This window comes from Pan troglodytes, chromosome 1 (assembly GCF_028858775.2).
Source record: "Pan troglodytes isolate AG18354 chromosome 1, NHGRI_mPanTro3-v2.0_pri, whole genome shotgun sequence".
Classification (NCBI taxonomy): Eukaryota; Metazoa; Chordata; class Mammalia; order Primates; family Hominidae; genus Pan; species Pan troglodytes.
In genome coordinates, this window is record NC_072398.2 from 112,052,812 (window position 1) to 112,328,652 (window position 275,841).

Genomic DNA, 275,841 nt, shown 5'->3' on the forward strand with positions numbered 1-275,841 from the left:
AGTCACCTCTTTGCTCACTGATATAAATGCATATCTTATTGGCTCATTTGGAGAGGCTAATAAGAAACTCGAAAGACTGCAACCATTTGTCTCTTACCTATCTATGACCGGGAAGCCCCCTCCCCACTTCAAGTTGTCTCACCTTTGCTTTGAATTGCCCCACTTTTTCCGGACCAAACCAATGTTCATCTTACATATGTTTGTTGTGGGAAGTCAGGGACCCCGAATGGAGGGATTGGCTGAAGTCATGGCAGAAGAACATAAATTGTGAAGATTTCATGGACATTTATTAGTTCCCCAAATTAATACTTTTATAATTTCTTACACCTGTCTTTACTGCAATCTCTGAATATAAATTGTGAAGATTTCATGGACACTTATCACTTCCCCAGTCAATACGCTTGTGATTTCCTATGCCTGTCTTTACTTTAATCTCTTAATCCCGTCATCTTCGTAAGCTGAGGAGGATGTATGTTGCCTCAGGACCCTGTGATGATTGCGTTAACTGCACAAATTGTTTGTGGAGCATGTGTGTTTGAACAATATGAAATCTGGGCACCTTGAAAAAAGAACAGGATAACAGCAATGTTCAGGGAACAAGAGAGATAACCTTAAACTCTGACTGCCGGTGAGCCAGGTGGAACAGAGCCATATTTCTCTTCTTTCAAAAGCAAATGGGAGAAATATCACTGAATTCTTTTTCTCAGCAAGGAACATCCCTGAGAAAGAGAATGCATCCCTGAGGGTAGGCCTCTGAAATGGCCACTTCAGGGGTGGCCATCTTTTATGGTCACAGCTGTAGGGATGAAATAAGCCCCAGTCTCCTGTAGCGCTCCCAGGTTTATTAGGACGAGGAAATTCCTGCCTAATAAATTTTGGTCAGACTGGTTGTCTGCTCTCAAACCCTGTCTCCTGATAAGATGTTACCAATGACAATGTGTGCCCGAAACTTCACTAGCAATTTTAATTTCGCCCCAGTCCTGTGGTCCTGTGATCTCGCCCTGCCTCCATTTACCTTGTGATATCTTATTACCTTGTGAAGCATGTGATCTCTGTGACCCACTCCCTATTCGTACACTCCCTCCCCCTTTGAAAATCGCTAATAAAAACTTGCTGGTTTTGCGGCTTGTGGGGCATTACGGAACCTACCGACATGTGATGTCTGCTCCGGACACCCAGCTTTAAAATTTTTCTCTTTTGTACTCTTTCCCTTTATTTCTCAGACCAGCCAACACTTAGGGAGAATAGAAAAGAAACTACATGAAATATCGGGGGTGAATTTTGCTTGATATCTGGCTGAATTTCCCCCGATATATGTTGATTGATGTCTCGTGTCTCCCTAAAATGTACAAAACTAAACTGTGTGCTGACTACTTTGGGCACATGTCATCGGGACCTCCTGAGGCTGTGTCATGGGTGCATGTCCTCAGCCTTGGCAAAATAAACTTTCTAAATTAACTGAGACCTGTCTCAGGAATTTGGGGTTCACAGATTTAATACAATTCCTATAAAAACCCCAGTGAATTTTTTTAGCAATAGACAAGCTTATATTGAAAGTTACATGGAAAAAGCACAAGTCCTAGAAAAATTAAAATAATCATGACAAAGAAGAATAAAATGGGAGAAATCCCTCTTCTTAATACTATGGCTTACTGTATAGCTATAGTAATCAAAACAGCAAAACTGTATAGTGCTGGTGGACAGACAGACACATAGAACAATGGAAGAGAATAGAGAATCCAAAAATTGGCCCACACGAATATTCCCAACTGAATTTTGACAAGGGTGCAAAAGCAATTCAATTGAGGAAGGATCACCTTTTTGAACAATGATGCTGGAGCAATTGGTTGGATACCAATAGGTGAAAAAAAAATAAGAAAAGAAAAAGAACCTTAAGACTCACTCTCACTCTTTATAAAAATATTAACTAAAAATGAATCATAGACTTTAATGTAAAATTTAATATATAAAGCTTTTAGAAAAAAAATCAGAGAAAATCTTCAGGATTTGGACTAGGGAAAGAGTTCTCAAATTAAACATCAAAAGTAGAATCCATAAAAGAATAAATTGATACATTAGACTGCATAAAAATGAAAAACTTTCACTTTGCAAAAGACCTTCTGAAGAAGATGGATAAGCTACAGACTGGGAAAAATATTTGCAAATCATATATGCAACAAAAGACTAGGAACTAGAATATATAAAAAGGCAACGGTAAAAAGATAACCAATTAGAAAATGAGAAGAAGACATGAATAGACATTTCCCCACAGAGGATATATAAATGGCAAATAAACACATTAAAAATGTTTAGCATTATTAGCCATGAGAAAAATGCAAATTAAAACCACAACCTATCAGAATGGCTGAAATAAAAAATAGTGATAATACTGAGTTCTGGTAAAGATGCAAAGAAACTGGATCACTCATACATTGTTGGTAGAAAGGTAAAATGGCACAGCTATTCAGGAAAAGTTTAGAAGCTTTTTATAAAATAAAATTTCCAACTACCAATAAAACCTAGCAATTGCACTCTTGGACATTCATTCTAGAGAAATGAAAACATGTATTAACACAAAAACCTGTACATGAATGTTCATAGCAACTTTATTTGCAATAGCCAGAAACTAGAATGAAATAACAAGTCCTTCAATGGGTGAATGTTTAAACAAACTGTGGCAAACCCATACAATGGAATATTAATCAGTAATGAAAAGGAGTGAGCTCTTGATATATACAACTTGGATGACTCTCCAGGGAATTATGCCGAGTTAAAAAACCCAATCCTATTTGCACTGAAAGGGCTCCTAGTTAAAAAGAAAAAAGCCATTCATAAAAGATTATGTAATGTACTAACCTGGAAATAACAACATTTTAGAATTGGAGGACTGTTAGTGGTTTCCAGAGGCTGGAAATGGGAAGATGGTGGAGGAAGAAAGGTGTGGTTTAAAATGGTACAACATGAGGGATCCTTGTGGTGTTGCAACTGTTCAGTACCTGAACTGTGGCGATGGACACATAAACTTGCAAGTGACAAAAATCTTATAGAACTTACACACGTACATAACTGCAAGTAAAACTGGGGAAATCTGAATAAGATAGGTGGTTTGTATTAATGTCAATGTCTTGCTTGTGGTATTGTACTATAGTTTTGGAAAATATTACCATTGAAGGAAACTGGATAAAGTGTAAGAAAGATCTCTCTGTATTACTTCTTATAACTGCAGGTGAATCTACAATGATCTCGATGAAAATTTCAATTAAACAAAACAACAAGAGAAAACAAAACAAAAAATACGCTTCAGACTGTGTGCCTTCTTTACTTAAAACCCTTCAATGATTTTCTATTACATTCAGAATAAAATTCAGACTCCTCTATAAGGCCCTATACAGTCTGGTTCCTATTTTCTCTCCAGTCTCATTTTGTTCTAATCCTGTCTTTTCTCATTATTCACCACACTGGACTTCTTTTGGTGTTCGCACAGGCCAAACTCTTTCCATACTTACAAACTTTGTATGTGTTGTTCCCACTAAAACACTCATCCCTCAGTTTTTATTGTGGCTGTTTTTTCTCATCTTTTAGATCTTGGCTTGGATGTTACCTCCTCAAAGTCCCTTCCCTAATGACAATCAGTCAGTCAAGAAAAAATAATAAATATTAAACATAAATAAATAAAACAAGTGGATTAGATCTGTAACTCTTTATGTCATTACTGATAAGGCAATAATGTTAATATTTTTAATATTTTAAATGGCATATATCTATCTATGTAGGCTACCTGTGTATTGAGTGACATTATAAAAATGATAAACTGTAAGAGATTTCCCCATTCATGCTTGTTAAGGAACGCCAGTGAAATGTGTGATTATAAATAAAATGCTCAGGTGATAGTAGCCTGTGCAAAACTTAAAAATATGTTCTATTGGCCAGACGCGGTGGCTCATCCCTGTAATTCTAGCACTTTGGGAAGCCAAGGCAGGTGGATCACAAGGTCAAGAGATGGAGACCATCCTGGCCAACATAGTGAAACCCCATCTCTACTAAAAATACAAAAATTAGCCGGGCATGGTGTCACATGCCTGCAATCTCAGCCACTCGGAAGGCTGAGGCAGGAGAATCGCTTGAAGCTGGGAGGCAGAGGTTGCAGTGAGCTGTGATTGTGCCACAGCATTCCAGCCTGGCGACAGAGCGAGACTCTGTCTCAAAAAAACAAAACAAAACAAAACAAAACAAAACAAAACAAAACGTGGTGAGGCTCCATCTCTGCAAAAACTAAACAATACAAAATATTTTTTAAAAAAAGAAACAAAAAATTTTTTTAAAAAGAAACAAATGTTTCTGATAAGTACTTTAGAAATTAAGCATTGCTTTAAAAAAATCAAGTATTTTGATTAAAAATATCAATAGCAGAAGAATGAATTCTTTTGCTATTCTTCAATGTGAGGTTGCCAGTAGAGTGTCGCTTCTTTTAAGGCATAATTAGGAGCCTATTTTTGGAACATTTTTTAATCAACACAAAGGAATTTTAATGATATGATTATTATTTTTTGGCTCACTGACTAAAATTCACAGGCACAGGCCCTATTATTTTAAAAAGTAAACAAAACTCCATGTAACATGACTTACAGGTTTTATTATAATCTACCCTGCGTAGATGAGGACCCTTGAAAAATTCAACATGAATATAGTTGTTGGGAAGCCAGAAACAGGATGAGGGCTAAGATCATATGCCAGGGAAAGTCGAGGCGTATACTGAAGCAGTGTGTTGTTCCTATGAATGTGGAATTGGGCAGGACTGAGACCAAACCCTTGAGTCAGATAAAAAAGGTGAGTCGGCCGGGCATGGTGGCTCATGCCTGTAATCCCAGCACTTCGGGAGGCTGAGGCGGGTGGATCACGAGGTCAGGAGTTAGAGACCAGTCTCAAAAAAAAACAAATGGTGAGTCATCAGATCAGAGGAGATGTAACCAGGAGAGTCAGAGTTTACTGGCTGAACCTGTTTGAAACTTTGCTTCTTAAAGGGATGAGACTATGAGCTTAGTATCTAACACACTTTGTTATTATAAGTGATATTAAAAAGAAATCATGATCAAGTTATTTATATATTCTGTATAACTGCTTGGATTTTCATTGATTCTCATTTCTGCTACCAATTAGCTATGAGAACTTGAACAAGTACTAACATCTATTTGTGTTGCAATTTTTCTTAGCCAAAAAAAGAGCAAGTTGGATTAGAATGTACGTATCTAACATTGTATCAATCTATGGATTATTCATATTTCTTTTTTTCTTCTGCATCTTCTTTTTTTAAATTTTTTTGAGACAGGGTCTCACTGTGTTGCCCAGGCTGGAGCACAGTGGCCCAGTGGTGGCTGACTGCAGCCTTGACCTCCTAGGCTCAAGCGATCCTCCTCCCAGCTCAGTCTCCTGAGTAGCTGTGACCAGGCACATGCCACCATGCCAGACTAATTGTTTTTTTATTTTTTGTAGAGACAGGGTCTTGCCATATTGTCCAGGCTGGTCTCAACCTCCTGGGCTCAAGCAATCCTCCCACCTTGGCCTCCCAAAGTGCTAGGATTACAGCCATGGCGCTAGCTAAGAGATTAATTTTTTTTTTTTTTAAGACAGGGTCTTTTCTATCACCCAGGCTGGAGTGCAGTGGTGCGATCTTACCTCACTTCAACTGCCGGTTCCTAGGTTCAAGCGATCCTCCCACTTCAGCTCCATGAATAGCTGGGATTACAGGCCTTACCACCACAGCTGCGCTAATTTTTGTGCTTTTTTTTTTTTTTTTGTAGAGATGGCGTTTCGCCATGTTGGCTAGGCTGGTCTCGAATTACTGGGCTCAAGTTCCACCAGTCTCAGTCTCACAAAGTGCTGGGATTACAGGTGTGCACCACATATTTCTAATTGGTTGAAAACTTTATTTGTAGGTAATGCAAAGATAAACATCAAGATGAATCATTTTAGCATCTGTACTAATGAAGTTTGAATTAATCAGGGTTTGTTTCCTCTTCCTTTGTATTTTACTCATTAGTTTGTAGAGATCTAATGTTTTGTAACCAAAGTGGAAGAACGTCAAATTCAATAAAGAAAACAAAATATTTATTAAGTAAACAACAAGGAACTGTGGGAGAGTGTAACTTGGAGATTCCAAAGGGCTCTATCCCTGATGATCTGGTTATCTGATTTATGTCAGCTTGTAATTGTCCTTGTTTTGACCCAAGAGATGATTGTGTGGGAAGTTTGTCTCTGAGAGCTAATGCATGGCTCTGCAGTGTGTCTGGAGTGTATGAAGAGTGCCACCTCTCCACCCCTTCTAAAGAGAGAAGGACTTATCTTCTCTAGCTGGAAAGTGACATTCTTTGCTGACCACCGGTCAGGAACCCTGTGCAGGGACAAGGGTATGAGACCACTCTCCCCACTGAGCTTTTATTGACTATGCAAGTTGAGCTTGACTCTTTAAAGGGAAGAATACTCTTCCAGTCAAAGCCTTGATAGAACAACCAGTTTCTCTAATTGGGTTTTGTTGCAAAAGAAAAATAGATTCTTACTGCACTGATGCAAACAACTATATTGCCACAAGTTAAGAACACTCACAGATAGTTTCTGAATTCTAGAGGAAACAGGCAGAGAGAAACAAACATGCTCCACATTTTGTTCACAGAAGTATACCTTACTCAATTATTAAAGGCTGTAAATAGTTCAAAATAAGTTTCCTTGACTCTGAAAAAAACACGGATCAGCAATATTCCAAGCAAAAGTAAAAAAGATTTGCTTCAGTTTCTGAGTTCAGTCCATTTAGTTAACTCTTGTTTTGCTTGATATTTGTGAACATTTTAGCTCTTCATGAGTCTTGTACATTTCCCTTTATTCCAATGTTACAATCTCCAAAAATTATCAAAAACCAAACCTGTATTTGAGAGCATCTGTTACAGTTCTACAGCCTATTATAAACCACCTTTGGAAAAGGATTACAACAAGACAACAATTGTCTGTGAATTACAAAATGTCCAGGGTAGTTACAGTTAGAAACCCAATTGACAAAGAAGTTTGGTTATCTCTGTGGTTTACAATAACTTAACATAACAACCTTAATTATGATTGATAGCATATACTTAGACATTAAAATTTTAGAAATCCCATACAATTTTGGAACATATATTAGTATTATTCACCAAAATATGACCTAAATAAAATTGAACATCATTTTGGCAATCTCACGTAACTAAATATGTCAAAAAATCCTGTTTACTTCTTTTCTGGATGTTTCAGGGGCCCTCTAATCCACCCAAAAAGCCAGACAATCAGGAAAGACAATTTTGAAACTGAAGTTTCATTTTGGGAAGGCTGTTAAAGATGTTTGATTTTTAAAATACTTAATGTTATGAAATAGAATTTAGATTATAATTTTATTTATTTTGCCAAAATGATGACTCAGAAATTGTAAAGAGACAAAAACCTTTTACAACCCTTTACAAATTTTGCTAAAGAGCAGGTTCATGCCTAAAGAGTATCTTTTTGAGCTTTTATTTTAATGCTTAATTTACGGAAAAACCATATAATACCTTTTTTGAATTTACTCAATATGTTCACACAGAGGACCACTTCTGCAAGATTAATTTCCACAATCCTTACACTACTTTTGTTTGAACCTTCAGCTTTATCATATCTAATGTAAAACAATCTTTTAACCCTAGGCAAGAATTTATATTTCCATGCCTTCTTATAACCTTTTATAGAAAAACACATTTTACTGTTCTTAAACATCTCACATGTAAATCTGTTTTCAGTAGTTTCAATTACATGTTATAATGGTAATTCCTGGCAATTTTTAACCTTAATGTAAAACCTGGTAACTTGTTTAATTGTGTGCTATGTGCAGCCAAGGTTTGACTCCTTCCAGCATAATTAAGGGCGTGTTTAGTTCTACATGTCCCCAGGCCTCACCAGTTATGAAGCCAGCAAGTCATATAGTTCTTAAAACCCAGAAAGTAGTTTATAACACTTAGCAAACCTTGCATATGACCTGCATAATTTAGTCCACCTATTTACATTTTGATGACATCTGCTTTTTACCAATAATCTTAAAGGCTGCTTTTATTTCTCAAAGATTAAAGTCATGTGAACTGAAGGGTACAACAGCTTTTATATTCCCTTTAAAACCTACATGATCCAATTGCTTGTCTTCTTTTAGGCCGATGAATTAGAGCTTTTTACAGACATCACACACAGCACACATATTGCTACACAAACAGGCAGAAGAAAACCCAGTCCCCAGGTGGAGCCCTTTAAGAGACAGGGCTAGGAAAATATGCAGATATCAAACCAGAAAGGAATTATTTCCTAAAGCAGGATTGCTAAAGAAAGCCTTGCCACGGGTTACAGGCCACGACGGCAGGATGTAAAACAAGATGAAGGCCTGCAGCGAAGTTTGCTATGACCCACACAGACATGCAAAGCACACCAGATTGTCTACAGCTTAAGACCAGCCTCACAAAGCCTTTTTCACAATTAAAACTTTGCAGAGAATATAAACAGTGATCCTCATTCCAGCTGAGTAAAACACCTTCTAAAAGGAAAAAAACTTTTAACTGCTGATGGCGTAGGGAAAAGGATGCCTGGGGGGAACAACCTCTTATTCTTATGCAAGTGGTTCCTCCACTGGGGAGAGAAGCTTAATTACTGTCCAATGGAGTTGAACCCCTTGGCCAAGGAAGGGGAAAGTCTCTAGCAGTGAGTGGCAGGGAATGCCAGCTAGCTGGTCGTTCAGGGCCCTTGGGCCATGCGTTTCAGCCCTGGCAGGGAGGGGAAGGTGAGGGGAGGAGAAAGCAGCTGCTGGCCTGTCCATCCCAAAAGAGGAAGGAAAAGACCATGGAGACCGAAGCTGACCTTCTCAACCCCCAGAAGTGATGGGGGTGGGGTCACAGTTTCCCCTACCCTCAGAAGTCCGAGGATGAAAAGGCTTAGAAACAAGAGGGAAAAAGTCTTTTTTTTGGTTTGCATCTGCTTCACCACTTCTCAAGCCCCATGTTGGGTGCCAAAGATGTTGTAGGACTCTCTCCTTAGTTCAGCTAAGAGCTGGGTCCTTGTCACACGGCCATGAAAAATTAGGCTTGCAGACAATTTGAAGGTTGAGACTAATGGAGTTTTTTGGACAAAAAAGAAAAAGGGGAAACAGGGACTCTCCGCAAAGCCAGAGTCCCTGCTAGTGTGCTTCCCACCTCACAGACTGAACCCTGGGTTTCACCCAGGTAGAGGTGGGGCCAGGCTCCTCCCCACTGCAAATGGTGTGAAATTCTGTGGCTCCACCCCAGTGCGCACTCCTCCCAGTGCACAGGCCAGTTGGAATTCCGGAGACCCCCTTAAACTTGGCTGTTTCAGTAAGTCATAAGGAGCTGTCAGAGCAGGGGTTCCAATTACTGTATGTCCCAGCAATGTTGCTAGCAGACAGGGGAAGGTTTGGAGGTCATGCAAGCTAGTAGGGTAAAAACAAGTATAAATCTCAGGGGATATCTATAAGGGAGCCTGCGTCTTTGCTGCCACATAAACACAGTAAGAGCTGCGGAACACAAATAACAGGGAGTGTGTGTTTAAGAAGCCATGTGGCATGCAAAGTGAAAGCAAAAGAGGCAAACTTGCCCCTGTGGTGGATGGTCTGGTGGGTGTGTAAGGTCATTTCTGAAAACACACAGAGAAAATAGGAGAATAGGCAGTATGGGTTCTTGGAAAGAGCTGACTTTAGTTGAAAAGGCAGAAGAAACCCCAGACATTGCCCGGTTTTAGGCTTTAGCCCTCTCATTCTTGAGAGTTTCCTGTCCAGAAGGGCCATTAGTGCCTCAGTTCTACTTGGCGTGGACCCCAAGTTCCTTCCCACCCCTATAAGCCAGGGTGAACTGAGAGATCAGCACGGGGAGCAGACCACTGTGGCTGAGAGGTACAATTCTGGGTGTTAATTTGTAAGCAGGAGAGGGAAAGGGGAGAAGAAAACAGTGTATGGGGGTTAAATGCCCCCAGATGAAGAAGGCAAGGCATAGAGGTGTCTTACCACTGGGGAATGTATCCAAGTCACGTGGCACCAAATGTGTCAGCAACAGATCATATCCGAGTCACACAGCACCAAAGTATACCAGTGGCGGTGAATTTGCATGGGTCTGCAGCAACCTCGGTTCTTGCCTCCTCAGAAGAAGGAATTCAGCTGAAGGACATAGGGTGGAGGAGAGTCTGAGGCAAGTTTTAGAGCAGGAGTGAAAGTTCATTAAAAATCTTTAGAGCAGGAATGAAAAGAAGTAAAGTACACTTAGAAGAGGGCCAAGCAGGCAACTTGAGAGATGCTGTTTGACCTTTGACATGGGGTCTTATACATTGGCATCCTTCTGGGTTCTTGTATCCCTTCTCCCCTGATTGATCCCTTGGGGTGGGCTGTTTGCATGTGTAGTGGCCTGCTAGCAGTTGGGAGGGGAGCACATGCAGTGTGTTTACTACAGTTGTATGAATGCTCACTTGAGGTGTTCTTTCCTTACCAGTTGAATGTCCCTAGAAGGTCATATACCAGTTAAACTCTGCGATTTTGCCTCTTAATTGCGCATGCTTGAACCCACTCACCTAACTCCTGAGATCTTATTGGAAAGCTGCTGATCAATAGCTTCTCCTGCCCTGCTCATACCGCCTGACTATCTACTGTAACTGAATTAAATAAATTGGTGTTTAGAGATGAAAAAATCAACATTTTCCCAATTAAAGTGTAAATATGAATGTCTTGTATAAATTCTGCTAAATCCTTAGTTTAAAAAATAGCATTGTACTTTCATCAAACCATACTGATCTGATAACCACACTTTCAAATAGTCTCCAGAAATTTTGTTTCCTTCATGTTTTACTCTGAAAAGCCCAGCATTGACTGAAAGGAATGAAGCAGTGAGAACTGGACCAGAGAATGGCAAATACTTATGTCACTGCATGTGATAGGTATTGTCTTGCTGAACCAGTCAGTGCATTGCTATGATATGTGACAAAAAACTACAGTAAAAAATTGTTAATAAGACTTTTTTTGTGAGAATTATGGTTAATTACAGAGATTTAAAAAATAAATTAACAAATGAACAAAAGACTGTAAATTATTCTCTATGAAAGAAAATAATTAGCTTCAAAAATCAATAATACTAAAACATTGTAAGCCAGAATGAAAGGTAAGGAAGGAAAAGCACAATAGTCTAAAACTGTGTTCAGTTTTAAAAAAGAGAATTAACATGCAAATTTGAAGTTATTTTTATGGGTTGGCTCAAACTGGTTTTCATGCAATTTAGTAAATGCAGTTCGCAATAGCTTTTCACATGCTTGACATTTTAATCTTAACATAAGATTCTTATAAAAGGTAAAGAGAAAGAAAACAGAATGCAAGAGAAACAGGAATTTTTTTGCAAAAAGACTAAGATTATAATATAAATTTAATCTTAAATGCAGCTTTCTTTTATAGTTTGAACTCTGATTTCCATGCCAACAGAACATCAGCCAGTTTTCTACTGTAGTGAAAAAAAGACAGTCTTTTTTCACAGTCATCCAAGAAAGGTCCTCTTCTTCTTCTTCTTTTTTTTTTTTTAAAGAAAGCTACATTGGGCCGGGCGCGGTGGCTCACGCCTGTAATCCCAGCACTTTGGGAGGCCGAGGCGGGCGGATCACGAGGTCAGGAGATCGAGACCATCCTGGCTAACACGGTGAAACCCCGTCTCTACTAAAAATACAAAAAATTAGCCGGGCGTGGTAGCGGGCGCCTGTAGTCCCAGCTACTCGGGAGGCTGAGGCAGGAGAATGGCGTGAACCCGGGAGGCGGAGCTTGCAGTGAGCCGAGATCGCGCCACTGCACTCCAGCCTGGGCGACAGAGCGAGACTCCGTCTCAAAAAAAAAAAAAAAAAAAAAAAGAAAGCTACATTGTTTTACTGTTAACCTTTTTTCTTATATAAGGCTGTCATTTGGTATTCATTCAACATTTAGCATTGCTTTGGATACTGTAAGATTGTAAATGATTTATGTAAATTAATTAAAATTATGATGTTTACCAATCTTGGTGGCAGAATTTTGAGGATAAGAATAAGTCTAATCATCTAATGATTCAGCACCAGGGGAAGCACACATATTAAAGACATTGAACAATTAAGTATTCCTGGATCCTTCTACAGCCAATTTTGAAATTTTAAATTTAGTAATTCTCCTGAAAGCAGGAAGTAAGTTGGTGTTTGGGAGCTTCTGATAATAATGATATACATTATGTATCATTTTATAGTATATACATGCTTTTAATTACGTATAGTCATGTGTCACTTAATAACAGGTGCTGCTTACATACGTTCTGAGAAATGCATTGTTAGGCAATTTCATCATTGTGTGAATATCATGGAATGTACTTACACAAACCTAGAGAGTATAGCTTACTACATACCTGGGCTCTATGGCCTAACCTGTTGCTCCTGGGCTAAAACCTGTATAGTATATTACTGTACTTAATACTGTAGGCAATTGTAACACAATGGTAAGTATTTGGTAGATTATTCTAAACATAGAAAAGGTTCAGTAAAAATACGGTACAAAGGATAACAAATGATACACTTGTATAGGGTACTTATGAATAGAGCTTGCAGGACTGGAAGTTGTTCTGAGTGAATCAGTGAATGAATGGTGAGTGAATGTGAAGGCCTAGGACATCACTGTACATTACTGTAGAACTTATAAATACTGTATACTTAGGCTACCCTAAAGTTATAAAAAATTATTTTCCTTCTTCAATAATAAACTAATTCTAGCTTACTGTAACTTTTTTACTTTATTAACTTAATTTTTTTAGCTTTTTGACTCTTTGGCAATAATACTTTTCTTAAAACACCAACACATTGTACAGCTGTATGAAAATATTTTCCTTATATCCTTTTCCTATTCTTAACTTTTTTCTATTAAAATTTTTTAAAACCTTTAAAACTTTTTTATTAAGGACAAGACACAAACACATGCATTAACCTAGATTTACACTGGGTCAGAATCATCAGTCATCTTCCATCTCCGTATCGTTGTCCCTCTGGCAGGTCTTCAAGGGCAATAATACACATGGAGCTCTCATCTCCTATGATAACAATGCCTTCCCTGGAATACCTCTTGAAGGACCTGCCTGAGGTTGTTTTACAGTTAACCTTTTTTTTTTTTTTTTTTTTTTTTTAATAAATAGGAGCACACACTAAAATAATGATAAAAACTATAGGATAGTAAATACATAAACCAGTAACATGGTTGTTTATTATCATTATCAGGTATTATGTACTGTACATAATCGTATCTGCTATACTTTTACATGACTGGCAGCACAGTAGGTTTGTTTACACCAGCAGCACCACAAACATGTGAGGATGGTTATGACATCACTAGGTGACAGGAATTTTTCAGCCCCTTTATAATGTTATTGGACCACTGTTGTATGTGTGGTCCATTATTTACCCAAATGTCTTTATGCAGTGCATGACTATATTTCATTTCATTCTTACAGTGACCCTGTGAATTAGGTAAATTTACTCAGATAAACAACAAAATTAAAAAGAAACTAGTAATTTAAATCTGGCTACAAATGGCAATGAAGGGCATTGAGATATAGCAAATGAAGAGTTCAGACAAAATTTTTCTTTTGTTTGAAATAAGCAGATAACTGGTAAAAGTGTATTTTAGTTTGATTTTTTTTGCGAGGTAGTGAAATAATTAATTCATATTGTTCTTGACCAGAATACACTGAAACTAATTGTATCCACAAGGGAAATGCAGAAGGTGGGGAAAACCTTCTTCTGTTCCAAACTCTAGGACATATTATTTTTCACTTGAGGGAGAATGGATTGGTATGTAAGCTATGAGCAATGATTACCCTTTCTTATAGCTCCTGAGCAACCTCTGCATACCTCTGGGATTGTAGCATTTATCATGTATCAGTTGATTACTGTCTGTCCAACATGCTGGACAGAAAGCTTCTGGGATGTAGTGGATATGTTGAACTAACTTTGCTTGTTGAGATTAAACACTTTGAAATTTGAAAACAATTAGGAAATTTTGACTTTTTACCATTTGTTCTTTTTCATGTTTTAGAAACTAGATATTTTACCAGAACAAATTAGTTATCAGCTGCATGACACTCATTTTAAAAAATCACCTTATTGCCAGTATTCTATTGCTCAGTTTCCTCCAGCTTTACAGTCTGAATCTTTATAAAGTCATTTCAACACTTATAGATTGGATCCACAGGACAGTGATGGTGGACAGTGTGGATTTAGTTCTCGTGAATTAAATAAACCCACTTATGTGGTTGCTCATGATGCTGAAGATGGATACCCTGGAATAAAAAGGTCCAGACCAACCTATTCTTCCTCGAGAAATAAGGGACAGGAAGAATTCTGTGTAGTTTGTGGTGATAAAGCATCACCATCACCGTATCATTATAATGCACTTACCTGTGAAGGTTGCAAAGGTAAGGATAAGATTAAAATAAAATTGAAATCTTAGTACAAAATTTTAGGCATGTGAGAATACTCTTACTTTTTAAAGTATGAGAGTTAAAACCAGGGAAAGCCATGCTGTGATTAAATGGATCAGTCTGTGGGATCAAAGACATGAAAATGGAATGAATGTAAAATTTATATGTAGTGTTTTTTTCATTTTTCATGAGGACTCTTACATTTAATTGTATAATTTGATATTTATAGAGTAGAAGGTTTCCATATTCCTAGATCAGTCTCCTGTTGGAAGAGAAAATGATGTTTTAAAAGATCTGAATGTTTACTATCACATCTTTTTATGTGGTTGCTATAATTCATGCATTTGGAGGAAATTTGAATTGAATGACTTATAAGATTCTATATTTTTTAACGCTTTGCAAAAACAAATTAAAGGTCTGAAAGTGAAGACCATTGCATTTTCCAAGAGTGAAACAGTCCTTGATAAAATTTGAGGTTTTGAAATACCGCTGCATGGCTTTTATTAAAAAATGCAGTTTGGGGACAGAACTTGTGAATGATTAGGTCAATATAGTGGGAAAACATGTCTTGTAGAGGTTCAGAGTGAAGTTTCACTGTTAGAATCTTACAATTCACCCCTTACAAAGAATAGCTAAATGAAGACTATGGGAAATGAAGTAACAGCTTTGTGAATAGAATAGCTGGGCACATGTTTACTTACTCTTGAAATGCAGGGCCTTGCTATTAAAACTAGATTGACAAATGAGACATAGTTCTGGAAACCAAAGCTGAACTTTTTACTCTTTTTGTTGAATCTAAATCATGAAACTCCCACTCTCAAGTGTCTATGGAAAAAGACGAAATGGCTGGACTTTAAGAGGGATATTGACTAAGTTTATTGACTTCACTGCTTGGAATGGAAGAAAAAGATAGCAGGGATTTTTGCATAAGAACAGGAATTGAAGGAGGAAATATGAAGAGGAACTACTATGCATGGATTTAGAAAGTGAAAGAGAGAATGTAGACCTCCCCCTCCCCCTGCCAAACATGGCCCCCTCAATATCTCAGTCCAAATAAACTAGCAACACTTTCTCATCTGGGAAAGTGCTAAAAAAGAGACATACGTAGGGAAGTAAGTTTGGAAGAATACTTCTTCCTTTGTGGGTTGAGTGGAAATGTGAGAGAAGAAAAAAGATTTTCTTTATAGTTTTATTTTACATGACCACCTATTCTTTAAAGGAAGTCTTGAGAGATGCTTCTTTAAATCTTGATATTCTGTAAAACATAGTTTTAAAAATGCTTTTAGCTGATATAACCACAGTAAAATAGAGAGTTGACTTAATGTAATAGAGCTATTGAGTTTAATTTCCAGATGTGATTACTGAAAGGAATAACCTTGGAATAGAATACATGAATCAGGAGAGGATTAAGACAACTATCCAGATAAATGTATCTCAAACGATCTTATTGAGAGAAAAAACATTTTATTGAAATAATTTAGTTAACGTGATTAATATGAAGGCATATATTAATAAAAATAATTAACTAGAAATACCTATGGTAAAAAATTTTAAAACTTTTTTATTGGGTTCTTTTCAATGTAGCATCAACAAAATGCGGTATATAGTTGCAGGAATGGTAGTCACTGTGAAATGGACATGTACATGCGTAGAAAATGTCAAGAGTGCAGACTGAAAAAGTGTAAGGCAGTAGGAATGTTGGCAGAATGTAAGTGCCATGTGTTTTGCTTTTTTCTGAGGCGGATTTTGATTTTTTTTTACCTTACTGAGAACTTAATTTTGAATGTCTACTTATTTGTTTGGATTTAAGCTATTTCTCTAGCAAACTACTCAATTTGGATGGCCAGTTACGAATGTAAGTAATTATTTCCATAGACCCTGCTCCATACTATCTTGCTCTAATTTTGGAAATAATCACATTTTCTTCTTAATTGAAAATCCTTGTATTTTCATGTTACTTAACCTAAAGTCATGTATTGCATCTAGAAAGAGGACAATTTTAAGTCAGTAGTTTCCAAAAGCTTACAAGATACCTAGTTATGTAGCATCTGCTGGTAATTAACACACAAGTGTTAAAACTCAACTCTATAGGCAGAAGAGTATGTAATCTTTTTGAATCCCTTCTATGTTCACTGTGTTTTTTGCTTAGATTATATGATGTTATTTAATCCTTACAGTAGTACTACAATTTTGACATAATTTCCTCAATTTCTCCTATTCCTTGTGGCTTAATTTTTTAATTAATTTTTTTCTTCTTTCCCTCCCTCCCTCTTTTTTTTTTTTTTTTTTTTTTTTTTTTTTTTTTTTTTAGACAGGGCTTGCTCTGTTACCCAGGCTGTGAGTGCAATGGTGCAATCACAGCTCACTGCAGCTTCCACCTCCGGCCTTAGCTTCTCGAGTAGCTGGGACCACAGGCACATGCCACCATATATGGCTAATTAAAATAAAATTCTTGTGTAGAGATGAGATCTTGCTTTATTGCCCAAACTGGTTTCAAACTCCTGGGCTCAGTGATCTTCCCACCTCAGCCTTCCAAAGTGCTGGGATTACAGGCATCCCATCATGCCCAGCTAATTTTTCTTTAAAGAGTACTATTAATGTTTTCTTTTCATGTCTAATCTAGCCTTGTTCAAACTCTTATTATTTTGCATTTATGCTATTATATTAGTTTCCTGGCCATTTCTTCCTTCTCTCTTTTTGGTCAATCTATCTTTAGCTGTCATAATAATCTTCATTTTTTTATTAAGCTGTACTCTTGTTCAATAAATGCCCATGCAATATTCCTTTTATTTCATACTGATTATTATAAAACCCAATCTCTCTTGTCAAAGTTCTTCATCAAAAGGATTCATATTACTTAAAATTTCAGATATGTTATAGATCTTAAGGTTATCCTGTCCAACTAGCCTGAATCCTTTACTTTAGCCCTGTTTTAGTTAGCTTGAGTTGCCATAAGAAATACCATAAACTGGGTGGTTTAAAAAGAAATTTATTGTCTTACAATTCTGGAGGCAGAAGTCTGAGATCAGGGTGCCAGCACAGTTTGGTTCCGATGAGGGCTCCCTTCCTAGCTTGCCGATGTCTGCCGTCTCTGTGTGTCCTTACACAGTGGAGAAAAGAAAGAGCAAGCTCACCAGTGTCTTTTCTTAGAAGGGCACAAATCCCATCACCAGAGCTCCACCCCTCATGACCTTATCTAAACATAATTACTTCCCAAAGGCTCCATCTCCAAATTCCATCACATTGGGGATTAGGGCTTCAATATATGAATTTTGAAGGATACAATTCAGTTCCTAGCGATCCCTGGTAAGTTGTCTTTTAACCTATACATGAAAACCTATGTGAAAGGGAACTTATTTTCTCCCAGGACAATCCATAAATGAAATCAGTCCTCCTTTCCTCTAAACTTGAAGGAATTATTCCAAAATTGAAAAAAGAGAACCTATATGAGTGTTGCTGTCATGGAATATGAATATAAACATTATTCAAATGTTATTTATATGCTTTCCAGTCTCCCACTGCATCTTTCTATGCCTCTCTCTCTCTCTCGTTTATCCTTCTACATTTGAATTCCTGGCTGTCCGACCCCATATTCTAGGTAAAAGGAGTTTTCATCAGGAAAGCCCTGGATTTTTATGTGGCTTGGTTTCATTCCATAAGCATACAACTGAAATGATGGAACTGGAAAAAGATGAACCAAAAGTATTAAATACACAGTACATTCCTATCTTCATAGAATACAGAAGTCCCAGTAAAGTAATCGGCATATCATTAAAACTTTGTGATTCCTATGGAGTACACCAAGCTAGTACACTTGCTTCTCAAGCATTTGGTGCCTATTTATCTGAGAGGTGTGTTCACAGAACAATGTGCATATCTCTCTAGACTTAGGTCTGCTTAAATCTATACGTGTCAAATAAAACACAGAACAATGGAGATATTTTATTTGAAAGGCGCACTGCAAGTGGGGAAGGGACTTTTGCAATAGGGCAACGGGGACTACTGCAATAGGAAGAATGCTGTAGTTAAAAAACACAAGCAATTCAAGAGTTAGGCAAAAAAGAGTTTTATAGAAAGGAATAAATAAAGCTAGAAAGAACTGATTACAGAGTAGGATAAAAAGGTGATACGATCAGATAATGTATCAGAGAATGTTTTACTCTGAGTCTAGCCTAGTCTCAGAAAGCTATGTTTGCTGGCTCAGGCTTAGGGTGGATCAAAGTTTCAGGGCCTGGAGCAAGAAATGAAGGTTAGCCGAAGTTTTATTGATACGTATTTTGTTTTGATTGATCAGTGAGGATAAAACAGTTAAGATAATCATTCAGGAAGCAGAGAATGTGAATTTGCATGGTCTGTGTCTGGCTTTGTCATAGGTAAACAAAGGGGCATCCATGAGTCTTACCTAAGTCAGATTGGGAAAGTTAGTTCTTTGCAGGAAGCCATTTTCCAGAACATAGAAGGATGGGAAGCTTCCTTTAGCTTTCGCTATTTTATATGAGCATGGGACTCAGGTAAAATTTGAAATTGTCAAGACCTAGTGATTTGAGGGTTGCCCCAAGTTTGCCCTAAAGTAATGCATGACTTTGTTTTTATGATCCTGCCACCATTACCATAGATATTCATACTACACTCACCATTAAATTGAACTAATATACTTTTTTTTTTCACTTTCGTAAGTAATTATAGAAGCCTGTGCAAACAGAGCCTGTACGACATTACTTTCTTTCCTTTGGAGTCCTAATTCCCTTGCCATATGATGATACTTTAAGTATCTGAATATAGCTATCTTGTTCCTCATGAATTCCTTTCTCTCATTTTAAAGTATCATGTCCCCTACCAAACATGGTAATCAAACATGTGCAAAGCAGAGTGGAATTCAGTCTTTCTAGGTACTATGGGTTAGGTATATTAATATAGTTTAAGAACACATTGGCTTTTAAAGGTGGCTGCACTGTAGATCCCTTTTTCTCTGTTTTAATCTCAGCTCAATCTTATTGGCTGCTAGTAAGGCTGGACCCTGAAATTATTATCTCATATTGAGCTAAGTAAGAGTTGACAGACTATCTCCTTTTGCTTGTACATGTACTGCTATTAATTTACTGTTATTACCCAGTTCAGTCTACAAAGTTCAAAAGTTGTATGCCAAGGACAAATTTGATTTATTAGCAAGAGTGTGCCCTAACCACACTCTGAGGTACGATTACCGTAGGATATCCCAGGTAGTAGAAGTTATTTGAAGTCAGATGAGTTGTAATGTCATGGTTCCAGATTATTGGTGAATTAAGATCCTAGCCAAAGGTTGCAGACATAGGAGACCAAGTCTTCTACTTTCAGGGGAGCTGGTGAGATCTAAGAATGTTTATAGGCCACTAGAAAAATAGGTTAGGGCTCAAGAGAAGGTTTCACTCTCACTGGGGAGCTGAACAGAAAGCTAATAAAAACAAAAAATAGAACCGACCATTTTCCACATGTCTTACTTAATTCTCACTATAACCACAATGAAATACGCATTTTATCATTCCATTTTATGGATGAGGAAAGCAAGTCATAGAGTCACATAGCTAACTAGGTGGTAGAGCCAACATTCAAATCCAGGCATGCTGACCAACTCCAGTATTGGTTATGTTAAACATTATGTGGTGCTACAGTCAGAAATACAATGTGTGTGACTGTGTCCCCCTTCATGTTATTCAAGATTGGTTCAAAAACATTGCAAAGCCGACCCTGCAAGTTAAAGATACTAGCACTTCCTGCTAAAGAGCATTGGAAAAGTCAGGGACTGACATCATGTGCAGGTCTTAATATCTATCCTCAGTAAACTTTTCCTTTGTTACATTTCAGCATAATATTCAGTCTGAAGAGCTTTAAAAATTTTTTTTGTCATATAATGTTTGGGTTATTTCTTTAAGATAACATTGACAATTTGATCTATAATGTGGTTTAAAATATTGTCTAGAACTAGATGAAATATGAAACCTTATGACTTACCATTAAAGATATTCTTATAGACTGGCATTCATCTATTTATCAACTTTCTTTGAATATGGTTCCTCAAGTAGTTATTACTTTACACCAACAATCTTGAATCCAACCTACATCTCCATCCTGGCTCTAAGCATATATTAAGAGGACTTGTGAAATGACATGTTAAATTCCATATATACTTTGTCTAAAGTATTTCCTTGATCTTCCATTCTAAGAATCCTGTCCAAGACAGAATTGAAATTAAGCTGACATGATTAGTTGTTCTGTTAATTTATACTGGGTTTCACTGATTATTGCTTTTCCTTTCGAGTTTCCATAAACAAATTGTTCAGATGTAGTTTGTATGAAATTTATCTTTCTGCCTCTTTTTGAAAATCATCATGAAGCCTTCTGACTTCTAATGACATTTCCCTTATTATCTGCTATTCCTTCAATATCAGACTATAGTTCAATTCTATAGAAACTAATGTTTTTCAGTTGAAGAGATATAAATGCATTAAGAACACTTGCCTTTAAAGAATTTTTTCACCCATTTAGATGACGATTTTATTTTGTGCTGTCCAAAAAGGTTGACTTCTTTCCTTTAAGTTGTCGTCAATATTACATACAGGCACCAAGCTGTGAGTCTCATTTCTTGCTTTGGATGTAACTAAAAACATGCCCTTTTCCCATATATCATGGACTCCATTTTGACATGGCTCCTTATTTTTTTTCTTTTTCTTTTTCCTTTTTTTTGAAAGGACTCTTTTTCCTTTTTTTTTGAAACAGACTCTGTTGCTCAGTCTGTGGAGTGCAGTGGTGTGATTACAGCTCACTGAAGACCCGACCTCCTGGGTTCGGGTGATCCTCCCACCTCAGCCTCCCGAGTAGCTGGGACTACAGACACATACACCACGTCTGGCTAATTTTTATATTTTTTGCAGAGATGGGGTTTCGCCATGTTGCCCCGGCTGTTCTCAAACTCCTGCATGGCTCCTTTCTTTAAAGGAGTCTATAATTTCTCTTTCCAAACAGTTAATTCTTGTTAATTTGAAATCTTTCCGGAGTTGAAATTCTTTACCACCATTTCCTCTTGTGCCTGTGTAAGACTTTATGAATTTATTTTTCACCCTTTCATGACTTATCTTCACTTCTCTGCCATTCCCTTTTCCTTTAGGGTACTCTTCTTTCTCATAACTAAAACCTCTTTCGAATATACCTCTTTAGTAAGCCTCCCCACAATTAATTCCCTCTGATTCTAATGACTCCTTTTCTTTATATAATTTTTGCATTTGTGTATTCAGTTCTAATTATTTTAATATTTGATATTCCTTAAATGGCTTCATATTTTGATATATTCTTGTTTCCCAACAAAATAATGAAATAATTTAGAAAAAGGCTAAGGCTTTTGTTTTTTTTCTACCTCAGCTCCTGATATACTTTTTATGTGATTGGTATGTTTTAAACACTTATGAAAAAATGACCAACATAATAAATGATAAAGATTAGTATTTGGTTAGTTTTAGTAGTTGTTTACAACAACTGTTGCTCTTCAGGTAGAAGTTCTAGTTGAAGATTCAAAGATGTGTAAAGGTGGCAAGTCAAAAATAAAAATTGTTCACTTTATAAAGAGTGTCCACTGCCTTGTCTTGATTATAAGAAAAAAATTGACTGAGCTGATTTTGAACATCACAAGATACTCTCTTGACCGTATGATGTAAAAATCAAAGGTAAAAGCCTGTAGCTAAGGTAGTTCAACTGCTTTATGAGTTGATATTTTATGTTGTTTCCAAAATATAATTCATGTGAAAATTGTTCTAATATTAAACAGTCTAAATTTATAATTTGGAGATGCAAAATTAATGTATAATTTATGTCTAGGATCACTGTGTACTTTTAAGTAGGCAAGATAGTTGTGGAATGAAAAGGAGAAAGTAATGTAGTAAATGTAATTGCTATGTACATACTTGCCCAAAAGAAGGATTCTTTGTAAAAAGACAAGTCTATGATGATATATGTATATATACATGTACAATATAAGAGAATTTTAATCCTATCATGTTATCTGTCATACCAGAAACATTTTATATGAATTTTGTAATAACACAGGTTTGCTCACAGAAATCCAATGTAAATTAAAGAGACTTCAAAAGAACTTTAAGGAGAAGAATCATTTTTACTCTAACATCAAAGTGGAAGAGGAAGGAGTAGACAACAGTTTTCTATCATCCACCACTAGACCTGGAAAAATGGCAAGGCTTTTCTTATAAAATTTGTTTCTTTAATTATGGTGTTTTGTTTAATAATTATGAATTCTATATTTATAATTTTCCTCCTATATTTTCTTATAGATTCAGGAAAGCATGGAACTAACTGAAGAGGAACATCAGCTCATTAATAACATTGTGGCTGCTCATCAAAAATATACCATTCCTTTAGAAGAAACAAATTTGTATGTGTTCATTACTGAAAGAAATAATGTATAATCATGTTAGGAAACAAAGGCACAAGCATAACAGTTTAAAATTTCAAAAGATACTTGAAAAAATAAAATTCATTAATCTTATTGCTTTTTTATGGGTTAGCTGCAGGAACATGCAAATCCTGAACTGAGCTTTTTGCAACTCTCAGAGACAGCAGTCCTACACATACGTGGGCTAATGAATTTTACCAAGGGGCTCCCAGGTAATTACCTTTGGGAAAAATTAATTTAATACTTAAGTTAATTTTATAAAAAGTTTCCTGTTTTAAGGGAAGTGGATATTTTAGGAAAAGGAAAAAAACCCTCTATTTTTTCACCAACGTTTTGTTTCTTTTTTCTTTTTCTTTTTTTTTTTTTTTTGAGACGGGGTCTTACTCTGTTACCCAGGCTGGAGTGCAGTGGCATGACCACGGCTCACTGCAGCCTTAACTTCTCGGGCTCACGTGATCCTCCCACCTCAGCCTGCTGAGTAGCTGGGACTATAGGCATGCACACCATGCTCGGCTAATTTTTGTATTTTTTGTAGACAGACGGTTTCACCATTTTGCCCAAGCTGATCTTAAACTCCTGGGCTCACAAAGCTGCCTCTCAATGCAAAAACGTGTTTATTTTGTCTGCTTTAATCAGATGGGTGAAAATCTAAATATTAAAAAATACTGCTCAGAGAGTAGAATTCAGATAAAAGAGGCTAGGAAGAGTAGTGTGGTGAGAGGAGTAAGGATGGTTAATGGGTACAAAAATATAGTTAGAATTAATAAGATCTAGTATTTGATATCACAACATGTTGATTACAGTCAACAATAATTTATTGTACATTTAAAAGTAACTAAAAGAGGCTAGTGCAGTGGCTCACACCTGTAATTCCAGCATTTTGGGAGGGCCCAGGCAGGAGAATTACTTGAGCCCAGGAGTTTGAGACAAGTCTGGTCAACACAGCAAGACCCTATTTCATCAAAAAATTAAAAAAATCTCAGGACTGGTGGTATGTGCCTGTGGTCCCAGCTACTCAGAAGGCTGAGGCTAGAGGATTGCTTGAGCCCAGGAGTTCCAGGTTGCAGTGAGCTGTGATCACACCACTGCACTCTAGGGCGACAGAGTGAGAACTTTGTCTCTAAACAACAACAGCAAAAACCCCCACAAAACTATAACTGGAATATTTGTAACACAAAGAAATGATAAATGCTTGAGGTGATGGATACCCATTTTCCCTGATGTGATTATTAAACGTTGTATACCTGTATCGAAATATCTTATGTACCCCATAAATATATATACCTACAATATACCCATAAGAATTAAAAATAAAAAAGTGAAATTATTCAAATGACTTCAAAGACTTGAGAGTTAAGACAATCAAAAAGTTAATTGCTTATTTTTGGAAAATGACTTTTTTTTTCTATAATGCATGTAACAAAGAAAATTCCCTGTACAATACTGAAAAATCAAACCGCTGTTGGCCAAAACTTAGCTATCTATTTACATGTACAGATATCTCATCGTAAACATAAATTCTTCAAGGCTAAATCAACTATGTTTAATTTGCTCTTGCCATAGGAAAAATATTATTCAGTTCTGATAAAAGTGCCCCAAAATATTACCATGTGGAATCAAGAATTTATTTCAAATTTGAAATAACATATTATGATTATTCTAAGGGAGCATTTAGGATTCATACTATTATATGAATAATTTAAAATGTTAAAATACTACATCTGAAAATTATCTTTTGATTATCGATTTCAAACAATTATGTGATCTTCTCTTTAAAGGATTTGAAAATTTGGCCAATGAGGATCAAACTGCACTACAGAAGGGATCAAAAACTGAAGTGATATTTCTCCATGGGGCCCAACTTTACAGTCAGAAACAATCAGCCTCTGAAAGTAAAAATGGATTTTTTTCTAACTTTAATGTTAATAGTTACTGTTAAATTTAGCAACAAATTGTATAACATTGAGCTATTTTATTTTAATTTTGCCAGTTACTATAGGCAAAATTACTTAATAATAGCTCTTCATAAAAAGCAATAGTTTTATAAAAAGCTATTTTTTATTATATAGCATCATGGAAAACACATTTTTGGAGGGTCTCCTATACAATCTTTCTATAAACTAAAAACTATTAATTTAACTTCTTGTTTCAGTAATAAAAATTATAAATCTATCATTTGCTGGGAGTATTTCTGATCTAACAACTATGCTGGATTCTGAAAGATTGAGTTTACAGATTAGAAAAAAAATCAGGCTTTATATTTTTCCTTTTTACTAGGTTCTGTGAGAATATTAAATCATTCAGATTATACACCAAATTGTCACAATAGGAGTGGTGATAGAAGTCTTATTTGTTCTATGGAAAAATTTTGCAATGAAGAATGTCCTTCTACTACTCTAATTGGTAATATGACTCAATATGAAATATTATATTGGATGCAAAAATTTGTATATAATGTTTAACTTTCTTATACTGCTTTGAGATACAATGATAATTTCCATATGTTTGATTCTACCCTATGTTTGGATGAAAATACATTTTCGTATCAGTTTTTTGGGTGTTACTGAAGAATTTATTACACACTGTTTTACTTCTACAAAAGAATGAGCAAACTTGATGTAACTAATACTGAATATGCTCTGCTTGCAGCAACAATTGTTTTTTCAGGTAAAAACTTTTTTTCAGGTAAAAACCATTCAGTGGTAAAAATCTGTATTACATTTGGCAATGAAATGATGAGGTTTGTGGTTACTAAATTATTAATTACAGCCAAATGTACCAATTTTGTTTTATCACAATTTCCTTCTCTACAGGAGCATTCCTTTAAGCTTATATACATGCTATAATTTTTTGCAACTTAAAAAAATGCTTTCTTGACCTCATATCCACTTTCACCTACTCTTATTTCTCTGTTCCACTTTACAGAAAAAAATTTCTTTACAGGGTTGTGTATACTCCCTTCTCCATTCCTTTTGTTGACTCCTAAACCCTCTACAGTAAGATTATGTCCTCTCCTCTCCACATCACCATAACTAGTCAATATCTTTGGGATCTTGGCATTGCTGATTCCGGTGGTCAATTCCTAGTCTTCAGCTTACTTGACCCATGAGCTACATTTGACAGATCATGTCCCCTCTCTTAGAACACTTTCATCACTTGGCTTCAGTTGATCACTTCTTCCTTCTTGACATGCATGTTTTTTTCTTGATTTCCAAGACCCCACACACTCTTGATTTTTCTCCTTAGTGGTTGCACTTTCAGTTTATTTTGTTAATTCCTCTTCATCTCCCACAGAGACAAATGACAAGAATATTCCAGGGCTCAGTTCTCTTTTTTCTGTACTCACTTTCTTTGCAATTTCATCCTATCTCATGGCTTTAAAGGCCATGTATATGCTGACCACTCCTAAATTTATTATATATACCAACCTGGAGTGCTCTCCCAAACCCCATTAAATAGCCTATTCAAGATTTTAACTTGGATATCTAGTAGGCATATCAAATTTAACACGCTTGAAAGTGAATTCCTAGTTGCCTCTCCCTCCATCCTTCTATATTTGTTCTCCATCTCTGCTAAATGGTATTTTCCATCCTTGAAGTTGTATAAGCTACAATTTTTTGTCATCCTTAACTTCTTTCTTTCTCTTATACCCATATCAAATATACAACAAATCCCACTGGCTCTGCTCTCAAAATATATCCGGAACTTAACCAGAACTTACTATTTCTATCCTTACCATCCTAATTTAAACTACTCTCCTAACTGGCTTTTTCTGTTTCTGCCCTTGCCTCTCTACAGTCTATTCTCTATACAGGAGCCAGAGTAATTCTTTGAAAATGTAAGTCAGATCATGCGATACCCCTCAGCTCATAACCCTTAAATGGCTTCCTATTTTACACAGATTAAAGCCAAAGTTCTTTTCATCATTGCCTATTACTATTCCTTTTGCTTATTCCATTCCAGCCATGCTGCTTTTGACTCAGATATTCCTAGAAAATTTCAAGCAGGCTCCTGGTACAGGTTCTAGTGTACTTGATAAGTCTTCTGCCTGGAAACCTCTTTCCCCAGATAGTCACATGACTCCCTTATTCACCATCTTAGATTTCCGCTAAATGCCATTTTATCTCTGATTTGCCTTTGAAAAATTAGTTACCACCCCTTACCCTAAATTCTTATCCTCCTCCCTGTTTTTTTTCCTCTATAACAGACCACTCTGCTATATTACGTTATTACTTTAAAAAATGTGTATATGTCTCTTTCCTCCCCAACTCCTCTCAGACCCAGAATATAAACTCAGTGAGGGGAGAAAATTTTGTCTGTTATGTTCACCGCTGTATCGCTAGCACAGTGACTGGATGGATGAATGAATGCTGCCTAAACATTAATAAATTATTGATTGGCTCTTATATTTTACAGCTGGATGCTTGAACAACTTTGCCTTTTATTTACTGTTGATCTTGGGAAAATTACTGAATTTTTTTAAGTTTCAAGTATGCCCTTGGCTGCTTTTATATTCTTTTTTTTTTTTTTTTTTGAGTCGGAGTTTCGATCTTGTTACCCAGGCTGGAGTGCAGTGGCGCAATCTTGGCTCACTGCAACCTCTGCCTCCTGTGTTCAAGTGATTCTCCTGCCTCAGGCTCCTGAGTAGCTGGGATTACAGGCGTCCACCACCACACGTGGCTAATTTTTCATATTTTTAGTAGAGATGGGGTTTTACCATGTTGGGCAGGCTGGTCTCAAACTCCTGACCTCAGGTGATCCACCAGCCTCGGCCTCCCAAAGTGCTAGGATTACAGGTGTGAGCTACTGCTCCTGGCCCGGCTGCTTTTATATTCTTATAACTACTTACTGACCCTTCCTTCCTATGTAACTTAGTGGAAATTACTTAATTTTCTAGGTTTCAAGAAGCTCATCTGGAAAATGGTGATAATAATAGAACTCACCTCATACAGTATTGTGACTACTACATAAAATAATACATAGAGGCAAGTCACTTAGCATAATATTTAGCATATATTAAGGGCTCAGTAAATATTTGTTTTTTGTTATTTAAAAGCTGCATTGTTTTAAAAGATTATTTATCTTTTGCTACTTTCCAATATACATTAAGATAAATATGATGATATTTTTCAGATCGTCCATGCCTTAAAAATAAGCAATAAATGGAAAATTTACAAGAACCAGTTTTACAAATATTGTATAAGTATTCAAAAATGTATCATCCAGAAGACCCACAGCATTTTGCTCATCTCATATGGAAGCATACTGAACTGAGAACTCTGAACTATAACCATTCAGAAATACTTAGCACTTGGAAAACCAAGGACCCCAAATTGGCTACTTTACTCTCTGAGAAGTGAAATTTGTATTCTTGCTGAAATTTTAGAATGTTGTAGTTTGTTTTAAACTTCCTAAATCTGAATTGTTTACCATATAGAATGACTTTATCATATAGGATGACTTTATCATATAGGATGACTGATTTGGACAACATGAACGGTATTGCTGTGTTACCAATATATGACCGTAAAATGGACATCATCAATGCTCATCAAAATTTTATGAAAATTTTGTGGAATATAGAACTATCACTGAGGGATATCTAGGATTCTTTTTATGATTGGACTCAAAAGAAGCAAAAGTTGTTTCCTCATGTTTCCTTCAAAAGGAGCCACAGAGTTATTACCTGAAGAAGCTTCACTTTTTTCATTCAGTAAAACATTGAATGAAAATATATAAATTTATGGATATAAGAAAGGCTAGCTAGTGCAAACAGTTGTAATTGAAATAAAGAGAGTTTGGCCGGGCGTGGTGGCTCACACCTGTAATCCAAACACTTTGGGAGGCTGAGGCAAGTGGATCACCTGAGGTCAGGAGTTCAAGACCAGCTTGACCAACATGGCGAAACCCCGTCGCTACTAAAAATACAAAACAAAATACAAAAATTAGCCAGGCATGGTGATGCGCGCCTGTAATCCCAGCTACTCCAGGGGCTGAGGCAAGAGAATAGCTTGAATCCGGGAGGTGGAGATTGCAATGAGCCAAGATCACGCCATTGCTCTCCAGCCTGGGCGACAAGAGCGAAACTCCATCTCAACAACAACAGCGACAACAACAACAACAGAATAAAGAGAGTTTGTGACCTTCATTAACTAAAGCCAGACTGATGGAATAAGGAGGTAACATTTAAAACCTATTCCAGTTACAGCATTTTGTGAATTATTAAAGACGAGCAAAACCATTCAAATCTTATCATTTCTTAATGCCTTAAAAAAAGAGATGCTTTATAAAAACAAAGTAGGAATTTTGTGATGGCAAGAATAATGAAAAATTAAAATACAGATTATTAAAATATTTTAACATATATTAGGAAATTAAACATAATTTACTTCTCATTCTGGCACAGAATATTTTAACATTTTTGCCAACATCTTTTGTGGAAAAAAATGAAGTTCTTAAAACCAGAAATCTTTCTACAAATTTTTAAGTCCTTATATGGACAGGATGTTAATATGTTAAATTAAATTTCGTGTGAAATACATGGAAGTGAGAAATTCTATGGTGGCACTATTGCTTTGGAAGACTGATTTTAAGTAAATAAAATATGGTAAATTTAATATAACACTAGGAGTAGCATTTTGGTTTTCAATAAAGAAAAAAGTGACCGTAGTTGAAATTTTCACTGTTGTAAAACTTTTAAAAATATTGGGATATTAGATTTATAGCCTCAATTGAATGAAAATTTTTAATTAGATCAATTATTGCCTCTGGTGGTACTTTGTGTATATTCTTAGTATCATCTCTCTGAGGGAGTATGTTATCTTTTTCAGAGTATCTAGACTCAGTTTCCCTAAATAGTAAAATGAAGGAGTTAAACTGGATCATCCTTTACTGCTCAAAAATTTTATTTTATCGGGAATGATTGTTTCTGATTATACAAAATGAGCTATTAAAAATATTGCTAAAGTCCTTAGAAAAAGCATCAATTATATTATGATGCACAGAGAAAGTTGGAAAACAAAGTCAATGGTATATTCAAAATGGAGCTCATTATTTTATTGCTCAAAATTAAGTAACTTAGCACTAGGATGATGATAATAGCTAGTTACTCAAGCCTGAAACCAGGTAGTCATCTTAGACTGCTCCCTTTCTTTCACTTCTTACTACTAAAAAGTTATAAAATTCTACTAATTTTACTTCTTAAATATCTTTTACATTTGACACCTCCTCTTCACTCCACTGTCCGTGTCATAACTCAAGTCCTCATGTCTCACCCAGGCTATTAAAACTGTCTCGCTACTCTGGTCTCTTAAGCCTAAACCATTCTTCATACTACAAGTTTTCTTCTGAACTCGATCGTGTAATCCTTTCTGCTCAAAATTCTTCAGGATCTCCGTCCACAAAGTCAAAAATCCAGACACTTTTCCAAGGCCTTTCTATAATACTTGCTTTCTCTTTCTCTTTTTTTTTTTTTTTTCTTTGAGACGGAGTCTCACTCTGTGGCCCAGGCTGGAATGCAATGGGGCAATCTCGGCTCACTGCGACGTCTGCCTCCCCGGGGGTTCAGGCGATTCTCCTGCCTCAGCCTCCCGAGTCACAGGGACTACAGGCGTGTGCCACGTGCCTGGCTAATTTTGTGTTTACTGGAGACAGGGTTTCGTCATGTTGGCCAGGCTAGTCTCAAACTCTTGACCTCAAGTGATCCGCCCTTCTTGGCCTCCCAAAGTGCTGGGATTACAGGAGTGAGCCACCGCGCTCGGCTAATACTTGCTCTTGAAATCTCTAGTGTCATCTCTTGCCATTTTCCCCACTTAATCCTCACACAGAACGCTTCTTGGACTTAGTTGTAATAATCTCTCTCACAACTCCAATGCCTTTGCTCGCCTTCCGTCAACCAGCAATACTGTTTCCCCATTCCCTCTCCCTCTCCCTCTCCCCCTTCCCCCACTCTCCCCTCTCTCCCCTCTCTCCCCTCTCTCCCCTTTCCCTACTCTCCTCCGTTTCCTCCCTCTGCCTCCTTTCTCTCCTCTGTCTCCTCTCTCTCTCTCTTTGAGACAGAATCTGGCTCTGTTGCCCAGGCTGGAGCCAGTGGCAGGATTATTAGCTCACTGCAGCCTCTGTCTCCAAGACTCAAGTGATCTTCCCGCCTCAGCCTTTTAAGTAGCTGAGGACACAGGTGCGCACCACCACACCCGGCTATTTTAGGAGAGGCAGGGTCTCACTACGTTGCCCAGACTGGTCTTGAACTCCTTCCTGGGCTCAAGCAGTCCTCTCGCCTTGGCCTCCCAAAGTGTTGGGATTACAGGCGTGAGCCACCGGCCCGCCTAGCCAACTCTCCATTCACTCATTCTTATGTGAAACAGTAACAGAACCATACCACATCTGTGGGGCTTCTCCTGACTCCCCAAGCCACCCAAGAGCCACTTTGCCTACGTCCTTATCATAGGAATTACCCTAAATGATTATAGGACATTGTAATTGTTTGCCCCACTGTTTCCTTCCTAAGATTGTGACCTCTTGGAGGGCAGAAATGGATTTTTCACTCTCAGCTTCAGTCTGTCACAGAGCCTGACAGTTTCCTTAGCATTCTTTGACAATAGCAGAAGCCTAAAGAACTTCCAAGGAAATACAGAATCCGGGAAAGAATTGTTCCTAGCGATTAGGGAAATCTCGCGAGATTCAGGTCCTGGGAGCCTGGCAAGCCCACACAGCGACGGTTATTTAGCCGTTGAACTGCCAGCCGCCCGGGGCCCACGCGCTCCGGGCCGCTCAGGCTGAGCGATTTCCCGCCTTTTCTGATGTTCTGAGGCGGGAGCTATTGGTTCTTTCTGTTGCCCTCATAGACCGTATGTAGCAGTTCGCGTGGGCACAGAACCCACGGTTTCCCGCTAGTTCTTCAAAGGTGAGGGCAGGTGCCCCGAGTTCTTTTCCTGGGGACTGAGCCCAGAGCGGGGCGATGTTGTGCTACTGCACCTCCCCGCCGCAGCCCTCCGCTGTTTTCTTTTGGGTAGTGGTCCAGGAACTTAAGACAGTTCCTCCTGGCGATGTGATGGAATTTAATGGGACAGGAGAAGGGAATGGGCTTTCTTTTCAGGCCAGCGTGGCAGCGGGCGGTGGGGCGAAAGGGAGAAGGAAACGAGGGTTTATTCCGTTGCCCACTCCGCGGTAAGCGACGTTGTAGGGCTCCACTGTAGCGAGAGCCCCGTGGATTCCTTTTTTTTAGCCATTTAGTTTTGTAAACATCACTTTAAAGAATACATAGTGTATTCATGACACTCGGTGAAAAAAAACTTTCCTTCCCCTCCCGCCCCCCGGGGCAGTAGATATTTACAACCGTAACAGAGAAAATGGAAAAGCAAAAGCCCTTTGCATTGTTCGTACCACCGAGATTAAGCAGCAGTCAGGTGTCTGCGGTGAAACCTCAGACCCTGGGAGGCGATTCCACTTTCTTCAAGGTAAATTTCCATGTGACTCTTAATTGGACTCTTCTTAACTTTAGGGAAATGAAGAAAAGTGTACTTTCTTCCTGGTGGTGTTTTATAATTATTTCTTCTCAATAAATGGTCTCATTTACCCAAGAATTTTGAATCCCATTGCTTTAAATGAACAGTGAGCATTATTGTGTAGGCATCATTCATTTAAATAATGACTGCTGCCGTAGAACTCTGCATACATAGTGGAACCTGCTTATTTTAATTCTCCTTCTTTTAGTATTTGATTCGTGGCAACTTATAGGACAGATACTACGAGATAGTAGAATATGTTAGGAGAAAATTAGGAAAATTATCAAGAAAAATGAGGACTATTTGGACAAATGCCTATATATGAATAATAATTCGTGTTGTGACTGAGCTTCAGATTTGGCTCTGAGCTTCCTAGTGGATAGGGCAAAGAGGGAAATTCATTTATGTAATGGTGTTATCATTGGATAGGAGGAATTATACCAAGTTTCTCAGGTGAAACAGAGCTTTAAAAATTATTTAAAAAAATTTATCATGTGGATCCTTATATTGGAGATGCGATGACCCAATGAATATTTTACTTGTATATGCTGTAAAACACTTCTTGTGGCTGCTATAGGCAATAATATATTATTAAATGCTATTCAATAAAGACAATCTTTAATTCTATCAAGGGAAATCATAAACTGAAGAAAGCTACTAATATTGTTCTATACTGCTAGTTAGATTTACTATTATTCTTGAATACCTACAAAGCCATATATTGAGTAATTTATAGTTTAGCTTCATCTTACAAGTGGAAATATCTAATTAGAATTTTTTCTTAGTTTATATAGAAAAGGCATTTGATATTTTAAACACTGTATGTACATTAAAGGATTTGCAATTATAGTAACCTTTTTAAGCAGATGTATATTACATATGTATATATTACACTATTAGTATATCAGAGTGGTATGAAACAGAATATTTAAGAACTTCTTTGTGTCTCTAGAGTTTCAACAAATGTACTGAAGATGATTTTGAGTTTCCATTTGCAAAGACTAATCTCTCCAAAAATGGGGAAAACATTGATTCAGGTAGGAGCATGGAAAAGCAGTGTATCAGCTTATATAGAAACATTGTGTTACATACATCGATAGTTATTGAAAATGTAACATAAGTATTATATAAGTATAATTGACACAAAAGCTAGATATAATACTTAATATAAAAAATAAGGCTGGACACGGTGGCTAACACCTGTAATTCCAGCACTTTGGGAGGGAGGCTGATGGAGGGGGATCACTTGAGGCCAGGTGTTTGAGACCAGCCTGGGCAACATAAGGAGACCCTGTCTGTACAAAAAAAAAAAAAAAACCAACAAACAAACCCCACCACCCCCAAAACTAGCTGGACATGGTGGCATGCGCCTGCAGTCCCAGCTACTTGGGAGGCTAAGGTGGGAGGATCATTTGAGCCCTAGAGATGGAGGCTTTGAGGCTGCAGTGAGCCATGATGGGCCACTGCCCTCTAGTCTAGGCAACAGTGCCAGATGCCCTCTCTCAAAAAAAAAAGAAAAAAAAAAAGAAAGAGAAAAAGATGTTGGCATATTTAATACCTGTTGTCTTTTATCTTGCAGATCCTGCTTTACAAAAAGTTAATTTCTTGCCCATGCTTGAGCAGGTCAGTTAAGCATAGTACATGTAGATATAATCTGTTTAGGTAATGAACTGCTTATTTGAAGACGAAAAAAGTCTTTAGTTATTGCATTACTAGTCTTCTGTATTTAATTATTATTATTTAGAAGCTCTTATCAGAAGTATTTTCTTATAGAAACATCTATCTTTTTAGGTTGGTAGTTCTGACTGTCACTATCAGGAAGGACTAAAAGACTCTGATTTGGAGGTCAGAAGATTTCCCATTCATATTAAATTTCTTGTAATTGGAATATAACTTATTACCTATATGTATATTTCTTTTGAAGCTTCAAAAGGACTATTATTTGACTAACGTTTTAAGATATATCCTTTAAAACCTTTTTTTCTGCTTCTGTATTTTTTGGGTTATGAAAGTTCCATTTATGTAGAGGCAATTTAATTTTAAACCATAAAATCAAGAAGAGGGGAAACGAGTACTATACCTGAAAATATAGTATCAAGAGAGTATTTTACAAAATCAGCCTTTAATTAATAGACGAAATTGACTGGTTGACTGGTTTATTGTATAAGGAATTTGTAGGACATGCTACATACTTTTGATTTTAGTTATAAAAATATTTCTTATTTATGGCATATAGTGTCTTTAAAATGAAGAGAAATTCCATAGCCTGGTAAGGTACTGTATGTTTGTTGCTGTGATTATGGTATCACAGAATTTAAAATATATAGAACTTATTTATATATTTTTATAAGAAAAAGTTGTCAACCAGCAAAAATTGATGTGACTAAAAATCTCTGGTATTTACAATATAATGTGGATTTTAAAAAGGCAGGAAATCTATATAAAAATCAGACTTGATGAAAATTATATCTTGTCTTCACTTTTATTTTTCTTTTCATTATATTTTAAACTTCATGTCCTTTAGTGAATCTTCAAACTGTTTGTATAATCAAAGTGTTTCAAGACCATTGTTAAGATTTATAGATTTCTTATAGGGTGATTTATTTTAGCTTTTAACCAGCCAGATTCTGTCACTAACTAAAATATTTTTATGGAGCCATTTCATTTTATTCAGCAAGGTATAATTTAGTCAAGTGACCAATAACTTTAATGAAGTAGTTAATATTGCCTTAGTAGTTTAAAAGAGTTAATGTGGCTTTCAGTATGCTATTAGTGCTTAAATTGAGGAGACATTTGGTCTCAACTATTAGTATATGGATATTTTCAGTAGGCAGCTGTAGTTTGGTTATATTAGAATTTTGAACAATTAATTTTTGAAAACATATTTTAATAGAATTCAGAGAGATTGAGCAGAGTGTATTCAAAACTGTATAAGGAGGCTGAAAAGATAAAAAAATGGAAAGTAAGTACAGAAGCTGAACTGAGACAGAAAGAAAGTAAGTTGCAAGAAAACAGAAAGATAATTGAAGCACAGCGAAAAGCCATTCAGGAACTGCAAGTATGACACAATTTTGCATTGTAAACATAGTATAGTAAATCTAATCATAATACTGTTGAAAGTAGAGTATTAGTTGGGATAAATTGGATTGATCTTGTTTTTGTGATGAATATTTTAAGGATAATGCTTTTTAAAAGTTACATCAATACTGGATACATTTTAACTTTAAGAATGAGCATAGAGGACAAGTTGTATAATGCTTAATGCAAATGATTAGGGAAATAATAAATCACTTTATATAAAAATTGATTTAATGATTCTAATTTATTATAAAGAGTTTCAATTTTTATTCCTATTGATGTTTTATGTAAATATATTCTCTTAGATTACAATAGTTGTAGGTAACACTTTAAATTTGAAACTGTGTAACTTTATTTTTTTTATTTATTTTTGTGAGACATAGTCTTGCTCTGTCACCCAGGCTGGAGTGCAGTGGCACCATCTCAGCTCACTGCAACCTTCGCCTCCCTGGTTCAAGTGATTCTTCTGCCTCAGCCTGCCAAGTAGCTGGGACTGCAGGCTCGAGCCACCACGCCCAGCTAATTTTTATATTTTTAGTAGAGATGGGATGCCACCATATTTACCAGGCTGGTCTTGAACTCCTAGACCTCGTGACCCACCTGCCTCGGCCTCCCAAAGTGCTGGGATTACAGGCGTGAGCCACTGCTCTCGGCCGAAACTGTGTAACTTTATCTGTAGCATAAAGTGAAAAAAATGTTGAGAAAATGTGACATTGTATTAGGACAAAGAAAAAAACATTACTTCAAAAATATTTAGAGAAGATAATATTGCATTAAAATATTGTTGAATGTTTTTTGGAGATGATTTAGCCATCTTTATTTTAGATTGATGAAGGCCATATTCTTAAGGGAAATCATAAGCTATTACAAAAATGTTTCCTTTTTATGTGGAAAGAAAATAATTCTTTTAGACCATTGTGCATTAGTAAAGAAATACTGCTTAATGATTATATTCATGTTTATTTTTGCTAATAAGCAAAATGTGATGAACTGTTCTGTTTTATAAATTAGTTTGGTAATGAAAAAGTAAGTTTGAAATTAGAAGAAGGAATTCAAGAAAATAAAGATTTAATAAAAGAGTAAGTAGTAATTTAATGAATTTGTTCTTTTCACATTTTTTATTCCAAATTTACTACTAAAATAATTCTCAAAAACATATTGAGCACTTTCTATATGTTATATCATATGAATTTATAAGTAGAATTATATCTGAGTGCTCTGGAAAAAGGAAGATGTACATTCTTGTGTTTGGCAAACTGTGGTCACTGACTAATAACTTCACTTTTTAAAATGTCAGGCATCAGGAATAAACATTCCTTGGTGTCAAAAAAGATGCCTGATAATTCTGTATCTACAACTACCTATGTATGTTGTCTGTTTCACTGCTGTCTTGAGTACAGTACTTATAAAACAGGACTTAACTTAGTTCCAAGTTAATTCTTACTCAAATTCCTGTTTTTGAAAATCTAACAGTTTATTTCTACAGAAAAATGATAAGTTAGAAAATTAAGTCTAACTGCCATATGTGTTAGTAACTTCAAGATAGCCACAGGTCTCATCATTCACATAATGAATGCCTAATCAGAAAGTTACCTTATTTTGTGTTTTGAAGGTTAGACATATATTAATTTGTTAATGAATGGCCCAACCTATTCTCATTATTTTTCCTTAGGCAAATCTAGACCTGTTTACTGAAAGTTTATTGATAGCAACTTGGGTAGAAACTTGTTAAGGAGCTGTCACTTTTATTTGTTTATTTATTTTAGTGGCCAGTTACTAGAACTTTTACTTTTAAAGGGAAGCAATTACTAAATCATCTTTGCTAGTAGTACAGTCAACCCACTGTTTCTTCATATAGTCATTTATGAATAATGTGATATATGCCAAAGATTATAATATTTTAAAAATTTCTTAAAAATTGTAACAATATATTTCATAACTTATATATTGTGATTTTGCTTTGAGATCAGATTACACACAGGCAAACTCTTTCCTTTTTTTCAGGAATAATGCCACAAGGCATTTATGTAATCTACTCAAAGAAACCTGTGCTAGATCTGCAGAAAAGACAAAGAAATGTAAATATCTTTCTTGTTTTATGTGATTTTATCAATTTATTTTACTGGTAGAGGTGGAGAGGGAAAGAAATTGTCCTTTTAATTTTTGGAACCAATTTGATTTGAACAAATTGTATGTGCCTCAGACTATTTTTATATAAGTAATAAGGAGAATCACAGTTCTTTGACTTTTGAAAGCTCAAAATTTTTTGAAAGGTAATATATGTCAAAAGGTATATTCTTGATATTTATAGTTAATCCTGGTTTCAAGTAAGGTATGATTTTGAGACTAACCTCTGTCTGGAACAACTAGGAAATTCAATCGAGAATAAGATACATAGCCATGCTCGTAGTAGAAAATACCAGTAGAGGCTTTGCTAAAGCCATTGTATTTATGAATAGTGGTGCAATGTTCATTTTCAATCTAAATAGAATTCTCACATTTTTCCTAAAGAAAAATTCTTTTAAAATATTCTAATATGGTTGTGTTGTGTATGTGAAAGAACAGTTTAAAAATTTTAAAGCATGTTTTCATTTTTTTAAATTATAAAGTAGGATTTTTTTCCCATTTTGATGAAAAATAAAAGTGTGTGATTATAAAATATAATTCTTTATTTTTGCCATAATTTGACACTGGCTTTACTTTGTTTCTGCCAAGAATCCATTGGGAAATACTGTCTACCTGCTTTTTCAGGATATTCTCTATTTTTCTTAGCTAAAAATTTTAATTCGTATCATGCAGCTTACTACTTAACAGCTTGGGCTTAAGGATTAGATAGCCTGTGCTCAAATTTAGACTTTCAGTTTCTGTCCACCTAGGGAGCTTGAATAATTTGAGTAAATTATGTAGTCTCTCTGTCACTCTGTTTATTAATTAAATGCCTCTTAGTATTGTCCTGAGAATTAAATGTTAATAAATATGCTTAGAACAATGCAAAGTGCTCAATAAATGTTGGGTATTTTATTATTATTATTGTCGTTATTTCTAACATTGACTGTTAGGTTTTTTTATTCTTTTTTTTTTTTTTTTTTTTTTGAGATGTGGTTTCACTCTTGTTGCCCAACCTGGAGTGTAATGGTGTGATCTCGGCTCTCTGCAACCGCCGCCTCCTGGGTTCAGGCTATTCTCCTTCCTCAGCCTCGCGAGTAGCTGGGATTACAGGCATGTGCCACCACACCCAACTAATTTTTTGTATTTTTAGTAGAAAGGGGGTTTCACCATGTTAGCCAGGCTGGTCTCGACCTCCTGACCTCAGGTGATCCTCCCACCTCAGCCTCTCAAAATGCTGGGATTACAGGCGTGAGCCACTGCACCCGGCCAGGTTTTTTATTCTTAGTCCCTGCCTGTATTACCTTGCTTTTCAAAACTCTATGTATCTTCCAGAACGTACCATACCACTACCAGCTCCTCTACTATATCCTGTGTACTCAACATTCAAGATTAATTTTTCTGCCTAGATATAAAAAGTGGTGAAAAGTACAGTGATAGGGTAGAAGGATGGTACATTGGCTGTCTTGCAGAAAATAACTTGGGTTAGAGAGACAAGTCTGATAGTTCTTTTTTGTTCTTTTTTTTTTTTTTTTTTAGACGAAGTCTCACTCTGTGGCCAGGCTGGAGTGCAGTGGCACAATCTCGGCTCACTGCAACCTCCCGCCCCTAGGGTTCAAGTGATTCTCCTGCCTCAGCCTCCTGAGTAGCTGTGACTACAGGTGCCCGCCACCACGCCGGCTAATTTTTTGTATTTTTAGTAGAGATGGGATTTTACCATGTTGGCCAGGATGGTCTCGATCTCTTGACCACCTGCCTCGGCCTCCCAAAGTGCTGGGATTACAGGCGTGAGCCACTGCGCTGGGCGATAGTTCTTTCTTACATTTAGTTTTCAGCTAAGTTAGAAATCAGATGGTGAGGAAGGTTTAGAGAACCCAACATTTTTCAAGGTGGTCTCTTTAATAAACTAAAGTTGAGGTATGTCTTGATGTGACATGTAGAAAGTTTTTTCTTTAAAGTCTTGACACTTGCCTTATTGTTAGTGTAAACTCTATGCAGATTCTTGCCTTAAGTTGTTGACCAGTCTTTTTGTTATTGTGCTTTTTTCTTTCTTTTATTCATTCATTCAATATTTTTTTAGTGCCTGCTATGTCATGAAATCTTCTAGATGCTGATGAAAAACAGCAGTGAACAAAGTCTCTACTCTTACAAGAGTGTATATTCCATGGTGTATATGTGCCACATTTTCTTTATCCAGTCTGTCATTGATGGGCATTTGGGTTGGTTCCAAGTCTTTGCTGTTGTAAATAGTGCTGCAATAAACATACGTGTGCATGTGTCTTTATAGTAGAATGATTTATAATCCTTTGGGTATACACCAAGTAATGGGATTGCTGGGTCAAATGGTATTTCTGGTTCTATTTCCTTGAGAAATCACCACACTGTCTTCCACAATGGTTGAACTAATTTACACTCCCACCAACAGTGTAAAAGTGTTCCTAGGCCAGGCACAGGGGCTCACGCCCGTAGTCCCAGCACTTTGGGAGGCCGAAGCAGGCAGATCACGAGGTCAAGAGATCAAGACCAGCCTGGCCAACATGGTGAAACCCCATCTCTACTAAAATACAAAAAAATTAGCTGGGCGTGGTGGCACGCGCCTGTAGTCCCAGCTACTCAGGAGGTTGAGGCAGGGGAATCGCTTGAACCCGGGAGGCGGAGGTTGCAGTGAGCTGAGATCATGCCACTGCACTCCAGCCTGGCAACAGAGCAAGAGCCCGTCTCAAAAAAAAAAGTTCCTATTTCTCCACAGCCTCGCCAGCATCTGTTGTTTCCTGGCATTTTAATAATTGCCATTCTAACTGGCGTGAGATGATATCTCATTGTGGTCTGGATTTGCATTTCTCTAATGACCAGTGATGATGAGCTTTTTTTCACATGTTTGTTGGTGGCATAAATGTCTTCTTTTGAGAAGTGTCTGTTTATAGCCTTTGCCCACTTTTTGAATGGGTTTCTTTTTTTTTCTGTAAAAGAATGAGTTCATGTCCCTTGCAGGGACATGGATGAAGCTGGAAACCATCATTCTCAGCAAACTAATACAGGAACAGAAAACCAAACACCAAATGTTCTCACTCATAAGTGGGAGTTGAACAATGCGAACACATGGACACAGGGAGGGGAACATCACACACCGGGGCCTGTTGTGGGGTGGAGGGCAAGGGGAGGGAGAGCATTAGGACAAATACTTAATGCATGTGGGGCTTAAAACCTAGATGATGGGTTGATAGGTGCAGCAAACCACCATGGCACATGTATAGCTATGTAACAAAGCTACACATTCTGCACATGTATCCCAGAACTTAAAAAAAAAAAGAGTATACAGTCTAGTGAGGGGAGAGGATACAGATCATTAATGAATAAATAAAATATATGTTAGGTGATAACTGCTTAAGGAGAGAATATTTTGGGACAGGGTGATTGGGAAGTTTTTTCTGGTTAAGTGACATTGGGTAGAGACCTGAATAAGGGAGTGGGCCATCTATTTTAGGAAAGAATATTTCAGGCAGAGGAAGCAGTTAAGTGCAAAGTCCCTGAGATGAGAGCCTGTTCAATCTTTTCAGGTCACAATAATGAGGCCACTGTTCTGTATTTCTGACTCTGTATTTTTCATCTTTTTTCTCACTGTACTCCACTCAGGATACTTTTTTCTTTCTTTCTTTTCTTTTTTTGGTGGGGGTGGGGTGGTCTCACACTGTTGCCCAGGCTGGAGTGCAGTGGTTCCATCTTGGCTCACCATAACCCCCGCATCCCAAGCTCAAGCAATCTTCCTACCTCAGCTTCCCAAGTAGCTGGGACTACAGCTGCACACCACCAGGCCTGTCTAATTTTTGTATTTTTTTAGAGACAGGGTTTCGCCATGTTGCCCAGGATAGTCTCAAACTCCTGGGCTCAAGTGATCTTCCCACGTTGACCTCCCAAAATGTTGGGATTATAGGTGTCAGCCACTGCCCTGGCCCACATAATTTCTTCTAACCTCTCTTCCAGTTTACTGATTTTCTATTTAGTTAATTCTTGTCTGTTTTATTTTATTTTTATTTTATTATTATTATACTTTAAGTTTTAGGGTACATGTGCACAATGTGCAGGTTAGTTACATATGTATACATGTGCCATATTGGTGTGCTGCAGCCATTAACTCGTCATTTAGCATTAGGTATATCTCCTAATGCTATCTTGTCTGTTTTAAAATTTATCAGTTGGTGTCTTAATTTGTTATTGTATTTACTGGTTGAGTATTAGCTGGTTCTTTAAAAATTTGTAGTGTCACTTTCCAGAATTTTAAGTTCTTTGCTGACTTTTAAAAGCTCTACTTTTTATCTGTATGAACATAATAAGCATAGTTGTATCCAATAATGCCAATGTCTGCAATACCCTGGGGTCCATTTCTGTGATTTTTTTTGCCATAGATCCTAGTTTTATTGGTTATCTCATCAGCTATCTTAGATAATAATTAATAATTTGAGACTTAGAATGGTTAAATTTTCCTAGTTCATTGAATGTTCGGCAATTCTGGATTATATCCTGGATTATGTTGTGAGAATCTGAGTCCTCTTCAGATTTCCTAGAGAATGTTTATTTGTTTATTTTCTAACAGGCAGTCAGCTCACTTAGGTTTAGAATAGGTTCTGTCTTGCCTTTTCATTGTGGGTGTTCCAATATCAGTTCAATTTTCAATGCCTTTGCTGTGCTGCCCTGGGTCTATTTCATGTATGCTGTACTCAAGGATAGTTCTGGGACTTGGGTAGTGTTTTGTGCAGAGTCCAGTTTGCAAAGCTTTTGCCCCATGCATGTATAGCCTCTCCGATTATCAACATAACTCACCAGAGTGGCACGTTTGTTACAATTGATGAACCTACATAGGCACATCATAATTGTCCAAAGTTCATAGTTTACATTAGTGTTCACTCTTGGTGTTGTACACTCTATGGATTTGGACAAATATGTCTGCCATTATAGATAGTATAATACAGAATAGTTTCATTGCCCTAAAATTCTGTGTTCTGCCTGTTGATTCTCTACACCCTACCCCGGTAACCACTGATCTTTTAACTGTCTCCATAATTATGCCTTTTCCAGAATGTTATGTAGTTCGAATCCTACAGTACGTAGGCTTTTCAGATTGGCTTCTTTCACTTAGTAATATGCATTCAAGTTTCCTCCATGTCTTTTCATCACTTGATAGCTCATTTTTTAAGCACTGAATAATATTCCATTCATTGTTTGCACATACCACAGCTTATTTATCCATTCACCTACTAAAGGACATCTTGGTTGCTTCCAAGTTTTGGCAGTTATGAATAAAGCTGCTATAAATATCCATGTGCAGGCTTTTGTGTGGACATTTTAAACTCCTTTGAGTAAATACCAAGGAGCACAATTCCTGGATCACATGGTAAAAGTATGTTTAGTTTTGTAAGAAATTGCCAAACTGTCTTCCAAAGTGGGTGTACAATTTTTTATTTCCACCAGCAGTGAATGAGAGTTTCTGTTGTTCTATACTCTCACCAACATTTGGTGTTGTCAAAGTTCTGGATTTTGGCCATTCGAATAGGGGTATGTATTGATATCTCTTTGTTGTTCTAAATTGCATTTCTCTGATGACATATGATGGGAATCTTTTCATGTGATTATTTGCCATCTGTATGTCTCCTTTGGTAAGGTGTCTGTTAAGGTCTTTGTCCCATTTTTTAATCAGGTTGCATGTTTTCTTATTGTTGAGTTTTAATCAACAATAAGAAAAAAGACTTAACAATTTTGAGTCTTTGTATATTATAGAAAACAGTCCTTTATCAGATGTTTCTTTTGCAGACATTTTCTCCCAGTCTGCGGCTTGTATTCTCATTCTCTTGACATTATCTTTTGGAGAGCAGAAGTTTTTAATTTTAATGAAGTCCAGCTCATTAATTATTTCTTTCATGGATTGTATCTAAAAAAAAAAGTCATCGTGATACCCAAGATCATCCAGGTTTTCTCCTATTTATCTTGGAGTTTTATGGTTTGTATTTTACATTTAGGTCTATGATACATTTTGAGTTAATTTTTGTTAAGGGTGTAAGATCTGTGTCCAGATTCTTTTTTTTTTTTTTGCATGTAGATGTCCACTTGTTTCAGCATCATTTGTTGAAAAGACCATCTTTTCTCTATTTTATAGCTGTTACTCCTTTGTCAAATATCAGTTGACTATATTTGTTTGGGTCTATTTGTTACTCCTTTGACAAAGATCAGTTGACTATATATATTGGGTCTATTTCTGGACTCTCTATTTTGTTCCCTTGATTTCTTTGTCCTTTTCCCCCACAAATCCCTCACTATGTTGATTCCTGTAGCTTTATAGTAAGTCTTGAATTTGAATAGTATCAGTTCTCCAACTTTGTTCTTCTCCTTTAATATCGTGTTTGCTCTTCTGAGTCTTTTGCCTCACCATATAAACTTTAGAATCAGTTTGTAGATATCCACAATATAACTTGCTGAGATTTTTATTGGGATTGCATTGAATCTGTAGATCAAGTTGGGAAGGATTGACATCTTGACAATATTGAATCTTCCTATCCATGATCATGGAATCTTTCTCTATTGATTTAATTATTATTTGATTGTTTTCATCAAAATTATATAGTTTTCCTCATATAGATCTTGCACGTTTTGTTAGATTTGTACCTAAGTATTTCATTTTTTTTGTATACTAATGTAAATGGTATTGTGTTTTCAATTTCAAATTCCACTTATTCATTGCTGGTGTATAGGAAAATGATTGACGTTTGTATAGTATATTAATCTTGTATCATGCAACCTTGCTGTAATTGCTTATTAGTTCCAGGATTTTTTTTGTTAATTCTTTCAAATTCTCTGTATAGACAGTTATGTTATCTGTGAATAAAGTAGTTTTTATTTCTTTTTTCTCAATCTGATTCCATTTGTTTCCTTTTTTTGTTTTATTGTATTAATTAAAACTTTAAGTACAATGTTGAAAAAGAATGGTGAGAGGGGACATCCTTGCCTTGTTCCTGATCTTAGTGGGAAAGCTTCTAGTTTCTCACCATTAAGTATGATATTAGCTATAGGTTTCTGTAGATATTCTTTACTAGGTTGAGCAAGTTCCCTTCTATTCCTAGTTTACTAAGAGTTTTTATCATGAATGGGTGTTGGATTTTGTCAAATAATTTTTCGATATCTATTGATACGATCTTGTAATTTTTTAGCCTGTTATGTGATGGATTACAATAATTGATTTAAAATGCTGAGCCAGCCTTGCACACCTTGACTGCATCCCATTTGGTTGTGTTGTATAATTCTTTTTATACTTTTTTTTTTTTTTTTGAGACAGGATCTTGCTCTGTCACCCAGGCTGGAGTGCAGTGGCTATTCACAGGCATGATCATAACTCACTATAGCCTTGAACTCCTGGGCTCAAGTGATCCTCCTGCCTCAGCCTCCTCGGTGGCTGAGACTATAGGTGTGTGCCACTGCACCCAGATAATTTTTAAAATTTCTTTTTAGAGATGGGATCTTGCTATGTTGCCCAGGCTAGTCTCAAACTTTTGGCCTCAAGCAATCCTTTCACTTCAGTCTCCTGAGTAGCTGGAATTGGGATTATAGGTGTGGGCCACTGTGTCAGGCTCCTTTTATATATTGTTGGATTTGATTTGCTAATGTTTTGTTGAGTATTTTTGCATCTATGTTCATGAGAGATATTTGTCTGTAATTTTCTTATAATGTCTTTGTCTGGTTTTGGTATTAGGGTACTGCTGGCATCATAGAATGAGTTAGAAAATATTCCCTCTGCTTCTATCTTCTGAAAGAGATAGTAGAGAATTGGTATAGTTTCTTCCTTAAATGTTTGTAGAATTCACCAGTGAAGCTGGCAGGCCTGGTGCTTTCTGTTCTGGAGGGTTATTAATTATTGACTTAATTTCTTTAATAGATATAGGCTTATTCAGATTGCCTGCTTTTAATTCTGTGAGTTTTGGCAGTTGTGTCTTTTGACAGTTGGTCCATTCCATTTAGGTTAGCAAATCTGTGGGCATAGAATTGTTCGTAATATTTCTTCATTTTAACATCCATGAGGTTTGTAGTGATGTCTCCTTTTTCATTTATGGATTAGTAATTTGAATCCTCTCTCTCTTTTTCTTAGCCTGGCTAAAATTTATTGATTTTATTGATCTTTTCAAATAACCAGCTTTTGGTTTCATTGATTTTTTAAAATATTGATTTTCTGTTTCCACTTTCATGGTTTTTACTCTAATTTTTATTACTTCTTTTCTCCTTCTTACTTTGGATTTAATTTGCTCTTCTCTTTCTAGTTGCCTACAGTGGAAACTTAGATGATTGATTTCAGATTGTCGTTTCCAATTTGTGCATTCAATGCTATAAATTTCCCTCTCAGTTTTTCCTGTATCGCACAGATTTTGATAATATGTGTTTTAATTTTCATTTAGTTCAAAATATTTTTGAATTTCTCTTGAGATTTCTTCTTTGACTCAGGTGGTATTTAGAAGTGTCTTGGTTAATCTCCAGGCATTTTGTGATTTTCCAGCTATCTTTCTATTATTTATTTCTGGTTTAATTCCATTGTGATCTGAGAGCAGATACTGTACAATTTATAATCTTTTAAATTTGTTAAGGTGTGTCTTATGGCCCAGAATATGGTCTATCTTGATGAATATTCCATGTGAGCTTCAGAAGACTATGCATTCTGTTATTGTTGGATTAAGCAGTCTGTAAATGTCAAGGTGATTGATGGTTTTATTGAATCCAACTACAGGTTAAGCAGCCCTAATCCAAAAATCCCAAATCTAAAATACTCCAAAATCCAATTGAGTGCCAAAATGATGCTCAAAGGAAATGTTCATTGGAGCATTTCAGATTTTGGATTTTCAGATTGGGGATGCTCAACTGGTAAACACAATGCAAATATTCCAAAATCTAAAAAGAAATCTGAAATCTGATATATTAATTGTCCTGGTCCCAAACATTTTGGATAAGGGACACTCAATATACATGTCTTACTGATTTTCTGCCTGCTGGGTCTGTCCATTTCTGATAGAGATGTTGAAATCTTCAACTATAATAGTGGATTAATTTATTTCTCTTTGCGGTTCTACCAGTTTTTGCTTCACGTATTTTGACACCATATTATTAGGCCTATACATGTTAAAAATTGTTATATCTCCTTGGAGAAATGACCCAAAAGCATTTTATTTTTATTTATTTATTTATTTTTTGAGACAGGGTCTTGGTCTGTTAACCCAGACTGCAGTGCAATGATGTGATCATAGTTCACTGCAGCCTTGAAATCCTGGGCTCAAGCGATCTTCTTACCTCAGCCTCTTGAGTAGTGGGGACTATAGGTGTGTACCACCACTCCTGGCTAATTTTTCTATTTTTTGTAGAGAAGGGGTTTGCTACGTTGCCTAGGGTGGTCTCGAACTCTTGGGCTCAAGTGATCCTCCATCCTCAGCCTCTCAAAGTACTGGGATTACAGGCATGAGCCACTGTGCCCAGCTCTAAAAGCATTTTGAAATGGCCCTCTTTATATCTGACAACTTTCCTTGCTTTGAAGTTGGCTGTGTCTGAAATTAATATAGCTACTCTTTTTATATGATTATTTGCCATCCGTATGTCTCCTTTTGTAAGGTGTCTGTTAAGGTCTTTGGCCCATTTTTTAATCAAGTTGCTTGTTTTCTTAATGTTGAATTTTAATCAACAATAAGAGAAAAGACTTAATAATATTTGAGTCTTTGTATATTATAGATAACAGTCCTTTATCAGATGTTTCTTTTGCAGACATTTTCTCCCAGTCTGTGGCTTGTATTCTCATTCTCTTGACATTCTCTTTTGTAGAGTAGAAGTTTTTAATTTTCTTTTGATTAGTGTTAACATGCTTTCTTGTGATTAGTGTTAATATGGTGTATCTTTATCCATTTACTTTTATTCTAGATGTGATTTTACATTTAAAGTGAGTTTCTTATAGACAGCATGTAGTTGGGTATTGTTTTTTGATCCACTCTGACAATCTCTTAGTTGGTCATTTAGACTATTGTCATTCAAAGTGATTATTGATATAGTTGGATTATTATCTACCACATTTATTACTGTTTTTCTATTTGTTGTCCTGTTCTTTGTTCCTATTTTTGACTTTTACTCTTTTTATGCTATTTGTGGTTTTAATTGAGCATTTTATGTGATTCCATTTTCTCTCCTTTCTTAGAATATTAGTTATACTTCTATTTTTAATTTTTAAAGTGATTTCACTAGAGTTTGCAATATATATTTACAGTAATCCAAGTCGACTTTCAAATAAACCTCTACTGCTTCAAGGTTACAATGAGTACCTTATAATTCTTTCCTCCCATCTTTTTTTTTTCTTTTTTTTTTTTGGATACAGAGTCTTGTTTTATTGCCCAGATTGGAGTGCAGTGGTGCCATCTCGGTTCACCACAACCTCCACCTTCCGGGGTCAAGTGATTCTCGTGCTTCAGCCTCCTGAGTAGCTGAGATTACAGGTGCCCACCACCAAGCCCAGCTAATTTTTGTATTTTCAGTAGTGACGGGGTTTTGTCATGTTGGCCAGGCTGGTCTTGAACTCTTGACCTCAAGTGATTCACCCTCCTCCACCTCCCAAAGTGCTGAGATTATGGGCTTGAGCCACCAGGCCCGGCTGGCCTCCTCCCGTCTTTTGTATCATTGCTGTCATTAATTTCTTTTATATAAAGCATAAATAAGCATTTATAATCTAATACATTGTTGCTATTTTTTTATTTGTTTGTTTTTTGTTTTTTGAGGCAGAGTCTCATTCTGTTGCCCAGGCTGGAGTGCAGTGGCATGATCCTGGCTCACTGCAACCTCCGCCTCCTGGGTTCAAGTGATTCTCCTGCCTCAGCCTCCCGAGTAGCTGGTATTACAGGCATGTGCCAATTTTTTTATGTTTAGTAATATGCTAATTTTTGTATGTTTAGTAGAGATGGATTTTCGCCATGTTGGCCAGACTGGTCTTGAACTCCTGACCTCAAGTGATCCAACTGCCTTGGCCTCCCAAAGTGCTGGGATTACAGGTGTGAGCCACTGCGCCTGGCCCATTATTGGTATTACTATTTTTGACAAACTTATATGTTAGATCAATTAAGAATGAGAAAAATAAAAGTTATTTAGCCTTCACTTATTTCTGTGTTGATGCTCTTTTTTTTCTTTCTTTTTCTTTTTTCTTTTGGCAGAGATGGGGTCTTGCTATGTTATCCGGGCTGGTTTTGAACTTCTGGCCTCAAGTGATCCTCCCACTTGGGCCTCCCAAAGCACTGGGATTACAGGTGTGAGCCACTGAGACCAGCTGTTGCTCTTTTTTTTCTTTATAGAGATCTGAATTTCTTACATAAATCATTTTCTTTCTCTTTAAATAATTTCTTTTAACATTTCTTGGAAGGCAGGTCTGCTGGCAACACATTCTGTCAACTTTTGTCAAAGAAAGTATTTATTTCTTCACTTTTGAAGGATAGTTTCTCAAATTACAGAATTCTGTGTTGCTGGTTTTTTCTCTCAGCATTTTAAATATTTTACTCCATTCTATTCTTGCCTGTGTGGTTTCTGAGGAGGAGTCAGATAGAATCTTTCTTTTTGCTCCTCTGTAGGTAAAATGTTTTTTTTCCTCTAGCTTTATCTTTGATTTTTTGTAGTTTGAATGTAATATGCATAGGTGTAGTGTTTTTGGCATTTATCCTGCTTTCTGTTCTCTGAGCTTTCTGGATCTGTGACTTGGTGTCTGAAATTAATTTAGGGAAAATTCTCAGTCATTATTGTTACAAATTTTTTTTATGTTCCTTTTTCTCTTTCTTCTCCTTCTGGTATTCCCATTATACTTTTTGTAGTTGTCTCACAGTTCTTGGATATTCTGTTCTGTTCTTTCTAGTCTTTTTTCTCTTTGCCTTTCAGTTTTTGAGGTTTCTGTTGAAATATCTTCAACTTCAAAGATTACTTTCCTCAGCTGTGTCTAGTCTACTAATAAGCCCCTCATTTCTTCGTTTTATTTTGTTTAGAGACAGCGTCTTTCTATGTTGTCTAGGCTGGTCTCCAACTCCTGGCCTCAAGTAATCATCTTGCTTGAGCCTTCTGAGTGGCTGGGATTATGGGAATGAGCCCCCACACCCACAAGCCCTTCATTTCTGTTACAGTGGTTTTGATATGTAGCATTTTTGTTTTGAGTCATTCTTAGAATTTTCACCGATCTCTTTAAATTGCTTATCTATTCTTGCGTGATGTCTACTTTATGTACTAGAGCCCTTAGTATATCAATCATAGTTGTTCTAAATTACTGGTCTGGGATAATTCTGACATCCTTAACTGTATCAGAGTCTGGTTCTGATGCTTGTCTTGTCTTGTCAAAGTGTATTTTTTGCTTTTAGTATGCTTGTATTTTTATTGTTTTGGATAGCTATATATGATGTACTGGGTAAAGGAATTGTTGTAATGTGCTGGTAAAGTATAGGGGGAGGAGTGTTCTATAGACCTATGGTTAGGTCTCAGTTTTTTAGCAAATTTTTGCCTCCAGATAATGAACTTCATAAATACTCCTCAGCCCTTGCATCCCTCTCCTCCTTAGATGGGACAAGGTGGTAGAGTGGGCTGCAGTTGGGAATTTACCATTTTCCATCTGGATGGCTAGAGGGGGATGGAGTTGGATATTTTCCTTACTTCACATGGAAGGCTAGAGCTGTCTGGAATTGGGTATTTCCCTTCCCCCAGGTTAGTTAGGCTCTGACAAATTCCCAGCAGATTTTGCTCTCCCAAAGGAGACCTTGTTAAGAACGGGACATATTGGTATAGTTCAAAACGGCTTTTCCTGTTAGAAGCACAAGGGGATGTTTTTCCTATGTTCATTGTGAGAAACCTGGTAGAGCTCCAGAAGGTTAAACTCACAAGAATCTGGGGCCTCTCTGATGACTGGGTCTCCACAGAGGTTTTTTTATTTTTATTTTTTGAGATAGAGTCTCACTCTGTCGCCCAGCTCACTGCAACCTCTGCCTTCTGGGTTCAAGCGATTCTCATGTCTCAGCCTTCTGAGTAGCTGGGACTATAGGCATATGGTACTATGCTTGGAGAATTTTTGTATTTTTAGTAGAGATGGGGTTTTACCACATTGGCCAGGGTGGTCTTGAACTCCTGGCATCAAGCAACCTGCCAACCTCTGCCTCCCAAAGTGCTAGGATTACAGGCGTGAGCCAACACACCCAGCCTCCACATAGTGTATCTCTCAGATTTGTTTACACTGAATTTCCAGCAATGTGTCAATTATAGTTCAGGTTTTCTTTCCCTGACTCTGGTTCCCACAGAGTTTTCTGCTTATGGGTTTCTGCCCTGCTAAGTTGTAATTCTCTCTGTGTTTGCCTGTCTCTCCAATTTTGGGGTAGTAGTTTGCCCTGCGACTTTACTTCTCTTAAGGATCTGAGAAGAGTTGTTAATTTTTTAGTTTGTTCAGCTTTTTACCTGTCGTTAGGATGGAGCAGTGACTTCTAAGCTTCTTCACAACAGACTGAACCCAAACAGCTTTTGATGCAACTTAAAAAGACCCAGTAATGATTTAGATAACCCAATGTTCATCATTAACACAGAATTTTAAATATTTTAATGTTTTCTGGAGGCATTTTGAGTATTGTCTTGTTGACATCTTATTTTAAAATTTAATCTTGAAATTTTTATATTAACAATAGATGAATATGAACGGGAAGAAACCAGGCAAGTTTATATGGATCTAAATAATAACATTGAGGTGAGTGTTAATGAAATCTGAGTATTTTAAACACAGGAATTTCTGAGTAAATTAGAGCGATTGCTACAAAGATATGGACAACTATTCTTACTAAAAAGATTATTATTTATTTGTTGATATATTATTGTATCACTAATAAAATTCCTAAGGTTCTATACTATGAGCATTAATGTTATGTAGGAGCTTTTTGATTTACATGTTAGTGACATCACTTAATTTATCAAATATTTACTGCCTTTTGTCAGAAATCAGCACATTGTGACACATAACTATTAATTTGAAAACATATAAAGTATTATTCATCTGTGTCTGGCTTCTGTTTACATTTGTTTTCTCATCTCCTGTCATTGTCCACTTTGCTTTTCTGCTGTAGTCACTCTTTTATGTTTCTCAAATTTGCCAAGCTCTTTCTGATGGTGGTTCTTTGAATTTGTACCCTTTGCAGAACTTTTATGTCTAAGATCTTATGCACATTTCTAAACTTCATTCTGCTTTTTTGTTATTCTCCCCTTAATACTTTATCTAAAATTTCTATTTGATTATTCCATATATATCCACCTCATTTAACTTTTCTCAAGAGCACATAAAGCTACATGGCATGTATTTGATATATGTGTGTGTGTGTGTGTGTGTATTTGTATTCTTTTTTACACTTTATTGTAAGGTCCAGTAGGGTAGAGACTTTGTCTTCTTTTTTTTTTTTTTTTTTTTTTTTTTTGAGACAGAGTCTCGCTCTGTCGCCCAGGCTGGAGTGCAGTGGCGCAATCTCGGCTCACTGCAAGCTCCGCCTCTCGGGTTCACGCCACCCTTCTCCTGCCTCAGCCTCCGGAGTAGCTGGGACTACAGGGGACCGCCACTACGCCCGGCTAATTTTTTGTATTTTTAGTGGAGACGGGGTTTCACCGTGTTAGCCAGGATGGTGTCCATCTCCTGATCTCGTGATCCGCCCGCCTCGGCCTCCCAAAGTGCTGGGATTAGAGGCGTGAGCCCCCGCGCCCGGCCGAGACTTTGTCTTCTATTCCTATTACCTAAAACAGTTCCTGGCACATAATAGGCACTCAGTAATTAATTAATTAATTAATTAACCTGATTTTACAAAGCAAGATTTGTTGAATGCCGAATGAACACATGCTGCCAGATGATGGAAGTGTAACTTTGGATTCATGGGGAGAGGCCTCACATTAGTGGAGAAGACATAAATAAATAAGCACAAATAAATACAAAATTACAGATTTTGATACATGCTATTAAGTAAATGGCTGGTGTACCAACAATCCATTTGCTGCTATTTTGTATTGTATAACATGTTGCCAGTGCATTTAAGCATCTGGGAAACTAACATAAGGCCCTCTTAATACATTTTTAGTAAGTAATTCAAATTACAGTGTTTTAGTTATTCCAAATTGTGTGGTTTTAAATTTAATGATCACATGATACAAATTTGGTAATATTTTCATAGTTTGAAGAAAGCTATTTAAAAAAATTTAAGTATGATTCTTAAAACTTTATATTTCAGAAAATGATAACAGCTTTTGAGGAACTTCGTGTGCAAGCTGAGAATTCCAGACTGGAAATGCATTTTAAGTGTAGGTATAGGGATCTTACTTAATTTTTATATTACTGTTTTGCTATTTATATTTTTATCAGATTCCGTTAATGTCTTCATCTCTTTAGCCTGATGCTCTGAACTATTTTCTATTTTATTTATTTCTGTAAGCCCCTCTAAATCTTGTGGAATGTGGCAGGGAATTAATATTTGTTAAAAATAATTTTGGGTTTTAAAACTACATCTTTCATGAAATCAAACTAATTTTATTTTTTTTTTAGAAATGTGATTTGGTCTCTTTTTACATATCTTGGTATAGTATGCATGTTAAAATAATTGTATATGTATCATATTATATATATTTAAAACCTGTTGTTTCAGATTAGTGTGTTTTAGAGAATAAACTTTTATATATAAGAATTGTAGAATTTTAGGTTATTATAACTGATATTATTTATATTTACTATTTTACTAAACAGGAGGAAAACAGCAATATTAGCTCATTACAAACTTTTAGAGTTTAATATAATTTAGAGATAAATAAGGAGGTGAAATAAACTTTAAATTTTGTTTGTAATAGAAATGTTATACAATTATGTTATGACATTACAGTATATTTGTTTTATTTTTAAAGTAAAGGAAGATTATGAAAAAATCCAACACCTTGAACAAGAATACAAGAAGGAAATAAATGACAAGGAAAAGCAGGTTTTTTAAAAAACCAACTCTTTGTATTCTTTATATTTGCTAATTCATTAAAAACTTAAAATTTCAAAAGAAGTTTATATTTACTGAAAGTATGATAAATTCCTATGAGAGAATGTTAATATTATACATATATTAATATTTAGCCTTTAGACTCACTTAATTTTCATTGACTCAAATATGTACTCACTCTAGCTTTTTTTGGGTTTTAATCAATTATTCTTCTATAATATTTATATCAGTGGGTAATAGGATATTGCCTCAAAATATATTATTTTGTGAGAACTTTTGTTCAGACAAAAACTTCATGAAATGTATAGATGATCATTGACTACTCAACTTACATTTTGCAGTTTGTTTTGAAATGTGCTATTCATAATACCAATGAAGAGGAACTAAAATATTCTGTTGCGTCTTTCTTTTTTCTTTTTTAGCCTAAGAAAACAAGACACAGATGTTTTTTATATTAATGTCATATAGTGGAAGACTTGAAAATGTTAACTCTATATCCTTTGGCATTCACAAGAATGTTTCAGATTATTATTATGCCATCTCTATCAGTTTCAAGTCTTCTGCTTCTCAAATGGAAAGCAATATATATAATAGAATCCTCTTCTATTTCTCACTATATTTGCAGTTTTTCTTGTCTGATTTGCCACAAGATATCTTCTAATATGGTTAACAGGGATATCTACTTCATAATTTAAAAAATTAATTCACAGTACAGAGAGGATAATAAAAACCACAAAAATAGAGTGAAGTACTGAAACGCTTTTTGGAGTTCTAGGTGCATGGGCAGAGCTTACAGATTGTTGGGCTTCCTTGTAAAATGATGGCATGGCCAGCTAGTGTTTTTGCTGAGGACTCCTAAATGTCATTATTCGTAACACTTTTTTTGCTGGGGGTTTCTAAATTCTTGCTTGTGGATATAAACTTGGCTGATGGCATTCTGGAGCTGAATTGGGCAGGATAGCAAAGACAGACTGAATCTTACCATTATGTATGTTGACTTTTCCATTATATATACCCCCACCCATCCCTGTGCCTGGAATACCGATGTTTAGAAATTGCCTTTTTCAATTTGATATGCCACTGTCTCTTACAAAGATAATAGGGCCAGTTCTCTGAACTACATTGGCTGCCAGGGAGTAGAGACCAGGGTGGGAGGGTTAAGTGGACCAGCTGAAAAGCATGTAGACAATTATACAAAATAATTGTAGGTATTATAAATGTTAAGGTGACATATTTAACTTTTCATATGGATAATGTATTATTTAAATATTTTAGGTATCACTACTATTGATCCAAATCACTGAGAAAGAAAATAAAATGAAAGATTTAACATTTCTGCTAGAGGAATCCAGAGATAAAGTTAATCAATTAGAGGAAAAGACAAGTAAGAGTTTATATAAGATAATATAATGTGCCTTATGTATTCCTCTAGTTATGTTCTAAACATTGACTTTCATTACAAGTTTGTTGTAATGCTTTCTAGTACTGTACTTCTCAATCTGAGTTGGTTCGGTTGGAGGAGGGCATAATAGATTAACCTGGGGAGCTTTTGTAAAATACATGTACTCTTCTTTTCCTTTTTCCATGCTCTTACCTTTTTCAAATGTTTCAACTATATGCTCCACAGAGACAGAGACCTTGTCTTTTTTGTTCACTGACTTGGAACTGTTGCATTCCAAGTGCCGAGAGCAGTGCCTGGCACATATAAGGCACTCAAAATTAATAATATTATTATTTTTTTTGAGATGGAGTCTCACTCTATCACCCAGGCTGGAGTGCAGTGGCACAATCTTGGCTCACTGCAACCTCTGCCTCCCGAGTTCAAGCGATTCTCCTGCCTGAGCCTCCCTAGTAGCTGGGACTATAGGTGTGTACCACCACGCCTGGCTAATTTTTGTATTTTCCTAGAGACAGGTTTTCGCCTTGTTGGCCAGGCTGATTTCGAACTCCTGACCTCAGGTGGTCCACCTACCTGCCTCAGCCTCCCAAAGTTCTGGGATTACGGGCGTGAGCCACTGCGCCTAGCAAAAATTATTTTTTGAATGAACAAATCATATGGGAGCATGATGGAGAGAGTTACTAATTTTTCCCAGAGAGAGACCTTTAGAAAGGCATTAGGGAAAAATTGTTGAACTGTTTAAAAGTTTACTAGACAGTGAACTGGAGTAGACAATACAGGTGGAATAAACGGCTTGTGCAAGTCATGGAAGTAGGAATGTTAGGGTATATTTTTAGTAAACTGACTGGTGTGGCAACATCTTATTGAACTCAGACAGATGAAATTGTAAAAGATTTGGATCCCTTTATGAAGGATCCTGAGTGTTATGTCGTGTTTAGACTGTCTTATTAGGGAATATTTTTCAAACTTTTTTAAACGGCAGGACACTTAGAAGGCATAGTGTTTGTGAAACACCATGCACCTTCCAGAACATTATAGGGATATTATGGCATTTGTTGTTTTTCTATTCTTCAAAACATTCTCTTGTCTTCACATGGCAAATAATTATCTGGTTTCTGCCAATCTATACCTGCTAATTTCATCTTACTGTCATTACTATATGATATACTCCAGATATATTGAAATAATTTAACTTCATCTATATTTTGTGCCCTTTCAATCCCACCCCATGCTTTTGGCTACTTCCTGTACTCAAAATGAATCTCTTCTCTCCACCCCAAGTCTGTTGGCTAAATTCTTAGTAAGGGCATAAACATTACCTGTTTGTCCCCTGGGACTAGGAGTGTCTTGAGGAGGGATTGGGTCTTAAATATCTTTGTAACTGTAGTGTCCAGTATATGGTTTTGCACATAATATGAGTTCAATAGTTGGATGAATGAAATAATATTTAATCTTATCATATAAACTGAAAAAAGAAATAAATAACTGTAATTCTATATGATTCCTGTAGACGCATACCCACTGAAGTGTGTTCATTTAAGTGACTTTTCATTGTTTTCCATAGGTATGTATCTTCCACTTGTTTTTCTCTGTGTTCAGTGTGAATATTTTTTACTGATCTGTTATCTAATCCTGGCTGTGATGTGTCTAATTTGCTTTAAACCTATCTACTGAATTCTTAACTTTAAATGAATCATGTATTTTTCATTTTGAAGTTTCCATTTGATTATTTAAGAGTCCAATTCTGTGGTTAAGTTTTCTCCTCTTTTAAAAATCTCATTTTTCACCTCTTAAATATATATTCGTCATTGATATTTTATAGCTATTCTCTGTTTATTTCAATATATGTCTCATCTGTTGGTTTATTTCTATCGTTTCTTTTTTAAAACTATGGTAAAATACGTGTAACATAAAATTTACCATCTTAATCATATTTAAGTGTCCAGTTCTATAGCATTAAGTATGTTCACATTGTTATGCAACCATAACCACCATCTGTCTTCTCCAAGAACTCACCATCCAAGAACTCTTTTCATCTTGCAAAATGGAAACTCTGTACCCATTAAAAAATAACATCCCATTCCCTTCTTCCTGCAGCTTCTGGCAACCACTATTTGATTTTCTTTCTTTTTACTTTTTTTTTTTATTTTGCTGTTTGGGCATTTGTTGTTATCCTTTGGTGTGCCCTGTAATTTTTAAAATTAAATTCTGTATATTGTAATAAGAAAAATCTTGGAGCTTCCCGATGATGTTGTCTTTTCTCTGCTGGAGAGAAATTGGGGGTGTGTTGGGCTGATTATCTGATTCCAGTTAGAGACTGAGCTAAATGAAAGGAAACTGGCCAAGTATATAAGGTTTTTCAGGTTTTCAATTTTGTTTCTTCAGCTCTTTGAGACCTCTCAAAAGTAAGCTGGCTTTTCTGTACCTTAGCAACAGGCCTCTGCCTGGGTTAAGACAGCATCTTAGTCTTTTGCTTATGCCCAGATCGGCAGATGTCAGTTGTACTTTATCAGTTCACTTTCAGCAGTTTTCTTTTAAGAATCTTAGCCCGTTTAGCCCTTTTATGTCATTTTGTCTTTTCTGGTTGTTTCCACCATGAGAGTTGGTATGCTACTAACTACTCCACCCTGCCTAGAAATATTCATTTAAATTAATTATGATCAACTAATTTTTGTTTTCCTTTTTAATGTTTGCTTGTTATTGCATAATTTATTTTGTCACTTGCTAATAATAGTTGGTTCTTAAAGAGTATTAATTATCAAAAATTTAAATAGATAACAATTAGATTTTACATGATTTCATTATTTCTTATGGCTGAACAGTATTCCAATTTGTGTATATATATATATATATACACACACACACACACATTTCTTTATCCAGTCATCTGTTGATGAACACTGGTTGATTCCATATTGCTATTGTGAATAGTGCTACAATATGTGTATTTTAGTTCTATAGATGGAACATTATTATTACTGTTTTGTACAGACAATATTTATTTCGTTTTACCCATGTATTTTTTTCAATTTCTTTGCTCTTTTTTTTGGTATCTTAAACTTTTCATTCAGACCATTTTCTTTCTGTTTTGAAGAGGAATATTTAGAATCTCCTTTAGTGAGAATATGTTTGTGATTAGCTGTCATAGATTCCATTTGTCTGAAAATTTGTTTATTCATTCTCATCCATAAAGGATATGTTTGCATGATATGTCTTTCTAGGTTGGCACACTGTACATTATTTCTAGACATTTCTTTTAGCACATGGAAGGTATTATCCTTCCTTCCTTCCTTCCTTCCTTCCTTCCTTCCTTCCTTCCTTCCTTCCTTCCTTTCTTGATGGAGTCTCGCTCTGTTGCCCAGGCTGGAGTGCAGTGGCACAATCATGCCCTCAAGTGATCCTCCCAACCCAGCCTCCTGAGTAGCTGGGATACAGGCAGATGCCACCACACCTGGCTAATTTTAACATTTTTTGTAGAGACAGGGTTTCACCGTGTTGCCCAGGATGGTCTCAAACTCCTGGGCTCTAGCGATCCTCCTGCCTTGGCTTCCCAAAGTTCTGGGATTACAGATGTGAACCACCACGCCTGGCTTACTTTGTTGATTTTAAGAAGTCAGTAATATCTTTTCCCTCTCTTATGGATTTTCAGATTTTCTTCATCTTCGATTTTTAGCATTTACAGTATAATATGTTAACTCATACGCTTAGTTTTGTTTAATAGCTTCTTCAATCTGTAAATTACTGTCTGTTACTATTGTTTCTTGGAAATTCTCAACAATAATCTCTTTAGATATTGTATTTGCTCTACTTTCTGTTTCCTCATTTTCTGAGTAAGAAAAAAACATGGAAAAAACCCGTGTTGCATCTTGGGAGGCTGAGGTGGAAGGATCACTTGAGCCCAGGAGTTCGAGGTTACAGTGAGCTATGATTGCTCCATTGCACTCCAGCCTGGGTGGCAGAGTGAGACCCTGTCTCAAAACAAACAAACAAACCAAACAAAACCAAACCCGAAACCAAAATAAAAACCTTCATTAATTTTCTAACTCTTCTTTGACTCTTAATCTCTTTTTTCTATTTCAACAGTTTTGCCTTTCTATACCTTATCCTAATTTCTTTTTACCTATATTGTAATTCACTAATTTTCTTCTCTTTTATTTCTCACACATCATGAAATTCCTCCATTTTATTTTTAGTTACTAAGATGTTTATTTTAAGATGTTATTCTTCTTTTTCTAACCTGCTATTCTACTTTATCTAGTTTTCAATTTCTTCTTATTTTCGAGGTTGTCTTTTCTTTAAATATACAAACCATAGCTGTTTTATAGTCCTTTTCTGATTTTTTTATTTTAAATGTTTGTGATTCTCTTTCTGTCTTGTTTATGATAGTTTTTAGTCAAAGTACCTTGTTTGCTTGTGTGCCTTATTGTTTTTGACTTTATGCTCATTTTTTATACTTGAAAAAAAAGATTACTTGTAGGAATAAGTTAAGGCCTGCTTAACATCCCCCTGGAAGGATTTGCTTTTTTCCCCCCATGCACATGATATTTCTATCCATTTGGGACAACCTTAAGGCAGCTTGAAGGCTTGGGGTGTCCTGAACTATGCAGGTGATTTGAACCTGGGCTGCAAATCTGCCTGTGAGTTGGTTTACTTTTGCTTGCTCCTTACATCAAAACTGTCCCAACTTATTGTACAAAAGTTTACTTCTTAGACACCCTCTACCTTCTGTAATCTTTGGGTTTTCATATATCTTAAATTCTCTATCCCATCATATTTCAAACCAAAAGTCCAACTTTGCCAGGGTCTGCAAATGACCTCTGGGCACAAACAAGTTTTGTGGTTACTTTACTTCTATAGGTTTCTATTTTCTCTTCATTTTTGGCCTGGCAAATTCCTATTTTTGTCAGGAGCTTAATGCTTTAATATTCTTAATATTTGATCGTGAATTTTTATTCCCTTTTACAGGAGTGTTTAAATGACAAAGCTCATCATTATCCCTTTGGAGTTTTCAGTTTCAATTTTATGTATTACTTCTAGTAGTTTTATTGATTTACTGATATCTTCCTTTAGTTTACAAAGTATGTGATAATACTTATTTTTTAAATTTCATAGCCAATAATTCTAAAATATGAAATCTTTGTAGATCTAAGTTGGCCTTTTGTTCATTTTGCTGACTCTGTTCGTGGTGCTTTGTTTCCCATTGTGTTTGTTGATTGCGAGGTCATGTAACTTTATTTGTGGAAATTCTTTAAGCCCTGGATTAGCAGTATATTAGGCCTGGAGAAAATTTGCGTATTCCATTTTCTAGGCTCCTGGGGAAACTTAGGAGCACTTCAAATTAAATTTTGGCTTGGAGCTCTTTGGAAAATTCTGGCAGTATACATTCCGTTCCGATACATGCCTAAGGGCTAGTTTGTGCTTATGATTTTTCAGAGGAGACATTTATCACCAGACCATAAGAAATAGTATCATAATGGACACCACAATCATTAGTCAACATTTCCCTCATCAGGCTGGACTGCAGTGGTGCAATCTTGGCTCACTGCAACCTCCGCCTTCCTGGTTCAGGTGATTCTCCTGCCTCAGCCTCCCCAGTAGCTGGGACTACAGGCGTGCACCACCATGCCCACCTAATTTTTGTATTTTTAGTAGAGACGGGGTTTCACCATGTTGGCCAGGATGGTCTCGAACTCCTGACCTCATGATCCACCCGCCTCGGCCTCCCAAAGTGCTGGGATTACAGGCATGAGCCACCGGGCCTGGCCCAGATTTACTTTTTCTATTTTTTCCCCAGAGTCGGACCAATGACCCTTTCATTCTATGTAGTTTTTTTCAGAATGGAATTTTAAAAATATAAACTTGGCACGTACTTCTGTTGCTTAACATCCTTTATTGTTTTGCATGGTCTTCATGAATTATGAACCAGAAGACTCTGAGCAAGTTATATAAGTCCTGTTATGATCTTGTCCTTGTTATGTTTCCAATCATATCTCCTGTGACTTATTTGTTATACTTCAAGCCTTATGCTCCTAAAATACATTTTCTTTAGATGCCAGAACGTGTCATTCTATCTCTTCTGTGTTTTCCTTTGTATGTGCTCTTACACTTGCCCGTGACCTTTTATCTCCTAACTCCCATTACCTTTGCTAATTTAATTCTTACTGTCTTTCAAATGTTTCAACTCAGCTGCTACTTTCTTGAAGTCTTTAAACTTTTTCTGTCTCCCTGTACCTCTAACCCTGACTGATCTTATTTGGCTTAGGTGTCCCCTGTAGGTAAACTCCCAGAACTTCCAGTGAGTACCCATCAGCACAATCATTGTTTATTTGCCTGCCTGACCAATATATTGTAAATTATCATGAAAATTAGTGTCCAGTTTCTACCATATATCACCATTATCATCTTAATAGCAGTTATCATTTATTGATTATAGATTAGACACTGTGCTTAAGCATTTTAAGTTGCATTATCTTGTTTAATTCTAACAGCAGGTGACTCTTCATAATATGAATAATTATCATTATTCTAACATGCCAGGTGGGAAAAGTAGTCAGACTGGTTAAGTATCATGCCCGAGGCCAGGTAGCTTAGTAAAAGGAAATCGTATAATTTGAATTCAGAGAATATAATGAACTTCTTTTTTCTCCTATTGTTTTTATGATGTTTAAAAATGAGTGCACAAATATAAAACATATAGACTAGTACCTGAGACTTAGTATTTATTAAAAATGGGCTCTTAAGTGGAGTCAAAAGCTTTTATTTATCATTTAATAGAGTATTTTGAAAAATAAAAAAATCAAGATAATCAATAATGAAAATAAAATCGTGAATAATTTTACCATCGGGAGATAAATTACTTTTCATATTTTAGTGTGTATGTTTTCCTTTTGCATACAGTGTTTAAATATTGTTTTAAACCCACTCTTTTTATTCTATATTTTATGAATATCCAAATTAATAATCAATAAAGTTTGTATTACATTTTCAGTGGCTGCATGGTATACCATCCCATATATGTACCTCCATAATTTGTCTACTTTTGGATATTTAGGTTGTTTCTAATGTTTTGCTATTATAAAAAATGTAAATCCTTAAATATTTATTTTTGAGTTCTTGGGAGATAACAATCTTGAAAAGTCAATTAAGCATGATGGTGACCAATATTTGTGTGTCTATATTTGCATATTTTCTTCTCATTTTGGACTATTATCTAAAGGAGGAAAAAGACTAATTGTCACAAATAATACTTAGTTTTCTTGGTATATATCTTCTGCTAAGTACTATCTATTTATAATTTTCTCTTTTAGAATTACAGAGTGAAAACTTAAAACAATCAATTGAGAAGCAGCATCATTTGACTAAAGAACTAGAAGATATTAAAGTGTCATTACAAAGAAGTGTGGTATGATTTAAAAACTCATTAGTGTGTAATAAGTCTCACACTATCAATCAGGCAACAAATATTTATTAAATACTAATACAATGTACAAGGACCTGGAGTTTCAAATAGTTAGAGAAGACACAATCCTAGTCTGCAAAATGCTATAGTTTAGAGACATTGCATAAAAACACATCAAAAGTATAATTAAAATACAAGACCCTGGACAGGTGACAACAGGGTGGTTTAGGTAATAAATTAATAGTTCTAAGAAATGAAAGAACAGTATGGCTGGTTTGGCTAGGAAGGCTCCATGGAGGAGCTGGAACTATAGGTGGGATTTGGAGAACAGTGAATTGAAATAAGAGTAGTGGGTGGGCATTCCAGGGTAGGAAGGAGGAATAATAGTTAGGAAAATATGAGGGTGGGAAAGGGGCAGTAAATGTATAGAAGCAGATAAGTTCAGCTTTTTTGGTTAAGGCCTTGGATCATTGCTCTTATTTTATACTTTATTTCATTTAGAGTACTCAAAAGGCTTTAGAGGAAGATTTACAGATAGCAACAAAAACAATTTGTCAGCTAACTGAAGAAAAAGAAACTCAAATGGAAGAATCTAATAAAGCTAGAGCTGCTCATTCGTTTGTGGTTACTGAATTTGAAACTACTGTCTGCAGCTTGGAAGAATTATTGAGAATAGAACAGCAAAGGTAAAATATTTATTATTTTTAATACACAAAATAAGTGAATAAAAAACAATTTACTTTTAATATTCAATGCCATTTTCTTTGCATTGCCAACTGATGTGTGTAATTCATATAACAACTGTAGTCAGGTCTCATGTATAAAGTGGGAATACATTTTAAAAGTTTCTTTGGATAGACAGATATCTTAGGAAAAGATGTAAAAGAAGATGTTCTCTAGGATAGTTCTCATGTATGCTTTGCCATAGAATTTAGTTATATACATAAACTCATGAAGGGTTGATGCAGTGCTATGATATATTTAATGACTCTGTAGATTATTATTAGCTTCCTAGAAGTAGCTTCCAGGCTGTCAGGTTTATCTTACTGAGGTCTGTAGACCTTTCTGATTTATAAATTTAGCAGCTAGCCTGGCATAGGTAAGTACTACTCTATGTTTATTAAATTAACCAATTAATCAGTATCAATTTAATTAATATAATTAATTATCATTAACTTATTAAATAAATGGTTTCACAAATGTGATTACATAAAAAATAAACTAGTATTTTCATTTCATCTAAATAGCAGTTTTTCTAACGCTTGAGTGTTAAAGACTCTATTTTCTACTACTCTATATTAAGGAAATATTTATATAAAGCTGTGTTAGGAGGCCTAGATAATTATTTTTTGTCTCATTAGCATTAGGGTTAATTAAGTTTGGTAGGATAAAGGAGAACAGGTTTCTCTCTGAAGCCATAGCCGGGGCCTAGCAATATTTTTTCTCTGTTGCTTGTGCATGGTGAGGGAAAAGCTAGCCTTTCTAGCTCCCCTAATTTATATATTTTTGATTGACCTATCCAGTGATTTTTCATTTTTAAAATGGTAGGTTACCTAAGATTCCTCTATCCCTATTACCTCAGTTTTATACTTTGAGGAAACAGAAAGCCAGAGAAGTTAACCAAATTATACATGTTCTCATAATTATATTGTTCCTAAGGCAGAATTCAGTATAATAGTAGTTACATACTCATTTTCTTTCAGAGTTCTAGGATGCGTTAATCTGATTATCATCAACAGCTAAGAGAAAACTTATACCATAAGCTTTAAGGTATATCTATGTATATTACATAAATGTAATATACAATTATGTATTTATAATAGTAATATCTTATTTTAAGATGTTACACTATATGGTGCAGAGTAGGTACTTAATAAATGTTTAACAATCCAGTGGGTGAATCTATTCTAAGATATATCAGTTGCTAAATTGCACCAATTTTAGTTATGAGATGAATTCTGACTAAAATAATATTTTGTATTGAAAATGATATATTTTACAAGATTGGAAAAAAATGAAGATCAATTGAAAATACTTACCATGGAGCTTCAAAAGAAATCAAGTGAACTGGGTAAGACTTAGAGACTAATGTGTGTACTTTAATAATATTAACTTATTATAGAATCATAAACACTGTTTTGAAATAAAATATAATTTCTCCTCTGTCATTTGCCAGTAGAGATTGCTTGATAATATTTTTATTTCAGTATTTGAAGGTAGAAAATTTAAACCTTAAGAAAGAGTGTTTTATTCAGTTTTATTATGCAGTTAATAGATATTTAGACGTGTGGGGAGCCTAAGAGAGGTCTGAGGCTCCTAACAGAATACAACTAAGAGAAGTTGATATTCTGTTTTCTTTATTTTAGGATTCAGAGACCTTAATAATTCTTTGTGAGAAATGTCTGTTATTGTTTAATTGAATTTTGAAATTTCATTGCTTTGTCGTGTTACATTATGTACTATTCACAGGAAAATGTGATCCTGTTTTATCATAAGGTGTTATTAAAATTCAACAACTTTCATGGCCATGAGAGAGACATTCTCTACAGTAGTTATTTTATAATTTATGGCCATGTAATTCGATAATTCTAATAACCTATGCTTCATATTCATAACTCTTCATATCTACAAATGTGGAAAATTGCAAAGAATAAAGTATTTTCCAATTTTAGTGAAAAAATATTTTTTATAAATTAAAAATATTCATGAATTGACAAATATTTTATAAAATATTTTCATTACTTTATGTAAGCTTTATTATTAGATTTAAATAGTTGTATAATTAAAATAATTATCAACTAAAATATTACCTAGTATCGGAAATGTGTGCTTTACATTTCACAAGTAGTTAGGTTGTTTGGTTGAACTTTTGGACCATATTTATCCTTTTTTTTGGTGAGGCTTAATTTTCCACTATAGATTAACCCTTTATCATGTAAAATTGTACTATCAAATGCAAATAATTTTATCTTCTTAGGATAACTTTAAATTAGAATGGTTATAATATAAACCATTCCATTTTTTATTCTTCCTTCGAGCATAAAATAGTGTTTTAAATCATTATATATACCTATACTTACTTTTAAAAAATTATTATTATACTTTAAGTTCTAGGGTACATGTGCACAACGTGTAGGTTTGTTATATAGGTATACATGTGCCACATTGGTTTGCTGCACCCCTCAACTCATCATTAACATTAGGTATTTTTCCTAATGCTATCCCTCCCCCAGCCCCCCACCCCACAACAGGTCCTGGTGTGTGAGGTTCCCCTCCCTGTGTCCATGTGTTCTCATTGTTCAACTCCCACTTATGAGTGAGAACATATGGTGTTTGGTTTTCTGTCCTTTTGATATTCTTGCTGAGAATGATGGTTTCCAGCTTCATCCATGTCCTTGCAAAGGACATGAATTCATTCTTTTTTATGGCTGCGTAGTATTCCATGATGTATATGTGCTACATTTTCTTTATCCAGTCTATCATTGATGGACATTTGGGTTGGTTCCAAGTCTTTGCTATTGTGAATAGTGCTGCAGTAAACATATGTGTGCATGTGTCTTTATAGTAGCATGATTTATAATCCTTTGGGTATATACCCAGTAATGGGATTGCTGGGTCAAATGGTATTTCTAGTTCTAGATCCTTGAGGAATCGCCTCACTGTCTTCCACAATGGTTGAACTAATTTACACTCCCAACAGCGTAAAAGCATTCCTATTTCTCCACATCCTCTCCAGCATCTGTTGTTTCCTGACTTTTTAATGATCACCATTCTAACTGCTGTGAGATGGTATCTCATTATGGTTTTAATTTGCATTTCTCTGATGGCCAGTGATGATGAGCATTTTTTCATATGTCTGTTGGCTGCATAAATGTCTTCTTTTAAGAAGTGTCTGTTCATATCCTCTGCCCACTTTTTGATGGGGTTTTTGTTTTTTTCTTGTAAACTTGTTTAAGCTCTTTGTAGATTCTGGATATTAGCCCTTTGTCAGATGGATAGATTGCAAAAATTTTCTCCCATTCTGTAGGTTGCCTGTTCACTCTGATGGTAGTTTCTTTTGCTGTGCAGAAGCTCTTTCATCTAATTAGATCCCATTTATCAATTTTGGCTTTTGTTGCCATTGCTTTTGGTGTTTTAGTTATGAAGTCTTTGCCCATGCCTATGTCCTGAATGGTATTACCTAGGTTTTCTCCTAGGGTTTTTATGGTTTTAGGTCTTACATTTAAGTCTTTAATCCATCTTGAGTTAATTTTTGTATACCTATACTTATTTTCTTTAGAATTGTTTAATTTAATGTCTTAGGCTAAGGAAGAATTTTGTTTCTTAAAATGTCTTTAATGGATATTTATTTGTAATAATTCAGTCTATTATTGAAATTAAGTGGCTATTTGTCATATTAAAAATGCAATTGTATTATATGATTTTCTCATAGTAGAGCAATATATTTTGACAAATTTGAAAAAAGTATTCTAGAATTGTGAAATAGAACCATGTGTGTTTTTTAGCATTGCCTTAGATGTTGTAGGAATGTATAGAAGTAACATACCATCCTTTTGAGAAATCTCTGATTATTGTTGGAGGAAGCTTAAATACGTAAAACCCTTAGAGTAATGGTGTCCAAAATGAAGGGGTGAGCAAAATTTCCTTTAGGAAAAGGGAAGAACATATTAGAATTTCTATTTTTATTTATTTTTATGTTTTAAATATGTTTTATAATGAACAGTATAATACATATTTATATTTTATAAATTTATATTTATAAACATTAATTTATAACATTGATTATACATTTATGTAAATATAAATATGCATTTGTGTTTTATACATACTAATATATTTTGGGTGAATGCTCACAGATTTCTTATTGATGGAGGTATGTTAATACTGATACCAAGAGGAAGCCTAAGATAGCAATGTGTACTGCATAGTTGGAAAAGGCTTATGGGAAAGGTAGATTTAAATTTAAAAGTAGACTTTAAGGCTTTGGATAGTTGTAGAGGATGAAGGAGTGTACAAAACATCATGTGTAGGAAGGTAGCATTAACAGTGACATAGATACTCTACTTCTTTGGGTGACAATATGGTCTCAAAACCAGAAATCTTGAAGGATATTCTGTACTATTTATTCTCCTTCCCTTATGCTTTACTGCTAATTGGTTATGTGGTGCTCCTTAACACCTAACTCATAAAATATAACTAACTTAAAAGTTCCTCTTAACTATCATTTGAATCTTTTCCTTTTCTTGATTTCCACAGATCTAGAACAGTTCAATTCCTCATTTTCTCTTTCTTGGTTTTAGAGTTTCAGGATGCATGTAAAGAACATAATGGTACAAAAATTGTATTTGTAAGATTAATCATCAAACCGTGCTTCAGATTACCCCCATTTGTCCTAATCTTTATTCATCCCCCCTTGCTATATTTAACTAAGCTTCTGTTTGCTTTGCCTTTCTTTAATAATCTTTTTTCTTACCCCAACAACTCTCATTCTTCTTTGTTTCCTGGCTACACTTTACATTCTTCCTTGATGGTATTTTCTTAGACTTACATCTTGGTTAAAGTGGTCTTCCATCATTTCCTCAGCAGTCTCAATCCTCAAAACACTTTTAACCTATGTACTGCTCAGATATAGCCTGCTCTACTCCTTGTATCTTTTAGGTCAGACGTCTTTGACCAGTGCTATTATAGTTACAATAGCTTGAGAATCAGTCCTTTTCTTTCTAGGATAGCCACCTTTTGCTCATTTTCTACATTGCTGCTAGACTGTTTCTTTAAAAATACAAATCTGATTATTCTATGTGGCAAATTTAAGAGGCATCTCATTGCCTAAGTTCAAACTACTTAGATATCATTTATCTTTTCATTGTTCATTTAAAGAGTGGGAGTACTGCATACCAAGTGAATTGAAGTCAACTGCAATAGGAAATCTTTGGCAAGTAATTTTTTCTCAGTTTCTTAACTTGTTACAGTTTTCTTTGCTGCTTCATGCGTTGCCCATCTTCAATTCAGTCTAATATTGCTGTAAATGTGTCTTATTCTTGTACTTATTTTTCCATATCTGGATCTATCTTTGCTTTCAATTTGGTATGTAACAGATTCCCCTCCTAGTAGGTTCTATTGCTTCTGCTTTGATTATCAGATATATAATATAGTAACTATTGAACTAAGGCTTAGATGTTTATTCCTTATTTAGCCTTGGATATGTAATGAGGAATGTAACAGACATGGTATTTGTTCTCATGAGGTTTGCACTCTTCTTGGAGAGACATACAAAACAAATAATCACAAATAAATATTTAATTATAAATTGGGATAAGTGCTATGAAGGAAATAAAAATGATGCAATGCGGTGGCTGCAATGGACTGTGTGGGCCAGTCCGCAGGCCTACAGGCAAGCGCATGTGGGTGAGTGCCAGCTGTGGTGGTAGTGGCAGGCCTGGCTGACCCTTCATCAGGCACCCAGGAGGAGTGCTTAGGTGCTAATGGTGGTGGATGGGGCAGTGTGATCCCTAGGCTCTTGGACAGTGTACTCAGGCACTTGAGGGAGCAGAGATAGTCCTCGTGGGCCTATCTTCAGGCTTCCCAGTTGTGTTTATAGGTGCTGGCTCTGGTGGGCAGGGGTGGGGTGATTCCTACGTCCCTGATGGAGCACTCAGGTGAGTGCTGCAGCAGTTGTGGTGAGCTGGGGGAGCCTGCCCTTAGAGCTTGTGCAAGTGTGCTGCGGCCCTGCTGCCAGGGAGTGTGCGATTGTTGTAGGTGGCAGCAGCTATAGGCAGGCCTCTGAGGAGTGTGCGCTTCAGCCCCAGGCATCAGCTGTCCGTGAGCCTGTACTCAGGGCATGTGACCCCGCTGCTGGGGGCAGTCAGGTTGCTGCTAGTGGTTCTGGCTTCACCTGGTAGCTGGCAGTGGCAGTGGTTGTGGCTGTGAGCAAGGTAGCTTGTCCTTGGGGTGTTTGCAAATGTGTGATGGCCCTTCTGCTGGGGTGACATGGGATTGATGCCATTGGCTTATGCTTTGGCTCCAGCAGCAGCAGCCAGTAGTAGCAGCTGCAGGAGCGGGAGCCTTTTCCTGGCGCACGCACGGGAAGATGTGCTGCAGTCCTGCTGTTGGTAGGGGGCAGGGTTGCTGCCAGTGGGGTGCACTTCAGTCTTGGTAGCAGTAGCCAGCAGTGAGTATTGGCAGGGGGGGGATGTCAGTGGGGCTCCAGAGATATGGAGATGCGGGGGTTGCTGGGCCCCAGAGCAGGATATAATCTCCTGGGGGCTGGGCTCTCAAAATGGTACTGGGCTATAGCTGCTTAGAACTCAGAGGGTGGGTGGGACCCAGCATAAATTCCCTCTATGGAGCAATGCCTTTGTGAGATCTCTAGGCAGCTACCTATGTTAATCTCAGGGTCCAAAGGAGTCTACAATGGCTAGGATTACAGGAGTCTGCAGTGGAACTGTGGATGGTTGGGGCTTTCTCACTTACCCTTTCCCTGCATTAGGGAGCCTTTCCAGGCTCCCAGCCCATTCTGAGCAGGCTGCCTAGCTTTCCTCTCCTTCCTTGCCTTAGGTGTTTCCTGACACATCTCTTTTGAATTCCAGTGTTCTTTCTTAGAGGATCTATTTGAAGTGTAATTTATCTACTCACTAATTTAGTTATTCTTTGTGGAGGAGGTGAGTGGGCAGATGCCTCTAGTCAGCCATCTTGAAGCCTTTCTTGTTTTTAAACTTTCGTCTTACATTTTCTACCTCTTTGTTCTTTTTCCTGAATTGGGAGGTATCTCTATCCTATCTCTGTCTGTATCTCTATCTTTATCTGTATCTGTATCTGTATCTCTATCTCATCTCTATCTTTATCTGTATCTCCATCTGTATCTGTATCTGTATCTCTATCTATCTCATCTCTATCTCTCTATCTAAATTTGTTTCTCCCTTGCTAATTCAATCTTTAAATATGTCTGTTTTGCTATTTTCAAAATCTCAGTTGTCAAATTTTAAATTTCTAAGAGCTCTAGGTAATCTATTTCAGGGATCTGGTATCCTGTTGGAACACTATACTTAGTCAAATATCTGTTTCTGTTCACTCTATTAACTCTTTTTCTTTGGGTTTTAGTTTTTTTCACAGTTTAATTTGGAGCTTTCTTTTTCATTGTTTTGCTTTTCTTCACAAATTGTTGGTACCTGATTGTTGACTCTCTAAGTATAAGTATTCTTCTTTTCCCACTTGTGTATTACAATCTAATTCTTCTGATCATGGGAGTGAGTGGGAGTTGCTGTGGGGAAAGGTGGGCATAGCAGCTTGTCTTTTACTATAGGGGATGTTTATCCTGCTTAAGAATAATAAGCTATTTGTAACACTACCTCATCTGCCACCCAAATTCCTAGGATCCTTACTTTATCCTGAGGTGGGCTTTGTGGTGAGAGGTATGGTCACTTGGTCTTGTTCCACATAGCCTTCATTGAATTAGTGTGAGTTTTTTTTTTTTTCTCCAAGGATTCCTTAATTTTCTGGTTTGTTAATGATAGTCTCTTATTTTGTTAATGTTGTTCTTTTATATATATTTTTTCTCGTACTTTTTTTTCTAATTTTGTGGGATTGGGGTGAGAGAACATATAGAGACATGCTCAGTCCACTGTCTTTAATCAATTTTTGAGTTTTTAAAAATTAAGTATTTTTACCTGAAATAACACTTTCTAGTTAAATAAACTATGTATACGTCAGGTTTTTCTTTTGGATTCTATATTGACATTTTATATTTTGTTAATTTTCTTTAAAGACTGTGGACAATTATTGCAAGTATTTTAAAAAATGTACAGAGTTTGAGAAATTTTCAGTAAGTCTATTACATTTCCATTAATCAATAATGACCCTTAACAGTGAGGAAGGACAATATTTCAGACACAATAAATTTTTAGCTGACAGCTGGACATATTAGGGAACTCTGTAGGCAGTTTCTTTTTTGGTTTAATTTTTTGTGGGCAGGTTAAAAATATAAGAAAGTTGAAAAATGCGGGAGGCTTGGGCTGGAAAGATTTTTCAATTTATTAGCATAATGTTGAACTCATGGAACTGTAGAAAGAAAAACATTGGGCTTTATTTTTTAGGATGGCAAGAAAGAAGGCTGTCAGCAAAGAAAACAAGAACAGGAGGTAGAGAGGAAACAGGACATAAGAATAGTGCAAAATCAAAGAGGAAAAAATGGGGAGAAGTTAATAGTATCAAATAGTACAAACCTCCACAATGATGAAGACTTAAGAATTGTATCACAAAATGGTTATTGGTGATCCTTAAGATGACAATTTTATTATTATGGTGATAAGCATTAGTTTTACTTGGAGTTCAAAATGAAATGTGTAGGTAGCAAATAGGAATTTGTTGGAAAAACAAAGTAAGAAATTTGATAGCTGCTTGAAAGAGCAGAAAGGTCAGGTATTGTTTTATAATCAAATAGAATGTTTAGACGAGATAAGGGAAATTAAAGATTCCTCTACATAGAATCTGTGTATATTGGTAGCGTAAGGGCAAAGTCTCAGAGGAGGTGGGAATGTTGAAATCCAAAGTACAATGCTCAGAGTTAGCTTGAGAAAAGAGAATCACTTATTTTAAGTTTGGAGTGAAGATTAAAATGTCAGATGTTTAGACAGTGATGAGTTGAAGGTAAATGTACATTCTGACCTCATTTCAAATATATTTTATATAGATTTATTGCTTATTTTGCTTTATGAACTTTGGGTTATTTGGCAATGGCATTAACTTTAGAGAAACATTACTATTAATATTTATCTTTTATTAGCTTTGCATAGTTAGATTTGGACTCCCTCTATGCTTTACATTGCTCTAGTTGCATTTGTCTCTCCTGATTTTTCCCTTTTGCGTAGTATTATGCTTGTTCCTTCTGTCTCTTTTCTTATTCTTTTAATCCAGCTTTTTAACACATTTTTTTTTGCTCATTTTAGAAGAGATGACTAAGCTTACAAATAACAAAGAAGTAGAACTTGAAGAATTGAAAAAAGTCTTGGTAAGTATAGTCTTTCCTATTAATATATAGCAATTACTTTTCAGAAGAATATTGAATCCCTTAACTTATAGACTCTCACACTATAGATGTTTTATACTAATTTTTTCAGCTAAAATGTAAAAATTATATTTGGTTTTAAGTAAAGATGCATTTTTTAGACCAATTTTTATATACCTTGTTAACTGTCTTCATCAAGCTGTTTATATCATTTGAATATGTGTTGATAGCACACTAAGATCAAATTTGCATGTTATGTAGCTGATTGTAAATTTGGTAATTTTGGATGTTGTACCCTTTGAACAATAAAGATGCAATTTTGAAAAAGGTGTATGATATATATTCAGTACCTATATTTAATGTTCAGGTAAAATCATGTTTAGTGAAGATGTAGGGTAAAATTTCATTGTATTTTAATTGATTACAGTATATAGAACATGGGTCAGCAAACTGTCTGTAGAGGACTAGATAGTAAATATTTTACAGTTTGTGGGCCATACATGGTCTCTCTTTTCTCCTTCTCTGCCTTTGCCTCCTCTGCCTTCTCTCTTTTATTTTTAAGAACCTTGTAAAAATATAAAAACCATTCCTAGCTTAAGGGTCTAGGAAAAGAGACTGCAGGCTGAATTTGTCTTGCGTACTGCAGTTTTCTGGCCCCTGATGTAGAATATAATATTGTTTATGATGACTGATAATTGATTTTGTGTTTACCTATCACATCGCTACCTGATTTTGCAGCTCCTAGTTCTTCTGTCCCTTGGGGAGCATTATTTTAAAATATTTTTCTTTTCTCCATTTAATTGCTCTGGGACAAACTCTTTGTAACTAATAATAATGTTTTCGGTGCTTTCAGATTTATTAATGCATACTTATACAGGTCTTAGCTTAAATGTCACTGCTTTATGAAACCTCTCTTGATACTCTAGGCTAGGTTTAGGTCTTTGTATGGCTTATTTCCATAGCACCCTGAATTTTTCCTTTGTAACACTTATCACAAATGACATTCATTTATTTTTGGTATTATTATTTAAGGCTTTATTCACCCTTTAGACTCCTTACCTAGCATAGTGGCTGGCCCATAGTAGGTGCTCAATAAATAAATAGTGGAATGAATGTATGCTTCAATAAGGGTTAGGAGCCTTTGTGTTGTTTACCTTGTAACTCTAGTACTTAGCACAGAAAGTGACACTTTGTAACACTTTATAAATATTTGTTGAATGAATACTAAAGCATTGGCTTTTATATAACGATTCACTTCTGCATGGACAAGGACTGGTTTGGAGGTTTTGTTATTGTTGTAGGAAAAAACTAGGTTCTTGTCACATGACCAGGAAAGATTAGGCTTGCAGACATTTTGAAGGGTGTGTAAGGCAGGCTTTATTTGGTGAAAAGTGAAAAAAGGGAAACAGGGACTGTCAGCAAAGTGAGAGTGCTGCTAGCAAGCTTTCTGCCTCGCAGATTGAATCCCCAGTTACCACACAGGAATAGGAGGGGTCAGGCTCCTCTTTCTTGCAAATGGCATGAACTTCCCAAGGCCCCACCCTGTCCTCCCAGTGCACAGGCTGGTCGGAGGTTCTCCGGGGAGACCTTTTTACTTGGAGACCTTTTTACCTTCTCCATTCTAAAGAAGTACATCTAACTGCCATTAGAATAAGGATAAGGATAAGGACAAAGACCAATCTTAATTGCTTCCTGCTGACATGAGGTGCTGTTTTGGGGAAACAGCAGTCAGATCTCCCTCAGAGACGTATCTAAGGATTCCTGGCAAAAGGGGCCAATGTCTGAAGCTCTGGTTGCATGACCGTTTTGGAGTTTGTTTGATGGCCTGAAGGTGAGAAGACACAAACAGGGTTATTAGAAAATATGTATCAAAATAAAATGTGGGGTAGGTGGTAAGGACAGCTCAAAAATCCCAAGGCCTTTTACCAGTTTGCACGGGGAAGGGAGGGCCAAAAGCCTGACTGGTAAGAAAAACTTTTACCCTTTTGCTGGTATGTCAGGCTTCTGGGTTCCCTTCCCCTGAGCCCAATCCTAAGCTGACCAGTTTAAGGTTTGAGAAATTAACTCTTCCCAGTTTGGAGGATGCATCTGAGGGGAATCTCCCATAGTACAGAGACACAATTACCTATCAGTGAAGAGAGGAGATAGGAGGAAAAAGGAAAAAAGAAGGTTTTTTTCCAAAGGAGTCCCAGGAGTTCAGGATGCATTTGAAAGGGGTACAGACTGAAGATGAATGGCTACTCATCTAGAAAAAGGAGAGCAGGCATCACTAGCAAATACCAGGGATATGTGAGGGAGGGAAAGTGAGGCATTCCTCTTTCTTTCCTCTGTTCTTGCATCCCTGAGTCCTGGCAACCATGACAGGTACCACCCATTGGTATTTTAGTGGCTTTCACTCATGTTAACAGGGGAGCCTAGAGGGTGGAAGTATCTGCTCTTACCCACATATGCTATGTCTCCCCTGCTGTCAGTAGCCTTTGAATTCCCTAGACCTCATTTATGTCATGGATATGAGCATAGACTTTATCCATGAAATGGGAAGCTTGGCTTAATTGGCAGGAATCAGCCACACTCACCTGCACTGTGCCTTTTAACTTCCCTTATTGTCAGCCTCTGGATCCAGTTTTCTTTCCTAGTGCTTTGACCCAAAGCTTGGAATTGAGTTTGGGACCAAAATGTGTCTCAGGGGTGTTGCATGGACTCCTTATCGTAAGCTGAATGCTAAGGTAACACTGTGGAACTGAGTTTTCCTCCAACAAGGGAGAGAAAAGGATGTCTTGTGACATGCCCAGATAACTGGTGGCTATCATTATGCTTGCTAAGATTTGGGTGCATTGTGCTTGGCTTTGGCTAGCTCCCTTGGTCTTACTTTCCCAAAAAAGAAACCTCCAGGTGATGGGCACCTTATTTATTCCCATGATCTGTCCGGATTTGCAAGATAATTGCTCAGAACTAGAATATTGATCCAGATTTTTACATTACCCATCCCCTTTTCTTCCTTCTGAGCCACATCTGGAGAATGCTGCTTGGTTCATAGGAACAAGCAGGATTAGTCTAAAATGTAGGCAAAAACTTAAAAACAACTAATGAGTTTAGAAAGTAATGACAAATGTATGATAAGTTTTGAAACATAATTTCTCTCTCTCCAGTCCTCATTTTTGTTAAAAAAACAAATCATGATAGGACTGAGTTGTTTGCAAAATAGACTTTAGTCTTATACTTGGCCTGATTTTTTGCATAAAGTACAGCAAGAATAACTATTTCTACATAGGACTTCTAGATTGGCTTTGATGGTACTCTGTTCCACAAGGAATCTCAGATAAGACCTTTTAAGGCTAGGCCCAGCCATGGGTTTGTATCCTCAAATACCTCTGAGTTGGGTAATCCTCTCCTTCTAAGGTCCCAAGATATACTTGGAACTCCTGGCCTGTTAGAAAGTGACATTCGTTACTGACCACAGGTCAGGAACCCTGTACGGGGCTGTGCAGACAACAGTGTGAGGCCAGTTTTTTCCCAAGGGTCTTTTATTGGCTCTGCAAGTCAAGTTTGACTCCTTAAAGGGAAGCATACCCTTCCAGTCAAAGCCTTGGTAAAACAACCAGTTTCTTTAATTGCATCCTGTTGCAAAAGAAAATGGATTCTTATTGCACTGATGCAAACAACTATATTGCCGTAAGTTAAGAATACTCACAGATAGTTTCCAAATTCTAGAGGAACCAGGCAGAGAGAAATAAACATGCTCTAAATTTTGTTCACAAGTGTATACCTTACTCAATTATTAAAGGCTGTAAATAGTCCAAAATGTTTCCTTTACTCTGAAAAACAAAACAAGGATCAGCAATATTCCAAGCAAAAGTCAAAAAGATTGCTTCAGTTTTCTGAATTCGTTCAGTTAGCTCTTCTTTTCCTTGATATTCATGAACATTTTAGCTCTTCATGAATTCTGTACATTTCCCTTTATTCCAGTGTCATAATCTTCAAAGTTATCAGACCTGTATTTGAGAGCACCTGTCAAAGTTCTATAGCTTATTATAAACCATCTTTTGAAAAGAATTAAAACAAGACAACAATTGTCTGTGAATAACGAAATGTCCAGGGTAGTTACAATTAGAAACACAATTGACAAAGAAGTTTGGTACCTCCGTGGTTTACAATAACTTAACCTTAATTGTGATTGATAGTATACTCAGACATTAGAATTTTAGAAATCCCATACAATTTGGGAACATATATTAGTATTATTCACCAAAATATAACCTAAAGAATATTGAACACCATTTTGGCAATCCTATGTAACTAAACATGTCACATAATCCTGTTTACCTCTTTTCTGGATACTCCAGAGGCCCTTCTGAAGCATCGGAAAAGCCTGGCATCAGGAAAGGCAATTTTGAAACTGAAGCTTGATTTTGGGAAGCCTGTAAAATATGTTAGAGGTTGAAAACACTTAATGTTATGAAATAGAATTCCAGATGACATAAATCATTTATTTTGCCAAAGTCGTGATTCAGAAACTTTTATAACCTGTTACAAATTTTGCTTAAGAGCAGATTAGTGCCTTATGAATACCTCGTTGTGCTTTTATTTTAATGCTCAATTTACAGAAAAACCCTATAATGCCTTTTTGAATTTAGTCAATATATGCACACACAGAGTTTTTGCAAGATTAATTTTTACAATCCTTCCACCACTTGTTTGAACTTTTAACTTTATCTAATTTGAAACAATTCTTTAACCTTAGGCAAGAATTTACATTTTTAATGCCTTCTTATAACATTTTTTTTTTTTTTTGAGATGGAATTTCGCTCTGCCACCCAGGCTGGAGTGCGGTGGCGTGATCTCAGCTCACTGCAACCTCTGCCTCCCAGGTTCAAGTGATTTTCCTGCCTGAGCCTCCTGAGTAGCTGGGATTATAGGCGCCCACCACCATGCCTGGCTAATTTTTGTATTTTTTGTAGAGATGGGGTTTTGCCATGTTGGCCAGGCTGGTCTCAAATTCCTGACCACAAGTGATCCACCTCCCTCGGCCTCCCGAAGTGCTGGGATTACAGGCATGAGCCACTGCACCTAGCCTCTTATAACCTTTTATTAAAAACACATTTTACTGTTCTTACACACCTCACATGTAAATCTATTTCCAGTAGTCTCAATTACATGTCATAATAGTAACTTTTAGCAATTTTTAACTTCAATGTAAAATCTGGTAAGTTGTTTTGAGTATGTGCTAGGAGCAGCTAAGGTTTGACTTCTTCCTGCATAATTAAGGGTGTGGTTAGTTCCATATGTCCCCATGCCTTACCAAGTTGAACAGTTCTCAAAAACCAAAAAGCAGTTTATAACCTTAAAACACTTAACAAACCTTGCATCTGACCTGCATAATTTAGTCCACCTATTTATATTTTGATGATATCTGCTTTTTACCAATAATCTTTAAGTCAGTCTTTATTTTACAAAGATTAAAGTTATATGAACTGAAAGGTACCACAGCTTTTATCTTCCCTTTAAAAAATATTTGATCCAAGCACTTATCTTCCTTTAAGCCAATTAATTAGAGCTCTTTTTAGAGACATCACACATATGTAACCACATAGACAGGCAGAAGAAACCCCAGTTGTCATAAGATCTTTTCAAATGGGGAGAGGAATCTATCTGCTTTTAATTCCTGGGGTTCCATGAGGATAGGAGAGGTCTCTCCCCACTCAGATGTGCATTAAAAGTGGCAAGGCAAAATCGAGAAAAATAATTCAGTCAACTGAAAAAAACCTTTTCCCAGAAAAACAAGGTCCAATAAAAGGAAAACATAAAGGCCTTATAAATAGAGCTATAACTTGGATATCCACTTTAATTAAGCTGAGTGCTCCTTAAGAAAATCCTTTTAACTCCATTATTAGCCAACTTTAGTTGGGCCAAGCTACCAATACTTCTGGCTTTCAAACTTTACTAAAGGCTCAGAGAAAGGAAAATCCAAGGCAGTGCGTGGAGGAGAAGAGAGTCAATAAGCAGCAAAAGGTTATGCAGATATGAAACCATAAAGGACTCATTCGCTAAGCTAGGATTGAACCTGGGGCCACCATTGTAAAATGGCAAAGGCTAGAATAAAACATTGCTATGTGGTTACAGGTCTTGCTCCCAAGGACAGCAAGATGGAGGCCTGCAGCAAAGTTTGCTGAGGACTATACAGAAAGTCATGCAAAGCACGCTAGATTGGTTGCAGCTTAAGACGAACCTCACAAATCCTTTCTCACAACTAAAACTACAGAAAATATAAATAGTGATCCCCATCATTCCTGGCCCAGCAAAATGTCTTCCAAAAAGAAAAAAACCTGGTTTCAAAGTTACCTGCTGACAAGGTAGAGAAAAGGATGAGACAGCTTAGATGCTGGGCTGTGTTAACTGCTGACAGGGTGAAGAGAAAAGGATGCCTGGGGGAAGAACTTATTATTCTTATGCAAGTTGTTCCTCCACTAGGGAGAGAAGCATAATTGCTGTGGGATGGAGCTGGACTCCCTGGCTGGGGGAGGGGGAGACTCCACGGGCGCTTGGCAGGGAGTGCCAGCCAGCCTCGTGGGGCCCTTGGGTCATGCTTCCCAACGGGGAGGGGAGGGCGGCGGGGAACTGCTGCTCGCCCATCTGTACCAAAAAAAGAAAGAAAAGGCCATGGAAAGGCTGGGTTGGACTGAGGCCGACATTCCAGATCTCCAGGAGCAATGGGAGTGGGGGTACAGTTTCCTCTATCCTCAGAAGAAATCCGAAGGAAAAAAGGCTTAGAAGCGAAAGAGAAAAAGATTTTTTTTTGGTTTGCATTTCACTCACCCTTTCTCAAGCCTTATGTTTCTCAAACAATATGTTGTAGGAAAAAACCGGGTTCTTGTCGCAGGATCAGGAAAGGTTAGGCTTGCAGACACTTTAAAGGGTGAGTAGGGCAGGGTTTATTGGGTGAAAAGGACAAAAAGGGCCACAGGGACTCTCAGCAAAGAGAGAGTCCTGCTAGCAGGCTTTCTGCATCACAGATTGAATCCCTGGTTACCACATAAGAGCAGGAGGGGTCAAGTTCATCCCCCACCCCGCAAACGGCAGGAGCTTCCTGAGGCCCCGCCCTGTCCTCCCAGTGGGCAGGCTTATCGGAGGTTCTCCAGGGTGCTCTTTTTACTTGGCCGTCTCATTATATATGAACAACATCAATATCTGGATTCTCAGGATCAGAATGTCTTGATTGGTGTGCAGCTCTTTACTTGTTAGCTATATGATCAAGAGCAGTTTACCTAAACTCTTGATGCCTCAGTTTTTCCATCTATGAAATGGAAAAAATAATTGTACATATTTCATAGGGTGATTGTGAGGAATAAATAAGATAATTCACTTACTCATTTAACAAACATTTGTTGAGTTTTTCAGCTGGGCATGCTGGCTCACACCTGTAATCTCAGCACTTTGGGAAGCTGAGGTGAGCAGATCACTTGAGGCCAGGAGTTCGAGATCGGCCTAGACAGCATTGCAAAACCCTGTCTCTACTAAAAATACAAAAATTAGCTGGGCGTGGTGGCAGTGTGTCTGTAATCCCAGCTACTCGGGAGGCTGAGACAGAGAATCGCTTGAGCCCGGGAGGCAGAGGTTGCAGTGAGCCGAGATTGAACCACTGCACTCCAGCCTGGGCAACAGAGTGGACCCTGTCTGAAGAACAAAAACAAACATTTGTTGAGTTTTAATTATGCTAAAACTCTGGGGATACAGTGGGGAGCAAATGGACCCATTTACTGCCTTCATGGAACAGCAGCCATCAAGTAGTCACACTTAAATTCAATCACTCATTGAAATGTAACATTACAATGGTGACAAGGGCATTAAAGGATTAGTTCATAGTATGATGAGGCCTATGATAAAAGGATTTGAACTAGTTAGGTTAGGATAGGCTTTTTTGAAGAAGTAAGGATTGAACTGAAATCTGGAGAAAAAATATAGCATATCAGATAGAGGAAACATGCTAAGATTTTTTTCATGGGAGGGAGTATGGTGAGTACATGATGAAGTGAAAGATGCTGCTGGAGAGTTAGATAGGAGCCTTACAATTCATGGCCTTGTAAATCATATCAAAGGAATTTTGTATTTATCCTAAGAGGAATGGGACACTCCAGATGATTTTAGCAGGGAGTGACTTGATCAGATTTGCATTTCAAAAAGCACATTTGGCCTGAAGGAGAATAGTGTGTTAAGGTAGAACAGTTAAGAGTAGACAGACAATCACAGTAGCCAGAGGAGAGATGATGGTGGCTTAGTCTGGGAGGTCGTAGTAGTAGTGAGAAAAAGTGATGTAGGATGACATTACCATTTGTTTAAAATACTCTCCTTTCTCCATTGAATTGCTTTTGCACATTTATTATAAAAATCAATTGGCCATGTTTGTATGGGTCTATTTCTGGACTCTCTTACGTTTTCTTGGTGTATTTGTCTATTCATTTGCCAATATTGCAGTGTCTTGATTACTGTAGATTTAATACTAAGTCTTAGAATTGAGTAATGTGATTCCTCCAACTTTATTATTCATTTTCAAAATTGTTGTAGCTATTCTAGTTCCTTTACATTTCCATATAAATTTTATAATTAGCTTTTCTTTCTTTCTTTCTTTCTTTTTTTTGAGACAGAGTCTCGCTCTGTTGCCCAGGCTGGAGTGCAGTGGTGCGATCTTGGCTCACTGCAAGCTCCGCCTCCCAGATTCATGCCATTCTCCTGTCTCAGCCTCCCGAGTAGCTGGGACTACAGGTGCCCACCACCACGCCTGGCTACTTTTTTGTATTTTTAGTAGAGATGGGGTTTCACCATGTTAGCCAGGATGGTCTCGATCTCCTGACCTTGTGATCTGCCCACCTCGGCCTCCCAAAGTGCTGGGATTACAGGTGTGAGCCACCTCGCCCCGCCTAGAATTAGCTTTTCTATACCTTAAAAAACTCTTGCTGAAATTTTTATTGGAATTGTGTGAAATATATAGATTAATTCGGGTTGAACTGACATCATTAGTACGTTGAATCTTCTAGTACATGAACACAGTATTTGTTTCTATTTTTATAGATCTTCTTTATAATGATTTATTTCATTAGCATTTTGCAGTATTCAGCATACAGTACTGTAAATGTTATATTAGGTTTATACCTAAGTATTTCTCTTTTTGCAGGTATTTTAAATAACTACCAAATAGGCATTTGATTTCTTTTTCTTGCCTTATTGCATGGGCTCAGACTTCCAGTATGCGGAATAATAGTGGTGAGCTTGTAAATCTTTGATATCCTGATCTTAAGAGAAAAACATTCAGTGTTTTACCATTAAGTTATGATGTTACTTGCAGGTTTTTTTGTAGAAAGTTCTCTTGTATTTCTAGTTCACTGAAAGTTTATATTATGAATTGATGTTGAATTGTGTGAAATGCTTTTTCTGTGTCAATTTATATGATCATGTGGTTTTTCTTCTTTAGACCATTAATGTGGTGTATTCATTGATTTACAAATATTGAATGAACCTTGCATTTCCAGGATAAACCCCATTTGGTGTTGAGTATTTTACTTTTTTCTATATTACTGAATTTTATTTGTTAATATTTTGCTGAGGATTTTTATATTTGAGTTCATAAGAGATATTGGTCTGTAGATTTCTTTTCTTTTGCTATCTGTGTCTGGTTTTGGAGACAAAGTAATGCTGGCTTTGTAAAATGAACTGAGAAGCTGTTTCACAGAGGCAGGTCTTTGCAAACCTATCCCAAAGTTCAAAGAAGCTTAAAGGCTGAAGAAAGAGGCTTATAAATCCAGTTTCTTGGAAACATTTAATAGGGACTTACAAACAGAAGCCATGTGTGTCTCAAGTAGTGGTAAGACAAGAAGATGAATCCCTGCATCGTTAACCCCCAGACCCAAGGATTATATACCTTAGAGGAGGGGTACATGTGCTTCAGAGGCAATACTAGAAATATGTCCTAAGGGCAGGATTTACAGGAAGTACCTTCTTGTACACAAGGAACAATAGATAAACTGGAAATCTTAGAGGACTTTCTGGAACGGGGGTTAAGCAGAAGCCAACGTGGTAGATTAGCTTCCAAGATAGAGTTGTTTTATGCTCCATAGAAGCTTTTGTTTCTTTTCTGTTTTCTGGAAGAGATTGTGTAAAATTGGTATAATTTCTTCTTTAAGTGGTAGAATTCTCTAGTGGAACCACTTGGGTCTACAGATTTCTTTTTGGCAAGGTCTTCACTATGGATTTAATTTTTTTTATTGTTATAGAACTATGCAGGTTACCTGTTTAATCTTGAATGATTTTGGTAGTTTTTGGTTTTAAAGAAATTAGTCCATTTCCCCCAAGTTGTCAAATTTCTGTGCATAGAATTTTTTGTAGCATTTCCTGTTATCCTTTTTAATATCTGTACAGTTTGTAGGATTACCTTCTTTTTGTTACTGATATTGGTTGTTGTGTCATTTCTCTTTTTTGTCTCTTTTTTTTTTGGAGATGGAGTCTTGTTCTGTCACCCAGGCTGGAGTGCAATGGCATGATCTAGGCTCACTGCAACCTACACCTCCTGGGTTCAAGTCATTCTCCTGCTTCAGCCTCCTGAGTAGCTGGGATTATAGGCATGCACTAACACACCCTACTAATTTTTTGTATTTTTAGTAGAGATGGGGTTTCACCGTATTGGCCAGGCTGGTCTTGAACTCCTGACCTCAAGTGATGCACCCGCCTTGACCTCCCAAAGTGCTGGGATTACAAGTGTGAGCCACCGTGCCTGGCCCCTTTTTTTATTAGTCTAGTAGAGGTTTCTTAATTTCATAGATCTTTTCAAATAATTAGTTTATATTCCATTGATTCTTTCTATTGTTTTTCTGTTTTCAATCTCATTGTTTTCTGCTCATATCTTTATTATTTCCTTCCTTCTGCTACTTTGAGTTTATTTTGCTCTCTTTCTAGATTCCTAAGGTGGAAGTTTAGATTGTTTTGAGACCTTTCTTTTCTGTAAGCATTTGCATGCTATAAATTTCCTCTAGTCACCTTTTCAGCTGCATTTCACAAATTTTTATGTGTTGTATTCTCATTTAGTTTAAAATAGTTTTAAACTTCTCTTGAGGGTTTTCCTTTGATCCCATTTAGAAGTCTATTGTTTAATTTCCATGTATTTGGAGAATTTCCTGTTATTTTTTGTTATTCTTTCCTAGTTTAACTTTGTTATGGTCAGAGAATGTACTTTTTAAAAAAATTTGTTAAGGTTTGTTTTATGTATCAGATATGATATATCTTAGTGAATGTTCCATGTGCACTGAAAATAATATGTATTCTGCTATTGTTAGGTAGAGTGTTCTGTAATTGTCAATTAGGCTCAGTTGGCTGATGGTGTTGTACAAATATATGTTTTTAATTGAATTTTTGGGTCTAATTCTATTATTTATTGAGAGAAGAGTTAAAACTAGTAGGATTTTGGAATTGTTTATCTCTTTAATTCTATCAGTGATTGCTTCGTGTGTTTTGAACTTCTGCTATAAACTTCACATTTATATCTAACTACCATATCTTCTTGATGAATTGACCCTTTGATTATAATTAAATGCCCTCAATTTCTGATAATACTTTTTTGTTTTAAAGTCTATTTTAACATATTATTATAGCCACTCCATGTTTCTTATGCTTGTTGTTTGCATGATATATCTTACAACCTACATTTGACTTTATATTTGTACATATGTGCTTATATGTAGCCTGCATATAATTGGGTCTTCTTTCTTTATGCACTCCGACAATCACTGCTAATTGGAGAATTTAGACCATTGATATCTTTAAAAATTGTTGTTTAAGTGTTGATGTGGCTTAGATTAGATTCACCATTTAAAAGTTGTTTTCCGTTTGCTCCTTTGTTTTGTTCCTCTTTTAAACTCTCTGCCTTCTTTTGGGTTACTTGAATATTTTTTGGCATTCCATTTTAATGTATCTACTGGTATTTTATCTATACTTCTCTGCATTTATTTTTGTGGCTGTTCTAAGGATTACAGCATGTATCCATTACCTTGTCTATATTGAGTTAATATTGTACCACTTCATGTTAAATGTTGAAACTTTTTTTGTTTTTCTTTTTAGATGGAGTCTTGCTCTGTTGCCCAGGCTGGAGTGCAGTGGCATGATCTCGGCTCACTGCAAGCTCCGCCTCCTGGGTTCACGCCGTTCTCCTGCCTCAGCCTCCCGAGTAGCTGGGACTACAGGCGCCCGCCATGACGCCTGGCTAATTTTTTGTATTTTTAGTAGAGATGGGGTTTCACCATGTTAGCCAGGATGGTCTCGATCTCCTGACCTCGTGATCCACCCGCCTCGGCCTCCCTATTTATGTCCTTTTCCCACTTTGTCCTTTATGCTAGAGTTGTCATATATATTACACCTACATGCATTTACATCTTCCAAGACAGTGCTATAATTTTTGCTTTAGTAGTCATATGTTTTTTAAATAACTTGAAGAAAAATGATCTTTTATATTTACTGCAATATTTACCAGTTGTGATATTCTTTATTTTTTCCTGAAGATCCACGTTTACCTCTAATATTGTTCTCCTTCAGCCTAAAGAACTTCCTTTAGTATTTCTTGTAGTGCAGTTTTGCTGCTGACAAATTTTCTTAGTTTTTCTTTTTGAATATATTATTTATTTACTCTTCATTCTGGAAGGAATTTTTTTTTTTGTTATAGGATTGTGGGTTGACAGTTTTGTTTCTTTCAGCACCTTAAAGATGATGTCTTATTGTCTTTGATCCTCCATGTTTTCTAATGAGAGACCCACATGCTTTCAAGATTTTCTCCCTAACTTTGATTTTCAGCAGTATGTAAGTGAAGTTGAATTATTATATTTGAGATTCACTGCACTTCATAAATCTGTAAATTTTTAACTTTCTTCAAATATGGGAAGTTTTGGCCATTTAAATACTTTTCTGCCCTATTTTTGCTGTCTTCTCCTTCTAAGATTACAATTATACACTGATTTGATCTTTTTATATTGTTCCATGGGTTCCTGAGGTGCTATTCATTTTATTTCAATGTTTTTTCTCTGTATTCTTCAGACTATCGTTTCTGTTGTTCTGATAGTCAGATTCACTGTCTCTTTCCTTGTAATCTCCATTGTGCTCCCATGAGCATTCAATGAATTTTTTTTTACCAGCTCTAAAATTTCCATTTGTTCTTATTTTCTATTTCTTTCCTTAGATTTTCTATCTTTTTATTCATTTTAAGAGTATTTCCTATACCTGATTGAGCAAAATTGAATTAGCTGCATTAAAGTTCTCATCTGATAAAGTTCTCACATCTTGGTTATACTGGGGTTAGCATATATCTGTTGCCTTTTCCCTTGAGAATGTTGACATTTTACCAGTTCTTTGTATGTTGAATAATTTTGGATTATATTCAGGACATTGTGAAGGTTATATTATGTAGATTCTATTACATTCTTCTGAATAATGTAAATGTTTTTGTTTTATCTATCAGTTGGCTAGATTCAAAAATAAACTTTATCTCACCTTCTATAGATGGTGCTTCAAATCTTAGTTTAATTCTCTGAGCCTTTGGTGTACTACTTTTGACTCTGTATATGAATGTATGCTTCATGGGTTGTTTTTAAATTTGTGTAGTATTCATACATAGAATCAGGAGATTACTTTCAGTGGTTCTTTGTTCTGTATGATTTCTCCTTTATATTCTGGCAGCTGGTTGTGGGTCCCAGGGCTCCTTTCCCTGGTTCTACCAGGTTCCTCTAGCAAGAGAGATGGTGGGGTTTCTATTGTAGTTTTAGCTGCCCCTACCACACTGCTTAGCAGTGACATTTCACCATTGGGACAAAGCTACCAAAACTGACAAACTCACTCCTCTTCCAGCAACTTGTGTTAGTTTTTTTTTTTACTTGTTAAAATCCTTAGGTTATATATTATCTCTCTCTCTCCCCCGCCCTCCCTCCCTCCTTCCTTCTTTCCCTCTCTCTCCCTTGCTGTACACACACACACACACACATTTATATGTATTTATGTATTTTGTCCAGAGTTTATAGAAATTTTCAGTGGGAGAGTTGGTCTCTGGGCATGAGATTATAGTGACATACTGAAAGCTAAAAGACTGCTTCTATTTTTTGATCCGTCAAATGGAGACATAAAAATCTGACTTCCATAGAATAGTGTAAAGAATGAGAATATATTTTAAGCATCTAGTAAGGGCTGGTCATACAGAAGTCATCTGAAAGCATGAAACCATGGTTATTGTTATCAATCTGTCTCCACAGTCCTTGATATAATTTAAACACTTTTCATCTTGCGTTTGTTTTGGCACAGTAGTCTCATTACTGGCTTTCTTGTTTTTAGGTTCACCCTACTTAAGCTTTCTTCTGCACTATTGCTAGTGTTATCTTTTAAAATCGCAAATATGATGATATATTGTTACAGTAACATTTATGATGATTCCACATTGTCTATAGATAAAATTCAAACTCCTTAACTACAATTAGTAGTTTTTATGGTTAATAATATAGGACTTTTTATTGTGAGGCCTTTTATAAAATCATTGTGATGTCATGCATGGGAAGACAAAGTAAAAAGTGAGTTCATAAATATATGCTGTGTTGGATAGTAGAAGGAATGATGAGAAATTAATCATCTGTAACTAAACAATTAATTATTGTGTTCCAGGGCTGTGTCTACTGAATTGTCTGTCATCATGTTTAGTCTTTGAATTTACTTAATATTGACTAATTTTCTCTTTTTAAAGAATTTTAGCCAGGGGGAAGCTCATAGTTCTTTCCACAGCTCCATTTGGGCAGTTTGATTACTTTCACTATGTGTATGGTTTGGCATTCCTGATTTGTTAATGTTTATAAATAGGGAGAAAAGGAAACGCTTTTATATGAAAATAAACAATTTGAGAAGATTGCTGAAGAATTAAAAGGAACAGAACAAGAACTAATTGGTCTTCTCCAAGCCAGAGAGGTTTGTTTAAGGAAACATTTTTATTTTAAATATTTTGTTAATAGAACATAGATTTATGGATTATGGTATAAGTATTTCTTTTTTTAAAGATTTCTTCACAAAATTCCTTTCCAAGCATTTATTATTACATTAATATATTTATGATTGATTTAAACACATCTAGACAACCCCCATATTATAATGTAAGAAAGATCAGCATTTAAAAGATCAATATGATGCATTATGCTATGGTTTATAATAGTTATATTTCTTGATGTCTTGAGTATTTTTTCTTTTGAGACAGAGTCTTGCTATGTTGCCCAGGCTGGAGTGAAGTAGCTAATTCAAATGCACAATCATTGCACACTGCAGCTTTGAACTCCTGTGCTTCCTGGCTCATCCCCTCAAGTAGCTAGGATTATAGGGGCACACCACCATGCCTAGCCAAGTATTTCTTAATTGGTACATTTGAAATTTAGACTTCATTAAGTTAGGTTCTTAGTTTATAGTACTTTTTATAGTGCTCATGTTATAGTTTTAGAATTTGTATTTTAAAGTATGTTTCCAGTCCATGACAGTATTACATCTTGTCTTTTTATAATAATAAGAACATTGTAGTTCTTATTATTTTATAATAATAAGAACATTTTAGTTTTTTAAGACACTACCTGATTTCATCAATTAATATATTCCTCCTTGATAATATAACATTTTAATAGAAATTAGTTACTTGGCAGAGTGAGAATATTTTATAGCATATAAATGTTTTTCTGGTTGAATTTTACAATATCAAGATAGAATTTACTTATACTGAATATGTCATTGTTCATTGTTTTAAAATTATAGTGATTATTCACTTTAAATTTACTCGTTTAAAATATTTGACATAACCTGCCAAATTTTTGCCAAATATATGACTTAATTACGCAGTGACTATACCTTTTAAATGAGAAAATTTGAAAAACACTTGCCATAGTTATATATGTTTATTTTGCAGAAAGAAGTACATGATTTGGAAATACAGTTAACTGCCATTACCACAAGTGAACAGTATTATTCAAAAGAGGTTAAAGATCTGAAAACTGAGCTTGAAAATGAGAAGTATGTTTTCCATTTATCTAAAAATAGCTTATGTACTCAATTCCTAAGCTTTCTGGTAATAAATAATAATTTAGTAAATTATATTTAATATTTATTTGAATGGATTTGAAATTGTATTTTATTCTTAAGGATCTAAATAATGTGCTAATTTCATTGCTAAAGAAAGTACATATCACTGACATAAGAAAAGAGTACATCCCAAATTTGAGAACCACTTTAGATCAATGTGTTACTTTTCTTAGAGGTATTTAGTTCCCCATAAAAATAATCATTTTCAGTTCTAACTGGTTGTTTTGCTAAATTATTTTATAGGTTTTTGCTGATAAAGTGTCAAAATAAAAAATTATTTCTTACATTATCCAAATAAAATATTGAATTGGATGATTTTACCTACTCAGTAAGTTTAATTTGGAGAGAAAGTGGGGAAATTATTATTGTATTATTACTCAGAGAAAAGTAAATTCAAGTAGCCAGTATAGTGGTGGTGAGCATGATTTTCCCCTTTTGGTGGCTTCTCAGTGCTAGATTAAATATGAGAAGTAAACAGTTTATGCAGCATCCTCTCCCTTCCTTTTTATCTAATTCTCTATTTCTGGTACCTTTTCAATAGTACTTTTTTAAGGGCCCTAGGTTAAACTCATCTATTAACTAATGTCCCTTTTAATGAATGGACTGGTTAGTTATTTGTACTTTAATGTAAATTTGTTATCCTTAGTATATTTGCTTTTCAACTTTTCATTGGCTTAGTGAAACACTTTATCTCCTCTTTGATGAATTTCCAGTATCATTAAGTAGAAATAGATAATAGATGCTCCTAAAATCACTCTGTAGAGCCACATACTCCTCCGCCTTCATTTAAAATTGATATTGGATGTAAGCAATACAGAAATAATCTCTCTTCCAAAGTAGAACATTTGAGATCTTTTAAGAGCAAGTTAGGTGTTGTGCAAAAAAGTTAAACTTAGTTTTTTTTTTTTTTTAATACTTTAAGTTTTAGGGTACATGTGCACAACGTGCAGGTAAAAATATCTTAATTAAACACAGCTAATGCTTCATGTACTACTTTAATCAAGTTATAGGAAGTTTGAAATAACTTCTAAGAGACAGTCTAATGGAGAGGAAAAAATTATTGAAGAAAATAATGTGCTCTTCAAAATTTGTGGAAAGTATGAAAGGATGAGCAAACAGGGAACATGCAAGGAAATATATTGTATGACATTTGAAAATTTAGTAAAGAAAAATTTCAAAAACATAAAAATTAGAGGGAATAATGTAATGATCAACCTATCACCCAGCTTCAGGAATTATAAACCAATAGTCAATTTTGTTTCATGTTTTTCCCCTAGCCCTTCATCCCTTTCCCCTATCATTATGTTGAATAAAATTCCATATTATGTCATTACATTTGTAAATATTTTGGTATGACTTTTTTTTTTAAAAAACAGGCTTAAGAATACTGAATTAACTTCACACTGCAACAAGCTTTCACTAGAAAACAAAGAGCTCACACAGGAAACAAGTGATATGACCCTAGAACTCAAGAATCAGCAAGAAGATATTAATGTGAGTTGAAAAAGAAAGTGCTGGTGACTTAGTTTTCTTCCAATTAGCAGGTTAGAATAGATGACCTCTAAAGACCCTTTGACCTTTAAAGTCTGATTGCTTTAGAGCTAAAACTTTGTTTTAGAAGAAAAATATGCATATTGGTCTTATAGGGTGGTAATAGGCAACAGAGGTTACCCTCTGATTAAAATTAAAATGGAAGCCATTACTAGAAAAAGTTAATTTAATTTTAGGCATCAAGATTTTTAAAAAGTATTTAGTCAATAGGTATTTATTAAGTCATATAAGATTGTGGAGGATACAATGATGAATAAAATGTCACCCTTTCTCTTTAAGAACTTATGACTTAATAAAAAATAGTAATTTCTCACATAACTTAAGCAAAATAGTATGTCATATATGTTGTTAGTGGGACAAGGTGCTATCAGAGTTTGCAGGATCACTTCTGCTTTGGATAAAGAGAAGGCTTCTGAGAGAATATAGCATTGATTTTGGTCTTAAAAGGTGAATTATGAGTTCAGTAGGTAACAATGAATGGAAAACAGTACTTGAAGTGACAATATGAACAAAGGATGCAGACTCAAAGTAACGCTGGAAAACCAAATGATACTTGTTTTGTTAACTGTTATATAGAGATTGTTGGGAGAATAATTAAAGTAAGGCTTAAAAAGTAGTATGGAACTATACAAGTTGAAAAGCCCATTTTTTTGCTTTATATATAACTAAATAAATTTTATGCTGATAGATAAAGGTCTTAAATAGTAGTTTAAATTTTATTTTTGTTTAAACAAAATAATTGATATAAACAACATTATTTCTTTAGAATAACAAAAAGCAAGAAGAAAGGATGTTGAAACAAATAGAAAATCTTCAAGAAACAGAAACCCAATTAAGGCAAGACTAACAAATTGGCCTTTTTTTGTCTGGCAAAAGATTTTGATATTTCTTTTCTATTAACTTGTTATCATTAATTTAAATTGGACTGCTGTTGAATATTTTATAAAGTAAAAATTAGACATAAATCACTGTTGTGGAATCCTGCTTAAAAATAAAATTATAATAATGTCTGCTTTATACTTAGTGTTAAAAGTTAGTGAGATTAGACAGAAATTTTAAAGCATCATAAACCTTCTAATTCTTTAATATTTAATTAAGAAAATATATTAATCACATTTAATAAATTAAATCACAATTTAATTTAATAATCACATTTAATATAGAAATCTTAAAAATTACTTCTAATCATATGAACTATTATAATACTAGAGTATTTATACCCACTCTCTATATTTTTTTTTTACATTTTAAAAAATTATCTTTATTTAGGTTTCTGATTCAGCACATGTATCAAAGACTAATCAACATAAAGGAGTAAATAAGACATTAATTGAAAGTCTTACATCTCTCTAAACTCTGACCAAGAATGTCAAGATTGCCACTATTACCAGAACTCCAACCTAGTCAAGTTGTAGACAAGCTATCATGAACAACATACAGTGTGCGCAGATATGCAGAGGCAAAAGGCATGCTAGCGCTTGGCTCTCCTCTTTTCCTTGTTGACATCTTTCTGTTTGACAGTCCACTTTTGCTTTCTAGGCTAAGTTCCAAATTAAGTCCAAAGAAGGCTCAGGGTCAACCTGACCAGATACTCTTCTGGAGGAATGCATTCTTAAACTGTTGTGCCTGCAACTTTGTTTTTGCCAGGATGAAGTTCAGACTGGGATGTACAATACAATCTAGATGATGGTGCAGACTAAGTCAAGAACTAAAGTTGAGCAGTAACCTGAGTTAAGGCATGAATGCAGACACACATATGCACACACACAGCACCCATGCTATCAAGACACAAGATTTTTTCAGTTGCCTCACGAGAGGCAACCTGGGCTTTGCAGTTAATCAGAACTGCTGAGCATTCCAGAAAATGCCCCCTACGACTTTATGCTAACAGCTGTGTGTATGTTTTAATCAAAAAATTAAAGAAAGAAGAAAAAAAACTAAAAAAAAAAAAACAAACTAAAAAACAAAGAAAAAAACAAACAAAAAATCACCAAAAACCTAGAAACCCCTTAATCTCTTACAATGGCTCTTGAGCATGGAACTCATGTAGCAGCATCAATGGCTGGCTCTTTAACAATTTGGAAATAAAAGGTTGTTTTTTTGTATTTCTTTGGTAGCTATCACTACAAAGTTTTCAGTGTTGGTTACCTATAAGACAAGTACTAGACAGAAGATCAAGTTACACAGAAATATTTCTTCTGTACTGATAAGATACAAATATTGAGCTCTCAAAGCACAAGTTACTATGCTTTTTCTTGCCTTATTGGGCATTCTCTAAAAGCAAGGCTTTGTGCAGGAAAAGTTCATGTCTACCTAACAAAGGGTGATACGTGTTCTATTTTCCTACAAGTGAACAATTAACACAAATTCACATTATCAATTATTTCTGGTTGAATCCGTTAGAAGCCAATTACAAAGGGACAGCAGCACTTGGTGTCAAAGCCACTTTCTGGTCACACATTCATTCCATGGTTGCTAGTCAGTATCTCAGGAGCTCAGAATTTAAAACTCCTTTCAGTCAAATAAGGAGTAAGTTCAATTAAAGACTTCCACTATCTGCCAAATTTCTAGAATTCTGTCTAGAGGGCTAGCATGCTTGATGAGAGAAAGCAGTTCAGAGCCCAAAGAGGTGTCAGGTATTAGGTAAGTTAATTTGGTTTTGTATAAAAGGCATGGTAATCCGGCAACAGAGTACTTATCCTATTAGCAGCACAGTGGTAGCCAAGGGTCTCTGTCTGCAAGTCAGGAAAATGAAGCTACTGAAGCCCCTGTTGCTCCCGCCTGCCTGCAGGATGGCTACTGATTTTACAAAGGCCTTCTGGGAGCCAATCCAGGGCTCACCTGTGAGAGTGGGTAACAGAATGGCAGGAACCATGTTCAGCCCCCATGAGAAGTGCCCGACTGAGGGAAGTCAGCTTCCCATAGGTGTACCCACTCTATATTTTAAAGAATGTATTTGGTCATTGCTTATAATCATACATATATAATTTTATATGTGGTTTTTCCATTTAATATTATTTTTAGCATTATTAATGTTTTTATGTGTTTTCACAGTCATCTATTTTAATGCCCATCTACCAGTCATTCAAGTGGATGTAATGACATTATTTTAGTCATTTTTACTTTTGGATATTTATGTTTTTTAGTTTTTCATTTTCATAGATAATACTAGTAAACATGTTGGCACATAAATACTTTTTCCTTATTTTGAATTGGATCATAGTAATAATGATTTCTATGGCTTGATGGTTAGTTTCCAATAGGTTGTATCATTGTAAACCATGCAATACAACAAATATTAAATGAAAATGCTGGTCCTAAAATGTTTTAATTGATATTGGGTATTATTAATTTATTGATAATTTAAAAGATAAGGATAAGTCATTTTTGGTATGATTTGTGATTTTTATTTTTTGGATAAGCTTTGGAAGCTTTCAAGTTTGATTTTAGAATTTCTTCTTTTTAAAATTGTCTGCTTATACCTGTTGCCCTCTAATCTTTTGAGGTTTTTTTTTTTTATTGATTTGCTTAAGCTTCTAAAAATATATTAATCTTTTACCTGGTTTATTTATAGCACATATTTTCCCTAACCTGTTGTTTTCCTTTAACTTCAGAGAACTTTTTATTATATGAAAGGTTTCAATTTTTTATTAAACTTGATTGTCTTTTGTGATTTTACCATTGCTTCTTTTAAGGTTTCTTTTTAATTTTTGATTTTTAATTTTTGTGGGTGCATAGTAGGTATATATAAGTATGGGGTATATAAGACATTTTGATACAGGCATACAATGTGTAATAATCATATCAGAGTAAATGGGGTACGCATCACTTTAAGCATTTATCCTTTGTGTTACAAATAGCCCAATTATACTTTTACTTTTAAAAAAAGTACATGTAAATTATTATTGATTATAATCACCTTGTTGTGCTATTAAATACTACATGTGATTCACTTTCTATTTTTTGTACTCATTAACCATCTCCATTTCTTCCTATCACCACTACTCTTCCTAGCCCTTGGAAACCCTCTTTCTACTCTCTATCTAAATGAGTTCAATTGTTGTAACTTTAGCTCCTTCAAATAAGTGAACATGCAAAGTTTGTCTGTCTGTACCTGTCTTATTTCAGTTAACTTAATGACCTCCAGTTCCATCTATGCTGTTGCAAATGACAAGATCTCATTCTTTATTATGGCTGAATAGTACTCCATGGTGTATATGCATCACATTTTTGTTATCCATTCACCTGTTGATGGACACTTACATAGCTTCCAAATATTGGCCATTGTGAACAGTGCTTCAATTAACAGAGTGCAAATGACTCTTAGATATACTGATTTCCTTTCTTTTGGGTGTATACACAGGAGTGGGATTGCTGGGTGGTACGGTAGCTCTATTTTTGAGGAACCTCCAAGCCGTTCTCCATAGTGGTTGTACGAATTTACATTCCCACCAGCAGTGTATGAGGGTTTCCTTTTTCTCTGCATCCTTGCCAGTATTTTTTATTGCCTGACTTTTGGATAAAAGCCATTTTAACTGGGGTAAGATGATATCTCATTGTAGTTTTGATTTGCATTTCTCTGATGATCAATGATGTTGATCACCTTTTCATATACCTGTTTGCCATTGGTATGTCTTCTTTTGAAAAATGCCTATTTAAATCTTTCGCCCATTTTTTCCCATAGGATTATTAGATTTATTCCCATAGAGTTTTTTGAGCCCCTTATATATTGTGTGTATTAATCCCTTGTCAGATGGATAGTTTACAAATATTTTTTCCCATGCTGTGGGTTGTGTCCTCCCTTTGTTGATTTTTTTTTTTTTTTTTTTTTTTTTTTTGCTGTGCAGAAGCTTTTTAACTTGATGTGATCTGACTTATCTATTTTTGCTTTGGTTGTCTGTAATTGTGGGATATTACTCAAGAAATCTTTGCCCAGTCCAATGTCCTGGAGAGTTTCCTCGACGGTTTCTTTTAGTAATTTCATAGCTTGAGATCTTGGATTTAAGTCCTTGATCCATTTTGATTTGATTTTTATATATGGCAAGAGATAGGGGTCTAGTTTCATTCTTCTGCATATGGATATATGGATATCCAGTTTTCCCAGCACTGTGTATCGAGACTATCCTTTCCCCAATGTGTGATCTTGGCACCTTTGTCAAAAATGAGTTCACTGCAGATGTATGGATTTGTTTGTGAGTTCTCTGTTCTGTTTCATTGGTCTATATTTCTGTTTTTATGCTAATGCCATGCTGTTTTGGTTACTATAGCTAGGTAGTACATTTTGAAATCAGGTAATGTAATTCCTCTAGTTTTGTTCTTTTTGCCCAGAATATCTTGGGCTATTCTGGGTCTTTTGTGGTTCTATATAAATTTTAGGATTGTTTCTTCTATTTCTGTGAAGAATGTCATTGGTATTTTGATAGAGATTGCATTGAATCTGTAGACTGCTTTGGGTAGTACAGACATTTTAACAGTATTGATTGTTCCAGTCCGTGAACACGGAGTGTCTTTCCTTTTTTTGTGTGTCCTCTTAAATTTCATTAATCAGTGTTTTATAGTTTGCATTGTAAAGATTTTTCACTTTTTTGGTTGGGTTAATTTCTGGGTGTTTAATTTTATTCATAGCTATTGTAAATGGGAGTACTTTCTTGATTTATTTTTCAGATTGTTTGCTGTTGGCATATAGAAATGCTACTGATTCTTTTATCCTGAAACTTTCCTGAATTTGCTTATTAGTTCTAATAGTTTTTTGGTGAGATCATTAGGCTTTTCCAAGTATAAGATTATACTTGGAAATATACATCTGCACTCAAGGATAATTTGACTTCTTTTCCAATTTGAATGCCCTTTATTTCTTCCTTTTGTCTAATTCCTGTAGCTAAGACCTCCAGTACTATGTTGAATAACAGTGGTGAAAGTGGGCATCCTTGCTGTGTTCCAGGTCTAAGAGGAAAGACCTTCAGTGTTTCCCCATTCAGTATGATACTAACTGTGGGTCAGTCATATATGCTTTTATTATGTTGAGCTATGTTCCTTCCGTATCCCGTTTTTTGAGGGTTTTTATCATGAACAGATGTTGAATTTTATCAAATGCTTTTCAGCATCAATTGAAATGATCATATGGTTTTTGTCCTATAGCATGTTGATATAATGTATCACATTGATTTATTTGTATATGTTGATTATCCTTACATTTGTGGGATAAATCTCACTTGGTTATGATTAATGATCTTTTTAATGTATTGTTGAATTTGGTTTGCTAGTATGTTGTTGAAGATTTTTGCATCAATGTTCATCAGGGATATTGGCCTTTAGTTTCCTTTTTTAATGTGTCTTTATTTGGCTTTGGTATCAGGGTAATACTTGCCTCACAGAATGAGTTTAGCTATATTCCCTCCTCCTTTATTTTTTGGAATAGTTTCTGTAGGATTGATATTAATTCTTTAAATGTTTTGAAAAATTCAGCAGTGAAGCCATCAGGTCCTGGGTTTTTCTTTGCTGGAAGACTTTTTATTATAGCTTTGATCTCATTACTTGTTTTTGGTCTGTTCAGGTTTTAGATTTCTTCGTGGTTCAATTTTGGAGGGTTGTATGTGTCTAGGTATTTATCCATTTCTTCTAGGTTTTCCAATTTATTGATGTGTAGTTGCTTAGAGTAGCCTCTAATGATCCTTTGAATTTCTGTGATATTGGTTATAATGTCTCCCTTTTCATCTCCTTTTTTAAATTTATTTTGGTCTTCTCTCTTTTTTTCTTAGTTCGTCTTCCTAAAGTTTTGTCAATTTTATCTTTTCAAAAAACCAACTTTTTGTTTTGTTGATGTTTTGTATTGTTTTCTTTAATTTCATTTATTTCTGCTCTGATCTTTATTATTTCTTCTCTTCTACTAATTTGGGTTTGGTTTGCTCTTCTTTTTGTAGTTTTTTAAGATGCATCATTAGGTTATTTGACTTTTTAAAACTTTTTTGATGTAGGCACTTATAAACACACCTCTTAATACTCCTTTTGCTGTATCCCATAGGTTTTGGTATGTTGTCTTTCTATTATCCTTTGTTTCAAGACATTTTTCAGTTTTCTTCTTAATCTCTTTATTGACCCACTAACCATTCAGGAGCATATTTTTAAATTTTCATGTGTTTTTACCGTTTTCAAAATTCTTCTTGTTATTAACTTTCAGTTCAATTTCATTGTAGTCAGAGTAGGTACTTGATATGATTTCAATTTTTTTAATGTTTTAAGACTTGTTTTGTGGCTTAACATATGGTCTGTCCTTGAGAATGTTCCATGTGCTTAGGAGAAGGATGTTTATTCTGCAATTGTTGGATGAAATGTTCTGTAAATATATATTAGGTTCATTTGGTCTAAAGTGCAGATTGATTGATGTTTCTTTGGATGCTCAAAGTCTGGGTGATTTGTCCAATGCTGAAAGTGGGGTGTTTAAGTTACCAGCTATTATTTTACTGGAACCTATCTCTCTTTAGCTCTAATAATATTTGTTTTATATATCTGTGTGCTCCAGTGTTGGGTGCATATATCTTTGTAATTTTTATATTCTCTAGCTGAATTCATCCCTTTATCATTATATAATGACCTTCTTTGTCTCTTTTTATAGTTTTTGTATTGAAATCCATAATGTCTGGCATAAGTATAGCTATTTCTGCTCTTTTTTAGTTTCCATTTGCATGGAGTTTCTTTTACCATTCCTATATTTTCAGTCTCTGTGTATCTTTACAGGTGAAGAGGTGTTTCTTGTTAGGCAACAGCCTGTTGGGTCTTGTTTTTCTATCCATTCAATTGCTCTATGTCTTTTGATTGAAGAGTTTAGTCCATTTACATTCAATGTTATTATTGATAAGTAAGGACTTACTCTAGCCATTTCGTTATTTGTTTTCTGGTTGTTTTGTGGTCTCTTCTTTCTTTCCTTCATGTTTTCCTTTTAGTGAAGGCAATTTTCTTTGGTGGTATATTTTAATTTCTTACTTTTTCATTTTTTTTATTTGTTGTATTTTTTTATTTGAAGTTACCATTAGGCTTGCAAATAATATCTTATAACCCATTATTTTAAACTGATGACAAGTTAACTGATTGCATAAGCAAATAAACAAAGAGAAAACTAATAAAAACTCTATACTTTGTTTCCCTGGTTTTAAACTTTTTGTTGTTTTTATTTATATTTTATTATTGTGTTTATGTCTGGAAAAATTGTTATTATTTTTCATCAGTTCATCTTTTTGTCTTCCTACTTAAGATACGAGGCCAGCTACGGTGGCTCACTCCTGTAATCCCAGCACTTTGGGAGGCCGAGGCAGGCAGATCACCTGAGGTCAGGAGTTTGAGACCAGCCAGGCCAACATGGTGAAACCCTGTCTCTACTAAAAATAGAAAAATTAGCCGGGTGTGGTGGTGGGTGCCTGTAATCCCAGCTACTGGGGAGGCTGAGGCAGGAGAATTGCTTGAATCTGGGAGGTGGAGGTTGCAGTGAGTGACAAGAGTGAGACTCTGTCTCAAAAAAAAAAAAAAAAAAAAACAGATATGAGCAGTTACATTCCACAATTACAGTGTTATAATGTTCTATGTATTTACTGTTACCAGTGAGTTGTGTATCTTCAGATGATTTCTTATTGCTCATTAACATTCTTTTCTTTCACATGGAAGAACTCTTTACCATTTGTTGTAAGACAGGTCTGGTGTTAATGAAATTTCTTAGCTTATGTTTGTCTGAAAAAGTCTTTATTTCTCCTTCATGTTTGAAGGATATTTTCACTGGATATACTCTTCTAGGGTAAAAGTTTTTTCCTTCAGCACTTTAAATATGTCATGACCCTCTCTGGGCCTGTAAGGTTTCCATTGAAAAGTCTGCTGCCAGACATACTATATGTTATTTATTTCTTTTCTCTTGCTGCTTTTGGGATTCTTTCTTTATCCTTGACCTTTGTGAGTTTGATTTTTAAGTGCCTTAAGGAAGCCTTCTTTGGTTTAAATATAGTTGGTGTTCTAAGAACCTTCTTGTCCTTGAATATTTAGATCTTTCTCTAGGTTGGGAAGTTCTCTGTTATTATCGCCTTGAATCAACTTTCTACCCTTATCTCTGTCTCTACCTCCTCTTTAAGGCCAATGACTCTTAGATTTGCCCTTTTGAGGCTGTTTTCTAGATCTTGTAGGCATGTCTACTAGGCATTCTTGTATTGCTATAAAGAAATACCTGAGACTGGGTAATTTCTAAAGAAAAGAGGTTAATTGGTTCATAGTTCCATAGGTCGTACAGAAAGCATGGTGATGGCATCTGCTCAGCTTCTTGGAAGGCCTTAGGGAAATTTTACTCATGGTAGAAAGCAAAGGAGGCACTTCACATGGCAAAAGCAGGAGCAAGAGTGGTGGGGAGGACACACTTTTAAACATCCAAATGTTGCAAGAGTTTGCTATTGCAGACATCACCAAGCCATGAGGGATCCTCCCCCATGACCCAAACACCTCCCACCAGGCCCTACCTCCAATATTGGTGATTACATTTCAATATGAAATTTGGGTGAGAGCAAATATCCAAACTGTATCATTGCACTTCCCCGCACCCAAATCTCATGTACTTTTCACATTCCTAAATACAATCATGCCTTCCAAATAGTCCCCCAGAGTCTAACTCATTCCACCATTAACTCAAAAGTCCAAAAGCCAAAATCTCATCTGAGACAAGGCAAATCCCCTCCACCTGTAAAATCAAAACAAGTTAATTACTTCCAAGATACAATTGATAAATACTCCCATTCCAAAATGGAGAAATCAGCCAGAAGAATTGAGTTCAGGTTCCATGCAAATCTAAAACCCAGCAGGGCAGTCATTAAATCTTAAAGCTCCAAAATAATCTCCTTTGACTCTATATACCACATTCAGGGAACACTGCTGCAAAGGGTGGACTCCTAAGGCCTTGGGCAGCTCTGCCCCTGTTGCTTTGTATTTTGATATTTAGTTTCTCTTTTTTAAAACTATAAAAACATTTTAAGCCATCAATTTACTTCTGAACACAATGATGAATTTATGATATAGTGTTTGATATGTAGTGTTTCCATGTTCATTATTTTCTAAACAACTTGTTTTTATATTTTAAGTTTCTGTTTAATCCATTAGTAGCCTAGATGAATTCCACATATTTGGGGGCTCTTGTTTGTACTTATATTATGAAGTATTCAGTTTTGGTTTTTTACATTTGGTTAAAGAATGTGGTCTTTAAGACTTCCTTATTTTGAGTTATTTGAGATCTTCTTTAGGCCTAATAATTTTTAGTATAATGTCACTCTTCCATTTTCTTTTAGAAATGAACTAGAATATGTGAGAGAAGAGCTAAAACAGAAAAGAGATGAAGTTAAATGTAAATTGGACAAGAGTGAAGAAAATGTATGTTATATTTAATAATGGATTGTATCACAAAATTTCAAATTATAAAAGCAACACCATATGTCTAAACTAAAATAAAGGGAAGTATACTATTGTATAAATAATAGTGATCTAGAGACTGTCATCAGCCATCAACCTTAAATATCTGGGAAAGGTTGGATTATTTTACTATTGATATCTATATCTAGAAGAAATAGTGGCATAATTCTGATTTTCTTTTAACGTGTTCAATATTTAATGTAGACTCAACATTTTTTAGGCTAAATAAAAGGCTCATACTTCAGTAATATAAAATATATGGATGACAAATTATTTAATAAGTTTGTGTCATGCTTTGGTGAATATGATATCAAATTAAGATAATAAGGTTTTTAGGGAAGAGTGTCATGAAAATGGAATAGTACAAGATATGTGACATGATTATAGTATATATTATACAGATTGGAAGAAAATTGTGCCAAAGTGGAAGATTGATCTAGATTTTGAGGTCTTTGATTGTGTTTTTTTGTTCATTCAACAAATATTGACCACCTACTATGTGCCAGGCACTGTTCTGGGTGTTACGTTTGGATTTCATTTATTTGGTAGAGAGTAGTGATCTAATTAAAGTTTTTTATTGAGCAGGTGACACCTTTTAATATTTGAGGATGGAATGGGGAGAGATAAAAGGCATTGGAATCAGTTGGAAAGCTATTAAAAGTCATCTTGAAAGTTCTAAAAAAATCTTGGAGAGGACTCTGGCCTAGTTCAGTTCATACTTATTCCTGAGTCAATCACTGTGGCTGGGGGCTAGAGTAACCTGGCTAAGCCTGAGCCGCATGTCGACTCATAGAGATAGAGTTAGCCAGCAGGACTACTGTGGATTTTATAGTAGAGGAATTCTTGCAGGAAAGGGTGCTGGCCAGACCAAACATAGGTTCTCTATTTGGATACTATTAGAGTCTATAGAAAGGACATCTAATCCAAACTTGAGCTAGGGCGTGCTTCCTGAAAGAAGTCACATTCAATGTGAAGCCTTAGATTAATAGGGATTAGTGGAGGACAGGTGGTGGACACAAGTATAGCAGGGAGGATAATATTCTAAGTTAAAAAAACATAAACATTATATGGGTAAGCCTGAAAGTATCAGAGCATGGCATATTTAAGTAACTACAAAAAATTCATTGTAACTAAAAGATGGAGTTTAAGGTAGTGGTGGTAGAGGGCAGAGTGAGGAAAGATGAGGGTAGAGAGAGGTAAGCATGGAGAGATGAAGGTGGGGAAAAATGAGGGTGGATCATTTAAGGCCACCTAAGAGTTTGAGGTCATTGAAGAATTTTGACATGAGGATTGTTAAAATTATATTTACACTTTTGAGAGCTGTAAAACTATTGGAATAGTTCAAGGATGAGATAAGGTACCATTTTAAAGGGCTTACAATAGACCAGGTGCATTCTAGTTTCTTTCTATGTATTATCTTACTTAACTAGAAGTCATTATTGCTCTTATTTTATAAATTGGGAAATCAGACCTCCAAAGGATAAAAACCTTTAAAAGGTTACATGACTAAGAAGTAGTAGAGGTGGTCTTCTACATTCTTTAAATTATACCACATTTTCCTCCCTGAAAAGCTGTTTTTCTTTTAGTTCATATTTATTAGTTAAATTCAACCTGAAAAAAATGAACTTAATGTGCTAAATACTTGGTATGTAATTCACTACTTTAAAATTTGTATCAGAGGCCACTGCAGATCATTAAGCCTGTTGTTTGTTAATGGAGAAAAACATGAATTTAATTTTTAATGTAAAATAAAATCCTCCATTAAGAATTTAAGACATAATTTATTTTGCCAATATAGAAAATATTAGTGACGATTTAAGGAAAAAAATGAAATGCATGACAAATTTTTAGCATATTTCAGTTTTCCATATTTGGATTTCAACTTACCTGTTAAAACAGTTTCCCAGAAAGAATCCAGGTTGTAAATATTTCCCAGATATTTTGTGTGACATTGAATTTCATTACACTTTTCTTCCCCCAATCTGCTACCTTAGTTCAGACATTTTTTATTTTATATATATTTTATCTATCTGAGTCTTAGTTTCCTCATCTCTCAAATGGAGATAATACCTATCCTTTCTATCTCATTGGATTGTTGCAAAGTTCAGAATTAATAAATGTTTGTGAAAGCTATATTTAAGGGATTATAAACATTTATGTACAAGACAATTTAAAAAATTCGAGATAAACTGGGAAAGCTGATAAAACATTGCAAAGATAAGAATGATGAATGTTGACATATAAGCAGTAACATGAAAATGATTTTTTTAACTGAGAGAAATTATATATATTTATGGTATACAAAGTGATGTTTTGATATATGTATACATTGTGAAATGATTAAATCATGCTAGTTAACATATTCATCACTTCACATACAAAGATAATTTTTTTTTAAAAAAAGAGATACTGAGGCTGAGTATAGTGGCTCACACCTGTAATCCCAGCACTTTGGGAGGCTGGGGTGAGAGGATCACTTGAACCCAGGAGTTGGAAGTTGCAGTGAGCTATGATTGCATTTGTATTTAGATGATCTTTATTGAAATTTGTGATTTTAGTATAATTTTTATATTAATGGAATTGCCATGATTTTGAAGTGACCTTTATCAGTACTTTATGCAATATTTTTATTAGTCTGAGATTGCCTGTTTTGACTGGTATACTGAATAAAATAGCTATAATTTCTCACAATTTTTTAGTGTAACAATTTAAGGAAACAAGTTGAAAATAAAAACAAGTATATTGAAGAACTTCAGCAGGAGGTATGTATTTTTTATAAATATTCTCAAAATCAAACTGATATTTTCACCACAGTTTTAGAGAATAATGCTTTCCCTTCCTTTAGTAATTTAAGTCTAAGTCAGTAGCAAGGTAAGTTTGAATAACTTTAGTACTAAATATAATTATTTTTACTTTTAACAGAATAAGGCCTTGAAAAAAAAAGGTACAGCAGAAAGCAAGCAACTGAATGTTTATGAGATAAAGGTATTTGGCATCTTTATTTTTGTTTTTTAAATACTAATAGATGAGAATTTAGACATTTTATTCCACTTGTTTATACAGTATAAATTCAATTTATACCATAACAGTATAAATTGAAAAGTTGAAAGGTTGTTATCTTTTTAAATAGAGGAGATCAATTCTTTTAGTTGTAATAGAGTACACATCTGTGATTTAGCATGCACATATATTCTTAAGCTTGGATTCAAGCAGCTTAAGAATATATGTGCATGCATGAGCTCTTTGTGTGTGGTCATATTCCCTACTTCCATATTAAAAAGTGAAATTAAGTAAGTGGAATGGATTCTTGGAATCTACATTTTAAAAAGCTCTATGTGTGATTATCCTGTTGCAGAAAGGGATTGAAAACCATTTACTTGTATAAAACAAATTAAAGCCTTACAGTGTAAGCTCCTGATATTACAGCCATATTTTGTAATCTTATTCCTATGTCTTTGAACAATGACTAATAGTAAGTATTCAATAAATAGTTTTTGAATTATGAATGGAAAACAGCATTTCTCATTGTATTAATTATGTTCTTTTTGGAAGGAAACATAAAAATCTTATACCTTCTTTTAATAGTATTTGAAATTAAAAATATATAAATGTGATTAAAAATTAAGTCAAGTAAGGATTTTCATAAATGGTTGATATTCTATATAAAAGTAGCAGATTCATATATCTTATAATTCAGCTCTTCTACTCCTAGATAGAGTAAGGAGAAAGATACAAAAATATTCACAGCAACATTCTTTGTATTAGCCCCAAACAGAAGATAACAAAAATGTCAATCAATAGTATAAAAATCAGTCAATAAAAAATAATACTGAAATAACCCAGATGTTAGAATTAGCAGATAAAGTCTTTTATGCAGCTATTATAAACATCTTCAAAGACAGAAAGGAAAATATGGTCATAATGAAAAGTCTTCACTGATGGGGAATGTCAGTGAAGAAATGGAAACTGAAAATAATCAAATGGAAGTTCTAGAACTGAAAAGTAAAATGTCTTTAAAAACCAAAACCAAACCAAAACCAAATGGTCCTAATAGTAGATTGAATACAAATGAATCAAGTGTCAGTAAACTGGAAGCTGGGTAAGTAGAAATTACCCAGTCAGAAGTACACAGAAGAAGAGTTTTTAAAAGAAAGGAATAGTGCCTCGGTGGCCTGTAGAACAATAACAAGTGTTTTTAAGTGTGTAATTGGAGTCCCCAAGTAAGAAGAGAGAGAGAATAGGGCAAATAAAATTTTCGTTTTTGAGACAGAGTCTCACTCTGGCATCAAGGCTGGAGTGTGCAGTGGAGCGATCACAGCTCACCGCAGCCGCGACCTCCTGGACTCAGGTGATCCTCCTACCTCAGCCTCCTGAGTAGCTGAGACTACAGGAGTATGCCATCACATCCAGCTAATTTTTGTATTTTTGGTAGAGATGAAGTTTTGCCATGTTTCCCAGGCTGATCTGGAACTCCTAGGCTCAAGTGATCCACCTGCCTCAGCCTCCCAAATTGCTAGGATTACAGGTGTGAGTGACTGTGCCTGACCTGGGCAGAAAAAATTAATTGAGAAATTTCTCAAAAATTTATCACACTTAAAACAAACTTGCAGATCCATGACCCTCAGCAAATCCAAAGCAAGATAGGCACAAAACCATATGTAGGCAGTCATATCTTAGTCAAAGTGCTAAAACCAAAGATAAAAAGAAACTTTTAAAAGCAGACAGAAAAAAATGTCACATTGCACAACAGTGACACAGATGATGGCTGACCTTGTATCAGGACAGTGAAGGTCAGATGACAAAGGAATGACATTTATAAAATGCTAACAAAAATAAACCATCAACCCAGAATTCTGTATGCAGCAAAAATCTTTATTAAATGAAGACAACATGACTTCAAAAGCTGTACCCTAAGCAATACTTAAGGAATTTCTTCAAGTTGAAGAAAAATGGCATTAGATGGAAACTGATCAATGAAAAGCACTGGAAATGGTAAATATTGAGATGAATTTAAAAGGCGATATATTTTTCTTTTAATTTTAAAACGGTATATATGGCTGCTTAAAGGAAAACAAATTGCTATTATAGAGTTTATAATCTGTGTGACTACCATAACACAAAGGACAGGGGAGCAAATATAACTATTTTGTTGTAACATTTTTACATTACATGTGAAATAGTACAATATTAACACTTAAATAGAGTTTGGTAAGTTAGTGATACATACTATCCTCCTTAGAGCAACCCCTACAAAATAATGCAACTGAAGTATAGCTGTCTTAGTTTAGGTTTCTAAAACAAAATACCACAGACTGGGTGGCATATAAACAATGAACATTTATTTCTTATAGTACTGGAGACTGGGAATTAAAAAATCAAGTCACTGGCAGATTCAGTGTCTGGTGGGACCCTGATTCCTGGTTCATAAACAGCCAACTTTTCGTTGTGTCCTCAAATGGCAGAAGGGACAAGAGAGCTCTCTGGGATCCTTTTTACAACGTGACACTAATCCCATTAATGAAGGCTCCATCCTTATGACCTAATCACTTCCCACAGGCCCTACCTTCTAATACTATCACACTGGAGGTAGGATTTCAACATATGAATTTTGGGGGAATACAAATATCTAGTCCATAACAATAGCAAAAAAGTCAGTAGAGGAATTGAAATGAAGTGGAATATGAAAAAACTTTGATAAACTCCAAAGGGAGGGCAGAGAAACAAAAAAACAGATATGAATAGAAGACAAATAACATAATGATCTGAACTCAAGCATATCAATAATTATATTAAATGTGAACGGACAAATGTTTTAATAAAAAGGCAGAAATGGTCATGCTAGATTAAAAAAATCAAGGGCAAACCATATACTATTACAAGAGACACATTGTATTTAGTATAAAGACACAAAAGAGGTTTAAAGGAAAAAGATGAAGGAAAGAAATACTATCATGCCAATAGTAAGCATAGAAAGTGGAGTGACAATTTTAATAAGAAATGACAATTTTAATAACAAATATAAGACAAGTAGTATTATTAAAGATCAGTAGGGGCATTTTATAATGATAAAGGTGTCAATTCATTAAAAAGATATAACAATTAATTAGGTATATCTTTGCACCTAATAATAGAGCTTCAAAATAAATGAAGCAAAAACTTGATAAAATGAGCAATAGAAAATACTATACTCATAATATCCCCCTTTCAACAACTGATAGAACAACTATTAAAACATCTATAAGGATGTAGAAAATCTGAACATCACTATTAACTACCTTGATTTAATTGATATTTATAGAACACTATATCTGCAACTATAAATTCTGTTGAAATTCACATAGAATGTTTACCAAAATAGACTACATGCTGAGCCATAAACAAGTCTCCATATATTTCAGAAGACTGAAGTCTTACAGAATATGTTCTCTCACTCCAGTAGAATTGAATCAGGAGTAGGTAAGTATAAGATATCTGGAAAAGCCCGGATATTTGGGAATTAAACATCAGACTAGTAAATAATTCATGGGCCAAAGAAGAAATCACAAGGAAAATGATAAATTATTTTAAACGGAATGATGAGATAGACATAAAACATAAAAATTTGTAGGGTACAAATAAAGGAGCTCTTAGAGGGAAATTTAGAGTTTTAAATGTTTATTTTAGAAAAGAAGAAGTGATCTAGGTTTTTATCTAGAAACTAAAAAAGTGAGCAAATTAAATTCACGGAAAGTAGACAAAAGGAAATAATTAGAATAAGACATATCAAATAAATAGGAGAAACAATTAAATGAAGTCAAAAGTTGATTATTTGAAAATATCAATAAAGCTGATAAGCCCTAGCAGAACTGACCACAAAAAAAGGGAGAGAAAGTAAAATTCACTGCAGGCAAGAATGAAAGAGTACATCATTAGTATAGATAATACAAGCATTAAAAAGATAAGAAAGGAGGGACTGTGATGGATTACTTCATGCCAGTAAATTTGAAATGTAGATAAAATGGGCAAATTTCTTATGTATCTTTTAGGGAAGTTGAATTTGTCATTAAAATATCTCCTAGAGAAAAATCCAGATCTGGATGATTTCACTGGTAAATTCTGTCAAACACTTTAGGAAGAAATAATACCAGTCTTCCACAAAAAATAGAAGAGTGAAAACAATTCTCAAGTAGGTTTTTGATACCAAATCCTAACAAAGACATTATAATAAAAGAAAATTACAGACCAATATCCATCTGAATAGAAGAAAATTACAGACCAATATCCCTATGAATATGAGTATAAATATAAAATTATTAATAAAGTATTAGTAAATCTAATCTAGATTTTAATACATGATAAAAACCATATTACATCAAACAATTTATCAGGAATGGGATTTATCAGAAATGTAAGGTTGGTTTAAAATTTGAAGCTATCAGTGTAATTTAATGTACCAAGTAATAAAGGAGAAAAATAATATAATTATCTCAATAGTTGCAGAAAGGCATTTGACAGAATTGAACACTCATTCATGATTTAAAAAAAAACTTTCAGCAAACTAGGAATAGATAAGGACTTCTCCAATCTGATAAAGAACATCTACAAAATACCTACAGTTAGCATCCTATTTACTGATGAAAGGCAGTGTCAAGAGCAATGTCTGCTCTTACCACACCTATTCAACATTGTACTGGAGGTTCTGGCAACAAAAATAAATATATACAAATGAGAAAGGAATACATAAAACTGTCTCTTCATAAATGACATGACTATCTACATGGAAATTTCCAAGGTTTCTACAAAGTCACTACAAGATTAGTAAATGAATTTGACAAAGTCACTGGATACAAGGTCAATGGCCAAAAATCAATTTTATTTCTATATGCTAACAGCTAGTAATTGAAAAATTAATTTTAAAACATGATACCATTTACAGTAGCATAAAAATCCATTAAATAGGGATAAATTTTACAAAATGTGTGCAAGACCCATACAGAGAACAGTACTGAACATTACTGAGACCAATGAAAGAAGACCTAAGTAAATACATATGTACCATATTCACTGATTGGATGTTTTAATGTTTTTAAAATGTCAGATTTCACTGAATTCATCTAGAGATTCAGTCACCATGATAATTCCAGCAGTATTTTTTAGTAGACTTTTACATACTGCTTGTAAAATGCATGTGAACATCAAAATACCCAACAATTTTGAGAAAGTAGAACAAAATTGGAAGATTTAGGTTGCCTGATTTCAAGATTTGCTGTAAAGCTATAGTAATTAAGACAACGAGGTATTATTTTTAAGATAGACAAAGAGATCAGTGGAATCTAATAGAAAGTTTAGAAATAGACTAAATGTACAGACTGTTAATTTTCAACAAAGATGCCAAAAAATTCAATGGAGAGAAATGAAAGTCTTTCAACAAATGATTTGGAATAACCAGATATTCATATGGGAAAGAAAATAAACAAACCTTGACCCTTACATCAGATCATATACAAACATTAATTTTAAATGGGTTATAGGCATACAATCTTGAACTCTGACGTCTTCAGAAGAAAACGTAGGAGGGTACTTTCATGGCCAAGGTCAGCAAAGATTTCTTAGGGCAAAGAAAGCAATATTCTTAACACGTCAAATAAGTTAGACTACATCAAAACTTGAAAGATCTGTTTATCAAAAGGCATTATTAAGCAAATGAATAGACAAGGTACAAAGAAAAAGAAAACACTGACTAAACATTTATTTGACAGATGACATATATCCAGAATATATAAATAACTCTTGAAACTCAATAATAAAAAAATAAATATCTCAACTAAAAATAGGCAAAAGACTGTAAAATAAACTGGTTAAAATATTGGCAAAGGGGGAAAACTGGGTTGCAAGATGGCTGAATAGAAACAGCTCCAGTCTACAGCTCCCAGCATGAGTGACGCAGAAGATGGGTGATTTCTGCATTTCCAACTGAGGTACTGGGTTCATCTCACTGGGGCTTGTCGGACAGTGGGTGCAGCCCACAGAGCATGAGCTGAAGCAGGGTAGGGCATCGCCTCACCCGGGAAGTGCAAGGGGTTGGGGAATTCCCTTTCCTAACCAAGAGAAGCCGTGACTGATGGTACCGGGAAAATTGGGACACTCCCACCCTAATACTGCACTTTTCCAATGGTCTTAGTAAACAGCACACCAGGAGATTATATCCCTTGCATGGCTGGGAGGGTCCCACGCCCAAGGAGCCTCGCTCACTGCTAGTGCAGCAGTCTGAGATCGAACTGCAAGGAGGCAGTGAGACTGGGGGAGGGGCATCTGCCATTGTTGAGGCTTGAGTGGGTAAACAAAGAAAAGCTTGAACTGGGTGGAACCCACCACAGCTCAAGGAGGCCTGCCTGCCTCTGTAGACTCCACCTCTGGGGGCAGGGCATAGCTGAACACAAGGCAGCAGAAACTTAGGCAGACTTAATCCTCCCTGTCTGACAGCTTTGAAGAGAGTAGTGGTCCTCCCAGCATGGAGTTTGAGATCTGAGAACAGACAGACTGCCTCCTCAAGTGGGTCCCTGACCCCTGAGTAGCCTAACTGGGAGGCACCTCCCAGTAGGGGCAGACTGACACCTCACATGGCTGGGTACCCCTCTGAGATGAAGCTTCCAGAGGAATGATCAGGCAGCAACATTTGCTGTTCAGCAATATTCACTGTTCTGCAGCCTCTGCTGGTGATACCCAGGCAAACAGGGTCTGAAATGGACCTCCAGCAAACTCCAACAGACCTGCAGCTGAGAGTCCTGACTGTTAGAAGAAAAGCTAACAAACAGAAATGACATCCACACCAAAACCCCATCTGTACGTCACCTTCCTCAAAGACCAAAGGTAGATAAAACCACAAAGATGGGGAGAAACCAGAGCAGAAAAGCTGAAAATTCTAAAAATCAGAGTGCCTCTTCTCCTCCAAAGGAATGCAGCTCCTCGCCAGCAATGGAACAAAGCTGGATGGAGAATGATTTTGATGAGTTGAGAGAAGAAGGCTTCAGATGATCAGTAATAACAAACTTCTCCGAGCTAAAGGAGGATGTTCGAACCCATTGCAAAGAAGCTAAAAACCTTGAGAAAAGATTAGACAGATGGCTAACTAGAATAAACAGCATACAGAAGACCTTAAATGACCGGATGGAGCTGAAAACCATGGCATGAGAACTATGTGATGCATGCATGCACAAGCTTCAGTAGCTGATTCAATCAAGTGGAAGAAAGGGTATCAGTGATTGAAGATCAAATGAATGAAATGAAGCGAGAAGAGAAGTTTAGAGAAAAAAGAGTAAAAAGAAATGAATAAATCCTCCAAGAAATATGGGACTATGTGAAAAGAAGACCAAATCTACGTCTGATTGGTATACCTGAAAGTGATGGGGAGAATGGAACCAAGTTGGAAAACACTCTGCAGGATATTATCCAGGAGAACTTCCCCAATCTAGCAAGGCAAGCCAACATTCAAATTCAGGAAATACAGAGAACACCACAAAGATACTCCTCGAGAAGAGCAACTCCAAGACACATAATTGTCAGATTCACCAAAGTTGAAATGAAGGAAAAAATGTTAAGGACAGCCAGAGAGAAAGGTCGGGTTACCTACAAAGGGAAGCCCATCAGACTAACAGCGGATCTCTGGAGAAACTCTACAAGCCAGAAGAGAGTGGGGGCCAATATTCAACATTCTTAAAGAAAAGAATTTTCAACCCAGAATTTCATGTCCAGCTAAACTAAACTTCATAAGTGAAGGAGAAATAAAATCCTTTACAGACAAGCAAATGCTGAGAGATTTTGTCACCACAAGGCCTGCCTTACAAGAGCTCATGAAGGAAGCACTAAACATGGAAAAGAACAACTGGTATCAGCCACTGCAAAAACATGCCAAATTATAAAGACCATCGATGCTAGGAAGAAACTGCATCAAATAACGAGCAAAATAACCAGCTAACATCATAATGACAGGATCAAATTCACACATAACAATATTAACCTTAAATGTAAATGGGCTAAATACTCCAATTAAAAGATACAGACTGGCAAATTGGATAAAGAGTCAAGACCCATCAGTGTGCTGTATTCAGGAGACCCATCTCATGTGCAGAGACACACAGGCTCAGAATAAAGGGATGGAGAAAGATCTACCAAGCAAATGGAAAACAAAAAAAAGCAGGGGTTGCAATCCCAGTCTCTGATAAAACAGACTTCAAACCAACAAAGATCAAAAGAGACAAAGAAGACCATAGCATAATGATAAAGGGATCAATTCAACAAGAAGAGCTAACTATCCTAAATATATATGCACCCAATACAAGAGCACCCAGATTCATAAAGCAAGTCCTTAGAGACCTAGAAAGGTACTTAGACTACCACACAATAATAATGGGAGACTTTAACACCCAACTGTCAACATTAGACAGATCAATGAGACAGAAAGTTAACAAGGATGTCCAGGAATTGAACTCAGCTCTTCACCAAGCCGACCTAATAGACATCTACTGAACTCTCCACCCCAAATCAACAGAATGTACATTATTTTCAGCACCACACAACACCTATTCCAAAATTGACCACATAGTTGGAAGTAAAGCACTCCTCAGCAAATGTAAAAGAACAGAAATTATAACAAATTGTCTCTCAGACCACAGTGCAATCAAACTAGAACTCAGGATTAAGAAACTCACTCAAAACCACTCAACTACATGGAAACTGAACAACCTGCTCCTGAATGACTACTGGTACATAACAAAATCAAGGCAGAAATAAATATGTTCTTTGAAACCAATGAGAAGAAAGACACAACATACCAGAATCTCTGGGACACATTTAAAGCAGTGTGTAGAGGGAAATTTATATCACTAAATGCCCACAAAAGAAAGCAGGAAAGATCTAAAATTGACACCCTAACATCACAATTAAAAGAACTAGAGAAGCAAGAGCAAACACATTCAAAATCTAGCAGAAGGCAAGAAATAACTAAGATCAGAGCAGAACTGAAGATGAGACACAAGAAACCCTTCCAAAAAATCAATGAATCAGGAGCTGGTTTTTTGAAAAGATCAACAAAATTGACAGACTGCTAGCAAGACTAATACAGAAGAAAAGAGAAAAGAATCAAATAGACGCAATAAAAAATGATAAAGGGGATATCACCACTGATCCCACAGAAATACAAACCACCATCAGAGAATACTATAAACACCTCTATGCAAATAAACTAGAAAATCTAGGAGAAATGGACAAATTTCTGGACACATACACCCTCCTAAGACTAAACCAGGAAGAAGTTGAATCACTGAGTAGACGAATAAGGTTCTGAAATTGAGGCAATAATTAGTAGCCTACCAACCAAAATAAGTCCAGGACCAGACGGATTCACAGCCGAATTCTACCAGAGGTACAAACAGGAGCTGGTACCATTCCTTCTGAAACTCTTCCAATCGATAGAAAAAGAGGGAATCCTCCCTAACTCATTTTATGAGGCCAGCATCATCCTGATACCAAAGGCTGGCCAAGACACAACAAAAAAAGAGAATTTTAGACCAATATCCCTGATGAACATCGACGCAAAAATCCTCAATAAAATACTGGCAAACCAAATCCAGCAGCACATCACAAAGCTTATCCACCACGATCAAGTTGGCTTCATCCCTGGGATGCAAGGCTGATTCAACATACGCAAATCAATAAACGTAATACATCACATAAACAGAACCAAAGACAAAAACCGCATGATTATCTCAATAGATGCAGAAAAGGCCTTTGGCAAAATTCAACAGTCCTTCATGCTAAAAACTCTCAATAAACTAGGTATTGATGGAACATATCTCAAAATAATAAGAGCTATTTATGACAAACCCACAGCCAATACCATACTGAGTGGGCAAAAACTGGAAGCATTCCCTTTGAAAACAGGAACAAGACAGGGATGCCCTCTCTCACCACTCCCATTCAACATAATGTTGGAAGTTCTGGCCAGGGCAATCAGGCAGGAGAAAGAAATAAAGGCTATTCAATTAGGAAAAGAGGAAGTCAAATTGTCCCTGTTTGCAGATGACATGATTGTATATTTAGAAAACCCCATTGTCTCAGCCCCAAATCTCCTTAAGCTGATAAGCAACTTCCCCAAAGTCTCAGAATACAAAATCAATGTGCAAAAATCACAAGCATTCCTATACACCAATAACGGAGAGCCAAATCATGAGTGAACTCCCATTCACAATTGCTTCAAAGAGAATAAAATACCTAGGAATCCAACTTACAAGGGATGCAAAGGACCTCTTCAAGGAGAACTACAAACCACTGCTCAACAAAATAAAAGAGGACACAGCAAATGGAAGAACATTCCATGCTCATGGATAGGAAGAATCAGTATCATGAAAATGTCCATACTGCCCAAGGTAATTTATAGGTTCAATGCCATCTCCATCAAGCTACCAATGACTTTCTTCACAGAATTGGAAAAAACTACTTTAAAGTTCATATGGAACCAAAAAAGAGCCCGCATTGCCAAGACAATTCTAAGCGAAAAGAACAAAGCTGGAGGCATCATGCTACCTGACTTCAAACTATACTACAAGGCTACAGTAACCAAAACAGCATGGTACTTGTACCAAAACAGAGATATAGACCAATGGAACAGAACAGAGCCCTCAGAAATAATACCACACATCTACAACCATCTGATCTTTGACAAACCTGACAAAAACAAGAAATGGGGAAAGGATTCCCTATTTAATAAATGGTGCTGGGAAAACTGGCTAGCCATATGTAGAAAGCTGAAACTGGATCCCTTCCTTATACCTTATACAAAAATTAATTCAAGATGGATTAAAGACTTAAATGTTAGACCTAAAATCATAAAAACCCTAGAAGAAAACCTGGGCGATACCATTCAGGACATAGGCATGGGCAAGGACTTCATGACTAAAACACCAAAAGCAATGGCAACAAAAGCCAAAATTGACAAATGGGATCTAATTAAACTAAAGAGCTTCTGCACAGCAAAAGAAACTACCATCAGAGTGAACAGGCAACCTACAGAATGGGAGAAAATTTTTACAATCTACCCATCTGACAAATGGCTAATATCCAGAACCTACAAAGAACTTAAACAAATTTACAAGAAAAAAATCAAACCACCCCATCAAAAAGTGGGTGAAGGATATGAACAGACACTTCTCAAAAGAAGACATTTATGCAGCCAACAGACACATGAAAAGATGCTCATCATCACTGGCCATCAGAGAAATGCAAATCAAAACCACAATGAGATACCATCTCATGCCAGTTAGAGTGGCAGTCATTAAAAAGTCAGGAAACAACAGGTGCTGGAGAGGATGTGGAGAAATAGGAACACTTTTACACTGTTGGTGGGACTGTAAAGTAGTTCAACCATTGTGGAAGACAGTGTGGTGATTCCTCAGGGACCTAGAACTAGAAATACCATTTGACCCAGAGATCCCATTACTGGTTATATACCCAAAGGATTATAAATCATGCTGCTATAAAGGCACATGCACATGTATGTTTATTGCAGCACTATTCACAATAGCAAAGACTTGGAACCAACCCAAATGTCCATCAATGATAGACTGGATTAAGAAAATGTGGCACTTATACACCATGGAATACTATGCAGCCATAAAAAAGGATGAGTTCATGTCCTTTGTAGGGACATGGATGAAGCTGGAAACCATCATTCTGAGCAAACTATTGCAAGGACAGAAAAACCAAACACCTCATGTTCTCACTCATAGGTGTGAATTGAACAATGAGAACACTTGGACACAGGGTGGGGAACATCACACACCAGGGCCTGTTGTGGGATGGGGGGAGGGGGGAGGGATAGCATTAGGAGATATACCTAATGTAAATGACGAGTTAACGGGTACAGCACACCAACATGGCACATGTATATGTATGTAACAAACCTGCACATTGTGCACATGTACCCTAGAACTTAAAGTATAATTTAAAAAATAAATAAATCAAAAATAAATAAGTAAATACATAAATAAATTTGATAAAGGAAAAAAAAAGAATGAGTGGAAACTATACCCTCCTCTTCAATATTCTGGAACCATTTGTTTAGAATTGGTATTATTTTTTCCTCAATAGCTTTGTAGGATTCATCCATAAATTCATCTTGGCCTGGAAAAAAAAATAAAGTATGGGCAAAGGACTTGAATAGATATTTCTCCAAATATACATAAATGGCCAATAAGCACATAAAAATGAAAATATGCTTAATATCACTAATCATTGCAAATCAAAATCTCATGAGATATTACCTCATACCCATTAGAATGGGTACTAATGAAAGAACAGAAAATAACATGTTAATGAGGTTGTGGAGAAATTGAAATTCTCGAGCACTGTTGATGGGAATGTCAGATGGTACAGTCACTGTGGAGAACAATTTTGTGGTTCCCCAAAAAAATAAAACTAGAATAACTATATGATCCACTAATTTCACTTCTAGATATATACCTAAAAGAATTGAAAGCATAGTCTCAAAGAGATATATGTTCACCTATGTTCATAGCAACATTATTCACAATAGCCAAAAGTTGGAAGCAACCCATGTGTCCACTGACAGATGAATGGGTAGACTAAATGTGGCCTCTACATACAGTATTCCATACAGTATGGAAAATGTTTTGGTTGTTTCTTCTAAAACTAAACATGCATCTACTGTGTGATCCAACAATTACTTTCCTAGATATTTACTTAAAATAAATGGAAACATGTCCACTAAAAATCTTGTACAAGAATATTCATGGTTGCTTTATCCACAATGATAAAAAATGGAAACACATAAAATGTTCATTAAGAAGAGACTGGATAAACAAATTTGGTATATTCATATAATGGAATACTACTCAGAAGTAAAAAAGACCTACTGATAGTCACAGGAACATGGATGAATCTTGTAATATGCTGAATGAATAACCTATATACAAGAGAGTATGTTTGTCATGATTTCATTTAAATGAAGTTTTTGAATCGACAAAACCAATTTATGGAGACAGAAAGAACAATGGTTGCCTCAGTGGGGTACTATTAGTTTGTTAAGGGATATGAGGGAACTTTCTGGGATTATGGAAATTATGTCTTGGTTGGTATTGCCATTACATGGTTTTAAAAACAATTTGTCAAAGCTTATTAAACTTTACACTTAAAACCATGCATTTTATTATATGTAAATTATGTCTCATTGAAGTTGAACTAATCGACGAAAGCTACTGGGCCTAGAGTTCTCTTTATGCAAAGGCTTTTAATTTCTGAAGCAATTTAATCATAGTTACAGTATAACTTAGTTGTCCTATTTCTTCAAGTTTGATAAATAATATTTTTCTGGGTTTCATCCAGTTCATCTACATTTTCTACAGTTTCAGAATTGTCTGTAGCATTTACTGTTAAAAACAGTAATAGCCTGTTTTTAATCTGATGTTGGTTATTTGTTCCTTCTTTTGTTTTTTTCTTTATCAGTGTCACCAGGAGTTTGTCAATTTGGGAAGTCTTTTTCCTTTGTTTTTTGAGATGGAGTCTGCCTCTGTCACCCACGCTGGAGTGCAGTGGCTGTGATCTCGGCTCACTGCAACCTCTACCTCCTGGGTTCAAGCAACTCTCATGCCTCAGCTTCCTGAGTAGTTGGGATTACAGGCGTGTGCCTCCATGCCGGCTAATTTTTGTATTTTTAGTAGAGAAGGGGTTTCATTATGTTGGCCAGACTGGTCTCAAACTCTTGGCCTCAAGTGATCTGCCCACGTCAGTCTCCCAAAGTGCTGAGGTTACAGGTGTGAGCCACTGTGCCCAGGCCTATCTTAAGATGAGTTCTTAGATCATTAATTTTCAGTCTTTCTAATGTACACATTTCAATGCTGTAAATTTCCCACTAAGTATTGCTTTATCTGTGTCCTATAGGTTTTGATATATAGTAAATTAGTATTGTTTAGCCCAATGCCCTCCTGTATCTCTTAATTTCTAAATTTAAGGGGACATGTTGTGTTTTTGTTACTGATTTCTAGCATAACTGAATTGTTACTAGAGAGCACACTCTGGTATGACTTTAGTACTTTGAAATTTATTGATATTTGCCTGATGGCCCAATATATGGGGTCACTTTTTGTAAACATCCCTTACATACATGAAAATAATGTATATTGTATAGTTGTTGGGTGTTTCCTTTATGTAAAGATTACCAGTTATATTCTTTATATTTGTGTATCCTTTTTTTTATTCTGTACCTCTGCTTTTTTTTATTTGTGTTTTATTAAGTAGTTGACTGAGATAGATGTGTTTAAAAATTTTACACAACGATTGTGGATTTCTGTTTTCTAATTTCAGTTCTGTTAACTTGTCTTTATTTCAAGGCCATATTATTGGGTGTACATTATTTTGAATATGTGCAACTTTTTATTACATACGATAGAACTTTGTGTGTATAGTTGTTCCCTTGGTTTATACATGGGGGATTGGTTCCAGAACCCCCCAGGAATACCAAAATCTGCGCATACTCATATCCCCTAGTGAGCCCTGTGGAACCCATGCAAACTAGAAGTTGGCCCTCCATATATGTGAGTTTCATATCCTGTGGATACTGTATTGTCCATTTAAATTTGGTTGAAAAAAAATCCACATATAAATGGATGCAGTTCAAACCCATGTTGTTCAAAGTTCAACTGTATACTTAATATGTATTTTACATGTTTATATATAATGGAAATTGTTGTTAAAACAAGATACCTCCTTTATCTCTAGTAGAGATAAACTTGCCTTAGAGCAAGTTTTTATGTTATTATTATAACTATACCATTTTTTATTCTGTTTCATGTTTGCTTGTTATATCTTTTAAATCTGTTTACTCTTATCCTCTATCTTTATGTTTTAAATGACTCTTATAAATAGCATGTAGCCAGAGTTTATAATTTTATGCACTCTGACAATCTTTGTCTCTTTTACTGGTATATTTGGCCTTAGACTACATTATCTCCTTTATCTCTTATGTCTTACTTATACGTTAGTATACTATTATTGTTGTCATGTACTTTGATGATTTTTTTTCCTAAGGGTTTTGTATTGTTCAAGAAGAAAGAAAAAATAGAGTGAACTGGGCGTAAGCAGTAATTACAGGGTATTTCTAATCTGAAAATCCAAAATCTAAAATGCTCCCAAGTCCAAAACTTTATAGCACAGACATAATGCCACAAGTGGAGAAGTCCATGCACAAGTACTTAACACATACTTTTTCATGTACAAAATTATTAAAATATTGTATTAAATTACCTTCAGGCTATGTGTAAGGTATATACAAAATATAAATGAGTTTTGTGTTTAGACATAGGTCCTATCCTTAGGATATCTCATTAGATAAATCTGAAATATTTTTGGTCCCAAGCATTTTGGAAAAGGAATACTCAACCTCTACTGAGAATATTTTGAATTGATGAAAGACATGAATTCACAGATATAGAAAGAGAAATTTATACCAAGCAAGAAAAATTAAAAGAAATCCACATCTAGACTTGGTATAACTAAAGAATATTGGACACACAAAAGTATTAAAAGTATCTGGAGAGAAATGAAAGATGAAAGTGAAGAAATGACATATTGGCCATGAACATCTCAACAAACAACAATAGAAGTCAGAAAACAGTGAGAAAGTATTTTCATGGGCTAAGAAGATTACTGTCAACATTAAATTTTGTCCACAACATACCTATCTTTTAAGAATGTTGGAGAAATAAGGATAATTTTATATTAAAAAGTGAGGAAAACATGCTTTTCAAGAACACTCAGACTATTTAACAAAAATGATCATATAGGCCAAGAATAACTAAAGCAATCTTTAAGAACAAAGTAGGAAAATGTGCCCTACCAGATATAAAGATTAATTGTATAGCTAAGGTAATTAAGACAGTATGACACTGGCACAGAAGTTGTCAAGTCAATTGAATAAAAGAGAAGCCTAGAAAAAGATACAGGGGTACATGGTAACTAGACACAATACAGAAGTGATATTGCAGATATGTAGTGCTAGAACATTTGACTATCTATATGGAAAAATATGAAAGTCTACCTCTACACTACATACAAACACAAATTCCTTAAGGATATAAATAAATGTGAAGGGCAGGGCTTCAAAACATTTGAAGAAGATGTGGGACAATATCTTTGTGACCTGGTAGTAAAGAAAGATTTCCTAAATAAGATTAAAAAACACAACCATATTTGAAAATATTGATACATTCATATATACTAAAATAATTTCTGGTTACTTGGAAAGTAAAGTAACAAACCTCAAAATTGGAGAAATATCCCAACTTTACATATATAAAGAACAAAGGATTAGAACCCATTAAATGTAATTAAGAAGAAAATGAAGCACAAAGTACATAAATGAGTAAAATATATGAACAGAGATGGTCACAGAACAGAAAATATGAAGAGTTAAACATGTTACATAATTTTCTGGAAAGTGCAAATTATACAACAAAACTTCAGTCAAATACTTTTGTCTGACACTATCAACTCTTGGTGAAGTTGTGAAGCAGGAAAAGTCATAACCTTGTTGCTGAGAATTTAAATTGGTATAAATGCATATGGAAAATAATGTCATTTTTAAAGTTGAATATGTAACCTGCCCTATGACCTGGCAATTCCAATCCTAGGTATATACTATAGAGAAATTCTACATTTGCACCAGGAGGTGTTTACAAGAACATTCATAGCACTATTGTGTGTGTACCAGTCCCAAAATGGAGACAACTCAGTGCCCTGAACAATTGATTACATAAACAGTGTTATATTCATACAATAGAACACTACTCAGCAGTGAAAATGAAAGAACTGTATTTTTACACATAAATACCTCAAACATAACTGTTCAATGAGAAAAGCAAGCCAGAAAAATAATGTACTACGAAAACATTTATATGAAGTTCAAAAAAAATCTTGAAATATTGTTTAGGGACACATAATTATGCAATGAATCTATAAAGAAGAGTAAGGGAATATAAATTAAGAATGTTTTTTATGCTCAAAAGGGCAGTAGGGGAAAACTAATGAAGAGGGAGGGGCATTTAATAGCTTTTATCAATATTGGTAATGGTCTATATTTTAAAGTCGATGATTGACTCATGGATACAAAATACAGTCTGATTCATCATTATATTACCCATAACCCTCTTCCCAATTCCTGTCCCTGCCGTATAACACCTTTCCAGTATTAATTTAGCCCTAAGATAAAAGTGAATATGAAGGGTGCTAATTCAGGGCTTTCCTTCCCTCTTAATAATTTCTATATTTGAATTATATCTACACAACTCAGTAAATATTTATACAAAGTATGTGAAAATAATATAAATGGAAGTTGTTGCTTCTTTATAGAAAATTAATCTCATTAAGAATATGCCTTTTCTTTGAATCACATGAGTTTTCTGTACAATGGAAATACTTATTCTAATAAAGCGTATTAAACTGAGTAAGAGTAACCAATGTAAATATTGTTGAGAAATTCATTAAAAATAAATGCATGGGTGTTTATTTTATATTACTTGTCAAGACAAAATACATATTTTAGGGGAGAAGATAGATTTTTTGAAAACAAAACACTTCTCACCATATGAAAATGTAAGGAAAGTGATCCAACCTAATTTCCATGAATAAGTAATCTTTTAAGATTCACAAAACCACAAAATGAATATGGAATGTTTTCAAGTAATCCATAGCATTTACTAATATTCATGCTATTTTTCTTTACTTAAAGGTCAATAAATTAGAGTTAGAACTAGAAAGTGCCAAACAGAAATTTGGAGAAATCACAGACACCTATCAGAAAGAAATTGAGGACAAAAAGATATCAGAAGAAAATCTTTTGGAAGAGGTGGGAAAAACTTAATGTATTAAGAACTTATTATACTAAAAATCTATATTTTTATTAGGATTTTAAGAGAAAAGTAAAAAAATCTTAACTATTAAATTACGATTTTAAAGAAGGGTTAGTAAATTTATATAAGGGTCAGTTTATCAGTTTTTATAGAAACTAAAAGTATCCTTGCTATTCTAAGTATTTGAGTATATAATTATTTTGAAAGGATTAAATGATTGCCACAGTGGTATAGTGTCATCTTACTTCATAAAACACCCCGAAAAAACAAACAGTGCATTTTCTACTTGTTTTTCCAGTTTCCTGGTGTTTGAGGTTTGCTTTTATTTAAGTAGAACATATACTTTTTACACTTGTTTTTTGTGCATTTATTTTAAGAAACTTTTCTTTTTTGCTTATTTGATAGGTTGAGAAAGCAAAAGTAATAGCTGGTGAAGCAGTAAAATTACAGAAAGAAATTGATAAGCGATGTCAACATAAAATAGCTGAAATGGTAGCACTTATGGAAAAACATAAGGTAATTTTTTTCTTCTTATATAATGAAAATTATTAATTGGAGCCATATTTCTGTTAAATAATGGTGAAATCAAGATAGTATTCTTATTTGTCAGAGAAGATTATTGTCTATGCAACAGTGACTGTCTATAGCTAGAATACCCTTGATGCCCATTTCTTCAAGTTCAGATCTTAACCATACAAAGGTGAGCCTGTGTGTCACATCCTTGAGGAAATCTCTCTTTGTTATCTGTGATGAATGGAAGTAATCACTCTTCTTCTGGATTCTGCTAATAGTCTCTTATAGCACTTTCTACCTTATATATTTTTAAGTACATAACCAGGATAAGTATCTCATTGATATCTAACATATAATAGGCTAAATCAATTTTTATCAAAGGAATAAATAGATGAAATACTTAGTGTTTGATGTGTTTTTGTCTTATATTTTTAATTGTTGTTTTAGAGTATCCATTTGTTAAGGAATTAAGCCTCATTCCCCTTAAGATTTGGAGAAGAGGTAGGGTATACCTACCTATTCATTTAAAAAAAAAAGCTGCTGGAATACGAGATTATTATGAGGGAAGCGGTGAGGATTTAAAAAATAATTTAAATAACATTGTGAACTCATAGATTTGATCACATTTGGTATGTTTCAATCCAGTGCAGCATCTGTCCTTATTGATAACTCACATTTTCCCACCTTTGGCTAGCAGGAGCCTCTTTAAGCTGACTGGCAAGTCCTTTTGACTTAACTGTAATTTTCTCTGATAACTTTCTTTGAGTTATTACAAAATGTTTAAGGGTTCTTTTTTTGATGTAATAATTTTTTTTATTATTATACTTTAAGTTCTAGGGTACATGTGCACAACGTGCAGGTTTGTCACATATGTATACATGTGCCATGTTGGTGTGCTGCACTCATTAACTCATCATTTACATTAGGTATATCTCCTAATGCTAGTTTAAGGCTTGTATTTCCTGTCCCAGATTTGAAATCAGTCAGTTTTGTAGAAGCCCTGGTGTTTCTGGCAAATTTTTAAATGTTAAAATTCAATGTTTCCAAAGATAAACTTTCTCTTCCAAAAGAGAAAAGAATTATCTTTTGCTCTTTGGTTATTTCCAAGACTGTTGTGTGTTTCACTATTGAGGTTGTTTGAATGAAAAAATATAATTGAAACATTAAAAATATATACCCATATATATTACTGAATTTATAAACATAAGTTTCTGCAAAATTAAATACTAAATAATTAATTAAATACTAAATTAAATATTAAAATATGTTAGGATACCAATCTTATAATCTATTCAGTTTTAATATATCTAAAATGTCTTCTTTGTTTAATATAGCACCAATATGATAGGAACATTGAAGAAAGAGACTCAGAATTAGGACTTTATAAGAGCAAAGAACAAGAACAGTCATCACTGAGAGCATCTTTGGTGAGATACAGAAAAAATAGCAGTAACGGCCAGTTTTCATAATGTCAGCAGTGACTGGTGGTAAAGAAAAATATTAAGTAAAACTAATTTTTGAGCTATAGAATCAGAGTCTTAACTCTGAAAGGGATCTTATAGATCTTCTAGTTACATGTTTTTTTCTAATTTAGTTTTTGAAATAGTGGAACAAACTATTTTTTCAAGTGAAATTTTATAAACTCCAGTAAACAAATAAGTTTGGACCTCTGATTGAAATTGGGAGAGGAGGGTGGGATAAACTGGGAGAGAACGAGGAGAGATATACTTTGTGTTGAATTTTTCTTTAAAGAAAACTACAAAAAACTTGATTTTGTTTTGTTTTGTTTTGTTTTGTTTTTGTTTTTTGAGTTGGAGTCTTTCTCTGTCCTCCAGGCTGGAGTGCACTGGCATGATCTTGGCTCACTGCAACCTCCACCTCCCGGGTTCAAGCAATTCTCTGGCCTCAGCCTCCTGAGTAGCTGGGACTACAGGTGTGCATCACCACACCCGGCTAATTTTTGTATTAATATTTTTAGTAGAGACGGGGTTTCACCATGTTGGCCAGGCTTTCCTCAAACTCCTGACCTCGAGTGATATGCCTGCCTCTGCCTCCCAGGGAAGTGCTGGGATTACAGGCATGAGCCACTGCACCCAGCCCAAAAACTTGTTTAAATGAGGTTTTTAGCTGTGTTAAGCTAGCAGCCTTTATATCAGTTGACTTTAAAAGTATCTACATTTTATGAGTGAATTTATTTCTCTACAATATTAAATTTACTCAGAGCACTAGTTTATATTTTCATTGTCTTGAGAAATACATGGAAACTCTTCTAAACTTCATGTTTCTTTTTCTTTAGGAGATTGAACTATCCAATCTCAAGGCTGAACTTTTGTCTGTTAAGAAGCAACTTGAAATAGAAAGAGAAGAGAAGGTAGGTTTTTTGGCATTATAGATAAAATGATTACAAGGTTTAGGGGCAACTTTGCATTTTTAGAATTATGTCATATTATAAAATAATTTGATAAATTTTAATAACGGGATGAGAAAATAATTTTCCCCCAGAAGCTTTTTTCTAGAAACATTTAGAATATTTCCTAATGTAAATGCAAAACACACGTAAATATAAGTGTACTTTTAAGAAAAGAACACTTTTGTGGCTCATGTCTGTAATCCCAGCACTTTGGGAGGCCGAGGCGGGCGGATCATGAGGTCAGGAGATCGAGACCATCCTGGTTAACACGGTGAAACCCTGTCTCTACTAAAAATACAAAAAATGAGCCGGGCGCGGCGGCGGGCGCCTGTAGTCCCAGCTACTCGGGAGGCTGAGGCAGGAGAATGGCGCGAACCCAGGAGGCGGAGCTTGCAGCAGCCGAGATCGCGCCACTGCACTCTAGCCTGGGAGACAGAGCGAGACTCCGTCTCAAAAAAAAAAAAAAAAAAAAAAAAGAAAAGGAACCCTTTTTTTTCCTGCAAATACTGTTAACATTTTTAATGTATATCCTTCTAGCATGTTTCCTTTTTTTTATTATACTTTAAGTTTTAGGGTACATGTGCACAACGTGCAGGTTTGTTACATATGTATACATGTGACATGTTGGTGTGCTGCACCCATTAACTCGTCGTTTAACGTTAGGTATATCTCCTAATGCTATCCCTACCCCCTGGAACACTTTTAAATATACTGTATATGAGTAATATTATCTCGTATTAAAATGCTTATATATTTAGATGTGCTTTTTTTGAAGCTATTCATCATGTTTCAGAAAAAAGGCTATCTCTGTAGTGTTTTACAGTTTGCAAAGTGAATTGATTCACCCTGTAAATGACAAATACTATTTTTTTTGGTTTCTATGAGATAGGAACTGTGTTTAGTACCCTACTTACATTTAATTTAATCTTTACAGCAATGTTATATCCCATAATTTATTATTATCTTTACTTTGACAGAGGTTACATTATTTATTCAGGATTACGTAGTAAGAGAGCAGAATGACTAGAATTCAAACCTAGGTCTATTTTTGCATGGCTTCAACCTATTCTCTTAATCACTCTGCAACAGCTTAGGTAAGATACACTTTCAATTTCAAGCCTCTGAGAATTTGTTTACTTTGTTTCCTGCATTTAATTCCTTTCATCCTTTTCTATCTTGGAAAATCTCACACATCTTTCATCTTATAGTTGTGAGCTTACTATATATGTGTGTATTCTCATAGCACTTTGTTTTTAATGTTAAAATGGTTATTTCACTCTGTGCCCCCTGTTATATTGCAAGCTCTGCAAGGGCTAATTATGCCTTATTTATCTTTGTTTTCCCTTTATCTGAGTACAGGGCTTTGAAATTTTTATATTTTCAATTAAAGGACTAACAAAATGGCTTTCCCTTCATCTGCAATAATAAGATTCATGCTTACCTTTATCCTCCTGTTTCAGTAGAAGAGGAATTCTTCTATGGCTTAACTCTTGATGCTATTAAACCCTCAGCAATCTTTACTTTTTACTCTAGTCAGTAAACATAAATAAGAATAAGAATTCTGTTACTGTAGCTTGTATCTCAAGTTCTTTGGCTCTCACATAAGTAGAAATTAACACCAGGCCAAAGAGACATTTTTCTCAGGGAAGGTTTAATAGGCTTTTGGCTCAATCAAAGCAAGGGAGCAGTTTACGGCAAAGGGATCTCCGTGCTAGCTCCCTGAGGCTCAGCTCCTGTCATTTTGGAAGCTGAGGCAGAAAATGAAATGATGTACAAGCATGTTTAGGCGAAAGTTTCTTTGTGTTTGCGCAATGGGGCATCATGCTCTGACATACATTGCATGATCAGAAAATGGTGGATAAGCCCTGCCTTGGGTGGAGATTTTAGTATTAAAATGATATTATAATGAGGAAAAAATCAGTGAAAGGTCAGTGTTGGAGTCTGTCTTGTCTTCAGCAGACTGGATCTGGTCCAGTTCTTATCGGGAATGCCAGAGCCTCACTAACCTTGAAAGATGGTCAGGTTCTTATCAGGAATGCTAGAGTCCCACTTTTAGTAACCTTGGGAGACATTACTTCAAGGAGATAAACAATTAGTTTCTTCTTTTGATAGTTAAGAATTCAGCCTAGTCAGCTAAGTTAGGAGAGGTCCTCCTTCTGCTATGTGACTTGGGTCAGCTTATTAAGGGAGACAGGAAGGTAGGGGAGAGAATATGCCTTGATATGTGAGGCCCATGGGGTCTTGATTACTATGTCTGTGGTCTACCAGGGCTCAATCCCTTCCTTATACTGTCTCATTCCTATCATCTTATAAAAACTTAAACCATTAAACTGCTTAAGCTGCTACACTATTCTGTTCTTTTCTTAAGTATTAGTCTGTTTTTTCAGTTCTTATCTCCTCACCTATTACAATTTAGCTATTGGCCTAACTGCTTTCTTATCTTGGGTCACACTGAACTCCTTATTAACAAATTTAAGGGCTTCTTTTTTATTTGCATATCAAAAATAATTTAGGACCTCCATTTACATCGTGTTGTGTTTCTTTCTGATCATCTATCTATGAAAAAATATATAAACACAAACATGTGCACACATGTACACGCACAAATATGCCTGTACATAGATAGATATAAAAAATTTGGGCTTGTGATAGATTGTTTTATTCAAAATGTATGCTGCCCTTTTCTATTAGGGTCCCTCCCAAAGGAAGAATTATGTATTTCCATCTCGCTGACTTCAGATTTGGCCAAATGTTTTGTTTTGCCCAATGGAATGTGAGCAAAAGTGGCTTTTCTGAGAGGATGCTTTAAGAGACACCACATCGACTTCCCAGCCTCTCTTTTCTTTTGGCCTTGAGACTGACGTAGAAGTTGCTTCTTCAGCCTAGATTCCTGGCGATAACAAGGAGTAGGGTAGAAACCAGTCTATAATTGACATGTAATGTGGTTGAGAAATAAACTTCTCTTGTAATCCACTAAGATCTGGGGTTGTTACTACAGTGTAATTTAGTCTAAGCTCGTTGATATAAGGATTTATTGTATACATAAATTTATATTGTTTAATAAAAACACATTATGTTTATATTTTATAAAATATTAATACAGAAAAGTACAAAAAGGGTAAAAATAGCCTACAAACCCATATCTCAGAGTTTACTGTTTTTCCATCTGCTTTCCAACTTTCTATATACTGAGATTGGATTAACAGTTACAGAGATAATACCTTTAGGTGTTCTTCTTCTATTTAAAAGATGTCCACTTTTATTGCATTGTCTATACTGTTGTTACTTTTTGGAAATTTCTTTGGCATTTTCTTTATGCTGTAAAATACAGTCAGTATTTATGAATGTACATGAGGACATAAAATGAAGGTATAATTATAATCTATAGACTGATTATCTAGCTAATGATGAATGCTAATTATACATACATATATACATAATTATGTTAAATTACACTCTTTTTTTTTTTTGAGACAGAGTCTCACTCTGTCTCCCAGGCTGGAGTGCAGTGGTGCAATCTCAGCTCACTGCAAGCTCCGCCTCTCGGGTTCACGCCATTCTCCTGCCTCAGCCTCCCTAGTAGCTGGGACTACAGGTGCCCGCCACCACGCCTGGATAATTTTTTGTATTTTTAGTAGAGATGGGGTTTCACTGTGTTAGCCAGGATGGTCTCAATCTCCTGACCTTGTGATCCGCCCGCCTCAGCCTCCCAAAGTGCTGGGATTACAGGCATGAGCCACCACGCCCGGCCTAAATTACACTTTTATACACATTTTAAGAATGTAAGTAATACATACAAATGTAAAGGAAAATGTTGATGGAATTCTAGAGCTTACATCCCAGAATAACTTTTATCTATTTTGGGCATGTATCACTTCATATGGCTCCTTTATGAAAAAACAAAAACAAAAAGAACCATAGTCAGATACACTTACACATATCAAGAAAGATAAAGAAAGAATACCTTTGAAAAAAATGCCATATTAGCTACTTTAAACTAAAATATACATATTATATTTGAATTTATCGGAAAAAATAATTTGAAATTGGAATTGCAGAATTATTATTAAACTTAAGATAGATATTTCTTTACAAAATATTTAATAGTTCTTGAAAGAGCTTAGATTCTAGGGTGAAGAAAACAGACTGAAAAACATTTTGAAGAGGGAGGAAAGTTGTAGGTGCCAGTGTAGTTTCTTTTAATTAAGCTTTTTATTTTGAGATAATTGTAGATTCACATGCAGTTGTAAGAAATAATGTAGAGAGATCCCATGTATCCTTTATTAAGTTTCCCCCCATGGTCACATCTTACAAATTGTAGGACAATATCACAACCAGGATTTTGACATTGACACAATTAAGATACAGAACAGTTCCATCTCCATAAAGATTCCTCATATTGCCCTTTTATAGCCACATCCACCTCCCTCCCCCACCCCTGGCAATCACTAACATGTTCTCCATTTCTATAATTTTGCCATTTCGAGAATGTTATCTAGATGGATTCATACACTATGTAACCTTTGTTACAGCTTTGTTTCTTGGAGATTTATCCAAGTTGTTAGTCCAACCTGAGTATATAGAAAGTTGGAAAGCAGGTAGAAAAATGTAAAATTTTTTTTAGTTTTTATTGCCAAGTAGTATTCTGTGGTATGGAGGTACCACAGTTTAAGAGTTTGCCCAGTCAAGGGTACCTAGTAGTTTCTAGTTTTGAGCTATTATAAATAAAGCTGTTATGAACATCTGTGTACAGGTTTTGGTGTGAACCTGTTTTCATTTTTCTGAAACAACTACCTAAGAATACAATCGTTAAATTGTATGGCAGTTGCATATTAGTTTCATAAGCAACTGCCAAACTTTTCCAAAGTGGTGGTACCATTTTACATTACCATAAACACTGTATAAATGATCCAGTTTCTCTGCATCCTTACCAGCAGCAACTTGCTATTTTTTATTTTAGTTATTCTTGTAGGTTTGTAGTCATAATTCATTGTGGTTCTAATTTGCATTTTTCTGCTGTTGAACAGTGTATTAGTCTATTCTCATGCTGCTAATAAAGACATACCTGAGACTGGGTAATTTATAAAGAAAAGAGATTTAATTGACTCACAGTTACACAGGGCTGGGGAGGCCTCAGGAAACTTACAATTATGGTGGAAGGGGAAGCAAACATGTCCTTCACATGGCAGCAGGAAGGATAATGAATGCCAAGCAAAGGGGGAAAAGCCCCTTATAAAACCATTAGATCTTGTGAGAACTCACTGTCATGAGAACAGCAGCATGGGGGTTACCAACCTCATGATTCAATTACCTCCCACTGGGTACCCTCCCACAACATGTGGGGATAATGGGAACTACAGTTCAAGATGACATTTGTATCTGTGTTTTTATTTTTAACTAATTTTCTAATTAGACTTGTTTTTACCTGTTGAATTTTAAGAATTCTTTATATAATGTAATTATTAGTCCTCTGTCAGAGGACTTATTCCATTTGTGTTGCTATAACAGAATACTTGAGACTGGGTAATTTATAAAGAACAGAAATGTATTTTTCTCACAGTTCTGGAAAATGGGAAGTTCAAGATCAAGGTGCCAGCATCTGGTGAGGGCCTTTTGTGGCATCCTCCAGAGAGAGAAATGCCCTGTCTTCATATGGTGGAAGACAAAAAGGCAAAGAATAAAAAGAGGGCCAAACATGCCTTTTTATGGTGGGATTCCTGCCACCCATAAGAGCAGAGCCCTCATGGCCCTATCACCTTCCAAATGTCCTACTTCCTAACAATGCCACAATGACAACCAAATTTCAACATGAGTTTTGGAGGGTACAAACATTCAAACCATAGCATCAGATATGTGGTTTGCCAGTGAATGCTCCCAGTCTATAGCTTGTCTTTTTATTCTAACAGTTTTTTTGCAGAACAAGTTTTTAATCTTGATAAATTTTAATTTCTCAGTTTTTCCTTTTATGGATTGTGCTTTTGATCCCAAGTCTAAGAACTCTTTCCCTAGCCCCAGATCCCAAAGACTTTGGCCTGTGTCTTTTTGTAAAAGCTTTAGAATTTTATTTTTTATACTTACGTCTGTGATCCATTTTGAGTTAATTGTTATATAAAGCGTGAAGTTCAGTTTTTTGCCTATGGATCTCAGATTGCTCTATCACCAGCTGTTGAAAAGACTACTTTATCTCCATTGAATTACTTTCAAACTTTTGTCAAAAACTAGTTAGGCATGTTCTTATGGATCTATTTCTATGGTCTTTATTCTGTTCCATTGATCTATGTGTCTCTTCACCAATATCACTGCCATGCTTACTTTATACTAAGCCTTAATATCAAGTAAAATGATTCTCCTACTTTATTTTTCTCTGTCAAGATTGTTTTAGATGTTTTAGTACCTGTTACTTTCCATATATTTTAGAATAAATTTGTTTATTTTTACAAAAACCTTGCTGGGATTTTGATAGAAAATTTATTAAACCTATAGATCACAGTTTGAGGAAAATTGACATCTTTACTTTGTTGAGTTTTCAAATCTATAGCATGGTATTTTTCTCCATTTATTAGATATTTGATTTCTTTCATAAGAATTTCATAATTTTCATTATATAGCCTCTAAACCTGTTTTGTTAAATGTATATCTATTTCATTTCCTTTCATGCAATTGAAAAAAATAGACATTTGTTCTTATTTTTATTAATTTTTAATTGACAAATAGTAATTGTGTACATTTATGAGGTGCAATGTGACATGTTGATATACGTACGTGTACGTTATAGAAGATTCAATCAAACTAATTAACATGTCTATGACCTTGCCAGCTTATCATTTTTTTGACGTGAGAACATTAAAAATCTTCTAGCAATTTTAAAATATGCAATATCTTATTATTAGTGGTGGTCATCACGCAGTGCAATAGATTGTGTTTTTAATTTTGTTTCCTATATGCTTATCATTAGTGTACAGAAACATGATTGATTTTTGTGTTTATTTTGTATCCTGTGCCCATGCTAAACTTATTTATTAGCTCTACAATGCTTATTTTTATTCTTTGTGATTTTCTGTGCAGACATTTGTCATCTGCAGGATGATTGGAAAGGATAAAACACTAATATTAATAAATACAATAATAATTAATTATATTTTATTTTATCCTTTCCAGTCAGTATGCTTTTTATTTATTTATTTATTTATTTTTTATTTATTTATTTTTGAGACAGAGTCTTGCTCTGTCACCAGGCTGGAGTGCAGTGGCGTGATCTTGGCTCACTGCAACCTCCACCATCTGGGTTCAAGAGATTCTCCTGCCTCAGCCTCCCGAGCAGCTGGGACTACAGGCACACGCCACCATGCCCAGCTAATTTTTGTCTTTGTAGTAGAGACGGAGTTTCACCATGTTGTCCAGGATGGTCTCAATCTCTTGACCTCGTGATCCGCCTGCCTCGGCCTCCCAAAGTGCTGGCATTGCAGGCATGAGCCACCGCGCCTGGCCTTTATTTCTTTTTCTTGACTTATTGCAGTGAATGACTAGAACTTCCAGTACCATGTGGTAGACTAATAAGTGGCGAGAGCATACATGCTTGCAGTATTGATAAATGTAGGGAGAAAAGCATTCAATTTTTTAACCAATAAGTATGATGTTAGCTATAGATTTTTTCTAGATTTAAAAAATCAAGTTGATGTAATCTCCCTGTAGTAATTTAATTAGAGTTTTTAAAAATCGTGAATTGGTACTGGATTTTATCAGATGCTTTTTCTGCATTGATTGATATTATCATATTATTTTTCTTTTTATCTTGTTGATATGGTGGATTACCTTGGTTGATTTTTTGAATGCTATTCCCTAGAATAAATCCCATTTGGTGTATGACATATACATATGGAGAGTGAGAAACAGGGAGAGAGAGAGAGAGGGCACTTGCTAGATTTAATCTGCCAATTTTTTGTTGAGGATTTTAAATCTAAGTTCATGAGAAATATTGGTCTGTAGTTTTCTTCTTTATACTATCTTGTCTGGTTATGATATCATGAGTCTGGAAGTGTTTTCCTTGCTTCTGTTTTTGGGAAGATATTGTATAAAATTGGTGTTAATTTTTCTTTCTGTTTGGTAGACTGGTAGCCTTCTCCAGTGAAACTATCCAGGCTTGTAGATTTCTGAAAAGGACTTTTAAACAATAAATTCAATTTCTGTAATGGTTAATTAGGCTGTTTCAGGGTCACCATTAACCCACTCTTATCTCCTCAAAACAGCAAGAATTCTGCACCTATACAGTCAAAATCTCACTTTGGGAGCCTCAGGACTCAAGAGGGAGTCTCTGAAACCCTCATGGAACCAAAGACCTTGGAGGGTCATTTTGAGAGTGCAGACTGACAGCACTTGGAGGGTCATTTTGAGAGTGCATACTGACAGTAGCTTACAGGTGGCTGACCTACTGAGTTGGCTCCCAGGTTCAAGCCCAGGAATGGCCCAGTCCTCTAAGTGGCTTGGCTATAGCCCTGTTTGTCCTTGAGCTTGCAATCAAAACCATCTGCCAAGGAGTCCGGGGGAATCACACTATTAGTGCCTTGATAGAAAGGCTTGTCTGCTTGCTGATATTGGTTTTGGCAGTGAACATAATAGTTGCTTTGTGGCACTTCCCTAGCCCACTTTATCTGGGGTCCCAGCTGAGAGCTGCTAACACAAGGACCCAGAGGGAGACTCACCCATACCTCGCAGCTGAGGAGTCTAAGCCATCCTGAATAGGATCACCAACCTCTTTCCTTGTGCTGTCTCTGAGATCTATCTTGTCTGGGAGATGTGTACCTGTCTGGGCTAACAAGATGGGCTCTCCAGCCTGTGTCCCCCAGCAGATCTTGGAATGGGTGGTGGGGGGACAGTCACAGGTCTAGTCCTTCCTGCTGCAATCAGGGAACTATCCTGTCTGTGCAGGGCCCTGCTGAGAGATGTACACTCCTCTAATCCAATGGGATGGGCATTCCAACCTCTATCTCACAGTAATCCTGAGGGAGCTAATTCTCAGCTCCAGTCCATCCTGCTACACTTAGGAAACTATTGTCTGTGCAGGGTTCTCCTAGGAGACATGTGTTCTCTCAGCCACCAAGATTAGGCTCTTCAGCCTCCAACCCACAGCAGATCCTGAGGGGAACTATGGTCAACTCCAGCCCCTCAAGCTGCACTTGACATCCTATCTTGCCCATGCAGAGACCTGCTGGGAGGCATGTCCATCTCAGCCACTGGGACAATCTTCTGAACTCAGGTCCCTGGTCAGCATTCCCATACAGCTCTAGTACCCTCCTTGGATCTTTCCCAGGCTTATCTGGGCTGGAATGGCATGTCAACCTTGGAGTCCTTGCAAGACACATGGCAAGTGTGGACTTAGAGCATCCTCTAGTGCTGAGATGGCTGCAGTGGTCACAGGCTCAGGAAACACAACAACCAGACTTCTTAGAATCACTAGAATCACTGAGAACCACAAACAAAGGCAGACTGTGCAGACAATTAAATACTTAATCTCTCAGTGTGCAGGCATTGTCACACATCCACAAGCATCAAGAACATTAAGGGAAATATAACCTCACCAAACAGACAAAATAAGGTGCCAGAGACTGACCCTAAATTGATGGAAATGTGTGGTCTCTCAAAGAATTAGAAATGGCCAGGTTTTGTTGTTGTTGTTGTTTGTTTGTTTGTTTTTGTAGAAACAGGGTTTCTCTCTCTTGCCCAGGATGAAGTGCAATGGTACAATCATAGCTCACTGGAATCTCCAACTCCTGGGTTCAAGAGATCCTCTGGTCTCAGCCTACTAAGTAGCTGGGACTACAAGTGACCACCACCCGACCCAGCTAATTTTTAAATTTTTTGCAGGGGTCTTGCTATGTTGCCTAAACTGGTCTTGAACTCCTTAAGTAAACATTAAGTTTACTTAGATGTAAGACCTGAAACTACGAAATTACTGAAAGAAAACACGGGTAAATGCTACAGGGCATTGGTCCGGTCAAAGATTATCTGAGTGAGACCTCAAAAAGCATAGGCAATGAAAGCAAAAATGGATAAAATAGGATTATATCAAGCTACAAAGTTTCTGCACAGCAAAGGAAACAGCAAAGTGAGAAAAATCAGCCATTGGAATGGGAGAACATGTTTGGAAACTATCCATCCAACAAGAGATGAATAACCAGAATATATAAGAAACTCAAACAATTCAATAGCAAAAAACCCCAAATTATCTGATTAAAAATTGGGCAAAATATTGAATCAACATTTCTCAAAAGAAGACATACAGATGGAAACAGGTATATGAAAACATGCTCAACATCACTAATCATCAGGGAAACACAAATCAACACCACCACAATGAGATATAACCTCACACCTATTAGGATGGCTGTTGCTAAAAGTCAAAAGATAGTAAGTGTTGATGAGGATGTGGAACAAAGGGAACCCTTCTTTACTGTTGCTGGGAGTGTAAATTGGTACAGCCATTATGGAAAACAGTCTAGAGGTTCCTCAAAAAACTAAAAATAGAGTTACCTTATGACCCAGCAATCCCACTACTGAGTATATATCCAAAAGAAAGGAAATCAGCATGTTGAAGAGAGATCTAAATTCCCATGTTTACTGTAGCACTATTCACAATTGCCAAAATATGGAATCAACTAAGTGTTCATTAACAAGTGATTGGATAAAGAAAATGTGGTATACATTCCATACGCAATGGAATATTAATCAGCCATAAAAAAGAAGGAAATTTTGTCATTTGCAACTACATGGATGGAGCTGGAGGATATTAGGTTATGTGAAATAAGCTAGGCACAGACAAACAGCTGTTAAATGTTCTCACTCATATGTGGGAGCTTAAAAAATTATCTCATGGAGGTAGTAAATACAGCGGTGGTTACTGGAGGCTGGGAAGGGTAGTGGGGAGGGAGGGATGAAGAGGGATTGATTAATGGGTACAAATATACAATTAGATAAAAGATATAAGTTCCAGTGTTTGGTAGCACAATAGGGCTAGTGTAGGTTTCAAAATATTGAATACTTCAAAATAGCTATAGGAGAAGAATTGGAATATTCCCAACACAAAGAAATGATAAATGTTTGAGATGATAGATATCCTAATTACTCTGATTTTGATTATTATGTATCATATACAGATATCAAAATATCACAGGTACTCCCAAAATATGTACAACTATTATATATCAATAAAAATTATTTAGTAATTTATCTTTTTATTATTCAGTTTTAAAAGTTCTTTATTTCAGGCCGGGTGCGGTGGCTCATGCCTGTAATCCCAGCACTTTGGGAGGCTGAGGCGGGCGGATCACAAGGTCAGGAGATTGAGTCCATCCTGGCTAACACGGTGAAACCCTGTCTCTACTAAAAAAAAAAAAAAAAAATTAGCCGGGCATGGTGGTGGGTGCCCGTAGTCCCAGCTACTCGGGAGGCTGAGGCAGGAGAATGGCATGAACCCGGGAGGTGGAGCTTGCAGTGAGCCGAGATTGTGCCACTGCACTCCAGCCTGGGCAACAGAGTGAGACTCCATCTCAAAAAAAAAAAAAAAAAGAAAAGAGTTCTTTATTTCAGATACATGTTATTTATATGATGTACTATTTGCAGATATTTTCTCTCATTCTGTGGGTTGTTTTTTCAGTTTCTTGTTGGTATCATTTGCAACACAACAGTTTTCATTTTGATGAAATTCAGTGTATCTAGATGCCCTTTATCAAACTGAGAAAGTTCTCTTCTATTCCTAATTAGTTTAAAGGTTGTTTTGTTCTCTTTTGTTTTACCATAAAAGGGTGTTAGATTTGTGAAATGCTTTTTCCATGTCTGTTGAGGTGATCATGTGGGTTTCTCCCTTTATTCCATTAATATTATGTATTACAGTAATTGATTTTCAGATGTGAAACCAACTTTACATTCTTGGCAGAAATTCTACTTGGTCTTGGTATATAATCCTCATTTTATTTTGCTGGATTTGGTTTGCTAGCATTTTGAGCTGAGAATTTTTTGCATCTACATTTATAAGAGCTATTGAGCTATAGTTTTCTGTCTTTTAATTTTTAATTTTTGTGGGTACATTGTAGGTGTGTATATTTATGGGGTGTATGGGATATTTTGATAGAAGCATACATTGTGTAATAATTTTATCAGAGTGAATGAGGTATCCATCACCTCAAGCATTTATCCTTTGTATTACAAACAATCCAATTATACTCTTTTAGTTATTTTAAAATGTCCACTTAAATTATTGGCCATAATCACCCTATTGTGCTATCAAATGCTATATCTTATTCATTCTTTCTATTTTTTATATCCATTAACCATTCTCCTTTCCCCACACACCCCCTCCCCTCCTCCCTACTACCCTTCCCAGCCTCTGATAATCATCCTTCTATTCTCTATCTCCATGAGTTCAATGGCTATAATTTTTAGTACCCACAGACAAGTGAGAACATGCAAAGTTTGTCTTTCTGTGCCTGGCTTATTTCACTTAACATAATGACCTCCAGTTCCACCCATGCTGTTGCAAATCACAGGATCTTATTCTTTTTTATGGCTGAATAGTAGTTCATGGTGTGTATGCACCACATTTTCTTTATCCAGTCATCAGTTGATGGACATTTGGGTTGCTTCCAAATCTTGGCTATTGTGAACAGTGTTACAGTAAACATGGGAGTGCAGATATTTCTTAGGTATGGCTGGATCATACAGTCTATAGCAGCTGATTATTTTTAGCTTGCTTGTTTTTTTTTTTTTTTTTTTTTTTTGAGATGGAGTCTTGCTCTGTTGCCCATGCTGGAGTGCAGTGGTGTGATCTCGGCTCACTGCAACCTCCACCTCCTGGGTTCAAGTGATTCTCCTGCCTCAGCCTCCCGAGTAGCTGGGATCACAGGCATGCACCATCACCCCTGGCTAATTTTTGTATTTTTAGTAGAGATTGGGTTTTGCCATGTTGGCCAGGCTGGTCTCGAACTCCTGACCTCAGGTGATCCACTCGCCTTGGCCTCCCTAAGTGCTGGGATTACGGGCGTGAGCCACCACGCCCAGCCTATTTTTAGTTTTTTGAGGAACCTCCACAGTGGTTGTACTAATTTACATTCCCACCAGCAGTGTATGAGGGTTCCCTTTTCTCCACGTCCTCGTCAGCATTTGTTATTGCCTGACTTTTGGATAAAAGCCATTTTAACTGGGGTAAGATGATATCTCATTGTAGTTTTGATTTGCATTTCTCTGATGATCAGTGAGTGATGTTGAGTACCTTTTCATATACCTGTTTGCCATTGGTATATCTTCTTTTGAGAAATGTATTATCTTTTTGATATGCTGTTAGACTCGGTTAGCTAGTATTTTGTTGAGGATTTGTGCATCTATGTTCATCAGGGATATTTGTCTGTAATTTTCTTTTTTCGTTTTGTCCTCTTCTGGTTTTGGTATTAGGGTGATACTGGCTTCATAGAATGATTTAGGGGGGATTTTCTCTTACTCTATCTTTTGGAATAGTTTCAGTAGGATTGGTACCAATTCTTTGAATGTCTGACAGAATTCAACTGTGAATCCATCTGGTCCTGAACTTCTTTTATTGGCAGTTTTTAAAAATTACCATTTCAGTCTTGCTGCTTGTTATTGGTCTGTTCAGAGTTTCTCTTGCTTCCTGGTTTAATCTAGGAGGGTTGTATATTTCCAGGAATTTATCCATCTCTTCTAGGTTTTCTAGTTTGTGCATGTTAAGGTGTTCATAGTAGCCTTGATCTTTTTTATTTCTCTGCTATCAGTTGTAATATCTCCTGTTTCATTTCTAATTGAGCTTATTTGAATCTTCTCTTTTCTTGGTTAATCTCACAAATAGTCTATCAATTTTGTTTATGTTTTCAAAGAACTAGCTTTTTGTTTCATTTATCTTTTGTATTTTTTGTTTCAATTTCATTTAGTTATGCTCTGATCTTTGTAATTTCTTTTCTTCTGCTGAATTTGGGTTTGGTTTGTTCTTGTTCCTCTAGCTCCTTGAGATGTGACCTTAGATTGTCTATTTGTGCTGTTTCAGACTTTTTGATGTAGGCATTTAATGCTATGAACTTTCCTCTTAGCACTGCTTTTGCTGTATCTCAGAGGCATTGATAGGCTGTGTCACTATTATCGTTTAGTTGAAAGAATTAAAAAATTTCCATCTTGATTTCATTGTTGACCCAAAGACCATTCAGGAGAAGATTATTTAATTTCCACGTATTTGCCTGATTTTGAGAGTTCCTTTTGGAGTTGATTTCCAATTTTATTCCACTGTGGTCTGAGAGAGTACTTGATATAATTTCGATGTTCTTAATTCATTGAGACCTGTTTTGTGGCCTTTCATATGGTCTGTCTTGGAGAATGTTACATGTGGTGATGAATAGAATGTATATTCTGCAGTTGTTAGGTAGAATGTTCTGTAAATACCTGTTAAGTACATCTGTTCCAGGGTATAGTTTAAGTCCATTTTTTCTTTGTTGATTTTCTGTCTTGATGACCTGTCTAGTGCTGCCAGTGAAGTATTGAAGTCCACCACTATTATTTGTGTTGTCATCTATCTTTTTTTTTTTTTTTTTTTGAGATGGAGTCTTACCTTTTTGCCCAGGCTGGAGTGCAGTGACACAATTTCGGCTCACTGAAACCTTCGCCTCCCAGGTTCAAGTGATTCTCCTGCATCAGCCTCCCGGGTAGAGTAGCTGAGATTACAGGCACCCGGCACAACACCCAGCTAATTTTTGTATTTTTTTAGTAGAGACAGGGTTTCGCTGTGTTGGCCAGGCTGGTCTCGAACTCCTGACCTCAGGTGATCCAGCCCGCCTCAGCCTCCCAAAGTGCTGGGATTGTAGGTGTGAGCCACTGCACCCAGCATGTCTATCTCATTTTTAAGGTCTGGTAGTCATTGTTTTATACATTTGGAAGAACCAGTGTTAGGTGCATATATTTTTAGGTCTGTGATATTTTCCTGTTAAACAAGTCCTTTTATCATTATGTAATGTCTCTTTTTGTCTTTTTAAACTGTTGTTGCTTTAAAGTCTGTTTTGTCTGATGTAAGAATAACTATTCTTGCCTGCTTTTGGTGTCCATTTGCATGGAATATCTTTTTCCACCCCTTTACCTTAAGTTTATGTGAGTCCTTATGTGTTATGTTAGGTGAGTCCCTTAAAGACAGCACATACTTGGGTTGGTGAATTCTTATATATTCTGCCATTCTGTATCTTTTAAGTGGAGCATTTAGGCCATTTACATTCAACATTAGTATTGAGATGTGAGGTACTCTTCCATTCATTGTGCTATTTGTTGCCTGAATACCTTGATTTTTTGTCATTGTGTTATTGTTTTATAGGCTTTGTAAGATTTATGCTTTAAGGAAATTCTATTTTGGTGTATTTTTAGGTTTTGTTTCAAGATGTAGAGCTCCTTTTAGCAGTTATTGTAGTGCTAACTTGGTAGTGGCGAATTCTCTCAGCATTTGTTTGTCTGAAAAAGACTTTATCTTTTCTTCATTTTTGAAGCTTAGTTACACTGGATACAAAATTCTTGGCTGATAATTATTTTGTTTAAGGAGCCTAAAGATAAGACCCCAGTCCCTACTAGCTTGTAAGGTTTCTGCTGAGAAGTCTGCTGTTAATCCAATAGGTTTTCCTTTATAGGTTAGCTTGATGCTTTTGCCTCACAGCTCTTAAGATTCTTTCCTTCATCTTGACTTTAGACAATTTGATGACTATGTGCCTAGATTACGATCTTTTGCGATGAATTTCCTGGGTATTCTTTGAGCCTGTTGTATTTGGATGTCTAGATCTCTAGCAAGGTGAGGGAAGTTTTCCTTGATTACTCCCTCAAATAAATTTTCCAAAGTCTTAGATTTCTCTTCTTCCTGAGGAACACCAATTTTCTTAGGTTGGTTTGTTTAACATAATCCCAAGCTTCTTGGAGGCTTTGTTCATTTTTTTAAAAGTATTTTTTCTTTTTTATTATACTTTAAATTCTGGGATACGTGTGCAGAACATGCAAGTTTGTTACATAGGTATACATGTGCCATGGTGGTTTGCTGCACTCACCAACCTATCATCTACATTAGGTATTTCTTCTAATGCTATCCCTCCCCTTGCCCCCAACCCCTGACAGACCCCAATGTGTGATGTTCCCATCCCTGTGCCTGTATGTTCTCATTGTTCAGCTTCCACTTACAAGTGAGAACATGTGGTGTTTGGTTTTCTGTTTCTGTGTTAGTTTGCTGAGAATGATGGTTTCCAGCTTCATCCATGTCCCTGTAAAGGACATGAACTAATTCTTTTTTATGGCTGCATAGTATTTCATGGTGTATATGTGCCACATTTTCTTTATCCAGTCTATCATTGATGGGCATTTGGGTTGGTTCCAAGTCTTTGCTATTGTGAATAATGCTGCAACAAACATATGTGTGCATGTGTCTTTATAGTAGAATGATTTATAATCCTTTGGGTATATACCCAGTAATGGGATTGCTAGGTCAAATGGTACTTCTGGTTCTAGATCCTTGAGGAATCACCACACTGTCTTCCACAATGGTTGAACTAATTTACACTCCCACCAACTGTGTAAAAGCATTCCTATTTCTCCACATCCTCTCCAGCATCTGTTGTTTCCTAACTTTTTAATGATTGCCATTCTAACTCATGTGAGATGATATCTTCTTGTGGTTTTGATTTGCATTTCTCTAATGATCAGTGATGATGAGCTTTTTTTTCATGTTTGTTGGCTGCAAAAATGTCTTCTTTTGAGAAGTGTCTGTTCATATCCTTTGCCCACTTTTTGATGGGGTTGTTTGTTATTTTCTTGTAAATTTGTTTAAGTTCCTTGTAGATTCTGGATACTAGTCTTCTGTCAGATGGATAGATTGCAAAAATTTTCTCCCATTCTGTAGGTTGCCTGTTCACTCTGATGATAGTTTCTTTGGCTGTGCAGAAGCTCTTTCATTTAATTAGATCCCATTTGTCTATTTTGGCTTCTGTTGCAATTGTTTTTGGTGTTTTAGTTATGAAGTCTTTGCCCATGCCTATGTCCTGAATGGTATTGCCTAGGTTTTTTTTCTAGGATTTTTAATGGGTTTAGGTCTTAAGTTTAAGTCTTTAATCCATCTTGAGTTAATTTTTGTATAAAGTGTAAGGAAGGGGTCCAGTTTCAGTTTTCTGCATATGGCTAGCCAGTTTTCCCAACACCATTTATTAAATAGGGAATCCTTTCCCCATTTCTTGTTTTTGTCAGGTTTGTCAAAGATCAGATGGTTGTAGATGTGTGGTGTTATTTCTGAGGGCTCTGTTCTGTTCCATCCTGTTTTGGTACCAGTACCATGCTGTTTTGGTTACTGAGCCTTGTAGTATAGTTTGAAGTCAGGTAGCATGATGCCTCCAGCTTTGTTCTTTTGGCTTAGGACTGTCTTGGATATATGGGCTCTTTTTTGTTCCATATGAAATTTAAAGTAGTTTTTTCTAATTCTGTGAAGAAAATCAATGGTAGCTTGATGGGGATAGCATTGAATCTGTAAATTACTTTGGGCAGCATGGCCATTTTCATGGTATTGATTCTTCCTATCCATGAGCATGGAATGTTTTTCCATTTGTTTGTGTCCTCTCTTATTTCCTTGAGCAGTGGTTTGTAGTTCTCCTTGAAGAGGTCCTTCACATCCCTTGTAAGTTGTATTCCTAGGTATTTTATTCTCTTTGAAGCAATTGTGAATGGGAGTTCACTCATGATTTGGCTGTTTGTCTGTTATTGGTGTATAAGAATGCTTGTGATTTTTGTACATTGATTTTGTATCCTGAGTTTGCTGAAGTTGCTTATCAGCTTAAGGAGTTTTTGGGCTAAGATGATAGGGTTTTCTAAATATACAATCATGTCTTCTGCAAACAGAGACAATTTGACTTGCTCTCTTCCTATTTGAATGCCCTTTATTTGTTTCTCTTACCTGATTGCCCTGGCCAGAACTTCCCATACTATGTTGAATAGGAGTGGTGAGAGAGGGCATCCTTGTCTTGTGCTGGTTTTCAAAGGGAATACTTCCAGGTTTGGCCTATTCAGTATGATATTGGCTATGAGTTTGTCATAATTAGCTCTTATTATTTTGAGATATGTTCCATCAATACCTAGTTTATTGAGTGTTTTTAGCATGAAGGGGTGTTGAATTTTATCGAAGGCCTTTTCTGCATCTATTGAGATAATCATGTGGCTTTTACATGGTTCTGTTTATGTGATGGATTATGTTTATTGATTTGCATATGTTGAACCAGCGTTGCATCCCAGGGATGAAGCCAACTTGATCGTGGTGGATAAGCTTTTTGATGTGCTGCTGGATTAGGTTTGCCAGTATTTTATTGAGGATTATCACATCGATGTTCATCAGGGATATTGGCCTGAAATTTTCCTTTTTTGTTGTGTCTCTGCCAGGTTTTGGTATAAGGATGATGCTGGCCTCATAAACTGAGTTAGGCAGGAGTCCCTCTTTTTCTATTTGGAATAGTTTCAGAAGGAATGGTACCGGCTCCTCTTTGTACCTCTGGTAGAATTTGGCTGTGAACCCATCTGGTCCTGGGCTTTTTTTGGTTGGTAGGCTATTAATTACTGCCTCAATTTCAGAGCTTGTTATTGGTCTATTCAGGGATTTGACTTCTCCCTGGTTTGGTCTTGGGAGGGTGTATGTGTCCAGGAATTTATTCATTTCTCCTAGATTTTCTAGTTTATTTGTGTAGAGGTGTTTATAGTATTCTCTGATGGTAGTTTCTATTTCTGTGGGATCAGTGGTGATATCCCGTTTATCATTTTTTATCGTGTCTATTTGATTTTTGTCTCTTTTCCTCTTTATTAGTCTGGCTAGCAGTCTATCTATTTTGTTAATCTTTTCAAAAAACCAGCTCCTGGATTCGTTGATTTTTTTGAAGGGTTTTTCATGTCTCGATGTCCTTCAGTTCTGCTCTGATCTTAATTATTTCTTGTCTTCTGCCAGCTTTTGAATTTGTTTGTTTTTTCTTCTCTAGTTCTTTTAATTGTGATGTTAGGGTATTGATTTTGGATCTTTCCCACTTTCTGATGTGGGCATTTAGTGCTACAAATTTCCCTATAAACACTGCTTTAGCTGTGTCCCAGAGATTCTGGTACGTTGTGTCTTTGTTCTCATTGGTTTTAAAGAACTTATTTAGTTCCATCTTAATTTTGTTACTTACCCAGTAGTCATTCAGGAGCAGGTTGTTTAGTTGTGTGGTTTTGAGTGAGTTCCTGTTTTCTTTTTTCTTTCTTTCTTTCTTTTTTTTTTTTTTAGATGGAGTCTCGCTCTGCTACTGAGGCTGGAGTGCAGTGGTGCCATCTTGACTCACTGCAACCTCTGCCTCCTGGGTTCAAGCGATTCTCCTGTCTCAGCCTCCCAAGTAGCCGGGACTACAGGCGTGTGCCAGCATACCTGGCTAATTTTTGTACTTTTTGTAGAGACAGGGTTTCACCATGTTGGCTAGGCTGTTGTTGAACTTCTGACCTCAGGTGATTGGCCTTCCTCGGCCTCCCAAAGTGCTGGGATTACAGGCGTGAGCCACTGCACTCGGCCTTGAGTGAGTTTCTTAATCCTGAGTTCTAATTTCATTGCACTGTGGTCTGAGAGACTGTTTGTAATGATTTCCGTTCTTTTGCATTTGCTGAGGGTGTTTTATTTCCAATTATGTGTTCAATTTTAGAATAAGTGCTATGCGGTGCTGAGAAGAATGTATATTCTGTTGCTTTGGGGTGGAGAGTTCTGTAGATGTCTATTAGGTCTGTTTGGTCCAGAGCTGAGTTCAAGTCGTGAATATCCTTGTTAATTTTCTGTCTCATTGTTCTGTCTAATATTGACAGTGGAGTGTTAAAGTTTCCTACTATTACTGTGTGGGAGTCTAAGTCTCTTTGTAGGTCTCTTAAAACTTGCTTTATGAATCTGGGTGCTCTTGTATTGGGTGCATGTATTTAGGATAGTTAGCTCTTCTTGTTGCATTGATCCCTTTACCATTATGTAATGCCCTTCTTTGTCTTTTTTGATCTTTGTTGGTTTAAAGTCTGTTTTATCAGAGACTAGGATTTCAATCTCTGCTTTTTTTTTGTTTGTTTGCTTTCCATTTGCTTGGTAAATATTCCTCCATCCCTTTATTTTGAGTCTATGTGTGTCTTTGCACATGAGATGGATGGGTCTCCTGAATACAGCACACCGATGGGTCTTGACTCTTCATCCACTGTGCCAGTCTGTGTCTTTTAATTGGGGCATTTAGCTTGTTTACATTTAAGGTTAATATTGTTGTGTGTGAATTTGGTCCTGTCATTATGATGCTAGCTGGTTATTTTGCCCATTAGTTGATGCAGTTTCTTCATAGTGTTGATGGTCTTTACATTTTGGTATGTTTTTGCAGTGGCTGGTACCAGTTTTTCCTTTCCATATTTAGTGCTTCCTTCAGGAGCTCTTGTAAGGCAGGCCTGGTGGTGACAAAATCCCTTAGCATTGCTTGTCTGTAAAGGATTTTATTTTCCTTCACTTATAAAGGTTAGTTTGGCTGCATATGAAATTCTGGGTTGAAAATTCTTGTCTTTAAGAATGTTGAATATTGGCCCCTACTCTCTTCTGGCTTGTAGGGTTTCTGCAGAGAGAGCCACTGTTAATCTGATGGGCTTCCCTTTTTGGGTAACCCGACCTTTCTCTCTGGCTGCCCTTAAGATTTTTTCCTTCATTTCAACCTTGGTGAATCTGACAATTATGTGTCTTGGGGTTATTCTTCTCTAGGAGTATCTTTGTGGTGTTCTCTGTATTTCCTGAATTTGAATGTTGGCCTGTCTTGCTAGATTGGGGAATTTCTCCTGGATAATATCCTGAAGTGTGTTTTCCAACTTGGTTCCATTCTCCCTGTCACTTTCAGGTACACCAATCAAATGTTGGTTTGGTCTTTTCACATAGTCCCATATTTCTTGGAGGCTTTGTTCATTCCTTTTCATTCTGTTTTCTCTAATCTTGTCTTCACACTTTATTTCATTAAGTTGATCTTCAGTCTCTGATATCGTTTCTTCCTCTTGGTTGATTCAGCTATTGATACTTGTGTATGTTTCACGAAGTTCTCATGCTGTGTTTTTCAGCTCCATCAGGTCTTTTCTGTTCTCTAAACTGGTTATTCTAGTTAGCAGTTCCTGTAACCTTTTATCAAGGTTCTTAGCTTCTTTGCATTGGGTTAGAACATGCTTTTTTAGCTTGGAGGAGGTTGTTATTACCTACCTTCTGAAGCCTACTTCTGTCAATTCATCAAACTCAGTCTCCATCCAGTTTTGTTTCCTTGCTGGCGAGGAGTTGTGATCCTTTGGAGGAGAAGAGGCATTCTGGTTTTTGGAATTTTCAGCCTTTTTGCCCTGGTTTTTCCTCATCTTCATGGATTTATCTACTTTTGGTCTTTGATGTTGGAGACCTTCAGTTGGGGTTTTTGCGTGGGCATCCTTTTGGTTGATGTTGATGATACTGCTTTCTGTTTGTTAGTTTTACTTCTAATAGTCAGGGTCCTCTTCTGTAGGTCTACTGGAGTTTGCTGGGGGTGTACTCCAGACCCTGTTTTCCTGGGTATCACCAGCGGAGGCTGCAGAACAGCAAATATTGCTGCCTGCTCCTTCCTCTGGAAGCTTCATCCCAGAGGGGCACTTGCCAGATACCAGCTGGAGTTTTCCTATATGAGGTGTATGTTGGCCCCTGCTGGGAGGTGTCTCCCAGACAGGAGGCACGTGGGTCAGGGACCCACTTGAGGAGGCAGTCTGTCCCTTAGCAGAGCTCAAGCACTGTGCTGGGAGATCCTCTGCTCTCTTCAGAGCTGGCAGGCAGGAACATTTAAGTCTGCTGAAGCTGCACCCACAGGTGCCCCTTCCCCCAGGTGCTTTGTTCCAGGGCATTTCTTTCAGAGATGCCCTGCCCAGAGAGGAGGAATCTAGAGAGGTGGTCTGGCTACAGTGGCTTTGCCATGCTGTGGTGGGCTCTGCTTAGTTTGAACTTCCCTGTGGCTTTGTTTACACTGTGAAGGGAAAACTGCCTACTGAAGCCTCAGTAATGGTGGACTCCCTTCCACCTCCCCCAACAAGCTCAAGCATCCCAGGTTGACTTCAGACTGCTGTTTTGGCAGTGAGAATTTCAAGCCAGTGGATCTTAGCTTGTTGGGCTCCATGGGGATGGGATCTACTGAGCAAGACTACTCAGCTCCCAGGCTTCAGCCCCTTTTCCAGGGGAGCGAACAGTTCTGTCTCATTGGAGTTTCACGTGCAACTGGGGTAAAAAACAAACACCTTCAGCTAGCTAGGTGTCTTCCCAAACACCCACCCAGTTTTGTGCTTGAAACCCAGGGCCCTGGTTGTGTAGGCACCCAATGGAATCTCCTGGTCTGTGGGTTGCAGAAACCATAAGAAAAGCATAGTATCTAGGCCAGATAGCACCATCCCTCATGGCGCAGTTCCTCATGGCTTCCCTTGGCTAGGAGATGGAGTTCCCCAGTCCCTTGCACTTCCCAGGTGAGGCAACACCCCACCCTGCTTCTGCTCGCCCTCTGTGGGCTGCACCCACTGTCTAACCAGTCCCATTGAGATGAACTGGGTATCTCAGTTGGAAATGCAGAAATCACCCACCTTCTGTGTTGGTCTCACTGGGAGCTGCAGACCAGATCTGTTCTATTCGACCATCTTGCCAGCCCCCTGTCCCCATACTTTCCTGGTCTTTGTTGGATTGGATTAATTTGAAAGCCTTGTCTTTGAGCTCTAAAGTCTTTTCCTTTACTTGTTCGGTTCTATTGTTGAAATTTTCCAGTGTATTTTGCATTTCTGTAAGCGTGTCTTTCATTTCCAGAAGCTGTGATTTTTTTTTACGATATCTGTTTCTTCAGAGATTTTTTTTCAATCATATCCTGTATTATTTTTTAAGTTTCTTTAAGTTTGTTTTCACCTTTCTCTGGTGCCTCCTTGAGTAGCTTAATAATCGACCTTCTGAATTCTTTTTCTGGAAATTCAGAGATTTCTTCTTGGTTTTGATCCATTGCTGGTGAGCTAGTGTGATCTTTTGATGGTGTTATAGAACCTTGTCTCGTCATATTACCAGAATTTTTTTTTTTTTTTTCTAGTTTGGATAGACTATGTCAGAGGAAAGATCTGGGACTCAAGGGCTGCTGTTCAGATTCTTTTGTCCCATGGGGTGATCTCTTGATGTGGTGCTCTCCCTCTTCCCCTAGGGATGGGGCTTCCTGAGAGCATGACTGCAGTGATTGTTATTGCTCTTCTGGGTGTAACTACCCAGTGGAGCTATCAGGCTTTAGGCTGGTAGTGGGGAGTGTCTGCGAAGAGTACTATGATGTGATTCATCTTCAGGTCTCTCAGCCGTGGCTACCAGCACCTTCTCCAGTGGAGGTGGCAGGGCAGTGAAGCAGACTCTATGAGAGTCCTTGGTTGTAGTTTTGTTTAGTATGCTGGTTTTCTCAAATGCTGGTTATGCTGGCAGTGAAGTTGTGACGTGAACAAGTTCAGGACCTCTGGTTAGCCAGGGTGTTACAGCCGGTGGAATTAGATGTTGTTTTCCCCTTCCTTGGAGTAGGGTTGGTCTGTTATGAGTTGCTGTAATGCCTTGAGTTGGTTGGCTTTCAGCCACATGGTGTTGTCTTTAAGAGAGCATCATCTATGGTAGTGTGGAGGGATACAAACTTGGCCTAACATCACCTGGATAAGTATTCAGGTTTCTCAGGTAATGGGCAGAGCCATAGAGCTCCCATGAATTTATGTCTTTTGTCTTCAGTTACTACGTCAGGTAGAGAAAGACCATCAGGTGGGGGCAGGGTTAGGCGTTTCTGAGCTCAGACTTTCCTTGGGCGGGGCTTGCTGCTGCCACTGTGAGGGGTGGGGTAGTGGTTCTCAGGCCAATGGAGTTATGTTCCAAGGGGGATTATGGCTCCCTCTGATGCTTTGTACAGTTCGCCAGGGAAGTAGGGGGAAAGTTGGCATTGACAGGCCTCACCCAGCTCCCACACAGCCAGCAAGGCCAGTTTCACTCCCTCTGTACTCCCACAACAGCCAACAGAGCCAAATTTATATCCAGACCTCCAGTGTGTAGGGCTGAGATCTTGCTCCAGCAGCTTTCAGTACTTCGCCATTCAGTATGATACTAGCTGTGAGTCTGTCATATATGGCTTTTATTATGTTGAGATACATTCCTTCTATACCCAGTTTTATTGAGGGTTTTTATCATGAAGGGCTGTTAAATTTTATCAAAAGCTTTTTCAGCATCAATTGAAATGATCATATGGTTTGATATGATATATCACACTGATTTATTTGTGTATGTTGAATCATTCTTGCATCCATGGGATAAATCACACAGCCATGATGAATGATCTTTCAATATGTTGTTGAATTTGGTTTGCTCGTATTTTTTTGAGGATTTTTGCATCAATGTTCATCAGGGATATGGGCCTTTAGTTTTCTTTTTTTGATGTGTCTTTGTGTCTGGTTTTGGTTTAAGGGTACTACTGGCCTCATAGAATGAGTTTGGAAGTAGCCCCCTCTCCTCTATTTTTCAGAATAGTTTGAGCAGGGGTGGTATTAATTCTTCTTTAAATGTTTGGTAAAATTTTGCAGTAAAGCCATTGGGTCCTAGGTTTTTCTTTGCTGGGAGACTTTTTATTATAGCTTCAATCTTGCTAGATGTTATTGATTTATTCAAGTTTTGGATTTCTTCATGGTTCAATCTTTGTAGATTTTATGTGTCTAGGAATTTATTTATTTTTAGGTTTTAAAATTTATTGGCATATATTTACCTCATAGTAACCTCTAGCGATCCTTTGAATTTCTGTGGTATTGATTGTAATGTCTCCTTTTCCATCTCTCATTTTATTTATTTGAGGCTTCTCTCTTTTTTTTCTTAGTCTGCCTGGCTAACGGTTTGTCATTCTGTTTATCTTTTCAAAAAAGTAAACTTTTTGTTTCATTGATCTTTTGTATCATTTTCTTCAATTTCATTTATTTCTGCTCTGATCTTTATTGTTTCTTCTACTAACTTTGGGTTTGGTTTGCTCATGCTTTTCTAGTTCTTTAAGATGCATCATTAGGTTATTTGAAGTTTTTCTTCCTTTTTGATGTAGGTGTTTATAGCTATATACATCCCTCTTAGTACTGCATTTGCTGTATCCCGTAGATTTTGTTGTTGTATTCCAATTATTTGTTTCAAGAAATTTTTTGATTGCCATTTTAATCTCCTCTTTGACCCACTGGTCATTCTGGAGCATATTGTTTAAATTCCATGTGATTTTATAGTTTCCAAAATTCCCTTTGTTATTGATTTCTGGTTTATTTCATTGTTGACAGAGAAAATACTTGATGTGATTTCCATTTTTGAATGTTTAAGACTTGTTTTGTGGCTAGCATATGGTCTGTCCTTAAGACTGATTCATGTGCTTAGGAGAAGAATGTTTATTTTGCAACTGTTGGATGAAATATTTATAAATATCTATTAGATCCATTTGGTCTATAGTGCAGATTAAGTCCAGTGTTTCGTAGTTTTCTTGTTATGTATTTCCCTCAGGCTTCAGATCTTTTTATCAGCTCAGTGTAGAGCCCTGGGGCCTGTGTGTCTATCTGATAGGATAAGCCGTGGTTATTTATTTTTGCCATTTTACGTCTCTTCAAGCTCTTGTTATGTCACTTGCACAGCTTTGTGAGTGAAAAGATATAAATATGATTTGGGATATTCTGCTTACAGGGTGATGAGAGGAGCCCAGAGAAAAAGATAAAATTTACCTGGTGCTCTTAGTGAGTCTCTTTTTGTGCTTTGTGTTCTTTTAGGGGAATCTTCTGTTTAAGAAGTTTATCTTTTGACTTTATGTCTAGTATGTTCTGTTTATTGGCAAGGATAACTAATTCTATATGGTTGTGGTTGTGCTTCCTTTCTCCAATCGAGAGAGACCAAAATATAAACTTAAGTGGTTTTTTCCTGCTGATCACTCATTATGCATTTTCTAGGCATCTTTTTCCTGGATTGCCTATTTATGTCCTCAAATCTCTTCTTACAAAATTCAGGTATATTAGTGACCTTTACTTTCATTATTATATGTTTTCATTTTCTTTCACCAATACTATACAAGTAGTAATAGAGTGAGGAGCCACAGTGAGTAGGGTGAAATGAGCACAATTGTATATTGTGGCTCTCTTACTGAGCCTCACTAGTATTACCGATTATAGCATGAGATTGTATGTTTTTGTTGTTGAATGTATTTTTGCCAGTTTTTAACTACTTTTGTTTCTTTCCTCTCTTCCTGTCTTGCTTTTTTGTTGTTGTTGTTAGTTTAGGAGAAGGAAGATTTTGTAATCTGGCTTTACCATCTTTACCAAGAAGTTTGATTTACTGCATTATTTCAATTATGTGTACTTCAAATTTCTTATATATTTTTTCTGTTTGATCAGTCATGAGCTAAAAGGAGTTAAGGGTTCTATTACTATTATCTTTCTCTTCCTTTTGAATTCTCTACTAATTTTGCATTGCATATTTTGATGAATACTATTTGTTGTATAAAAGTTTATACTAATTCATTGTTTTTTTTGGAAATAGTATGCTTTATTTTTGTATTTTTGCCCCAAAGTCAGCTTTATCTGGTATTCATATTGTGACCCTCACTTTCTTCTTGTATTTGTCTCCTGTGTTTTTGTCTACTTTTTATTAACCTTGATTGAATCTGTAACCCAAGAGTCTTTTTTTGACTAATAGGTTAGTTTTCCTGATTGTATTTGTTGATACGATATGTATCAGTTTTGATTTATTCTTGTGTTTCTGTAATAAACTCTATTTGGTTATGATGTATTTTTAAAATGTGATGTTAGATAATGCTGGCCAATATTTTATTTAGCACTTTTTTGTTGCTATGCATAAGTTGAATGGTTTGTACTTTAACTTTGTTATTGTGATAAAAACATATAACATTAAGTGCACCATCTTAACACTTTTTAAATGTACAGTTCAGCAGTGTTAAGTATATTCATCCTGTTGTGCAACAGATCTCTAGTAGTTTTCCATCTTGTAAAACTAAAAGTCTATACCCATTCAACAGGAATTCCCTTTTCCTCTTCCTCCCAGTCCTTGGCAACCACCTTTGCACATCCTGTTTCTGATTTTGAATACTTTATATGAGTGGAATCATACAGTATTTGTGCTTACGTGACTGGCTTATTTCACTTAGCATAATGTCCTCGAGGTTTATCTATGTTGTAGTATGTAACAGGATGCCCTTTTTAAAGGCTGCATAATATTCTATTATATGTATATACCATCTTTTCCTTATTATTTTTCTTTTGATGGACATTTGAGTTGCTTCTACCTCCTGCTATTGTGAATAATGCTGTAATGAATGTGAGTGTGCAACTATCTCTTTAAAATCTTGCTTTGAATTCTTTTGGATATATTTCCAGAAGTGGGATTCTTGGATCATATGGCAACTGTATCATTAATTTTCTGAGAACCTCTATATTGGCTGTAGTGACTGTACCATTTGACATTCCCACACAGCAGTGCATAAGGATTCTAATTTCTCCACATCCACATCAGCATTTGTTATTTCCTATTCATTTGATAGTGGCCATCCTAATGTGTGTAGGCAATATCTCATGTGGCTGTGATTTGCATTTCTCATATGATTAGCAATGGTGACTATTTTTAATATGCCTGTTGGACATTGTATATCTTCTTTGGTGGTTTGATTATTCAAGTCTTTTGCCCATTTTTGAATTGGGTTAATAATAATTTTAATCCAATTCTTGTGTTGTTGAGTTGTAGGAGTTGTTTATGATTCTGGATATTAACTCTTCATTGATTATATATCTTAATAATGTTTTTGTCATCTTATTTTTCACTACATATTCACTACATATTTTCTTTCTTATTCTCTAAAGTGTGTGTGTGTGTGTCTTACTTTGGTTGATTTGGAAGGTATATGTAGTCTTTTAAATTAGTTTATTGATTACCTTTATATTTTAAAATAATGTATCTAATACTGTCTCCTGTTTCATATTGCCCTACATATACAATTTTAGTATTTATTATTTTACATTGTCAAGATTGATAAAAATGTATATTCTATTATTTCACTATGATTCCTGTATCTCTTTAACTTGAGCTTTATATTTACATAGATTTAGCTCATCTTTTATATGCAACTTTTTTCCAAGCTCTCAGTCAATATGACAATCCCCACTTTACCTATAAGCCCATTGGTATAGGAAACTGTTACTAGATGACTGTCTTAACTTCTAATTAAAATAGATTGGCTTTTTGGGATTATGATAAATCATTTTTCCTATGTCTTTCATTAATTTGATGGGGCCTTAATCTCTGCCTAGCAATGTGAAATTTGTTTACTATCTTGATATGGAGAGAGAGATTCAAAGTTGGTCCTTTCAACTTTAAAATCTCTTACTCTGTGACTCTGTGGTCAGAACCAACATGGGGATTATTCCTTTTATTGAGTTCGTTCAAACTATATTCTTAGAATCTAAAAAAATGAGCACAAGATAGGTTTATGGTTCCATGGGCTCACCATGAAGTAGACTCTGATAAAATTCTAATTATTGCTTGATGCTGATATGCTTGCACTCTGACCAGTGAAAAAATAGTGGCATTATAGATTCCCAATAATTAATGTTAGTTGATGTGCAATTACCCATGTCTTAATATTTTAATCCTTGGTGCACAAGATAGTAGGAAGGATGCAGTATGTATTTGTGATATTATTTCAGAACTTTTCCACTAGAGTACCAGGCTTCCTTTTTATTCAAAAGGCTATAGGCTGATACGTTTATTTAGATCCAAAATTTGGTTACAAGGTTGTCATTCTCTGCTCTGGTGATCAAGTCAACTCTCTGTTTGCCAGGCCGTATTATAGGAATATCTTACTTATTCAGATTAAATAGGAACCTTAGTGGTCTGGCCATCTCTTTGGTTTAAGGGGACTGATGATTATTTAGCTACCACTAAAGATACACATTCTTGTATGAGCTGTTTCATACCTTGGAAACATATATTATATTAGAAGAGACTTTACCAAGATCTCCAGACCAGGAAAAGTCAGAATTGCAGAGACAGTGCAGTTGTAGGCGATGGTTTCTCCCGTCTGTCCTCTAGAAGCCAAGATACATATTCTGAGAGTCATTACGATATTGCTGGTTTAGAAAATGTGCTTTGTCCTAAAAGACAGCATTCCAGCCCCTTAGAGTAGACTCCAATTGTCACTATAACTGAAGATCAACCATTGGTAGGTTATAGGATACATAATAAGAACAGTAAATACTATTGCATCAGTTTACAGCCAGCTTCTTTCATAGTGAAGTGAGTTCTGTGATTAGGAGCAATGCTATGGGAGAGATAACATGGTGTATGCAAGGTATTCAGTGAGGATAGATACTGGCATAGACATCATGGGCAAGTTTTACTGCCTAAAATTCTGCACACTTGGAGATTTTTACTTTCTAAGACCTCTAATACTCCCTGGAGTTGTAAAAATTTTGTTCTTCTGTTGGTTGTCATATTACAGGCACCCTACATATTCATTTATGTAGGCCAGGCTTTTCTTTTATCTTACTGAATAAATTCTATCTAATGATATTAGCATATCACTCTTTCCATTCTGACCACAGCTCTCCTTTCCATTTTTATCTTGACTATACACATACCCAAAGTCTAACTGAACTGCACCTTTCCTCAACATGCATGGAAAAATCTAATTCTGCCTGTAAAGGCTCACAATATTTTAGATCTTTTTGCAACTTTTCACAGCTTAGTTACTTGTGCGTATCTCTCATTCTGTAATTTGTTCCATTAGCTTTATTTTACAAATAAGAAAGCTGAGATTCAGAGTTTTAAGAGACTTATTCAAAAGTCCACAGATATACACTAGAGACTGATTAGAATAAAGGAAAAGATAATCAAAACCAAATAATACCTCTGTAGAAAGGAACTTTTTCTTTTTTTTTCTTTTTATTACTTTATAAGATTGAGAGGTTAGTCATCTTTCTTTGTTAATACTTACTAGGAAAGATTTTGATAACATTCATTTGTGATCATTGTGATGTTTATGTTACTTGTACTTGATATTTATTTTTAATAGAAAAAACTCAAAAGAGAGGCAAAAGAAAACACAGCTACTCTTAAAGAAAAAAAAGACAAGGTAAGAGCATATAATTCTCATAGTTTTAAAATACCAATTCATTTTCTAACATCTACTTAGAAATGATTTTTTGTTTATAAGTAGGAAAATAACATTTTACATATATCATACAATTTCATTTTCTAAATTGTTTCTTGCTATTTATTAATTCAAAAGCATTTTAGCTAAAAATTTCAAAATTTTGTCATTTGGAGATTTGGAGAAGGTTTCAGTCTAATGCAGAAACAAAAAAGAAGAAAAAAAGAAGGTTTCAGTCTTTCTCTACAATTCTTATTATAGTTTTAATTTAATTAGGTACCTCTGTGTTTCTCTCTTAAGAATTTTTTAATGTTAGAGGCAAAATATTTTCGTAAACAATTCTAAAGTTTATTTAGATTATGTCTAATTTTGGGTTTTGAGGGGGCTTAATAAATGACATCCTGTTTTCCTCACTTATATTCTGAACCAATTGAGAAAGACAAGGGAGAATAAAAATAATATTTTTATTATTGAAGACTTTATTAAAAAATATCAATATTTTAAATACTGGAGAATGCAGTTTATATTTGAAGGCAATAGGATCTCTTAATCTTGAAATCCCAAATTAGACAAATTTATATTCTGCCACAAGTAGAGCTTGACTAGCATAGGTCTACCCACTTGATCATCTGCTCTTGTAAAACTTAGGGTATAAAGGAGAAGAGCAGAATTTATGTGTAATTCTAATAGTTCTCAAGGGGAGTAATAAGGAAGAGGCTGAGCTGTATGTGTCCAGCTTCTCCTTTTCTTTAAATTCACCAATCACATTAAGTCATTTTTTCTCCCCTAAGGAATCAGGAAGAGGTTTGGAATGTTACCCTAGTGGTACTCCCTACATATGGAAGGAAACATCAGTCACAGAGAAGAAGAATACCCCTCAGCTTCTAACCTATTTGATAATATAGGATCGTTGCAGAAGAATTTTGATTTAGCAAATTTTTGTTTAAAATGATTAAAAATTTTCTTTACATATAGTGATATAATCTCCTAAGTTCCCACAGAGGTTGCTCTGATTATAGTTAAACTGGAAGGAAATGACACTCAGAGTAGTTTGAGAACAGTTCATTATATTTTATTACACTTGGGTTAAAAGAGAATAAAGGAAAGATGTACTGAACCTGTGAGTGAATACTGAGTGCTTTGTATGTTCCAGACACTGTGCTAGACACTTGAAAACATTATATTTGGAGAAATTATAATCATAATAAAATTATTCAGAATGGTTAGATATAGACTTAAGGAAGTATCTAATGAATATAAGCAAATTGGTTAATCTCCAATATTCTTTTTTAAATTTAGAATGTCTTCATATTATGAAAGTATGTATCACATATTCTTATAGAGATGTTTTGATTCATGTATAATTCTATATGTTTCCATTATCAAGTAGATTAGCAAATGCCATATATTTTATCTGAGAGTCTAGATATATATGTTGGAAAATGAACCATATATATGTTGCAAAATGAGAAAAATGATGAATGAAGAAATTTAACTAGGCTTTTTTTTTTTTTGCTATGCTTTATTCCAACACTACTGAAACATAAGCCTTGTTAAATTTACCAAACGTTTCTGAGTTTGGACAAGTTACTTAACTTCTTCGTGTTTCAATTTTCTCATCTATAAAGGGATAATAATAATACCTATTTCCTAAAGTGGTTATGAGGATTAAATGAGATGGTATTTGTAAAACATTTAAAATAGTGCTTGGGACATAGCACATGCCTTATAAATGTTTGTTTGAAAAATACAACAGAGAAAATTGTGAATTTTCTGGAAAGGGATAGTTCAGTATTGTCACATGAGAATTTTCTTTAGGCTACCAGGGAAATGTCAAATTCCAGATATGGCCACAAGGTGGTGCAGTGACCTTAAATTGTCATTCTCCTACCCGTAGGGAGGAAAAATTTGTCCATTAAAGCAGTTACATTTTGGCGGTTCCAAAGTTTACCCTGATGAATCCAGAGAGCAGTAAAAAAATTGCTGTCATCAAAATTTTGTCATCAACTATGATGTATAAATATGTAGGGAAAAGGATACAGAAATGCAATTCTGAAAAAATTCATACTTGCTAGAAAAAGGATTATGAAATGACAGATCACTAGAATTGCGCAGGAAAGATATAAGCCATCTCATTTAGCCTCTTGATTTATAGATGAATAAATTTAAGCTTGGAGATACTTGAAGATTTACTTAAATAATCTGGAAAGATAGGAAAGATCTAGGAGAAAAGACCATATGATGTAGCTGGCTCCTAGTTCAATGATTTTTTTATAGTACATGTAGTTGCCTCTTTATCCTATACTCTAATTTAAATGCACTGAAAGTTCAGCCACCATGCTTTCATATTTTGTCCTTGTATTCCCTTTTTGTGTGTGTGTGCTCTAGAGAATTCAGAGAAAGGAGAGATGATCTCAGAAGAACACGGTCCTGTAAAGGAGGGCTCTACAATGAAAGGCAGTAGGAGAACTGAAAGAACACGATTCTAGAAAAAGGGGAATTTGAGTTTCACAGCTAACTAGCTGTGGAATTGAGTAAATTAGCATGCCTCAATTTCCTTACAATTTCCTTATGAATAATTGCCACGATTGTATTCGTGGAGATGGTGGCGACCAAAGAAACTGTAAAATAGAAAGTGATGAGCATGAGTTTCATGTAGAATCCCACTAAAGCAACTATTACTAGCTTTTACTAGAAAGTTAGGTCAGGTGCTAAAAGAAGCTGTATACAAAGGTAGAGTGAAAGAGAACTGAGGAAACTGAGTTGAAAAAATGTCAAGTATTTAGAGTAAACTTGCAATTTATTTATTTAGAATTGAAGCAAATAGCCATTTTCTCAGTTTTTTCCCTGAAAATTTTTCTCATTCTTTACTTTCATAATTATTCTCCTTGCTTTTGGAGGCAAGTTAGGCTGGTGGATAGGAAAAGGCTGATATTTTTATAGGTGAAAAAGAAGAAGTATCAATGTATGAAAGAGAATGAATGAAAATTAGAATAGATTTCCTTCTGACTTTTAGGCTATTGTAATGAACCATAGATTAGGGCTTTTTGCCACCAGGAGTAAAGATTTTTTATTTTTATTTTTTAAAGAGAATCCTCAACTTTTGGTCAGAGAGTTGAGATATCTTGTTTTCATTTTTAAAAATTTAACTTTTATTTTAAGTTCAGGGGTACATGTACAGATTTATTATATAGGTAAACTTCTGTCATGGGGTTTTGTTGTACAGATTATTTTGTCACCCAGGTATTAAACCTATACCCGTTAGTTATTTTTCCTGATCCTCTTCCTCCTCCCATCCTGCATGCTCCCATAGACCCCAGTGTGTTTTGTTGTCTCCCTCTATGTGTCCATGTGTTCTCATGATTTAGCTCCCACTTATAAATGAGCCCATGTGGTATTTGGCTTTCTGTTCCTGCATTAGTTTGCTAAGAATAACGACCTCCAGGATATCTTATTTGTTTTCATAGAGGCTCTGTGAAGACAGGCAGGGGCAGATAACATTTGCATCTTAAATGGACAAGTAAAGTGACAAAGAAGATAACTGTAACTTATTCAAACTTATCTAGTCAGTGATAAATTTAGGGATAAATTTGCTTATTTTGTTGTGAATTCTACTAGTTGCTGCACTTTAATTAAAGAAATAAATAATTAATGTGACATTTAGTGATGGTTTTATTCATTCTTGTTGTTCAATGCAGAAAACACAAACATCTTTATTGGAAACACCTGAAATTTATTGGAAATTGGATTCTAAAGCAGTTCCTTCACAAACTGTATCTCGAAATTTCACATCAGTTGATCATGGCATATCCAAAGATAAAAGAGACTATCTGTGGACATCTGCCAAAAATACTTTATCTACACCATTGCCAAAGGTTTGTGTCTAAATTTTCCATGTTAGTAGTAATTTTTTAAATAAATAAAGTTCTGTTATCACCATATACCTGGCATCACGCACACATATATAACTAGTTTCTTGAAAGTTTCAATTTTTTTTGTGGTATCAGCATGAAATGTAAAGACAAGGTCTTGCTGTGTTGCCTAGGATGGTCTTGAACTCCTGGCCTTAACTCATCCTCCTGTCTTGGCCTCCCAAAGTATTGGGATTATAGGTGTAAGCCACTGTGCCTGGCCTTCAACATGAAATTGTTTCATTTTTTTCGATCACTGTCCACAACTTAATGTCATCTTGGGCAGATTTCATAACTTAATAGTTATTTATCAGTGTTTAAGGCCCTGACACAGGAAATCTGATTCTGACTTGACATTTTATAGCATCACCACAGTTACTACTTCCCTTTGCTGTTTACCCCAATCATCTTGCATCTGTAGTCCTTAGCAGTCATCTTGGAGTAGATGCCTCTAGCAAAGTGGCTCAGTTCTGACTTTCATATAGCCACTTAATCCATGGGGAATTCATACAACTTTGCCATGCTAAATGGCAGTGCAGATGCTTTACTTTTGATCTCTCTTTCCTCTCTCTCGTTTCCTTTTCCTCTCCTCAGCTAGATACAAAGACAAACAAATTTGCTGCCTACATTCATATCTAACTAGGGAATGAGATGCCAGTCTTTCTTTCTTGGAAGCACTCCTAGTATTCTTTATAAAGATGCTCTTGGAGTTCCTGCCTCACTTGTCTTGGAGTTGAAAAGGATCTCAATTGTCTCCATCCCACTAAGCTTAAATGTTATGCCTTTTCCTTCTCAGCTTCCCAGTTGTGTTTGATGGTGTCTGCAAGTCTCTGAGACTTTGTTTTTCTTCATTTTTTTTCTATTCCATATCAGTTGAATTATATTCAGGCTCATGGATTCTTCTTCTGCTTGCCCAAATCTGCTATTGAGCCCTTCTAGTAAATTTTTCATTTCAGCTATTGTATTTTTTAATTCCAGAATTTCTATTTGGTTCTTTTGATAATTTATTTCTTTTTATTGATATTCCATTTAGTGAGATGTTGTTTTCATGCTTTTATTCATTTCTTTGACATAATTTTCTTTAGCTCTTTGAACATATTTAAAATAGCTGACTTTAAATCTTTGTCTAGTTAAGTCCAATGTCAAGGCTTCCTCAGGGAGAGTTTCTGTTGTTTGTTCTTTTACTTTTCTATTTGGGCCATACTTTCTTCTTTCTTTGCACGTCTCATATTTTTTGTTTAAACTGGCCATTTAAAAATATAACAACTCCGGAAATCAGATTCTCTCCTATTCCCATGATTTGTTGTTGCTACTTGTTGTAGTTATTGTTTGTTTTGTGACTTTTCTAGACTAATTCTGTAAAGTTTGTATTTTTTGTTGTGAGTGCCACTAAAGGTTCTCCTTGATTAGCTTAGTTTTTAGCTAATGTTTGGACACAAATTTCTTCAAATGCCTAGAATCAATAAATTTCCCAATCTTTGTCAAAGGTCTCTATTATATGTGTATAAGGGCATGCTTTCAACACTTAGCCAGGTAGTTGACAACTCTGCCTTAGCTTTCCATTCCTGCTTGTACAGAGCCTCAAGATTAGCCAGTGGTGAAAACTTAGGGCCTTTTCAGGACCTTCCTGAGCCTGTAGATAGCCCTACACATATGCGTGGCCTTCTATATTTCCAGGAATATATCAAGGCTTTTCAAAGCCTCCCCATGGATATTTCATTTCCTAGCTTTTCTTTCAAGGTTTTTGGTTAGTCTTTTGTTTGTCCCAACTATTCATCACTGCTTCATGTTGCTGCAAAGTTAAAACGTTTGTTGTTTTTGACAAATTCTGCCCCCTACTTCACACACACACCAAGGAGAAGGCATTTTTTCACTAGTGAGCCCTCAGGTTGAATGTAATCAGCTATCAGCCTTGTAAGTGGGATCTTGCAGAGACTCACCAGACAAATCAAATAATGACAATTCTTTGGGAATAAAGCTTTGAAAGAGCTTCAGTTCTGTTCTGTTCTGTCTGGTGGTTGCCAGGCTGCACCAGGAACATGGGCTGTTATTCTTTAAGGATGGAGCAGGGGATGGGACTGGGGAAGTTAAGACACCATGAAGTTTGGGGTTCCTAAAGAGGTTTAGCCATTTTATTTTATTTTTTTAAAGAATAAGCACTCTCCAGGTGGCTGCAAGCCTTTGGTTAATTTCCAGAGTTCTGAAAAAAACTGATTCAGACAAGTTTTTACCAATATTTTTATGGCTTTTATGGAGGAGTGAATTTTTAGAGCTCATTACTCTGCCATTTGTACTGATGTCTCTGACCTTAACTTTTTAAATTTAATTTAATTTAATTTATGTTTTTGCTCTGTTGCCTGGGCTGGGCTGCAGTGGCATGATCATGGCCCACTGCTACCTTGAACTCCTGGCTCAAGCAATTCTCCTGCTTCAGTCTCCTGAGTAGCTGAGGCTATAGGGATGGGCCACCATACCTGGCTATGTCTTTTTAATTAAAAAAAATTTTAGAGTTGGGGTCTTGCTATGTTGCTCAGACTAGTTTTGAACTGGCCTCAAGCAATCCTCCTGCCTTGGTCTTCCAAAGTGCTGGGATTACAGGCATAAGCCACTGTACTTGGCTTTTGACCTTACTTTTTAAAGATACTTTTACAAATTATAAAAATTACAAGATAGTATAGAATGTGAAACATTGACTAATGTGAATTACTTTACCAATATAAAAATAAGCAAGCATATTTTCTCACAAAGTAATAAGGAGTTTTGTAGAGAGAGCAAAGCTCACTCAGTTATTTTTTGCGATCATGATTAGAAATATTAAGGCCCCTAAGATTGTTGATTGCTGAATCTGGAGTGTGTCTGTCTCTCTGTTTCACTCTTTCTCTTTCTTATTTTCTTCAGCAAGTTAAAGGAAAGGCAGAGAAAGTCTACCATTGTAAAATTTTTGAAGAAAGACAACTTATAGTATCAAAAACATTTGAATTAAATTCTTATCCAAAATTTTTGCCTCATATACTTGCCAATAATAATGGAGGTTTCTGATTGCTAAGGACTCAAATTGTCTTAAAATTATTTGTGAAACCCTTTATTAATAATGCATATTTTATTTGATATGATAATGTATTGTTTTTTATTTTTGGATAGGCATATACAGTGAAGACACCAACAAAACCAAAACTACAGCAAAGAGAAAACTTGAATATACCCATTGAAGAAAGTAATAAAAAGAGAAAAATGGCCTTTGAATTTGATATTAATTCAGATAGTTCAGAATCTACTGATCTTTTGGTAAAAATTTTACAAATAATATTTAGTATTTATTTATATTACTTATTTGTATACTATTTTCCTTGACATACATGTATAATATATTTACATAGTACCTACCATTGCAATACTGATATACAGTGGAGCTCTGCTAAAATGCAGATCCTTGTGCTTTTGCAGCATTTCAGAAAAATTAGGGTTCAAATAATTTCCCTGTAAATTTCAGAAAACCTGGCACTTTGAAAATACTTGATATAGCACAATGGGCATGCGATATGATTAATCATTGTCTTGTTTTCTAGAAGAATGTCATAAAGGAGTTCTTACTATATTTTTAAAAAGAGAGATGGAGTGAATATTTTACTGTGCCAAATCTGTTATTTAGGCATCCCCTCTATTTTGCATATTATACATGCTCCTTTTACATCACTGGTTGATATTTATATCAAGGTATTGGTTGACAACTATAACATTTCCATCACTCTAAAGAAGTTAATGTATTAAGGACAGCATGTTTAAGCAGGCTATTTCCTCTAGCACTTTGTATCACTAATTACTCCCATTCACATATACCACTGTTTTCTGAAGGCATAATAATGGTTTATTGAGAATAATGAAGCTTAGATTCATTTAATTTTTTTAAAAAGGTGAACCATACCAGAGTAAATGGAGCAATGCACCAAAAATTCTTAATGACAAAATCCCAGTTAAATTCATTTGTTTTATTATTCCCACTTATAACTGGAAGATCCTTCAAGCTTTTCTACTACTTTGGGACCCTATTTTCATTTTTTTCTGGAATAATGAGTAGTTGAAGTCTTAAAACCCTAACTATTGAAGTTAACATATAGAGTCCTTACTTTAGAACCCTTTTGTTTTATAGATAATTATTAACATCTTAACAATTAAAACTGTGAACCAGATACTATTGTAAACACTTTATACAACGAAGATTACTTTAATTATTTCTTATAACAATTCCAGCCTTTAGAAATATAGTTGGCCTTCTGTATTCACAGGTTCTACATCTGTGTATTCAACCAACTATAGGCCAAAAAATTTGAAAAAAATAAAAAATAACAATTCAGTAGAAAATAATATAAATAAGAAAGCAATACAACATAACTATTTATATAGTGTTTACATTGTATTGGGTATTATAAGTAACCTAGAGATGATTAAAGTATACAGGAGGAAGTACATAGGTTACATGCAAATATTATATCATTTTACATAAACATCCACAGATTTTGGCATGCATGGAGGGATCCTGGATCCAATCCCCCATGGATACTAAGAGATCACAGTATATACTGTTCTTTCCAGTTTACAGATGAGGAAACTGAGTCACACAAGTATATTTTTCAAGATCACATAGTTAGTAAGACATGGAACCAAAATTTGAACACAGTCTGGCTTCATAGACTATGTAAGTCATTGCACATGATAACTGCCAATTCAAAATGTAGTCCAGATATATAAAAATGTAATGAGAATTAGAAAGAAAATGAACTTTAGAATTAAACATTCTAGGATTGTAATCCCTGTTATTATTCTAGCAGTTTGAGTTTAGGCCAATTTCTTAGCTGATCTGAGATTCAGAATGATTCAACATGATTTCATTTCATTTCTAAAAGGAGCATCACAAACTTGCAACACAATAAACATATTACAGTATTATAGAATTGCACACAATTGTTCAAACTAGTCTAAAAACACATTTCACAATCAGTTTCCTGGTTATAATTATTATATGAACCTATTAGTCATTTTGTAATTTTCTTAGCTTATGTAGTTAAATTTTGAACATTCAAATTATAAAAATTAAGATTTAAAAATGGGTTGTTGAGGATGACCTCAGGAAGATGGTGGAGTAGGAAGTGCCAGGAATCCATCTCTCTACCTAGACAAAAAGTATACTGGCAGAAACTGTCTGAAGTAACTATTTTATAAATATGCAGTCTTATTTGAATGTTTATAGCTTCCAGGGGAAAGGTTAGCTGGTAAATTGCAGTTAATTTAGGTTGATTTCAGCCTAAAGTATGATAGCAGCTACCAGTCTCCCCAGCCTACAGTCCTGTGTCAGGAAGCCATGCTCATGTTCCTTGAGTGACTTGCTGGTGCCAGAGGGGGCAATAGGACTTGTCCTTCAAACATCAGAGTTCAGTGTTTCAACCCCCACTGGCTGAAGCAACTTCCGGGAATTTACATGAAGCACATCTATCTTTTTTTTTTTTTCCTTTTCTCTTTTTCCATCTTTACCCTTTGGGAAGCCAGGCATTTAAGGATTAGGATATTCAAAAGCAAAGCAAAAAGGAATTTAGCTACAGCACATGTTTAAGCAAAGAGGCTTAAAAAAGACTGGAGAAGACCATAAGCTTTTATCTCAGGCTGATCCCTGGCACAGACTTTCAACAGTAAAACAAAAGAAAACAGAACACAAACAAAAACAGAAAATCCCGGGGAAGAGGGAAAATCTTATTTCCAGAGTTACCAAAGTATAATATTCAAATGTCCACTTTTCAACAAGGGCCAGGCACAATAGCTCATGCCTGTAATTTCACCACTTTGGGAGGCCAAGGTAGGAAGGTTTCTTGAGGCCAAGAGTTTGAGACTAAGTTGGGCAACAGTGAGACCCTCTCTATACAAAAATTGAAAAAATTAGCCAGGTGGGGTGGCACATGGCCTGTAGTCTAACTACTCAGGAGGCTGAGGTAGAAGGATCACTTGAGCCCAGGGGTTCAAGGTTATAGTCAGCTATGATCATGTCACTGCACTCCAGCCTAGGTGACAGAGTGAGACCTTGTCTCTAAAAATTTTTTTAAACCAAAAGACCAATAGTAACAAATCATAAGGCATACAAATAAATAGGAAAATATGATCCATTCAAAGGAACAAAACAAACCAACAGAAATTATCCTTGAGGAAGCTCAGACATTGGAATTACTAGACAAAGACTTCAAAACAGCTGTCTTAAAGTAGCTCAAATTGCTAAAGGAAGACATGGACAAAGAAAAAAAAACCCTAATTGTGTATGAATAAAATGAGAATATTGATAGAGAGTTAGAGATTATAAAAAGAACCAGAAAAAAACTCTGGAACTGAAAGTACAATAACCGAAATGAGAAACCCACTAGAGGGATTTAAAAGCAGATTTGAGTAAGCAGAAAAAAGAATTGGTGAACGTAAGGATAGACAATTGAAGTTACTGAGTCTGATAAACGGCAAAAAAAAAAAAAGAAAAAGGAAAGAAAAGAAAAGTGAACAGAGCCTCAGAGTCTTGTAGCACACCATCAGCTGGGCCAATATATACATTGTAGGAATTCCAGAAGGAGAAGAGGGAGAGAGGAAGAGGTGGGGGGAGGAGGTGGGGGGGTAGACAGAGAGAGAAAAAGAGAGAGAGATGTAGAAAGAGTTATATGAAGAAATAAATGCTAAAAACTTCCCAAATTTTGATGAAAGACATGAATATACAAATTCACGAAGCTCAACAAACTCCAGTAAGCCCCCATCAAGACATTTTATAATCAAACTGTTGGGAGAAAAAATGAATCTTGAAAGCAGCAAGAGAGATGCAACTCGTTACATGCAAGTTATTCTCAACAAAATTATCAGCTGATTTTTCATCAGAAATGTTAGAGGCCAGAAGACAGTGAATTTATATATTCAAAGTGCTGAAAGACCAAAATTATCAACTGAGAATTTTATATCCAGCAAAACTGTCATTCAAAATGAAGTAGAAATTGAGATATTTCCAGATAAACAAAAGCCATAAAGAGTCTGTTACCACTAAACCTGCTCTTCAAAAAGTACTAAAGGGACCTCTTCAGATGGAAAGGCTGCTAGACAGTGAAGCTGTATGAATAAATAAATATCTCTGGTAAACGTAAATACATGGGCAATTTATAAAAGCTAGTAGTATTGTTATTCTGGTTTGTAACTTCAGTTTTTATTTTCTATATGATTTTAAAGACAAATGCATATAAATGGTTGATTTATGTTACTAGGCACACAATGTATAAAGATGTAGTTTGTGACATCAATAACAGAAAATGGGCTGGGCACAGTGTCTCACACCTGTAAACCCAGCATTTTAGGAGGCTGAGGCAGGTGGAAGTTTGAGACCAGCCTGGGTAACACAATGAGATCCTGTCTTTACAAAAAATATGGAAATTAGTCAGGCATTGTGGTGCACATCTGTAGACCCAGGTACTTAGGAGGCTGAGGTGTAAGGATCATTTGAGCCTGGGAGGTCAGGGATGCAGTGAGCCATAATCACACCACTGACCTCCAGCCTGGGTGACAGAATTAGATCCTGTCAAAACAAAACAAAACAAAAAACCAAAAAAAGCCCCAAAAAGAAAACAGGGAAGATGGAGCTGTGTAGGGGCAGAGTTTTTATAGGCTATTGAAGTTCAGTTGGTATAAATTTGAATTAGATTGTTATAACATTAGGAAGTTAAATGTAATCTCCATGGTAACTACAATGAAATTATATAATATACACAAAAAGAAATGAGAATGGAATCAGAATGTTCAAGTACAAAAGTCACCTAAATGGAAAATAAGACAGTAATGGAGGAGACAAAACCCTATAATAATGGAGACAAAACCCTATAAGACATATTGAAAACAAATAGCAAAATTCAGAGCAATGTCCTTCCTTATAGATCATTACTTTAAATGTAAATAGATTATACTCTCCTATCAAAAGATATAGATTGGCAGAATATATTTTAAAAACATGAAAACTATATGCTGTTTTCAAGACACTCATTTTAGATCCAAAGCCATGAATTGATAAAACGTGAAAGAATGGAAAAAGATATTCTGTGCATATAGTAACCAAAAAATAGCTGAAGTGTCTATACTACTATCAGACACAATAGACTTTAAATTAAAAAGTGCAAGAAACACAAAGGACATTAATAATAAAAAGTTTAATATAGTAAGAAGATATGACAATTTTAAACATGCCCACGCCTAATAACAGACCTTCTAAATATATGAAGCAAAACTTCATAGAATTGAAGGGAGAAATAGACAGTTCTAAAATAATTGTTGGACACTTCAGTAACCCACTTTCAATAATGAATAGAACAACCAGACAGAAGATAAGGAAATAGAAGACTTGAACAACACAATAAGCTAATTAGGTCTAACAGACATGTATAACATTCTACCCAACAACAACAGCATACATATTCTTTCAGGTGCCCATGAGACATTCCCCAGGATAGATCATATGTTAGGTCACAAATCTCATAGGTTTTAAAGGATAGACATTACACAAGATATTTTATTTGACCACAATGGGATGCAGTTAGAAATCAATAAGATAAGGAAAACTGGAATATTTACAAATTTGTGGAAATTGAACAACACACTCTTAGCCAGTCAGTGGGTCAAAGAAGAATTCACAAGGGAAATTAGAAAATACTTAGAGATTAATGAAAAGGACAACACGATATACCTAAACTTATGGGATACAGCAAAAACAGTGCTCAGAGGGGAATTTGTAGTTATAAGTGCCTATTAAGAAAGATCTCAAATCAATAACCTAACTTTATACCTTAGTAAAGAACTAGAAAAAAAGAGCAAACTAAACTCAAACCTAGTAGATTGAGGGAAATAATAAAGATTAGAACAGAGCTAAGTTAGAGAATAGAAAACAAGAAAGTCAATGAAACCAAAAATAGTTGGTTCTTTGAAAAGATCAACAAAATAGGCACACCTTTAGCTAGAGAGAGAGAACGAAATTAAAAATGAAAGTGGGGATACTACTGACCGTTCAGAGATAAAATGAATCATAAGACAATACTATAAATAATTGTATGCCAACAAATTAGATAACCCAGAATAAATGGAAATATTCGTTATAACTCACAAATTCCTTAGATAAACTCAAAAAGAAATAGAAAACCTCTATAGACCTGTAACAAGTAAAGACTTTAAATTGGTAATCAAAAACCTCAACAAAGAAAAGTTCTGGACCAGTTGGCTTCATTGACAAATTCTACCAAATATTTAAAGAATTAACACTAGAGCTTCTGGATAACTGAACACAGGGAATTTCCCACAGGGTGGCACACCCAAGAAAGGCATGAAAGTGCCATGCACCTTCCCCCATACCTTGCCCTACTCATCTCTTTATCTGTATCCCTTGCATACAGATAATATTAGTAATCACCTCACAGGCTTTTTGAGAATAAGTTAAATAATGCTTATAAAATGTTTAGCAGATCATCTGGCACAGGGCAAATGATCAATTAATATTAAAATTGTGATTATTATTATTGGAAGCTTGAATCCAAATACACTGATAGAGGAGTATAAATTGGTAAAAACCTCTCAGAATAAAAATTTGACATATATGTTAAGACCTTAAAAATAATTAACATCAATTCTTCTTAAATTCTTCCAAAAAGTTGAAGAAGGAACACCTCCTAACTCATTGTATGAGGCCAGCATTAATTACCTTGATACCAAAGCATATAAAGGCACCACAAGAAAGGAAAATTACAGACCAATATCTCTTATGAATTAGATGTAAAACTACTCAACAGAATATTGGCAAATCAAATTCAATAGCATATTAAAAATTATTTGCCATGGCCAAGTGGAATTTATCCCAGGAATGCCAGGGAGGTTCAACATAAGAAAATAAAGCAGTATAATAAACCACATTAATAGAGCAAAGGAGAAAATAGCCATATCATCATCATGATGCAAAAAAAGGTACCTGACAAAATCCAACATGCTTCATGGTAGAAAACCTCTCAGAAAATTAGGAATAGAGGGAAATCTCCTCAACATGATAAAGGGTATTTATGGAAACCCCTAGCTAACATCATACTCAATGGTGAAAGACTGAAAGACTTACCCCCTAATATTAAGAATGAGGCAGGGTGCCGACTTTCACTGCTGCTATTCAACATTGTACTGTAAATTCTAACTAGAGATACTATAAAAGAAAAAGCAATAGAAGGCATTCAGATGGAAAGGAAGAGGTAAAACTGCCTCTCTTCACAGATGACATGATCCTATGCATAGAAAATTGCGAAGACTCTTTAAGAAAGCTATTAGAGCTAATAAATAAATTCAGCAAAGTTGTAGGGTACAATATCAACATACAAAAATTGATTATGTTTTTATATACCAGCGATGAACAATCAAAAAATGAAATTAAGAAAGCAATTCTATTCACAATAGCATCTAAAAGAATTTAAATACTTAGGAACAAATCTAACCAAGGAAGTAAAATACTTGTACACTGAAAATTACAAAACACTGGTGAGAGAAATTTTGAAAGACCTAAATAAATGGAAAGACATCCTATGTTTATTGATAGAAAGACTAAATATTGTCAAGATGTCAGTAGTACCCAAATCTCCAGATTCAATGCAATTTCTATAAAAATTCCAACAATTTTTTTTGCATAAATGGAAAAAATACTCAAATTAATGTGGAATTGCAAAGGGCCCCAAAAGGCTAAAACAATCTTGAAAAATAAGGATAGAGTTGGAGGACTCACAGTTCCTAACTTTGAAACTTACTACAAAGCTAGTAATTAAAACAGCATAGTACTTGTATAAGGTCAGACACGCAGACCAATGGAATAGAATAGAGAGCCTAGAGATAAACCCTTACATACATAGTCAGTTGATTTTTGACAAGAGTGCCAAGACCATTCAATGGGGAAGGAACATTTTTTTCAACATATGGTGCTGGGAAAACTGTCCACATGTCAAAAGAATTAAGCTGGATCCTTTATATCATATAAAAAATGACTCAAAATGGATGAAAGACCTAAACTTAAGAGCTAAAACTATAAAACAATAGATGAAAACACTGTCAAAATCTTCATGACATTGGATTTGGCAGCAACTTTTATGGATGACACCAAAAGCACAGGTAATGAAAGAAAAAAAAAGATAAAATTGGACTGCATCAAAATTAAGAACTGTTGTGAATTAAAGGAGACTATCAAGAAAGTGAAAAGACAGGGTAAATAGTGAGAGGAAATATTTAAAAATCATATATATGACAAGGGATTGATATCTAGGATATATAAAGAACTCCCACAATGAATAACCACAAAAAGTCCCAATTGAAAAGTGCGGAGAAAAGATTCGAATAGCCATTTCTCCAAAGATGAAACATAAATGGCCTATAAACACATGAAAAGATGAATGTTACGAAGAGTCATGAGGACAGATGATAAGGTTTTGTTGTTTTAAATTGAATTAACTTATTAATCATTTTTATATGGAGACTCATGATGAATAATCAATTACCTTGCACTAAGTAAAATTGTAATGATAGTTTAAACCACATGATTTTAAAGATAATTTATCTTGTTTAAGCTGGTCAGTTGGTACACACTGATTCTGATTATATCTGCAAAGGTAGCTCTATGACTTATTTATTGAATTCTGTTGAAATCTTAGATTTATAAAAATCTGTTTGAAATTTCTCATCCACGAAGCTTCTGAAGTTTTTGTTAAATGTGGCTTTAATGAGCATGAAAAAATTGTGTGAACTGACTGCTTACATGACTAAATTGTGTTTCATATTCATTAAGAGAAGGGATTCTGGAGCCAGATTACCTGAATTTGAATTTCCTTCCACCTCTTCCTAGCTATATAATCTAGGGTACATTACTTAATATTTGTATGCCTGAGTTTTCTCACTTGCAAAATGGGGATAATGGTATACCTACTTTATAAAATTGTTATGAAGATTAAAAGGAATTAAAATATGCAAAGTGATTAAAATAGAGACTGGTACTAGAAAGTACTAAATAAGTGTTAGCTATCATTATTTGGGAGAATTACAATAATTGTAAATTAAGTGACAACATTATATTTATTTGTTATTTTGGTATAATACACATAAAACTTACCATCTTAACTATTTTTAATTATATAGTTCAATGTTATTAAATACATTTATAATGTTGTGTAACCATCACCACCATCCAGCTCCATAACTCTTCATCACAACTAAAACCTTCTACCCATTAAACAATAACTCTTTATTCCACTTTCCCCCAGGCCCTGGCAGCCACCATTCTACTTTCTGTCTCTATGATTTTCCCTACACTAAATATCTCATATAAGTAGAATCATACAGGATTTGTTCTTTTGTGACTAGTTTTTTTTTCATTTATGTCCTCAAGGTTTATCTATGTTGTAGCATATATCAGAATTTTCTTCCTTTTTGAGGCTGAATAATATTCCATTGTATGTATACACCACATTTTGCTTATTTATTCATCCATGGATGGATACTTGGGTTGCTTCCATGTTTTAACTATTGTGAATAATGCTGCTATGAACATGGGTGTACAATTATCTCTTCAAGACTCTGCTTTCAATTCTATTGAGTATATATCCAGAAGTGGAATTGCTGGATCATAGATAATATTATAAGTTTTTTTAGAATTATAAATACTTGTTATAAGTTATAAATGTGAGTTTGAATAAACAAGGTCAGGGAAGGAGGACAAGATGGCATTATAAAGACTCTGAAACTGAAATAGAAATCAGTAGAGAAATGCTACTCGCTACACATGTCTTGTATTTCACATAGCCTTTCAGTAATATAGTTAATAGAATAAAAATCTAGGTCCTTTCTTGGCCAATTGATTTATTTTGTTACTGTTTTCTTTGTTTGGTCTTCTTTCTTCTCTCTATAATCTTCTTTCTCTTTCCTCCTCCCTTTGCCCTTCTCCCTTCTACATCCTTCCTCTTTCTACTCTTTGTTCTCCTCACATGTGATATGTTGACAAAATGTTAATAATATAATATTAATGATGGTAAACCCAACATCATATTTTTTTATTTTTCTTCAAGAGCATGGTTTCAGAAGAAGAGACATTGAAAACACTGTATAGGAACAATAATCCACCAGCTTCTCATCTTTGTGTCAAAACACCAAAAAAGGTAGCTTTTAAATTTTATTTCAGAAAGCAAATTTTAAAAGCTGCACTTAAAAAAATTAAACATGTTATGATTTTTAAATTTTATTTTGTATTCAGGCCCCTTCATCTCTAACAACCCCTGGATCTACACTGAAGTTTGGAGCTATAAGAAAAATGCGGGAGGACCGTTGGGCTGTAATTGCTAAAATGGATAGGAAAAAAAAACTAAAAGAAGCTGAAAAGTTATTTGTTTAATTTCAGAGAATCAGTGTAGTTAAGGAGCCTAATAACATGAAACTTATAGTTAATATTTTGTTCTTATTTGCCAGAGCCAAATTTTATCTGGAAGTTGAGACTTAAAAAATACGTGCATCAGTGATTTGTGTTTCTTTATATTTTTAGCCTAAATGTTAACTACATATTGTCTGGAAACCTGTCATTGTATTCAGATAATTAGATGATTATATATTGTTGTTACTTTTTCTTGTATTCATGAAAACTGTTTTTACTAAGTTTTCAAATTTGTAAAGTTAGCCTTTGAATGCTAGGAATGCATTATTGAGGGTCATTCTTTATTCTTTACTATTAAAATATTTTGGATGCAAATACGTGCTTCTTATTGATTCTGTTAGGTCCTATAAACAGCTCATCATTATAATTTTGAGGGAATATTATTCATTTTAAAGTCTTGAGAGCATTGTAGAGGAGTTTTGTACTTCTGAGGCAGCTTTGACTTTTTTATTTTATGAAACTGAGAAATGGCTTTTAGTGGCAGGAAAAAGTGGCTATACCAGTATGACTTCCTGAAATATTTAATTTATACAACATTTATTAAGCAAATATTTATTAATGTTTACTAAGAGTCAAACAGAGTTCTAGATACTGGGGATGTAATAGTGAACAAAACAGAAAAATAACTTGTGTTTTCCTAGAGCTTACATTCTGGTGAGGGAAATAGACAATTAACAAAATAAATAAAACACAGTATATTAGTTAATGATAACTGCTAAGAAGAAAAATAAAACAGGGAACAGTATTAAGGAGTATAAAGAAGGCTATGTTTTAGGTATGATATCCCTTACTGAAGTGACATTTGAGTGAAGATATGATTAAAACAGCAACTGAGCCTGGGGTTACCTAAGGGAATAACATTTCTCATAGAAGGAATAGGAAGTACAAAGGCCCAGAGGTGGGAGTGTGCCTAGCATATCTGGGAAGCAGCAAGAGCCCAGTATTGGGAAGGATAGTGAGGAAAAGGAAGAGTAGAAGGAAGAGAAGGCCTAATAGTTAATGGGATGAGGATTTCGAGTGGGCAGATTAGGTAGCACTTTAGGCCACTGTAAGAACTTTGGCTTCTCTGAATATGATGTGACATTAGTAGATGATTTTGAGCAAGGAAGAACCATGATCTGACTTATGTTTTAACAATATCTTTCTGGCTGCTATATTGGGAACAGATTGAAAAGGGGACATAAATAAACAGGAGATTATTTTAGTAATGCCTGTGAAAGATGGTAATGGCTTAAACAGGAGCAAGAGCAGCAGAGGAGTAAAGTAGTTAACTTTTGGATATATTTTGAAGATATAGGTAGAATATGAAAGAAAGAGAATGGGCAATATTTTTGGCCTGAACAGCGTAGTTTTGCACATGTTAGGTTTGAAATACCTGTGAGACATCCAAATAGAGATGGTAAGCAGGCTTAGAGACAAGTCCAGACTAGTGATATAAATTTGGGAGTCAACATCATATTTAAAGCTATCAGACTGGATGAGAACATTTACAGTCATGGGAGTGAGTGTACCTAGGAAAGAGAACAGGTCAGAGAGATGAGAAGGGGCCATCAAAGGACTGGCCAGAGTGGTAGTAAAAAAAGTAGGCTATGGTTTCTTGGAAGCCAAGCAAGAAAGTATTTCAAAGAAGAGGGAGTGAAAAATTGTGTTAAATGCTAATCAGAGGTAAAGTAAAATTGATTAATGTGTTATTAATATGAAGGTCATTGGTAATCTTAATGTCAGTTTTAGTAAAGTGGAGCTTGATTGGAAGGGCTTAAAGGAAAAAGGGGGAGAGTAAGCAGAGACAGCTATTTCTATCAGGTGTAATAAACTCAAGAAGTTGTACTTCACATGAAGATGATAAATAGGGAAGTTACTGGAAAGGGAAATGGATCAACAGAAGGTTTTTTTGTTAAGACATAAGAATTAATAGCATATCTAAATAATTAGAGGAAGATTCAGAATGGGGAAAATGATGATGTGGGAGAGAAAGGGAAATTTTTTGTAGAATGTCATAACAGGGAAGAGGGATGGAATTTAGTGGGTAATTGAAACTGTTGGGCCTTCAGTAGGAGAATAGACACTTCTGCCATAGCAACAGGAAAAAAGGAAGAGTATATGGCGCAAGAAGATGGTAAGTGTATGGGAGTTTGTAGAAGTTTTGGTTCCATAATTTCAGTTTTCTCAGTGAAGCTGGAATTAAGATCATGCACTGAGAATGAGGATAGGGAAGACAGTGTTGGAGGTTGTGGAGAGAAAAGTAAGTATGAAAGACTCAGAGTAGGAAAGTAAATGGGCTTTATGAAAACAATGAATACATGAATAAAAATGGTTTTAGAGTTATCTGTAAATAACTATAGTGAAGTAAAATTAGAATCCTCTTATGGTATAGATTATGTTTGTAGGAAAGGCTAACCAAGAAAAAATGGAAATGCAATAATATTACAGAAATTATTTTGTTCCTCCTTTAATTTGTGTGACTACAACTATACTCTCTTAACTGGCCATGGTCTTGTGATTTCTAGCTTTTGATCTCTTAATTGAAACTTTATAATAAGTCTCCTGAGCAAGCATTTTTGGAGAATTATTGGTCTTGAAAATGTGAAATTTCACATTTGAAGCTATATATTTTCAAATATTAAAAATAATGATATAAATAAATATATTTTCAAATTAAAATAACTAATATATTAATCTATACATTTAATGTAGTTTTAATTTAAATATTTACAATAAGACTAGTCTGTTAAGCTATATATTTTCAAGTATTTAGAATAAGACTAGCTGCTCTGGCTAACTATTGATTTACTTCTAACTTACCTAAAGTCCAACATAATGTTTCTGTTTAGTGAGAACCATTCCTCTAGGCAGTCATTCAGGAACCCTGGCTCCTTTCAACTTCTAATTCTGCCATCTTCAGGAGCTGGCTTCCAGGTTTATGCTAAAAGGGAAACACCATGGAGTATCCATGTGGGAAGTTTCTAATGACCTAGCATGAAAGAGATTATATAGCACTTCCACCCACATTTCACTTTCTAGAACCAAGTCAATATGGCCACACCTAACTTCAGGGGAGACTGTGACCCATGTTCCAGTTATCTCTCAGGAGATTAGGGAAAAGGGTAAACAACTAGCCAGTCTGCCACAATTAGTTCACAGTCTTTAAATTTTCAAATATTGTTCTTCCTTGCTTTTAGTTAAAACAAAATGAGTTAGTTAAGGCTCCTAAGTTTTGGAAGATTGCTTCTCCTTGCTGTTCCTTGAACATGCTGGGTGTCTTCCTGCTTTATAACGCCCCTCCTTCCTCCAGCATTTCTTATTTCTCTTATATCTTCTAACATACTGTATACCTTATTTGGTATGTTTATTATTCATTGTCTCTCCGCACAAGAATGTAAACTTCACAAAGGGATTTTTGTTTCCTTTGCTTTGGCTTTCCTTTCCAAGTGGCTAGAATCATGCCTGGCCCATAGTAGGTACTCAATATTTGTTGAATAAGTAAAATATTAATACATATTTAAGAAAAACATACATATACCATATTAGTGATTCTTACAGTAAGTAAAACCTTACAACCTAAATGTTGAGTGTCTGATTTAAAAATAAGATTAGATGTTGGAAACTAGAAAAATCATGAAATTTTCTAAAAGCATATTATTATAGTATCCTATATTTGACTCTTCTTTGCACTCTGGAGAGTTCAGTTTTTACAATAAAGTCCCCCCCAAAAATTTATAACTAATTATTGTTTTTACTTTTAAACTACTCCTTTAAAAACCACTAGTCTTAATGAACAATTGGCAAATTCATAATTTGATTATTTAATTATGAAAATTTTGTAAGCTAACTATGAGATTATTAACTAATGCCTTTTTAAACATTGAATGCATTTTGGAGGTTATTATAGGAAGCAGCTTTTGAAAAAGCCTATTTTTAAGTTGGTAGGAAACTCTTCCTGCCTTTTAGCCACTCTTTGTGAGATTGACTTAATCTGATGCATTTAGGATCAATCAGATGTGTTTAGAAGTAGGCATATGGGATACACACTATTCTCTGTCTCTCTCTTGAGTGTGGAGCTTCCTACAGGAATCACATGATCATCTCTATGCTGCAAGTTTTATAGGGCGGGTGGAAGAGTGGTCCTGTTGTGAGGGGATAAATTCAATAAAATAAAAATTAAGAAGAATATTTGCAAGTTCCAGTATTTTGATGAATAGGCTGGGCACTTTGAGAAGGAAATAGAGTGGCATTCAGAGGAATTAACATACAAATATTGAAACTCTGATGTGGCTTTGGTGGCACTAATCTGGAAAATAGCCATATAGGAATTTTCACTTGTTGGGTCTTTATAGCTTATGGTAGTCTTATCTTTACATGAGTTACTGTTTTTACAGAAACAGGCTGCAAGTTCTGGGTGTTAAGCGAATAGTGCATAAGCTTTATCTGAAGCAAAAATGAGCATTTAATATGTCTGCAGGCCATAAACTTCAGAAGATGCATGGCCTGAAGGGGCCTCAGCCAAATTATTGGCTATTAAAAAGCAAATATTAGCCACACTAGACTGGGCAAAGAGGTGAGACTCAGTCAGAGATAATACTTTGTGTATATTTTGATGATGGAACCAAAAAGATTTCTGGAGATAAGAATTAAGTGAGGGAAAGAGAAGGGACAAAGTTTGGTTTTGAAGTACGGTTTTGGGCATATGTAATATTTGAGATATTTTAGATACCCAAGTGGAGATATTGAGTAGACCATTGGATAAATGAATCTAGAATTCTCCAGAAGGGTAAGTATTTAGTAATCATTGACATATAGGTTCTATTTAAAGTACAGAACTGAATGCACTCTTTTTACAGTAATAAATGTTAGTTATAAAACAGAAAGGAATTAGTACCAAGCCTTGAGGTAAAGGAATATTTGAAAGTGAAGCAATAAAGGAAGAGCCACAAAAAAGCTAAGAAGGAGGGACTGCTGCAGGAGGGAAAAAGCGAGTGTAAGGGATGATGGAAGCCTAAAGAACAAAGTGATTCAAGAAGAAGGGAATATTCCCCTGTGTGAAATCCTAATGAGCATGAAAGCAGAAAATAAATAATTGGATCTATGGCTATATGTATGATATAATCTCTGCTCTCAATGACTCACAGTCAAGGAGCAAAATTTTATATGTAAACAAATGAATCAATTATAATTAATTTGACCGTATACACATGTAAGAGCTACAGAGAAGTGAATGATAATTTCATGACATAAATGCAGGCATCAGAGAAGGACTTCTGGGTTTTGGACATAAATGGGAGTGCTATAGGTGTATAAGGAGGACAAGAGACAACCAAGACATAAGAAATCGCAATATAAAGGATGAAGTGAAGAATAGTTAGGAGAACCAAGCCATGGTCTCTTCATGTAGGATTTTATGTGTTATATTGCAAAGCCTGGACTTTTCTGGTGTGGGAAATGGAATAGAGAATAAGCAAAGAAAATCAGACTTTATTATTTAAATATGGTATTAAAATGTTTTTATTTCAATAAGCTTTGGGGAACAGGTGGTATTTGGTTACATGGATAAGTTCTTTTGTGGTGATTTGTGAGATTTTGGTGCACCCATCACCTCAGCAGCGTACACTGTACCCAGTGAGTAGTCTTTTATCCCTCACCCCCTCCTATCTTTCCTCCGTGAGTCCCCAAAATCCATTATATCATTCTTATGCCTTTGTGTTGTCATGGCTTAGCTCCCACTTATTAGTGGGAATATGCAATATTTGGTTTTTCATTCCTGAGTTACATCACTTAGAATAATGGTCTCCAATTCCATCCAGGTTGCTGCAAATGCCATTATTTCATTCCTTTTTATGGCTGAATAGTGTTCCATGGGGCTGGTTCCATGTTTTTGCAATTGTAAATTGTGCTATAAACATGCATGTGCAAGTGTCTTTTTCCTATAATGACTTCTTTTCCTCTGGGTAGATACCTGGTAGTGGGATTGCTGGATCAAATGGTAGATCTACTTTTAGTTCTTTAAGGAATCTCCACACTGTTTTCCATAGTGATTGTACTAGTTTACATTCCCACCAGCAGTGTAAAAGTGTCCCCTTTTCACCATATTCATGCCAATATCTATTGTTTTTTGATTTTTTGATTATGGTCATTCTTGTAGGAGTGAGGTAGTATCACATTGTGGTTTTGATTTGCATTTCTTTGATAATTAGTAATGTTGAGCATTTTTTTCATGTTGGTTGGCTATTTGTATCTCTTCTTTTGAGAATTGGCTATTCATGTCCTTAGCCCACTTTTTGATGAAGTTGTTTTTTTTTTTTTCTGGCTGATATGATTGAGTTTCTTGTAGATTCTGGATATTAGCTCTTTGTCAGATGCATAGTTTGCGAATATTTTCTCCCACTCTGTGGGTTGTCTGTTCACTCTGCTGATTATTTCTTTTGCTGTGCAGAAACTTTTTAGTTTAATTAAGTCCCATCTATTTACCTTTGTTTGTGTTGCATTTGCTTTTGGGGTTTTCTTCATGAACTCTCTGCCTAAGCCAACGTCTAGAAGGGTTTTCCTGATGTTATCTTCTAGACTTTTTATGGTTTCAGGTCTTTGATCCATGTTGAGTTGATTTTTGCATAATGTGAGAGATGAGAATCCAGTTTCATTCTTCTACATGTGGCTTGCCAGTTATCTCAGAACCATTTGTTGAATAGGATGTCTTTCCCCATTCTATGTTTTTATTTTCTTTGTCAAAGATCAGTTGGGTGTAAGTATTTGGGTTTATTTCTGAGTTCTCTATTCTGTTCCATGGGTCTATGTGCCTATTTTTATTACCAGTTGCATGCTCTTTTCATGAATATAACCTTGTAGTATAGTTTGAAGTTGGGTAATGTGATGCCTCCAGATTTGTTCTTTTTGCTCAGTCTTGCTTTGGCTATGTGGGCTCTGTTTTGCACTCTACATATTTAATGCAATTCCTATCAAAATACCACCATCATTCTTCACAGAACTAGAAAAAACAATCCTAAAATTCATATGGAACAAAAAATATAGTATTTTTAAATTTAAATTTTACAAAAGGTTATAAAGTATAAGGTCTCCTAACTCTTATCATCAATGCCCCAACTTGAGGAAAATACTTTTCTTTTGGAAGACAACTAAGGATAATTGGAACTGGATAAAGCAATTGCAACTATTGAAATAGTCCAGTTAAGAGATAATGTAACCAAAATGCAGTTTAGTTGCTTGCCGCATCCAAACAACAAATGGGAGGTCTGATGCATATGTCTTGCCATACTGCTTCACTTTGGGAGTAGAAATCAGGCACTTTCATAAGGTAAGGGAGGAAATGAGCAAGGGCAAGGGTCCCCCTGCTAGCTCAGTGCCTTATCTATCTGGCAGTTGAATTGGTGCTGTCCTGGGAAGAACTAAGTTGTAAAAGTGGTCAAGTGGGCATGCTTTTGACATGCCCTCCTGAGGTGACCTCCTGGAGGTGAGAATTCCATAGTGGGGTGCAGGGGGCAGGCTTTGGTCTGCAAATTGACTGTCAACTCTCAAGGAGAGATCCATCTAAGAGCACATACATGAACTTCCCCTGTAGGGAATGTCTGGTGAGTGGGAGATGAAAGGTTATATTTGTGTTTCTAAAGGACTAAGTAGGAAGTAGGGAACAGGGGAAATGAGAAGAGAGGAAAAAAAATTAAACCACCTCTTAGGAAGATAGGGGTATTCGATTACAATGGGAAAATTTCTTAGGTTGAAAGCTTAAGTTCCAAACTTTTGGATTAGATCTAATACCTGTCCTGAGAGAAATATTCATAACTTTACCACTCTAACAGTAATAAAATGTTTTCTACTTCATGTAAATTTAAATTAATGATGTCAAAGAGCAAGTTGCTTTGGTTGATATAAAGGTTAGAAATAAATTATTAATAATTTAGGTAACCTGAATTCAGTATAATTAATACTCCACAGACTATTGTAGTACATCAGGAACTTTAATCAGTGACAGGTCAACCATGGGTTAGAAATACAAAATGACAAACAAGAGACAGATAAGACAACATTATTTAAGTTACAAAATCAGAGTTTAGAGATGAAGGGAACCAAAAGGATCATTTAATTTCAAAAGATCAGTCATTTGAGTCCTATAAAAGCAATAAAAATGAAAAGGAAAGGATAGTTTAAAAAAAAGACTCTAAATTTCAGTATACATATACATAATTTACACTAATGCATAAATATGAGCATATAAAATCTTAGTGCCCTCCCTTTTTTTCTTTTGCTTTTTCCCTCAACCTCTCTCTTCCCTGCTCCACATACTTGAGTCCCCCTTGGTTAACTTCTACTCTCTTAGGTAACCCTGGACAAGAACCTACTGTGTAAACTTTCTTATTTTTCTCCATGACAGAAAGACAGTTATAATGTATTTAGTAGTTTGTCATATTTTTACACATATATACATACACATAGGATTTTCTAGTTATGGTTAAATTACAAACATGAGATAATATGTATACTTTTCAGAGTCTTGCTTTACTCAGTGTCGTGGAAATCTCTCTAAAACGTGGTAAATCTCTCTACACATGTGGTATGGTTGCAGTTTATTCCTTTTAGTGGCTGTATAATATTTCATGGGTGTATAACAATTCACTATTTCTCTATTAAAAGGTGTGGTAGAGACCTTGATCACTTATATCTAATCTTCTCTTCTCCCAGGCACATGAGAAGATTATACTTCCCTCCCTCCTTAGTGATGCTATGTTTTAGCAAATGAATTTTAAGTAGAAGTGATGTGTGTTAATTACTTCTGTGGTGTGAGACCCTCTATCACACCCTTCTTCTGTTGCAGCAATTTGTGGTATTATAGTTGACAAAGTCTCTGTCACCCTCAGTTCCTGAAGTGAAAATTGCATGGAGCAAAGTTCCCCCATTAACCCATTGTGGTTATGTAGTAATGAATTTGATTCACCATATAAAACTGAAAATTCAACAGGGGCAGTGAAATAGGAGGACTGAAGTTCCCTAGCTACAAATTGGTCCTATGTGCTCTCTCCATCCTCAGAAACCTCTCTCCTGTCCTGGAAGGACGTGCAATGTAAGTAGAACCCATATTACCAGATTGGTGTCTTTTTTTCTTTTTTTTTAAGGTTGATGTCTTAAAGTAGCCATTATGATTACCTACTTGATTCTCCCAGGTTCTTCAAAAATTGAAGTACAGAGCCCAGCACTGTCCCAGCCACTCCAGAGGCTGAGGTGAGAGGATCACCTGAGCCCAGGAGTTCGAGGCCATCCTGGGTAACATAATGGAAACTTCATCTCTAAAAAACACAAAAGGAATATTGGCATACTTGGAGGATTGGTTCCAGGACCCTCTGTTCCCTGCTGATATACCAAAAATCCATGCCTCACAATTCAACCTGCAAAACCTGTGTATACAAGTCTCAGTATATGTGGTTGTGGCAGAATTCATGGGATACAGAAACCCACAAATTATATTTTTTCTTTTTCTTTCTTCTTTCTTTTTTTTTTTCCGAGATGGAGTCTCACTCCTGTCACCCAGGCTGGAGTGCAGTGGCGTGGTTTCAGCTCACTGCAACCTCCACCTCCCAGGTTCAAGCGATTCTCCTGCCTCAGCCTCTGGAGTAGCTGGGATTACAAGCATGTGCCACCATGCCCCGCTGAATTTTGTATTTTTACTAGAGACGGGGTTTTGCCATGTTGGCCAGGCTGGTCTTGAACCCCTGACCTCAGGTGATCCACCCACCTCGGCCTCCCAAAGTATTAGGATTACAGGCGTGAGCCACTCTACCCAGCTGAATTATGTATTTTCAATCCATGTTTGGTTGGAAAAACATCTGCATATAAATGGACCCAAGCAGTTCAAACCTGTGTTGTCAAAGATCAACTGTAGATTGCAGGCTGTAGTTCCCATGAATTAACACATGAGAGCTATCACAGGGAGGCTCTGGCCAGTGATAGGTAGCTATAGTATATGACATGCCAGATGGGCATGATGGGCCAAGAAAGTAGATGGGTCATCCTTGGACCCATCTACTTTCTTGGCCTCATCTACTTTCTTGGCCTGTCAGGTTCATTTGGCCTGTCATGGATCTTGAGATTCATGTTTGGGTCTCAAGATCCAAAAAAAGGTTATGAATGTGGCATGGTCTCACCCTTCAGATACCCTGTGGCAGGGAGAAGTCAGTAATGAGATTTTTGTCCAGTGAATTTGTATCCTGCAACTTTGATAAAGTCAATGTATTAGTCAGGGTTCTCTAGAGGGGCAGAACTAATAGGATAGATGTATATATAAAGGGGAATTTGTTAAGGAGTATTGACTCATATGATCATAAGATGAGGTCCCACAATAGGCCATCTGCAAGCTGAGGAGCAAGGAAGCCAGTCTGTGTCCCAAAGCTGAAGACCTTGGAGTCCGATGTTTGAGGGCAGGAAACATCCAGCACAGGAGGAAGATGTAGGCCAGAAGACAAAACCAGTCTACCCTTTTCACATTCTTCTGCCTGCTTTTATTTTGGCTGCACTTGCAGCTGATTAGATTGTGCCCAACCAGACTGAGGATGGGTCTGCCTTTCCCAACCCACTGACTCAGATGTTAATCTCCTTTGGCAACATCCTCACAGACACACCCAGGAACGACACTTGACATCCTTCAATCCAACCATGTTGACAATTTTTTTTTTTTTTGAGACAGAGTCTCACTCTGTCACCCAGGCTGGAGTACAGTGGTGCAATCTTGCCTCACTGCAACATCCACCACCTGAACAATTCTTCTGTCTCAGCCTCCTGAGTAGCTGGTACCACAGGCGCACGCCACCATGCCCAGCTAATTTTTGTATTTTTAGTAGAGACAGCATTTCACCATGTTGGCCAGGCTGGTCTCGAACTCCTGATCTCCAGTGATCCGCCTACCTCGGCCTCCCAAAGTGCTGGGATTATAGGCATGAGCCACCGTGCCCAGCCTGACACTCAATATTAACCATCACAAGTCCACCCCTTGTCAACTTGAATCCATACACATCTCCTGAAATCACACATAATCTTCAAATAAAGGCAGTAATAAGGTCATAATTACACCTAACGTAATACAACTATCCTTCATACAATGGGAAATGCACAATCCCCAAGCCAAATGCTATTACATAAAGTTAACACTTAAATGCTGATGTGAAGTCAATAAATCTTATGTCACATGATAAAGGAAAAAGGAAATAAAATGATCTTTTCTTAGTACAAGTGTACGCATGCACAAACATGTTCTTAACAAAAGAAGGAGGAAATACTCATGACAATTACAGTCATTGTTTCTGCAACTGGTCATGTGGACATAGCTGGTATTGATGACTACCTTCTTTTACTACCCATGCTATATTCCCTTTGCCTTCAGCAAGCACCTCAGCTGGTTGTGGTTTTTTTCCTGGTGGAGTGGCACAAACCTTCATTCCTGAAGGGTCTGTCCCATTTGTAGTCCTGCCTGGATCAGGCTATTGTAGCTTCCCATTGACCTTAATCACAGGGCATGGGAATACTAAGAGATGCCCTAAGGGGTCTCTTGTATTCCAGACATACTCTTCCTTACCTCCATTGTGGAGTAGTAGACTGATTTCATCTTGATAGTCCAGGTCAATCACCCCAGCCAACACATTAACTCCCTTCTTAGGCTGTTGACTTAAAGGTAGGAAGAGCCCAAAGTGTTTAGGTGGCAATCTTAACTTCCAGTTTAGTGGAATCATTGTTGTGTCTCCTGGTGGCAGCATTCCTCCCTCTGGAATCTAAGACATCTAGGCCAGCAGAACATAATGTTGCAGGAACAAGAAGCAAAAATTTTGCTAGTGGGTCACTAGGGGTGATGGTGAGTGGTGCCACTTCCACTTCCACCCGTTGATTTCTGGACCCGTGAATCCTGGCTATGGGAGAAACAGTACCATATGTTGGATGCTAATTCAGAGTATACACAGCCTTCTGGAGAACTTTGCCGCAGCCTTGCAAAGTATTATTACATAGTTGGTGTTGTAATTGTGACTTCAAAAGCCCATTCCACCGTTCTATCAATCCAGCTGCTTAAAGATAATGGGGAACATAGTAAGACCAGTAAATTCCATAAGCATGAGCCCACGGCTGTACTTCTTTAGCCATAAAGTGAGTGCCTTGGTCAGAGGCAATGCTGTGCAGAATACCATGATGGCGGATAAGGCATTCTGTGTGCCCATGGATGGTAGTCTTGGCAGAAGCATTGTGTGCAGGATAGGCAAAGCCATATCCAGAGTAAGTATCTATTCCAGTGAGAACAAACTGCTGCTCTTTGCATGATGGAAGAGGTCCAACATAATCAACCTGCCACCAAGTAGCTGGATAATCACCCCCCAAAGAATGGTGTCATATCAAGGGCTCAGTGTTGGTCTCTGCTTCTGGCAAATTGGGCACTCACCAGTGGGTGTAGCCAGGTCAGCCTTGGTGAGTGGAAGCCCATGTTGCTGAGCCCATGTGCAACCTTCATCCCTGCCACCATGGCCACTTTGTTCATGGGCTCATTGGGCAATGATAGGGGTGGCTGGGGAAAGAGACTGAGTGGTGTCCACTGAAAGAATCTTCCTATCCATTTGATTATTAAAATCCTCCTCTACTGAGGTCACCCGTTGGTGAGCACTCACATGGGATACAAATATCTTCACAATCTTCGACCACTCAGAGAGGTCCATCCATATACCTCTTCCCCAAATTTCTTTGTCACCAATTTTCCAACAATGCTTCTTCCAATTCTCTGACCATCCAGCCAAACCATTAGCTACAGCCCATGAATCCATATATAACCGCATATCTGGCCATTTCTCCTTCCATGCAAAGTGCACAACCAGGTGCACTGCTCAAACTTCTGCCCACTGGGAAGATTTCCCTTCACCGCTGTCCTTCAGAAATGACCTGGAAAGGGGCTGTAGTGCTGCAGCTGCCCACTTTTGGGTGGAGCCTGCATATTATGCAGAACCATCTGTGAACCAGGCCCTAGTCTTCTCTTCCTCTGTCAGCTGATCATAGGGAACTCTCCATGAGGCCATTGCTTCAGGCTAGGGGAGAGAAGGCAGGGTGGCAGGAGTGGAGACCATGAGCATTTGAGCCATTTCCTCATGCAACTTACTTGTGCCTTCAGGACCTGCTCAAGCCTGATCATGTGTATACCACTTCCATTTGATGATGGAGTGCTGCTGTGCACACCCCACTCTATGGCTAAATGGGTAAAAAAGCACAATTCATGATAGGCAGTTCAGGTTGCATGGCGACTTGACCCGTAGTCAAATGTTCAGTTTCCACCAAATCCCAGTAACAGGACAAGAGCTGTCTCTCAAAAGGAGAGTAGTTATCTACAGAAGATAGCAGGGCCTTGCTCCAAAATCCTAGAGGCCTCTGCAGTGATTCACCTGTGGGAGCCTGCCAAAGGCTCCAAACAGCATCCCTATCTGCTGCCACTGACACCTCAAGCACCATTGGATCTGCTGGGTCATATGGCCCAAGTGGCAGAGCAGCTTGCACAGCAGCCTGGACCTGTTGCAGACCCTTCTCCTGTTCTAGACCCCACTCAAAACTGGCAGCCTTTGAAGTCCCTTGATAAATGGGCCAGAGTAACACACCCAGATGAGGAATGTGTTGCCTCCAAAATCCTAATAGGCCCACTTGGCATTGTGCTTCATTCTTGGTTGTAGGAGGGGCCAAATGCAGCAACTTATCCTTCACCTTAGAAGAAATATCTCCACAGGCTCCATACCACTGGACCCCTAGGAATTTTACTGAGGTAGAAGGTCCCTGAATTTTAGTCAGTTTTATTTCTCATCCTCTGGCATGCAAATGTCTCACCAATAAGTCCAGTGTGTTTGCTACTTCTTGCTCACTGGATCCAATCAGCGCAATGTCATCAATGTAATGGACCAGTGTGATATCTTGTGGAGTGGAAAAGTGATCAAGATCTCTCCGAACAAGATTGTGACACAAAGCTGAAGAGTTGATATACCCTGAGGTAGGACAGTAAAGGTATATTGCTGGCCTTGCTAGCTGAAGGCAAATTGCTTCTGGTGGGCCTTATGGGCAGGAATGCAGAAAAAGGTATTTGCCAAATCAATGGCTGCATATCAGGTACCAGGAGATGTGTTAATTTGCTCAAGCAATGAAACCACATCTGGTACAGCGGCTGCATTTGGAGTCAACACTTGGTTAAGCTTACAATAATCCACTGTCATTCTCCAAGATTTATCTGTCTTCTGCGCAGGCCAACTAGGAGAGTTGAACAGGGGTGTGGTGGGAATCACCACCCCTGCATCTTTCAAGTCCTTGATGGTGGCATTAATCTCCACAATCCCTCCAGGGATGCGATATTGTTTTTGATTTACTATCTTCCTAGGTAGAAGCAGCTCTAATGGCTTCCATTTGGCCCTTACCACCATAATAGCTTTCACCCTACCAGTCAGGGAGCCAATGTGGAGGTTCTGCCAGGTGCTAAGTATATCTATGCCAATTATGCATACTGACACTGAGAAAATGACCACAGGATGAGCCCAGGGATGCACTGCACCCACTGTAAGTCAGACCTGAGCTAAAACTCCATTAACTGCTTCAAGTTTTAAATTTATATAAGCAGAAATCTGGAGAACAGACAAAGGAATGGATATTAAGGGTTTGGGATAATGATAAAAGGAACATAGGATTGAATCAGGCTGAATTTATTGATTTGGGCCCACTAAGTAGGGACTCTGCATTTAATGTTGCAGCTTGGGGAGCTGAAAAAGGTTCTAATAGTTTATTTGCTTGGTTAGCTAAAATACGGATTAAAAGAAAGCCCACTGTGTGCAAGCTGGAAAAGCCTGATCTCTTTTGTTTGAATGTAGAGGATCCAAACGCTTAGGGAGATTGGGATGCTGGAGTAGATTAGACACTTTAGACCCCCTCATCCCAGCTGGGAGGGTCTAGAAGATATAACCTTGATCAATACTTTGTGAAACAGATTTGTGAGGGGAGCACTTGCATCCTTGAAGGGCTCTGTAATTGCTCTTCTCTGTGTGCCAGATGTTACAGTAGGAACTGCAGTCATTCAACTACAAAATTTAAATGAGAACACTTGGATTCCAAGGTGGCAGGGGCTAAGTGGCAGCAGTCAACCGTCAGAGGTAAGGTGGGTGTAGCTACCACAATGGACAGCAGAGGCAAAGTAGCAATCAGAATAGTCTGATGCATGTAGAGCTCTGGCATTGGCTAACTAATCATGATGTAGCTAGAAGTGAAATTTATAGGAAGCCTACTGCATCCTTACTTAATTTATATAAGCAGAAAATTTCCAGGTCAAATGGACAAAAGACCAATTTGAATTATAAAAACAGAATCACAGCCCCTCAATCAATTTTCAGACTTGAACCAGTTTATAGACCCAGAACCCCTTGAGGAAGGACCCCACTACACTACCAACAATTGTTAATCTTTCTCCCATCCTTCCCCAAGGAGACCTTCAACCTTTTTTTTTGTTTTTTGTTTTTGTTTTTTTTTTGAGACAGAGTCTCTCTCTGTAGCCCAGGCTGGAGTGCAGTGGCACAATCTCGGCTCACTGCAACCTCCGCCTCCTGGGTCCTTGTTCAAGCAATTCTCCTGCCTTAGCCTCCCCAGTAGCTAGGATTACAGACACATGCCACCATGCCCAGCTAATTTCTGTATTTTTAGTAGAGACAGGGTTTCACCTTGTTGGCCTGGCTGGTCTTGAACTCCTGACCTCATGATCTGCCTGCCTCGAAATCCCAAAGTGCTGGGATTACAGGCATGAGCCACTGTTCCCGGCCTGACCTTCAACCTTTTACCAGGGTAATTGTGCATTAAGGAAAGGGAAATGATCAGATCTTTCAGGGAATACTGGACACTGGCTCTGAGCTGACATTGATTCCAAGGGACCCAAAACATCACTGTGGTCCTCCAGTTAAAGTAGTGGCTTATGGAGGTCAGGTAATTAATGGAGTAAATTAAACCTCTTTTCTTCATAAATTACTCACTCTCAGGTAGTTCTTTCTAGCAATGTGAGAATGGACTAATACAGAAAATTGGTACTAGAAGAGTGGGACACTGCTATAAAGATATTTGAAAATGTGGAAGTGACTTTGGAACTGGTAATGAGCAGAGGTTGGAACAGTTTGGAGGACTCAGAAGAAGACAGGAAGATATGTGAAAGCTTGGAACTTCCTAGAGATTTGGTGAATGCTTTTGACCAAAATGCTGATAGTGATATGGAAAATGAAGTCCAGGCTGAGGGTGACATGCTTGTCCATGTGAAGAGACCACCAAACAGGCTTTATGTGAGCAACAAAGCTTTTTAACCACCTGGGTGCAGGTGGACTGAGTCCAAAAAAGGAGTCAGCAAAGGGAGATAGGGGTGGGGCAGTTTTATAGGATTTGGGTAGATAGTGGAAAATTACAGTCAAATGGGGGTTTTCTCTTGTGGGCAGGGGTGGGGGTTATAGGGTGCTCAGTGGGGAGCTTCTGAGACTCATTGTCCAGGAGAAGGAATGTCACAAGGTCAATTGATCAGTTAGGGTGGGGCAGGAACAAATCACAATGGTGGAATGTCATCAGTTAAGGCGGGAACTGACTATTTTCACTTCTTTGGTAGTTCTTCAGTTGCTTCGGGTCATCTGGATGTATAGGGGATATGATGCCTTAGCTTGGACTCAGAGGCTTGACAGAGGGTGTCTCAAATGGAGATGAGGAACTTATTAGAAACTGGAGTAAAGGTTACTCTTGCTATGCTTTAGCAGAGACTGGCAGCATTTTGCCCCAGCCCTAGAGATCTGTGTAAGTTTGAACCTGAGAGAGATGATTTAGGGTATCTGGTAGAAGAAATTTCTAAGCAGCAAAGCCTTGAAAATGTGACCTGGAGGCTCCTAAAAGCCTATGCTCATTTGCATAAAGAAAGAGATGGTCTGAAATTGGAACTTATATTTAAAAGGGAAGCAGAGCATAAAATTTTGGAAAATTTGCAGCCTGACCATTTGATGGAATAGAAAAATCCATTTTCTGGAGAGGAATTCAAGCTCAAGCTGGCTGTAGAAATTTGAATAAGTAAAGAGGAACTGAATGTTAATAGTCAAGACAATGGGGAAATGTCTCTGGGGCATTTCAGAGACCTTTGAGGTAGCACCTCCCATCACTCAGGAGGCCTAGGAGGGAAAAATGGTTTCCTGGGCCAGGCACAAGGCCCTGCTGCTCTCTGCAGCCTCAGGATATGGTGACTTGCATCACAGCCATTCCAGCCCCAGCCATGGCTAAAAGGGGCCAAGGTACAGTTCAGGTCATTGCTTCAGAGAGTGCAAGCCCCAAGCCTTGGTGAATTCCATGTGGTGTTGCAGGGGTGGAGCCCTCATGAAGAACCTCTACTAGGGCAATGTGGAAAGGAAATGTAGGATTGGAGCCCCCACACAGAGTCTTCACTGGGGCACTGCATAGCAGAGCTATGAGAAGAGGGCCACCATCCTCCAGACCCCAGAATGGTAGATCCACTGACAGCTTGCACTTTGTGCCTGGAAAAGCTACAGGCACTCAGTGCCATCCTGTGCAGAGCCATGGGGTGAAGCTGCCCAAGGCCATGGGCGCCCACCCCCTGCTTGCCTCAGTGTGTCCTGGATGTAAGACATGGAGTCAAATGAAATTATTTCAAAGCTTTAAGATTTAATGGCTGCCCTGCTGAGTTTCAGACTTGCATGGAGCATGTAGCCCATTTGTTTGGCCAATTTCTCCTTTTTGGAATGGGAATATTTACCCAATGCCTGCACCCCCAATGTATCTTGAAGTAACTAACTTGTTTTTTTATTTTACAGGCTCATAGATGGAAGAGACTTGCCTTGTCTCAGATGAAACTTTGGACTTGGACTTTCAAGTTAATGCTGGCATGACTTAAGACTTTGGGGGACTGTTGGGAAGGCATAATTGGTTTTGAAATGTGAGAAGGACATGAGATTTGGGAGGGGCCAGGGGTGGAATGATATGGTTTGGATTTGTGTTCTCACCCAAATCACACATTGAAGCAAAGGAGGAACCTAGTGGGAAGTAATTGGATCTTGGGGGCAGAATTCCCCCTTGCAATCATAAGTTCTCACAAGACCTGATGGTTTAATAGTGTGTGGCACTTACCTCTTCTCTTTCTCACTCTCTCTGCTGCCACCATGTGAAGAAGGTGCTTGCTTCCCCTTCACCTTCTGCCATGATTGTAGGTTTCATGAGGGCTCCCAGTCATGCTTTCTGGTATAGTCTGTGGAACTGTGAGTCAATTAAACCTCTTCTCTTCACAAATTACCAAGTCTCAGGTAGTTATTTCTAGCAGTGTGAGAACAGACTAATATATAGTGTAAGAAACTTACTTACAGAAATATATTTCTATTTCTTATTCCTATTCTCTCTTTTATTCTTGACATACTATTTACTTCTACAAACACCACAATAATTATTAATTTTGCTTTAAGCTGTCAATTGTCTTTTTAAGAAAATTGAGGTAAACTTTACACAAGGAAAGTAACCATTTTAAAGTGAAGAGCTCAGTGGCATTTAATACATTCACAATGTTATGCAACCACCACATCTCTCTAGTTCCAAAACATTTTTATCACCCCAAAAGAAAACTCTGTACTCATTAAGCTGTTATTTTCCATTCCCTACTCTCTCCAGCCTCTGGTAACCACCAGTCAGCTTTTTGTCTCCATGCATTAACCTATTATACATATGTCATATAAATGCATTCATACAATATGTGACATTTTGTATCTGGCTTCTTTCACTTCAGTCATCTTTTGCCAATATTAGAAATGATAACAATTTTATTTGCTCACATATTTACTCATCTCTTCATTGAGTAGTATCACATTTTCTCCTGTTTATTTTTTTCTCAAAGAACCTCCTTTAACATTTCTTGTAATACAGATCTGCTGATGATGCAATCTGTCACCTTTGTTTTATTTATTTTATTATTTTTTTAAATTTTATTATTATTATACTTTAAGTTTTAGGGTACATGTGCACAACGTGCAGGTTTTTTACATATGTATACATGTGCCATGCTGGTGTGCTGCACCCATTAACTTGTCATTTTGCATTAGGTATATCTCCTAATGCTATCTCTCCCCCCTCCCCCCACCCCACAACAGTCCCCGGTGTGTGAGGTTCCCCTTCCTGTGTCCATGTGTTCTCATTGTTCAATTCCCACCTATGAGTGAGAACATACAGTGTTTGGTTTTTTGTCCTTGCGATAGTTTGCTGAGAATGATGGTTTCCAATTTCATCCATGTCCCTACAAAGGACATGAACTCATCATTTTTTACGGCTGCATAGTATTCCATGGTGTATATGTGCCACATTTTCTTAATCCAGTCTATCGTTGTTGGACATTTAGGTTGGTTCCAAGTCTTTGCTATTGTGAATAGTGCCTCAATAAACATACGTGTGCATGTGTCTTTATAGCAGCATGATTTGTAATCTTTTGGGTATATACCTAGTGATGGGATGGCTGGGTCAAATGGTATTTCTAGTTCTAGATCCCTGAGGAGTCGCCACACTGACTTCCACAATGGTTGAACTAGTTTACAGTCCCACCAACAGTGTAAAAGAATTCCTGTTTCTCTACATCCTCTACAGCACCTGTTGTTTCCTGACTTTTTAATGATGGCCATTCTAACTGGTGTGAGATGGTATCTCATTGTGGTTTTGATTTGCATTTCTCTGATGGCCAGTGAGGATGAGCATTTTTTCATGTGTTTTTTGACTGCATAAATGTCTTCTTTTGAGAAGTGTCTGTTCATATCCTTCACCCACTTGTTGATGGGGTTGTTTGTTTTTTTCTTGTAAATTTGTTTAAGTTCCTTGTAGATTCTGGATATTAGCCCTTTGTCAGATGAGTAGGTTGCAAAAATGTTCTCCCATTCTGTAGGTTGCCTGTTCACTCTGATGGTAGTTTCTTTTGCTGTGCAGAAGCTCTTTAGTTTAATTAGATCCCATTTGTCAATTTTGGCTTTTGTTGCTGTTGCTTTTGGTGTTTAAGACATGAAGTCCTTGCCCATGCCTATGTCCTGAATGGTATTGCCTAGGTTTTCTTCTAGGGTTTTTATGGTTTTAGGTCTAACATTTAAGTCTTTAATCCATCTTGAATTAATTTTTGTATAAGGTATAAGGAAGGGATCCAGTTTCAGCTTTCTACATATGGCTAGCCAGTTTTCCCAGCACCATTTATTAAATAGGGAATCCTTTCCCCATTTCTTGTTTTTGTCAGGTTTGTCAAAGATTAGATAGTTGTAGATATGTGGTATTATTTCTGAGGGCTCTGTTCTGTTCCATTGGTCTATATCTCTGTTTTGGTACCAGTACCATGCTGTTTTGGTTATTGTAGCCTTGTAGTATAGTTTGAAGTCAGGTAGTGTGATGCCTCTGGCTTTGTTCTTTTGGCTTAGGATTGACTTGGTGATGCGGGCTCTTTTTTGGTTCCATATGAACTTTGAAGTAGTTTTTTCCAATTCTGTGAAGAAAGTCATTGGTAGCTTGATGGGGATGGCATTGAATCTATAATTTACCTTGGGCAGTATGGCCCTTTTCACGATATTGATTCTTCCTACCCATGAGCATGGAATGTTCTTCCATTTGTTTGTATCCTCTTTTATTTCATTGAGCAGTGGTTTGTAGTTCTCCTTGAAGAGGTCCTTCACATCCCTTGTAAGTTGTATTCCTAGGTATTTTATTCTCTTTGAAGCAATTGTGAATGGGAATTCACTCATGATTTGGCGCTCTGTTTGTCTGTTATTGGTGTATAAGAATGCTTGTGATTTTTGTACATTGATTTTGTATCCTGAGACTATGCTGAAGTTGCTTATCAGCTTGAGGAGATTTTGGGCTGCGACAATGGGGTTCTCTAGATATACAATCATGTCATCTGCAGACAGGAACAATTTGACTTCCTCTTTTCCTAATTGAATACCCTTTATTTCCTTCTCCTGCCTAATTGCCCTGGCCAGAACTTCCAACACTATGTTGAATAGGAGTGGTGAGAGAGGGCATCCCTGTCTTGTGCCAGTTTTCAAAGGGAATGCTTCCAGTTTTGCCCATTCAGTATGATATTGGCTGTGGGTTTGTCATAGATAGCTCTTATTATTTTGAGATACGTCCCATCAATATCTAATTTATTGAGAGTTTTTAGCATGAAGGGCTGCTGAATGTTGTCAAAGGCCTTTTCTGCATCTATTGAGATAATCATGTGGTTTTTCTCTTTGGTTCTGTTTATATGCTGGATTACATTTATTGATTCACATATATTAAACCAGCCTTGCATCCCAGGGATGAAGCCCACTTGATCATGGTGGATAAGCTTTTTGATGTGCTGCTGGATTCGGTTTGCCAGTATTTTATTGAGGATTTTTGCATCAATGTTCATCAAGGATATTGGTCTAAAATTCTCTTTTTTGGTTGTGTCTCTGCCCGGCTTTGGTATCAGGATGATGCTGGCCTCATAAAATGAGTTAGGGAGGATTCCCTCTTTTTCTATTGATTGGAATAGTTTCAGAAGGAATGGTACCAGTTCCTCCTTGTACCTCTGGTAGAATTAGGCTGTGAATCCATCTGGTCCTGGACTCTTTTTTGTAGGTAAGCTATTGATTATTGCCACAATTTCAGATCCTGTTATTGGTCTATTCAGAGATTCAACTTCTTCCTGGTTTAGTCTTGGGAGAGTGTATATGTCGAGGAATTTATCCATTTCTTCTAGATTTTCTAGTTTATTTGCGTAGAGGTGTTTGTAGTATTCTCTGATGGTAGTTTGTATTTCTGTGGGATCGGTGGTGATATCCCCTTTATCATTTTTTGTTGTGTCTATTTGATTCTTTTCTCTCTTTTTCTTTATTAATCTTGCTAGCGGTCTATCAATTTCGTTGATCCTTTCAAAAAACCAGCTCCAGGATTCGTTAATTTTTTGAAGGGTTTTTTGTGTCTCTATTTCCTTCAGTTCTGCTCTGATCTTAGTTATTTCTTGCCTTCTGCTAGCTTTTGAATGTGTTTGCTCTTGCTTTTCTAGTTCTTTTAATTGTGATGTTAGGGTGTCAATTTTGGATCTTTCCTGCTTTCTCTTGTGGGCGTTTAGTGCTATAACTTTCCCTCTACACACTGCTTTGAATGTGTCCCAGAGATTCTGGTATGTTGTGTCTTTGTTCTCACTGGTTTCAAAGAACATCTTTATTCCTGTCTTCATTTCATTATGTACCCAGTAGTCATTCAGGAGCAGGTTGTTCAGTTTCCATGTATTTGAGTGGTTTTGAGTGAGTTTCTTAATCCTGAATTCTAGTTTGATTGCACTGTGGTCTGAGAGACAGTTTGTTATAATTTCTGTTCTTTTACATTTGCTGAGGAGAGCTTTACTTCCAACTATGTGGTCAATTTTGGAATAGGTGTGGTGTGGTGCTGAAAAGAATGTATATTCTGTTGATTTGGGGTGGAGAGTTCTGTAGATGTCTATTAGGTCCGCTTGGTGCAGAGTTGAGTTCCATTCCTGGGTATCCTTGTTAACTTTCTGTCTCGTTGATCTGTGTAATGTTGACAGTGGGGTGTTAAAGTCTCCCATTATTAATGTGTGGGAGTCTAAGTCTCTTTGTAGGTCACTCAGGACTTGCTTTATGAATCTGGGTGCTCCTGTATTGGGTGCATATATATTTAGGATAGTTAGCTCTCCTTGTTGAATTGATCCCTTTACCATTATGTAATGGCCTTCTTTGTCTCTTTTGATGTTTGTTGGTTGAAAGTCTGTTTTATCAGAGACTAGGATTGCAACCCCTGCCTTTTTTTATTTTCCATTTGCTTGGTAGATCTTCTTCCATCCTTTTATTTTGAGCCTATGTGTGTCTCTGCATGTGAGATGGGTTTCCTGAATACAGCACACTGATGGGTCTTGACTCTATCCAATTTGCCAGTCTGTATCTTTTAATTGGAGCATTTAGTCCATTTACATTTTAAGTTAATAGTGTTATGTGTGAATTTGATCCTGTCATTATGATGTTAGTTGGTTATTTTGCTCGTTAGTTGATGCAGTTTCTTCCTAGTCTCAATGGTCTTTACATTTTGGCATGATTTTGCAGTGGCTGGTACCAGTTGTGCCTTTCCATGTTTAGTGCTTCCTTCAGGAGCTCTTTTAGGGCAGGCCTGGTGGTGACAAAATCTCTCAGCATTTGCTTGTCTGTAAAGTATTTTATTTCTCCTTCACTTATGCAGCTTAGTTTGGCTGGATATGAAATTCTGGGTTGAAAATTCTTTTCTTTAAGAATGTTGAATATTGGCCCCCACTCTCTTCTGGCTAGTAGAGTTTCTGCTGAGAGATCAGCTGTTAGTCTGATGGGCTTCCCTTTGTGGGTAACCCGACCTTTCTTTCTGGCTGCCCTTAACATTTTTTCCTTCATTTCAACTTTGGTGAATCTGACAATTATGTGTCTTGGAGTTGCTCTTCTCAAGGAGTATCTTTGTGGTGTTCTCTGTATTTCCTGAATGTGAATGTTGGCCTGCCTTGCTAGATTGGAGAAGTTCTCCCGGATAATATCCTGCAGAGTGTTTTCCAACTTGATTCCATTCTTCCCATCACTTTCAGGTATACCAGTCAGACATAGATTTGGTCTTTTCACATAATCCCATATTTCTTGGAGGCTCCATTCGTTTCTTTTTATTCTTTTTTCTCTAAACTTCCCTTCTCGCTTCATTTCATTCATTTCATCTTCCATCTCTGATACCCTTTCTTCCCGTTGATCGCATCAGCTCCTGAGGCTTCTGCATTCTTCACATAGTTCTCGAGCCTTGGCTTTCAGCTCCATCAGCTCCATCAGTTATACATTCGTCTAAATTTTTTTCAAAGTTTTCAACTTCTTTGCCTTTGGTTTGAATTTCCTCCTGTAGCTCAGAGTAGTTTGATCGTCTGAAGCCTTCTTCTCTCAACTCTTCAAAGTCATTCTCCGTCCAGCTTTGTTCCATTGCTGGTGACGAGCTGTGTTCCTTTGGAGGAGGAGAGGTGCTCTGCTTTTTAGAGTTTCCAGTTTTTCTGCTCTGTTTTTTTCCCCATCTTTGTGGTTTTATCTACTTTTGGTCTTTGATGATGGTGATATACAGATGGGTTTTTGGTGTGGATGTCCTTTCTGTTTGTTAGTTTTCCTTCTAACAGACAGGACCCTCAGCTGCAGGTCTGTTAGAGTCTGCTAGAGGTCCACTCCAGACCCTGTTTGCCTGGGTATCAGCAGTGGTGTCTGCAGAACCGCAGATTTTCGTGATCCGTGAATGCTGCTGTCTGATCATTCCTCTGGAAGTTTTGTCTCAGAGGAGTACCCAGCCATATGAGGTGTCAGTCTGCCCCTACTGGGGGGTCCCTCCCAGTTAGGCTGCTCTGGGGTCAGGGGTCAGGGTCAGGGGTCAGGGACCCACTTGAGGAGCCAGTCTGCCCGTTCTCAGATCTCCAGCTGCGTGCTGGGAGAACCACTGCTCTCCTCAAAGCTGTCAGACAGGGACATTTAAGTCTGCAGAGGTTACTGCTGTCTTTTTGTTTGTCTGTGCCCTGCCCCCAGAGGTGGAGCCTACAGAGGCAGGCAGGCCTCCTTGAGCTGTGGTGGGCTCCACCCAGTTCGAGGTCCCCAGCTGCTTTGTTTACTTAAGCGAGCCTGGGCAATGGTGTGCACCCCTCCCCCCAGCCTCGCTGCCACCTTGCAGTTTGATCTCAGACTGCTGTGCTAGCAATCAGTGAGACTCCGTGGGCGTAGGACCCTCCGAGCCATGTGCGGGATATAATCTCCTGGTGTGCCGTTTCCTAAGCCGGTTGGAAAAGCACAGTATTTGGGTGGGAGTGGCCCAATTTTCCAGGTGCCGTCTGTCACCCATTTCCTTGACTAGGAAAGGGAACTCCCTGATCCCTTGCACTTTCTGAGTGAGGCAATGCCTTGCCCTGCTTCGGCTGGCACATGGTGCACTGCACCCACTGTCCTGCGCCCACTGTCTGGCACTCCCTAGTGAGATGAACAGGGTACCTCAGATGGAAATGCAGAAATCACCCATCTTCTGCGTCGCTCACGCTGGGAGCTGTAGACCGGAGCTGTTCCTATTCGGCCATCTTGGCTCCTCCTGCCACATTTTCTTAATCCCATCTATCACTGTTGAACATTTAGGTTGGTTCCAAGTCTTTGCTATTGTGAATAGTGCTGCTATAAACATATGTGTGCATGTGTCTTTATAGCAGCATGATTTATAGGCATGGGCAAGGACTTCATGTCTAAAACACCAAAAGCAATGGCAACAAAAGCCAAAATTGACAATGGGATCTAATTAAACTCAAGAGCTTCTGCACAGCAAAAGAAACTACCATCAGAGTGAACAGGCAACCTACAGAATGGGAGAAAATTTTTGCAACCTACTCATCTGACAAAAGGCTAATGTCCTTTGCTTTTCTGTTGAATTCTTGTGTTCCTTCTTGAGTGTGAATCTCTAAACACTGTTTTGCTTCTTCCAAGTAGGTGAAGGATGCTAGAAAAGCATCTAATCTTCTATCATGGGGGAGAAAAGCATAACTGTTTTTTAAATGTTTATTTCACTTGGGTTTTATTGAACTTCTAGGATTTGCGGTTTTATAGTCATCAAATATGGAAATATTTTAGCCACATATTTTCAATTTTTTTTGGTCCCCACTTTAATTCTCACCTTTTATTCTGGACTCCAATTACATGTATTTTATTCTGCTTGATATTATTCTACTAAGGCTTTTTAAAAAACTTTTTTTCCCTGTGGTATTCATTTTAAGTAGTCTCTGAATTAGGTATTTGTTGCTGCTCAACAAATTATTCTAAAAATTAATAGGTTAAACCAATGATAAACATATATCAAATGATTTCTGTGGATCATGAATTTGGGTGTGACTTAGCTAATGGTTCTGGCTTGGAGTGTCTCTCATCAAGTTGCAGTCAAGATACTGTCTTAGGATTGCAGTCATTTGAAGATTTAATAAGGGCTGAAGGTCTACTTCCAAGATGACTCAGTTACATTGTTGATAAGTTGGTTCTGATTGTTGGCAGGAGGTCTCTGTCCTTTGCCATTTGGACTGCTCCACAGTTGCTGTCATTTGAGTGTTTTTGTGACTTGATGGCTGACTTCCCTCATAGCAAGTGATTCAACTGAGCAAGATGAAAGTGGAATGTCTTTTACGACAGCTTTAGGAATCACATAACTTCAATTCTGCTCCAATCTGAAGATCACACAGACATATCAAATCCTGGTATTACACAATGGGTGGGTATTACACAATGACACAAGTACGAGGAATTGAGGATCATTGGTACCATCTTGGAGGTTGGCTACCATTGTTACCATCTTGGAGGTTGGCTACCATGGTTCCTATTGCTGTGTCTTTAAGTGTACTGATATTTTCTTCTGAACAATCCACTCTGTTTTTCAGTTCATTCAGTGACTTTTCTTTTTTCATTTTGGATACTGTATTTTTAATCTCTAGAAGTTCCATTTGGGTTTTTTATTATACCTTTTATTTCTCTTTTCCTCATATTCATGTTTTCATTTAGATTCTTAAATGTATTAAAAATGTTTGTAAAAGCTCTATTAAGGTTCTTGTCTGTGAATTTCATTATTTCTGCCATTTTGAGCCTGTTTCTATTTATTGATTTTCCTTGTGGTAGGGGTCATATTTTTCATTTCTTTGCATGCCTAGTAATTTCTTATTGGATGCTCAACATTGTTAATTTTACATTTTAATAAGTGAGTTATATTTTGTTGTATTTTTTAAAGGAATACTGAACTTTGTTCTGGCAGACATTCATGTTACTTGGTTCTCTCAATCCTTTTGAAAGTTCCTTTTTATCTTTGTTCAGGAAGGTTCAGAGCAGCCTTAACTCTAGAGTTAATTTATCCTCACTTTTAAAGCATGACTTCTCTGAGGACTCTACCTAATTATGTATTATAATACTTCTCCACTTTGGCTTATGGAAGCACAAACTATTTTTAGACATAAGTAAGCTCTAGGAATTGTTCAGCCTCCTGATTTTCAGTGATCTTTCCTTGGCTTCATAGTTTCAACCCCATCATATACGAATTGGTCATCAGTTGAAGACTCAATGAAAACCCCTTTCAGATCTCCAGATTTTCTTTCTAGGCAGCTCCCTCCTCTTCATTTCTCTGTCCTAAAAATTCTAGGCATTTCAGACTCCCTGAACTTCTATACATTTCTTCACAATTCCTTAAGAGTATAGTCTCTGTTTGGTTCCCCCTCTCTGTACTGTAGCCTAGAAACTGGCTTCAGGTTTCTAGGACAATCGTAGGGCTTAATTTATTTGTTTCGTTTCTTTCAGTATCAGCCTTGTGGTGCCTATTATCCAAAGTCTATGAATAATTGGTTCATATATTTTGCCCTGTTTTCTAACTGTTTTTAGTAGAAGGGAAATTCTTATACCAGTGAATCCTTGATGGGTGAAAGCAGAAATATGTGGGGCTTTTGGGAGAAGCTGAATAGTCTGGGCACTGACCAATGAAAACAATGGTTAGTAGTGCTGGAGTAGAGACTGGGAGGCCTCCTCTTGTGCCAGGCAGGGAAGAGCTTTTCCCTACTCTTGACTTCCTTGAAATCAAAATGTGTTTACCTAAACACATTTTGGTCCTCTCCCTATTCCTTTACTTACTTTAGCTATGGGGAGGTTCACCAAACCTGGTTCATATTTTGGGCTAAAATAGCTGGCTTAGTGCCTTTCTCCTGCCTTCTTTTGGGAGTAAGCTCAGAGGGCGATATGCTGGTATAAGAAGGAGGAACGTAACTCAGTCCCTGGGATTCAGGGTTCTCACTGAGTTTGAAGTTCCTGTGGAACGTGTAATTGGAGATGTCTTGTAGGGGTTGGATACATGGGTCTGGGGCTCAAGGAGAGGTCTGGACTGTTATTTTATAGCTGTGTGAAGAAGATGACTGGTAAGAAGGAGTTTCTTGAGGGCAGTGTCTGGAATGAGGTGGAAATCCCATAGATTTGTTGAACAAATGAATTAATGAGTTCATGAATAGCCATTGTTCCCAATAGAAGATAATTCTAAACACTAGGAAAACTCACACATATGTAGTGAGACAAGTTAACTACATTATGGATTTGTTATTCTGTGACTACCACTGATTAATTTGCTAACTAAATTTTTAATTAATTTTTGCATATAATCATACTGCAAACTTCTTTAGAAATAAAATGTGTGCTAAAAAAAGATAAGAAAAGTTTAAAATTTTTGGGTGAGATTAATAGCATATTGTTCATTAGTTGCTGAGAAGTGGTTATACCTGTTTTTGTGAATACAATTAATACTGCTCACATTATTCAGCCAGATAAATAATATCTAATTACCAAGAGGTTATATAAAGTAACATAAGTAGAAAGAAAGATATTATATTAAGGGATAGAGAAACTAGTTTTGACAGACAGGTAAGGAAAATTGGATACCAATCTGACTTTATAACACTACAAATTTTATTACAGAAGATGTTAGCAATTTCTATTAACATTTATAGATGACCTTAATTTCAAAAAATGTTTTGAAATACAAAAGAACTTGCATACATTCATGTAAATCTGGTATACAAGGGGCTTTAATCTGTTACCAAAAGAGAAAAGCAAATTGACATAATTTTTATACATATTAAATCAATTTTGTCTTCTCACTTGAGAGCTTTAAAATAATAAAATGCTCAATATGCAGATAGGGTGAACTCTGTTTGCTACCAATTATCTGTATTAAGAAAAAAAGCATGGAAAGGAATTAAGTAAACAAACAGGTTTTGTTTCATGTTGCAGGCCATTTTAATATGACTCTTACTGATAACTCAGGCTTAAGATGGCTAAACTGATTATTTTAAAAGTGTCTATATTGCCCAGGATTTTAGAATTTTATGGATATAGAGAATAGTAGGAGCTAGAAAAGTACCCAATCTTTGGGGTAAAGGATAATGTCAGTAAATCTGATTCATATTTTAATGCCACTTCTCTGTTTAGCTAAGTAAAGAGTACGAGTGTTTGTTTTTCTTTGAAAATGAGTTAAAATTTTAATGCAACAAAAACGATGTCAAGAAACTTGGATTTTAGCCTGACTTTGCCTATAACTATCTATAGAACATCAGAGCATTAAATAACCTCTCCATGGATGCGAAATGTCAGAATAGGATCTATGTTTCCATTTATTTATGTAATCAATATTTACTGAGTACCTAATATATAGCAGAGGCTGGTTTGGATTCTGAAGATATGGTGATGAGCAAGACAAACAAAGCTTCCATTTAAATTGCTTACAGTCTGGTTGGAAAGGGGGAGACAGAGAATAAGTATATAAACAAATAATATAGTATCAGAAAATGCTAAGTGTAATGAAGAATATATGAGATAACAGGATAAAAAGTGACAGTGGCAGTAGGCTGTATTAGACTGGGTGGTCAAGGAAGGGTTTTCTAAAGAAGTAATTTTTAAGCTGAGATGATAAGGAGAAAGCCATTCAAAGACTTGTTGAAAGGTTGCTCCATAATGAACAAATAGCAAATGTAAAAGCACTGTTCCAAGAACAAGTTTGGAATGTTCTAAGGGACATAATAAATAAAAGGTGGAGAGAGGTGGGTATGACATGAAGTTAGACAAGTAGGCACAGATGATTTCCACCTACCATATTTTTTATCAGTTTTATTGAGGTATAATTGACATACAATAAATTGCATATATTAGTTTCCTGGGACTGCCATAACAAAGTACCATAAACTGAGTGGTTTAAAACAACAGAGATTTATTTTCTTACAGTTTTAGAGGCCAGAAGTCCAAGATCAAAGTGTCTGCAGGACCATGTTCCCTCTGAAGCTGCTGAGCTAGGATGTATTCCAGGCCTCTATTGCAGCTTCTGGTAGTCCTTGGTTTGAGGCAACATAATTTCATTCTTCACATGGCATTCTCCTTGTTCATGTGTCTGTGTCCAAGTGTCCTCTTTTTGGAAGGGGATATATCCAATCATATTGGCTAGTGGCCTACTTTACTCCAGTATTATTTCATATTAATTAATTTCATTTGTAATGAACTTATTTCCAAATAAGTTCACATTCTGATATACTACAGGTTAGAACTTCAACATTTGAATTTTGGGGGTACATAATTCAACCCCTAACCCTGCATATATTTTGATAGGTTTTAACATATGTATATCCTGTAAAACCATCATCACAATCAAGATAATGAACACATTTTTCACCTCCTAAATATTTCCTCTGCCCCTTGGAAATCCCTCTTTCTTCCCCTTCCTTGCCTTTCCTCATCCCCAGGCAATCATTAGTCTGCTGTCTTACACTAATTTGTATTTTCTGGTATTTTATATAAACTGAATTATATGGCATGTATTCTGTTTTGGTCTGTCTTAATAACATTAAGATTATAACATAATTATTGATGTTCATGTCACTGCTGTGTCAGTAGTTTATTCCTATTTATTGCTGACACATATTCTACTGCATATATATGACATATTTGTTTATCACCTGTGGATGGACATTCAGGTTGTTTCCAGTTTGGGGCTATTAAAAATAAAGATGCTATAAATGTTTATGTACAAGTTCATGTATGGATATATCTTATTATTTCTCTTAGATAAATACTGAGGAGTGGAATGATTGGGTCATATTGTAGGTGTATGTTTAACTTTTTGAGAGACTTATGGACTGACGAACTTGTACCATTTTATGTTTCCATCAAACATTGTATACAAATTTCGATTGCTCCACATCCTTGCTAACCCTTGGTATTTCCAATTTTTAAATTTTAGGCAGCCCAAGAAGTGTGTAGTGCTGTCATTGAGGTCTTAATTTCTTATCTCTGAGACTAATGATGAAAATTTTTCATCTGTTTACTTCCCATCTATATAATTTTGTGAAATGTCTATTCAAACATTTGCTTATTTAAAAAATTGGATAATTTTTTTCTTATAATTGAGTATAGCAGGTTCTTCATATATTCTGTATACAAGTTATTTATCTTATGTATAATTTGCAAGTTTCTTTTCTTTCAGTTTGTGGTATGTCGTTGTTCTTTTAACAATGCCTTTCGAAGAGAGAAGTTCTTAATTCTGATGGAGTCCAATTTATCATTTTTTGAAAATGGATCATGCTGTTGGTGTTATATCTAAGAAAGTTTTGCCTAATTCAAGTTTTGCCTAACAAAAGTTTTATTCCATGCTTTCTTCTAGAAATTTTAGAATTTTAGTTTTTATATTTCATGTTAATATTTGTATATAATGCAAGATATATATTGAAGTTATTTATTTATTTATTTTTAAAAAGTATTTATTTTTATATATGGATAACGAATTGTTCCAGCACCATTTGTTGAAAATACTATTTATTTTCTACTCAATTTTGTTTTCACCTTTCTTGAAAATAATTTGACCACATGTGTACAGGTTTATTACTGGACCATATTTTGTTCCAATGATCTGTCTTAACACTACTTTCTTAATTACCATAGGTTTACCATCTTGAAATCAGCGATTCAGTAAGATTTTCAACATAGATGGTCATGTCGTATGTGAATAAAATTTTACTCCTTCCTTTCCCATCTGAATGTCTTTTTTCCTTTGGCTTATTGCGTTAACATTGCACTTACAGCACAGTGTTTAACAGAAGATGCAAAAGCAGACATTTTTGCCTTTTTCCTGATCTTAGAGTAAACGTACTCTGTCTTTCAATATTAAGTATGATATTAATCATAAATTTTTCATGATGCCTTTTATTAAGTTAGGAAGTTTTCTTCTATTCCAAGTTTGCCGAAAATTTTTTCAGGAATCTATGTTGGATTTTGTCAAATGCTTTTTGTGTATGTAGTTGTGTGTGTGTGTGTGTTTCCATTGAGATCATCATAAGGCTTTTAGTTTTTAGTCCGTTAGTAGGGTGAATTTTCTTAATTGAATGCAAACTAAACTCGCATTCCTGAAATAAATTCCACTTCGACCATGATGTATTATTCTTTTTACATATTGTTTATTTTGTTTTGTTAAATTTTGTGAAGAATTTTTGCATCTATGTTCATTTCATGAGGGTTATTAGTTTGTGGTTGTCTTTTTTGATAATGTCTTTCTTGTGAACTCTAGCTGCCTTGGGGATCCATGGACTCCCAGGTCTATCTCTTCAATTTGGTGATGCTTCTGGCCTCTGCCTTGGTAACTTTTCATGCACTATGGCACAGAAACTTTCTCCAGGCAGTTTCTCCCTGTTTGTTTCCCATCTCTCTTGGATCATGTACTTTTGTTACCTGATGTCCAATATGTATAAAGACATTATTTTATATATTTTGTACTGTTTTATAATTATTTTAGGTGAGAAAGTAAACCTGGATCAGAAGCACAAATTCAACATGCCTGGATTCTTTTAACAGTATGAGATCATATACACTAAGGCCTCTTTAGCAAGAAAATCACTACCCAAATGCATGGTATTTATTATAGTTCTTTTAGTAACAGGCCAAGTGTCTATCAGTTGTCCATAACATATGTACACACACACATACATATATATATCTCCCAGGGATAGGTATATAAATCCGCCAGAAAATGAGTTCCTGAATCAATGCTTTATACAAAGGAGGCACTAATTCCATTAGAAACACTCATCCAGCATTCTTCCATTTATCATACTCCTGTGTTAGCATCTTGTCTGAAATTAGGTTGGCACACTCATTTCCAGTTTCCCTGTTTTCAAAATTATCTTACTACATAGTAGCTCACATTCCCAAGACCTTGGACCCTGGCATGGCCATTTCTAGGTATATATCTGTTAAACTAAATGTGGCCTGAGGATACCTCTGTGTTGTGAGTTCCTACATAATGAACTGCAACCTAACTTAGTATGTACACTAACTGAAGGCCTAACTTAGGAGTATACTTTTGTAACAGACAGCTGAATTTCAGCTCATCACAGCAGCTGAGCTTCAGGCAATTACAGGCAGCCAGCTGATCAGACTTTGTCCAAGTAAGGCAAGTGCTGATGTATAATGAAATCAAGCTGTTTCGATATCTCATTTCTACTTTCTGTCCATAAATGCTGTCTGCCCACATTGAGGAGCAGAGCTCTGTGAATCTCTTCTGATTCTGAGGGCTGCCTGATTTGACAATCATTCTTTTTTCAATTAAACTGACAAAAACAAGCAATGGGGAAAGGATTCCCTGTTCAATAAATGGTGCTGAGATAACTGGCTAGCCATATGCAGAGGATTGAAACTGGATCCCTTCCCTACACCATATAGAAAAATCAACTCAACGTGGATTAAAGACTTACATGTAAAACCTAAAACTGTAAAAAACCTCGAGGATAACCTAGGAAATATCATTCCAGATGTAGGACCGGGCAGAGATTTCATGACGAAGACGACAAATGGAGTTTCAACAAGAACAAAAATTGACAAATGGGACCTTTAACTAAAGGGCTTCTGCATTATGGCCCAGAAACTTTCTCCAGGCAGTTTCTCCCATCTCTCTAGGATCGTGTACTTTTGTTACCTGATGTAACAGGAAAAGAAACTATCAACATAATAAACACACAACCTACAGAATGGGAGAAAATATTTGCAAACTATGCATCTGACAAAGGTCTAATATCCAGAATCTATAAGGAGCTTAAACAATTTATAAGCAAAAACTGAAGAACCCCGTTAAAAAGTGGGCAAAAGACATAAACAGACACTTTTCAAAAGAAGATATATACATGGCCAATAAGCATATGAAAAAATGCTCACACCACAAATCATTAGAGAAGTGATATTACCTTTTAATAGAAACTGAAGAGGTCAAGCATGCCAATGTCATATAGCAAGTAAATGGCAGGGCCAAAATTTTATCTCAGGTCAGCTTGACATCCTGTCAGATGTGGCCATATTCCTCAGAGAGTCATTCTTTCACATGTGTAAATTTTACTTAATATCTTAAAATCCCCCAAAAATATTTTGAACTACACATTTTGTTCTAAACAAAATTTTTAGATGAGGAATAATTTTATATATCTTTACATGAACATTTAGGTAAAACTTGAAGCCCTCAAGCCCCAAATAAATTTTTATTCCCAAGACTTATTTAGATGATGTTAGAGTGTTTTTTGAATTTGGTTTTTCCCATTCTGTACCTATCTTTTATTAATATTAATAAATAAATATTAATAAAGAATATATTTAAAAGGTAATTTTATTTTGAAACAGAAGAGAGGAAAATGCATGCTTTAATAATGTCAGTTTCCAGGTAAAGATATTGTGAGCTTGTTTGTCTAAATACATTTTATTTGGAATTCAGTATGAATTTTCAATAGATGCTTTTCAGATAAGAAAGCAGTAAATCAAATGCAATTGTATAAACAAGAAGATCAGAGGGATTATCCTGAAGGGTATAAAATGAACCAAGAGCTTTTAGTTTGGGTCACCACAGCATCTGCTCACCAATGCAAAGTAAGGTAGGTGTCTATAGTGAGAAGGCTCTGTGAAATGATATGTTCTTAAGCTATTTTTTTTCACTTTCACCATTTTATCATTTTTTAGAAAGTGGCAAATGCTGAAAGATAATTTGCTTCAACAGGCTGTAATATCTTAAATTACTGCTCCAAATTGTTTAGTAGTAGATGGAGGTGAGAGAACTACCTACGTAAGGATAAGGAAAAAATTCATTGACTTAAAGAAAGAGAAACAACTGATTAGTTCCCTAATGAAGGATATTTGATATTCATGGCTTTCTTCTGTTTTCATTTTGATTTAAATATTGTTGTCAATTTAATGATGTGTGTATTAAATCCTCTCAATTACTGTACTAATGGTCATCTTTTATGAAAATATACTTCCGGGAATGTTAGAGCAAATTTATTTTTGAGTACCTGCTGGGGTAATGTACTCTGTATTATAAGTTCTTTTTAGTTATTTAATAGCTAAACCTCCTTTGATAGTGTTCAACACACACACAGCTGCTGTATAGTACATTTTGCTTTCTAGAAAAATATACTGCTTTAGTGAAGTTCCAGGATTATTCATAGGATGGGCAATTAGTTCTTTTCATAGTAAGGGATTTGGAGAGTAAAAATTAATGAAGGAAATTAGCAGAGCAGAGAGGAAAGTGTTTATTAAGAATGAAGCATTGGGAGCAAAAATAAGAGAAAAAGACAGGAAAGAGGCAAAGGAAAGAACATATCTTGGAATAAGAAAATATGTTCAAAGTAGGGACATATATGTCCATGCATCTGAAGAAGGCATCTCATTATTTAGGCCCTGCCTGAAACCATGCCTTCTATGTTTAGGTACCCAACAAATTATTCATGATGATTTCAGAATAAGCAATTAAGTGGCAAAGATGAGAACCCAGATGACAATGAGGAAGAAATTGTGGCATATCACAGAGGAAGGGATTAACTAACGCTGATTTGTACAGTGTTATACAGCTATGTGATCTTTCTTATATAGAGAGCCAAGTGTTTCACATGTATTGATTTATTCTTTTTATGATTTTAGGAAGGGACATATGGAAAAATGAAGGCACAAAGATATTAAATTGCTCAGTTGCACACAATTACAATTAAATCCTTAAGTAGAATTTAGATCACTAACTCTTAATCAATCAATCAATCAGATCTGACACTAATTTATCATATAGAATTACAGACTATTTGTGCTGTGAAGATTTTCATGATCATCTTCTGGTTCTAAGCCCTGCTTTTATAGGTGAGAAAGTTGAGGCCCAGAAAGATTCTGTGGGTGAAGTTTTACTATTCGCAATAAAGAAGTAAAGGAAAAGAAAAGTTCTTGCTTTCTTTATGCCCACAAAGTTATACAGATACTGTGGCTGGTAATTCAGCACTTTCATTTTCTACTTTTGTTAGTTTAGAGTTCTACATTTATAGGAGAAACTTCAAAAAAATATAGAGTATCCATAGTTAGTATGACAACAGGAAAACCAAAACAAATTTTCATCCTACATTTTAAAAAGGGTCAGGTGTACTTGTCACTTTCTATTTTGCAGATGGGGAAATAACACTCAAACAGATTATATATTTTAGTCAAGTTCTCATAGATTTATGGAAGAATTCTGTTTCTTAATTTTTAGACCAATATTTTCATCACCAGGTCACCACATTGATTTTATACAGAATTATAGAGCTAAAAGTTAAAATATGTGAAGTTAGTTGTTTCCTATAGAAAAAACTCAGTAGCTGGCTGTCTAAACAAGCAAGAACTATAATGGCCATGATGGGTAAGCATTTTACATAATTTACCAGTTAGTAATTTTAAGATCCTACAGAGGATCATCAAGTTCTGTATCTCTAAAATACTGGAAGCAACTCTGTACCATAGAGGGAGCTCACATTTGAGAAACGCTTGAGAAAGCCAGATTCCATGAGTAAGGAATTTGTATGTTTTTGCTCCTTAACTCAAATACCAAACAAACCTTCCGTGGAATGTTTGAATATGCAACATTTCATTTAAAAGAATTTGTGAGAAAAACCCCTGTTATTTTAACCTTTAAAAGTTAAGTCTTCCTAAAATGGGTTAGTTTACTTTCTTGTGTAATAAGAAGTATAGTAAACATAAATCTTTGATAATTGTAGGTCTTAAAGTCTGAATTTGGACTCTTTCAGAGCACTAGAACAATCTGCATTTTTATTATTTGTGTTCATATTGGCTCCTCCACTGGACAGTCAGCCCTTTAGGTAAAGGACTGTATCTTTTCCGTTTGTGTTTGTCAGTGCCTGGTTCAGATGCTCAATATATGTTTATCTAATTTATCTACAATTCTCATTCTAGGAATAGAAGGTTGATTGAAATGACCACTGATCTCTGGAATTTGGCATTTAAAATAAATCCCTGGTAACCTGTGTAATGTGGTTTTCATGGTTTCTTATAAGTTGATTGAAAAAAAAATCCTGGTTAACCAAGGCCGAACCTATGAGGTTTCAGTTTACAGAGGTTTTAGTGTATATAGCTTAAAGATGCTGTTGGGATATAAATGACAGATTTGGGGAAATCTTGGTACTTCTGATTATTGAACAAAATATTTAGTAAATTATAATTTATTTAATAGAACAAGCAAACAAGTTTATGTTCATAGACAACAATACTACTCCATTAAGGTATATATTTTCTTTACTGACAATGATACTTGAGAAGGAAAAAAATCCAAACACATCTAACTAGCTGTACAATATTTGTAAGATTAAAAAAATTCTTCTTAATCTTCAAGGTGATCTACTTACATTCAAAAGTCTGAAATTTAATTACCCTTCCTCAGTAGTAGAACTAAAATAATTATGTCATAACATTATCCAGAGGGATAATGATATCAATATCAATATCATATCAACATCATATTGATATGATATATCCAATATGATATCATATCCAATATGATAACTATATCCAATCAATACATATTGATAATGATATCCAATTGATATTGAACAAGTTCTTCATCATGCAGGCTCTATTGAGATGCATGTTCTGTTTCTGCCTGAGGCACTGTGGATCCTCTATTTTCTTCCATGCATCGAAAAATTATTTAATATTCCTGGCTAACCCATAATGGAGCTGTCATCCTTGATTGTATTCTTCTAATTGTGTCAACCTTTTTTTTTTTTTGCCTGTTAATCTTTTTGAGAACAAATTACATACCTGTTCTGTGTAAAATAATCTTTAATTTGTCCCAGCTGTACATATTTCCACCTTAAAGGGATATCCTAAGGGTTTGGAAGTGGGATCAGGGGGTTCCTAGATTTCTGAGTTAGCCCCTTAACACCAGTTGTAATTTCAGTTGACCTTTTTTGGACTTTATCTTTCTGGTGTCTTCCTTGACCAAATGGTAGAATTATAAGCATGATCATATGCATTGGGATGGTACTGAAGTTTGGTTATACTTTTTCTTGGTTTCTTTGCCCTTTCTGATTTTAACAAATAGGTTCTTTAATTTTATCTTTGATTTAGCATGACTGCTGTCTTTCTGATGTCCATGCTTTTTGGCCTTGCATGTGGGCAAGTGATGTCTTTTTGTATTCCAACTGAGTATACAATGCACATCGAAAGGAGAGAGTGTGCTTATTGCCTAACCATCAACACCACCATCTGTGCTGGATATTGTATGACACGGGTATGTAGTTCATGTCACTTCTTTTGGCTGTAAATTATATAAGCCCTGAAGAAGTCCATTCCTATATAGAAAGGAAATGAAATAAATCACAACCTCATTTCCCAAATTTAATGGTTATTGGCTCCTTAGAAGCAGAGTACACAGGTTACAATATTATGTGAATCTACTCAGCACAATGGATATGGATAATTTTATAACAGTTTTGTGTCCCAGCTTTACTTAAACCTTATCTTGTTCCCATGATCAACGATGAAAGAGAGGAGGGTCTCACTTTTGTCTCTGTAGAATTCAATGTGGTTAAGTTGGTATTGGAGAATGGGGCTAAGGAATTCTTTCCCAGTTGTATTTGTGATGAAGGAATATAAGTGAATTTATTTTTATGTTTCTATCATCTATATGTTTCCTAAAGTCCTGTCACATTATGCTCTCTTTTCTGTTCTTTCCCCAGGATATCAATGGCAAACTGTTTCTTCCCAAATATGCTCTGTCCCAGGATGTTTGCACATATAGAGAGTTCATCTACAGGACTGTAGAAATACCAGGATGCCCACTCCATGTTGCTCCCTATTTTTCCTATCCTGTTGCTTTAAGCTGTAAGTGTGGCAAGTGCAATACTGACTATAGTGACTGCATACATGAAGCCATCAAGACAAACTACTGTACCAAACCTCAGAAGTCTTATCTGGTAGGATTTTCTGTCTAATAGTGATATAATTTGCAATTTGGTTAAATGTGCTTGCCTGAAATAAAGCTAATAAAAATATTATGTTTCACATTATCTTCTGTTCATTTTGAGTGCTATTTAATCCATACCCATACCTACACAGGCGTTAGAGAGCTTAAGCGGTTTTAGAAGAAAAGGTGAATGAATGGACCTTTTGGGCTCAGTTGAAGGTTGGTTTTCACGTGAAAGAGCAGAGTGGTGGTAAAATGGAGAACAGGGATATGAAATGCCAAAAAGCTCACCTTGAGCAGTCTCTCCTAACAGAGGGCCAGGAGGTTTCTATGATATAGAAAGTGAATGTGGGATGACTACAGAGTTATGAAGAGAGAGTAATGTGATCAAAAGCTGAAGGAACACATGGTGTCAGGATACTGGAGACATCTACTTCCAAAGGCTAGAAGCAGGGCTGGCATGGAGGTGGGGAGTAAGGAGCATGTGGAATCTACAGTGGAGTGCTTTATTCCTGGTCATTCAACTGCACTGGATGAAACTCCACCCAAACTCAGAAGAGTCTAGGAACTATTTTCTTTAATTAATTACTCTGGTGCGCCAAGTGACCTATGAAAGTTATACCCCAAAAAGTCAGTTTACAAAGCCTAGAAAAGAGGCCACGATCATTTTACATGTGGAAGTCTAAATCCTTTGTAGGCCTTCAAGTAATAGGAGATGCTTTTCAGCATTTATACCAAAAGTAACTGGTGCTGTTTTGACTTTTAATGTAATGAAAAACTGGTATGACAATAAAAGGTTTTAGGGATGGGGGAGAGTGCAAAGGGATTTGAGAGAGTGGAATTATTCTAAATTCTAATCTAAACCTTCATCAATATTGAAACACTGTTTTCTGGTAAATGTGCTTGGTAAGCAGCTGTTTATTTTTCTTCTCCTTCCTTAGACACTCTTTCATGAGAATTTGGTTTCAACAGATGATTGACGTGAGACAGACCCAGTGCCCTGGAGACTTGATCTCAAAAAGTTGATATATCCTCTCTTTGTCCATTCCTTTTCATTCACACTGCCCCACCAAGGTGAAAAACAGTTGTCAGCAGGGCCAGTTGCCTTTGCTGTATTCTATAGCCACCAGTTAAATTCAGCTAGGCATACTGTAAATGTCTGTAGGCTGATTGATAGTGCATGGGGTGGGCTGAGGAGGGTGGTGGTGGTAGTGGTGGGGTCCTGTAGATGGATTAGTACAACAGGGAGGGAATAGATGTGTATTTACATACAGAAGTCAGAACCCACATTATTTTACTTTAATATCTGAAATTGGTATTTGTGTGGTCTCCACATATTAATCTAGGGTTTTGTGTTCTCATATCAGCTGATAACATGGACATTTAAAGCTGCATACCACTTAAACTGTATGTCAAATATAGATCTTTAATAAATAAAAAGTCTAATGTTCAAATCTAACTGGCACTAGTCACAAATGCCTTCATGGATTCTGAAAAAGTTTTCTCAAGGATTTGAACTGTCTGAGTCTAAGTGCAATAAAAATTCTTTTATAAAGTTAACTTCCACTCTACTGTTCACTGTTGGGTTCTTCCCTACTTGCTTATCTCTCCTGGTTAATCCCCACTTATAAGACAACTCTATCTCACTTTCTCTACTTCTGCTACCCTCCTTCTACCTGCCGTTTCTGCCTGCTTAGCATCCATGTCTCTTCTTCTGGTAGCTGCACCTTGATTTCCCTCTGGGGTTCTCTTCACCTACAGTTTGAGTTCAAGTGGTTTCAGTGGGGATGATGAGGGTGGGTATGCTACTAGGCTCAACCAAACCTGGACTATTAGAAAGAGAAGTGGTTGGCCTGTTGGAGTTCCTAAACTGATAAAATGTGAGCCTGGAGTTGCTGCTGGCCATCTTTGGCATCCCTTGGAAACAGCTAGCTGTCCAACCCAGTGGAGAGCAAGAGAGACTGAGGAGAGAGAGGCCTATTGATATCATTTGAGCCTAATCTGAAGCTGGCTTCACCCCTTAAAATAAACCATAACTTCCCTTTTCTGCCCAGTTAGAGTTAGGTTTCTGACACTTGCAACTGAGAAGTTCTGATAGATTCAGCTCTTTCCCACTAGTTTCAGAAGATGCTCCTAATTCCATTCCTCATCTCCCCTGGGACTTCATTGTTTGCTGTCGTATTTTCTCTTGCTTCCTTTTTCTTGATTCCTTCTTTTCAGTATGAAGCATCCTTAAATCTCTTTCCATCATAAAAAAAGCAAAAGCAAAAAAACAACCCTCTCTTGATCCTCTGCAACCATCTAGTTATTTGCCCCCTCTCTCCTTGAGTTCTTATTTCAAGTTGTGTGTGTGTGTGTGTGTGTGTGTGTGTGAAAGAGCCCACTACACTAACCAACTACTTCCTCACTTCTCGTTCTCTTCACAATCATTACAATTTGGCTTCCACTATTGTCCCCTCTTGAAATTGTTTTCAGTAAGGTCAACAATGACTTGCTAATGGGCCAATATACAGGACAACTGTTAGTCCCAATCTGCCCTGACCTCCCTTCTTCCCTAGAGGGCCCAGTGGTCCTCACATATCTGGATTCACAATGCAATACATCTTATTGTAGCAGCCTTGCCAATGCACCACAATGTTTTAGTTTTGTTGTTTTTAAGTAGGACTCAGAGTTCTTTGTCTTACCACCAAGAAAATTAAGGAGCATGAACACTAGGGTGAGGATGAAGCGAAAGTTTAATAAGTGAAAGGAGAAAGCTCTCCTTTCGAGCAGGAAACTGAAAGAGGGTTGCTATTCTACAGTGGAATACAAGGGCTTTTATAAACAGGCTAGTAGGGCAAGATATTTCATTTACATAAGGTGTGAAAAAATGGTTAGGACTAGGTGTTTCATTTGCATAAGACACAAATTCCTGACAGCTCCTCCCTGTCCTTTTAGTGTGCATGTGGACTCTTAGCCTAAGTTACTCTATATTACTTAGTTTCCCTTACTGTGCATGTGTAAGGGGGCGGAATTCTCCAGTGTGGATGTGCCGGGTTCTGTGTTACTGCTCTTGGGTATGTTTCAAGCAAGCCCTCTCCTCCCTCCCCTGTGCAAACTCCCTTATCTCAGTATGTTCAAAAAAGGAAAGGAATGTGCTTACTGAAGCCTACTGTGTATAAGTGACCCTTGCTAATTACACAGAAGGTATCTTCATGGTGGACCTTGCCTCCTTATCTATGCTTGCAGTCTGATCTTTCAGGCTGTTCCTTTTTTAGACAAAAGGAATCCTACAGAGGACTTATCCTAGCTATCTGCCTAACTGGTTCCTTTCTTTCTTTTACCTCATTATGGCATTTATAACCAGTCTTAAACAAGATGAAATCCACATTTTTCTCCTTTTTTCATGTTTTCTTTCTACCCTCCTTCTCCAGGATGACTCAAAATCTATGCCATGGTCTTTAGCAGGCAACAGTAATGTAGGTCTGGACTGTATTTTTGCTTGGTGATTTTGCTTGATTCTGTAGCGATGAAGATTCTAAACTTTGTGAAAGGAGGGCCAGTGTGGTGATAACTTTATGTGTCGTATTGACACTTTGGACATTGTTAAATGTACAGCATATGAGAAACTTGGGTTTGTATTAATTCAGCCTTGGATATCCTAAGGATTTATACTCATTAAAGACAGTTTTGATGGCAGTTGTTAAAGAAACACAGGCAGCTAAGAAAGACTCTCCAAGTTTAGGATAAGAAATAGGTGGGGAGCAAAGAATTACTGCGGGATTTTAACTTACTAAAGTAAGTTTAAAACTTTCTTGCTGGGGATTTAATCATAAGAGGTGGCTTATCTTGTTCAAATATGGGCATTACCATGCTTATATTGATTCCTACAGTTTTAGTTCAGACTTATTTTCCTGAGCTTCAGGGCCATATATCTAGTGCCTGTTTATATTTCCTCTTGGGTATCCTATAATCATCTCCACCCCATGTCATCATCACAATCTGCTTTTCCTCCTGTGTACCACTATCTTCCACCTGCCAAGTCGGAAACCTGGGAATTACTCCAGATTCCTCTTTTTCTCTCATCCCTCACATCCAATTTCTCTTAAGTCTGTCTACTTCTTAGTAGGCTTTCCAGTACATTAGCTACAAATCTTCCTGACTCTGGTGTTTGCCATCCAGTAATTCTTCATATTAAGACTAGTGATTTTTAAAAGGTTCAAGTCTAATTTTGTAACTCACCATGTAAAATTTTCCCCATGGCCTCAGGACAAAGATAGCACTCAAGTATACTTAAATAGGGCTGTTTATCTCCTTAGCACTTGACTCATTTTCTTTGAATGTTTCCATGCCTTTAATGTTTCAGGCTCTTCTTGCATGCTGTTCCCCAGCAATCCCCTCATCTTCTTCTACTACTTTTGACTTGGCTAATTAGTATGGGTTCTTTAGGACTCAGTTTAGATACTCCAACATAAACGAAGCCTCTCTCCTGACCACTCTCCCCAAAGGTGAGCGGGCCTATTCTGTGTTAATGAGTATCATAACACTTATCTATAGTAATATGCTTGCTTGCTTTTTTCCATAATAAGCTGCTTGACAGCAGAGACTTGTCTTGCCCATCTTAGCATATCAATATTCTTATAGTTTTTCCAAATGTACAAAATAGTAACCCCCAAAGTAAAAAACCAATCCAATATTAGTGTGGGTTTCATCTTATAAGGTAGAGTAGGCCCAGAGAAAAGCATAAGGACTCTAGCTATGGCTACTGATCTCAAGTCTTTGAATTAAAATAGAATTGGGAAAGATATCAAAAGCTATTCATTAATTCTACAAATAAATGTGTTCAAATGGATAATTGGTATCATAATGAAATATGTTCAGTTATGCATCATTTCTAGAAAGCTGTTTGACTTGTAATTAGCAAAAAATTCTCCTCGGCTCACACCTGTAATCCCATCACTTTGGGAGGCCAAGGTGTTCAGATCACCTGAGGTCAGGAGTTCGAGGACCAGCATGGCCAACATAGTGAAACCCCATCTCTACTAAAAATACAAAAATTAGCCAGGTGTGGTGGCACATGCCTGTAATCCCAGCTACTAGGGAGGCTGATGCAAGAGAATCACTCGAACCCAGGAGGCGGAGGTTGCAGTGAGCTGAGATCGTGCCACTACACTCCAGCCTGAGCAACAGAGCGAGACTCCATCTAAAAAAAAAAAAAAAAAAGCAAAAAACCAAAAAACCAAAACCTCTCCTCATCAGAGTATTAACATAATTACAACAGATAATATTCATTACTTGCCAGGTATGCTAGGCATTTTATATTGGTAATTTCTTTTAATTTTTTTCCATTTAATATAAGAACATCATAAATTATACAGACAATGCTGCCTCCCGCCACAAACAACTACCAAAGCTTTGAAAGGATTTCTGATACATTAGCTAAAAACTTTATGAAATCAGCATAGATTATGCTTTGCAACATTCAGGACATGTTACTCCTGTTCTTCATGGTTCCCCTATCCCCAGGAGATAAACTATATGAACAGTGGATTCCTGGAATGTATTTAGCCTTTGCTGTTATAATGAGGATATTTTTAAAAATCATTTTGCGTTGGTGAAGTCTTTTTACCTTTCAAAAGAAACTTACATATAATACCTTACAGGTACCTGTTATAGTAAAAAATGAAGGATCATGCTGAAAAAAAGTAGAAACCTTTTGTCCCTCTTAAAATCTAACTTAACATAAATTTGATTTGGATGAGCCCGAACTAAGATAATGCAGTTAATCTACTAGCTTTGAAGGCCCATGAGTGTTCTCTCCCAGGGGTGGCGAAAATGATGTTGTTGAAATTGAGGAGCTGGTGGTCAAAGAGGATGTCAAAGGGGCCATGAACCAGGAAAGCTGGGGTGTGGTGCACCTACTAAAGTTCCAGTGGCTTTCCCAGTGGCCGTGGAAACTCCATTTTACCCATGACAGAAGGGTACCTCTTCCTTTTCATCTTCAATAAACCTGTTTCAGAAGGGAAAACATGCTATCTCCTTCATTGCCATCTTCCCACCAGCCTCATTCTCACTCAGCCAAATCTATAAACACCGCTCACAGGGTAAGGAGAACAATTATAGTTGCTGACTGTATGGGGAACCACACTGGACCCTGCGTCAGTGTGCAATTTTATAGCTTGAACCATGGATAATAAAGGAGCAATTCTGCGGAAAAGAGGTATAATTTACATAAAAATATTAATTAAAATACAACTATAGTTGATCCTCAGTATCTGTGGGTTCTGTATCTGTGGATTTAACCGACTACAGATTATAACAATTTGGACCAAAAAAAAAAAAAAATGGTTGCATCTGTACTGAACACGTATAAAATTTTTCTTGCCATTATTCCCTAAGCAATACAACATAACAAGTATTTACATAGCATGTCCTTTGAATTAAGTAAACAAGTAATCTAGAAATGATTTAAAGTATACAGGAGGAGCTAGGAAGTGGGGCAAGATGCTGGAATAGAACCCTGCAGTGATAGTGCCCCCTACCTGCAGGAACATCAAATTGAACAACTATCTACAAAATAAAGCCCTTTCAAAAGAACTAAAAAATCAGGTGAGAGATCACAGCACTTGGTTTTAATAAAATAACAAGGAAAGATGCATTAAAGAGGGTAGGAAGGACAGTATTGCATTGCCTACATCACCCCATTCCCAACCCCAGGCAGTGCAGCACAGAGAGAGAATCTGCGTGCTTAGTGGAGGGAAAGCAAAATATGAGGGATTTTGCATTGGAACTCAGAGCTGTTCTGACACAGAACACAACACCAGGCAGAATTTCTCTGATGCTCAAGAAGGGAGCACTTCAACCAGTCCCGGGGCAGAGGGGAATCTTTTGCAGCAGGAGGAGGAACACAAGTCACAGCCGGCTTCACTACAGGCTGACTAAAGTGGTCTGGGGCTCCAAATAAATTCAAGTGGCAGTCAGGCCATAACGACTTCCATCTTTGGGCAAACCCTGGTGTTGCATTGGTCTTGGAGGCAGTGGGATTGGGATGTGACCTGGTGCAACACCAGCTGCAGCAGCCACGAGAGTGCTGGTGTCACCTCACCCCAACTCCAGGCAGTGCAGCAAGAAGGGAGACTCCTTCTGCTTGGGGGAACAAGATGTTACTCTTTGTCTCGCGACTGGGTACCAGCCCAGCCACAGTAAAACAAAGCACCTAGCAGAATCTTGAAGCCCCTATTTCTAGGCCACTGCTCCTGGACCACACTTCTACACCCACTCCAAACCAGGAGGGAATCCACTGCCCTAGCAGGGCAGACCCAATTCTTGGCTGGCTTTACTACCTGCTGACAAAAGTGTCCTTGGGCCTTGAATAAACATCAGTGCAGTCAGACAATAGCAGCCATGGGCCTTGAGTGTCCTAGTCCTATGCTGGTTTGGGAGGTCATGGGTATCAGAGGCAACTCAGCGCACTGCCAGCTGCAATGGCCAGAGTGCTTGAGTCACCCCTCCCACAACACCAAGTGGCCAACCCCAGAGAGGGACTCCTGCTTGGGGGAAAGAGAGGGAAGAGAGTGAGGGACTTTTCCTGGGTATCCAGGGACTTCCCTTATTTTCTCCAAGTCCATCAGGGATGGGTATCCAGGAATCTGTAAGGAATCTTAGTGTACCTGGGCTTTGGACACCCTCTAGTGCTGAAATAGCTGTAATGACACAGGCTTACTGAACTCAAGACTCAGCTGCCTTTGAATTCTTAGAAGGCCTTCTGAAGAAGGATGAGGATAAACAAGGCCAGACTATGAAGACTGGAATAAATACCCAACTCTTCAATGCCAAGACATCAATGAGCATCCAAAAGCATCCAGTACAAAACTTCAGGAAAATATGACCTCACCAAACAGACTAAATAAGGGGCCAATGGCCAACATTGGAGTGGTGGAAATATGTGATATCTCAGATAGGAAATTCAAAATAGATGTTTTGAGGAAGCTCAATGAACTTTAAGAAAACAGACAGAAAAAATTCAGAAATTTATTAAAGACATTTAACAAAGACATTGAAATAATAATAATAAAAAAGAAATAGAAATCCTGTAGCTGAAAAGTACAACTGATTAACTGAAAAATGCATAATCACAGTGTCTCAACAGCAGAACTGATCAAGCAGAAGAAACAATGAGTGATTTCAAAGACAGGCTATTTGAAAATACAAAGTCAGAGGAGAAAAAAGAAAAAAGATTGAAGTACATTACAAGATCTGGAAAATAGCCTCAAAAGGACATATCTAAGAGTTACTGGCCTAAAGAGGAAGTAGAGAAAAAGATGGGGTAGAAAGTTTATTCAAAGAAATAATAGATCACTTTCTAAACCTAAAGAAAGTTATGAATATCCAGGCACAAGAAGGTTAGAGAATACCAAGCACATTCAACCCAAATGAGACTACCCTGAGGTATATAATGATTATGCTCTCAAAGGTAAAGGATAAAGAAAGGATTCTAAAAGCAGCAAGGGCTGCTTTTCTTTTGAAGCAAATAACATATAGAGGAGCCCCAATATGTCTTGCAGCAGACTTCTCAGCAGAAACCTTACAGGCCAGGAGGAAGTGGGATGACATATTCAAAGTGCTGAAGGAAAAAACTTTCAACTGAGAATATTGTACCCAAAAAAGCTATCCTTCAAACATGAAGGAGAAATAAAGACTTTGCTAGACAAACAAAAGCTGAAGGAGTTCATGAGCACCAGATCTGACTTACAAAAGATGCTAAAGGCAGTTCTTTAATCTGAAAGAATAGAATGCTAAAGTGGGACAAGAAATCATCTGAAGGTATAAAGCTCATTGGTAAAAGTAAATACACAAATTCAGAATATTCTCATACATTAACTGTGATGAGTAAACCACTCATATCTTTGGTATGAAGACTAAAAGACAAATCTATCAAAAATAATAACTACAACAATTTGTTAAGAGATAAGCGACATAAGGGTGGGTGTGGTAGCTCATGCCTGTGATCCCAGCATTTTGGGAGGCCAAGGCGGGTGGATTACTCAAGGTCAGGAGTTTGAGACCAGCCTGGCCAACATGGTGAAACCCTGGCTCTACTAAAAATATAAAAAAAATTATCCAGGCATGGCGGCAGGCACCTGTAATCCCAGCTACTAGGGAGGCTGAGGCAGGAGAATAGCTTGAACCTAGGAGGCAGAGGTTGCAGTGAGCTGAGATCACGCCACTGCACTCCAGCTTGTGTGACAAAGTGAGATTACATCTCAAAAAAAAAGAAAAAGCGAGAGAGAGATAAACAACATAAAAAGTTATAAATGGAGACATTAAAAAGTCAAAAAGTGGGGGAAGATGAGTTAAATTGTAGGGTTTTTTAGTTTCTTCTAAAAACAACTAAAAAACTTGCTTGTTTTCTTCTTTTCTTTGTGATCAAAGTTACCAGTTTAAAACAAGTTATTATAACTATAAGATTTTTTGTCTCATAACAATCACAAAGCAAAAACCTATAATAGATACAGTAAAAATAAAAAGCAATGAATTAAAATGTATTACCAGGGAAGATAACCAGAAAGAAAGATAGTAAGAATAAAATAAAGGACTTAAGAACCAGAAAACAAACAACGAAATGGCAGTAGTGTTTACCCATCATTAATTACATTGAATGTAAACATGGACCAAATTCTCCAATTTAAAAGACACAGGGTGACTGAATGAATGAAAAAACAAGACCCAACACTTTGTCTCTTTTTAAGTCAGAAACTGCAAAAAGAGACAAAGAAGGTCATTATATAATGGTAAAGGGATCATTCTGCAAGAGGATATAACAATTGTAAATATAATTGTACCCAACATCAGAGCACAAAAAGAGAGCTAGATTCTGGTACAATAATAGTAGGGAACCTCAAAACCCAACTTTTGCCAATAAATAGATCATACAGAGAGAAAATTTAAAAAAAGAAACATGAAAAGTAAACTACACTCTAGACCAAATGGATATAACTGACATTTTCAGAACACTCATCCTACTGCTGCAGAATACACATTCTTCTTGCCAGCATATAAAAACATTCTCCAGGAAAGACAACACGCAAGGTCACAAAACAAGTCTTAGCAAACTCAAAAAATTGAAATAATATCAAATATTCGGCTGCAATGGAATAAAATCTAGAAATCAATAACAAGAAGAACACTGAAAATTGAATAAATACATGAAAATTAAACAACATGCTCCTCAATGACCAATGGGTCAATGAAGAAATTAAAAATATTTTTTAAATTCTTGAAACAAAAACGAAAATAGAAATACAGCATACCAAACCAATGGAGTACAGGAAAAGTAGTATTAAGAAGGAAGTTTATAGTAATAAATGCCTATATCAAAAAAGTAGAAAGACTTCAAATAGACAAACTAATGATGTACCTTAAAGAACTAGAAAAGCAAGAACAAACCAAATCCCAAATTAGTAGAAGAAAAGAAATAATAAAAACCAGAGTAGAGATAAAATGGACACTAAAAAACAATGCAAAAGAGCAACAAAATGAAAAATGAAATTTTTTAAAAGATAAAAAAATGACAAACTTTTAGCTAGACTAATTAGGAAAAAAGAAAGACCTAAGTAAATAAGAGACAAAAAAGGAGACATTAAAACTGATACCACAGTAATACAAAAGATCATTAGAGACTTTTGAACTATATGCCAATAAATGGAAAAACCTAGAAAAAATGAATAAATTTCTAAATACATACAATTTACCATGATTCAATCATGAAGAAGTAGAAAACCTGAGCAGATTAATAACAAGTAATAAGGTAAAAGCAGTAATAAAAGTCACCCATCAAAGAAAAGCCCAGGATCTGATGGCTTCACTGCCAAATTTTATCAAATATTTAAAGAACACCAATTCTACTAAAACTATTCTCCAAAATTGAAGAGCTAATTCAATGAGTCCAGCATTGACCTGATAGCCATACCAAACAAAAATACAACTACAAAGAAAATGACAGACCAATATTCCCGATGAACATAGATGCAAAAATACTCAACAAAATACTAGCAAACAGAATTCAAAAATGCATTAAGAAGATCATTCACCATGATCAATTAATTGGGATTCATCTCAGGGATACAAGGATGGTTCAACATACACAAATCAATAAACATTAATAGTAACAAGGACAAAAACCATATGAACATTTGAATAGATACTGAAAAGGCATTTGATAAAATTCAGTATCCTTCATGATAAAAACTCTCAACAAACTGGTGATAGAAGGAACATAACTCAAAACATTAAAAGCCATTTAAGATAAACCCACACCTAACATCACATATTGAACACGGAAAAATAAAAAATTAAAAGCCTTTCTTTTTTTTTTTTCCTTTGAGACAGGGTCTCACTCTGTCGCCCAAGCTGGAGTGCAATGGTGTGATCTCGGCTCACTGCAACCTCTGCCTCCCAGGCTCAAGCAATTCTCGTGCCTCAACCTCCCAAGTAGCTGGGATTACAGGCATGTGCCACCATGTCCAGAGAATTTTTGTATTTTTAGTAGAGACAGGGTTTCACCATGTTGGCCAGGGTGGTCTCAAACTCCTGACCTCGTGGTCCACCTGCCTCGGCCTCCCGAAGTGCTGGGATTACCAGCGTTAGCCACTGCACCTGGCCAAAAATTAAAAGATGTGGAAAAAGAAAACAATGCCCACTTTCACCACTTCTATTCAACGTAGAACTGGAAGTTCAATCCAGAGCAATTCAATGAGAGAAAAAAAGGGCATCCAAATTGGAAAGAAAGAAGTCAAATCATCCTTGTTTGCAGAAGACATGTTTTATATTTAGAAAAACCTAAAGATTCCACCAAAAAAATTGTTAGAACTGATAAATGAATTCAGTAAAGTTGCAGAATATAAAATCAAAATAAAAAAACAGTAGTATTTTTATATGCCAGCAGTGAAGAATCTGAAAAAGAAATCAAGAAAGCAATCCCATTTACAATAACTACAAAAAAATTTAGGAATAAATTTAACCAAAGAAGTGAAAAGTCTCTATAATGAAAGCTATGAAATGTTAATGAAATAAATTGAAGAGGACAGAAAAAAAATGGAAAAATATTCCATGTTCATGGGTTGGAAGACTTGATATTGTTAAAATGACCATACTACCCAAAGTGTTCCACAGATTCAATGCAATCCTTATCAAAATACCAATGACATTTTTTCACAAAAATAGAAAAAAAAATGCTAAAATTCACATGGAACCACACATACACAAAAACTCCTGAATAGTCAAAGCAATCGTTGGCAAAAAGAATAAAAGCTGGAGGCATCACACTACCTTCCTTCAAAGTATACCGCAAAGCTATAGTAACCAAAACAGCATGGTATTGGCATAAAAACAAACACATAGACCAATGGAACAGAATAGAGAACCCAGAAATAAATCCATGCATTTACAGCTAACTCACTTTTGACAAAGGCACCAAGAACTTACACTGGGGAAAGAACAGTCTCTTCAACAAATAGTGCTGAGAAAACTGGTTATCTGCATGCAGAAGAATGAGACCAGACCCCCATTTCTCACCCTACACAAAATTCAAATGTATTAAAGACTTAAATGTAAGACCTGAAACTATGAAACTACTAGAAGAAAACACTGGGAAAATGTTTCAGGAAACTGGTGTGGACAAATATTTTTGGGGTAAAACCTCAAAAGCACAGACAACCAAAGTAAAAATTGACAAATGGGATTACATCAAGCTAAAAAGTTTCTGCACAACAAAGGAAACAATCAACAGCCACTATGCAAAACAGTTTGGAGGTTCCTCAGAAAACTACCATATGACTCAGCAATCCTACTGCTGGGTATATATCCAAAAGAAAGAAAATCAGTATATCAAAGAGATGTCTGCATGTTCATATTTATTGCAGCACTATTCACAATAGCCAAGATACAGAATTAACCCGAGTCCATCAACAGATGGATAAAGAAAATGTGCTATATATACACGATGAAATATTATTCAGCCATGACAATGGCTGAATAATGAATAAAATCCTGTCAATTGCAGCAACATGGATAGAATTGGAGGATATTAAGTGATATAAGCCAGGCACAGAAAGACAAGTATCATCAAGATGAATCATGTTCTCAGTCATATGTGGGAGCTATAAAAATTGATCTCATGGAGGTAGTAAATACAATGGTGGTTACCAGAGGCTGGAAAGGGTAGCAGGCAGGGAGGGATGAAGAGGGATTGATTACTGGGTACAAAAATACAGTTAGATAAAATGAATAAGTTCTAATATTTGGTAGCACAATAAGGTGACTATAGTTAACAACAATTTATTATATGTTTTAAAAGGCCTAGAAGATCTGGAATGTTCCCAATACAAAGAAATGATAAATGTTTCAGGTAATAGATATCCCAATTACCCTGATGTGGTTATTACACATTGTATGCTAATATCAAAATATCCCATATATCCCATAAGTATGTACAACTATTATGTAACAATAAAAAAATTTAAAAAATAAAGTATATGAGAGGATATGCATAGGCTACATGCAAATACTACACAATTTTATACAAGGGACTTGGACATCTGTGGATTTTGGTATCCACAGGGGGTCCTGGAACCATTCTTCTATGAATACTGACAGATGACTGTATATGCAGTAGGAGTCCTTAGGGTGTTGCTTTTAAGTCAACTACCAATAGTAAATTATAGAAGGGTTACCACTCTGTTTTTTTTTTTATCACATTATTTGATTGGTAGTTTGACATTTAGATAAGTTGCGTGAAGGTTTGTAGAAAGATATAATAGGACTTTAAGATAAATCAAACAAGCAATTTCAGTATATAGAAAATTTAATATGAAATCACTTAAAATATTTCAACATTAAGAAGTCTTAATTCAGTGCCTTGGCATGAGACATTTAAAAGCATGTTTGGGTCTAATCTCAAATTAGTTCAGGGGAACAGAAATAGCTGAAAATTTATGTATATGTGTATGTATATATATATATACACACACATCTGTATATACATACATGTATATATTCAAATTATATACATATAAAGATATTTGTAGATTCAAGATATATAGGGATTATATATCTATATATATTATATGTGTGTCTATTTATACAGATATATATATATATTCATCTTTCTGTGTGTGTGTGTATATATATCCACACACACATATAAAATCTATTGTTGCTTAGTGGTGGAATTCTCTAATTTTACTCATACGCATATTTTGGAAAGCTTATCCCCAAAAGGGGCACATTAATCGTACATGGAACAGAGCCCTTCTCTTCTACTTTAATTAATTTCATTTTAAATTTATTTATTTCTATTCTTCCACTTTTAACTATTGTAGTCTCCTTTAAAGTTGTTAATTCAGATAGGAAACTAAACTCACTTTTGTGGAATCAGAGATGATTCTGAGTTGGAAAGAACCCGAGTATGCACTTGGGCCTGTTTCCTGTCTTCAGGCAGAGAGATAAACTAAAGCTAAGAGAGATGGACTGCCTGTTCTTTGCCTAAAAGGTCACATTTCTCAACTACTGGGGTACAAACTATATTTCATGAAGTAATTTTTGTAAAATAATTTTTCTTTAGCTACAGACACAGTAAAGTAGCCATGTATAATTAAGTTTTTAGCTTGCCTCAAATATGACCTTTGTTCTTCTAGAAAAATTTCCTCCAAAATCAGTAGCAGTAGCAAGTATGGCAGAAAGAGAAATGTGGTTCTCCATTGGAGAGAGACTATTTCAAGCAGTTATATCTTTTTAGCAAAATGTTTTGTGAGTTTTTTGGGAGTGTGACACTTTTAGTGTACACTCAAAGACTTGTGTTTTCACTTGTATAGAAGTTCATCTGGGGGTTTCCAAAGCCTTCCGTATTTTCACTTATGTGTGGCCTTACAAAATGTAGTTTTTAAAAAATCTATGGTTTACTAAATGTAACACGTTAAAAATCACTGAAAAATTTGCCAATGTAAATCCTAAATTCAGGTTTACTAAGTTAAAATGAAGCGTTAAGACCAAAAAAAATTGAAAATTTTATTTTCACAGGGGATTTGCATAAAAAGAACATTATTTTTGTTCTGTGTATATATAAGTATTTTTGTTTCCTTAACTTGTTTCTGTTGCCCACACACAACTAGGAGAAGATGCTTTTCTTTATTTTGGTTTGGCCAAAGATGCTAATGGTTAAATTATGAAGGACTTTGTTTTACTTATGTTAAGTGGTGAAAATTGTAGTTAATCTATGAAGAATTCTCTAGGTGGCTATACAAGAAAAATACAAAAAGTTAGGAAAACATGTAAACGTAAGTTATGAGGTATTTCATAGATACAGTGCCCATAAAAATTCTCTTTCCCACAATTTTCAACTGCCAGATCTCTTGCTTTAGTCTTTTTTCCTTATATTTGGAGAAACAGAAGAGTTTGACATGAAAGTCCCTTTGAGGATGTGAGGGTTGCAGTAGTTTACAGCAGGGTCAGAAAATGAAAGTAATAAAGCAATATTTACATGTTTTTGTATAAGAACAAAAATATTTCCTTAAAAAGTTGTTAAAAGTTTTTTAGTCCTATAAACACTCACTTTTATAGGGCACATGATTGTCTGTGTGACTTCTCTTTCCAGAGGAAGACTTTTTTATTTTTAAATTCTAGGAAAGCATGACTTATTCAAATTGGATTTTCCATGCTATATTTAGTTTTACAGATGTGTTTAGTTCTAAAACTGTGGTTTACTGTATTCTGGGGAGAGCATGTATATAAAAAAACCCAGGAAACCCTTACACCCAACTTAGACACAGTCAGTTTTAACACTCCACTGTGATCTCTCAATTCTTACAGCTTATTACTTCCACTAAGAAGAAATCTCTGAATTCTCTGCATCTAATTTTCAATGGCTACAGTCTGAGAAACTGACCCATTATCACTTTTTCTAAATAGCCAAGTTCTCAAAGTTTCTGAAAGCTCTTTGATCTTTTTTTTCTGGGAGCAAAATAGGTTGTTCCTCTTATATAACAAGAATCAGGAATTCCCAGCAAACAGATTTCATTACGTATAAAGCATATTCCAGAAACACGCAGATCACACATGAATATGCTCTCAGTCATCATAAACAGGCATTCACTCAAGGGGTAAACCAGTAATGAGCCAAACATACGTACTCATGCAAATGTACAATTGACAGCAAATTATTTTAGATCCTAATGTCATTTCAGTGTTAAAAATGAGCTGGGAGACAGCTCCTGTGACATTTGGTATGAAAGCTTTAGATTGCAATTTTCATGTAGAAGTAGCTTCATATCACATCTCGTGAGTTTCGTATCGCACAGCAGAGGACCATGCTGAATATCATGCCAAAGATCTGAAACAGAAGGAAACACTCATCAGTGACTTTGAAATGGGTACTGATAGGTAAAAAGTTCAGCAGACTTCCTGGGTGTCTAACTCAAGTTAACAAATAATTATAACCAATAATTACCAGTCACAAATGATATTTTAGTATGTTACTTAAGGTTGGCTATGGGGTAAATAATTCTAGATTAACTGTTTAAATGTGTATTATTATTGTTAACAAGTAACAAGGCTCTGCTTTAAAAGAACCTACCCTGCTTCAGAATTATAGAACCGTTCTGAATACCTGTGAAAGACAGACACAATACTGGCTTTGGAATTTTATATTTCAGGTTAATCCTAGATCTCTTTTATATGTTTATTTTGAAAACTGTGTCCATAACCACTTGTTGTTTAGATATGCTTGTGGTCTAAATAATTTTCTATTGCTGGAAAAGCTCTGATTTTTTACAACAGTGTCCATACATCCAAAAATGGAGTATCAGCTGGGTGCAGTGGCTCATGCCTGCAATCCCAGCACTTTGGGAGGCTGTGGTGGGAGGATCGCTTGAGCTCAGGAGTCCTAGACCAGCCTGGGAAACATGGTGAAACCCTGTCACTACAAAAAATAGAAAAATTAGCTGAGCATGGTGGTGTGTCCCTGCAGTCCCAGGTGCTTGGCAAGCTGAGGCGGGAGGATTATTGAGCCCAGGAGGTCGAGGCTGCAGTGAGCTGTGATTGCACCACTTCACTCCCTGGTGACAGAGACCCTGTCTCACAAAAAAAGAAAAAAAAAGTGGAGCATCACTTCATTCTTGGTCCATTTTTAAGGGCAAACGATGCTTCACTGTTTAATTCAATAGTTTTAGCAAAGTATAAACTAAAGGGTTTATACTATGGTATGATTGACTTTTACCTTTTGGATAGTTCTCTGAGAAGTTAAATACTTGAGTGAAATCAATATCCACTTCCATGGTTTGAATAGAAGAATGCCAAAGAGTCTTCTTGTCCGCTATTATTTCCCCTACAATTTTGTAGAGCCCATGGAACCCTATCTGTGGGCACCATTCTATAAACTACTGTCAATGCTTATTTTAAAAAATGGGTACTATAACTTTCTGGTTCTCTCCTCAATTCCATCCTAAGTCAGACTAGGATCTGTAAGTGCTAAATTCAATAAGATATGAATGATCAGTTGTTTTGAAAAGGGAAGGGCAGAAGCAGGTAAGGGCATGGCCAGGAACAGGATTTCAAGCTTCTGGATGACAGGACTCAGTACCAGTGTGTAGCACGGGCGACACCCAATGCACTTTTAGTTAGCTGATTACATTGTGCAACTCTCACTTTACAGAGAAAAGAACTAACGAAGAAACCTGGGGGTGCCGACTCAAGATAGGCTCACTATGGGCATTTCCCCTTTACCATTGCCATAAGGTTGGATGTAATCCCTACCCATCCTGGTTTCAGTGAGACTCCTTCAGTCTCAGCCTACTGCCGACACGAGTCAGGGGTGAATGCTTCTAGGCTGCTCATTTGCTGAGATTGTGAAACTCTCCATTATGCAGCACACGCTCAGACCTGCCTCAGGACTGTCCTTTGGGTTGCTGCAGAACTGCAGCCAGGCTATCCCCAGAGCAGGTGGGGAGGACCTGAGAAATGTCCCTTGATTTGGAGGGCCTCAGCAGAGTATTTCCAGCCACTTCTCCACCCCTCTGTGCTCTAAATACAGAAAAGGGGAAGGCGCTTGTGTGTCCCCTGATAACTGCAAATTCACTGATTTCCTCACAATTCCCACAGCCCTTGCCTTAGTTTAGGCCATGAATTAATCTACATAGAGGGCTAGAGACTAAGTGCCATCTTAGCATTAGCTATTATCATCCAACCCCTGGACAATGGAAATCATCCTTTAACCCGCCTTCCAAATCCAATCTTGCCTCCCTCCAACCTTTCCTCTATCCTCTCCAACAGGTTCTTCCAACTCTTGGTGACTCCCCTTTCCTTAAGGGTGAAGCCCACCCTTTCAAAGGGGCATACAAAGATCTCAATGATGTAGATCGAATACTCTCTCCATTACCACCTCTCGCAACTCCTGCCATACCTGTCCGCTGCTATCCATTCTTCCCACACACTCTTCTTTTGTACTTTAGAAGTACAGAGCCACCTGGTGGTGGTCTGGATGCACTACGCTTAATACCATCTATGCCATTGCCTTTGCCTGGTAGATTATGCAGAGAGCTGGCATTTGTTGAGTGCTATATGTCCCAGACACTTTATTTATATTAATTTGTAATACTACTGTATATGTAGTATCCCGTTTAATTTTCACGGCAATCCTATAAGGTTTATATATTAACAGACGAGGAAATTGAGGTATAGAAAAATTAAGAAATTTTCCTGTGATCTCAGAGCTTGCAAATGGTGGAGCCTAGAGTTAAATCCAAACCATGTGATGCCAGAGCTCGCCCTATTAATCTCTATGCTTTGCTGCCTCTTCAAATCGTAGGTGAGAGAGATTAACCTGATATGTTGCATTGAATTTGTAACAGTAGAAAGAGACCCAGAACTGAAAATCATTTATCTAGGTTATGGATAGTAGCCTTAAAACGGGAAGTTAATAACAATGATACACTCAAGGTCATAATGAGTTAAAGTTGAAATTTCTATTATATTTTAGAGGACAAACTATTAATATATTTATGAGCTTTGTTCTTAGAAGATGTAATACATTGTGAACAAAGGTCTTTTTTCTTTATGAGAATTCTCTCTTAAGATACTATCACACTTGAAAAGAAATAAGATGCAAAGTTTCAAGGCTTTTTAGAGGGCAAAAAAGGTAAGTTCTAGAACTTTCTCACCGTCAGACCTGCAATTCCAATACCGACAATTCCAATGAGCTGGAGCTTAACACTGATTATGGTCTCAATTTCATCGATGCAATTCTGTTTTGAGGGAAAAAAGTCGGGAATAAAAACTGATTGTATGTGTCAGTCATTATCCTGATCCTATCCTTTCCATCTCTACAGTTCTTTCTGTGAGAGTTAATCCATGCCAGCTTCTACTCATGTTTCAACAATTCATCTTTGATAACATCATCCTAATAAGCTTAACGCAAAAATGCAGTTTGGGGAAAAAAATAGAAGCCTCTCCTTCGGGTGAGATTTTCATGTTTAGGCCAGTGGCTTCTTCGGAGCCCTGAAATATAACTGGAGGAAGCTATTTGTCTGGTTCCAAGGAATCTAAAAATTTGGAGCCACTTCTTACTTGTAGCAAATAAGTAAAATACCCTTAAAACAATAACTCTTTGTTTTCATATTGTCATTTACAGTTTAAAATACTTTCTATGTCTTTGACCCAATTTACTATGCAAAGTAGGCATGACCTATTAAGAAACTAAAAAGTCTTAACAGGTTCAAGTTAAACAAAGGAAAGCCAAGAATTAGAAAAGCCAAGTCTTGGAGCTAGAGGACCATTCTCTTCTGTGGTGGCTGGGCTGGGCTGGGTGAGTTCCTATCCTTTCATCTGTGCCCATAAGACACCTGTGCAGCATAGATTCAAAGGGCCTTCATGGATGTGGGGAAACTTAGACAGAAAGCCAAATAGATCACCTGTAACTATTATTAGTTTCTCCAACTTCAAACACTCCTATTTGGAGTGCTCTTAAGTAGAGGGATGCTCTCAATCCAACTGTACCCTCAGGTTGTTCAGATCTGTTCACTTGTCACTGGTTGGTTCCTTTGATACCATCTGAGCTATATAAAACCCTCAACTTCTCTCTTCGTATTTCCTATCACACTTCATTCATTCAACAAACATTTCTTGAGCATCTACCTTGCATTAGTCATGGGAAGAGGGGTGGTAGATGCAGAGACAATAGGATGTGTTTTCTCCTGCTTTCTGGGAATTCACAGTTTAGAGAAGGACACAGATCCACAAGAGATACCTATAATGCATTCTGACAAAAGTTTGAAAACTACTGTTCTAAGGAGTGGCTCCCTTACTTAGTGGAAAAAATGAGAGTCAACCTATAGCAATTCTTTCACTCTTCCTCTCCTTCTCCTATACACTTAGATGCTCCCTTCCTTCAGTGCCAGGCATTGCTGTAGGTAGCAAGCACACTCCTGACTCCTTTTTATCTGATCAGAGCCAAAGAGGTGCCCTTCTCTGTTGAAAGTTAACCTCGTGGCTGGGCGCGGTGGCTCAAGCCTGTAATCCCAGCACTTGGGAGGCCGAGATGCGTGGATCACCTAAGGTCAGGAGATCGAGACCAGCCTGGCCAACATGGTGAAACCCCGTCTCTACTAAAAATAAAAAAATTAGCCGGGCATGGTGGCACCTACCTGTAATCCCAGCTACTAGCGGGGCTGAGGCAGGAGGATCACTTGAACCTGGGAGGTGGAGGTTGCAGTGAGCCGAGATCATGCCACTACACTCCAGCCTGGGCAACAGAGTGAGACTCTGTCTCAAAATAAATAAATAAATAAATAATAATAAAAGAAAGTTACTTCATATCCTGCTTTGGGTCTTTCAGCTCCTCAGGAAGCCTGCACTGCCAGTTACTTTTTTTCCTTCCTATACATTCAGCCTCTCCTTATCCATTGACATTTCTACTTATCCTATCACCATGCTCAGTTCTTCAATCAAAACAAACAAAACAACACTCGAGACTGTCCTCCTCTAGTTCTGCCATTAGGCCCTCCTTCCCTTCATTGCCAGCTTCTTTTTGTAAAAAACAAATGTACAAAAGGTATATTGGCTTTAGTCACAAAAGGAATACATGCTTCTTGTAGAAATCTGGAAAAGAGATTTTTTTTTTAAAAAAAGAAATGTCTGTATTCTCACCATAAAAGGTAATAAATTTGTTGGTGATACTTACACACACAAACACACCTACACCCTTAGGTCATTCTTTATATTCAACAGTGAGCTTTTTAAACTTAATATTACAACTTTAAAAATGCCTTGTTTCACTAAAAATTTCTTTGAAATCATGATTATGATGATTATTTTTTTTTTCGGAGACAGAGTCTCGCTCTCTCACCCAGGCTGTAGTGCAGTGGCGCGATCTCGGCTCACTGCAACCTCTGCCTCCCAGGTTCAAGTGATTCTCCTGCCTCAGCTTTCTGAGTAGCTGGGATCACAGGCACATGCCACCACGCCTGGCTAATTTTTGTATTTTTAGTAGACGGGATTTCACCATGTTGCCCAGGGTGGTCTTAAACTCCTGAGCTCAGGCAATCTGCCTGCCTCTGCCTCCCTAAGTGCTAGGATTACAGGTGAAATCATGATTCTTAATGGTGGTAAAACATTTCATCATATGAATATACTACAATTTATCCAAACAATCCCCTATTGCCACATATTAAGGGTCTGTCCAGTGTTTTGTTCTTATGAATAACATGTAATAAGCACGATTTGCACAAAAACGTCTGTCTGCATTTCTGATTCCTTTTCCTTAGAATAAACTCCGAGAAGTGGAATTTCTGGATAGAAGGGCATAAACATACTTAATCCTCTAGTCTTACATAGTCATACTGACCTTTAAAACTATTTACTAATTTCTCTGAAAATGCTCACGACATCACGTTTACCAAAACTGTGTATTATTGTTAAGGGAAAGGAAAAACACTTGGTCAATTTCATAGATTAAACAACAGCATCTCTTCATTTTAATTTGCTATTGATTTTAAATATTACTTTTAATTTTCTATATTTTCTATATGTTTAATGGTAATTTGGACTTTGAATTTTGTAAACTTTCTTTCTGTGTCCTTGGCTCAAATCGAAACTTCTTGAAAGGATGCTCTCTCTCCTCACATCTCGCTCTCTGAAACCTGGGCTCTGTCCTCAATCCATCCCTCACAGCACGTCACCAGTTGGTTCCTTGCATGCTAAATCCTGCCAGCTTTTCAGCAGTTATTAGTAGACCTTCTTAGGCTTTCAGTTCCCCACACAAACCATGGCATTTCTGCCTCTGTGTTGTTGCTTACGCTGGTCTCTCTGCAGGCAGGCCTCCCCCTCCCGCTTTCTGCCCAATGCTTGCATAATTACTTTCCATTCTTGAAGATTTAGCTGAGACATCATTACCTCCAGTCAGCCTTCCCCATCCCCCAGCCTCTGGCCTCTCCTAAGTGCGTTTCCCTCTGTGCTTTCCGAGCATGTTGCACATTCCATGCATTCCTAATCACTGGACCGTATGGACTTCATGTTCATCCCTCCTATCAGACTGCAATGCAAGCTCCTTGTGAGTAGGAACTTTTTCTCCTTCTCCTTTGCATCCACAGTGCCGAACATAAGGTAGGCAGCTGATCAATACTGAATTGCCCTCAACAGCAGCACCTGGGCCTGGTGACCATTCCCTCCCCTTCCCGTGGTGTCTCCTCACTTGTGTCTGGCCGCCCCTCCCAGTTTCTTTCTTTGGCATCTCTTCTTTTGCCCACCCTTAAATTGTTCCTCAGGGGTCTATCCTCATCCTTCTTTTCTTCCAAGTCTAATGGATCAAATCCGTATTTATAGCTTTAAGTTTCCCATCAAGTGCTGACACTCAGACCTCTCTCCTGAGCCACAAACCAGATTTTCCAACTGCCTACTGGATATTTCCATTTGGAAGTGCCACTGGCTCCTCAAAATCACCATGTTAAACACAAAGCTCATTTTCTTTTCTCCACAATTGGCTCCTTTTCCTCTCTCCCTCAGCTCCGTAAATGACACCATCATCTATGTAGGTGGTGAAGCCAAAAACCCACTAGTGGATTCTCCTCTCTTCTCTGGTCACCACTCCTGTAGATGTCACTTTCTAAAGGGCCCTCTTTAACATCTCTTGCTAACAACAAGGACAGCAGCCTTCCCAATGGGTCTCTCAGCTCAACGCTATTCATTTTCCATCAATCCTCTCTGCTGCCACTAGAGCAAATTCAGTAAAATGCAGATCCCATCCCAGATTCTACCTTCAATGGCTTCCTAAGCTGGCAGCATGATACTACAGGTAGAGTAGGAACCTTGGTAGAAGCTTACCTTGTGTCCTAGAAGCTCCTTTGGGCATGTAGGTTGGACCTGTTCGGAGCTTTCTTTTCCACAGCACTGAAACTAGAGAGTCAGAAAAGAGACTTCAGGACCAGGCGGGAGGAGTAGCAGCTACAAGTCTGGGCACCCTGCTAAGGACTGGGGTGCCGAGGCGGCAAAGCAGCTCCGAGGCCCAGTCACTGCAACCCAGACTGCTATTTCTGGAAGGAGAGCGAAGAATCACATAATCATGCTGGCAAAACAAGAAAAGGACTTCGCTAAAGCCATCTGAGTTTATGATGGGAAGTGACTCAAGGCAACCCAAACAAGGCAAGAAGCTAATTGACAGTGTCTGTGTAAATTGCTACTTTTTAGAAAGGGGTTGGGGCTTTAGATTCCTTCTTTCAGACTCGGAGTCATTTAACCTGCTGAGGAGCTCAAGTTTTATGAGCTGCAGAAGGACTCATTAGCTGGGAATAGTCTGGGAAAGAGGGGAGAAGTGGCTGCAGGAAATTCCAGGGTCCAAAAGACCAGATTTGAAGATTGGCCAGCAAACAGGTGTCCTGCTTAGGCTAGCTGGCCCTTTAAGACAAAAGAACCTGTGTGCTGCTTCAGGTCCTGGCGGCAGCTGAGGTGAAACCGTATAAATGTATAAATGGTGGCCACTTTCTAAGACATACTTGTCCTAGACAAGAACTAGGTACCTGAAAACACCTGGCCCAGGAATTCACAGCTACTTCTTCATATCACAGTGTCTAAAAAATCAGAATAACTCTGGCCTGGCCCATCTCCTCTGTAAGCCTTCTGTGATTAACTGCATGTAGCTCTGAGCACTCCACGGACAGCACAGTCCCACTGAATGTTCCAGAAGGGAGTGTAGCCATCTCCTGTGACCCTTCATTCTACAAATGAGGGAGCTGCGTGGGTATCAGGGAGGCCAAGTAACTTGCTCAAGGTCACAAGGCTGTTGAATGGCAGAGCTGCAGCTAGAAATTAGCTTTTCTGACTTACAGGTCACACTTGTTTCTGTTACACCACAATGCTACCCTCTGACAAAGCCTGCTATTTATTTGGGCTCCTTTCTCCATAACCTTGTTTGTGCTCTTTTGTCTCTTTGGGGCATGTGTCTTTTGGGTTCATGCTCTTCTGTCTCTCTTGTGAACTCTGTGTGATAGACATCTTTCCCTTCTAGGGTTCCACACATAATGCAAACTGTGGCCCTCAAAAGGGCTAAAATAGGTGGTGCTACTTGGCTTTACTGAATTTATTTTTATTTTTAATCCTGGTGATTGGTGAGAACCTGGCTCACACATAATCTTTAGAAGCTGTGATTTTAAGGAAGAAGTGAAGTTACTCACTGTTGAGTGGAAGGTGATGAGTGTCCCATTGCCTTTTCCCCTGTCTTTAAGGTAATCATTGTAAGCCTCTTCATACATGGTCTGAACATGTCGGATAGCCTGAAGAAATACGAGGAAAAATGAGGGACTTCTGGGTGGGAAGTTTCAAACATTCTCCTTTCATCAAGGAAAATCTCCTCTTCCACACCTTTGAAAAACACTGCCTTTCTCATAAGAATGATACAATGGACTTTGGGGACTCAGGGGAAAGGGTAGGAGTGAGGTGAGGGATAAAAGACTGCACATTGGGTACAGTGTACACTGCTCGGGTGATGGGTGCACCAAAATCTCAGAAATCCCCAGTAGAGAACTTACTCATGTAACCAAACACCACCTGTTCCCCACAAAACCTGTAGAAATAAAAAAAAAATACTGCCTTTCCATAGGTATTTTAGGATAATTCAGCAACATATGGAGAAGATTATAGTTTCTGGAGTTTCTAAGATGCTTTTGAGGATGGAAGGACAGACTAACCAGAACAGTTTTCATGGACTAGAAAGATTTCTGACAGTTCCCAAACCCAACTGGGCTTCAGCATCAACTGGGCCCCAGATTCCTGGGCTCCACCCAGGTGATTCGGATGCATAGCTAGGATCCGGACTTATACATTCCTGTTACCCCATTGGTTAAAAGCATTCAAATCTTTTTATGACGTGGTTTAAAAGATATTCATCACCAAGGAAAACTTTCTACATTCAGATATCATATAAAGCTTAGAGAATGCTTTTTCTGGTATAAAAGCTTGTGATTTCAAATCCACAGATATCTCAACAGGTCCTAAGATTCCATTCTACTTCTGTATGTAGCTGAATTTAAACTAACCTATGAACACAGCCAGTTACTTTAGAAAAATTCAAAAGGAGGTGACATTTACTATTCTACATGTTTACTGTTTTATAGTCTAAAATAAGTTCAGAAACATAATATTAATGACACAAGAGTTAATGTGAAATACAGCAAACTTAAGTTTCCATTCTTCCTCCTTTTCCATTCCATTCTCTTCTATCCCACAGTGTGTTTTACAGAGGAAGAAAGGCTACTTCCTCTGTGTGTCCTCCTGATAAGCTATTCTGGACACCTAGAGTTGGGCAGCAAATATAAACCGGCTTCACTAGCCCACAGCAGGGCAGGCTCTGCTCTTTGAGAATGAAATGGACCCATCCAGGCCAATCCTTAAGGACAAATGGCAGTCTGACAGGGGATAAGAATCTAGATTCTTTCTCAAGTCTGTACTCTAACTGTTACCCCATTTCACAATGGGGAAGAATCTTAAATTAGAGATCCTTTTTTTTTTTTGGTTTTATTATAGACCACTTCATAAGTCTAATGGAAGAGATGAACTATCTCCCCAGAAAAATGTGAGCATGTATATATGCCTGCACACTCATATACATATATGCTCAGTTCTGCACACCACTTCTAAGTTAAAAAGTTCTGTTTAAACTATAATAATGGGGATTATTTGGTTTCTTAACACTATTGTGGGTATCAATATTCTAACACTTTTAACCATCATAGAAAAACATTATAAGTAATTTTACTTACTACCCCCTTGCCTATAAAAGCAAATACTCCAGTGGTTACTTCAGCAGCAAATATCACCAGGAGGCAGGTAAAAAACTGTAGAGGAGAGAAAATACTAATTTCATTAATTTAATACCTTTTCAATTTATATATTTTGCACCTTAGTTTCCTTATGTAATGGTTGAATCGCTCTCATGTGGTTCATTCATTCATTCATTCATTCAGCAATTGTTTATTAGGCATTTATTCTGCACCAGGTACTGTCCTTGGTGCTGAGTATTCAGTGGTGAACAAGATAATATCCAAATGTCTCTGTTATCACGGACCTTGGATTGGACAGAGGAATATACGATAACTGTGTAAAGAAGTTAAAAAGTGAATAAGATAAGTTCAGGTAGTGATGTAAAAATCCCACCACCTAGAACACCACCTGGCACCTACGTGCTCAGTAAATACTTGACGAACACAAAAGACCTAGAAAGATATAAAATAATGTCAGGAGAGGGAGCATCACTGATGCAGCCTGGGCATGGGGAAGGGGGTGACTGGAGACTCTGTGGTCTGGAAAGGCTTCTTTGAGGAGATGAGGTGAGGGGTGTCCTTCTGGATGGATTTCTGTTCTGGTCTATGGATTTGCTCTGATCAAACTAAGTTCAGTGATAAACAAGACAGAAATGTGCTCAACAGTAGGAGAAAGAGAAGGAATGAATGGCAAAGAAATAAGTTAGACATTTTACATAGCAAGAGATCAGAGGCTACGGCCAGAGTTAAAAATCCAAAGATCACAATGAGTAATGAGAGATGAGAGGCTGCCTATTAAAACTGCTGTTTCTGACTCCCTGTGGAGAAATATCAACACTTTCTCTCCTCCTGCCCCTCTTCTTCCTTTCTGTTTCTCTCAGGCTACACTGACATAGAATGTATAGCAGTTAATTGAAATTATTTGATTTTTGTTTTAAACAGAGGTTGCTTGTTAAAATAAGCCACAAGAGGGATTTTGGTTAAGTTATTGATCTCAAACATAAATGTTTTCCTTGTAGATAACAGCACTTCCCTGGCTATAGAAACCTTTTAGCTGCCTCACCCACTGTGAAATATTTTTTTTTAAAGAACAATCATAGTCACCCCTTACAATTACTAAGTACTTTTACTCCCAAAACAACTTTACACCAATGACCTCATTTCTTTTCACACTTCCCATATAAGGCAGGAACAAAGATAATATTTTTTTTTCTTTTTTCTTTTTTCAAGACAAGGTTTTGCTCTGTCGCCCAGGTTGGAGTGCAGTGGTACAGTCATGGCTCACTGCAGCCTCCCAACTCCTGGTCTTAAGTGATCCTCCCGCCTCAGCCTCCTGAGTAGCTGGGACCACAGCTGTGTGCCATCACACCCGGTAGAGACTAGGTCTCCCTGTGTTGCCCAAGCTAGTCTTAAACCCCTGGGCTCCAGAGATCCTCCTGCCTCAGCCTCCCAAAGTGCTGGGATTACAGGCGTGAGTCATGGCACCCGGCCCTAGGTAATATTATTCATATATAAGAGATGGAGAAACCAAGACTGAGGGAGGAAAAGTGCATGCCAAGGGCTCAGAGAGTCCACGGAGGAGCTGGAGCCAGGGGCCAGAGGCACTGACTCCCTTCAGATGCAGGCCGCTCCCTCACCCCCACCCCACCATTTACCCCCACGCCCCACTTACTGATCCAAGCACACATTGCGACTCCCGCATGGCTCCGCAGCACCCGAAGAACCCCACGGCCATCATCAGGGCCCCGGCTCCAACCAGAACATACAGCCCTGTGGGGATGAGGTCAGAGGAGACCATTGAGAGCCAACCGAGTGCCTCCACGACCAACTAGGCTTAAGACTCTGGGCACTGCAGAGCATTCTAATAGTACCAAAAGGAGGTGCTATTCTTACTGCCATGTTTGACACGGAGGAACTGGGCCCCAAAAGGTAAAGCGATTTGCTTAAGGTCATAGAGCTGGTGTTTGGCAGAGCCGGGAGAAAAATAGCCGTGAGCCTCAAAAGCCTGCCCAACACTCCGACTCTGTCTTGCATCTCTAGTGATGGAGGCAGCCATCATTCAGGTGGGGATTTCACTTACTGCTTAGGCAAGCCCCAGGTACAGTTCTTACAGAGAAAGAAAAGGACAGAAATGCTCTGGTTCTGAGAGAACTAAAGCCAAGCCTTTTTGTATTTCCTTCTCTGATCCTGAGATAAGTTAGAATACAATATGGGACTTGGCACTTGTCTTACTTGGAATCATGTTAATGGTCTCTATTTCATTTCTTGCATTTTACTCATATGAGTCACCTGGAAACCACTCCCATTAATAGGGAGGGTGGGGGCTGGTGCCCCGCCTCTGTGGGGAACCCCTGGGCCTGGCATTCAGGGTGCTTCCTGGGGCGCCTCTGGGTTGCTGATGGTGGTTTGCGGGCAGATCTGGCAGTTTACAGACCTAGTAGGAGCCACAGGCGAGGCTGCTCCGCTTCCTGCCCCACCCGGACCTGGCCTCAGCGTTCTTTTCAGGGCCCTGAGGCCTTGCTGCTCTGCAGTCCTGAGGTGGGTATTTATTCCCTGCTGTTCCAGCTCTACCACCTCCTCCCTTTCCCTTTTCTCTAAAAGAATAATTTCATGAGGGAATGGATGTAGTAATGTGAGAAATGATATCATATTAAAAATAATAGTGTTGTTGGCCCCACTACCTCAACACTTTATTGTTTTTAAAAATGTCTTTCACCAAAGGTCTAATATCCAGAATCTGTAAGGAACTTAAACAAATCAACAAGCAAAAGGCAAATAACTCCATTAAAAAGTGGCCAAAAGACATAAACAGACAATTCTCCAAAGAAGACATGCAAGCGAGCAACAAACATGAAATAATGCTCGTCATCTCTAATCATCAGAGAAATGCAAATCAAAACCACAATGAGATACCATCTCATACCAGTCAGAATGGCTTTTGTTAAAAAGTCAAAAATAACAGATGTTGGCAAGGCTGGGAGTAAAGGGGACACTTTATACAATGTTGTGAATGTAAATCAGTACAGCCACTGCAGAGGGCAGTTTGGAGATGATTCAAACAACTGAGTTGAACTACCACTCGACCCGGCAATCCCATTGCTGGGTAAATACCTAAAGGAAAATAAGTCATTCTATCAAAAGGGTACATGTTCACTGCAGCACTATTCACAACGGCAAAGGTATGGAATCAACCCAGGTGCCCATCAATGGTAGATTGGATAAAGAAAATGTGGTACATATACACCATGGAATACTATGCAGCCATAAAAAAGAACAAAATCATGCCCTTTGCGGCAACATGAATGCAGCTGGAGGCCATTATCCTAAGCAAACTATCACAGGAACAGAACATCAAATAGTGCATGTTCTCACTTATAAGTAGGAGCCAAATATTGGGTACACATGGACATAAAGATGGGAATGATAGATACTGGGGACTACTAGAGGGGCACAGGGGTTGAAAAACTAACTATTGGATACTATATTCATTACCTCAGTGACAGGTTCAGTCATACCCCCAATCTCGGCATCACTCAATGTACCTTTGTAACAAACCTGCCCATGTACCCCCTGATTCTAAAATGAAAGTTGAAAAAGAAAAAAAAAAGTCATTCACTGTGTTGCAATGTTTTCAAAGCTCTCACTTCCATCATCTTATTGGCTTCTCAAAACAACCTGGTTAGGTAAGCAAGGACTATTATTTCTGTTTTACAAATGGAGGTCTGAGAGTCAAGATGGCTGTAGGCAGGATGCCCTGGCCTGCAGCCCCAATTCCCATCCCACACTTCTATTTGACCACCCCACAGAAGCGAGCTGAATGCAGGGCGGCAGCAACAACACCATATTCAGTTCCTTCATGGAATGTCTCCTGGTGGACCACCTTGCTGCAGAACATGCCCATTGCCTCTCATTGCTACTGCCACAATTGCTACATGATGCCATTTGCAGATCTATCATGAAGTCACAGCCTACAGAACAGTTTCCCCCAAAATCTTTATCCATCCTATGCTCCAGCCACCTGGGAATTCACCATGATCTGGCTGTGTCCTGCTCTTTTCCATTTTGTGCTTTTGCAGGTTCTCATATTAGTCTCTCATTATAGATTTCAAGTTGACAAACCTTATTCATCCTCTCTAGAACATGCCCTGCACAAGGCAGAATTCTTAGTCAGTGTGCATTGGATTAGTAGATAAGACAGAGAAAATCAAATCAGTTCCAGGCTTGCTGGCTGTCATCACCCATCTTTGCTTAGAGATATATGCTGGAAACAGGTCTCAGCAAACATCCACAAAGCAACTACATAGCTGCGCTCTCCAAAGCCAAGCACATGAGGATGGTTGCTTCGCACCCCGAGAAACCCTGGAATATACGAAAGAGGGAGGCTCCTGAGGAGGTGGGAGGCTCACTGGACAGGGGCACAGAGGTTTGAGGAGGCCAGAGTTGTTCCCCACTGTAAATGAAACTGTCTGCTCCCTCAGGCAACAATCCTTATCCTTCTGAAATAATGAGCTTTTCAGGAAAGTGTGCTTTTTTGAACAATATTTCATTCTTAGGCTATCAGAATCCCAGAGCTCATGGCAAAAACAACCTGAAGCTGCCCTAGCAGCTTCAACTTTGAGGCCACTTCTCAGCCAGCCTCTGTTTTGTATGTGTCGGCCCGTGACTCAGCCCAGCTCCAAATGAACATTGCTTGCTGAAGCTGAAGGGAAAAGCAGAAGAAATTCTACAAGAGGAAAGGTTCCCTGGGCGTGCCGGATCCAGTTCCAAATCTGGCTCTAATACTCCGCATGCCATAAGGCCACCTGTGGCTTCCAAGGATACTTTATCCTTCTTATGGTCTGACCCTCAAAAAATAGCTGCTGAATGTAATAATTAATTTACAGCCACATTTTAAATTCCAAGATGGTTACTGTAGAGCCTTCTCCTTCCCACAGGAGCAGGTGTGACAAACATACAACCTACTTCCCAAATCCCTCATGCTTTCCGAGTCCTATTGCCTTTGATTTGAAAAATAGAAAACATTTTGAAATTACATTTTCATCATGAATAGCTGGCCTTTGGGATGCCAGTGATCTCTGTGACATGCTACCACAAGTACTTTCCCTGGGACACCTTCATTTTTAAAAATTTAAAAAGTATTTAAAATTATTTATTAATATCTTACTGATATATAATAGTTGTACACATTTTGGGGGTACATATGCTATTTCAATGCATGTATACAATGTGTAAGGATCAAATCAGTGTCACTGAGATATCCATCACCTCAAACATTTATCTTTGTGTTGGGAAGTTACAATTCTTCTCACCTAGCTACTTTGAAATATATAAAAATTATTGTTAAATATAATTTTCCTACTGTTCTATAGAATACAAGAATTTCTTCCTTCTATTTAACTGTATTTTTGTACCCATTAAGCAGCTTCTCTTTATCTCCCCAACCCCCTACACTCTGTGGCCTCCAGTAACCATCAGTCTACCCTCGGCCTCCATGAGATCCACTTATTCAGTTCCCACGTGAGTGAGATCATGTGATATCTGCTCTTCCTGTGCTTGGCTTGTTTCACTTAACATAATGGCCTCTAGTTCCATCCATGCTGCTACAAATGACAGGATTTCTTTCTTTTTATGGCTGAGTAATATTCCATTGTGTATATGTACCACATTTTCTTCATCCATCCATCTGCTGATGGACACTTAGGTTGACTCCATATGTTGGCTATTGTGAAAAGTGCTGCAATAAACATGGGAGTGCAGATGTCTCTTTGATTTACTGATTTCCTTTCTTTTGGATATATACCCAGCAGTGGGAATGCTGGATGATAGCTCTATATTTATTTTTTGAGGAACTGCCATACTGTTCTCCACAGTGGCTGTACTACTTTATATTCCCACCAATAGTGTACGAGGCTTCCCCTTTCTCCAGATCCTTGCCAGCATTTGCTATTCTTTCTCCCTTTGATAATAGTCATTCTAGCTGGGGTAAGATCTGGAACATGTTCCCAGGCAATTCCATCACTCTTTTCTTAGGTTTCAGAGTCTTCTTTTAAGCTAGAAACATCATTTTAGTTAACATAAAAATGAGAGAGAACCTCCTAACGGCCTACTGGGATAAACTCATTTAAAAATGTGGTTCCCCCCTTTTAGGGACTGGACGTGGTCATCAATTTTAATGGCTTTCTAGCAGCAGATGGTTTTACATAATCTGCTAATGACCATTTTTTTATTTGAAATTTTTTTATGTCCCTACATTTATGTCCCTTCAGTATCCCCTGAATGCATATAATAATGCAAATATCTAGAATATTGAATGCAACTTAGTTTTTGGGAAGGGCAAGTGTTTCAGATTTAGGATGTTTTCACATTTTGGAATGTTTGCATTACACTGGTTGAGCATTCCTAATCCGAAAATCCAAAATCTGAAATTATCCAATGAGCATTTCCTTTGAGAGTCACGATAGTGCTCAAAAGGTTTTGGATGTGGGGGAATTTTGGATTTTGGATTTTCAGATTAGGGATGCTCGATCTGTAATAACAATAGCCAATATTTACTGAGGGCTCACCACAGAACAGATACTATGCTTAAATATGTTCATATTTCACAGCTGAAGAATCTGAGATACCAAGAAATTAAATAATTTATGTAAGATTGCATAGCTAGTGAGGGGAAAAATTGGAACTGAACCTAGGGGAGCCTACTCCAAAGTGCACTCCCTGAACCCCTATGCTTTCGTTTTAGCAGTAACTCTGAAGAACAATAATGCTCTTAGCTAGAAATTGGTTCATTTTGCAATTTATAAATGGCAGTAGAGTTATTTTTCTTCTCCCTTGAGAAAAGTACTTGAGATGTCTAGAATTGATGATTCCTGGTTTTTCCTCTGAAAGTACAGGGCTGGGAGCCAGAAATCCAGGCCTGCCAACTATGGCTTGAGGTAAGTCTTCCTACCCTTCAGTTTCGTTAGCTGCAATATGGAAATGATTGTCTATTCCAACTTCTTATAAAAATGCTCTGGAGAAATTGTCTCAACAATGTAAGCTACAACACCTCTCTGGTATACAGCTACCATGGATGTCAGGTACAAGTGAAAACCAAGTAAAAAAATATGACCAGCGTGAGTCAGAGTTTTTAACAAGCCAAGCCACCCCCTTGGTGTTCGGCACTGGAATGCTTTCCTTATACATAACATCCAGCCACAATCAGAGCCAGGCTTGGAGACTCTGAGTTCCACAGGGAGAGACAGCTGCAGTCAGGCTGCGATCCTGGAGAGCCGAGTGGCTCCTGCGTGTGTGGGCAACCCCTTCTTGGAGAAAACCTGTTAATATCCTCTGCTCACAGACATGACTTCATGCACCAAGCACACAGTCTCTCCAGTTTTCCAAGGGCTGAGGGGCTCGCTCCCTACTCTGTAACTCTAGAAAGAAGACCCCTGGGGTGTCTGCCCACTCCAGAGAGGGACTGTAACAGGAAGTCAGATGGGCAGGTTGCTGGAATTTGGAAGACACGGGGGCTTCTCCCAAGAGTGCCCTGAAAGAGACTAGCGTGGACAAGGTCTAGGCAACACGGAGCAACCCAAGCCCTCCTCTGCCAGCGTCACTCCTGCCAGGTCCTCTCTTCTACCCTTAGCAACCAGTGGACACAGAGACTTTGGAAGGGCCTCCAGGCCTTGGCCTGGATGCAGAGGGCCCTGAGAAGAGACACAGGTGGCAGTCAGTCTGACTATCCTCTCGCCATGTCCTCATTTCCCACAGCTGGATCCTCCTGCCCTGCCCTGGGATTGACCACACCTCTGGCTTGGAGGTTATGTCCGATCTTTATCACAGGAAGGGAAACTCGCTCCATCCCCAAGGAAAGAGAACCAAGGATGCCAGAAAGGAAAGCTTCCCCCAGAAGATGGGACAATTTCCCTTACAAAGTCTGGCAGTCATCTACCCCGAAGCAGGGACCTAGACAGTGTGTCTTCCTGGGGTTCCTCTCAGAGAGGAGAGTCAAGGCTGGAAGGGCTTATTTCTTTAAGAACCATTTGAATGTGCCATGCCTGTTTAGGACACTCTTTAACAAAGGGGTGATAAGAGTTTAATGGGCTGATTTATCTGGAACCTATTCTGAAAAGGAAATACCCAGATCAGTGAATGGTGCCCTGTGACAGTGGAGTGAGATTTTCCAAACACTAGGCCTGTTTGTTTCCTAAAGTGCTATCACCTCATACTGTATGTTGTGCAAATCCATAAACAGCATCCTAGTGTATTTTTCTTCTTGTTTTGTTGCTGGAGAGCAGGTATCTTATGTGGAAAATTATTTACTGAGGAAAAAATGTCAATTTCTACAAACATGTCTATTGTCTTTCTATTTATATTATAAGACATACTTGAAAGGGAAAAAAGGTACCTGACTTCACAAGGACTTCTTGTTGCCACTATCCAGAGAGGCAGCACCGGGAGACAGAGCAAGCACGGACCTGGCTGTCAGCAAACCTGGGTTCCAGGCCAAGCCCCACCAGGAGGAGCTGGGAAGCCCTGGCTGACTGCCAGCCCCAGGTGCTTATCCACAGCCTGTAGTTTCCTTATTCTGCGTGGTGCTAAGTTTCTATGATGACCCACTTCTCTGAACTTTGAGCATGGATCGTGAGTGCCTTTACCACCAACCACTCTGGGCTGCCTTAGGAAAGGGAGATGTGGTGGACGAGGAACGAAAGGTGGGTAAACCCATATCATGCCCTGTGACACCAAGAGCAAGCAGGAGGATTCAGGCCCTGCTGTGGCCTGCTGTTTTCCCTGCCCAGAATCCACTTCTTTTTCTCTATTAGGTAAAGGGAACTCCTCCATTCTCAGCCCATGTGGTTTGAGAGGGCTGACTCACCTCCAGCTCCACGGTGGGCATGAAGCCCAGGCATATGCCCACAAGCAGCTGTCCACAACGACAAGTTCGAGGATGGGCACGAGGTCCAATACTGCCAACGAGAGTTAGGCCTGGGGCATTACATGGATCTGTTGGAATGAAAAAAGCATGTTCTACTTCTGGAGTCACTCTGGAAGTGGAGCCTAGAGCCACTGATGGCCGTTTTATCACATGGAGAAGAAACCTGCCTAAGAATGGAGCCAAAGGAAAGCAGGGCCAAGAGATGGCTCCAGACTGGACTCTGATCACATCATCTGAGTCCCTGAGACCAGTATTAACCCTTGATCTTGCAAGTATGTAAGTCAATAAAGGTCTGTGTTGCTTTAGTCAATTTGAGTAGGTGTCTGTGATTTGCAATACGAAGAGTCCTGATAGACATGTCCATAAAGATATGACATAATGAAGAATTCCTCATATCTCAGGCAGTGTGTGTATTGTTTGGTTTAGATTAGAAACAAAATCAGGAATGTGTGTGTAGAGCCATTTCAGCCTCTGGCTCAACACAGGAATCTCCTGAATGAAACACACAATTCTGATTCTTGCCACGATAGTGGTTAAATATGACATGAAGGAGAGCTCACTTTCATCTATGGAAGTCTATTCAACCTTTTGATGTATCTAATCATAAAGGTTTTTATGTGGAACTGACATCTAGAGCTGTGAAATGGTTATCAGCCCTTTGTTTCTGGAGAAACACAGACTGAGGCTGCTCCCGGGGAGGTCTTCCATCTGTAGCGCCACGCAACGGCCCCTCCCTCTGATGGAGCAGGGGCCCCTTACTTAGACCTGTAACTCAGGTTTCCATCAGAAAGTCATGAATTATTACTGAGAGGCTTGACTCTGCCTCTCACTCACCTCTTTTGCCATTTTGATTTCTTCTGTCCCTGAGTTTGATTAGGCAGGCTTAAAAATGTTTAATAATGTTTCTTATCTTTCTGTTTCTTTCTTCTTAATTCCTTCTGCAATCACTGTGGGTTATACCCTAATTTGTCCGGCCTGATTATATCAATAATCTGCTTTTTTTTTTTTTTTCTGTCCTGGGATTCCCCTTTCATTCTACTTCTGCCATAATACTCTCTTTAAAGTGCAGTGCAGATCATACCCTACCCCCGGCCCCAAATCATTCTTCTACTGTTTACCAACTTAACCCTGACATTCAAAGGCCTCTATACTTGTCCCCTCTCCCTCCCCAACATTCCAAATCCTACTGCCCACCATGCCCCAGTCCTCAGACCCCAACAGAGCCCCCAGACCCTCCCAGCTTGCTAATCTCTCCCCACAGCCATTCTTTGTGCATGCCTTCCCCTCAGCCTTTCTAGTCCCCATTTTTCCTCTTCTCCATTGATTACAGCCTGGTCTTTAAAACCTAACTTAAATCCTTCTTTCCTTACCAGTTTAGAATGACCTCTAATGCACCCACTGCAAATACCACTTAGCTGGCATTTAGTCACATACTAATTTTTATTGTAATTTAAATTGTGAAGTCTATGAGTCTTTTCATTTATATTACAAGTTACATGGGGGCAGTTACAGAATTCTTATACATTTTTGTGTGACAGCAGAGCCCAGGACTGTGAATGCTGGCCAATGGATTATATTTAGGTTATACTGATAGGTTATATTTTTTTGTCTCAAATATCCTTGCCCTGTGCATACTTCCTGGAAACCATGTGGGTAGAAAGGAGCATTTCAGGTTTATGTCTACGGCAGATTCCTCTGCTTTTTCCTTGTCACAAAATCCCAATCTTGTCCAAGTGTCACAGGTCCTATGGGGAGCCCAGGCCCCTCCCCAGGCCCAGGGGAGGGTGTGAGGGTGTGAATATCAATTAGTCAGAGATCCAATCATAGTAATTCGCTTCTTGGCCATGATTGGTTTAGGCATGGATACAGAATGCAATTTTGACTAATAAGCTGCAAGGGGAAATGTGTTGGGAGATTCTGAAAAAGGTTTTACTCATTCAAAAAAGGGACCCTATGAAGCGAAATTTGCTTTGTTCTCTTTTGGATGTTGCTGTATGAGAATACGATGCCTGGAGCCACTGCAGCTATCTTTTAAGGGGAGATGTCTAAGGACACTGAAGACAGCAGAGAGGGGGAAAGAACCTGGGCCTTTGATGACTTTGTTCAGCTCTGAACGAATTCTGGAAAGTCCCCATCTCCAGACTTCTTTTACTATATTTCATCACTGTTGAGATGATTTATTTTTTGGTATATTTTAACAATGCTGAAATTAGAATGCATCTTTTATGGTATGTCATAGCTAAGCTAAACTGGTAGCATTTTTTCCTTTCTTAGTGGAACCTAAAATAATTGAGTGTTTTACAAAGAGCCACATCTAAGATTTCCTGAAATGTGGAATGTCCTTATTGTTATCCATCTTTAGCAGGTTTTCTGCTACTCTCCTCTAAAAGTATCCTAACTGACACAGCTCTTTTCCTCGCAGGAGGATGCTGTGTGGGAAGAGTGTTTGTAATAAGAGGCAGCACAGCTGCAGGCTGGCCCTTCGGGAGGATGCCCCTGCTCTGAGTGGGGCCTGCGCTCTCTCTCTCATGGAAGAGACTCTACTCTTCTTGTGATTTATAGCAAATGTCCTGTGCAGGATGCTCTTCCTCCCTGCCATAGAGGTCACCACAGCAACTGAAGCTTACTCTATGGCTGGTGCAGATCCTAAAACAGCCAGTATATGGGGATGCCACCTCTAATGACAATTGTCTTGGGCTTTTTGAAATCTAGAGTCTTAGTCCACTTAGCTGGGGAATGAGAAAAGGTCACAGGAAATGCTAGAAGTAGGTCAACTAATCCCAGGGCAACAATGCTCAGCCCCTACTAAGAAAACTGCCTTGGGGGTGGAGGCTGCACCCCACCCCACACTCCTCATCCCTTCCTACAGAGGCAGGGTCAGAGCTATTGCCCCTTCCTGCTGGAACCTCTTCCCAGGGGAGTCCCTCTCATCTCCTCTCCCTCCATCCCTCCTCTCCCTCATTCTTCTCTCTCCTCCCCTCCACTCTGCAGTCCCTAGTCATGGAGAGACTGAGATTAGCACCTTCAAACCTGTATTTTGAGTTATGTTTTTTCCTAGACAATTTAAAATATAAGATCACAAAATAAAATCCTACAGGGGTCCCGTGTCACCCCATATGGACCAGTGAATGACACACTTGTGGTGTACCCACTTTACTCTAGGGGCAATAGGGAGTTTTCTCATTCTTTGAAATAAATTTTAGCTGCATTTCCTTGAGACTTCTTTCCTTGAAACAAAGCACAACAGGCTGCTCTTACCGGCCCCAGACTCCCTTGATTTTGGAGAGCGGAGGAACAGACTGTGTGAGGGCAAGGGGAAGGGGTCGCAACAGCCTCTCTACCTGTCTCCAGCAGACAACCCGGAGGGCTACACCAGTGCACAGGGGCTCAGAGGTGGCTCCTTTCAGCGTCTTTCCCTGCCTCTCTGCCGTCCCCCTCCCACCAAAGTTCAGGTGCAGCTTCTGCTCTAGGTCTTTGCACAGCCCCATCTACTCTGAGCTGGAGCTTAGGAAGCTGGAGTCACTCACCCACATAGAAATACTCTGGGGACTTGTCCTCTGATGATAACTCCTTTATGGCACCTCCGAACCGAAACCATAGTCCAAAAGCAATGACGGCCGATCCAGCCAGCTGGAAGGCAAACGACACTGTGTTTACAGTGGAAGGGGAAAGAGCATGCACAGATCCGAGAGCAGGCTCTAGGCACAGGATGCTGACAAGGTCACCCCTTTGGAAATCACTTAGACCACCTTCCCATTTTATAGGGGAGAAAATGAAGGCTCAGAGAGGTGAAGTGATGTGCACGAAGCCCCTCAGGCCCCTGATGTGACATTGGACTGGGTTTTTCTGATTCTGAAAGCAGGGTTTTTCCATGATGCCAGGCTGCCCTGTGGTTATGGGGCACACACAGCACAGCCAGGGAGGTGTCTCAAAAGCAATGTTCCAATAACATTCCCTCTGGAAGGCATCTGCCCCTGCCTTTTTGTCCCTTGCTGGGCATGTTGGATCTCTTCACCCACACCACAACGAGAGGTGACTATGTCTCAGCTGCCAGGTCACCAAGAGCACGATGAACTCCAAGACCTGGGGGAAACCCACTTTTCTAAATGGGAAGAAAATACAGCAACCTCAACCTCAGAACCCACCCACACCTCGTGAGTGCACAGTCCCCAAATAGAAAGCGGTTTTAGGGGCATTTGTAACCCTCTCCGCCATCCTATATGGTCACTGCCCTGACTGGGGATGGTTTTGCTGGTAGGGAGATAGCCTAGTCTTTTTTTTTTTTTTTTGGTTGCTATTTTGAGTTTCCATGGAAAGTGAGAAAGGAAAAAATAATTTTCTGAAAAAGTGTGGTCTGTGTGCTGTGTGGCTCATGGAGAGGCTGAGTGGCTGGCACAGGCAGTGGCTAGGCAGGCTGGCAGCTGGTAGAGTCATCACCCGGCTTCCTTTCCTTCCCTACTCTGAAGGCTTTTGTGAGGCTCAGCTTGGAAGTTGGAAGCCCTTTCTGCCATCTCAGGACTGTCATTGCTGCGTGCCAGCAGGCTCTAGCCACGGTGTTTTCTCTCCACAAACACCACTCTCGAATTTCACTGTATCAATCCATCAACAGATATTTACTGGACACCTTCTGGGCCCAGGGCACCATGGGAAAGTAAGCAGAGATATAAAAATAGCCTCCTAATTCTGCTGGCCCATCCAGTTGCTGTTGGGCTGCCCTAGCCTACCACTAAATGAACAATTTAGAGGCTTCCCCTGCCCAAACAGAGCAGAGCACACACAGACGCTGGGAACAGGAGCATGGAGGATGGAAATCAGAGGAGCAGAGGTCTAAAAGGAGAAATTGCACCAGAGACAGCATAGTCCTTTTTATACAGGGGACTTCTGTCTTGCCAGGCAGCTTATAAAGGACCCTGAACTAGCCTTCTGGACGATCTGGCTGGATTTCTATGAGGACTTTATCCCTCTTCTCCTTCTATCTCCCAAGGCCAATCCCCTTTGTGGCCAGCTTCTTCAGAAAAGAGGTGCGACCTCAGCGAGGAGGAGTCAGAGGGGCAGAATTCTACCAGCTGGACTCTCCCTTGTGGAGTAACTAAAAGTTTCCAGTACTTAGAGGAAAGCACTAATTGGATAATGTGAGGGGCAGCTAAAGGACCCGGGATCAATCAGCTTCTGAAAGACGTCTGCATTTTAAAAAAGGGTGGCATGGCATGGAAACATATTGAAAGGAGTTTTGCTAAAACATTATTTATGAAGGGCAGGATTCCAGGTGACTTTTTTCCTTCTCAGTATATTTTCTAAGTTCTCTGCATTAAGCATGTATTTCTCTTGTAACTTTAAAAATATATTTTTAAAGTGTTACACGGTAGTTTCTATGTGCAATCCAGAAAAAGTGGGGAGAGTCTTCTTGGGCCATGCTTTAACTTGGGAGGACACCAGCTTTGAGGTCCTTGCTGTTCCTGTGTAGGAAAGAGAGCAATGCCCTTGGTCAATCACCTAGGTTCCTCCTAGAAGCATCTGGAGGCTGCCTGGGACAAGTCTGCCCAGCAAAGCCTCACAGGCAACCCTGCACGCCCTCATCTCTGTGGCGACTCAATGGAAAGACAGAGTTTCCAAATACAAAGCAAGACCTATTGACAGAGGCATCAGGCCAAAGCCAGCAGCCACCGAGCAGACTGTGGAGGAGGTGACTGGTCCCAGGGACACCCCACCACGAGGCCACATTTTTGGAATCTCTGTACACAAACTCTAATTTATAGCCGTCTGGGATTATCCTCCCAGACAGAATACATTTGTCCAGTTCTGGCACAGATGTGTTTGATGCATAATGGAAAATTAAAAGAGAGGTTGCAATTTAAAGCCATCGGGCAATGGGAAAAAATCTGCGCTTGCTCATCCATGCCCCTAACCCCAAACCACACGGGTTTCCTCCTGGGTCAAGGAAACTGTGGCTTAGCTGAATGTCATCACTGTGTGGAAGGGAATCCTCCCAGCAGGCTGCTGCCGGCTGTGTCAGGGATGCTGTGGGTAAGGACCCGGCCAGGGTCGATGCTGCTTGTGACAAGAGGCAGGGTGATCACTGCTTTGGAAAGTGGCATCAGCACAGACCACACAGCACTTTGGTCCTTTTTAACTTGCCATTCCTTTAAGATTCATGGAATGCTCTGTGTTCACTGGGCTTTGATCACAGACTAGAAATTGCTTGAAAAAAATTCACACCAGTTCCAGTCCAGTCAGGAACAAAGTGAGCATGTCAGTGTCACTAAGTTCTCAACATTCCCTGTATTCCATAGAGCTGGAGGAAATGGTCTCCCCAAAGACCTGAAGGAAGTCTTCAAACTCTCTAATCCTAAATTTTAACCCAATGAGGCCAAAACTGCCTCATGCCCACATGCTCTCTTCTCCCTTTAATCTCAACCCCTCTTTTGCATTCAGACATAACATTGCACCTCAGCCAATGTTAAAACAAATAAGAAATGGGAGGCTACCATTTTTTTTTTAACCTTTCCTTCTTCTGCCCCCAGCCACATCTCCCTTCCCTGTCTTTCTTCCTTGCATGTTTATTAAGAATAAACTACAGTCCAGGCCAGGTACTGTGCTCAGTGTCAGGGAAACGATGATGAAAAAGACATGGTTCATAGTCTAATGTGGTAGATAGTCACATAAAGTACTAAGTGCACTATAATGCAGGAAGTGTGCTGAAGAGGAACAGCATGCACACTGCCAAGGGATTGGAGCAAACTGTAGCCACTGGCATGCAGGAGGAATCATTAAATTTTGATTTACATCTTGAAGAATGAGTGAGAAGTCACTGGGCAAGGAACGACTGGCAGCAGAGGCGAATTCCAGGCAGAGATGGTAGTACAGAGGTTCATTTCCTTACCTCGATGCTGTGTTTGTTAAGGAGAGTCTGGGGGAGGTCGGAGGTTGGGGCTTGAGAGGGTGTGGGACAGACCATGACTCGGCTTCTACTTTGTTTGCTACCATCTTGGAAAGCCCAGAGCAAGGTCTGCCTGAGGGGAGGAGGGACAGAAGCCCACAGTTTGATGGAAACCATCAGGAGCATGAATGTTACCTGGAGGTCAGACATAGCAGGGAGCCAAAGGGAAAGGCTTGAATGGCTGAGGACCAGGGACAGGACACCAGGGGAATGGACGTGGAGAGCTGTGAGAACTATGAACTCACTGTACTCATTGAAGAACTTTGCTGAGGGCTGCCCTGCTTCCAGGACCAGTGCCAATCCCTGTGCCTTTGGAACAATTACAACTAGAAACATTGTTTTTTTTCTGGAAATGGACTTTTTCATACAGAAGCAAAAGTTGGACTTTGATGTTAATCCTTTAAAATACACTTATTGAGCAACTACTATGAGTCAGAAGCCAAGGTTTCAGAGATGAGGAAAGTCCAGTCCTTCTTCTGGGGCTCAAGGAGACGCTAATCCCCACTGGGTGGCCCAGGAGGGAATCCAACCCTGCAGGTGGGAAGTCAATCCAGAGGCAGCCCACCAGAATGCACATGAGAAATTGCCAGAAAGCACCATTTTTTGAGTCCTCCCTCCCTTTTTTTTTTTTTGACAAGGTCTCACTCTGTCACCCAGGCTGAAGTACAGTGGTGCCATCACAGCTCACTGCAGCCTCAACTTCCGGGGCTCTAGCGATCCACCACCTCAGCCCTCCAAGTAGCTGGGAATACAGGCACACACCATCACACTAGCTAATTTTTGTATTTTTTGTAGAGATGGGGTTTTACCATGTTGCCTAAGCTAGTCTCGAACTCCTGGACTCAAGTGATCTGCCCACCTCAGCCTCTCAAAGTACTAGGATTACAAGTATGAGCCACCGCGCCCAGCCTCATCATTCCTTTTCTGAGGACCGGTTGTATGTGAGGTACCCAGAGAATGTGATAAAATAGTATTTAAGGGCAAGAGTGTGCCAACTGTTAAAAAGAGGACAAGAAAAATACTTAAAAAAAAAAGAAGATAAGAATGCAGGGAAAGGAATAGATAGTGACAATAATTCCAAGTCATTAAATAGGGGATCATCACATATGGTTATAGTACGTATTGTCTTGGGCAAGTTCTTTCAGTAGCTAACCATATTCCAGAGAGTTTGGAGGACACGAAATTGCAAATTGTAAGCATATGTCTTTAGTGAAAACAATGTGTGTTCTAAAACTCAAGAAACAGAAGAAGGACTGAAAACTTGATTAGAAAGCATTTAAAGCAAAGTGGATGGACAAAAAGTTTTCTTTAATAATGGCTATCTGCCAAAAAAAAGTCATCGTGCATGAAGCAGAGCTTGCTAATAGATTTCAATTTTATTTTACTGTACTTACTTCCATTTCCTGGGATTGCTGATGAGATGTCCTATCTTGAGGACATATTTTTTCATTTTAAAAAAAGACAGGTTTCACAAATTGCAAACATGGTCCCTAGGCAGGCGCTGCGGTTGGAGTGGGGTGGTGCTGAGATGCAAGAATGCAGAGATCATTCCCCATTCTGGCCTCCCCAGTCTGCCCAGCTGTCCTCCTTTTCCCGGAGGTTAGCCAACCAGATCACCAAGAGCAAATACCTGCTATCCACTTTCTAGTGACTAAGTCCAGCAAAAAAGCCCCCTTTGGGGGTAAAAAGCATCATTTAGGGAAGTTCTAGACAGCATGTGCACTTATACCTAAGTGGGAACCGCAGGTCCTGGCCCTCAGATGCTCCAGCTACAGTTTCAGATCCTTCCTGCCCCTGTGGAGGTCTCTGTTCTTGCTGTTCCCTCCTCCGCCTCCCCCTAGCTGACACCCATTCACAGCTCTAACATTAATTCCTCAGGGAAGCCTACCATGACCTAGATAGGTACCTTCTTTTATATCTCACATAATGTTTTCTACTTAAATATGCCCATATTTTGTAAATTAAGGCCTAAGCTCTGTGAGGGCAGGGACAGGGTCTATATTGCTGTTTCCCAAACATAATCCCCTCTGCCCTGCAGAGTGGGCTCCCAATAGACATTTGCTAAATGAGTGAATGGAGGACCTTCACAAAGATGCTATAGACTGAATTGTATCCCTCCAACCTGCAAAATTCACAGGTTGAGGCCTAATTCCCAGTGTGAGGATATGTGGGGTTGGGGCTTTGGGAGGTAACTAGGTTTAAATGAGGTCATGAGGGTGGGGCCATCATGAGGGACTAGTGCCCTTATAAGAAGAGACACCAGAGAGCTTGCTTTCTGTCTCTCCACCATATGAAGACATGGCAAGAAGGTAGCTGTCCACAAGCCCTCACCAGGGAGCCCTCACCAGAATCCAACCTGACTTCCAACCTCCAGCACCTGACCTCTGACTTCTAGTCTCCAGAACTGTGAAAAATAAATTTCTGCTTCAGCCACCCCACTCTGTGGTATTATATTTTTAAAATGTCAGCTTGAGCTGATTAAGACAGGCTGACAGGAGCAATTGCGAACAACCTCCTTCACAAGTCTCCAAGGGAATACTTCACAAAGTGCTATTTTCAAACTCATCTGCACCTGGGAAACACTGCAGATACCTTGGAAGGCACTGTGTGAACACGCTGTTGAATATGCTCAGCAAAACACATGCCTCAGAAACAGAAAACAAAAGTAGAGCACATAGTATCAGTTCTGTGTTTTCCTAAGCCTGCAGGAATGTGTGTTGTGTACCATCCACGGATACAAAGAATAAATCTACACAATGTAAATCTACACAATGTATACATGCCTTCCACTGGCAGGGGCATATGAACACAATACAATTATAGCGCCACACACACACACACACACACACACATACACACACGTGCATGCTGCACTCAAATGAAAGAATGAACAAAATCAATTCTGTATTCTTGCTTCTCCAGGGTGAATACCAACTCATTTGCAATTCTCTTCTTTAGGATGAAGTCACAAAATTGGAAATGATGCTTCAACCCTAGAATTTTCATTAAATGCTTTTAAGCTAATATTTGCTCTTGGTGGCAATTCTCATCCCCGTTGGAATCACATAATGAGCACTTATGATTCTTGATCTGATTGTAAACCCCATTATGATACCATAAGGGTAATGGAGTCTCACCCTCTTAGCAGGCAAAAGTCAGAAGCACATTTGCTCTGGAAGATGATCTGAATTTTCTCAAAGAGGAAAACCAGCTCCCGAGATTTTTATTCTGTTATGCAGTAAAAGCAAGTCAAGGATTCAGATGGCATTTCTTCAAAATCAAGGGTTTTATCAGAAAAAATACAAGAATTGAATGCCATACGACATCTATGTCAAATGATCTCTGAAGGACCTCGCTACCTTGGCCTTCATCAGGACCAGGTGAGTGGGAACTGAGAGGCAGGACTGTGGCAGCCTGTGGCGATGAGAAGGCTGTGTTAGTCTGGAAATGCATGGCAGCTCCTTTAGGTACCAGTGTTTCTGATCTCCCCATTATTTTCCTCATGCCATTTCCTAAGAAAAAGCTCACAGTAAGAAAAACTTCCTTCAGGTAAGAGTATATTTTATAATCGACCAATGCTTAATTCTCTGCACTGATGGAAGGGTGGTGCAATTCAGGCCACAATAAAATCAGGAGTGTTCCATTCATCTCTGCAAAGAACACTGGGCTATACATTTGTGCCAGATGCACCTTCAGTTTGTTTAAATTGTTATAAAGTTAACTTGCATGGGTCAACCAACATTGCTGGGGGCAGTTTAGAAGTGCTGGAGAAATATAAGCTCAGGGGAAGGAAACTAACTTGGGATGAAAAGCTTGCTGCAAATGATAGAGCAGATAATTTACATATAGACAGTGGAAAGTGTGTTGTTTATTCGGTGATTATACATAATGTCTTTTCTCTTAGCAATACAGGGAGAAGGAGAAGGAGATTAGGGAACATCAAGAATTAGGAGAAAGACGATGGCTGTGTAGTTTTCTTGCTTTTCATTTTTTTGAGACAGGGTTTTACTCTGTTGCCCAGGCTGGAGTGCAGTGGCCTGATCACAGCTCACTGCAGTCTTGACCTCCCAGGCTCAATCAATCCTCCCACCTCCTCCTCCCACTACAGGCATGTGCAACCATATCCAGCTAATTTTTTCTATTTTTTGGTAGAGATGGGGCCTTACTTTGTTGTCCAGACTGGTCTTGAACTCCCGGGCACAAGTGATCCTCTTGCCTCAGTCTCCCAAAGTGCTGGGATTACAGGTGTGAGCCACCATGCCCAGCCTATGTAGTCTTCTTTATACTATACAGCAAAATGAAATGTCATAGACTACTGGCTAAGGATTCCAGGGAGCAGATGGCTTTCTCAAATGAAGATCAAATATGTACAGAACTAAAATCTGGTCTACCAAGTCACAGAAGTGAACTGAACTCAATGTCAGCCTTACTTACCTCATCAAGGGGATAAGCCCAGAGAGGAAAAAAATGGTCTTTTCTAGGTTCAGTGGACCTCCTCCTTGGAACATCACAGCTGGCTCTCATCCTAGGCCTGCCCTCTGCATATATAATCACTTATCTTGGAGGCCACAATGACTACTGTGACATCTCATCTATATAGAGCTTTACATAAGCAAAGACAACACATTAAACAATATTTATTTATAGTGGTTGGGAGAACTACTTTGGAACAGATAAACAATTCTTAATTATTGATCAATAAATAATGATCTTCATCCAGTTTTAGTTGTTACAGAATGACAGTGGTTAAAAAAATGTTTCAAATGGAACTAAGGCTAGATTAGAAAAGCCAAAACAATTTGTTTACTAAGAAGTTAGCATGGGTGGAATCTAGCAGAAATTGTGAAAGTCTAGCTTGGTGCTCTATAGAGATTTTTCTTAAAAGCCATTTTACCAGGACCTGTTTGAGGTCAGGAAGGTGCAGCACTGGTCCGTTCACAGAAGGCTAGATAGACTCTGGCGGGAGCAGGGAGACAAAGTCGGCTTCCTGGATGAGTGACAGCAGCTTCCAATGCACCCCTGGCCGTGCTCAGCCTTGCTCTGCCACCCCTGTTAATAAGCTGACTCTTTCCCAATCACCATTACGATGTGGAGGACAGAGCTTGGTACACATCCTGGAATATCTGCCAACTGTTCTTCTAGAAATTCACCTCTTCTGGGTGTTCAGAATATATAATGATGCCCTTAGGGTAATAAACACATGCGCGCATACGGTACGTAGGTGTAAAGGAGTTGTAGTGGATAAAAATGGGGGTTCTATGCATTTGGGTTTGAATCAGACTCTGGCACTTACTGGTCCTATAATCTTGGGCAAGCCACTTAACCTCTCTAACCCCAGCTTCCTCATCTGCAAAGTGAAGGTAATAATAGTGCCTCCTAAAGAGACTAAATGAGTTCATGTTACACACTGAGAACAGTAAGTGCCTCACACTTTGTGCTATTATGTTGGTAGACTTGCTAATGTTACCTTCAAACCGAAAGCTTAATCTTCAAGATAGGAAACATCGCTCCCATGGTTCCAATAATGTGGTTTGCTGCAGCCGTCCTCTACTAATTTTTATTTTAGATCCACACTCCCTCTTTCCATGACAGCTGGAATTCCTTTCGGTTTTCTAAATCTTCTATACTAGAAAGTCAGTGGCCTTTTGTGGAAACTATGTCTCCTCTCTTTAATGTTTTTAAGACCCCATAAGAGAAAAATATGAATAGATGTATTTATGAGTGAAAGAATAACTATATTTAGGCTAGGGCTGTCAAGAAGACCTTTCTCCAATGATGTAAATGTCCTATATCTGCGCTGTCCAGCCTTGTGGCCACTAGGCACCTATGGCTATGGAGCTCTGAAATGTAGCTAGTGGGACTGAGAAAATGAAGGTTACATTTTATTTAGTTTTAATTAATTTAAATAGCTACATGTGATCAGTAGCATAGTCGCCGCATTGGACAGTGCAGGTCTAGAATTCACAAGCTTGTCAGAGCTTCAACCTTCCTCTCCGATAGTCTGTAGACTTGGAGTGGTTATGAGTACAGACTCTGGGGACACACATAGAGACACAGCTCTGCCGCTGGCCAGCTCTGAGACCTGGGCAAGTCTCTTCAATGCTTCAGACCTCTGTTTTCTCATATGTAAACTGGGGATGATAACTGCTACTATTTCATAGGGTTGTTGTGAGGATTAAATTAGTTAATAAATGCTTAGGAAAGCAGCTGGCACATAGTGTACATTTATATAGTGCTTACTATTCTTCAAGTTTTTGCTCCTGAAATTAACTTTTTAAACTGTCTCTTGATATATACCCTTTCTCAATTTCCATGTTACTTTTCCTCTGCCTGAAACTGATCAGCAGTGTTCCCAACCTCTCTCCTTCCTGCTTCTTCTCCCATATGCCTTAGTATTTTTAGGCATCTCTTTGTACCTGTTTCTGGAATGCATCAAGACTAAATCTGACACTGAATATAATCTCCCTGATCACAGGCTTCAGATTTTCCAAGTTAGCAGCATTTCTTATACCTTATATTCTACATGTTCCAATAAATTAAAACAATGAAAAAAGCATGGGGTTTAAAGTCAGAAGACCTGGGACATACCACCTACTGTGCCTGACTTTCAGCTTTCACAACTGTAAAATGGGAATAATTACACTATTTCGTGAGATTGTTGTGATTCATGATCAGGTGGGATAATGCATATAAAAGCACTTCGTAAACTGAAACATTGTATGAATGTTAATTAGCATTGTTATTTTTGTTCCCAATCAAATTCAAAGAGGACGAAAAAGGCAGGCCAAGGTAACCCGAGGTAATTCATCTGTAGGATGTGCTCCCAGCCCATCTGGTATTTCCATCTTGCTGTCAGCATTCTCTCTTTAATTCCTTAGCAACCATGACATGATTTGTTTCAGTGCTCAGTATAGCATCACTTGTTTTAAGGGAGCAGCTTCGCGATATTAACTGTCAAGGTTGGGGTATAGAGGTTATGTTCTCTTTTGTCACACATGGTTGGAGACCCAAAGACACTTCATGGCTGATGTTCTAGAACAACATGGTGAAATGCAATGAACAATGGACAGGTGGCCTCCCGGTAATTCCAGAAAGCATCAAGTATTAGCGTAAAAAAGAGACTTAATAAAGGTAAAGTGGTAACTGAAATTAAAAGAACTGCCAAAAACAAGCCAAGTGAGTAAGCCAAGAAGCAGGGCACACCCTGCTTCAGTCAGAAACAAGTGCCACTGCTGAATCTCTGACCTCTTCAGGCCACATCTAAAACAGGGGTTCTCAAAGCATGTTCCCAGACCAGCAACACGAGCATCACCTGGGAGCTTGTGAGAAATGCAGACCCACTGAATCCGAATAGAGCTGAATAAGCTCCCTATGTGATCTGTACGCACGTTAAAGTTTGAGAGGCACTGATCACCAAAGGTTTTCCCATTGCTTTTCCTTGGCCTCCACTTAGTAGCACAGAAGTGGGAAAGGAAATAAACAGATCCTGCTCCAGGGTCAGTGCACACAACTCCCTTAGCTGGAGCCATGCTTAACTCTATTAGGTACTGAGAGACTGGGAGAAAGGGGATGCCAAAAGGACACAGTCCCTGCCCTCAAGGAGCAAAGACTAAACAGGGAATAAATTCTAATCAAAGGCAAAATGGAGGCTAAATAAAGGCATGAGTGCCTCAAGATCAAGGACTGTGTCTTAATCATCTTTGAATTCCCAGCACTTGGCAGGGAATGGTAGAGGAAGTGATCTCTCCTTTTGACTCCATGCCCTTGATAAACTCCAAGTCTCTTTCCACCTTGCTTGCTTAGCTGGATGTAAAACACCTGCCTGCTTTGTTGTGCCTGTATGAACCTCTTGGATTCTAGATTCTACTTTCCCATTTGTACTTCTAGTATTTAAAAACAACTATTACTGATATGTTATTATTTACTGTATGCATGAACCATACTTATAACCTTACATATATTAACTCATTTTATCTGCACAAAGTTCACAGATATTAGTAGTTTATTATGTCCATTATACAGGTGAGAAAATGGAGGCTCAAAGAGGTTAAACAACTTGCCCAAAGTCCCCTAGGTAGTAAAGAGTGGAGGCAGGAATAGAGTCAGGCAGTATGATGTCAGTATCCACTGCCCAGGTTTTGGATTCCTGGATTTGAACTGCCACACTGCATAGGTCTGTCTGAGGTCTACCGGAACCCTAGGACCATAGCTGTGGCTTCTTCAGACTGTCCCCTCTCGTAGGCTCTCTGTTCCTCCTAGCAATTCTAGGTCCACACTAGGGGACACTGGCCCCTGCTACTCTCTTTCCACCTTGACAAAAATCAGAAATGAAGATTCTCCTCCAGCGAGGTTGAGAACATTCCTATCTGCCTTATGGGCTGGTCTCCAAAGAATACTTTCTTTAGGTATTTTTTCCTAAACCAATGTCTCTGACAGGTGATTGCTCTGAAGTTACTGTTTGAAATAAGTTTGGGAAAGAGTGGAAGGTGACCTCTATGAGATTCATGTGAGTCAAACTTCTTTGACTCCCAAGCCTGCAAGACACTGTCTTTCTTAAATGTACCTGTTAGGCATCCCCAAGTGAAAACCCAAAGCTGTATTAATAATGGTGAGAAGGAAAGGAGGGCAACTTCAGACTTGCCATATATGGAATCTGCTTTTCAACAATGAACAGCACTGCTTCCTGTGGGTCAGTAACGCTGAGCAGCTAGTGCAGCACAATGATAGGAAAACACTGACCATACAACAATAAACCAAGGAATAAACAGCGCCCAGGTTTTCCTTTAAGCCAACATATGCGGCTTGGTGGGGGTGTAGTGTTGTATTTATATTGCTATGCAACGTAGGAAAAAAAAAGGTGATTTCAATGAAAGGCACAGGAATATGCTGTGCTATCTGATCGCAGGTCTGAATTTAGACATGACAGATGTTGGGAGGGGTTTCACATTTGACATCAACCACGATAAGAGAAATTAATGTAGTGGGGTTAATGGCTGGGCTTTATTTTGTTTTTAAAAATTCAGTGGTGAGTACAGTCAGCGGCCCTGGGCCAGGGAATACTGTGCTGGCTCTGGCAGGGCCTGGTTGTATGTTTATGAAACCAGGAGCACAGCCTAGGGAAACTTAAAGCAAGCTGCCAGAGGAGGCTGCAAATTGATCTGTTAAATCGCAGATCACCAAACAGACCCTGTCCCGCCTCTATGCTTACCTCTGGCGAGGTTCTGATTGGAAGGAAGTGCTGTCACCCAAGGAACCCCGTAACTCTGAGGGGCAGGCACGTGAGCTTCTAAGGGTGTGTGTAAATTTATACTTCAGTCACAGCTAAAGTCTGGCCTTCTAGGAAAACTATCCCCCACCCCTTTTCCAAACTTCCCACGAAGCCCTCCAACCACAAAAAAACAACTTTAGAAACTTGAGTGGGGCTTTTCTGGAATCAGGTTCCCTCAGTTACAGTGAAGGCAGATATCTAGATACTTTATCCCACACTTTCCCTTAAGTCATGAGGTGCCTGTTTCAGTTGCCTCTTAGCTCTAGTTGCTGCCTCCACCCCCACCCCCATGAAACTGGGGGAGAGGAAGGTCCTTCATGTCCTACTGCATGCCTTCTATATGCTAGGCACTATTCTAGCACTGGGGATACAGCTATGAGCAAAACAGAAAAAACAAAATTCCTGCTCTCAGAGTGTTTTAAGTTCTAGTGGGGAAAATCCACAAGTACAAATTGACAAGATAAGGTGTAGTTATCCTCAAATGAAGACAAATTGCAAGTCACTTGGCAAACTTATACACTATTCCTCACCAAGAAAGGAATCAGGAGAAAGAGAGCTAACATTTATTGAATGCTTCCTATGTGCCGATAACAAAAATAATAATTAACATTTTTGAGTATTTACTATGTCCTAGGCTCATAGGAAGTTGAGGTCACATACTTTATATATTCCCTCTTAATCCTCTCAATATTTCTGTTACTCCAATCGTACAGATGAGAAAACAAGCCTAGAAGTAACAATAACTTGCTCAAGTACACCCTGTTTGTGCATGCACGCCCTGCTTGGGATCTCTGCACTCCAGCCTGATGGCTTCGACAGTCAGATGGTGGCGCACACTCCCCCTTGCTCTGCTCCTCTGCTGGTGGATGGTGCGTCACCCCCTCGCTTTGCCCAGCTCCATTCTACCAGTCCTTCCAAGTTTAGCTCGAATAGCTCCTTCTTAAGGAGAACTTTTCTGGCTCCTCATCATGACTGTGATCCTTTCTCTAAACTCCTTACTTAGATCACATATAGAGAAGGTCGGATCTAACCTCACTGGTTAACACATTCAAGCACTTGAAACTGCACTGCTCCTACTTCCTTTCCTTACTGTGCTTACGGTCAACAGTATGAAACTTGTCACTTGATTCCACACTGTCTTATTTTTGTGTTGTTCCATATCCACTGGTCTCGTTTCCTCAATGAGATGAGCAGCTTAGGGAACTGTGTTTATATTCATAAATTATTATTTGTTTAATCATTGTTTAACAGAATGGGTCTCAAATTTGAGCATGGATCAGAATCATGTGAATGGCTTGTTAAATTAGATTGCTGGATCCTACCCCCAGAATTTCTGATTCAGCAAGTCTGGGATGAGCTGAGAATTTTGTTTGTTTGTTTGTTTGTTTGTTTTTGAGATGGAGTTTCGCTCTTGTTGCCCAGGCTGGAGTGCAATGTGGCACCATCTCAGCTCACTGCAACCTCTGCCTCCCGGGTTCAAGAGATTCTTCTGCTTCAGCCTCCCAAGTAGCTGGGATTACAGGCACCCACCACCATGCCCAGCTCATTTTTGTACTTTAGCAGAGATGAGGTTTTATCATGTTGGCTAGGCTGGTCTCGAACTCCTGACCTCAGGTGATCCGCCTGCCTTGGCCTCCTAAAGTGCTGGGATTACAGGCATGAGCCACTGTGCCCAGCCTGAGAATTTGTATTTCTGACAAATTCCCAGGATATGCTGATGCTGCTGGCCCAGGAACCACTTTTGAGAACCACTGGTTAATTGAATGTACCACAGTGCTTAAGAGAAGGTAGGCAGCCGGGCGCGGTGGCTCACGCCTGTAATCTCAGCACTTTGGGAGGCTGAGGCGGGCAGATCACGAGGTCAGAAGATCGAGACCATCCTGGCTAACACGGTAAAATCCCGTCTGTACTAAAAATACAAAAAAATTAGCCGGACGTGGTGGAGGGTGCTTGTAGTCCCAGCTATTTGGGCGGCTGAGGCAGGAGAATGGTGTGAATCCGGGAGGTGGAGATTGCAGTGAGTGGAGATTGGGCCACTGCACTCCAGCCTGGGCTACAGAGTGAGACTCTGTCTCAAAAAAAAAAAACAAGAAAAAGGAGAAGGTAGGCTGAGTTTGAATACCATCCCTGCCACTCACTAGCTGTGTGATCTTAGGTGACTTAACCAATTTGAGCCTGTTTCCTTATCTGTAAAAAATGGGGATAATAATAGTATATGTACATCAGGACTCTTGTGAGGATTATGTGTAATAATGAAAGTAATATGCTTAGCACTGTCCCCGACGCATTGAAAACATTCAATGAATCCTTCCAGCTATCACTGGAAAGGCTGGTACAATATCAGGCACTAAATAAGCACTGAACCCAGCTTAAGAATTCCTCCTCAGGCTTAAAACTTCTTTTGAATTCATAAGCAGTGAGAATGAAGGTTGTCACTGTGGCATGACATCTATAATTAACAGCTTCTGAAATTAAGCCAGATTCCTAAAAAATACAACATAAATGGTCTTCAGAAACGCCTCTCCCTATAGTATGCTTGATGTAAATCCCCACGTGTACAAAGGCCACGTGTCTCTTTAAAGTTCAGGGGATGTCGAGGAGGTACCTCCTTCACACCTTCCACTGCTGAAGGATACTGAAGAGCTTGGAGTTGCTGAAGTCACCCAGGCATCTGGGCTAATGGATTGACAGACAAAAGAGGAGCGCATCATTCAATAATTAATTAGTTGCAATCATGGGAAGACAACGTCCCCCAGAGCAGATAGGACAGCCACCTCCTCCAACCTGGTAGTTTCAAAGCACCCAGGCCCTGGCTGCTCTCAAACCTCTTTATCCAATGTTTCCCCTCAGGGTCTAGCTGAGCAGTTACACTGGCTGACATTCTCTTAAGAAAGCCCAAGAGGAAATGTGCAGAAAAGACAATTTTCAGACCTTGTCTCACAGTCCTGCAGGCCCTGGGACAGGGTATTCAGGGATGTAGGTTTGGTCTAGCTGTATCCCTGTCTCGATAATATAGGAGACAAGGGTCAAGATCCTATCTCTCTGTGAACCATGAATCCTGGGAACGCTGTCAGTTCAATCAAACCCTGCAAAGTTGAATGAGATCATCTCTGGGAGAATTAGTATTTGCAGAGGCTGCGGCTGGGGGTTGTGGAGAGCTGCTGCTGCCCTTTAGAAGCCCTTCCATTCCCCATCCCCTTCTCAGAAGAGAACCCACCACCTCCTCTCACCCAGGGGTACCCTTACCCTGATGCCCAGAAAAAGGACGACGCCCCCCCACCACAATTTTCACTCCTATCTCCAATTTCCTAAACAAAACCATCACAGCCAGGTACAGTGTCCACACACTCGAATGGAGCACCACCCCAGGCAGCCCCAGGGCAGGGGTTTCTCTCCCATCACCCTGGCCAGGCCCTGGTTCCAGCTGGTAGGCAGAGTGAAAAGGGGGTGTGTGCACGGGAGGCTGGAGGGGAACAGGGACCGCCAGGGCCCCAAGTCCTCCGGAGGTGAGGAGAGGCTGGGTCCCCGCACCTGGGGTCACTAGCTGGGAGATAAAAACCAAGGCAGGTAGGGGTTCCTTCCAGGAAAGAGCCACACGGTGTCTCTCCCCTTCTCACCATTTCTCATTGATCAACCTTCTGTCTTCCCGTTCTCTCCCTTCCATCCCTCCCCTCCCTCTTTGTTTGCCTTCTCCTCGCCTCCGCGTTTGAGCACCCAGCCCTCCCCACGAGCGCGACTCGGACGCCGCAGTCAGCAGCTCGGGGACCCCGGCCCCGCGCCCGCCACCCGGCCCCCTGCCCTGACCGGCCCTCCCGGCTCCTGGTCTCACCCAGAAGAGCAGGTTGAAGCCAAGCAGCAGGTACTTGATGCACCGCAGGCCCCCGCGGAAGCGCCCCATGCTGCGGCCCGGCGGCGGGATCCCCAGTCCCCAGGCCCGCGCTACGAGCGCGGGGAGCGGCAGGCTCCGGCGGGGAGGGGGCGGAGCGGGGAGGACCGGGGCGGGGCCTCCGGGGGGCGGGGCGGGGCCCGGCGGGGAGGGGCGCGTGGACCCCAAGCGTCGTGGCTGGCGACGGGTGGGGGCGCCAGGGGGTGGAGATCGAGCGGCCCGAGGGAGCACGTTCGCTCTTCTCCCGGACCCAGGGACCACCTTCCTTCCCTCCAGTGGGCGCACCGCCGCCGGCTATCGGAGCACCTGCAGGGCGGGAGCGCCCACCGGGGACTGGGGACCCATTTAATCAGCGCCCTGCGCGGAGACCGGTTTGAGGCCCGGGCGATGCTTGAGGGATAAGCACTTGGTCTCGTGGCTATGGAAATCTAGGAAGGTGACCTCGGGTAGAAGAGCTAAGTGGGGTCGGAGGTTGCCCCGAAGCTGGCAGGACCCGTCGCGGGGCACCTGACTGAGTGTCCAGGGCTGCGGCTCCGCGGCGCGGAGCAAGCACACAAGCAGCTTCTAGGGGACCCTCCCTCCGGCCCCTCCCCCCTCCTCGGGGGACTCTTACCTTAATAGGCAAGAACTGGGAGAGGGTGCGGGAGGCGGCGCCCTGAGTCCTGAGGGCTGCCCTCAACCCAGCCGGCCAGTGGAGGGAGTCTGACTTCTCACGTCCTGCCGGGTTCCACTCATCGGAGGGCTTGGAAGGATCCCAAATTTTCGGGATCTTAATTATGATGTGGAGATGGGAGAAAGGGGAAGGGAGCGGTTTTTGTTTTGCTTTGTTTTTATTAAGTTAGGCTGTTGGCAGGAAAATCAGACTCCCACTTCCATTGACTAAGTGTCTACAATATGTGGTGTCAGACAGTATGGGGGAGACAAGAAAGTAAAACTCGGAGAGCTTATGCATAAATTCAGCAAAACTTTGAGTGCCTATTATAGGCCAGACATAGTAGCAAGCCCCAGGGACTCAACAATGAGGAGACAGCCAGGCCCAGAACCACAGTCTCTGGTGTTGGAGACAGATCTGTAAGCAAATAAGGTGAGGAGAGAAGGGCTGGGTGCTAGACAGGTGTGCCTGGCCTGACTGCTTTAACCAGAAAAGGCATTGCTAAGGAAAGGGGCCTGATCTAGTCTAGAAGAGGGAGCCCAGGCGGAAAACATCAGTCCAGGAAGACAGCATGCGCAAAAGCACAGGGCTGGAGAGAACAAGGCCTCCAAGGGAGTTCTGAGAACCGCAGTTAGCCTGGTGAAGCCTGTTAACCGAGTGAAGCCTGGTGGGGGCGGAGTGAGTCAGGAAGGCAGGAGGCCAAATCACAGCTTTCAGTCGGCTGACCAATGTGCCAAACTGTCATTGGCCCCGAGTGTCCCCACGTGCAACATGGAGGTAATAGTACTCCCTTCATACAGTTGTGAAGATAAATGAGTTAGTATTTGTGAAGTGCCTAGAACAGTGCCTGGCACAGATTAAGTACTGCATAAGGGTTAGTATTATTGTATCACACTCTTATCAGTCAACCATTCAGTTTCTACCATGTTGCCATCTTTGCCTACCTCTGTCTTTGGACATTTGTTTGAATATCGACTCATTTATAAAAACAAGTCAAAGACAGAAAAATGAAAGTGCTGATTCTAGTAATAAACATGTCTCCAACAATGAAATAAAGACAAAGATGGAAGTCATTAAGTATGCAGAGAGAAGTGAATCATTAGCTTCAATCAAACACTTATAGTTCTATATCTGTCACCTCTGTTTTAGTATAAAGGAAAAGAACTAAGTTAAAGAGTAGTGTCTGGTACATAGAAGGCGTTCAATAAATCAACTGAATGAACAATGATATTATACTTTAAATATATCGTTGAATTTTACATCTCTAAGATAAAATATGTCTAGAGATTATATAGAGGGAAGAGAACCCCTATTGTAACATATACATCTATTGTTTGTTTTTTTCATGCTACGATTTTAGCACACATGTATTAGAGACAGATGGTGGTTGCCTGTCCAACATAACAGTTTCAGATCTTTAGTATAGACTTGCCCAGTCGCCCTTTCACAAAGTTGTATGTCTTAAGGGAAGCTGACCCTTGACAGGAATAGGCGAAGGTAATCCCATTTCCCTTGCAGTTAGTTCAGGAAACAAATTGACAAGCATTCTGACTAATGGGATGGGAGTGGTGTCTACCCAGGGGCCAGATGGTCTTCTTCCTCTTGAAGCTGTTGGATCTGGATGGTATACATAGAGTTGCTATATCCATCTTCATACCAGCCTGAGGACAGATCCAACATTGAAAACAGCAAAGCAGGAAGTTGAAAAAACCAGAGTCATAGGTGATTTTACCCCATAACTGAGTTAGCCATTTCTGAAGCCAATTGAGGTTTAGGTTTTTGTGTACGTGTATGTGTATGTGTGTGGACACATGTGTGTTAGTCCATTCTTGTGTTGCTACAAAGTAGTACCTGAGACTGGGTAATCTCTAAAGAAAAGAGATTTAATTGGCTCACAGTTATGCAGACTGTACGGGAAGCATAGTGCGGACATCTGCTTCTGGTGAGGCCTCAGGAAGCTTTCAGTTGTGGTGGAAGGTCACAGGGAGCCAGTGTGTACACAGCGAGAGTGGGAGCAAAAGAAGTGGGGAGTTCCATACTCTTTTAAACAACCAGATATCACATGTGAACTCAGAGCAAGAACTCACTCATTATAGGGAGGATGGCATCCAGCCATTCATGAAGGATCCACTCCGATCCAATACCTCACACAAGGTCCCACTTCCAACATTAGGAATTGCTGTTATCCACATATATGTATGTATTGTGCCTGAAAGGCATCCCATACATTTTCAAGGGTATATTACTATAAGAAAGTACAGGGCTACATTAAATGACATAATAAGGAAGTTAGCCTTTAAACTGTCACTGGCATTGCTCCCTTTTCTTTTTTTCCTGTCTTGAACTCAGACATGATGCTTGAAGTGCTAGAACATTTTGTGACTATGAAGAAAGGGCAAGACAATTGCAGACCTTCCAGCTAGGACATTGTGGAACTGCTGAACCAATACCAGCAGCTACCTAACTCCGGATTTCTTATTATATAGGAAAAATAACCCTCTTTTTGTTTGACTTTGTGTTGTTACATGTAGCTAAAGATATTCCTGACTGGTAGAGGGAAGACAATACATTCATTTTTGGATCTGCTGAGTTTTAGATATGGTGGGAAATCCAGATGACGTGGAAATATGATTGGATTCTGGAGAAAGGTTTGGATGGTAAGTTTAGGGTAAAGATTCTTCAGCAAATGGTGATAAATAGAAGCCAGTGGTCTCAAAACTGTTGCCCACACATGCCCTAAAATAGTTACAAAAATATTTTCTCTTGCATTTTTTCCCAATATTTTATTATGAATATTTTCAAACGTACAAAAAATTTGAAATAGTTGGGCAAGGAGCACCATATACTCACCATCTAGATTCTACAAAAAACATTTTGCTTTGGTTGCATTACTTATCTATACATCTGTCCATTTCTCAATCTATTTTTTTATTCATTTCCAAATAAATTGTAGGCAATATGTTTCACTCCTAAACTCTTGAGCATGCATAACATTACCTAGAGTTCAAATATCTATTTACTATTTTTCTAAAATTTACCTCAATGAAATGTACACATTTTAAGTATATTATTTAATAATTCTTGACAATGCTTTTGCCTTTCTAACCCCGAATCCTATTAAGATATAGAATATTACTGTCACCCCAGGAAGCTTTCAGGCTTTCATATAACCCTCCCCAGTCAATCTATGCCCACATCCCTCCTAAAGGCAAACACTGTTCTGATTTTCTTTCACTATAGATTACACTTGCCTGTTTTAAACCTTCATATAAATGGCATTGTATAGTATTACCCTCACACATTTTTAAGTTACAGGTAAAATTATTTATTATAAGTTTGAATATTTTCAGAGATGTCATTTCTGGTGTGTCTTAAATATTGACTTTTAAAATCAAATGGCCACATTACTCATTTTAATACATCCAGTAGAAACTGAATGCCAGTATGATCTGCTACCTATTATCATCGATTAAAAAAATACATGAACAAGGCCAGGAATGATGGCTCACGCCTGTAATCTCAGCACTTTGAGAGGCCAAGGCAGGAGGATCACTTGAGTCCAGGAGTTTGAGACCACCTGAGCAACACAGTGAGACTCTATCTCTACAAAACAAATGAAAAAAATTAGCAGGGTGTGGTGGTGCTCGCTGTAGTCCCAGCTACTCCAGAGGCTGAAGTGGGAGGGTCACTTGAGCGTGGGAGGTCTAGGCTGTTGTGAGCTGAGATTGCACCATTGCACTCCATCCTAGGTGGCAGAATGAGACCATGTCTCAAAAATAAATAAATAAATGAATAAAAAATAAAAAACACATGAGCAAGCTCCTCTTTAATAGGGTGAAAATTTTGATCTTTCCTTTTGCTCCTTGAACTTGTATTTCCATTTTACAAAATGTCATCCTAAATTAATGCATGTTTATGCTTGAAAGATTTTTCTTGAATGTCCTTTTATACTTCTCTGAACAAAATTTACTATGTTTATTAAAAGAAATTAAGCTTTTCCCCTGAGACCATAAGGCTGTAAATGTTAACTAATTTCTTCTAGATCGGGGGTGTCCAATCTTTTGGCTTCCTTGGGCCACATTAGAAGAATAATTGTCTTGGGACACACATAAAATACACTAGCACTAATGATAGCGGATGAGATAAAAAATCACAAAATACTCATAATGTTTTAAGAAAGTTTATGCATTTTTGTTGGGCAGCATTCAAAACCATCCGCCACGGGTTGGACAAACTTCTTCTAGATTAAGTTACTGTTAAAATTATTTTTGGTATACAAGTGGTTAAAATTGTATACTAAATTTAAAATACAGTTTTAAATAAACAGTTACTAAACTTAAAGGTAAAATATTGCTGGAAATGCATCTCTTAATGATATTGATGGGGTTGGTATTTTTTTTTCTACTAGTTCGTATATCCATGAACGAATATTATTGCTAGAACCACAAAGCTGACCATAAATTCCCTTAATATTTTTCATTGTTTTGATATTAATGTTGAAAAACTCTGTTTAGACAAATAAGTAGATAAAGATGGAAGATGTTTTTATAGCAATGACAATCAATTCTTTAAACCCCCTCTGAATTATGTGCCCCAATTCACACACTGATACATGCTGATATGGTAATTCCCAGTGTTGGAGGGGGGACCTAGTGGGAGGTATGGATCATGGGAGTGGATCCCTCATAAATGGCTGGATGGCATTCTCCCTATAATGAGTGAGTTCTTGCTCTGAGTTCACTGTGAGATCTGGTTGTTTAAAAGAACATGGCACCTCCCGCCCTTGCTCCCACTCTTGCTATTAAACTATTTTTAATGATTAAATCAGCTGAAAATTCCATTTGGCCTTTCTTCAATTTTATTTTTTTATTATAATTTTTTTTTTTTTGAGAAAGAGTCTCACTCTGTTACCCAGGCTGGAGTGCAGTGGCATGACAAAACTCACTGCAACCTCTCTGCCTCCCAGGCTTAAGTGATCCTCCCACCTCAGCCTCCCAAGTAGCTGGGAGCCATGTACCACCACACCTGGCTAATTTTTGTATTTTTTTTGGTAGAAATGGGGTTTCAGCATGTTGCCTAGGCTGGTTTCAAGTGATCCCCCTGCCTCAGCCTCCCAAAGTGCTGGGATTACAGGTGTGAGCCACCTCATCTGGCCCTTTCTTCAATTTTATTGAAAGCATAGAGTTGGAACCCTTCTAACTTACAAAGGCATTTATTACCCATATTATAGTTATCTACTTTCTCAGCACCTACAGCAAGTTTGCAAATTGGTGACCAAGAGATTTCTACAACCTGGGGAAATATACCCAATTCAGAGTGGGTGAGCGGTAGCTTGTGGAAGATATCTTGATTGTAGGCATATTCCCAGGCAGATTGATTCTAGGAAGGAATACACCTGGAAGTTAATGAGTGGGAAACTGATTCTCTTAAAACTGTTCATGTTGGAGCACCTCTGGAAAGAGTTCTTGTATCCCCAGGACATGCATGCCTCAGAGATATATGGCTGTCTTAAGCCATGAGAATGGATGATATGCCCAGGAAGAGTATGAAAAGGGTCGAGAACAGAAACTTTAGAGCAACAACATTTTAAGATGTGGGCAGAAGAGATGTGACACTTAAAGGAGACTGGTAAGAAATGACCAGAGACATAGGAGAAAAATCAGAAAAAAGTGGCGTCACAGAAGCTGAGTGAGGAGTTTCTCGATGGAGGCAGTGTCCACAGTGCAAAATGCCTCAGCAGCAGGAGGTGAGAGAAGAGAGCATTGCATGTGGTGACCTAGTACCTTAGGACACTGACAACCTCAGTAACAGCCACTGCAGAAGAGTGGGGGTGGACTGGGTAAGCTGGGCCACAACTTAGGAGGGAATGAGCGGTGAGGAGAAGTCATAACAATTGTTCTCTTTTTTAAGTGAGAAATGTGCTTTTTTTAAAACTTTTATTTTAAGTTCATGGGTACACGTGCAGGTTTGTGATATAGGTAAACTTGTGCCTTGGGTTTATTTGTATAGATTGTTTTGTCACCCAGGTATTAAGCCCAGTATCCATTAGTTATTTTTCCTGATCCTCTCCCTCCTCCCACCTTCCACCTTCCTATAGGCCCCAGAGTGTGTTGTTCTCCCCTATGTGTCCATGTGTTCTCATCATTTAGCTTATAATTGAGAACATGTGGTATTTGGTTTCCTCTTCCTGCATTAGTTTGCTAAGGATAATGCCCTCCAGCTCCATCCATGTCCCTGCAAGGGACATAATCTTGTTCTTTTTATGACTGCATAGTATTCCATGGTGTGTATGTACCACATTTTCTTTATCCAGTCCACCATTGATGGACATTTAGGTTGATTGTATGTCTTTGCTATTGTGAAGAGTGCTACAATGAACATACGCTTGCTTGTGTCTTTATAATAGAATGATTTATATTCCCTCGGGATATACCCAGTAGTGAGATTGCTGGGTCAAATGATATTTCTGTTTTTAGTTCTTTGAAGAATCACCACATTGCCTTCCATAATGGTTGAACTAATTTACACTCCCACCGACAGTATATAAATGTTCTTTTTTCTCTGCAACCTTGCCAGCATGTGTTATTTTTTGACTTCTTAATAATAACCATTCTGACTGGTGTGAGATGGTATGTCATTGTGGTTTTGATTTGCACTTCTCTCATGATCAGTGATGTTAAGTGTTTTTTCATATGCTTGTTGGCTGCATGTATGTCTTCTTTTGAAAACTGTCTGTTCGTGTCCTTTACTCACTTTTTAATGGGGTTGTTTGTTTTTTTCTTGTAAATTTGTTTAACTTCTTTATAGATGCTGGATATGAGATCTTTGTCAGACACATAGTTTGCAAACATTTTCTCCCACTCTGTAGGTATTGAAACTGGGTATTGAAGGAACATACCTCCAAATAATAAGAGCCATCCATGACAAACCCACAGCCAAAATCATACTGAATGGGTAAAAGCTGGAAGCATTCCTGTTGAAAACCGGCACAAGACAAGGATGCCCTCTCTCACCACTTCTATTCAACATAATATTGGAAGGGCTGGCCAGAGCAATCAGGCAAGAGGAAAAAAATAAAGGGCATCTAGATAGGAACAGAGGAAGTCAAACTATTCCTGTTTGCAGACAACATTATCCTATATATACAAAATCCCATTGTCTCAGCCCAAAAGCTCCTTAAGCTGATAAACAACTTCAGCCAAGTGTCAGGATACAAAATCAATATGCAGAAATCACTAACTTTTCTTTTCTTTATTATTATTATTTTTTAGATGGAGTCTTGCTCTGTCACCCAGGCTGGAGTGCAATGGCACGACCTCGGCTCACTGCAAACTCCACCTCCCAGATTCAAGCAATTCTCCTCCCTCAGGCTCCCAAGCAGCTGGGATTACAGGCACGCACCACCACGCATGGCTAATTTTTTTTTTTTTGTATTTTTAGTAGAGATGGGGTTTCACCATGTTGGTCAGGCTGCTCTCAAACTCCTGACCTCGTGATCCACCCGCCTTGGCTTCCCAAAGTGCTGAGACTACAGGCATAAGCCGCCACACCCGGGCAAAAGTCACTAACTTTTCTATAAACCGACAACAGTCAAGCCGAGAGCCAAATCAGAAATGCAATCCTGTTCACAATTGCCACACACAAAAAATAAAATACCTAGGAATACAGCTAACAAAGGAGGTGAAAGAGCTCTACAAGGAGAACTATAAAACACTGCTCAAAGAAAGCAGAGATGACACAACAAATAGAAAACTTTCCATGTTCATGGACGGGAAGAGTCAACATTGTTAAAATGGCCATACTGCCCAAAACAATTTATAGATTCAATGCTATTCCTATTAAACTACCATTGACATTCTCCACAGGACTATGAAAATTATTTTAAAATTCATATGGAACCAAAAAAGAGCCCAAATTGTCAAGACAGCTCTAAGCAAAAATAACTAAGCTGGAGGCATCACATTACCGGACTTCCAACTATACTATAGGGCTACAGTAACCAAAACAGCACAGTATTGGTACAACAGTAGACACATAGACAAATGGAACAGAATAGAGAATAGAGGCTGTACACCTGCAACTATCTGATCTTTGACAAACCTGACAAAAACAAGCAATAGGGAAAAGACTCCCTATTCAATAAATGGTGCTGGGAGAACTGGCTAGCCATATGCAGAAGATTAAAACTGGACCCCTTCCTTACAACATATACAAAAATCAACTCAAGATGGATTAAATACTTAAATGTAAACCCCCAAAGTATAGAAACCCTGGAAGACAACCTACGCAATACCATTCTGAACAATTGCTCTTTCAAGAGGCTTAGTTGTGAGTGGTGCAGCAAGATGAGTGGAAGCAAGCTTCTTTTCTTTTTCATTTTCTTCCTTCCTTTCTTAATGGGGAAGACTTAAATGTGTTCATAGTCCTGGGGGAAGGTGCCTGGGGAGAGAGAGGTTGAAGGACAAGAAAAGCGAGAGCAGTGTTTCTGCAGAAATAGAATGGGACTGAGAACCAGACACTGATGGGGACTTGCATTTGGAAACAAGGAAAATAAGCAAGGGTGGAGTTGTAGTACCATTTTGTATTATATGTCTCATAACCCTAGTATATGAACTCTCTGTGATCAGACTTTGCTGCCTGTGGACTTTTCTACGTATTGATTTTAGTGTCTTGTTCCTTGTGTATTATGTGATTTTTTTAAAGCTGTAAACTGCTTACTTTCCTTGGAAATTTGTGGGAATTCTTTGAGTCCTTAGTTGAGATTTTATTCCTCCAGAGAGGATTTTCTTTGCCTTCTGCAAATCATCTCAAGGCAGTACCATAGTGTTAATTCAGACAACAAATCCATTTGAAGGCTGGCTTGTGGTTACAAGGTCTCAGGGGAGATTTTCCCCACCCCAACACGAAGTCCAAAACGTATACATTTCTTTGTCGTCTTTTGCATGATGGGTTTATTTCTTGTCTACTCTTCCCTTAAGGGTGTATCCTTTGGGAGGAGGTACCAGGTTTGGGTGGGGTCTCCTAATACACCGTCTATATTAATGGCATTTTAGGCTTTACTTCACAAACCCCAAGCCGTTGCAGCTGTCGAAACAGAAACCCAGGGCAAAAGGTGGCTTTGGTGC

General features: G+C 37.5%; 4 protein-coding genes and 1 long non-coding RNA gene across 30 annotated transcripts; 3 read left to right on the forward strand and 2 right to left on the reverse strand.

Annotated features, from left to right (window-relative positions):
• The first annotated feature begins 10,057 nt into the window (after positions 1 to 10,057).
• Positions 10,058 to 24,827, forward strand: LOC134809775 (bile acid receptor-like). Its single transcript, XM_063808546.1, has 6 exons — positions 10,058 to 10,212; positions 14,257 to 14,492; positions 22,572 to 22,714; positions 22,814 to 22,914; positions 23,048 to 23,147; positions 24,714 to 24,827. Exons 1-5 carry the CDS (start codon positions 10,058 to 10,060, stop codon positions 23,073 to 23,075), a joined length of 663 nt encoding a protein of 220 aa, XP_063664616.1. The 3' UTR covers positions 23,076 to 23,147; positions 24,714 to 24,827.
• Positions 24,828 to 30,526: 5,699 nt separating this feature from the next.
• Positions 30,527 to 172,278, forward strand: SYCP1 (synaptonemal complex protein 1). Of its 21 annotated transcripts, none has more exons than XM_054686022.2 (33): positions 30,876 to 31,111; positions 32,259 to 32,390; positions 33,391 to 33,475; positions 34,018 to 34,061; positions 34,230 to 34,283; positions 35,332 to 35,496; positions 36,528 to 36,595; positions 37,521 to 37,594; positions 51,317 to 51,375; positions 52,892 to 52,961; positions 53,556 to 53,629; positions 54,914 to 55,022; positions 56,548 to 56,601; positions 62,345 to 62,439; positions 62,938 to 63,122; positions 64,440 to 64,507; positions 72,378 to 72,439; positions 87,302 to 87,406; positions 88,383 to 88,486; positions 89,932 to 90,049; positions 90,873 to 90,943; positions 100,414 to 100,495; positions 103,234 to 103,296; positions 103,457 to 103,519; positions 121,311 to 121,427; positions 121,837 to 121,947; positions 123,279 to 123,371; positions 124,241 to 124,315; positions 154,495 to 154,554; positions 158,271 to 158,447; positions 161,625 to 161,768; positions 171,605 to 171,694; positions 171,790 to 172,278. In XM_054686022.2, the coding sequence occupies exons 2-33, from the start codon at positions 32,283 to 32,285 to the stop codon at positions 171,925 to 171,927; spliced, it is 2,985 nt and encodes a 994-aa protein (XP_054541997.1). In that variant the 5' UTR covers positions 30,876 to 31,111; positions 32,259 to 32,282; the 3' UTR covers positions 171,928 to 172,278. The 21 variants fall into 21 exon arrangements, 16 of the variants coding, with proteins under 16 accessions (XP_063653909.1, XP_054541997.1, XP_054542033.1 ...); XM_054686019.2 differs by lacking the exon at positions 30,876 to 31,111 and adding an exon at positions 31,134 to 31,837; XM_054686033.2 differs by lacking the exon at positions 30,876 to 31,111 and adding an exon at positions 31,168 to 31,837 and having other exon boundaries at positions 32,256 to 32,390.
• Positions 172,279 to 179,908: 7,630 nt separating this feature from the next.
• On the reverse strand, positions 179,909 to 183,914 carry LOC107967864 (uncharacterized). The gene is made up of 3 exons (XR_001708613.3): positions 183,530 to 183,914; positions 181,115 to 181,250; positions 179,909 to 180,077 (listed from the first exon to the last, which is right to left on the reverse strand). It is a non-coding gene; the product is annotated as an uncharacterized LOC107967864 (long non-coding RNA).
• A 22,440-nt stretch (positions 183,915 to 206,354) lies between these two features.
• Positions 206,355 to 210,886, forward strand: TSHB (thyroid stimulating hormone subunit beta). Of its 2 annotated transcripts, none has more exons than XM_001160337.5 (3): positions 206,355 to 206,440; positions 209,946 to 210,108; positions 210,557 to 210,886. In XM_001160337.5, exons 1-3 carry the CDS (start codon positions 206,382 to 206,384, stop codon positions 210,809 to 210,811), a joined length of 477 nt encoding a protein of 158 aa, XP_001160337.3. In that variant the 5' UTR covers positions 206,355 to 206,381; the 3' UTR covers positions 210,812 to 210,886. The 2 variants fall into 2 exon arrangements, with proteins under 2 accessions (XP_001160337.3, XP_009426916.3); XM_009428641.4 differs by lacking the exon at positions 206,355 to 206,440 and adding an exon at positions 208,573 to 208,678.
• Positions 210,887 to 225,811: 14,925 nt separating this feature from the next.
• Positions 225,812 to 266,148, reverse strand: TSPAN2 (tetraspanin 2). Of its 5 annotated transcripts, none has more exons than XM_009428999.3 (8): positions 266,008 to 266,148; positions 249,501 to 249,603; positions 238,729 to 238,826; positions 237,057 to 237,131; positions 235,473 to 235,571; positions 234,127 to 234,198; positions 229,971 to 230,054; positions 225,812 to 227,146 (listed from the first exon to the last, which is right to left on the reverse strand). In XM_009428999.3, exons 1-8 carry the CDS (start codon positions 266,074 to 266,076, stop codon positions 227,081 to 227,083), a joined length of 666 nt encoding a protein of 221 aa, XP_009427274.2. In that variant the 5' UTR covers positions 266,077 to 266,148; the 3' UTR covers positions 225,812 to 227,080. The 5 variants fall into 5 exon arrangements, with proteins under 5 accessions (XP_009427274.2, XP_016780566.2, XP_016780578.1 ...); XM_016925077.4 differs by lacking the exon at positions 266,008 to 266,148 and adding an exon at positions 257,345 to 257,535; XM_016925089.2 differs by lacking the exon at positions 237,057 to 237,131.
• Between the last annotated feature and the right edge of the window lie 9,693 nt (positions 266,149 to 275,841).

Excerpts from the sequence above, each read along its gene's own strand:
- LOC134809775 (XM_063808546.1), top strand. The coding sequence starts at position 10,058 with ATGTATCCAAGTCACGTGGCACCAAATGTGTCAGCAACAGATCATATC. Across the intron at positions 10,213-14,256 it reads ATTCAGCTGAAGGACATAGG|ATTGGATCCACAGGACAGTG; the intron begins GTGGAGGAGAGT and ends CAACACTTATAG. Across the intron at positions 22,715-22,813 it reads CCACTAGACCTGGAAAAATG|ATTCAGGAAAGCATGGAACT; the intron begins GCAAGGCTTTTC and ends ATTTTCTTATAG.
- SYCP1 (XM_054686022.2), top strand. The coding sequence starts at position 32,283 with ATGGAAAAGCAAAAGCCCTTTGCATTGTTCGTACCACCGAGATTAAGC. Across the intron at positions 100,496-103,233 it reads TGGACAAGAGTGAAGAAAAT|TGTAACAATTTAAGGAAACA; the intron begins GTATGTTATATT and ends ACAATTTTTTAG. Across the intron at positions 124,316-154,494 it reads AAATAGAAAGAGAAGAGAAG|AAAAAACTCAAAAGAGAGGC; the intron begins GTAGGTTTTTTG and ends TATTTTTAATAG.
- TSHB (XM_001160337.5), top strand. The coding sequence starts at position 206,382 with ATGAACCAAGAGCTTTTAGTTTGGGTCACCACAGCATCTGCTCACCAA. Across the intron at positions 206,441-209,945 it reads GCTCACCAATGCAAAGTAAG|CATGACTGCTGTCTTTCTGA; the intron begins GTAGGTGTCTAT and ends TCTTTGATTTAG. Across the intron at positions 210,109-210,556 it reads CTGGATATTGTATGACACGG|GATATCAATGGCAAACTGTT; the intron begins GTATGTAGTTCA and ends TTCTTTCCCCAG.
- TSPAN2 (XM_016925077.4), bottom strand. The coding sequence starts at position 257,434 with ATGAGAGCCAGCTGTGATGTTCCAAGGAGGAGGTCCACTGAACCTAGA. Across the intron at positions 235,572-237,056 it reads CTTTTATAGGCAAGGGGGTA|GCTATCCGACATGTTCAGAC; the intron begins GTAAGTAAAATT and ends GTATTTCTTCAG. Across the intron at positions 230,055-234,126 it reads AGGAGCTTCTAGGACACAAG|AATTGCATCGATGAAATTGA; the intron begins GTAAGCTTCTAC and ends CCCTCAAAACAG.